The 263,511-nt window shown below is 45.3% G+C and overlaps 5 protein-coding genes across 5 annotated transcripts; 3 read left to right on the top strand and 2 right to left on the bottom strand.

The window, feature by feature from the left end:
• Positions 1-18,391: 18,391 nt before the first annotated feature.
• Positions 18,392-30,110, bottom strand: TAL1 (TAL bHLH transcription factor 1, erythroid differentiation factor; the record flags this gene model as incomplete). Its single annotated transcript, XM_080802725.1, has 4 exons — positions 29,949-30,110; positions 24,382-24,825; positions 22,950-23,044; positions 18,392-18,846 (listed from the first exon to the last, which is right to left on the bottom strand). Exons 2-4 carry the CDS (start codon positions 24,822-24,824, stop codon positions 18,392-18,394), a joined length of 993 nt encoding a protein of 330 aa, XP_080658851.1. The 5' UTR covers position 24,825; positions 29,949-30,110.
• Positions 30,111-46,003: 15,893 nt separating this feature from the next.
• STIL (STIL centriolar assembly protein) lies at positions 46,004-118,703 on the bottom strand. Its single transcript, XM_080802751.1, has 16 exons — positions 118,669-118,703; positions 114,937-115,044; positions 112,089-112,201; positions 111,579-111,766; positions 110,239-110,486; positions 106,233-106,316; positions 104,885-104,971; positions 99,267-99,417; positions 96,895-97,004; positions 91,701-91,815; positions 89,640-90,575; positions 82,086-82,251; positions 78,296-78,524; positions 64,732-64,942; positions 62,806-63,056; positions 46,004-47,586 (listed from the first exon to the last, which is right to left on the bottom strand). Exons 1-16 carry the CDS (start codon positions 118,677-118,679, stop codon positions 46,800-46,802), a joined length of 3,795 nt encoding a protein of 1,264 aa, XP_080658877.1. The 5' UTR covers positions 118,680-118,703; the 3' UTR covers positions 46,004-46,799.
• A 13,814-nt stretch (positions 118,704-132,517) lies between these two features.
• Positions 132,518-170,700, top strand: CMPK1 (cytidine/uridine monophosphate kinase 1). The gene is made up of 6 exons (XM_080800976.1): positions 132,518-132,830; positions 161,117-161,263; positions 165,616-165,768; positions 167,066-167,142; positions 167,378-167,474; positions 168,386-170,700. The coding sequence occupies exons 1-6, from the start codon at positions 132,660-132,662 to the stop codon at positions 168,425-168,427; spliced, it is 687 nt and encodes a 228-aa protein (XP_080657102.1). The 5' UTR covers positions 132,518-132,659; the 3' UTR covers positions 168,428-170,700.
• A 28,641-nt stretch (positions 170,701-199,341) lies between these two features.
• On the top strand, positions 199,342-200,295 carry FOXE3 (forkhead box E3; the record flags this gene model as incomplete). The annotated part of the gene is made up of 1 exon (XM_080801917.1): positions 199,342-200,295. One exon carries the CDS (start codon positions 199,342-199,344, stop codon positions 200,293-200,295), a length of 954 nt encoding a protein of 317 aa, XP_080658043.1.
• A 19,457-nt stretch (positions 200,296-219,752) lies between these two features.
• FOXD2 (forkhead box D2) lies at positions 219,753-221,249 on the top strand (the record flags this gene model as incomplete). The annotated part of the gene is made up of 1 exon (XM_080802880.1): positions 219,753-221,249. The coding sequence occupies one exon, from the start codon at positions 219,753-219,755 to the stop codon at positions 221,247-221,249; it is 1,497 nt and encodes a 498-aa protein (XP_080659006.1).
• Positions 221,250-263,511: the final 42,262 nt, after the last annotated feature.

The following is a 263,511-nucleotide window of genomic DNA, read 5'->3' as shown; positions in this document are numbered from 1 at the left end:
CAAAACAAGTTGTTCCGGAAAAGAGGGGTGTGGGTGGACACTTGGCTTTGAGGCTGGTCTCTGCTCACTGGGCGTCCTCATCCAGCTGGGGAGGGGGGGGTCACCTCCCCACCTGTATGGACATGACCCTGGGTCCCCATGGTAACAAATTGGGCCCCCTGCTGCTTTGGTGTGAGCCCAAGATCTAGACTCGGGCCTCAGGGCGCCACAGGGCTGGACTCTGTGTCCTCATCCCTGAGCTGCTGCTCCATCAACACTCAGTTCCTCCCTTCTGGTCCCAGCCCAGCTCTGCCACCCGGAATCATCAGGCCCCCTTGGACAGGTCCTCCATCTAGCTAAACCTTGTGTGATGGATTACCCTTCAGAAAAGCCAATGTAGGCCTAGACTTTCCAGGGGGGCCTTCTCCCAACCCCAGCCGCCTGCCATTACAGTTGTTGCCAGCAGGTGGCAGAGTCCAGCTCCGAGCCCAGCCAGGTTGGGGAGGAAGGGAGGGGGCCGGTTTGGCGCTGAAGATTCGGCAACTTCCCCTCCCTCCAGCCCCCCACTTCCGCCCCCTTCCGTGGGTGGTTTGGAGGAAGAGAGGGTGGACAGGGACATGTAAACAGTCAGCCATGCTGGGAACAGGGCCCATGGCATGCTCAGGGCTGTGCTGGAGAGCAGCACAGACAACTAAATTGTTGAGGAAGGCGTCCTGGAGGAGGCGACGCGGAAACAGAAAGCTCCAGAAAGAGATCTGGGCAGAGAGAGGACAAGCAGGGACGTGTTGGAGAAGGGTGTTTAGAGCACAGAAACAAAAGCTTTTTTTCACTCATTCTCATAGTATTTCAGTCTCTTTAATGTCTTTGCTGCAAGCCTGAGAGCTCCAGGATACCTTGTTTTATTCCTTCAAGCAGATCCTGCTTAAACCCTTTAAGGGCTTCCAACAGCTCTTAAGATAATATGCAAACTTCTTAGCATGGGCTTAAAGATCCCACAAGCTGCCCTGGTGCCCTCTCTTCAGCCCCATCTGGCCCCAGTGCCCCCCTCTCTTCCTAAGAGTAGCCATGCTCTTGCCCACATCAGGGCCACTACTCTTCCCCTCCTACTTGCCTGGTGGACTCCAAACCATCCTCCAGGTCTTTTCCTAAATGTCACTTTTCTTCAGGGGACTTTCCTTGACCTCCCCTTTCCCCCATCTGAAGTCACTCTCCTGAGTCCCCTGCTCATTTCTTGACAGCCATGATCATGAGTGCAATTACATATTGACTTGTGTGCTTATTCGTTTAATATCTGTCTCCCCAGGGAGAAGGCATCATAACCATGTCACCCCCAGTACACCGGAACTGAGCACAGTACATGAGCTCAATTGAGCTCACACTCAACAAATACTTTATGAAATAAGACTCAGTAGATCTAGTATCTACCTCTGGCCCAGCCAAAGCTGGAGCTCAGGGAATGATTACTGAATAAAGCAAGCATTTTAGCTCTAGTCGGGTCCTTGTTTTTCTCTACCCTCTAGCTGTGAGGGCGGAGCCTCACAGGTCTGACTCATCCCTGTGTCACATTGCTCAGAGAAGTTGGAGCTACCCAGCCCAGAATGAGAGTGAGCTCTCCATCCCTAGAGGTGTGCAAGCAGAGGCCCAGAGCTAGGTGACCAATGGGAGCATCTACAAAAGGGGTTCTGGCCCTTGCAGTTCCGAAGGCCTGTGATTCTGTGACTCTGTTAATACACTAAGAGGGACACTTACATTTTAATCAGGTTCTGAGGACGTGGGCTGGTTAGGACTGTGGTAAGCCTCTCTCCCCTCAGACTCAGTACTTCTCTTACCTGGCTCCCCTTCACTTAGCATTCCTATCACAAGGGCCCATGGGCAAAACTCAGGGGTTCATGACCTTGCACAGGGAAAACATTACATCTGCATTTCACTAACCTCTAGCTGAAATTGACCATTTTCTTTCTTTTTTTTTTTTTAAGATTTCATTTATTTATTTAATTGTCAGCAACAGAGAGCATAAGCAGGGTGAGCAGGAGAGGGAGAAGCAGACTCCCCCCTGAGCAGGGAGCCCAATGTAGGGCTTGATTCCAGGACCCAGAGATCATGACCTGAGCCAAAGGCAGACGCTTAACCCACTGAGCCCCCCAGGCACCCCGAAACTGACCATTTTCTTTCATTAAGAATGAAGGCAACAGGGTCACCTGGCTGGCTCAGTCAGTGCAACTCTTGATCTCGAGGTGGTGAGTTTGAGCCCCATGTTGGGTGTAGAGCTTACTTAAAAATGAAAAAAAAACTCAAAAAAAAAAAAAAAAGAATGAAGACAACAAACCACAGTCCCTCTGCATTATTTCCGTATCACCGTACACCGTTGGTGCAGACATCTGGATACATCCCTTGTGCTCATCACTATGGAAGTACAGGAGTCACTGGGACTCCATTCCCACTAGATCTTATTATTTAATACATTATAAAAATACACAAAAGTTACCATACTATAACCTTATATTTTTGATATTTTAATAACTACATTTCAATACAATTGGTTTCCTCTTCTTTTACACTTTTAAAAACATTCTCCGAGAAGGGTGTCCATGGGCTGCCCCAGACCACCCACGGGTCCCACAGCACAAAGCAGGACTCACCAGGAGCCCAGGGCAGGTCTGCTCAAAGCAATGCCACATGAACCCATGGTCAGATCTGAGAAAGATTGGCACTTCCTGGACAGGGGCTTCCTGGGGCTTAGAGCTGGGGGCCACAGTCAGGTTGAATTGGTGATCACCCCTATACAGGGCCCCATGCCTGGAAGCTGGAAGGGGCGAAAAGGACAAGCCCTGAAGCATCCAAGCCAAGGAATGTACTGGCTGTGACTCCTGGGTCCTAGGCGACCCCACTGGGCCGGTGAGATTTATGACCAGGACCCCCCAGTTGGGGAAAATCAATCACCTTCTCCTGCTGCTTACTCACTCAGCCAAGAAACTAAAGGGCTGACCCTCTGCCAAGAGCTCAGCTGCCGGCAGAGGTCCCAAGGCCTAATACTTGCCCGGTGGTTCCAGCACAGCCCTGTTCCCTGCCCTCCATTGTGGGCCCCAGCCTTGGGACTGCACTGGGGGTGCTGGTGTCTAGAATCCCAGTGTCCCCTGGCCTAAACACTCATCTTGAATGCTGTGATCTTGTTCCTCATTTTTCAGCTGGGGAAGCTGTGACTCGGAGAAAGACAGTCAGGGGCATCTGGGTGGCTCAGTGGGTTAAGCCTGGGCATTTGGCTCAGGTCATGATCTCAGCGTCCTGGGATCGAGCATTGCATCCGGCTCTCTGCTCAGCAGGGAGCCTGCTTCCCCCTCTCTCTCTGCCTGCTGCTCTGCCTACTTGTGATCTCTCTCTCTGTGTCAAATAAATAAATAAAATCTTTAAAAAAAAAAAAAAGAAAGAAAGAAAGGGACAGCCACTAACTGAAGGTCACACAGTAAGTTAGTAGGAGAGATAGGGCTCTCTGTGTTGGTCAGTTTCCCAAACAGGCTTCTGGCTTTGCTTTCATTCATTCACTCAACATATTTGGTGTCTACCATGGGCCTGGAAATACAGTAGTGACTAAGACAGGGCTTATGTTATACAATTATCTGATTAATTATCTAATTGCAGTTCACCCTTGAGCAACATGTGTTTGAATGCTTGGGTCCAGTTATACTTGGACTTTTTTCAGTAAATATAGTACAGCACTGTAAATGTATTTTCTTTGTGATTTGTGTTTTTCTTTTCTCTAATTTATTTATGTTATCATATGAATACAGTATATAATACATGTATAAGATCTGTGTATCAACAGCTCATGTTATCAGTAAGGCTTCTGGTCAACAGTAGGCTGTGAGTAGTTAAGTTTTGGGGGAGTCAAAAGTTATATGTGGATTTTTGGCCATGCCTGGAGTGGGGGTGGTCAGTGTCCCTAACCCCCATGTTGTTCAAGTGTCAACTGTGATCTAATTGTACCAGATTTGTTAAAGGAGATGGAAGAGGGCCAAGGGGACCCCCTCCACTGTAGGAAATCAAGAAAAGGTCATATTAATATAAACATTAAGTCTAAAGTTCATTCATTCATTTGTTGATTCGTTCAACCAATGTCTATTGAATGTCTTCCGTGGACCAGTCCCTCTCCGAGATGCAGGGATACAGCAGTGAACAAAAGAAAGTCAAGAGCTGACTTCTCCCAGAGCCTACTTACATTCTAGAGGGGTTACCCAGGAAACAAATAAATCGATAAAAAAAGGTCATAGGGCAGGATGGGAAAGACACAACGGGATCAGGAGAATGGGGTGCTGGCAGAGAGGGCTGGGCTAGTTCACAGAGACTCGTCAAGGAAGACTCCTCTAAGAGGCGACACTCGAGCAGAGAGATGAGGTGAGGAAGCCAGACGTCCAGCTGTCAGAGAGGAGCCCATTGAAGGCATGGAGAGCCGACAGCCAAGGCAGAGGTCCTGAGGAAGGGGCATGAGGACGGTGTGACCATGGCCAATCAAGAAGTGATGGCAGGAGAGGAGGTTTGAAAGCCCACTGGAAGGGCACCTGGGTGGCTCAGTTGGTTAAGCTTCTGCCTTTGGCTCATGTCATGATCCCAGGGTCCTGGAACTGAGCCCCGCATCAGGCTCCCTGCTCCGTGGCAAGCCTGCTTCTCCCTCTCCACTCTCCCTGCTAGTATTCCCTCTCTCTTTCTCCCTCTCTCTCTCTCGTGCGCTCTCTCTGTCAAATAAATAAATAAATAAATAAATAAGTAGATCTTTTTTAAAAAGAAAAAAGGGAAAAAAAGAAAGGCCGCTGGAGAGCCACGCATCTGGAGTCTGGACTTCAGACTGTAGGGACTCCAGCTCTGAATCAGACCCAAGAAGCTATAGGCTCTGAGCACAGAAGACAAGATGCGGCCACTGTGTCGAGAGAAGATTATGGAAATCAAGAAGAGAAGGAGCAGGGAGACGGGTCGGGAAGCCGCCACAAGACCACAGGCAAGGTGGCTTGGGTCAAGGTAGCAGCTGGGGATCTAGGGATGCAGGATTTGAATCTAGATACGTTCTGAGGGGACAGCCAACATGATATGGAATAGGAGGGGGAAAGAGAAGCCAAGGATGGTTTCAAGGTTTTGAGTCTGCTCAACTACAATAGACAGATGGGGAAGGTCCGGCAGGGGCAGGATTCATGCGTTTTGTCCAGAGAGGAGTAACCTGAGTCAGGAGTTCGGAGGCGTGGTCCAGGCTAGAGATGTGTATCTGGGAGCTGTCAGGCAGTGACGGGGGTGGTGCAGGGGGCTCCCCAGGACATGGGGAGAGAAGATCAGAAGTACCAGTCATCCAGGGAAGAGCCGATGGGAAAGCGTGCAGATAGGAGGAGCTACTGGGGAATCAGACCATCCAGAGAGCAGGGGGTGGTGGGGAAAATGGTCCTGATGGCCTTGTAGCAGCTATTAAGAGGTTTGGTCTTTCCCTTACATACCATTATAGTGTTTTAGGCAAGGACATGGCATGGACCATCTTGCGTTCCAGTGAGGTCTCTCCAACCACAGCTTGAGGAGGGCGGTGGGTAGACAAAGCAGGGAGCAGTGAGTGAGCTGGGGGCAGGGGTGGGAGGGGTCCAGAAGACAGGAGGCCAGGCTGGGTTAGAGCAACGTGTGGAGAAAAGGGGGAAAACAGAAGAGCAATTTAAGGGGTACAACTAGCAGACTGAGGTTCCTTGATGGATGTGAGGAGGGAGGGATCGGGAAGAGTGGTGTCCAAGGAGCACCTAGTCCTCCCTCTTAGACAACACAGGGTTGCTGTGCCAGAAAAGCAGCAGGTTGGGGGCGAGGGGAGACTATTCATTCATTTAACGAAACTCTGAAACAAGCAAAGAGCAATGAGCCGAATGCTGGGCCCTAGTGTGGGCAGGCTGAGTTCCCAGCACCCATGACATCTTAGGATGCGGCTTGGGGTGTGGGAGAGATCTGAGCTGGAAGTAGTGGCTTAGAGGGGCTAATGTGGCTGGGATAGGGAAGGATGAGCAGGAAGGCTAGGACCCAGCCCTAAGAAATGCCTAGGTAAATGCACAGAGAGTAGGTCTCCATCCCGAAAGGAAAATAAAGAAGGAATACATATCCCCTTCACACTTCTTATCATCAAAGTACCAGCATCAAGCATGTCCCATATTTCAGGGCCTTTGGAGTCATATAACTGATTTTATTTCACCCTGAATAAAACTGTTTTCTTCCCTTGATACTAATTTTGCCATTAGTCTATTACATATTTGGAGAAGCTGAGATTTTCAGCCTGAAAAGGAGTCTCTGTCTCTAAATATCTACAGGGCTGCCCTAGACCAGAGAAAAATTGCACTCTGTTTCCTCTAAACACAGAGCTGGGGGATGAGAAGAGTCACAGAGAGACTGCATTTAGTTCACTGAGAGAAAGCCTATCTTGAAGAGTATCTAGTGATAGCAAAGAAGAGCCTGAAAGGGGGTGAGCTCCCCATCACTAGAGGTATGCAAGTTGGAGCTGTGAGCTTGCAGAGAGAGGTAGCGCACAGGAATGGGACAGGGAGGGGTGAATGGTGAATGGACTCAATGCTGAAGTCTCTGGGGCCCAGGAGGAATGAGCTGGGGGTCAAGACCCTCACCCACCACTATTTGTGTGGGTGACTCCTTCCCTGAGTCTCTGTGTCCCAGCAATGCTGCACAGGATTGGCTGGAGGATAATGCATCTGGACTCCTGGTAGCAGTAGATGTTGGATAAATGTTGGGAGCACCCAGATCTAAAGACAGCACCCAGTGTTTGAGCTGTACTGCCCTGTCCCAAACCAGGCCTTTTTCAGAACGGAGACCTCAGCAGGGCAGTGAGAGGCATTATGGGCACATTCTGCGGGCCACATGGTCACTACCTCTAACTCAGTGTAGAGCAAGCCACACCCAAGCCATCTGAACATCTCCTGTTTGGAGCTTTTGTCGGAGTCAGACTTTGACCTTCAACATGAAATGACTTTAAAAAAGTCTAGAGCTGTGGGACGCCTGGGTGGTTCAGTTGGCTAAGCGTTTGCCTTTGGTTCAGGTCATGATCTCAGGGTCTTGGGATCAAGCAGGAAGCCTATTTCTCCCTCTGTGTGCTCTGCCTGCCACTCCTGCTGCTTGTGCTCTCTCTTTCTCTCTCTCTGATAAATAAATAAATAAAATCTTTAAAAAAAATTTGGAGCTGCATGCAAAAGTTAAATCAATCATAATTTCATAATTGGAAAAAAACAGATTTTTTAAAAAGATTTTATTTTTCAGCAATCTCTACACCCAACATGGGGCTCAAACTCACAACCCTGAGATCAAGAGTCGCACGCTTTTCTGATTGAGCCAGCCAGGCACCCCCCAAATTAGATTTTGTTTTTTAAAGGGAGGAAATACAACAAAATGTTCATTGGTGACCTGGGCTCAGTTTTTGGTTTTTGTTTTGTTTTATTTTGTTTGCTTCTCTTTCTGTTCTTTCCAGAGTTGCTGTAACAACAACAACAAAAAAATGTTTGTTGGAAGAGGAGAAAAAAACAACTTATAGTTTAAAAACAAACAAAATAAATCTGCTTTAAAAGGCAAAATCAAGTCACTTTTCTGATTTTTTACCAGGGTTCTTAAATAGCCTGAAGTTAACCCTGAGCCTCTCTCCGCCAAAGAATCTGTCTCTGGCCAGGCAGGGGCACTCGGACTCTATGGCAGAACCCAGTCTGCCTATTTTCTGGCGAATGGGAGCCTGTCCCCCTCGTGCTCTTCTAGAAAGGCCTCCCAGGTGCCGGGACACACATAGGAAGCATTGGGGCCTGCCCTCCAGCTCAGTCCAGAAAGACATGTAACATTGGCAGTGCTACCACTTCTTAAAGGAATGCTTACCATGTGCCAGGCACTGGGATAGGTGCTGTGGACACGACTTACTTAATCCTTACCATATGAGGTGAGTGCAATCCCCATTAGCAACAAGAATACAGAGTTTAAGAGAAATTAAACTCAGTAAGTGTATCCAGATTTTGAATTCACACTTATTTGATGCTCTCGAGTATTACATTAAACTTCCTCCTTACATTAAAAAAAATCAATTACTAAAAAGCAGTGAGTGCTGTGAAGGAAGTATACAATTGGAACCTCAGAGAAGCAGCCATTAAACTCCCCAGGGGGAAGAAAAGATCAGGGAAGACTTCCAGGAAGAGGTGTCATTTGAGTTGAGCTCTGAAGGATGGGTAGGAATTTACCCATATCCAATAATATCCAATCTGACAGGGTGGATATTCAGTGGATATTTTTAATTATAAGAACTAGTAAAGATTTTTATCTGAATTTACAGATGAAATAACACGATGTTTGGAATTTGCTTCATAATAATCCATTTTGTAGACAGGGTGTGTGGGGAGGGATGGAGCGTAGACAAAACAAGATTGCCCATGTGGGTGATTGTTGAAGTTGGCGATGGATTCATGCCATTTATTATATTATGCTCTTCATTTTCATATAGATTTGTAAATGCCCTTAATAGAATGAAGGTAATGATCCCTTTGTGCCCACTCACCATGAGGATCTGATGAAATAATTCAGTAAATATTTACTGAGCACCTATGTGAGCCCACACTCTCTGGGCGTGACAGAGCCCCCAGTGACCAGGGACACACTATCACAGCACTGACCAAGTCACAGATACGGAAATGAGGCCCTAACTCAAATATGGGCTGATGGCAAGCAGCACCCAGATATGGTTCAAGGAGCTCTGAGTTCAGAAGTAGGGGAGACCCCCATCCCTGGGGGGTAGGGCATCCAGCAGGGGCAGCATCTGAGCCTCTGGGGTAAAGTTGAACACACAAGAGTACACCTGTGGTGGGGCATTCGGGGAGGGCATCTCAGCCACGGAAAAGCTCAGAGGTGGGAAGTGAGAGACGACACACGATTACACGTGGGATACCTGGGGAGCCCAACAGGCCCTTAAGGGAGGATGGAAGGCAGAGAATGGCCCAGAATTTCTTCTCATTCCCATCTGGAACTAGCATGATTTTTTAGGACGTTCCCTGCTCCACGAGTGCTACCCACCCACCTTCCTCCCTCAAACTCTGGCCACACCCCCAGAGCACTGGGAGCCATCAGAGTGAGTGACGGCAGGCTAATCACAGCCACTTGGGTCTGAGGAGGCCCCCTGCCTCTCTCTGAGGACCCTCCAGCAAGGACAAGTGCAGGACAAAAGCCAAGCCTCCCCCGCCTCATCTGCCACTGCCCTCATTAGCATCATACAGAAAACCTGCCAGCCGGCTCCCGGCAACTGGACAGGCCAGCCCTGGCTTTGGCTGGGCCCCAACCAAGCAGATGTGGACCCTGAAGGGCCCTGTGGGCCACCCTGCCCTCCCCCTTAAAAATAAGCACGCCAGGCAACCACTTCCCTGTCCTGCCCGCCCCACTGCACCGCCCCCGGGAATCTGCGGAGGCTGCCAGAAAGCCAAATGCAGCGGACGAGCCCTGCACAATGACGCCTAGGGTCTTAGAGACCTCGACTTGTACCTGTCATTAGATGCAGGCTCAAATCCTAGCCTCGCAGACCATAGCGGTCAGAGCCTGCCAGTCCCTAGTTTAGACTGCTGCTTTAGAATGTGCCACCGCCAGACCACAGAGTCACTGCTTCCCAGGACTTAAGTCTCCAGACTGGCCAGGCAGGTAGCTGGCTCCAGAGCTCTGAGGTCCCAGGCGGGCCTGGGTGAGATTGCCTGGGGGCTTAGGGCTGGGAGTGCCTGTGTCTGTCTGGGTCCCACCTATTCAGGGGTAATGGAGAGGGGCGTGAGAGTGATGGGGAGGCCTGATAGCCCATTGAACACGCAGCTCCCAGGAGACCGCTGCAGAGAGGGGCGGAGCCCGAGAGAAGGAACCGTGGCTAGCCTGTGTGGGAACGGCCAGGGGGCAGAAGGCCCAGCCTCCCGGGATCCTTCAGAGCCTGGGACCCAGGAGCACCACAGGTCCCAGGCTGCAGGCAGTGAGCTGGGAAGGGCTAAGGACCCTGGGCTCCCAGGTCTCAGCTGGCTGAGCTGTCACTGGGCATGGGGTGGGAAAGAGTTTTCCACCCTGGTCCCGGAGGTCCACGGGGTCTCAGAAAGGCAGGGGTCTGTCGCGGGGCCTAGTTATGGGATGATGAGGGGGTGGGGGTTGCCTAGGGAGAAGGGATGTTATCTTCAAACCACCATCTGCATCAGTGAGGCTGAGTCAGGGGAAATTGTGTATCCCCCATATCAGGGAACTCACAGAATAGCATATGACCCAACCTCCCCTCCCACAAGGTATGGGGAGCCCCTGATTTCCACTCAGGGTAGTCCCATCCTGATGGCCCAGAACTGAGCGGTGCCTCTCTGCAGCGATCCCAGCAGCATTTAGGGGTTCGCCTGCAGTGGGGTGAGCAAACTGGCTCCCTGAACAGCCTGGGGCAGAATCGCAGCTGGGCTTCTCTCTCAGCAGCATGACCTCGAGCAAATCATTCAACCTGTCTGACGTCATCTGTAAAATAGGAGTGACTGTCCTCCTGCAGGGGGTTGTTGGGAGGAGTAGTGAGACAGCAGAGTCAAAAGCCCAGCTCTTTGGTGTAAACTGGGCGGTGAGCACAGTGACCCACATCCTCTTCCCAAGCTTCCCTCTTCCCAAGCTTCCCAGATCTGGGGGTGGGGTCCCTCGGTCTCTCTCTGTGAAAATCTGCTCTTCCCTGGGAGTTTAGCATCATAACAAGTCTAAATTTAAGTTAATTCAAATTAAACAAACTTAGAATTCAGGTACTCTGTTGCACTAGCCACATTTTAAGAGCTTGAGAGCCACGGGGGCTTAGTGGCTATTGCACTGGACAGGGCAGACCCAGAACACGTCCACCAATCCAGAAAGCTCGACTGGGCAGCACTGGCCTCAAGGCAGGAGACAGCTCCAGGTTGGGAGTTAGGAGATCTGGGTTCTAGTTCCAGCTTGGAATTGGTTCAGGCTGTTTAACCAAGTCCCTTTTCCTCTCGGAGCCTCAGTTTCTCCATCTGTGCAGCCTATCCCACACTCTGAGCAAGGCAGAGCACGGTCAGTGTTTGATGAGGCCTTGGATCAGGCTCCTGCGGAAACAGGTGAGTAGGCGGAGCCCTGATGATGTGGAGGCTGAGGGACCCACCTGCCCAGCCCCAGGCTCCAGCAGCTCCAGAAAATACTCCATGGAGTCTAAAGTTTGTCAGGGGAGCCTCCCTGAGTCTCAGCGTCTCAGACCATTGTCTCCAGGTCACCAAAGCCAGAGCCAGGGGGGCAGGCCTCACTGAGGGCCAATGTGTATCTTTCCATAGACTTGATGCGGGCCTGAGAAGCCCGCAGATCCCAAACTCGTCCCTCCTGAAGCAGGCAGGGCCTCTGGGAGGAGGCAGCCTCATGGAAGACAGCCCGAAGGGGAGGGGAGGCACAGAGTGGAGAGTCAGAAATGCGCTATCAGCACTGCCCGTCCTCCCCACTTCCTCTCTTGAACGGATCACATCCTGTTATTGTGTGGACAGAGAAGACCAGGGCCTGGGGAGGGAGGCCGGGTTCCAACTAAGTGAGTGCGGAGGGAAAGGAGGAGATGGAGGGAATGTCACAGTGGGCATCAGTTTACCCTGGCAGCCTGGTGTCAGTTCAGGGAGGGAGAGGCCAGGTTGTGGGTGGGATAAACCAGGAAAGGCAGCTGAGCCACAAAAAGAGCCTGACCTTTGGAGTCAGACTTACCTGGCTTGAAGTTCCAAGACTGACACAGACTGTACTGCTGTGAGACCTTGGGTAAATCACCTACCCTTTCTGAGCTTCAGTTTTGTCATCTGCAAAGCGAAGCTAGTAATTCTCACCTCCCAGGGCTGGCATGGATTTCAAAAGAATCTACATTGAGTGCTTGTGTTTTATAGAAAGAGCCATTATTATTGCTAGAAATGGGGTTGGGATAGGGTTATACCTGGGGATGGCAGAAGAGAGAAAAAGGGTAGAGGGGGGAGTGGAAACATTAACCATTCCTCTGGACCTGTGGCATGCTGGCCAGTGTGGGGGAGCTGGCAAGGGGCTTCCCCTGTCCCTGTCTGTCAGGAGCCCAGGGGCTCAGGGGCTCAGAGGCTGGGTGGAGAGTATATGGAGGGGAACAGGTATAGAGCCCTATAACCCCAAAAGAAAGGGTTAGGAGAGAGGAGTCCAGGGGCCAGGGGAGACCCTGGAGGCCCAGAGTACATGTTTGCTGAATTGGAAAGAACCTGAGCTGGAGGCTGGGGCAGATTTCGTGAAGAATGCCGTGTCCTGTAATCCAGGTGCCTTTGCAGGGAGGCTCAGCCTGTCTCAAGCCCCAGGCATCTCCTCTCAATGGCGGATACGGCTTGCTCCAGCGATGCTGGTCCTCCCTCCTGGGGGCCCTCCTCCTGCCCACGCCACCAGGAATCAGACAGGGCCCTCTTTCTATCTTCTGCCATCCCCACAATCTGTGGCAGTCTTGGAACTTCGAGCCAGGTAAGTCTGACCCCAAAGGCCAGGCTCTTTTTGCAGCCCAGCTGCCTTTCCTGGTTTATCCCACCCACGTCCGGGCCTCTCCCTCCCTGAACCAACACCACTTCGACTGCCCTTACTGCCTGTCCTCAAGCCGAGCCCATTGCTCTGGGCAAGCTCCCCAGTGCCCACACTCATTGCCCGTGGTCCTGGGCAGATTGCTGGACAAACTGAGCTGTTAGCTTCCCTGCAGCACAGCCCAGGCCTATCTGCTCACCAAACGCCAACTACTTATTGGCTATTTCTTCTTCTGCTCTTGAACGTCAGTGAGCACTGGCTCTGGACTCAGACCTCAATCCAAACCCTGAAAAATCTAGGTGAAACCCCAGCCTCTCTCTAGGCCTCATTTCCTACTCTGGACAACAGAGAGAACGTCCGGGGGATCCTGACTTACTCGGTTCCTTACTGTGACTCATGATGGCCGCTGCAGGACACTGTGTGCAGCCCCATGGCATGGCATGTCCTCAGTACGCTGGACAGAGGCACTTACCTGACTTGTGCGGGCCCATGGGGCCAGAGGGGGCACCTTCAGTTCTTCGCAAGTAGAGAAGGGGCAGTGGGCAGCACAAGGAGGCAAGGTTGCCATGAGGACTTGGATAAACAGCTTCCTGATCTTCACCAGCTGCTGGGGCCCAGCCCGAGAAAGCTCACACCCTACCTCCCCACCAACAGAAGCAACCGAAGGGGCAGAGTGGTCCATTTGTTCCTAACCAACCCAGGACTGTGGTATTAGGTGGGGGTTGAGGAACATTGCAGGAGGGGTGTTTGTAAGGATGTTTGTAGGGATGACCCATCCTCCCACCCAACCATCCCATTCCCCCTCTCTTCCATGCTGGCCTCAACACTGAGCTAGGACATTCCATACATCAGAACCTCCTCATACAATAAATATTGAGTGGGTCCCATGCTGGGTCTTCCAGGGGCCTCGGGAGGCCTAGAGACAAATGAGGCGTGGTCTGACCCTTGAGGGGCTCATGTTTGAGTGGGGAAGCAGACAAGGGGGCAAACATTAGCCACCACAGAGGGAAGGAAGGCCCCACAGTGTCAGGGCAGTCTTCTGGATGCTGGAGACAAGTTAGCCGGATGAATGGGAGATGGACACAGATGATAGCAACAAAAAGTGCAAAACTGGATGGTTAAAAAAAAAAAAGAAAAAAAAGGCAGTGGGACAGAAAGGAGAGACCAGCAGGAGCAGAGAAAACAAAGGGCAGAAGGGCAAGAACACAGTCCCTTCCCTGAGGTGGGCACAGGATGTCCTGGGAGGCAAGAAACCTAGTCCTGCCCTGCTTGCCACTGCTGTCACCATTCCAGGGATGTGTGGCCCTGGGAAGACTCCCTTCCTCTTTGGGCCTCAGTCTTCCCACCTGGAGATGGAGACATTAGCCCAAATGATCCCCAAGGGCCTGGTCCACCTGGGCAGGTGCCTGGACCACCTGCCTGGACCACCAGGCAGAGGTGGTCACAGAGTCAGCTCCTCCTGACCTCTCTGGAGGTGGGCTGCCTTGCCTTCTCCTGGGAAAGGTCCTTCCGGAAATGGGTGCTCCTTCCTTCTCATTCTCCTCCCCTGATGCTCTTCTGGCCAGAGCATCAGTGACCGCTGTGTTGGGCTTGGCTAACCACTTCCTCAACTCCAAACCCCCTTTTATCATAGCCTCTGAAATTACTGTCTTGTGCACACACTCTCTCTCTCCCTGCCACCCTGCCTGCCTTTCCCCCCAGGACTAAGTCTCATCATCCTGACCCCCTAAGGGCCTCCTTGCCCCGGGCCAGGGAGAAGCACACGTGGGAGTCTTCCAAAAGCCCAGAAGCTTCTCTCTGGGTCAGGGCATGATCCCAAGCTCTGCCAAGCCCTGGCCCTCCTAACTACAGGTGGAAGCTTCCTAGGACAGGGGCCACCAAGATCCAAGCCTGGCGAGATGAGCAAGGCTGACCCCAAAGGAGCCAGGGTTATCCATGGGCCCCTTGAGTTCCCTTCTGAGTGCATCTTTTTTCCCTAATACTAATCAGCTTCTAATGTGCTGTATCTTTACTACATCAACCCCATAATCAATGTATTTCATATGTTCACATGTATCTGATCTGTGTGTTTACGGTCTCCCTGCTAGAATTCAGGCAACACAAGAACAAGGATGTTGGTTTTCTTCACCGCTGGATCTCCAGTACCTAGAATAACACCTGGCCCATTGGAGGGGCTTAAAAAATGTTAAATGAAAGGATTGGCTCTCCATTGGAAATTCTGACCTACTGAGCTCCCTGAAGTTCCAACGGTCCATTTGCAGAACCCTCCCCTCCCCTCCCCTCCCTGCCCAGAACCTGGAGTCCCTGCCTGTATGGGCCTTCCCATTCCTGAGCCTCCAGTCACTGATCACTAACCCCAAAGCCTCAGCCTGTCCCCGAGCCCCATGTGAGTCTTGCACCCCCAGACCCTAAAAAGCCAGGCATAAGAGAGGCAGCCTCCCTTTGAGTCATCAGAGCCCCTGGGATCCTGCTCTGCTGAGAACTTAGTCTGTCCTGTGAACCAATGATAAAAGCAATGGGCCCAGCCGTGGGGGCTGAACCCAACGCATACAGGGGGACCATCTGTGGGGTGGCCCCAAGCCAAAAGTGTGGGTGCATGATGCTAAGAAGAGTCCCCCGCTCTGAGGTCTGGCAGAGGGAAAAGAATGGAACCTTCATTGGGGGAGCCTCCGGGTGGTGGGCGGGATCCCACCCTGAGAGGACAGCTGAGTCCTGGAGTTCCCTCCATTTCGGGAGAGACAGACTCTTACCAGGCCCCTTCCTTGTAATGTCCCAACTCCCAGGCGTGGGGGGTATAAGCTGCAAGGACAGAGTCCAAGCCCGTCTGTAAAACTTTTATTTAGAAATCTTCCCAATATATCCTTATATATATACACACATCATCACCACAAGAGTTGTGTCGCTAAAGAGTCACGCCCACAGTGTTGGCCTCCGGGCTGTACAAAGGTCAAGGTACCTGGAGCGGTTACTCCTCTTCTGCAGAAAAATGCAGAGACTGACGCAACCCATCACATACAGTACAACATAGACGGAAAGTGCTGGGCCCACCCACAGGAACAATGCTCTATGTACAGGGGCAGGGGCGAACCTTCGGCGGGGGGGGCCACGTACCATCAGAATCACAAGTACGACCAGACCATCCCCAAAGGCCGAGATAGTTGTCGGCTGACTACAGATGCTGGGCCCTTTGCTCTGTTTTTGGAAAAGAAGAAAGGTTGTACCATCTTGTCGTTTGTCACCACCAATAAAAGCATAAGAATTTTCCTGAAAAGATGCGAATCCCTCCAGTTCTTAACAATCATCTCTGTTCTCGCTTTTTCCCCCTTTACATCTTTTCCTTTGGCACAGGTATTATTCTTGGAACGTTGCCATTTCTTCATAGGTGATGAGGCAGAGGAAGGAGGAGGGTGTGGTGGGTGGGGTGAGGGAGGTGCAGATGAACATTAAAATTTTGGGTCTTCAGTCAGTCTTACAAAAACATGAGGCTTTGCCCATCCCTACCTAGGCCCGTTGCGGGAAGCTGTGTTATGTCTTACATATTCTCTGCCCATAGCTTTTTCCATTCTCACTCCTCTGCCTCTCCTTGGAAGGAGACACAAATGAGGTCAATCTGGAGAAATGAGGACAATCAGCATAACTCAGGCAAAAGTGGTTTGGAACCTAAATTACCCAGATCCTGCGCAGTCAGGCAGACCTGCCCACTGCCCAGGCCCTGGACTCAGGATGGGAAACCCCATTGCAGGAATGATGCTGAGGTCGAAAGAGTTCTTTCTGGTCTCAAAATAGTTCTACTTTCATGATTTCACCTGGAATGGAATCCACAGCCCTAGTGGACAGGCCAAGACAGGGTATTTTATGAGAAACGGACACTGAGAGAGGGATAACTTATCCACGTCATTCTGCAAGTCTGAGAGAAGAGGAAGCCAGAAGCCTGAGTTCCTGATAGAATGAGCGATCTGTCTCCTAAAACCTCTCCATCCACCCGTACTGTAGCCACTGTTCACTCCCAAGTCAAATTAACCCACTGGGAAGCAAACGCAGCTTTAGGACCAAGGATAGGAGCTCCCTCTTTACACAGATGGGATTCCTCACAGGAGCTTCCAAGCATTGGAAAGAAAACAAGCCTAATGTTCAGCAAAATAGGATGCTGGGGGTCTGAAATGGACAGAGAGTCTGAGAGCTAAAGGATTACCACATTGCTCCCCTACTCACAAACTGGACCTCACAACTTAAGAGGGAGGGGACGGAGCCAGGTTTGTGCCCTGTGAGCACAGGGCTGTGCTCAAGGCCCTTCACTGGGTGGGACTGTGTTCCCTCTAACCTCAAAGACGGAATCTGGTGGGAGGTGACTGCGGTGACTTGAGGGTACAATGACACATGTATAGGGCTTGTGCGGGGTTTGTTCCATGGGTGTGGAACGCATGTCACAGGCAGGCCTGGCCTTAAGAAAACCATGTCCCACCACCTGGATTGACACAAGAGATCAACAAGGGGCAGTGGTCCACTCTACAAAAAAATTCTTCACTTTACAAAAGGACTTGCGGTAATATTTCTTTAAAAGATGAAGGATAAGGGTTCGATTTACAAAAATTTCATGTACAGCTCTCGGAGGGGGGCGATCCTGTGGCAGTAAGCCAGCCTTCCATACACACCCTAGATGACTGAGAGTTCTAGAATCCAGGGGCGCTGGAGATTCTGCTGCGTGAATGTGCACTTGTCTGGGTCTCAGCCAGGGCCTGGTCTCTGATTGGTTCTCCCCCTGCCCTCCAAGTGGGGCTACAGCCTGGGTCTTATCAAGACCTAAAGATCCCACCGACAACTAAAGTCAAGCAAAAATCCCAAATGCCAGGAATTCGCAGGACAGGGTTGTGCTCAGCTGGGTACAGACCAGACCGTCAGCAGACAGACACCATGGAGAAGAGCATCGGGGGACCCACAGACAGGGCTGCACATCCACACTAAGCAGCGGTGTACGGCCATCGGCACACAGCCATTGGCTCGCCGCCAGAACAGCGGCGGGGAGTGGAGAGTACAGGCAGGCTGCTCCGAGACACGGCCAGGATTCGAACCCAAAGCCCCAAAGAGCTCTGGTTCAATTTCACGCTCATCATTCTCCCTCTCTCTGCCTTCGTGAGGCCTGCCAAGGCAGGCTCTCAGCTACAGACTCAGTCCCCGAAAGGATTAGGAAGGCAAGTCTCAGTGGGGAGAAAGCAGAGCTTTGATCCCCGGGGCAAGCAGTAAGGGCTACTGGGTTTTCTGACCCTCTGGCCCAGCTAGTTGAGAGCAGGCTGTCCACTGGCCATCTTCTTCAACCAGGCCCTGTAGAAGGCACCTCGAGGCTTGTGACTGTCTACAGCAGCTGGCAAGCTGGGTGGACCGACATGGGCCTGGATGAAGATGGGGCTCACCCAGAAATGGGCGGCGACTGGGTACCTATGTATTTGGACAGAGTGGCCACACAAGCCACGCCAGCCAGCTTGGGAGGGGCTAAAGGCAAGGCAGAGGCTGCTGGATGCTGCCGGGGAGAGCTGACAACCCCAGGTCTTGGCAAAGACAGGGCCCCCAAGCTCCAGGCCCAAAGCAGTGTCAGTCCAGCTTCTTACTGGAGAAGTCTTAGGGATTGGGGGAAGAGGGAAGACCGTGCCGTCTTCATAAAAAGTACCTACCACTTTGCTCCATTTTTCTGTTCTCCCACTGAGGCAGGAGTCAGGGTAGCTGCCCCGGGGGCAGTTAGGGCTCCGCCAAGTTCAGACACCAAGGAAAGCTCATCGAGTCCACTGCCCTGCTTCAGAGCTGCCCAATCCTCACCCAACCTGCCCTGAAGCCCACGGGCCCGGCGGCCTGAGGGTGCCCTCCCGGCTGGTCCTGAACGGCCCCGGCCCCATCACCGAGGACCTGCTCCATCAGTGGCTGGCAGCATGGTGGGATGGAGGCTGCGGGCTGTGTGCTTGGGGGCCGGCTCTTCCGTGTAGCTGTCCGGGCTGGCCGCCCCATCCAGCGAGCTGCCACAGCTGGAGTTCGGGGAGAGCACGTCCTGCAGGAGATCATCAGGAGGTGCACCGCCCCCTCCCCCACCGCCTCCACCACCAGCCCCCACCACCGGGTCCTTGCCAGGCTTGGCCCGCTGGGTACCCTCCTCCTCCTGGTCATTGAGCAGCTTGGCCAGGAAGTTGATGTACTTCATGGCCAAGCGGAGGATCTCGTTCTTGCTGAGCTTCTTGTCTGGGGGATGTGTGGGGATCAGCTTGCGGAGCTCAGCAAAGGCCCCATTCACATTCTGCTGCCGCCATCGTTCTCGGCTGTTGGTGAAGATGCGTCGCACTACTTTGGTGTGGGGACCTGGAGGTAGGAGGACAAGAGTTTAAAAAAATGAGATGGACGTCCCCCAAGGCACCTTCTCCTGTACGGAAGAAGAGAAACTATCCTTTGGAAAACTTGGGAAACCTAGAATGCCTTCTTGCTTTTTACTTGGAAAACTCCTGGGGCGCCTGGGTGGCTCAGTCGTTAAGCATCTGCCTTCAGCTCAGGTCATGATCCCAGGGTCCTGGGATCGACTCCCGCACTGGGCTCCCCGCTCAATGGGAAGCCTGCCCTCTCCCTATCCCACAAGCCCTGCTTGTGTTCCCTCTCTCACTGTCCCTCTCTGTCAAATAAATAAATAAAATCTTTACCAAAAGAAAAGAAAACTCCTACTCAGCCTTCAAACCCCCATTCATCTGTTTCCTCCACTCGGGGGATTTCCCTCAACCCCTCCGGCCAGACCTCACCAACAACCATGGCCCTACAACTCCCTGATCTCCATCATCTTTTTTTTTAATATTTATTTATCTATTTATTTATTTGAGAGAGAAAGACAGCATGTGCGCACACGTGTGCACACATCCGACCGGGTAGGAGGGGGTGGGGCAGAGGAAGAAAGAGAGAGAGTCTTTTAAACAGTCCTACGCTGAGCGTGGAGCCTGATGAGGGGCTCAATCTCACAACCCGGAGATCACGACCTGAGCAGAAACCAAGAATCAGACACTTTACTGACTGAGCCACCCAGGCACCCCTCTGTGACTTTTGACCATTAGTGTCTATGTTTGTCTCCCTCTTGGGGCTGTGAGGCATTTGAGGACAAGGACCTTATATCATTCATTCATTGTGCCAAGAGGCCATACAGCCCTAGTGAGAAAGACAAACTCTGGAGCCAGACTTTCTGGACTGAATCCCTGAGTAGGATTCACTAGACAGTGACTCGGCGCAGGTTACTTAAACTCTCTGTGCTTTAGCTTAGTCATCTGTAAAACGGAGATGACACAAGAGTAACTGAAATTATGAGACTGTTACATGGATCAAACAACTACCACAGGTAAAGTCCTTAATACAAACCTGCCTCAGATTAAACATTCAGTAAATGGCAGCTATCGTCACCATCCATCAGTTACATACTAATAACCGGGCACTGTGCCGGACACCATGTCAGGCACTAAGGGAAATAGGGTCCCTGTCCTCATGGAGCGTACATTTTAATGGTGATGACAGATGATGAACAAGTAGCAAACAAATAAAGAAACAGGAGGCCGAATGTAGTAACAGATGGAAAGGAGCCACTACGTTTAGCTGAGGTGGTTGGGGATGGCATATTGGAGGAGACATCTATAAGGTAAGAACTTGAGCTGAAGAAGAGCCAGCCAGGCCCAGGTAGGGAAGACAGAACACCATGTGCAAAGGCCCTGAGCTGGAAAATGGCCCAAGCCAACCTGGCTAATTAGTGTGGGTGCGACCAGAGTAGACTGGTTCCAGGCCCCACAGGTCTCTGCAGTAAGTGTGGGGACTCTATTCTAAGAGTGATGGAAAACAAGCTAGGCTGATCATGCTGGCAGGTGGGGGGAATGGAGTAGAGAGCAGAGACAAGAGGGGAAAACAACCTACCCTGTGGGCTCTCTCCCCAAGAAGAGAAGTGGAGAGATGGGCCATGCAAGGCTCGAAACAGGTGTCTGAGGGCTGCCTCAGTCTCTCCATATCTACTGATGACAGACTAGACCGAAAATCAGACTATATTCATGTCCTGAGTCTTGTGAAGCAGTGACAGACCCCAGTGTGCATGTATTGAGCACCTATGGCATTCAAAGCACTGCCCTCAATGTCCCAGCCCGACCTGGCGTTCCCAAAGCCAGAGAAAACAGAAGGGAGCCCTCCTGATGCTCCTGAGCTCCTGGGCTGAGGTGGCTGCGCCCCTCCCCAACACTGAGACCAGCCCAGCGCTGGGCTCCCAGCGGTCACCAGGAAGCTCCATGCACTGAAAGACCTCCCAGGCTGGGGATATTTGTTCGCCCTCTTCAACCTCAGAAAGGGGAAGCTAGGATAGGGGAAAACAGGAGAGGAGGGGTCAAGGCCTCCCCCCGGACCTACAGCTTGCTTCACCGCTAAGGAGAGCCCAGGACGGCTCACCCGGGCATGGACACTGGCGTGGACACACATACACACGGATGCACACATGCATGTATATACATATACATATACACACACACTACCTCTCAGGGAGGACCACGGACCCCCTGCCTGATAGCCTCTGCAAGCTGATTTTCCAAACCCCAACAGGCCCAGGGCCCAGCTGACTCTTTGCCAAAGACCAGCCCCAGACTGGGGAAAAAACAGCACACCTGCCGGCCGGCCTCCCCTGGGCTGCCTGCCGCAGAGGAAATAACTCTCTGTTCTCTGGCCTCCGGGCCACACAGAGGGCCGTCCCTCAACTGTGACATGAGGAGGTCCGTCCCTGCTCCATGGCTAATGCTGGCTGACCTGGAGGGAGCAACTAGGCGGGGAAGAGACATGACAATTGCTGTCACAGCTGCAGCGAGACAGAACTCCAAAAGGAGCACCTACCCCCAGCCTGGCCCTAAAAACACTTTACCCCATTGTACTCTGTCAGCAAGCTGTGAGGAAGCTACTACTCTCCCCACTTTCCAAATGAGGAAACAGAGAATCAGAAAAGTTCAGCAGCAGGAGTCCACACCAAGTCCCGACTTTAGCCCTTGCATTAGTTCCACCTCTATGGCCTCTTTTTGGTGAAATCTCTGATTCCAAAGTCTCACGGACCTACTCTGTACCCCCCCACACACACACTCTCCTCTTCACCTCCATTTCTGTCTATTCCTCTCTGGCACCTTCCCAGAGAACTCCCTACCTCTCTACACCTTCCCCTTCCCCAAATCTGTCCATCCCTCTGTGTCCTCCGCCTCTCTGGGGCCAGGCACTGAGTAGGTGCTCAGTAAATATTGGTGACATATATGAGTAATGGCTTCCCTGTAGTTCTGCACTCCCCTCCAAACCCTCAACTCCTGTCCCTTCTCCTCTTTCCTCTTCTCTGTGCCTGATTCTCCTACCTTCTGCCCTCTGTAAAAAATGTCTCTTCCTTGGGGAATTTTGTGGCTGGTCCTGCCTACTCTCCATTTGATATACCTCCTTCCCCTCTCTAACCCAGCAGCACTGACAACCCACCACCCTTCCCTCTTGGACCTATACGCCTCAAGTCCCTGGCTGGTTAGGTCCTATAAGGTCTGTTCCTTGTCCAGACTCTAGGCCCTCTCCCCTCCAGAACACCACAGAGGACTCCTCTCCAGAAGCTCCAGCTCCATACATATCCTTCCTGCTGGCTCCTTGAATAAATCCCAGTCGGGCTTCAAAGCCTCAGGTGTCCTTCCTACAGGGGTCCGGGGTCCCAGGCCCCAGTGGAGCTGACACACGGGCAGCTCCAGGGATTTGCTCCAAGTCCTGGGCTCTGAAGGGCCTGCTCTCCCGCCACCTGGTGTTGGGTCTCATCTACTACATGGGAAGAGGGCCAGGATACTCCAAATTTCCCACTCATCCAACCCCTTTCCCAAGTTCAGCGTGGAAGACTACTCAGGTAGTTCACAATAGTAGTGCTGGGGACCTTCTAGAGGATGCGGAGAGGGCAGGGTAGATTCTGTGATGTCGGGAAGGGAACTCCAGGTCTCAGCCCTGGGTATGGAACAGGGGACAAGAGGGCCCCACAATAATGGGACCTGGGACAAGGACCTTAGCTGTCCAATCCCAGGCAGAGAGCAGACTCCAGATTCCAAAAAGGACTTGGGAGGAGGTGCAAGAAATCCCTGAGGGTTTTCTGCCCTCCCCCTGGGATTCTTGCCAAGTTTGGAAATGGAGCTACAGTGGGGACTGCAACTGACCCTAGAGATTTGGGCTAAATGCTGCAATGTGTCCTCACTGCCATGTGCCCTCTTCCCAGGAGCGTGAGGATGGCCCCCAGCCCCACCCACGACTTCCCCTTGACCCAGGGCAGTTGCAGGGCAAGGACTCTCCTTTCAAGGCAGCCAAACCATCTACGTGAGACACCTGTGGTGTAGTCCCTGAAGATCCCACCTTCGAGGGCTCTAACCAGCACGAGGGGTGAGTACAAAGGGAGAGGCAGGTAGACTCACCATCAGTAATTTCCATCTCATAAGGGGAGGGTCTCCTCTTCACTCGGTTGTTGGTGGCGAACATAGGGAAGGCATCTGGCTCCCCAAAGAACCCACTGTGGGAGGGAGCAGGCAGATCACAAGATCACATGTAGGTGGAGGGGAGAAAGCCTCCTGAGGGATCCTCCCCACAGGTTCCTGAGCCCCCTCCCCCCAGAAAACAAGGGCAACCCTGCTCCCTTCGTACCTGGGTTTGGGATAGAAGGAGCATCACACACAGACACCCAAACACACCCACAGAATGCTGCCACTCTCTCTCCTCGGTGAGACAAACAAGGAAGAAGGGGCCGCACCCCCACACACCCCTCCCCCCACACACAGTCAGAAGTGAACACATGGAGCACACACAAAATTGAATACACACACCCCACCGGCAGACATACGCCTCTTCCCACACGCGAGCACACAATCCACAGACACCTACCCTCCCAAACAGGTACCCACACAGGCAGGGGGTCGCATTCACATCTGATGGTGGGCAACTCACACCTCACAGGGCACACAAACCACCTTTTTCCCACAAACCACCCCTATCTTTGCCCTGGCCCCAGGGGGCCTGTGGACAGACAAGAGAAAGGAAACCTCCCTCCACTGACCACTGCTTACATCCCCACCACCACCACTCTGGGCTCTCAACAGCTTCCTCTTCAAGGTCTTCCATAGACTCACTAACTGCCCCACATTGTGAACCCCTGCCTCATCTTCCTGTCTCCACCCCAAACCTACCTCCATCTTCCCACCATCTCAGTGGCCCCAGCAGGGGAACGGACACCTTAACAGGAGGGGGGTAGAGACCCCTGTCGGAGACGGAAGCTAGGGGCATAGGGGCTCAGGAGGGGAGGGAGGAATCCGCTCCGCACACTGGCCCTGTAGCAGTTTCAGGGGAGGGAGCCCTCCTGCAACCTCAGATCCCTATCTCTTACCTGTCCACTGAGGGCTGCAGCTTCCAGAAGAACTGCACGGCGAGCGCATTCAGACACATTCTTGCTCACACTCAAGCGACTCCCTTTGGTCCACACGACACCCCAGCGCACACACGCAAACACATACCCCATACAGCGCGGCCAGCGTGCTTCTGCTCACTGGCAGCCACAGCCCGCACTCCCGAAGGCGTGGACCCACTCTCGGGCTTCCGCACACCCATGCACTCTGCACCCCACAGTCGGCCCCGCGCACACGCACACGCACACGCCCGCAGAGGACCCCCAGTCGCTGGCGCCCGGGCTCGGGCGCGCGGGCTTTTCCGCCCTCGGGTTCATAGCACCCCCTCTCTTCCTGCGCTCCCACCGCTCCGCGCCGTCGGGAGGAAGGCGGTGGCTCCGAGGGGCAGGAGGGACGCCTGGGCCGAGGGCTTCCCCCCCATCTCGCCCGCCCGTCCCGCCGCGGCGCTGACCTGCCGAGCGAGGCCAGCGGCTGGCTGAGGCTGTAGAGCAGCGCGCGGCCGGGGGCGGCGGGGGCCGCCAGCGCGGGCGGGCTCAGCTGCACCATGCGGCCGTCGCCTGGCAGCTCCGCGGGGGCCGAGGCGGGCGCGGGCCCCGGAGGTCTGCACAGCTCCGTGGTGGGCACCCGATGGCGCGCTTCGGCCGCCGCCGCCGCGTCGCGGCCCTTTAAGTCCCGCGCGGCGCCGCCCCCACCGGCGGGGCCGCCCCCCGGGCCGCTGCGCGCGCCCAGCTCGATGACCGGGGGCTCCGCCGGGGCCGCGCGGCTCGTCTCCTTGGCGACGCCGTTCAGCAGGACCAGGTGCGGGGGGGCCATGCGGGCCTCGGCCGCGGCCGCGTCCCGTCCCTCGAGCGGGGGGTCACTGTGGGCCGCCTCGCTGGGCGGCCGCTCCGTCATCCTGCGGGCAGACAGACAGACAAGCGGACGCCCGCTCTTACAACCGCCCCCAGCCCACCGAGGGGTGGGTGAAGGATAGAGAGAAATTCGCGCACCGAGACGTGGGAAGAGGCGGACTTAGTGCCACGTGGACACACGCCCCCCCCCCCTCCGCCTCCGGGGCCTGATGGCCCAGCGGCTGGGCTGGGGCAGGAGGGAAAGAGGGACTGTGGTTTGGGAGAAGAGAGAGGGTGTCTGGGACACACAGAGACCGAGGAGATGGAAAAAGACGACAGGCACTGGAAGAAAAGGAATACAGCCAGCGAAAGAAAACAGAAGGGGGAAAAAAGGAGGAAGGAAATGTAGAAAGAGGCGAGAAAGAACTAACATCGTGTCCCCCTGCTCAGGCCGCAAGGGAAGAGGAGGGAACAAATCCCCTGACCGTGTTCCTCCCGCCCCCCTTTTGGTTTTGGCGGGGAAACTGGCGCGGAGGTGGGGTGCTTTTCGAACCTCCTTTGCCTCTCAACAAGTAGAGACCTCAGGGAATGGAGGCTGCAGGGCCCGGGGTCCCCTGTGCCACAGCTGGCAGAGACTCCTGCCCTCCTTTTCAACACATATTCACCGCCCCCCCCCCGCCCCAGGGAGTGTCCGTCTGCACTAAGCAAATACACCGGGTATTCTGTGCAGCTGCTGGAAACCCCAGTGGCCCTTTACTCCCCACCAGACCAGAGATGAGACTCGTGGGAGAGAAGATGATCCTAGCCCAAGTCCCCCTCCCCCTCCACATTCCACCTCCTTGAGCTCAGCTGAACTCAGAAATGAGGTGCAGTCTGGAAGGGAGACTTGGCTAAGTGGATGTGGAACCCAGGCATTCAGAGTGCCCTGAGGCCACAGGGGTCTCAGCTCCCACCCTTGAGTGGGAAGAGGTATCATGAAGGCCCTTGAATTCTTCCATCTCCCTCTCCTGCCTCTGTTGTAGTCTGGGAAATGGGAGCAATACCTCATTAATGCATTTAAAAGCACCGTTCAAATGCTCAAGTAAACATTATTATTGGCAAGGAGACCCAGCCAGCGAGGGGACTGCCTTGCCCAAGGTCACGTGAACCTATTTGCCACGGAGCGAGAGCCGCAGTGCAAGACCAGATCTACGATCTCACTCTGTCTACACTATCCTCCTGTATACACCCTCCTATGTATATCGCTGGGGCTGAGGACACTCCTTCTTTTCTCCACAACCATACTCCAGAGTGACCAAAGAGGCTCTACTCTCCACTAACACTTGCTGGTGGAGGGGTGGAGGCTTCCATCACCCTGCTTGGATGCCCATGGAGCCGGGCCCCAAAAGAATAAAAACCAAAAAACCAGGAGACTCTGGGTCTGGAGTTTGGGGGTGCTTTTGAGTTGTTTTAATAAAATAAACACACACATATACACAAACACAGATACACACATATATAATCAAATCGATAGGCTTTATAAGATGTTCAAAATAGGGTTTCTCGTCTCAAAATTAGATGATTGGGATATTTCATAGCAGAAAATACACAAAAATCAAATTTGGCCCCAAGCAGATTCCGTCTAATCACTCACGGCAGCTGTGCTGCCACTGAACCACTCTGGACCCGGGCTGGCCTGAGAAACGTCCTCCCACCCCGGAAGAGAGACCTGACCTTCTGAAACCTCCTTCAGAGCTCAGCAAAACTGCCACACACAAGCTGATGGAGAATTGTCATTTGGATTGCGCTTCTGCCCTGGGTCTGCCAGCTCCATGGGCTCACCGGGAAATAACAGAATTCCCCAAGACCTGGTAAAAAGAGCTGCAAAGGCAGTGGGTCCTCAAGGCTTCATTGGAAGTGAGTTTACGACTATGGCAGAAACAATAGATCCGTATCCACAGAACGGGACTGCCAAGACACTGCACCAGAGGTTTACTAGTCCAGTCTTCCTGGCTCCCCTGCAGCAGGGAAATGCACCAGTAATATACTACCCTGTGGTCAAAGCGACAAGCCCCAAGGTCCTGGCTCCCTACCTTACTGTCCTCACACACCGTTGTGTGCCCAGTGACACGTGCTTCAGCCATAGCTTCTAACTCAGTAACAAACTGTGCACAAGGCAAGCTCTCCTTATGACACATGTATACCCTCTGATTAATTCCAAGTCTTCATGTAGGCACGGATCCCGGAGGGGCAAGAGGATCACATATTCCAAATGAGTTGACCCTGGCCCCAAATGCCCTCCCCAGCCACCTATAAATATCTATATCTCGGAGGCTCCCTGTGATAAACCTATGATTGGTTCCCAGGGTCTGTGGCCGACCTCTCCCCACCCATCCCCGGACCTTAGGAAAACCCGGCGGGCTGTTCAGCAACCAGGATCACCCAGGAAAGGGGTCCATGCTCCAGAAAAAGCCAACAGAGCACTCATAAGTACCTTTGGTTGTAGGGGACTAAACGCCATCACTTGACTTCGGTTAAGATTACTGGAAGGAAAGCCTGAGTGATTTTTGTTTGTTCATTTGTTTTTATTTGGGGAAGATGAGAGAGTGGGGAGAAGCTTTTGAACAGAATGACACCAGACAATTTGACCATTACAAGTCCTCTGTCTTTGTGTCGCCCAGAACGAGCACGAAGCCCCCAACACAGGATCCTCATCTCCTGTTGCCAGATGGCCGCAACATTTCCGCTTGTGTCTGAGCAAGACGGGGATCCCAGGAGCTCCTGGGGGGCAGGCACTAGGTCTCGGGCAGCTCCCAATGCCCGGCAGGGAAAATTTCTCCTATGAAAACAGCCTCTCCTGGTATGTGAGTTAAGAGCTAGCTGGCTTCCTGTCCTTCATAATGCACCCACACCCGAATGACCCCCTGGGGGAGCCCCAAGCCTGCTCGAGAACCAAAAGCACCAGTGAAGAGAGCCACCTTCCCAGCCACTAGGAGACAGCGAGAGAGCGGAGGGGTGCTCCAGCACAGCCCCACCCTAGGCCTTAGGCCCCAGTCAAGGCCCACCCGAGCTGGGACTGCGCTAGCTAGCCGGGGTGGCTGGGCCTTCTTCCTGCCAGCGGCCCAGGCACACACAGCCTGCACCATCCGGATATAGCCACGCCAAAGTTAGGAGCCTTGTGAAACACCCACAGAACCAGGACTGATGGGAGCGGCCTGGGGAACTAGGTCCGGCTAGGTGTTTTTACCCAGGATCGAAATGGAAAGGGCTCTAGAAGTCACAGAGACACAGATACCAGATTCCCAGCTCTGGGTTCGTCCTCCCCTCCCCCAGTTATAGACTGGACTGTCCTCTGTCCTAAGCTTTCCCCACCCCAGGCCGGAACCCAAGGTCTTCCTGGACACTGTTTCCAATGATACTGTTCCCCCAAAACTCACCTGGGGCATATTTAGAGAAACCGGCCCCTCTGAATAGGATCTCCACTCCGCCGCCGGAGAGGGGCGGGAGCCAAGGTCCGAGCTGCGGACGGGGATCTTTGCTTTTCCCCTCTCTCGCTGAGAGACCAGCAGTTAGGCCACGGTGTGGTCCTGGGCAGTCTGCCGCGCCCAAAGCCAGTTTCCAGGAAAGATGGGGGTGGAGAGAAAGAGGGAGGGCGAGAGGGAGGGAGAGAGAGAAATGGGGGTCAATGGCTGGGAATTACCTCCTGTCCTCGCCAAGCAGCCCAGGGAATTGCAAATGCCTTTCTGCCCCCACCCTGCAGGTGTTTGAAGCTTCCCCCCAGTCCCCCTTAAAAAAGAACCCTACACTTGACCAATCAGGAATAACTATTTACTCCAACAACAACAACTGAGCTTAAGGTCTGCACCGACTGCGGGAACAATTTCGGGCCCTCCGACAGGGTTGTCTGGTTCGGTGTAGCCGAGTTTGTTTTCTAAGCACTGACGGGTCTATGCGGTTGGCTTGGGAACCGGGGTCAGGTCAGATCAGCGGCCGCAACGCCTAGCACCACTGGATGGGTAAATGTGTGTTGGAAAAGGGGAATCCGGTTTTCAGACCCTGATCTGTAGGGCAGACGTCCAAGGTCCCCATTCTCTCCATGCCCACCTTTAGTGCAAAACGAAACCAGAACCCAGTTCCAAAGGCTACTTTCCCATAGGAATGGAATCAGAACAGCACGGATCCAAGAGGATGGGGGTGGCAAATATCTGATCTATCTAGGTTCCCTCTTTTCTTCCTACCGATGAAAGAAAAAGAGAGAGAGAGAGAAAAGAAAGAAAAGAGAGAGAGAGAGAGAAAAGAAAGAAAAGAAAAGAGCCCCCCCCCCCGTCACCTTCCTTTCAACCATCTTCACACAATGATTTTCATTTTTTCAGTGTTCAGAGTACAGGAGAATTCTAATAATTCCTTGCAGCAATAAACAAGGCAAAGGCAGGGAGGGTAAAATCCAATACTGCTCCCCAGTGTGTAAGACAGGGGGATCTAAGTTGCATTTTTTTCTTCTCCAAAGGGTTTTATTTAATTTGTTTTGCCTAAATTGTCCAGTTTATGATTACACATCGAAATCCTGGATTAATTCCAAAGGACTCCTTTTTGCTCTGGCTTTGGTGGAAATATAGGAATAATTCTTCCCTGGGGTTTCAGTCCAATGCGGGAGATTTTCTTTCTCCTCTTCCAATCCAGATGGTGGGGGAGGGGGGAATCCACTCATTCCCGTGTCTTAGGTCTGGGTTAATTTTTGCTTTATGACAGCATCTCTGTGCCCCGTTCCTCTCTCCATTTTCTCTCCCTACCTCAAACCCAGCAACTTAAAAAAATAGAGCTGGTTGGGGGGGGACCGGGCTGCTTTGTTATCGCTCCTAAGAAGCTAAAAGGTTGGACAAGCCACTTCGCTACTCAACGATTACTTTAATTAAATAGAATGATGATGATGATGATGACATTAATAACCACAATAACTGGCAAAACAAAATCCATTTTTATACAGCGAGGGCAGCACTGACCCCATCCCTCCACAAAGCCTGGCTCTGGTCACCCATGCGACGGATACCTGACCCACACCGCAATGTCGCTCACCCGGGGAAGGGATGGAAAAGTGTTCTTTGTAGATTAACCCGAGGGTCCCCACCCCAGGAGCGAACCCCGGAGAATGCGCCCATTGTCTTCTCCAGGCCTCTCCCACAGACCCCGCGGAGGTACCCGCGAAACTGACCAGAAATGGATGAAGCCTGGGTGCGGCGGAAACCGAAGCCAGCGGCTACCGGCGTGAAGGCGCGGGCCCCCGGCGAGCGCTGCTCAGCTTCGAGCCTGGAAGAACCTCCCACTCGCTAACAAACCCTTCAAACACGGAGGCACAGACCGGCCTCTGGACAGAGCAGCCCCCGATCGGGCTCCGTCTGCCCATCCAAGCCAACACTGGCTTCCGAATACATCATAATTTGGAATAAAATGTGAAATCCCTCTCCCCGCCCCCTAGCCGCCTCCTCAACTTGCGGTTCCATCTCCTGCTCGCCCTCCCCTCCACCCCCCACCGATCTGCAAATACACTTCTAAAGGACACAAGCACACAGGCACACAACCCAGTACGGACAGGACCACACACGGTCCAGCCCCACAGAAGGGAAGCAAGGTAAACACAACCCAGCGCTGCCCTCCAAGGCGACATGGTCAGGCCCGCACACTGGCCAACACGATACAACGAAATCGGAACGCAATCGCTCATGGACACACATCTAACGTAGTCAGGATCACATATGCCCGACATAACAACGAAACCACCCAAATACAGTCGCAAAGGCCACACAACCCAACACGCAGAGCCAGACTCTTGTCGAGAAGGAAAAACGAGCATAATCGTATACAGCGATGAAAACGCAGGAGAGCTCCAAGAATCCAAATCAACAGCCCAAAGACCGCGGACACCATCACACTCGGACACACAACCCTTCGCCTGGAAGACCACACTCGGAAGAAGTCAGCATTGCCGACGGCTCGCACACGCACTCACAATCCCACCGCATGCACACAACCACCAAGAAGAAATGAAAACCAACCACCGCCTCGCGCATTTCTGTATATTGCGTAAGGAAAAAGGGGAAGGAAGGAAGAGAGTCTCCGAGGCGGGAGGGGCGGCGGCGGCGAGCGGAGGGCGTCCGTGGAAAATGCCCCCCATCGAAAGAAACACAGGGAAAAGGAGCGAAGCCCTCTTCTGCGAGCGGGGAAAAGAACAGAGGAACTGATGGGGAGTTCCGCGGGAGACCGCAGGTTGCTTTCCCCTAGAAAAAGGCCGGAATGCTCACGTTTTGCTGCTACGGGGGGATGCGTGTGGCCATTTTGAGGCCTGGTCCTTGGAGCGGAGGCCCGCCCCCGCCCCCGTCCCCGTCCCCGTCCCCCGCCCGCGCGCACGGGCTCCTCCGGCGACGCGCGCTAATCCCGCTCACGTTCTGGGCCTCGTTAGCATGGGCCGAGGCGCGCCGGGGCCGTGTGCGCCGCCGAGATAAGGCACTGCCGCGGGTCCGCTCGCCCCCGATAAGCGCCTCGGCCATTATGGGCCAAATGATTCATTTTAATTTGGCAATTTCAACGGAGGGAGTGGAGACTGGTTGTGCGGCGCTGGGACCGGCTCCGGAATGCGCCACGGAGAGAGTTAGGCGCGCAGTCTAGGACTCGGCGAGTCCAGCCCCATTTCTGATCCCGAAGCCTCTCGGGAACCCGGGCACCGCAACCTCAGTCCCTGGGTCTTCCAGACACCTTTCTGAGGCGGCTCATCCCCGAACCCCGTGCCTGCCTTTGACACCCAAACCATCACTCCTCAACCTTTCCCTGGCATTCATTCTCCAGTGTCCTAGACACCCGCATTTCAAAGGGCAGTTCCTCATCCCAGAAAGCTCTCCGCTCCCCCCTACCCGCCTCACCCTTTCAGCCCTGGCTCTACTCTGCTCTAAAATGGAGCGTGCTTGCCTCCAGGGCCATAGACTGAACTCACATCCACGGGCTCTGGGGAGGGACAACTGTTGTCAACGAAGCGATTTAAATGTCCCTTCTGCGGAGTTCCAGGCTCAGCCTGGAACCTGGGAACGTCCCAACCCCCATTATATTTTAAACATTTTAATCTTGCTATGGGAGCACCGTTCTAAGCACTCTACAAATACAGATTCCTTTCCTCATAACAATCCTAAGAGGCAGGTACTATTATTATCCTCCATTTAGAGACGAAGAAATTGTGGCAAAGACAGTCAAAGAAACTTAACCCAGGTGACAGATCTAGTAAGCGGTGGAGCCTGGGTTTGAAACAAATTTGGCCTCAGAGTCCTCTCTGGAGCCCAGGTGACGAAGAAGGGCAGCTAGAGTCTAGGCTGGGAGGACAGATCTGGGCTCAACTCATTAGAAGGACCAAGATCTTACTGTGGGGTAGAAATCCGGGTTCAGTGGGGAGTGGGCAACTGGGACTTAGCCCAGGGAGAGCACCCGCTTTCATTCTTTTATGGTGGAGTGGAAACAGCACAGGCTCAAATCTTGCGAGTCACTTGGCTCTTAACCTCCATTTACTTGTCTGTAAAATGGGGAGATAATACCTACCTGATACTATAATTAAAAAAAAAAAAGTCAGTGGTGAGGGGCTTGGGTGGTGAAGTCTGTTGAGTGAGGGACTCAATTTCAGCCCCATGGAGCCCCATGTCAGGCTGTACACTCAATGTGGAGTTAGCTTGAGATTCCCTCTCCCTCTCCCTCTGCTCCTCTCACTCTCTTTCTTTCTCTCTCTCAAGTAAATAAATAAATCTTACACAAAAAAGGGGGGGGGCAGAATAAGAATCTATGGAAGCTCACCCAGCCCAGAGCCCAGGACGACAACCATATGCACATGGCATGGGAATTCTGGTTCTTGTCATAGGGAAGGAAATTAAGGCACAGAGAGCTATGACTTGGCCAAAGTTCACAGTGACTCAAGAAAAAGCTGAGATCCAAACTCAAGTATCCAGTTCCCAGTCCACAAGTCTGCCCATCAGGACCAAGCCAGGATGCTTGGTACTTCCAGCAGCTCTGGTTTGATGCCTGAGAACTAGGGAAAAGCCCCTCGCCTGGTCCCAGACTGAGTCCCGGTCAAGGATGGAGCCCAGAGTGTGGTCACAGTCTGAGTCCTGGCCCCTTCTTGCCATCAGGATGACCCTCAGTGAAGATATGGTTGATTCAGTGCAGGCTGTCCCTTTAGTTCCTTTTGTGCTCTCTGGTGGACATCAGGGTGCCCTGTGGATCCAGGTAACATCTACAGAATCTCATTGGAGAAGGGCCATCCTTGGTCTGCAGAAAGAAGTTTAATTCCTGGACTTGCCACAAGGCGTCCCCTGGCCCAGCCACACCCACCTTTGGCAGGGACTGAGGAGGGGTCCCTGGGTCTATTAAGCCCCATCTCTCGCTCTCTCCCCATGGCCCCGGCCCTGCCTCACCCACTGGTATTAAATTGAGCCCTCCCTCGTGCCCTAACTACCGCTGCTCCTTCTCCCTTAACGGTCTTCTCATCTCACACCCATCTTTCACGACTCAGCCTTTTGGCCACTTTCTCCCTGAAGCCTCCCTGCAGTGGGGTTGGCTTCCCTCTCTCCCTCTTCTGGTCTCCTTTGCTTTTGCTGGCAGCATCACTTAACTGAAAGTGTGGGAGTCATGTAATTTGGAGTTCCAGGCCCAGTGCTGTCATCCTTGAGCAAGTCAGTTCACCTCTGAGCCCCTGCAAATACGTGCTGGCTATTCCCATCAGAAAGCCCAGCCAGGAAGCGCTTCCCTGAGAAAATGATGCCTGGACTGAGATCTAAGAGTGGGATCCAGGAGCACCTGGGTGGCTCAGCCAGAGAAGCAGCTGCCTTCAGCTCCGGTCATGATCCCAGGAAACTGGCTTTCTGGGATTGAGCCTCGAATGGAAGGGAGAAGCGGGGAGCCTGCTTCTCCCTCTCTCTGCCTGTGCACGTGTGTGCTCTCTCTCTCTGTGTCAAATAAAATCTTTATTTTTTTATTTTTTAAAAGATTTATGTATTTATTTGACAGAGAGAGACACAGCTAGAGAGGGAACACAAGCAGAGGGAATGGGAGAGGGAGAAGCAAGCTTCCTGCTGAGCAAGGAGCCTGATATGGGACTTGATCCCAGGACCCCGGGATCATGACCTGAGCCAAAGGCAGACGCTTAACAACTGAGCCACCCAGGTGCCCCAAATAAAATCTTAAAAAAAAAAAAAAACTAAAAAAAAACCCAACCTTATTATAAAAATTAAAAAAAAAATAAGCGTGCAATCTGAGGGTGGGTAGAAGAGTGAACATCTAGAGCCTTCCACGTGGGACAAGGGCTGAAGCAGAAGGGCCTTAATTTCATGCAAGGAACAGAAGAGTTTAGTCTGGTTGGAGCAAGCCTGCGGTCATTTTAAAGGATTGGGCGCGTTGCGGGGGGGGGGGGGATCGTTTTGTTTATTTTGTTTGATCTTACATAGTCCTATGTAAGATCAGATTTGCATTTCTGGAAAGCTCTTTGGCTGCAAGGTGGAGAAGGGGTGTGGGTGGGTGGAAAGTGGGAAGACTAGTTCTGACATACAGTGGTTCAACTGGAGGGTGGTGGGCTGAAGCTGATGAAGATGGCATGTATTTAGGATACAAAACTGAATTTGTAAGAATATGGTTTAGGGGAGGAGGGAGAAGGAGAAATCCAGGAACCCGCTGGCTTTCTGGCTTTCCTTTGCCTAGATGTTGGTGTCATTCCTGGAGATGGGGGCCTGGAGTAAAAGGGGCAGAGGGAGAGAATCTGCATTTGGTTTTGAATTCCTTGACTTTAGGTGTTGGAGGCATCTACAGGCTCTCAAATTCTCTTACGCGGCATTAAATGACCTTACCAGGTTGTAGGGAAGGAACAACGGACAGAAGCAAAGCTCTTGTGAGCCAGCCCTATGGCAGAGAATGTGCCCAGGCATCGGTCGGGTTGGGGAGGTGACGCTCACCACCCCTTTCTGTTCGCAAAACTCCAGATTGTGACAGTCTGGCAGCCATCCCGGACCTGTCCCCCACCCCCACCCCGGCCTGGAGCTGGGGGCTTGTGACGTGTACACCCTCCCCCCAAGCCCTGTTTCCGACGGTCGGTGGAAAAACGGAAACTGCGCACTGAGCGGGGCGCCGCCCGAAATAGCATCTGGTGCCTGTCGGTCAGCGCGCTGTCCGAGCGTCCAGGAGCGAGTGACGTGGCCCATAGCCCCGCCAGGAAATGCCACCCCTCCTCCGCCGGCCCCAAGCAGGGGCCTTGGGCGGGCAGGAAACCCAGAGCGCCTGGGCTGGGGGGCGGGGTGGAGGGAGGAGGGGAGGTTGGGACCCAGACGGGTCAGTCTGGAGTCTGGTCCTGGAGGGGAGCAGCCTGGAGAGAACAGCCTCGTGGGGCTTGGTGCCTGTGGCTCTGGTGGCCACTCCCCGTTCTGTCCCTCACCTCCCTCCATACCCCTACCAAAGGTTGGGTTCTTCCTAAACCCCAAATTTGAAGCTTTAGTTTTTTCAAGTGTTTCCTCCTACCCGGTTCTGGATTCTAGCGGATCTCTGAGCTTTCTCCCCCGAGCTTGTTTTCCGGAGGGGAGGCTGGAGGTGTGCGTGCTGGTGGGCAGCCTGGTTTCCTTCCAAGACATCCAGGTGGTGGTGCCATGCAGCAGATACTGGCCTACGCACTTCAAAAGTGTTAACTCAGCTGATCCTACAACAACCCAGCGAAATAGGGGCTGCCGTGACCTCCATTTTGTAGGTAGCCAGCTGAGGCACAGAGGCTGAGCAACTTTGCGGAGCCACATTTTCAAGATTAAGAACTCCGACTGGAGGAGGTGTCATGGTTTCCCCCTCCCAGTTCCCTGAGGTCTCCCTCTGTTCCTTGCTCTGAGAGACACCTCGCCCTGCCCGCAAGCAGGCCTGAGACGGAATTCTAAGCTGAAAGGTGGGGAGAGGCCTCTCTGTGCTACCAAACCCCAGCACAGCTGCCACAGCTCCCAGGGACATAAAGGGCATCCCTCTAATTCCACATTTCTCAAAGTAGACCGTCAGCATCACCTGGGAACTTGCCAGAAATGCAAATTCCCAGGCCCCGCCCCAGGTCTGATACATGGGAGACTCTGGGCCCGGAAGTCTGCATTTCAACAGGCCATCCAGGTAATTCGCAAGTTACCCCAACTTTGAGAACCGCTGCTCTGGTTTGCTGCTGTCGTCTGCAGGAAGGGCCACCAGAAGACCCTTGAAAACACTGTGCTTCCTAATGCTTTGAAGCCATATCCTTCTCCCTGACCCACAGCCCTTACAGGAGCATTCAGAAGAGAAGGGGTGCTCCCCAGAGGCAATGGTTAGTGTCTTAACTCTGTCCTCACAAGCAGAGTTGCCCAGACAGCTCTGCCATTCACGGGTTTGCTCCTAGAGCCATCGGATAAGGACAGAGCATGTGTGCCGTGCCCTGGCCCCCCCCCCCCCCCCCTCACTAGCAAATAGTGGCTGGTGGTCACTGACCCAGGCCCAGGACTTAGGGTATGCGTACATAACTGTGGGCGGGCCCCTTGGGCCGCTGGAAGGGGCTCTATGTCCTGAGCACCTGCTATGTTTGCCTGTACCACTCCCTGCTTCTGCCTCCCCTCTGCCATGTCCTCTCCCATAGCCCTGCCAGGCTGCTAGTGTGACCCCAGCTTTAGAGATGAGGAAGCAGGAGCAGCTCACCCAAGGTCACTCAGCTGGTTGGCACCCATGTTGGCTTGGACCCGATGTCCTCGTCATTCCTGCTAGCTATAATGATGTATTTGCTACACTGAGAGAACTACTTCATAATCGAGGACAGCGGATAGCACTGTGATTATGACCCACTTTAAATCCTTTGTGACCCTAAATATTAAAAACAAATAGCTAAAACAATTTAAAAGGCAATTTAAAATTTAAAAGACTGACAATAGCGCTGCCCGGGTGGCTCAGTCGTTTACGTGTCTGACTCTTGATCTCTGCTCAGGTCGTGATCTCAGGGTCGTGAGATCGAGCCCCATGATGGGCCCCACGCTCAACATGGAGTCTGCTTGGGATTCTCTCTGTCCCTCTGCCCCACCCCACTGCTCTCCCTCATGTGCTCTCTCTCAAAATAAATAAAATATTTTTTAAAAATAAAAGACTGATAATAGCAAGGAACGGCAAAGAGGCAGAGCAACCGGAGTTCTCATATGTTGAAGGGAAATGTGCAAAAATGACTCACCCATTTTGAAGAACTCTTTGGCAGTTCCTTATAAATATACAGTTTATAGACATATACTTACTTGGGACAATTGAAAAGTATATATCCCCAAGAACTCTAGGACCCAATTCTCACAGACGCCTTAGTGTTGTAACAGCTAAAAACCAGAAACATTCCAAATGCCCATCAATAGGTGAATGGATAAAGTGTGATGCATTCATGCAATAGAGCACAACTCAGCAGTTAAAGAAACCAAACTACTGATACACGCAAGAATATGAAATCGTCCCCAAAACATTATGCTCAGTGCAAGAGGACGGGCCCAAAGAGTATACTTGTGTCCGATTCCATTTATAGAGAACTCAAGGAAAGGCAAAGCTAATCTGTAAGGACAGAGTTCAGATCAGGGGTGACAGGAGAGATGACAGCAAAGAGGCAGAGGGGAGCTCTCTGAGGAATGAAAATATTCTATACCTTCTTTCATGGTGCTGCTTTTACGAGCCTATGTGTGTCAAAAGTAAAAAATCTGTACACTTCAAATGGGTGCATTTCATTGTATATAAATCATGCCTCCGTAAAGGTGATTACAAACATTTTTTGTGGTCTGGCTTAAGTCTTATCCTGTCCAGGATGCCATCCCTGATCCAACCTGTGCTGACACTCCCTCTTGCTGTCCTCGTTAGTGTGCCCCAGAGCCCTCCGGGACAGCCTGACTGCCTGACACTTGTTGCTTAGGGCCAGACCCCCGAGCAGGGTAGATATCTGAGGACAGGAGAGGAACTGAATTGATGGTGTTTGCAAAAGTGACAGACACATCTGCCAGGAAGTAAGGTCACTTCCTTTGACCCTCAGTTTCCCCATCTCTAATAGGGATGGGGCGAGGGGACCACGAGAACTCCCTCCCTTTTATCTCTTATCATCTCTTTCACTCTGCTGTCTCTATCTCAAACTCTCACTCTTTGGGTCTGCTCTTCTTTCTGTCTCTGCCTTTAATCTGGCTCTCATCTTCGCCTCCTTCCTCTTTCTGGGTCTCCACTCAGGCTCTCAGTGACAACTCCAGTGCCCCCATGAGGAACCTGCTTCCCCATCCCACCCTAGCAAATCAGACCCGTAGAGTCACAGCCGGTCTGCCAGCAAACTGGGGCAGCGGCACGGGAGTGACGAAAAGGATGTGAAGGGAAGGGGAGTGTTTTTTAAAAGATACCATTAAGGAGACACACAGGCCTACCAGGCTCTCTCACACAGCTCTGAGTTCCCAGGAAAAGCTGTGGCAGGAGGCCCTGTCACCTGCATGGCCCTGTGTGGCCTGCGTTGTGTGTGTCCAGCCTGGAACTTACTCACAGGACTGAGCCTAATGGCTTGGATAAGAATACGTGATTGAAGGTCAACCGCACGGGGCTCAAGTTCCTCCTCAACTACTTAGTCGCTGGTGGCCCTAAGAAAGTCACTGCACTTTTCCCTATCTCTGTTTCCTCATCTCTAAAATGGGGGTAAGGGGGCACCTAGGAGGCTCAGTCAGTTAAACGTCTCCCTTCAGCTCAGATCATGATCTCAGGGTTCCAGGATTGAGTCCCAAGTTGGGCTCCCTGCTCAGCTGGGGGGGCCTGCTTCTCTCTCTGCCTCTGCCTCTGCTCCTCTCCTGGCTTGTGCTCTCTCTAAAAAATAAATTAAATTAAATTAAATTAAAACAAAGTGGCGGTAAAAATAACACACTATTCACAAGGTTGTTGGAAACACTATGAGACATATATAAAGAGCTTAGCACAGAGCTGAGCACAATTTAATAAATAGAAGCTACAATTTTTGTTGTGAGCCTCTACTCCACAACAGGCCCTGGGTTCAGACCTATAGATACTAAGACGGGAGAGAAAGACACAGAAGCAATGATCACAGTGCAGCTTCACACATGCTCTTCCAGAGAGGGGTATGCAAGATGCTTTGGGAACCCAGGAGAGACTGTGTGTGTGTGTGTGTGTGTGTGTGTGTGTGTGTGTGTGTGTGTGTGTGTCTGTCTATCTTGTCTGTCTGCACATGCTTGTTGGGTGCTCTCACTGGGAATGGTCAGGCTAGACTCTGCAAAACTGGTGTCATCTATCTTGGACTGTGAGTAGCCCGGTCAGATGAGGGTAAGTGCATTAGTAGGTGCAAAGGCCCAGTGTGGGAAGGGAAAGGGTACTTATGGGGACAGTGAGAAGCTCAGTATGATTGTCCCTCAAGTTATACGAAGGGGTTTTTTGGTCTACAAGGCAAGAACAGCGGGCCAGGGCTATCCAAAATGCATGCCTGCCCAGCTTCATTCATTCCTTTATTCCACACTTGCAAAGTGTCTAGTTTGTGCCAGACAACATTGTAAGTGCCCGGACACCTATTCCCTTTCTTGGATAGCATGCTCTGCGCTAGGTTAAGAAATCTGGCTTTCTTCTCATTCGATTACTAAAAGCTGTGGTGGGAGAGCAGCTCTCCACCCTCTCTGGAACTCAGTTTCCTCATCTGTATAGTGGGCATGGCTCCTTCTTATTTGTTCATTTTAAACAAACACTTTTGAACAGTAATTTTGGGCCCTGTGGGGGCTGCCAGGGATATGAGAGGACCTAGAGTCCACCTGGGCTACCTGCGAGGAGTTGAGGCTTATGTCTATGAGGTTCGGGAGAATGGAAAAGAGCCAATTGGAATCATATCCATGATCTCAGGCCTTTGGCAGCACAAGGCTGGGTATTTTGGTTTTCTCGGGTCAGTCCCATCATGGTCTTGTTTCCCCAGGACTGTACACTGGGGTCCTGCGGCACTGGGTGGCAGGGGGAGAGGGACAAGGTGAACACCAAGGAGATCTCCTTAGGCAGACCGAGGGAGCCAAGGACTTTGGCTGCCCTGGGACTTCCTGGAGAGCAGAAGTTCCTGCCTCTAGCTTTTTCTCCCATGTCCCTTAAACATCCCTCCAACACAGTGCCAAACACCTATAGCAGGGGGATTCTGTACCCCAGTGAGCCACTTGGAGACAGGGACCAGGTCTGATTTGTCTATGCCCCCAATATATCATAGAGACAGAGTAACAGCCTGCAACTGTATGTTGAAGGATGAAGAGTAGCACAACTGGAGAAAGAAATCGAGGGAGAGGGATACCACCCAGCAGGAACCTGGGTCATGAACTTAGAGGAAGCCCAGCTGGCCAGCCCTCCTGGCCCTAGAAACCAGCCACAGAGAATGTGCAAATGTGTCCTGTATGGTCCTTACTAGGAGAGAGAAATGACTCTATAAGGACGCAAGCTGTGAGTCACAGCCCCTTCCTGGGGAAGCCCAGGAAATGCGGGCCTTCATGGGGATGGGGCTCCTGAACACCTGGTCTCTGGTCTCTGCGTGTACTCTCTGTGCTCAGTGGGGAGGGAGCGCAGGTGGGGAGGGGGCTTTGAGAGTCACAGCACAGGCCTCTTCAGGGTGATTCTGGGGGTTTGGAGCAAGCCCCTCATCAGGAGTGACTCAGCTGTGGTCCATGTACCTGCTTCCCTTCCAAGAAGCATCTATGACCTTGCATCATCTTATCAAGGTAGGAACGTGGGCTTTAGGGAACTGAAAGACGTGCTTCCTTCAAGTGCCTGCTGTCGCCAAGGGATGAGGAGGAGGAGAAAAAGAGGAAGGAAAGGATAACATGGGCTCTGAAGCTAGACAGGCCTGAGTTCAAATCCTGACTTCACCTGTGTGACCTTGCGCACATCACTTTACCACCGAGTCTCCACTTCCTCTCAGGGAGAATCCTGACACAATGAATGCTCGGGTTAAGAGCAATGGCTCTGGAGCCAGACTGCCCAGATTTGAATCCTTGTTCTTCCTGTTGACTGTGTGACCTTGGGGGAAAGTTACTTAACCTCTCTGTTCCTAATATCTAGCCCATAACATAAGGAATAGTAAAAGTATCTGCCTCTTAACATTTGTCCTGAGGACTCAGTTAACAAACGTAAAGGGCTTAGAACAGAGCAGGTACGTTCAGTAAACTGTTGTTACTTCACTGAGGACGATGTGTGTCTGCAGGTGAAACTGCATGTTTGTTCCTGTCACTTCGCAGGATTATTGTGAGGTCTAAATGAGGTTCTGAGTAGGACTTGGATAGATATGAATAGGATTTGCACGTGTGTGTCTAGGCACGCAAAAATGCATTTGTACAACAGCAGGGTCTAACAGGGTCTTTGCGTCCTTGGTTATGCTCCCCGGGGTCTACTACAAGGCCCCAGATATAGCAGGGATGGTCAGTAGACCCTGTCCCTGTGACTCTTCACTGGACAAGGGGATCATATGTGGTCCCTGACCTTGAGGAGCTCCCAGCCATGGGGACACATAGCCAACATACTAGTTGGTTGTAATAGATCTGTAAGAGGACAAAGAGAGGATCAGAGAGAGAATTGATTATGTAATGTCAAAGGAGTAAAATTTCAGTTCCACAACAGGATTTTGGTAAGGTTTCCTGTAGGATGGGGAGGGCATGTGGGGCAGGGCAGACTTTAGGCTGTGTTTTGAAGGATATACACGGGGCTTTGAACCCATGGAGGGTTTGGGTGAAGGAAGCCAATGTGAGCAAACCAAGCAGGCTGGGAAGTGCGTGTGTGTGTGTGTGCACAGACACTGCCTTTTTCCCCCCTTTTTGATATAAAGGAAAATAGGAAGGGCCTAGGTTGTTGCTTGATACCTAACTTACTGATTCAGATACCATGGCATATGGTAGTATGATCCAGAGTCCTAAATTTCTGTCCCAGCTCTGTGCTTACTAAGTGTGTGAACTTGAGCAAGTCCCTTCTCAGGACCCCAATGTCCTCTTTTGTACAATGAGCACCAAGTGATTTCTGAGGGCCCTGCAGCTCTGACACACTCGGATACCTGACATCATCTTTTCCATTGTTTTTTTAATTAGTCCCTCTCATCCTCCTAGCCTCAGACCGCCCATCAAGAGGCAGGACATAGAGCTCTCCCTAAATCCATCCTTTTCCTGGAGTTCAGCCTCTGACCAGGAAGTGGAAAACAGGATTTCCTCTGAGGATGTTCTTTGTGACCCAGACAGTTCCGGTTTGGCGGGTGGAGAGGAGGAGATAGGGAATTTCACCCATGCTTCCAAACCGTAAAGCCCCTTTTTGTGGGTTTGAGGTTTCCTTCCACGCTGGACTTTGAACTCCTTAAATACAGGGACTACATAATTCAGAGCTGGAGAAAGACATGTTGATACCCCTTACAACAGGTATCACTCAACATTTTGGTGGAGAAAACTGAATTTTCTTTTTCATTTTAAATTGTGAAATATATTAAGCATTATAAAAAGTAGGGAAATTTCCTTTTCCTTAACTGTGACTGTGGAAATCCTTCAAAATCCTTCAAGGCCTAACTCCAATGCTGTCTCTTGCAGAAGCCTCTCCCTCCTCTGGACTTGCAAACCACTCCTCACACCTTGTATTTCTGCATCATTGTTTCATAATCACAGAATGCCAGACAGATAGGCTAACCCTTCACCTCAAAAATTGGGAAACAGAAGCCTAGTGATAAGAGGTGACTTGCCCAAAGTCATAGAATTTAGGGCAGAGCAACAAGAGAAACCCAACTGTTGCTGACTCAGTGAAGTATTCTTCCTACTTGCATGTTTTCTCCCTTTGGTTTCCTGACCCCAATTCCTTCCTCCAATACTGTGCCTCATCATATCTCCATGCTTCCCAACAAGCTGTTCTTTCTATCAGAAATAATATTTCTTCCCCTTCTCCTCCCTATTCTTCCTACGAGATTCTAGAAAAATCTAGAACATTCTCAGAATTACCCCACTTCCCAGCTCCTCTTCATACACCCTCACACATTATAGAGTTTTTTTTTTTAATGAGCGCTGACCTCCCTGTATTGCTAATATTTGCAGGTCTCTCCCCAGTTAGACTGAGATCCTACACGGGCAAGTTCGTCCTGTTAATCATCTTGTGCTCAGCATCTAGTTGAGTGCCCAGCAGAATCAACGCTGGACACCTGTTGCATGATTAGGAGTAAAACAGGTGCTGGTGGGGAGAGGAAGAATGGAGGAAGAAGCTGTTGCTGGACTGGATGCTATGGAAGAACACAAGGCTGATGTTCTGGTTAACTATAAATGTATGACCTCGACCCAGTTGTACATCATCTGTGTCTTTCTCATTATATGTAAAAAGGGGCTAATGATGCCTTCCATCCATGATTCAGTCTGGTTTTGGATGTGAGGATTGTATGAGGAAGTATGTCAGAAAGCACTTTGAAAAATCCAAAGCAGTCTACAAACCTAAGACACTACCATTAAATTTATTTTACAGGCACAAAGCCCTCTCAGTTAATCTAGGGAAGTAGGAAAGGTCCTGGCCTCATAACATCTAGAAAATAAAAGCACAGAAAATTCTTTTGTTTCTCTAATTTTCTGGAGCTCATAGAGTAGACTCAGTCGACTACCATGATGTAAAATCATTGACGTGAACTCTTTAACATTGACAGAGCTGGGGTTGTCTACATCAGGACTGTTGAGTAGAGAATAGTAATTTTTGGTCTTGGCTTAAGGGCCAGAGGACTCCTTCTTGGGGCCAAATGAGGCAGGGCAGCTTGGAGGACAGCACATACTCAAAACAGCATTGACTGCAGTATTTGGAATCATTCATTCAGCTCAACATGTTTCTTGTAGGAAGCTCTTCCGGAATTCCTCAGGCCTCAGAGAAGTTGTATTTCTCAGTGGCTTAGTAAGAGCTTGGGCTCTGGGATTGTACTTGAGCTTGCATCTCTGCTAGCAACTTACTTAGGTCAGTTATCTTCCTCAGGCTATTCCCTTAACTGTGAGAATGACAGTCATTAGCTGGGGTCAGCAAGGATGCTTAAATGAATTGATTAATGCATGTGGAGTACTCTGCACAGCACCCAGTGAACACAGGAGGCCTAAAAAGATGGAAGCTGTCATGATTATGCTTCTGTGATCCTTCCAGTCTCCATCACTCCTTTCAATGTTTCATCTCATACTGTGGTATGACTCTTTCCGGGGTGTATCTCTTTTCCTTAGTCTTCACAGCTGGCAAAAGGCAAGGTTTATGTCTAATATGTCTGCATCTACTTCTGTGCAGGTTAGCACAGGAAGGGTAAGGCAGAGGACAAGTGAGTATAGAGTTATGAGGCAGCAAAGGGTTCAGAGGTTCAGAGAGGGGATGTTTGGTGAAAGCAGAGAGGCCAGCTGGCCAGGACCTAGATGAGTGGGTTTGTTTTCCAGAACCTGAGGAATGGAAGCTCCATCATTTCCTTATTCCATTTGAAATAGGACCCATGTATCTATAAATGGTATGCTACGGGACTGAATGAAAGAAAAATATTCAGACAGATATCACTTGAGAGGCAATCATATTCAGTCTTTTAATCCAATTTTTCCAGTACTCACGCTTTGCTCAAAGATGCCTGAAAGCTACCATAGCAACGAATTTACCAAATAACTTCACACAGTAAACCTTTTTTTTTTGAGCGAGAGAGAGAGAGAGAGAGAAAGTGTGAGCGTGAGGGCATGTGGGCAGTGGCGGGGAGGCAGAGGGAGGAGAGAGAACCTCAAGCAGACTCCACGCCCAGCACGAGGCCCCACACAGGGCTTGACTTCACGAGCCTAAGATCACGACCCGAGCTGAAATCAAGAGTCTGATGCTCAACCGACTGAACCACCCAGGTGCTCCCAGAGTAAAACATTCTTAGAAAACTTTCCAAAGGAGGCTTCAGTGATGGTCATCTCTTCTCTAGACATGCATGTAGTAGAAAGAGACACGTTTCGTTGAATTCGTCTGCAGTCTAAATTCAGTCTCCAAAACTGCTTAAGTGTCTTATCATAGACCTTAAATCAGATGTGGTTAACAGAAGGGATGGAATTAGATTTTGCCTAAAAAGCCTCAGGTTCAGTTTTTATTGTTCAGACAGAGAGCTTCTTATTTGCTGTGAAAATGACAGGGTTCCCAGTGATAATGGTAGAGATAATGAGGCTGTCAGTTAATTCACTAGAATTCTCTCAGGTTTTTAAATCATGTGCAATATAAATTGTGCCCACACTGGCATCTTGGGTGAGGTATTGGGGGCTAGCGTTAAGTACAGCACATGCGAAGTGGCATTGACAATTCCATTTCTTAAAAGTTGACTCTAGTGAAGCCTTTAAGTGGGTTTTTATGCTATTTAATAAAATAACTAAAGTGCCAAATGATGCCTACCTAAGGAAACACAGGGAAGACACAGACTTCTTGTCCTTGCTATTTCCATGTCTTACTTTTCACTGGAAAGAGCAACATTGCAGGGCAACAGGCAGCAACTGGTCAGGGCTCCAGCGGGGACCAGCAGAGAGCCGCCAGGTCACTACACTTTGGCTTACAAACTATGAGCTGTTCTATCAGATTATTAGCTCAGAAGGCCCAGATGAGTTGGAAAGTATTTAGAAATCCAAAGTCTCCTTCTTTCCAGCTTACATGTCAAAGTTGGATACAAGGCAACCACAGCTTAAGTTAACTTCAGCAGAAGAGCTTTAACTCTCAAGTGAATGAGGACTTTTTCCATTTATATTTAGAAATAAAAATTTAAAACTTAATTTTTAAGAAGGTGGGAGAAAAAAGGAAGCAACACTAACATCTTGGATGGATCTCAAGGACCTCATGCTTAGTAAAAACCAATTTCAAAAAGTTGTACACTGTGCTGCCATTTATATTGATGTCCTCAAAATGACAACATTCTAGTGATGGAGATAGACCATTGGTTGTCAGGGATTAGGGCTGGGGGGTGGATTGTATTTTAAAGGCGCAGCACTAGGGAGTTTCTTTGTGGTGATGGAACAGTTCTGTATGCTGATTGCGGTGGAGGGTAAAAAATCTGTAATAAGTGACAAAATTTCACAGACTTATACACCAAAAAGTAAATAAATGAGTGCATGTAGAAACCTGTGAAACCTGCAAGGCCTGTGCTTTAATTACTAATATCACACCCAATGTCAGTTTCTTGGTTTTGATCATTTGCTACAGTTATGTAAGATACCATAATTGGGGGTCATTGGGTAAAGGGTATACCTGAACTGTGTTATTATTTTTGTAAGTTTTGGGGAGTCAAATAAGTTTTTTAATAACAAGGGGAGAAGGATATGCTATAGAGGAAAAGAGTAAATCTACACATTTTTATTAAGTTCTATTAAAAAATATGAAAACACCTGAAATACTCAAAGTTTATAAAACAACTCATGCTCAATAATTTTCTTATTTTGTGATAGCTAGTGCTATAAGCTGAAAATGTTACATTAACATCAAACCACCAGACTGTAAAAGATTTACCTCCACAGAATTTAACAAATATGATCTTAGTTAAGAGAACATATATACTCATTGTATAAAAGATCTTAAAGTTATTTTTAAAAATAAAACCTTCCCCTTAAATTCAATAAGGGCTGATTTAGCTAATTTACCCAGGGTCATGATAAGTTTATTTTACGTTATTTCAGGTGAAACTGGGTAGATGCAGAGATGCAACACACTAGGAAAATGGAGTTACTTCTCACAATTTACAGTATAAAACAGCAGTTCAGATTCAGAGTTGGATAGTACCGGTTTACCTATATCTGTTGAAATAAGTGATCTCAGGATTTGTTTTAACAACGGCTGCAGGGATGCTGAACGGCTCTCCATGAACAGAGCACTTCTCTTCCTCGACATGCGCACCGTCTCACTGACCATCCGGTCACCTGTTCAGCTCTTTGCAGTCAGCTGCTACCAAGAAACAGATTGGCCCCTAGAATGCTTAGGGTATCCCCCAAACTATCAAAGGCTCCGGCTTCCCTAAGCCTCTTCAAGAGACACCCCCATCCTCGTAACAGAAGGGTGGCAAGTTTAAGGTTTAAAATAATTTTGGCAACTGTCTGAGCCGCTTTACATCTAAGAAGGTGCCTACTGAATTCATACTACTCATCTGCTTTAAAGTTTCAGGTTTCAAACCTTTGGGAAGAATTGGGGTGTCCCTTTCATTTTCTTTCTCAGGATGTTGGGTAAACTCTGCTTTTCCTGCTCGGAGGTTCATTGCAGAACTTGGTTTATGGTTTTTTAGTAAGAAAGCTGGGTTTTCATCCAATTGTTGCGTTGCTTTTGGCTGAATAACATCATTTGTAATATTTCTCAATACTGGCGTGTCTGTGTGGGTGCTCCCGGATTCATAGTCATAACGATTAATGACTTCACAGTCATTCCTAGAAGGCTCTTTCCGACAGTCAAGTTGTTCAGGTGTGGATGTAAGGTTCTGAGTCAATAAATGTTCACTCTTGTTCTCAGTACTGTTTGGAGGCTCTTCTTCATCTTCGCTGTTGTCACTGCTTTGTATGAGTCCATATCTCTTCATATATTTTTTGGTTGCAAATGACATGTTGTTTGGTGAAATTAAACTAAGCCCCACCGTGCTTCTGTCTGTATTAATATGTAGAAGGCTAAAAGATGAATCACAGTTATTTTGGTTTGATCGAGTGAGAGACAGTTGTGAGAGCTGATTTTCATTTAAGTACTTCAGAGCTATAGCATTTGCCTCCATGCTCAAATCCACACCGCTGGGGCTTAAGCCACTCATGCCAACATTTGCAAATGACATGTAGTTTAATCCAGAAATCACTGCTTCAGGGCTGATGCATGCTAACACACTGAAAGACACAAAGGAGTAGGCCATCATTTATCTTATTTTGAGTACCAAAATTGTGTTATTCTAAATATATTCCACTCTATGAAAGTAACAAAAGGTCTTCAGCTTTAGACTTTGTGGTGCTTTTTTAGCTGAGTGCTCGAACATTTAAGTCTTAATGATCTAGATACATTTAAGAGATAAACATGATAAACTAGAAGATAATCCCTGACTCAAAGACTGAAAGTGGAATACAAACTAGTTTTTCCAAATTTATACATACATCATGGTTTTAAGAAATACAACACCCCAAAATGAAAAGTCATTTAATTTTGGTAAAATAAAACAAAAATAAAATCAAACAGAAAAAACATCTGATGACGTACCATTTGCAAGCCTTGTGAGTAGCTCAGAATATTAAATTGTTCACGGTTGAAGAGATTCCATTTGTTTGTTTTTTTTCTTTTTAAAAGATTTTATTTTTTTATTTGACAGAGAGAGATAGTGAGAGCAGGAATACAAGCAGGGGGAGTGGGAAAGGGAGAAGCAGACTCCCCGCTGAGCAGGGAGCCTGATGTGGGGTTCGATCCCAGGACCTTGGGATCATGACCGGAGCCGAAGGCAGATGCTTAACAGCTAAGCCGCCCAGGCATCCCGAAGAGATTCCATTTGAATAAAAAATATCAACCAGCCTCTGGATATGGACTAGTGTGTGTATATCTCTATATACACTAATTTTCTTTCATTAGATATAATCTTCAACTCACTTTGGATTGGTGTTATCTCAGTAATATTAACCAATCTACTTGCCTTTTTCTTTAATACCATAAATACAATAAGAGCTGCTCATTTTTATTGATGCCTTATTATATGTCAAGCACTCTGCTAAACATTCAGTATCTCATTTAATCCTCACAGAAACCTTTCTCAGAGATGTCTTCCCTTTCAAATATTCTGACCTCATTCTCCACTCTCCAACACTTCACATTTGTATCATTTACTGGCAGTCCATATATTTAACTCAAATTTCTTTTTTTTTTTTGAAGATTTTATTTATTTATTTCACAGACAGAGAGATCACAAGTAGACAGAGAGGCAGGCAGAGAGAGAGGGAGAAGCAGGCTCCCCGCTGAGCAGAGAGCTCGATCCAAGGACCCTGAGATCATAACCTGAGCTGACGGCAGAGGCTTAACCCACTGAGCCACCCAGGCGCCCCTTAACTCACATTTCTTATTCATCATCTAACTCGTTCATGAAACCCCATGAGGGCAGAGATTTTTTTTTTTTTTAAAGATTTTATTTATTTATTTGACAGACGGAGATCACAAGTAGGCAGAGAGGCAGGCAGAGAGAGAGGAGGAAGCAGGCTCCTTGCAGAGCAGAGAGCCCGATGTGGGACTCGATCCCAGGACCCTGGGATCAGGACCTGAGCCGAAGGCAGCGGCTTTAACCCACTGAGCCACCCAGGCGCCCCGAGGGCAGGGATTTTTAACACCCTCACCCCTGCCCCAATCAATACCCTTGGTGGCTATAAACAGTATCTGGTACATAATAGGCACTCATTAAATATTTATTACATGAATACAAAAAATAGGTACCATTATCTTGATTTTACAGTTGAAAAAACTAAGGAATAGAGATTTTTAACTGCTTTTCCTAACTGAACAGCTAGGAACTGAAGAGCTAGGCCCAGGTCCGTCTTATTCTCTGGGGCTCTACAACCACTATTTCACTACACTATATTCAGCAACTTGTATTTTGCTATCAGTTTTTCGGTTCCCTAAAAGTTAGAATCTTTTGTGTACCATTTGTTGTGGTAAACATTATATTCCGGTCAAAAACTATGATATGACTTCCCTATCAGCCAATGAAGCTGTTTTATATATGCCAGCCCCTGTCTATATGACCAACTTTCTAAAACCCCAATAATGACCAGGTATTTTCATTCTGAGAAGCATCTGAAATTCTGAAGAAGCTATTTCCAACCATTAATATTCCTGAAACCAGTGATGCATCACCCGAAAATGGAACTATATGCTCAATAATGTTGGTTTTTAAAACCATCTTGTAATTTTTCCTTAAGCTTCTTGGTACTTTCTGCTTTGGAGACTGTCTTAATACGATGGAAGTGATACCAATTTATCTAGACATTCTTCTTCTTCTTTTTTTTTTTTTTTTAAGATTTTGTTTATTTCAAAGCAAGCGAGAGAGCATAAGCAGCGGGGGCAGCAGAGGGAGAGGGAGAAGCAGGGGAGCCCAACTTGGGGCTCGATCCCAGGACTCTGGGATCATGACCTGAGCCGAAGGCAGACACTTAACTGACTGAGTCACCCAGCTGCCCCTAGACATTATTCTTTTATGAAATATTCATAGTGGCATTATCTTCTGACTATAAAATCTTTTTCTACTTTTTTTGCCTATTTCTTCAAAATTATAAGCAACCGGCATACTGAATCAGGAGACCTGTACCCATTAAAAAATATATATAGGTATAATAGCTCTAGAGATAATATTAATGTAAATAATTTGAATAGACAAAAACTTCTAGTTCAAAATGTTATTTAGAAAAAGAAGGTCTAATTTGAATTAGATTTTCTTTGATAGAATAGCTAAAGAATCTATATAAATCTGTAAATCAGTCAATATCAGTTTAGAAGTTTCTTTAAGTTTCATTGTGCAACACAGCTCGCTAATTTCAATTTGGGGTTAGGGGAAACAACATTACTTTGAAAAGAAAACAAATCAATAATCCTCAGAACCAGTGCATATAAACACCAGGGTAATTAAAGATGAGAAGCAAAAGGAGGCCAATTCCACGAATCAAATCCTTACAGCCTTGAGCACAAATATACTATGGTAGAATCTCATTATATAGGCAGTCACAAAAGGATGATGAGAATCCATTTATGTTTGTATATAAGAGTCACAGGCTGACAGTTAAGGGAAGCTCAAAAATCATTCCAACTTTCTTCAAGATGAAAACTAACCTTGACTTTATTGTCCTGTTTGAATCCCAATTAGTCACCTCCTACTTATCCTACATGGAATTTTCAACTAATAAGTAGAAAGGAAGGAAGCAACTAAGAGACGGCTTAAGATCTGTTACAAATTTGAAAGAATTGGCAATCTGCCTATAAAGGCTGTTGCCAGACACCAAAACCACAATCTCCATCTTCCCCACAATTTCTAGGGTTGTCTAGGACCTTCTTTCATTGCTCTGCTGTCTAATCTTTGCAGTATTCTGGAACAGGAAAGCAGAAAGGAAATCTCTGGGGCACCTGGGTGGCTCAGTTGTGATCAGGTCGTGATCCCAGGGTCCTGGAATAAGCCCAGCACTGGGCTCCCCGCTCAGCGGGGAGTCTGCTTCTCCCTCCTCCTTGCCCCCCCCCACCCCGCTCATGTATGCTCACTCTCTCAAATAAATAAAATCTTAAAATAAAAAAAAAAAAAAAAGAAAAGAAAAGAAAGGAAATCCTCCTTCCCTTGTTTCAGCTACTCATCTGGTGGTAGGACCTGCTCCTGAAGTCCAGAACTGGAACATGAAATAAGTTTTCACATAGGTATAATGACAAAGAATAGGTGGTATAGAGAACTAGGGAGAATGGTGCAGATTGTAAGAATTACACAGTACTTTCTTAGAATACTAAACTAATTTAAAACACTATTTCTAAAACACAATGTACCTTAAATTCTAAATAACTGTCTTATGAACTTTAAGCATACCAGTTATATACTCATATGTGTTAAAAGATAATAAGACCATAAATACGGACAATAAATACTACAGAGGTGCTAAAAATAAAGCATTCACTGTAAGCTTCAGTGATGACCCAAATAGTGGGATTTCATTCACTAATGACTCATGGGAGGCCTACCAAATGTGGTAGAAGAAAAGAGGATTCAGGGGTGCCGGGGTGGCTCAGTGGGTAAAAGCCTCTGCCTTCAGCTCAGGTCATGATCCCAGGGTCCTGGGATTGAGCCCCACATCGGGTTTTCTGCTCAGCAGGGAGCCTGCTTTCCAACCTCCCCCGACCCCGCCTGCCTCTGTTTACTTGTGATCTCTGTCAAATAAATAAAATCTTTTTAAAAAAAAAAGAAAGAAAGAAAAGAGAAGAGGATTCAGAGATATATAAAATTCCCGATGTTGCTGGAAAGACTATCACAAGAACATGCTATAATCTATTGGGAACAAGGTATTCTGACTAAAAACATCAATATTCTGATGAGGGGTCCAGGAAACCTTGACAAAGGAGGTGTCATCTGAGTTCAGCTTTGAAGGATAGATAAGAGGATCTGGCAGGCAGAAAGGTGAAAAAGTATTCCACATAAAAGTAAAGCAAGGAACCTTGCATATACAATGCTGAGTAAGCTGGAAACTGGGTAGAGAATGACAGATTATACTAAAAAAATAAGTTTAAGACAAACTGTGAAACAATGTAAATTAAACAGGCAGACTTTAGATGGTCTTATGTTTGGAGTATTCTCTCAGTCTAAGACTAACGACAGACAAAATCTGACTTCTATGTGTTAGAAACAGTTTCAGTGTAAGTTTCATTTTAAAACCTTTGTTTTCTAAGGTTCTAAGGTTTGTTTGTTGATTGACTGATTGATTGATTGGGGGGCAGAGGGAGAGAGTCTCAAGAAGACTCCACACCGAAACGTGCCCAATGGAGAGCTCGATCTCATGCCCCTGAGATCACAACCTGAGCCAAAACCAAGAGTCAGACACTCACCCAACTGTGCCACCCAGGTGTCCCAGTTTCATTTTTAATCATAATAGTCTGTAGAACTCATTAATAATCAATAAAATATAAATTAAGAACAAACTAAGAAATAAATTAATTAATTAAGAATAGGTTAAGATATATTTGGTCTAAATTAGCACATATCTTTTAAAAGGGCAATTTTAGTTATCTCTCCTATGTGCTTCTACAACAAACTGTATCTGTCCTTTTCATAGGAGGCAACAGAATATATTATAGTTGAGTGTCTTCTCCACTACACTATGAGCTCTATGAGGGCAAAGATGTCTTCAACTTGTATGCCATGATGTCTCTCAGGGCTGGCTCAAAATAAAAGTTCAATATATATTTATTAAAGTAAAATGAGTGAAAGTACTGGTGAAAGATATATAGCTGGTAAGACTGTAAAACCTTACTCTTTCAGAAAGCAATGTAGCAACAGCTTTAACATTTTCTGACCTTTTTGACTTAGTCTTCCCATTTCTGAGTCTCTAAGGAAATAATCCTAAAACTAAACAAAAATGTAATCTTTGGAAAAAGATGTTCATCATAACAACATTTAAAACAGTAAGAAATTGGGGCACCTGACTGTATCAGTCAGTTAAGATTCTGACTCTTGATCTCAGCTCAGGTGTTAATTTCAGGGTTGTGAGTTCAAGCTAGGCATGGAGCCCACTTTAAAAAAAAAGGAAGAAACTGGGGTGCCTGGCTGGCTCAGACAGTACAGCATGTGACTCTTGATCTCGGGGTTGTAAGTTTGAGCTCCATGCTGGGTGTTGAGATTACCCAAAAATGAAAAATCTTTAAAAAATAAATAAATAAAAAAGTAATTAAAGGGCACCTGGGTGGGCTCAGTTGGTTGAGCAACTGCCTTCAGCTCAGGTCGTGATCCTGGAGTCCCAGAATCGAGTCCCACATCAGGCTTCCTGCTCAGTGGGGAGTCTGCTTCTCCCTCTGACCCTTTCCCCTCTCAAGCTCTCTCTCTCACTCTTTCTCTCTAAAGTAAATAAATAAAATCTTTTTAAAAAATCTTTAAAAAAAGTAATTTAAGTAAGAAATTGTAACTAACTTCACAAATTCTTTTCAGTTATGACAAGAGGGGAAGGGTAAGGTAAACAAATGCTATGTCTCACTTAATGGATTATTATACCTCTATTAAAGTTAATGCTTAGAAAGGGTTACAACGAGTTGGAAACATTATTTACCAGTGTGGAGCAAAAAAAAAAAAATTTTTTCTTTTTTTTTGGGTAGACACAGGATGGTCAAAACACAAAGCAGCAAACAGTGTATCACCATGAGACCCCACCAAAATTAAATAAGCAGTAAGCAATAGAGCAAAACAGTAACAAAACAAAACAAAAAACAAACTATGGACTTTGGAGTTAGAGAAGAGTAGGTCTAAAATCACAGGTATGGGGACTTGAGCAAATTGATACTTAATTTCCTTATCTATAAAACAGAAGTAGTAGTGTCTACCACACAGATTACTGTTAAGGATTAAATGAAAAATACTGCACAGGAGATAGTCCAAGATGGTGGAGGAGTAGGAGACCTTAGTCTCACCTGGTCCCAGGAATTCAGCTAGATCGCCACCAAATCATTCTGAACACCATTCAACCAGGGATCTAAGAGAATAGCTGCAACTCTACAAATAGAAAAGCAACCACTTTCTGTAAGGTAGGAGGTGCAGAGAAGTGAATCTGACACAGTATATGGGAGGATAAAATGCTGAGGAGAGGGGGCCTCTACCAGCTGGCTACCCGCAAGTGATAGAGCAGTGGAGCACAAAAATCAGAACTTTTATAACTCTGCTCCAGTGATAGACATTGGGGCCTGAAAGGTGCTCAGGTGGAATCCTAGGTGGAACAGCACGGTCTCAGGATGACACTAGATGGGCTTAAAATAAAGCACAGGAGACACTACAGAATCCCTTTCTGGAAAAATAAAAGAACTAGAATCTAATCAAGCCGAAATTTAAAAGGCTATTAATGAGATGCAATAAAAAATGGAGGCTCTAACTGCTTGAAGCAGAAGAGAAATTAGTGACATAGAAGACAAAATGATAGAAAATAAAGAAGCTGAGAAAAAAGAGAGATAAACAACTACTGGAGAATAAAGAAGCTGCAGAAAATAGAGATAAACAACTACTGGATCACAAGGGAAGAATTTGAGAGGTAAGTGATACCAAAGAGCAAAACAATATTAGAACAATTGGGATCCCAGAAGAAGAGGAAAGTGAGAGGAGAGGGGGAACAGAAGGTATACTGGAGCAAATTATAGCCAAGAATTTCCCTAATCTAGGGAAGAAAACAGGAACTGAGGTTCAGGAGGTACAGGGACCTCTCCCTCAAGATCAATAAAAATAGTCAATATCTTGACATATAATAGTGAAACTTGCAAATCTTGGAGACAGAGAAAAAATCTTGAAAGCTGCTCAGGATAAGCAGTCCATAACCTACAAGGATAGAAACATTAGACTGGCACTAGGCCTATTCACAGAGACCTAGAAGGCCAGAAAGGATAGGCATGATATATTCAGGGTGCTAAATGAGAAAACATGCAGTCAAGAATAGTTTATCCAGTAAGGATGTCATTCAAAATAGGAGAGATAAAAACCCTCCAGGACAAACGGAAACTAAAAGAATTTGTGATCACTAAACCAGCTTTGCAAGTTAAAGGGGATCCTTTAAGGGAAGAGAGAGCCCAAAAGTAACACAGACCAGAAAGGAACAGAGACAATAAACAGAAACAGTGACTTTATAGGTAATACAATAGCACTAAATCCAACTCTTTCAATAGCTACTCTGAATGCAAATTGGGGCTAATTGCCCCAATCAAAAGACATAGGGTATCGGATTGGATAACAAAGTAAGACCCATAGATACGCTGTCAGCAAGAGATTCATTTTAGACTCAAAAACACCTCCAGAGCGAGAGTGAGGGGCTGGAAAGCCATTTATCATGCTAATGGATATCAAAAGAAAGGTAGGGTAGCAATCCTTATAGCAGACAAATTAGATCTTAAACCAAAGACTGTAGTCAGAGATGAGGAAGGACACTATATCATAATTAAAGAGTCTATCCAACAGGAAGATCTAACAATTATAAATATTTATGCCTCTAACATGGGAGCAGTCAATTATATAAGCCTATTAATAACAAAATTAGAGAAACACATTGATAATAATACAATAATAAATAGTAGGGGACTTTAACACCCCACTCACAGCAATGGACAGATCACCTAAGCAGAAGATCAACAAGGAAACAAGGGGCTTGAATGACACACTGGGCCAGATGGATTTCACAGATATATTCAGAGCATTCTGTCCTAAAGCAAAAGAATACACATTCTTCTCAAATGCACATGAACCATTCTCCAGAACAGATGACATACTGGGTCACATCAGGTCTTAACTGGTACCAGAAGATTGGGATCATTCACTGCATATTTTCAGACCACAGTGCTTTCAAACTGGAACTCAATCACAAGATGAAATTTGTCAAATTTTTTTTTTTTGTAATTTATTTATTTGTTAGAGAAAGAGAGAGTGCGAGCGAGCACAGGCAGACAGAGTGGTAGGCAGAGGCAGAGGGAGAAGCAGGCTCCCCGCCGAGCAAGGAGCCCGATGTGGGACTCGATCCCAGGATGCTGAGATCATGACCTGAGCCGAAGGCAGCTGCTCAACCAACTGAGCCACCCAGGCGTCCCACAAGATGAAATTTGGAAAGACCTCAAATACATGGAGGCTAAAGAGCATCCTACTAAAGAATGGGTCAACCAGGAAATTAAGAAGAATTTTTTTAAAAAGTCATGGAAACACATGAAAATGAAAACACAACTATTCAAAACCTTTGGATGCAGCAAAGGTGGTTCTAGGAGGGAAGTATGTAACAATACAAGTATACAAGCTTTTCTCAAGAAACAAGAAAGGTCTCAAATACACACCCTAACCTTACACCTAAAGGAGCTAGAGAAAGAACAGTAAAAGAAGAAAACTGAGAAAGACTAGAGCAGAAATCAATGAAATAGAAACCAAAAGAACAGTAGAATAGATCAAGGAAACTAATAGCTGGTTCTTTCAAAGAATTAATAAGATTGATAAACCACTGGCCAGACTTAACAAAAAGAAAAGAGAATGGATCCAAATAAATAAAATCATGAACGAAAGAGGGGGGATCACAAGCTACACCAAAGAAATACAAACAATTATAAGAACATATTATGAGCAACTACACGCCAGCAAATTGGACAATCTGGAAGAAACAGATGCATTCCTAGAGACATATAAACTACCAAAACTGAATCAGGAAGAAACAGAAAACCTGAACAGACCCATAACCAGCAAGGAAACTTAAGCTGTAATCAAAAATCTCCCAACAAATAAGAGCCCAGGGCCAAGTGGCTTCCCAGGGCTATTCTAACAAACATTTAAAGAAGAATTAATACTTATTCTTCTGAAGCTGCTTCAAAAAATAGAAATGAAAGAAAAACTTCCAAACTCTTTCTATGAGGCCAACATTATCTTGATCCCCAAACCAGACAAAGACCTTACCAAAAAGGAGAATTACAGACCAATATCCCTGATGAACATGGATGCAAAAATTCTCACCAAAATTCTAACTAACAGGATACAACAGTACATTAAAAGGATTAGTCACTAAGAAGTGGGATCTATTCCTGGGCTGCAAGGGTGGTTCAACATTAGCAAATCAATGTGATACAATATATAAATAAAAGGACAAGAACCCTATGATCCTTTCAGTAGATGCAGAAAAAGCATTTGACTAAGTACAGCATCCTTTCTTGGTTAAAACTTTCACAGTGTAGGGATAGGGGAACATACCTCAATATCATAAAAGCCATCTATGAAAAGCCCACAGCGAATATCATTCTCAGTGGGGAAAAACAGAGCTTTCCTCCTAAGATCAGGAACACAGCAGGGATGCCCCTTATCACCACTGCTGTTCAAAACTGTACTAGGAGTCCTAGCGTCAGCAATCAGACAACAAAAAGAAACAAAAGGCATTTGAATCAGCAAAGAAGTCAAACTCTCACTCTTTACAGATGACATGATACCGTCTGTGGAAAACCCAAGACTTCACCCCAAAATTGCTAGAACTCATACAGGAATTCAGCAAAGTGGTAGGATATAAAATTAATACCCAGAGCTCAGTTGCATTTCTGTACACCAACAATGAAATAGAAGAAAGAGAAATAAAGGAGTTGATCCCATTTACAATTGCCTAAAACCATAAGATACCCAGGAATAAACCTAACCAAAGGGGCAAAGGATCTGTACTCAGAAAACTACAGAATACTCAGGAAAGAAACTGAGGAAGACAAAATGAAATAAAAAAACATTCCATGCTCATGGATTAGAAAAGCAAATATTGCTAAAATATCTATGCTACCTAGAGCAATCTATACATTTAAGGCAATCCCTATCAAAATACCATCAACTTTTTTCAGAGAGCTGGAACAAATAATCCTAAAATTTGTATGGAACCAGAAAGACCCCGAATAGCCACTGAAATGTTAATAAAGAAAACCAAAACTAGTGACATCATAATTCTGGACTTCAAGGTCTATACAACACTGTCATCATCAAGACAGTATGGTACTAGCACAAAAACAGACACATAGATCAGTGGAACAGAACAGAGAACCCAGAAATGGACCCACAACTATATGGTCAACTAATCTTTGAAAAAGCAGGAAAGAGGGAGTGGCTCAGTCGGTTGAGCGTCTGCCTTCGGCTCAGGTCGTGATCTCAGGATCCCGGGATCGAGCCCTGCATCAGGTTTCCTGCTCAGTGGAGAGCCTGCTTCTCCCCCTCTCTCTCTCAAATAAATAAAATCTTTTAAAAGTTTTTTAAAAATAAAGAAAAAAAAAAGAAAAAGAAAAAGCAGGAAAGACTCTCCATAGGTGGAAAAACAGTCTCTTCAACAAATGGTGTTGGGAAAACTGGATAGCAACACACAGAAAAATGACATTGTGGACCATTTTTTTATACCATACACAAAAAGAAATTAAAAATGGATGAAAGACCTAAATATGAATCAGGAAGCCATCAAAATCCTAGAGGAAAACAGGCAGAAACTTTTTCGACCTTGGCCGAAGCAGCTTCTTACAACACATGTTACCACAGGCAAGGGGAAGTAAAGGCAAAAACAAATTATTGGGACCTCATCAAGATAAAAAGCTTTTGTACAGCAAAGGAAACAGTTAAGGTCTGACTTTGGCTCAGGTCATGATCCTAGAGTCCTGGGATCAAGCCTCGCATCGGGCTCCCTGCTCAGTGGGGAATCTACTTCTCTCTCTGCCCCTCCCCTCACTCATGCTCTCTCTCTCTCTCTCTCTCTAGTAAATAAAAACAAAATAAAATTGTTTTAGAAAAAGAATAAAAAGAAAAAGTAAAGCTTTAATAATAAATGAGTTTGGTATGAATATGGTTTTTTTCCTACATTTCACAAAGTAAGTTTATATTACCTTGGCAATGAAAACAAAACAAATTGCAAACTCTATTTCCAAAGCTCTACAATATTTTATACAACTTATAATGTATAATAAAACTTAAATTTTTTTTTCATATGAAGATATAGCTATGTTACTGTTAGGTTTTTGCCAGCCTACTCCTCTATGGAAATACTTAATTTAACATATTGCTTTGAACTGAAAACAATTTTCTTCATATTGGCTTTCACCTCCTTGAGAAAATTATCTTATATGAAGTTAAAATTCCATCTATGAAAATATATCCATGAGTTTTTCAACTCACATATTCAAATTTTAAAAATGGGTATAGGCCACAATATTAAAATACTTAAAAATTTTTATGTATATATAGTAAACTGTAACTGTTTCTTAAAAAGCTAATTTTTTTCAGATGTTATTATAAGTTCAGATGACATTTTCTTCATTTTCTAAAACAGCAACTCCGAGCATGTATACTTTTCATAGTATATATTTATAATGTAGATTATCATTTAAATGGAGAACAGAATAAACCTGATTAAAACAATGACTACCCCCATTGATAAATCAAAAAGACTTCACTTCCCCTTTCATTCTAAAGCATCTAAAATACCAATCAGGTTCATTATATGCTGGAAATTTATGATTTCCAATGTGTCACTATAAAGACATTAAAACTAGGTAACCAATCTGAAGAAATAATTACTTAACCCCCCCACCCCCCGGCACCGCATCAAAATACAGTGTTCCATGCAGATAGCAGGGTGGTTTGTATATTCTAACATACATTATGTGGCCTCTATCTCACAGTATTGAGCTAAAACCTTTAAAAATGCTAGCCTTACTCTCTTACACTGTTGGTAGGAATGTAAATTGGTACGACTATTTTGGTGAGCAATGGCAGCAACTACTAAAACTTTAAATGCACATATCTTTTGATCCTGCCTACTTCTAAGAGTTTATCTAACAAATATACTTGTACAAGCTCCTATAGAATGATGCTTACTTAGCATTGTTTGAGATAAGAAATAAGAGATGCAGCCTAAAAGTCCATTAACAGAGGACAGGTTCATTATCTTATCGTACATGGATACAACAGAGTATCATGCAGCTGTTTAAATGCATGCGAAAGAACTGCATATACCTATAAAGAAAAGTATCTAAGACATAATTTTAAGTAAACAAAACAAAACAAAACAAAATTGCAATATTCTTCACATCCATATACACTTGAACATGCATGGAACATTTCTAAAGAATACAAAAAAAACAGTTAAGAAAAGTAACCTTGGCAGGGGGTTCAGACTGAGGAATTTGGGGAGTGGGAGGTTTTACATTTTATTCTTGTGTGCTATTTAATACTTTCTTAAATCATGAAACCATATTACTTGTGTGCTGTTTAATATTCTTGTGTGCTATTAAATACTTCCTTAAATCATGAAACCATATTACTTGTGTGCTATTTAATATTCTTGTGTGCTGTTTAATACTTCCTTAAATCATGAAACCATATTACTTTTGCAACTAGAAAACAATAAAAATAATTAACAGAAAACATGCTAATCTTAGTAATAGAACTTTCAGATTTTAAAAACAAATATGTGCTAAGTCATCTTTGATAAAGAGGAATCTGAACAGAAGAACATGGCCAACTGTAACTGGTAAGCAATGAGTAAGCTTTGTATGACTATACTATTCAAAACACATTCCTAAGGAAAGGAATGTTTTTGCCGTTTAGATGGCACAACTGCGTAACTGAATATCCAATAGCTGATACAGACCCTATCACCTCCAGGAAGACCTTCCAGACACGAGAAATGAGTAAGAGTCATTTCTTTTTTCAAGAGTCCCAGAGCATTTTATTGGCATCTTTACCTAGGAGACATCCGACAGTATCTCTTATGTATGTAAAACCCACTCTCCTACTATAGGGTAGAGATGGTTTCTTTGTTATCACACACCTACTAGGCCCTGAATAAATTATGAAGCAACTGAATCGAGTGGCAAGCTTATACCTTTTCTCATGAGATTGCTGTAATACATCTAAATATTTTTCATGTTTTTTAAAAAATGTATTTATTTGTCAGAGTGAGAGAGAGGGCATGCACAAGCATGGAGAGCAACAGGCAGAGGGAGAAGAGGGCTCCCTGAGCAAGAAGCCCAATGCAGGGCTCAATCCCAGGACCCTGAGATCATGACCTGAGCTGAAGACAGACGCTGAACAGATTGAGCTACTCAGGCGCCCCCTACAATTTTTTCATCTTTTTTTTTAAAAGATTTTATTTATTTATCATTTGAGAGAGAGAATGAGAGAGACAGAGCATGAGAGAGGGGGAGGGTCAGAGGGAGAAGCAGACTTCCTGCAGAGCAGGGAGCCTGATGCCGGACTCGATCCTGGGACTCCAGGATCATGACGTGAGCTGAAGGCAGTCGCTTAACCAACTGAGCCAACCACGTGCCCCAATTTTTTCATCTTTTAAAATGAGTTTTACACAACTGTATGATGCAACTAATCCTCAATAAAGCAGGAAAGACCATCCATAGATGGAAAAGACAGTCTCTTCAACAAATGGTATTGGGAAAACTGGATGGCAACATGCAGAAGAACGAAATCGGGCCACTTTCTTACACCAGACACAAAAAGAAATTCAAGATGGACGAAAGACCTAAAGGTGAGACAGGAAGCCATCAAAATCCTAGAGGAGAACACAGGCAGAAACCTCTTTGACCTCGGCCATAGCAACTTCTTTCTAGACACATCACCACAGGCAAGGAAACAAAAGCAAAAATGAACTATTGGGACTTCATCAAGATAAAAGCTTCTGCACAGTGAAGGAAACAATCAACAAAACTAAAAGGCAGCCTATGGAATGGGAGAAGATATTTGTAGATGATATCTGATAAAGGTTAGCAACCAAAATCTACAAAGAACTTATCAAACTCAACATCCAAAAAACACAATAATCAAGTTAAGAAATGAGCAGAAGACATACTAGACACTTTTCCAAAAAAGACACCCAGATGGCTAAAGACACATGAAAGGATGCTCAATAATAATACCCATCTGGGGAAATACAAATCAAAACCAGGATGAGATACCACCTCACAACCCGTCAGAATGGCTGAAATTAACAACACAAGAAACAAAAGATGTACTGTTGGTGGGAAAGCAAAATGGTGTAGCCACTGGTGCAGCCCCTCTGGAGAACATTATGGAGGTTCTTCCAAATGTTAAAAATAAAACTACTCAGGTCGCTTGGGTGGCTCAGTAGGTTAAAGCCTCTGCCTTCAGCAGGGCCCTGGAATCAAGCCCCACATCGGGCTCTCTGCTCAGCAGGGAGCCTGCTTCCTCCTCTCTCTCTGCCTATTTGTGATCTCTGTCTGTCAAATGGATAAATAAAATCTTAAAAAAAATAAATAAATAAAATAAAACTACTCTATGATCCAGTAATTGCATTACAAGGTATTTACCTAACAGATACAAAAATACAGATTTGAAGGGGTATGTGCACCCTGATGTTTATAGCAGCATTATCAGCAATAGCCAAACTACGGAGAGAACCAAAACGTCCACTGACCAATAAATGCATTAAGATGATGTGATATATATAAAATGGAACATTACTCAGCCATCAAAAAGGAGGAAATCCTGCCATTGCAATGATGTGGATGGAGCTCAAATGTATGCTAAGTGAAATAAGTGAGAGAAAGACAAATACCATATGATTTCACTCATACGTGGAATTTAAGAAATAAATAAATGAACATGGGGGAAAAAGAAAAAAAGAGGAAAATAAACCATAAGAGAATCTTAAAGATAGAGAGGAAACAGTGTTGATGGAGGGAGGTGGGTGAGGGTACTCAGGAGCACATTTGTTATGACAAGCACTAAGTATTATTTATAAGTGATAATCATTGAATTCTACTCCAGAAAGCAATATTGCAGCATTGTATGCTTACTAACTACAATTTAAATAAAATTTTGAAAATAAATAAAGAAGTAAAACAAATTTGAAAGTTACCTGGCGTGATCCACTTTATGTGCATTTTTATTCACTTTAGTGGGAGAATCAATTTTTACTCCAAGGCTTCTTAGTTGTTTAAGGGTTGCATTAAGAACACAATCTTTGTCTACCAGACCTGAATCACGTTTTTTTTTCTTTGTATGGTAAACATTTTGTGTTCTGGTGCATTCATGGCTGATAATTACTGCTTTGGTCGATGGCTGCTCAGTCTCTTTGGAGGAGTTATTCAGTAGGTGGTTCACTTGACTCTGATGAAAAGAAAAAAGATGTAGTTGAAAAACCACTATTAACAATCTTAGGAAACAAAACTGTAAGTAGCAGCATAAGTAAGGCCAGGGAAAAGCAAAATAATGACTAGCCAAATTCTACAAAAAATCAAGTACATTTGGAAATCTTTTATATTTTGGGGTTTTTATAAAGGAAGCCCATCTCAATGAATGATTTTATCAGACCCTAGAGGAAGTTTAGAATGCTCAGAACTTGTTCATTTTAAAGCTAACAGCTTTGGGGCACCAAAGCTCAGTGGGTTAAAGCCTCTGCCTTCGGCTCAGGTCATGATCTCAGGGTCCTGGGATCGAGCCCCACATCGGGCTCTCTGCTCAGCAGGGAGCCCGCTTCCCCCTCTCTCTCTGCCTCTCTGCCTACTTGTGATCTCTGTCTGTCAAATAAATAAATAAAAATAAAATCTTTAAAAAAATAAAAAAGCTAACAGCTTTAAAGGCATTTGAATAATATTTCAAGTGTTTTCAAGGGTTTATAGGAACTATAAACAAAAGTTTTAAATCACGCTTTCATTTGAAAAATGGTAATGTTTCAGAGTTATAAATTAGATCTTTAGGTTCCTTTCAGAATTTGGTTTCTCTCTTTTCTCCCTCAGAATAAGAATGACCTGTGATACTACCTCTGCCTTCCTGACATTAGAGCGCATTTCATTCCCTGAGCACACGGCTGCTAGCGCCAGTAAAAGACCCAGCAGGCAAACAGCAAGTATGTGTTCACTGATGAATACTTAGGGCCCTATGAAGTATGGAGAAATCAAATGTTCCTTAGTCTACACTTTGGATGGAAGTGACAGCCAGGGTCATTTAAGCATCAAGTCTTAGTTTACATTCTAATTTTTCCAAGACGACTAGAAGACCACTTCCTCCAACCAGAATTATCCTTTTTATTCCATGTTACCTTGTTTACAGCACTTCTCAGCCTATCCTATAATTGTTTGCTACTGGTATCCATGTGTTTTTTCCCCTAGCTTCTCAAGAGCAGAGACTATCATATTTATCTTTATATTATTCGCTTTTTTAAAAATAAGATTTATTTACTTGAGAAAGAGAAAGAAAGAATAGGGGGTGTTGGGAGGGAGGTAAAGGGAGAGAATCCTCAAGCAGACTCCCCACTGAGCGCAGAGCCCACTGCAGGGCTCAATCTCATGACCCATGAGATCATGACTGGAGCTGAAACCGAGTTGGACTTAACGGACTGAGCCCCCCAGGCACTCCTTTTTACTTAGTTCACTTACTTAGTTTACTTTTTACTTAGTTCACTTTCTTAGACTAAGTATTCAATAAAAATCTCTTTACCTGAATGCAATATTACCATAGATATTCTCCTACTTTCCAACTTTCAAACTTCCTGCAAATTGTTCCTTATTTTTTCTGGTACCAACTTTATTCTGTTTTTGTTGTTGTTGTTGTTTTATGATTTCCCCCGGCTATCTAAGTATCTGATGACTGGGATGCTTATACAAAATTACTGAATTTAGGTTATCACAATCACGAAGAGCTAAAAGAAATAAATTATGTGTCATTAATTTAGGGAAAATCTTTTTATATCAAGGTCCCAATCAGTTTAAAGAAAGGAGAGGCTTAACTAGTCTACCCGAAAGTAATCATCTCAGAAAAGATGAAATGTATTACTGTTTCTTACCAATAAATCCTGGTATATTTTCTGATTATCTGTAGCTTGATGAGGCAAGGGTTGCACTACTTGCTCAATTTTTGGTTCTCCTGATGTTACAGAGTGGTTACTGGCACCCTCTGTTGGTCCACTCTGTAAGCACATGCTTACATTTTCTGCCAGCATGGAATTCTGAAAGAACACTGGCACATCAGGTTCTTTTCTCACACCTGAAGAAGAGCTGCTTGGAAGGATATAAATAATGTGTTAGTTATCAAGATACTTTCAAGATACATTTATTTGAAGTGCAGTAACTTTGAAATAAAGGGATAAGATTCAACAGCATTCTGGTTTGTATTTTCAGCTCTCATCTTGATAGGCTGTACATAAACCAGATCCTAACACCTTTTCAAGTCATGTTATTTATAGTCAGACAACTTTTTTTTGAAAGCTGGCAAACAACCTGTTGATTTCTCTTGAACTTGATGCAAGTATCAAAATTTTTAAATATACTATTCGTTTACTTTAAGTTTTAAAATCCCAGCGTCCTGGGATCAAGCCCTGCATCAGGCTCCCTGCTAGGGAGCCTGCCTCTCCCTTTCCCTTCTGCTTGTTGCTCCCCTTGTTTGTATTTTCGTGCTTGCTCTCTGTCAAATGGATAAATAAAATCTTAAAAAAAAAAATTCTTGGCAAATAAGAGTTCATAAGCTGCCATTTATAATCACATTATATATTTGGTAGTATTTCTTTCCTTCTTTATGCTTTTACTTATTTTTCAAATTTAATACAATGAGCATTTATTACTTTTAAACTTAGCATATAAATACATATTTCTAAATTTACTATGGAAAGCAATATTAAAAGACATTTCTTATAAGAACAATAATGTGGCTATTGTAGAGAAAGGTAATAATAAATATTAGCTAGCAGAAAGCTTATTACAGGCTAGGCATTGTTTTAAGTGCATCCTGTTACAAAATCCTTACCAAAAAGACCTGTAAGATACTACATATTATGCCCATTTGACAGATGAGGTCATGAGGCACAGAGAGGTTAGCTAACCGCTCAAAGTTATACTAAATATGAAAAAAATACAGTTTGTTTTTTAAAAGATTTTATTTATTTATTTGAGAGAGAAAGAGATAGCAAGAACAGGGTTAGGAGAGAGTGAGAGAAAGAAGCAGACTTCCCACTGAGCAGGGAGCCCGACATGGGGCTCGATCCCAGGACCCTGAGATCATGACCTGAGCTGAAAGCAGACGCTTACCCGACTGAGCCACCCAGGAACCCCTCGTACATAGTTTAATACCTAGAGAAAACCACTATTAACATTTTAGAGTACTTTCATCTATATCCTTTTTTTTTAATAGGTAGTTATATTCTCTGAAAAACTATACCATACCAAAGGTAGTTTTGGAGGCTGCTTTTTCAAACCCAATATTATATCATAAGTATCTTTTCATTTCACTAAATATTCTTAAAACAAGTTTTAACTGTTACATACTATTTCATTTTACAAGTATAATTTTTCTTTCTTTTTTTTTTTTTAAGATTTTATTTATTTATTTGACACAGAGAGAGAGATCACAAGTAGGCAGAGAGGCAGGCAGAGAAAGAGGGGGAAGCAGGCTCCCCGCTAAGCAGAGAGCCCGATGCGGGGCTCGATTCCAGGACCCTGGGATCATGACCCGAGCCGAACGCAGAGGCTTAACCCACTGAGCCACCCAGGCGCCCCATACAAGTATAATTTTTCTAACCATACTTCTCTTTTTAAGAAACTCAGTTTATTTCCAATTTTTCCATATTGCTTAGTATTTTTTTTAGAGAGGAGGTCAGGGGCAGGGAGAGGATCTTATGCAGGCTCCACGCCCAGTGTGGAACCTGATGTAGCACTCTATCTCACAACCCTGAGATCAAGATCTGAGCTGAAATCAGGAGTTGGACACTTAGACAACTTGAACCACCCACGTGCCCCCCATACTGCTTAATTTTAACTTCATATGAAGTATCCAGTATTCATTGGCATATTATAAGATCAGTAATTATTAGCTGATATAAGTATTTGTAAAATACCAGTTAAGATATAATTATAAGGAAAAAAAATCAATAACTCTGACCACATAAAGTAAAAAATTTTTATGTGGCAAAAAACATCAAAGTCAAAAGACAACTGACAAACCAGAAAATATTCACAACATACACTACAAACACCTAACATCTCTAATGTATAAGAACACTTAAAAATTGGAGGGTAAAGGACCTAAAACTCTGGTAGAAAAATGGTGAGAGACATAAACTGACAATTCATAAAAATACGGAAATAACTCGCAACATGAAGAAATGATCCAACTTATGCATAATTTTTAAAATGAAAATTAAAACGCTACCAATACCATTTATCACCTATTAGACTGGTAAAAATTTTTTAAAATATGGCAACATATTTTGTTGGCACAGCTGTGGGAAAACAGATAATTTCATTCACTGCTGCTGAGACCAAAAACCGCAATCTTCTGCAGGGAAACTTGGTAATAATTAACAAAATTACATATGTACTTAACTTTGGATGTAAAATTCCCACTTCTAAAACAATTCAAAAATACACATGCCACCAGGTAATCACTGTAGCAATGCTTGTAGTTGAAAAATACTAAAAAGAAAGTCCATTTTTTAATTTTTAAGATTTTATTTATCAAGAGACACAGAGAGAGCATGCACAAGCAAACGGGAGAGGAAAAGGGGGAGGGAGAAACAGGACTCAATCCCAGGATCCTGGGATCATGACCGGAGCTGAAGGAAGATGCTTAACCGACTGAGCTACCCAGGCGCCGCCTGGGAACAGTCTAAATACTCCTAAGTAGGAGAGCATTTACTAAACTATGGCACATTCACATAGTGGAGTACTATATAGCTATATAAGGAAAGATCTCTAGGACTGATCTGGAGTATTTCCAGTACATACTGTTAAGGGAAAAGAGAAACGTTCAAAAAAATACCTATAGCATGCTACCTTTCTACACTTCATATAAGAAAGAAATGTCATAAGAAAATAGAGACATGTTTACTCATCTGTGTAAAAGAAATACAAGAAAGGCAATCCAGTAACTAAAGAGATTGGTTATCTAAAGGAGATGGGTGGGAAAAGGGATAGGAAAAGGGGGGATTTGGGAACAGGGTGGCAGGAATGAGAATGGAGTAACTCTTCTTTGAGTATATACCTTTTCTATCTAATTAGGTCTGTTAAAGCCACAGTCATGTTTCAGATATCTAAAGAACAAATAAAGTCAACCAGAATTTGAAGCAACCCTCAAGTGGAATACAAATAGTAACAAATCAACCTAATGGTATTACAAATAAATAATATAACCACACAAGGCAACATGAAAGAAAATAACCTACCTAAATAACCATGGAAAAAGGTATTTTCATTGGATGTTGTAAGGCTAAAGATAAAAAGAACTGTAAACAAATGCACATACTCTAGTAAATCCATTTTAGAATTCTAAGCGATTCTGAAATTACTTGATGTGTACAGTAGAACAAATAATTAACTATAGTGTACATGAAAGCCAGGTTTCTCACTGTTGGGGAAAGAAGGTATAAATAAGAAAAAGGGAGGTGTTGGATTGGAATTGGAGGACTGGTATGAAGTCAAGGATTTTGAAATATAGACAGATAAGTTTAGACATAAATAAGGGTGTGTGTGTGTGTATCCTAAGAGGACCTAGGAGCACAGATACGAAGTAGCAATGCTATACCTACTGCTCAGATCTTGGTTTCTAAATACATTCTCTGATACCATTGCTCCTGGTTTCTGCAGTTGATTCCAGGGTTGGGGCTGGGAAAATACAAGATGAGCCTGGAACATCTTGTGGTACCAAAAAACAAGAACATGCTTGAAAAAGGATGAGGGCTTTTCTAAAAGAAACAGAAGCCAATCTAAAAGAGCTCCCAAGACAAAAAATTGAAACAATTTAAGCAAATAAAATAAATAATAGTTTGAACTATAATTCATAGAATAAAAGAAATGTCTGGGAATCTACACAGACATAAATAAATGAATACATAAGCAGAGAAGGAAAACAGCTTTTCCTTACAGAAAAAATCTGATTTACAAATGTAGAAGGAATGAGGAAAATACAAAATCATCAGTAGTCAAATACTATGGTAATCACCGTGACAGATATATCTATAGATGGATGCTTAAGTTAAAGGGAGAAAGATCAAAAAAAGAATATTTACAGAGTCTCAAGTATCTGCCTCAAGGTATTTATTCAATTACAAAGAGAAAATTTTTAACTTTATAGTGATAAAAACTAGCAGATGTCACGTTAACTGTTCAAAGTTAATAACGTGACATCATGTAACCCACTGATAGGATACACTGAGAGGGCAGGGCAGTAACACCTCTTTGTGGTAATCTTGCCAAAAATGCAAAACTTCAATTTAATTATGAGAAAGTAGCAGACAAACCAAAATTAAGAGATATTCTACAAAATAACTGACTCATCAAAAGTGTCAAAGTCATGAAAGACAAGAAAATAATGAGGATCTGTCACGGATTTGGACTAATAAGACACAACTAATAAACCAATGTGAAATCCTATATTGGTTCCTGGAACAGAAAAGTACATTATTGGAGAAACTGGTACAACCAGAATTTGCAGTTTAGTATACTAATGTAACAATGTTAATTTCCTGGGTTAGATCATTTTACTATGGTTATATAAGGTGTTAACATTAGGGAAACCTGGGTGAGCTCTACTATTTTCCTAACTTCTCTGTAAATCTAAATTTTCAAAATAAAAATGCTTAAAGCAAGATATGATTCTACATTTAGTTTCTTTTTCTCAAATAAAATTTGATTAAGAAGTTTGAGATTGGGGACGCCTGGGTGGCTCAGTTGGTTAAGCGGCTGCCTTCGTCTCAGGTCATGATCCCAGCGTCCTGGGATTGAGTCCCACATCGGGCTCCTTGCTCGGCGGGGAGCCTGCTTCTCAGTCTGCCTCTGCCTACCACTCTCTGCCTGTGCTCGCTCGCTCTCTCTCTAACAAATAAATAAATTAAAAAAAAATTAAAAAAAAAAAAAGAGAGAGAAGTTTGAGATTGGAGTGCCTAGATAGCTCAGTCGGGAAAGCGCCTGCCTTCAGCTCAGGTTGTGATCCCAGGGTCCTGGGACTGAGCCCCACATCAGATTCCGGGCTCGGTGGGGAGCGTGCTTCTCCCTCTGCCCCATCTGTGCTCTCTCTAATAAATACATAAAATCTTAAAAAAAAAAAAAAGGTCTGAGATCCTGAAGAAGGAATAACAACAAAAATATAACGCACAAATATTTTAACAATAAAATTTACAAATAGAGATTATTATAATCACCATTTAATATCTCAGACATAAAGACACACTGTTCTTAAAATCAGGAAGGAGCTCTCCAAGACATCCAGTTCATCCCTTCCTTAAAATGAAACTGCACTTAAACCAGTAAGGACCCCAGTGAATTATCCTAAACTCAAAAGAACTTCATTGAAATTATATTATATAATTTCCTCTAGTATCCAAATTTGGTATATTTAATTAAATACCAAGAATTAAATCTTAAAAAATATACATATATTTTTAGTATAGTTGACCTACAATGTTACATCAGTTTCAGGTATAACCAAGATTAAAACTTTTTTTTAAAGATTTATTTTATTTATTTGACAGAGGGAGACAGAGCACAAGCAGGAGAAAGGTAGAGCGAGAGGGAGAAGCAGGCTCCCCACTGAAAGTGAGCCCGAAGCAAGACCTGATCCCAGGACCCTGAGATCATTACCTGAGCTGAAGCAGACCTGTAACCAACTGAGCCACCCAGGCATCCCAAGTATTAAATCTTATACACAGGGGGAAAGTAATTGCTTAAAAACCTTGAGTGTAAGAAATATTTGCAAATTATGCATTTGATAAGGGATTAATATCTAAAATATATAAAGAATTCCAACTCAACAACAAAATACCGAGTAACCTAATTAATTAAAATGGGCAAAGGACATTTCTTTCCAAAGACAATATAAAATGGCCAACAGGTATATGAACAAATGCTCAACATCAGTAATCATGAGAAAAATGCAAATCAAAAACAATGAGCTATCGCCTCACACCCATTAAAACTGCTACTATAAAAAACCCTAGAAAATAATAAGTGTTGGCAAACAAAACCCTGTGCACTATTGGTGGGACTATAAAATGATTGAACCTATTCTGAAAAACAGGATGGAGGTTCCTCAAAAAGTTAAAAGTACAACTACCTTGTGATCCAGCAATCCCACTTCTGGGTATATATCCAAGAGGACCAAATGCAGAGTCTCAAAGAGATACCTGCACACCCATACTCACAGTAGCATTATTCACAATAGCCCACAGGTAGACGTAACCCGCATGTTCATTGATGGATGAATGGTTAAACAAAATGTGATATATACATACAATGGAATATTGTTCAGTTTTAGAAAGTAAAGAAATTCTGTCACATGCTACAACATAGATGAACCTTGAGGACATTACACTAAGTAAAATAAGGCACTCATAAAAAGACAGATACTGTATGATTCCACTTACATGAAGTATCTAAAGTAGTCAGAGAAACAGCAGAATGATGATTACTAGGGGAGGAGATGGGGCATAGTTCTTTAAAGGGGACAGAGTTTCAGATTTACAAGATGAAAAATGACTGAAGATCTGTTTTACAACAATATACATGACACTACCAAACTGTACCTTTAAACAGCATTAAGATGATAAATTTTATGTTATGTATTGTTTACCAAAACAACAAAACAAACAAAAACCTTAAATGATTTATTAAAACAAACACAATTGCTTATTCTGCCAACCGAAGCTCTCCAAAATTTGGTAGCCAATTTGTTTTTTCAGCGAATTTCTTATAATGTCTCCTGTTTTACTTTATATTCTGAACAAACTAGATTACTAATAATTTCTGAATTCAGCCCATATATTTTCAGAACAGTATAGTAATTCTCAATCTTGGCAGCACAGCAATATCACTTGTAAAGTTTAAAAAAAAATACAAGTGTTTGGACCTCACCCTTCAGAAATGCTGAACTTGTGAAGGGCCTGGATATCTGTCTGTATTTTCAAATGCCATAGACTCGAGGATTACTGCTCTAATGCATCTAAACTGGCACACTCTTGTCAAACTATCCTATCTATCCTCAAAGGGTCACTTTATTTTATTTATTTTTATTATTCTTTTTTAAAGATTTTATTTATTTATTTGACAGACAGAGATCACAAGTAGTCAGAGAGGCAGGCAGAGAGAGAGGAGGAAGCAGGCTCCACGAGGAGCAGAGAGCCTAATGCCGGGTTTGATCCCAGGACCCTGAGATCATGACCTGAGCTGAAGGCAGAGGCTTAACCCACTGAGCCACCCAGGTGCCCCAAAGATCTTATTCTTTTTTGTCGTTGTTGTTAAATTTTTCTTAATTTTTTTATTATGTTCAATTAGCCAACATATAGTACAACATTAGTTTTTGACGTAGTGATCAATGATTCATCAGTTGCATACAACACCCAGTGCTCATCACAACACGTGCCCTCCTTTTTTTTTTTTTTAATATTTCTTTTCAGTGTAACAGTATTCAATGTTTTTGCACCACACCCAGTGCTCCATGCAATACGTGCCCTCCTTAATACCCACCACCTGGCTCCCCCAACCTCCCACCCCCCGCCCCTTCAAAACCCTCAGGTTGTTTTTCAGAGTCCATAGTCTCTCATGGTTCACCTCCCCTTCCAATTTCCCTCAACTCCCTTCTCCTCTCCATCTCCCCATGTCCTCCGTGTTATTTCTTATGCTCCACAAATAAGTGAAACCATATGATAATTGACTCTCTCTGCTTGACTTATTTCACTCAGCATAATCTCTTCCAGTCCCGTCCATGTTGATACAAAAGTTGGGTATTCATCCTTTCTGATGGAGGCATAATACTCCATAGTGTATATGGACCACATCTTCCTTATCCATTCATCCGTTGAAGGGCATCTTGGTTCTTTCCACAGTTTGGCGACCGTGGCCATTGCTGCTATAAACATTGGGGTACAGATGGCCCTTCTTTTCACTACATCTGTATCTTTGGGGTAAATACCCAGTAGTGCAATGGCAGGGTCATAGGGAAGCTCTATTTTTAATTTCTTGAGGAATCTCCACACTGTTCTCCAAAGTGGCTGCACCAACTTGCATTCCCACCAACAGTGTAAGAGGGTTCCCCTTTCTCCACATCCTCTCCAACACATGTTGTTTCCTGTCTTGCTAATTTTGGCCATTCTTACTGGTGTAAGGTAGTATCTCAAGTAATCTCTATACCCAATGTGGGGCTTGAACTTACAACTTACAAAAGATCAAGAGTCACATGCTATACTGAATGAGCTGGCTAGGCACCCTAAAACAAAATTTTAAAAGATGATTCTAATATGACAAGTATTAGTAGGTAGGGCCAAAGTATGACTTCCAAAGAAAAATTGGATTTTTTTCAAATGCAAGTCTCTATAAATACCACATACCACTGCTCTTCACTGGGAAAAAGCTTTCAGTTACCAATTACGCTTTGAGGCAAATAAATTTATCCCTCACAGACTGCTTTAACATCAGAAAGAAGATTCAGGAAGACTATCCAAGGGAGACAGGGAACCGAGGTGGCTAGGTGCCATGTATGAACACTCAGCAGTGGAAAGCACAGCATGAGTCAGATCACATATTTGGTATGGACACTGGGGAGTGTATGTGCTATGGTGAGTGCTGTGAAATGTGTAAGTCTAATGACTCACAGACCTGTACCCCTGGGCAAATAATACATTATATATTAATTTTTAAAAATCACATATTTGGGAAGAATCCTATAGAAGCACTAAAAACACTATGGACAACAATGAAGATGGTATTTAGTCCAAATCAGTACATTATGCTGAAGATCAGATTTACAACTAGTTATGTGTTGGGATCAATAGAGCTAGGTGCCCCGAAAAAGCAATCAACTACATTCTACCAATTAACTCAGGTTTCTCAATTAAAAACCACAATGGACTGGAGATGTTCAAGTTCTGATTAAGAAACTATTTCAGGGGGAAACCCCCATAATTCTAGAAAGAAGTCTACAGTTTACAGAAGTCAAGAAGGATAAATAAGAACAACCATAGTTAGTTCCTTTTTGTTCTCTGCTATTTCTTAAGTTTTTTAAAAATCTATTTAAGTAATCTCTACACTCAGTGTGGGGCTTAAATTCACGACCCCAAGATCAACAGTAACATGTTCTTCCGCCTGAGCCAGCCAGGCACTCTTTTTCTCAGTTTCTATAATTATTCCAAATAAAATGTGGACTTATCCTGGGGCTCACCTTAAATTGCTCTTCCTTGCATTGAACTCATATGAAATAGGTAACATGGGACCCATACACTGAGTCGAGTTCTAAAGATACAGAAACGAATATGATCCCTGTCCTATAGGAATCCAATTTAATGGGGGAGACATATTTACAAACCTTTTTTAATACATTGTGGTACATACTATGAGAATTGTATGATTAAAACATATACTATACTGAGCAAAGGGGATGTTTCTAGTTTTCTGGAGGAATATGTTTATTGTTTTAATCACTATGGTAATCAGAATAATTTAAAATGACAAATATTAGAGGCACAAAGAAATAGAAAAGCATTTCATGCTCATGGATTGGGAGAACAAACATTGTTAAAAATGTCCATACTACTACTCAGAGCAATCTACACATTTAATGCGATCCCCGTCAAAATATCACCAGTAATTCTCACAGAGCTAGACCAAATAATCCTAAAATCTGTATGGAACCACAACAGATCCTGAATTTCCAAAGAAATTCTGAAAAAGAAAAACAAAACTGGGGGCATCACGATTTTGGATTTCAAGCCAGCTGCAGTCATCAAGACAGCATACTGGCACAAAAACAGACACAATTATCAATGGAATAGAATAGACAACCCAGAAATGGACCCACAACTATACAGTCAACTAATCTTTGAGAAAGCAGGAAAGACTATCCATATATGGAAAAGACAGTCTCTTCAACAAATGGTGTTGGGAAAACTGGATGGCAACATGCAGAAGAATGAAATTGGACCACTTTCTTACACGAGACACAAAAAGAAATTCAAGATGGACGAAAGACCTAAATGTGAGACAGGAAGCCATCAAAATCCTAGAGGAGAACACAGGCAGAAACCTCTTTGACCTCGGCCATAGGAACTTCTTCCTAGACACATCACCACAGCCAAGGAAACGAAAGCAAAAATGAACCATTCAGACTTCATCAAGATAAAAAGCTTCTGCACAGCGAAGGAAACAATCAACGAAACTCAAAGGCGGCCTATGGAATAGGAGAAGATATTTGCAGATGACATATCAGATAAAGGTTAGCATCCAAAATCTACAAAGAATTTATCAAACTCAACATCCAAAAAACAAAATAACCAAGTTAAGAAATGGACAGAAGACATGAATAGACACTTTTCCAAAAAAGACACCCAGATGGCTAAAGACACATGAAAGGATGCTCAATAATAATACCCATCATCAGGGAAATACAAATCAAAACCAGGATGAGATACCACCCCACACCTGTCAGAATGGCTAAAATTAACAACACAAGAAACAATAGGTGTTGGCAAGGATGTGGAGAAAGGGGAACCCTCCTGAACTGTTGGTAGGAATGCAAACTGGTGCCATCCCTCTGGAGAACAGTATGAAGGTTCTTCAAAATGTTAAAAATAGGACTACCCTGGGGTGCCTGGGTGGCTCAGTGCGTTAAGCCTCTGCCTTCGGCTCAGGTCACAAGTCCTGCGATCGAGCCCTGCATCAGGCTCTTTGTTCGGCAGGGAACCTGCTTCCCCCTCTCACTCTGCCTGACTCTCTGCCTACTTGTGATTTCTGTCTGTCAAATAAACAAATAAAATCTTAAAAAAAAAAAATAGAACTACCCTATGATCAAGAAATAACATTACCAGGTATTCACCCAAAGGATAAAAAATACAGATTTGAAGGGGTAGATGCACCCCAATGTTTACGGCAGCATTATCAACAACAGCCAAACTATAAAGATTGACTGATGAATGGATAAAGATGTGGTACACACAAACACAAACACACACACACACACACACACACACACACACATTATTTAGCCATCAAAAAGAATGAAATCTTGTCATTTACAGTGACACAGATGGATCTAGAGTGTATTATGGTAAGTGAAATAAGTCAGCCAGAGAAAGACAAATACTATATGATCTTATTCATATGTGGGATTTAAGAAAGAAAACAGATGAGGGGCACCTGGGTGGCTCAGTCTTTAAGCGGCTGCCTTCAGCTTGGGTCATGATCCCAGGGTCCTAAGATCGAGCCCCGCATAGGACTCCCTGCTCATTGAGAAGCCTGCTTCTCCCTCTCCCACTTCCCCTTGTTTGTGTTCCCTCTCTCGCTGTGTCTCTCTCTGTCAAATAAATAAAATCTTAAAGAAAGAAAGAAAGAAAGATGAATATACGGGAAGGAGGAAAAGAAAAAAGGAGAGAGGGAAACGAGCCCTAAGAGACTCTTAACAGAGAACAAAGTGAGGGTTGATGGAGGTGTGTAGGTGGGGGATGGGCTAGATGGGTGATGGGTATTAAGGAGGACATTTGCTGTGATGAGCACTGGGTGTTGTATATAAGCGATGAATCACTGAATTCTTCTCCAGAAATCAATATTGCATTGAATGTTAACTACCTAAACTTTAAAATAAAAAAATAAAAATAAAATGCACCTTTAAAGTATCAGGCAAAAAAAAAAGGTCAAATATTATCACAAGTCTTATAATTAAAAAAAAAAAATCAGTTGTCTGCCCCATGCCACCCCACCACCAAATTCACCTCTTTTAACTGTTACCTATGGTGTTTTACACTACATCATTCCTCTACCTTCAAATTTATTCTGTTTATTCTGCACCTGATTCCTTTTAGCACTTCCGCAAGTCTAAGCTCCTTCATCTCACTTGGATTGGCTTTTACTATACTGACCAGTTTCCCTACTTCCACTCTAAACTCCTTCCGTTCATTTGCCACAGAACAGCTATTTAAAAAATGAAAATACAGATCATACCACTCTTTTGTCTAAAATCCTCCCTGGATTTAGTGAGCATAGAATAAATTCAGAGCTCCTTTCTACATCCTACAAAGCTCCCACATAATTTGGCTTCTGCCTATATCCCTGACCCCATTTCCTATAAGCATGCTCTCTTGAGCACTTTCTCTCTCTCCAACCTGCACTCCCCCCCCACCCCTGCCTCCCTGTCTGTCACTGTTTCTAGCCACAACGGCTTTCCTAATTGTTTCCTGAACTGTCACGCTCCTGCACAACTCAGGTCTATACATGCCATTTCTTCTACCAGGAACACTCTTCAGATTTTCTCAGAGCTGGCTCCTTCTCATCATTCTAGTCACTGCTCAAATGTTACCAGCTTAGGGAAGGCTTCCTTTATCATCCCCTACTTAATATATCCTTCGCTCCCATGCCACCAACCGGTTACACTCCATTTGATCACCCTGGTTTATTTTCTTCAGAGCAGCTGTCATTACATGAAATTAAATTATTTGTTATTTATATGGTTATTATTTGTCATGGGAACAAGTCATGGAAATTCCATGAAGTTAGCAGCTTTTCCTAACCTACTACTCAATCTCTAGGGCCTAGTTCTGTGGCAGCTTTTATTAGAAGCTCAAAGATATTTGAATTTCTTAAAGATCTAAATTACTTTGAAATCCTTGTTTAATAAAAAAAAATCTTCAGGAAAATTTTCAAACACAGGCAAAAACAGTATAACAAACCATTATACACAGTTTTAAAAATTACCTAATTTTTAAATTAGGTACCTGGGTGGCTCAGTCAGTTGAGCAGCCGACTCTTGATTTTGGCTCAGGTCATGATCTCAATGTCCTGGAATTGAGCCCCATATGTAGGACTCTGCACTCAGCACGGAATCAACTTGGGGTTCTCTCTCTCCCTCTCTCTCTGCCCCAAGCCTCCCCTGACCCCACCCTGCTCACATGCACTCTTGCTCTAAAATAAATGAGTAAATCTTTTAAAAAAATTACCTACTTATAATCAGTCTTACTCCAATTACACCCCTAGTCATTTCATCTCCCACCAGCTATTTTTTTTCTCCCCAGGTTACTTTAAATCTCAGAAATAAATTCTTATATATGTATAATTGCAATATGGAGAATCTTTAAAAATTTACAAAATTCAGGGCCCCATCTCCATCTAGGGCCTAGTTTCAGAATCTCTACAGTGAGGTCTAAGCATATGTATGTCTGAAATTTTCTTCAGATGTTCTGATTCAGCTAGACTGTAACAAACCAATGACTGACATCTTGGAACAGTTCTAGGAGGACCGCAGTTGTCAGTTACGTAAGAACTGTATCAGGAAAGACACTACTGAAAATACCATTTACAAAACAGTTTCTGAGTTAAAGCACCAAAAGAATATTAGAACTTAAAAAGAAAAAAAGGAGGATGAATGTTGAATCAAAAACACCTTACTTGGATACAGAAAGTGGTTGATTAAATTCTTCCACAGCAATGTTGCTTTCTTCAAAGCTGGGAATATCAACTGCTTTCAATGAAGACGCGCTACCTGGCGGACTTGTGACTCCATTATTAATATCAACAGAAAAATTCATGTCCTCACTGGAAATCTTGGTATCATCTTGCCTCAGCTGAGATTCAGGCTCTTGATCATCACCTGTGGCATTCCAAAACAAGCTGGCACCTAGAAGTTAAATGATTAACCACATACTGAAACAAACATCCTATTATAAAAATAATCCTCTGACAAACCTCTAAGTAAGACTAACTGTATTGTTTTAACATAATTACCTAGAAATGTTTTCAGATTATCTCTTCTCAGAAATGCCATAAAGAGGTAAGGTGAAAAGCCAGAGGACTGGTGTATAAGGTGGAGCCTCAGTGGCTCAGCTGGCTAACTGACTCTTGGTTTCAGCTCAGATCATGGTATTAAGGTCGGGAGTTCAAGGACATAGCGCTCTACACTGGGCACAGAGCCTACTTAAAAAAGAATAAACAACAAAAAACAAAAAACAACCTGGGTCGAATGGTACAGGGGACATTCTGGGCCCTGTCTCTTCAAGAGGTATGGCTCTCAAATGATGTGTTTCACATATAAAGATTCTGAATACAATTTAGGGTGTATGTGTGTGTACAGAAAATTGCTCTTCTGAAAAACAAGGGAAAACGTATAAAATAATGAGTCCCTAGGCTCTCTGATTTCTATCTTTAAACACAATATTTATGAGAATATTCAGGGACATATCAGACATATGTTGTATCAGCAATTATTTAAAAATCAAATGTTTGGGTGCTCCGGTTGGCACAGTCAGTTAAGCATCCAACTCTTGGTTTCGGCTCAGGTCATGAGATGGAGCCCCATGACTGGCGCCGTACTCAGTGAGAAGCCTGCTTGAGACTCTCTCTCCCTCTGCCCCACCCCCAAAGCTCACATGCACGTATGCTCTCTCTATCTCTTTCAAATAAATTTTAAAAATCTTTAAAAAAAAGGAAAAAGAAAGGACAATTATGACAAAGTTAGGTAAGTGCTGCTACTCTTCTGGAATATTTACCAATACATACCTTCAGGAAATTAAGTAACATTGCAGAATAAACATGTTTTAAAAGCCATTTAGTTCTAACAATTATTAATAATGCTTTTTTCTGCATTTAAGTAATAACTACCCCAGGTCATCCAAGTTGAATAACTGAATATGAGTCTATGAGGTTTCAAAATAATTTCAGAATATCAGCTTAAACATGTAAATGACTTCATTCAATTATCTTTGAGTCAGCACACATTATGATTTCGGCATCATGTTAGCTAATGACATACAATTGTGGAATAAGGCAATGTTCAAGATCCTAAAAGCTTGTAGTCTAGGAACAGATTCAGATGAGAAGCAACTGTAATATAATAAAAGCACAGTTTATAGGAGGAAACTGCACTTTTTTGATATGTTTGGTATGTATGTTTGGTTAGCTAACAATATCCACAGCTCCTTGTCCACCACCCCTCTACAACATACACAAACTTCCCCTGGAAACTGTCACCCCCGCAATTAACAGAGGTGAGACTCCAGCAGATATGTCCCTATTACATGCTTCTCAACCCCCTCACCATTGAACCAGGGATTAAACCCTAATCCAAACTAGACCCTTCAGGTTCTCCGCAATTTGAAACAAGACAGAAGGAGAGTAACTTGGTTTGTTTACATGGCTAAAACTGTGTAACACATACACTTTGGAACTTTGGGTGAGCTACAAAAACTGAGTAGAAAAACTGAGTAAAACGGCCATCTAGTTGGATAGCCCTAATGGTATTCTAGCCTCTAGTTCTAGTTTTTTCCTGAAGTCAGCCCCACTCTTGGCCTTGGTTCTCATGAAACAACTTCATATCCTTCCAGTCAATTCCCCTTCCTTACTTAAATTATTTCAAAGTGGTTTACATTACTTGCAGCCAAAGAATCTTGACTAATACTCAGTAATATCTGACTTATAAATGTACAAAGGGTTCTTCCTTCTCTCCTTCCTTGCTCCCCTCTCCAAGGGCAGTTAACAAATGGGTTCAGAGATAGAATATAGAAATCTGCCTTCCTTCCTTTTCTCCCTCTCAAATATTTATTCTCCAGGTTCAAATCTTCATCTGTTACTTCTACTAGTCTTAGGTCATCATCCCATCTCCACTCCTCAAATGTTTTGGTTTCACCATCTTCATTTCCCAAAGCAGCTCAAATGCAATAGATATTTAGACTGAACTCCTCCTCTCTCTTTTGCTTCTTCTCTAACTTGCCTTCCCTAGGTCCTCTAAGCTGAAAATCCTGGAGTAACTTTTATTTTCATTTTTAATAAACTTTTAATGTTAGAATAATTCTAGATTTATAGAGAAGATAAGAAAGAGTTCCTATATACTCCTCACGAGTTTCACCTGACATTAATATCTTACATTACCATGGCACATTTTTCAAAATCAAGAAACCAATATTGGTGCATTACAATTAATTAAATCTCCAGGCTTTATTTGGATTTCACTGATTTTTTCACTAATGTCCTTTTTTCTGTTCCAGGATCTAAACAAGTAACTTCAGAATCCTACCTATTCCAACTGCCACATCCAATTAGTTAACCAAATCTTATCAACACCTTACACAACTCTTTCTCTTCATTCTTACCACCATCACCCTATGTACTAGGCGTCTTGCTAGATCTTGGGGACATTCTTGAAGATCTCATGGTGTGGTGGTGATCAAACATGTGAACAAATATAGGCCATTACAGGGGCACCTGGGTGGCTCAGTGGGTTAAGCCTCTGTCTTTGGCTCAGGTCATGATCTCAGAGTCGTGGGATCGAGCCCCGCATCGGGCTCTCTGCTCAGCGGGGAGCCTGCTCCTCCCCCCTCTCTCTGCCTGCCTCTCTGCCTACCTCTCTGCCTACTTGTGATCTTAATCTCTCTGTCAAATAAATAAATAAAATCTAAAAAAAAAAAATATATATATATATATATAGGCCATTACATTATTAATTGATTTTTTAAAGGCCTTTAATGTTGCTTACCGAATAAAGGAGACATTCCTTTTTGAAAGATGTAATAAAGGCTCTCCTTTGTAGTCCTAAAATCGGACAGTACTAGACAATTCAGGGCTCTGTGTTTTGTCACTGTGACCCTACTGTTTTCCCTACCCATCCTGTTCTGCCATCTCTCCATTCCACCTCCTAAAACCCTACACATCCTTCAAGGCCCAAAATCAATAACACTGCATAGATAAAACAAACCTTCCCTGATCCCTCAAACCACAGATGACTATTCTTATAAGAACTGTGTCCAGGGATGCCTGGGTGGCTCAGTCATTAAGAGTCTGCCTCTGGCTCGGGTCATGATACCAGGGTTTTGGGAATGAGCCCTGAGTAGGGCTCCCTGCTCAGCAGGAACCTGCTTTTCCCTCTCCCACTCCCCCTACTTGTGTTCCCTCTGTCACTGCGTCTGTCAAATAAATAAATAAACTCTTAAAAAAAAAAAAAAAGAACTGGGTCCAGTCTAGGAAAGAAGCAAAAACAAAGTATCATGTCATGTGGTCTCCCATTTGTTTTCTGACACAGTTCTTTCATAAAGAGTAAAATTACACAAAGACTTAAACAAGTGATACTCTCTTCACCCTGGCTTTGGTTCTGTTTGTACCATGCACCACTTTCAAAGCAAAAAATTTAAAAGTGATATGAAAAGAATTTTTTTTTAATTCCTTACAAATTAAAAGAGAAGGAAATTACCTGTGCTCACAGCAATGCTTACACTTTTTCTCATGTGCAAGCCAGGGGAAGACTGTGCTTCCATGGAAACCAGCTCCATCTGTCTTGCAGCTTGCACCGTGTCTTCAGCAGAGGTTGTCTTAGGGGAACAGGGCTGTAGAGACTGTGCTTCCAACAAACGCTGAATCTGTATTAGTTAAAAACATATTTTAAACTGGCAGTGAAGTAATCAACCAAATTGGCGGTGGAGTTAAAAATGAATTACAAAGTGCCCCAATCATAAATAACTGACTTTTAACTCTATTTTCTCACAATTCAGTTAGATCATACCATAAAACTTATTCAATGCAGAAATCACTATCCTTCGTTATTAAGAAGCACTTAAGTAGACTAAGTGCAAATTTTATTTATTTTTTTAAAGTAAACTCTAGGGGCACCTGGGTGACTGAGTCATTAAGCATCTGCCTTCGCTCAGGTTATGATCCCAGGGTCCTGGGATCGAGCCCCATACAGGGCTCCCTTCTCAGCGGGAAGCTTGCTTCTCCCTTTCCCACTCCCCATGCTTGTGTTCCCTCTCTTGTTGTGTCTCTGTCTGTCAAGTAAATAATCTTTAAGGAAAAAAAAAGTAAATTCTATGCCCGATGTGGGGCTCTTAGAACCTGAGATCAAGAGTTGCATGTTCTACTGACTGAGCCAGCCAGGTGTCCCATAGCTAAGTGTAAATTTAAAAGTAAAAACATAAAGGCATTTAAACTGGCATTTATAAATTGACACTTGTGTAAAAAAGCCTGAATGTTAACACTTCAAATCAGTATTTCATTCCTCTTCCACTTACAAATAAAAATCAAGGTAAGAGCTATATTTTAACTCCTTACCAAATAGTGAACATTTTTGCACAAAGTTCTTCTTATAAAGGGTAATCAGAATAGTCCATGTTTGGCCATGCTAAAACTGGAATTATTAATAACAGTAGCAAACAATTACTGAGTGCTTCCTGTTTTATAAGACACTATAGTGAGAGCTTTTATGTATGATTACTACAATCCAGCCCATTAGGAATGTACTACTATTTTTTTTATAGTTTTTTTTTTTTTTTAGATTTTATTTATTTATTTGACAGACAGAGATCACAAATAAGCAGAGAGGCAGGCAGAGAGAGAGGGAAGCAGGCTCCCCACCGAGCAGAGAGCCCAATGCGGGGCTCGATCCCAGGACCCCAAGATCATGACCTGAGCCGAAGACAGAGGCTTAACCCACTGAGCCACTCAGGCGCCCCAGGAATGTACTACTATTAAACACACTTTACAGATAAGAAAACTTGAGAAATTAACATTGTTTGCCCAGGCTATGTAACTAACAAGTAGCAAAGCTGAGGTTCAAACACCAAGTTTCCCGTGCTTCTTTTAAAACGGAAATATAACTCACATACCATTAAATTCATCCCTTTAAAGTATACAAGTCAGTGGTTTTTAGCAAATTCACCATAAAGTTTGCAACCATCACAACCATCTAATTCTAAAACATTTTCATTAATCCCCTGAAAAAAACTATACCCACTAGTGGTCACTTTCCATTGCCCACACCCAGCCTCTGGCAACCACTAATCTGCTTTCTGTCTCTACAGATTTGCCTATTCTGGACACTTTACATAAATGAAACCACACAGTATGTGGCCTTGTATCTTGCTTCTTTCACTCAGCATAACATTTTCAAAGTTCATCCTTGTTGTACCTATCAGTATTTTATGGTTGTCCCACTGTACGGATATGTCACATTGTATCTATCCATTCATGAGCTGATGGACATTGGACTGTTTTCACTTTTGGCTATCATAGATAATGTTGCTATGAACATTTGTGTACAAGTTTTTATGTGAGCCTATTTTTTCATTTCTCTTGGGTATATACTTAGGAGTAGAAGAGCCTCCCTTTTTAAACACTGCGATTTTCTTTTTTTTTTTTTTTTAAAGATTTTATTTATTTGTCAGTGAGAGAGAGAGAGCAAGAGAGCGAGCACAGGCAGGCAGAGGCAGAGGGAGAAGCAGGCTCCCCACCGAGCAAGGAGCCCAATGTGGGACTCGATCCCCTACCCTGGGATCATGACCTGAGCCAAAGGCAGCCGCCCAACCAACTGAGCCACCCAGGTGTCCCAAACACTGCGATTTTCTATTTCCCTATGAATTATATGATTGTGGGGATGCTTGGGTGGCTCAGATGAATGGCTTAGCCTTTAGCTAAGATCATATCTCAGCGTCCTGGGATCAAGTCCCTCATCGGGCTCATTGCACAGCAGGGAGTCTGCTTCGCCCTCTGCCTGCCGTTCCTCCTGCTTGTAGGCGCGCACGCTCTTTCTCTCTCTCTCTGACAAATAAATAAAATCTTAAAAAAAATTATACCATTGTGTTCAATTTGTCTCACTAATTTCAGCAAATTTCCTTTACTAATATAGGAAAATATAAATTATCAATAAATTATTGAGATCAGTAGAAATATAACCTGCATTAATAATACAAAATGGCATATGTATTTATAGTGGTTTACAGTGTGGACTCTGGTGTCATGAGGATATAAATTTAAATCCCAGTCTGCTACCTTTTAGGATGAGCTATTTAACCACTATGAGCCTCAGTATCACTTAAAATTAAAGTCGTTGTGGGCACCTGGGTGGCTCAGTGGGTTAAAGCCTCTGCCTTCGGCTCGGGTCATGATCTCGGGGTCCTGGGATCGAGCCCCACATCGGGCTCTCTGCTCGGCAGGGAGCCTGCTTCCCCCTCTCTCTCTGCCTGCCTCTCTGCCTACTTGTGATCTCTCTCTCTGTCAAATAAATAAATAAAATCTTTAAAAAAAATTAAATTAAAGTCGTTGTAAGGATTAAGAGACAAAACTGGGGTGACTGGGTGGATCAGTGGGTTGGGCCTCGGCCTTTGGCTCGGGTCATGATCTCAGGGTCCTGGGATCAAGCCCCACATTGGGCTCTCTGCTCGGTGGGGAGCCTGCTTCACCGTGCCCCCCACTCTCGCCCCCGCTTCCCTCTCTGCCTGCTTGTGATCTCTGTCTGTCAAATAAATAAATAAAATCTTAAAAAAAAAGAAAAAGAAAAGGAGAGACAAAATAATTGCAACTTTTTGTATGTTTACTAAAGCTAGGACCTACACTAACCACTTTATATATACATATACATATAGACACACACACATACACGTAAACTCATTAAACCATCCAATCTACATATAATACCAATCACTGTTCCTAATTTACAGATGAGAAGAGTGAGGTTTAGAGATCACACAGGAAGCACTCAATAAAGCTATAGTGATTAATCGAAAGGTACTAGTGTTAGAACAGACAGGCAAATAGAGTATATATGGAAAATATAGTATAGAAGTAGATACAAATGTATGATACTTCCATTATACCATAAAAAAAGTATTTCCAAATCATTAAAAAGATATATTTCAATAAATGTATGAGGCCAGTTATCTGAGGATTAAAATGGAAAAACCTCTTATCTCATATATCAAAATAAAGCAACAAAATAATCCTGAAGGGGGAGGGAAGATAAAGAATAGATTTTTTTTTAAAAGACTTTATTTATTTATTTGACAGAGAGAGAGAGAGATCACAAGTAGGCAGGCGGGGGGAGGGGGGAGGAGCAGGCTCCCTGCTGAGCAGAGTCCAATGTGGGGCTTGATCAAAGGGACCCTGAGATCATGACCTGAGCTAAAGGCAGAGGCTTAACCCACTGAGCCACCTAGGTGAACCAAGAATAGATTTTTTATAATCTTGAAGAAGGTTTTTCTAAACATAATTAACATGCAGAAAGAAAATCACCAATAAACCTAATTATATTTAAATTGGAATATTCTGCACAAAACAAATGATTAAAACAAAAAACATTTAAGACAAACTATAAGAAACGCTTACCACAGATATATGATAAAAAAACAATTTCCTAATTTACAATGAGCTCTTACAAATTAATTAGAAAAGGACCTAAAATGGATAAATGACGGACTTTACACAAAGAAAATATAAATGGCCAATAAATAATAAAATGATCAATCTGGATTATGACAATACAATGCAAATTAAAACAGTGTCTTTTTGTAAGACTGATACTAATTTTACTAGTTTTATATGCACAATACTGGAGATGTGGAAAAACAACTTGGGAGTATTAAACTGGCATGACCTTTTTGGGTGGCCATTCTCATTCAAGTTACAAAGTATGTATTAAGTAACTATTATAAGTAAAGTACTATTCAAGGTGCTTTTTAAAAAAAATACAGTGATGAATCTTGTAAGCTCCCTCCCTACAGTTCCCTAGAGACGAAAACCAAAAACTCATAATTAAGGTCTGACCACTGAGAAGGAGTGAGCCATTAGAAGGTACAGGCAGAGGGGCAAGCTCAAGAACCTAAAGTGGAAACAAACAAGTTCATGTTTTTGAAGAACAAAAAGCACATCCTGCAACTGAAGTGTAGTGAATACAGAAGATGGCAGCAAGAGATGAGCTAGAAGAGGAGGCACACAGAGCCAAATGACAAGGTTTCAAGGGTCAGGGTAAGGAATCTGGATTTTCTAACTGCAAAGGAAAACCACTGAGAGCGAAGCCCTATGATCTGACTTGAGCTTTAAGATGATGGCTGTCGGGCGCCTGGATAGCTCAGAGGGTTAAAGCCTCTGCCTTCGGCTCAGGTCATGATTCCAGGGTCCTGGGATCGGGCCCCACATCGGGATCTCTGCTCAGCAAGCAGCCTGCTTCCTCCTCTCTCTCTCTGCCTGCCTCTCTGCCTACTTGTGATCTCAATCTGTCAGATAAATAAATAAAATCTTTAAACTAAAAAAAAAAAAAAAAAGAAGAAGAAGAAGAAGATGGCTGTCATGTTTCCATTGTTTCCAAGGAAAAATGGGGACAGTACTGGAAGTAGCATGGTTGGATAAGAAAAGAAGATGGTTTCAATTAGGGAGGTGGCAGGAAAGATGATTAAGAAACAGTTAAGTTCAAGATACACCTACAAAGTAACACCTGGGTTTCTGACACCCAGGATTTTTGCCTGAGCAACAGGATGAGAAGTGATGTCATGAACTGAACTAATAATGATAATGAAAATAGTAATAGTTAACATGTACTGAGCACTATCTATATGCCAGGTACTATTCTAAGCCACTTCTCCCTAATAACTCATTCAATCCTTAGAACTCCATACACTTATGTACATTCTTATTTTGTGAATGAGAAAACTGAAGTTTGAGAGGTGAAGTAATTTGTGCAGATTGCCTAGAACCCAAGGAGGCTGGTGCCATCCCTTCACCACTACACCAAAATGAGACTCAAAACAAGTCTCCATTAGGACTGGAACAAGTCTGGCTATCTTTGAACATTTAAAATGTGTGTTCTCTTCAACTTCACACTTTTACTTCTAGGGATCTATGCTACAGAGATATGTGCACACATGCAGGGCAGGATGCCAAGCACAGGGATGCTGACTACTGCACTGTTTGCAATAGCAGAAACTTCAAACTGTGGAACAGGAAACTAATTAGAAAATTTGTTGTACATCACTTTAACAAAATCCTATACAGAATAAGATAGTTCTATATATTCTTATACAGAAAATGTGTTAAGATAGTTTTTTACATGTAAATAAAGTGGTACCTAAAACAAAGTTTAAAAAAATTCACATGAGTTGTGGCGCCTGGGTGGCTCAGTTGGTTAGGCGCCTGCCTTCTGCTCGGGTCATGATCCCAAGGTCCTGGGGTCAAGCCCTGCATCTGGCTCTCTGTTCAGCAGGAAGCCTGCCTCTCCCTCTCCCTCTGCTGCTCCCCTTGCTTGTGCTATCTCTCTCTCTGCCAAATAAATTTAAAAAATCTTCAAAAAAAAATTCACATGAGCAAAATAAAAGTGTGTGTATTTATCATAAAAGCATTTTCTACATCATTTTTTTGTATTCTCCAAGTATAATGATTCAGATAATATGCTCACTAGTCTATATCTACATTTTAATCCCAAGTAACTAAGATTTCTGTTTAAAAGATCTTTTTAGCCTGCTTTTTTAAAAAAACAAATCAAGAAATATATGAGAACTATTTTTCTTTTTTTAAGAACTGTTTCTTTTCAATGTGAAACATTTAGCTACATAAAAATGAGTGCCTAATATTTGTAAGGATTTGTAAAAATCAAACTTATAGGGGTGCCTGGGTGGCTCAGTGGGTTGAAGCCTCTGCCTTCGGCTCAGGTCATGATCCCAGGGTCCTGGGATCGAGCCCCGCATCGGGCTCTCTGCTCAGCGGGGAGCCTGCTTCCTCCTCTCTCTGTCTGCCTCTCTGCCTACTTGTGATCTCTGTCTCTGTCGAATAAATAAATAAAATCTTTAAAAAAAAAATCAAACTTATATTTTACAATTTCAAAGAATTTACTAGGTCTAAAAAACAGTGAAACTACATTCTTCTCAGGTGTCCTATCTACAGCATTTTAAAGCAGAAGGGGTCTTTAAAGTTTTGGGGTTTTTAAAAAAAGATTATTTATTTATTTATTTGGGAGAGGGAGAGAGAGAGAGAACATGAGTGTGCAAGCAAGGGCAGAGGGAAAGGGAGAAGCAGATCCCCTGCTAAACAGGGAGCAGCCATAGGGCTTGAACTCAGGACCCTGGGATCATACCCGAGCTAAAGGCAAAACACAGCTTAACTGATGGAGCTACCCAGGTGCTCCTAACCAGAAGTTTTAAATTGTCTTTTTTTGTTTTTACAAAATGCAAACACTATGACTCCAGTTTTATAAAACAAAGATTTTTTTTTTTAAATTGTACATGTATAAAATGTCCATTTCACATATATTTGCATAGTTATAGGATCATGGGCAAAATATTGAAGAATACATTTCAGGTTGTTTTCATTCATGCTGGGGGGAGGAGGGAGGAAGGAGGTAGGGGATTTGTGGTAGGTATGTGGAAGAAGGGTACCAGTAAGAAAAGGAAAAAAAAAAAAAGGTACAAGACTGAATGGTGTAAGGATATAACAAACATACTAAAAACTGCCATAAAGGCCTGAAGAAAGGAAGCATTTCATAATAAAATGAGTGAAACACATCTAGTACAGATACACAGAAGAGGTTCTAGAACTATTCTCTAAAGGCACACTGGCTAAAAGTACTAAATATACTACATGGTTGGCAAATTAGAGCTGCATCAGAATCTATCGTGCAGGTTTTATATTTAGTTGTATACCAAGGTTTACTAAACTACACGGACTTTTTGTTAGAGGCAATAAATGGAAGAAAAATGTAGTTATGTTGTAGATTAGGATATGCACAAGGCAGAGAAGAGAAGGTTTAATTTCTAGTCCCAGTTCTACTCCTAACTAGCAATGTGTCATTGGGTAAATTATTTTCTCTCTCTAATCCTCTTTTTACTTATCAGCAAAACAAGAGAAACTAGAATTCATTTTCCAAGGTTTTTTCTAGTTTTGATATTCTACAATTTTATTCCATAAAATGTAGTTATTGAAAAACTGCCAGTTATTTTTAAGCAACCATATTAATACCGTGAATTTAAAAGAACTAAGAAAGCTCGCAAACCTGTGCCTGAAGCAGTCTCAGCTGTCTGTCTTGTTCTGTGAGGAACCTATATGCATCCGGAGACAGTCCCATCATTCCGTTATCTGAGCCAGTCCTGGGTGTGTGCATGCATACTGCACAAGGCGGTGGGTTACAGGAGTCCACATGTGAAGGCAGTCTTGCCACAGGCGATGGTTCTACATTGCTGTGGGGAGAGCAACCACCCATGTTTCCCTGAGGTCTCAAGCCTACAGGACTACTTGAAGAACAGAATGCATTAGGGTACAGAGCTGGACATCCACCTAGGTGAAATAATGAATGCTTGTGAATGGCTTCAGACTGGAGGTCTTGAACAGACCCTACTGTATTCACTCCTTGCCAAGAATTTATTGGACTATACTGCATGTGGGCATGATGCTGACAACAACTGCAAACATTCGTAGGACAGTAAGATGGTGGTGGAGTAGGTATCTGAAGTTCCATTGGTCTTCCTGAATTATGGGATGAAAAAACCAAATTGTGTGGGTGAGACCCTGAGGCAAGAGAAGACTGCTTGGAATTTAATGTGGAAGATCTTACAGGATATTCTTCTTTGTGTACATTTGAATCAGAAGATGGCCTATTAAGAGAAGATGCTTTAACACTGTTCTTGATATGGGTGTTCCCATTCTTACAGGTAGATGGCTGTCTTACTTTGCTGTGTCTCAAAGGAACAGTGCTCTGGGTTAATTGATTTGGTAACCCTTTCAAGGAAAGCTCTCCAGCTTCAGCTTCTAGGCTGCTTTTGTCATCGTAAAGCTGGGGTTGCAATGGCTCCAAGTGTTCAGGGTGGTTAATCAACAAAGAAGGATTTTCATTATTCACCATTTCCAATGGCTTAGGCAGAGGATTTGATTCTATGAAATTGCCATCCAAAACAAGGGAAAGTTCAGGAACTGATGGCTGGATCTTAGAAACCTATAAATGGGAAAGAAATGAAAGAGGAAAAGTATTTTTTTGAATGTTCCATTTTATTTAGACTAATAGTTTCCAAACTATATCCAATTACTTATTAAAAAGTGTTTATTCTTTAGACAGTTGACACATATTTTCTGGGCGTCTTCCATGTGCTAGCACTAGGAATACAACTGTGAGTAAAATAAACAAGGTCTTTGCCTTCACAAACTTATTACTTAACAATGGAACTCCCTTTATTGGAATACTGATTTATGTTGCTTAAATCACATAACACAATATGGGAAACTGTTTTATAATACTTTTTTAACCTCTCTCTGCAAAAAACGTATCACTGGCAAAATGTTTCAATAGATCTTATAGCAAATAATGTTTCTGCCTCTTTAGTAACAAAAGATATTCTGATAAGTATTTCAGAGTATTTTTCTACTAAGTGAAATTATTCACTGACAATACCAACTAAGAGTTGGAAGAGAGCAGGAAAAAATAAACTAAATATTTGCTGTCGTGAATTTGGTTATAATTTGATATTAATTTTTAAAAATCTTTCCTATTTCTTCTTCTTCTAATAAGTAATTGGTCCAATTAAGGCACAACAACTCCACAATAACCCACTGGTTGTCTGTATAATCAAAAAATTATAACAGATTGGAGATTTAGCAATCTCCAAAAGCAAGTACCGTGTTTTCTCAGATTTGGTGATAACAATGGCAAGTTCTGGAGAAGGTTAAGAATGTTGAGTCTATATGGGTTAAAGGCACCAAGTTCTGAAACCAAACCTTCTGAATTACTAGCTTTACTGAATTTCAAACCTCCTGAATTCTACTCTTCTCTTACTAGTATAATACTGGGCAGGCAACTTAGCCAATCTGTGCCTCAGTTTTCTCTGGAAGTGATATAATATAATATGTACGCACATATACATATGTATCATTATATATATAACATATAACAGTTACATGAAAAATATCTGTATCTGTATATATAGATATAGCCATATAGATATATACCTAGATATATCTTTGAATAAAACTTGAATAAGTTTCAGTAATATTATTGAATGCTCTAACATGAAGAGATTTTAGGTTTCTAAACACATAGGTGGGTTCTTTATAAGATCAGTGATACCTTCTGACTCACAGGATGAGGACTAGGAATTGGTCTTGGAGAAAAATCTTCATCTTCAACACCAGAATCACGATCATTTATTGGCATTTTTCCTGGAGATAACTTTTGGGAGGACCTAAAGAACACAGGGGAGTAAGGAAAAGTCTTCAGTAATCTGTTTATTTGTTCTTTCTTTCTGAAACTGAATAAAGTCCTTTAATAAGCCCCAGTAGTATCTGGATCATTTAATTTGGTATCTGACAATCACAGATTATTTTGTTTTTCAGGCCAGTGTTAGCTACCTAGAAAAGCTGGTCCAGTCAGATTCATGCTTAATAAACTACCTCCCTTTGCCTGATCATAGGAAGTTTAACCCAGTTATTCTTAAAGTCACAAAATATCAACAGTTACTGAGCATCTTCTGATTAACCACTTTGAAGAACATAGTTATAAATAAGGCACAGTGCTTGCCATAAAAAAATTATAAACTGGTGATAAAGCTGTACACTCACTGCATTCAACACTCATTAAACACTGTTAAAAAGAGAACTCGAGGTGTGCCTGGGTGGCTCAGTGCGTTAAAGCCTCTGCCTTCGGCTCAGGTCATGATCCCAGGGTCCTGGGATTGAGCCCCACATTGGGCTCTCTGCTGGGTGGGGAGCCTGCTTTCCCCCTCTCTCTCTCTGCCTGCCTCTCTGCCTACGTGGGATCTCTGTCAAATAAATAAAATCTTTTAAAAAAAAAAAAGAGAGAGAGAGAGAGAACTCGATAAGGAACTACTCCATTTTCCTGAACACTTATATCTGTGATGGGAAACTGAGACATTAACTGAGGTGCTTCCTCCTACTGAATCAATTGTCATCATTGTGTCACAGCGGCCTGCTCTAATAGAACAGAGACCAATTTTGAGTTCTGGTACAGAGTTTCAAAAGCTGAGATTAAAATTTGGAAAACTATATGCATTGGGTTTTTTTGCATCCTAGATAAAGTCTCAAGAGGATGAGTTCAGGGAGGAGAGAAGAAGAGCCAGAAGGAAGCTAAAGGAGTGTAGACATTAACAGAATCCCTAAGAAAGGGTCCCACATCCTGTCTCCCTGGCAGCGAGCACAAAAGAAACCCCCAGGTGGATTTGGAAGGTCTGAGAGACCTTTGTCCTAGACTCTGATGGGTTTGAGAAGCAAACACAGAGGTCCTTCTGAGTCAAGGGGCTGCAAAGAAATAATCAGGATGTCTGCATGGTGTGTTTAAGCAACAGGGTCTGCAATCAGCCCCGCAGAGTTCTCCCCCAGCACCCAAGAGTGACATGGAGAATATTATGATACCCGCTGTGCCTAAGTGTAGCGTGGACATGACAGAGAGCCAGTGACCTGACTAGAGTAAGGCGGTCATAGCAGAGGCCCACACAAATCTACTGCCAAAGACCAGATGCAAATGAAAACACCTGAGCAGATGGCAGCTTGGCTGGATCATAATCATGCCATCCAACATTACCACTACTGGCACAGCATTAAGTCCTCCAAATTGTATATAACCTCACAGAAAAGAAGATAAACAGATCTTGAATTGATTGAAATTTGGTTTCTATAACAATTGGGCAGTCAAATTAGAAATCAAGTTCAATTACTTTGAAAAAGAAAAAAAGTTACATTTTTTTGAACCCGTTTGTGGCAAGGAATTAATATATTTTTAAAAGATTTTATTTAGTTATTTGAGAGAGAGAGAGAGGGAGAGAACACAAGCAGAGGGAGAAGCAGACTCTCCACTGAGCAGAGAGCCTGATGCAGGGCTCGATCCCAGGACCCTGGGATCATGACCTGAGCTGAAGGCAAATGCTTAACCAACTGAGCCACCCAGAAGCCCCAGGAATTAAAATTTGCTATATGCTTACTTATGATAACACAAACATATATAAAAACATGCATAAAATTTCTGACATCAAGCAATAAAATGCATTTCTGAGCTTTTATAGCAGCCAAGGCAAAAAGAAAAAACCTTATGTTGTATAATTATAACATCAGTTCTTTAGGTGAGACAAACATTTTACTAAAAATCTAAAAGTGACAGATGGTTACTAAAGCTTTGATCAGAATTGAATATTGGCAAAATTTTCAAAAATAATGTTAAAGAAATTATGTTCCCTTAATGTAGTCTTTTCTTCCATAAATATTTAATAAAACCTTGAATAAAGACTTAAAAAGACAGTGAAGGTGTTCCTGAAAAGCTGTAAGAACATAGTTTTCTGGTGATCTAACCTATATCAAGGATAACTTAAAATGCCCAAAGATGGAGACAGTATACTTTAGATAATTTTCTAAACCTCAGAAACTGTGACTATGTTTACTGCACTTGGTAAAAACGAGTGTGCAGATGTGATTAAGTTAAGGAACTTGAGATGTAGAGATTATCCTCAATTACCCAGTTAGGCTCAATGTAATCATAAGGGCCTTTATAAAATGGAGGCAAAAAGGTCAGAGTCAGAGAAGGAGATGTGAGGATTAGCAGCAGAAGTCAGAAGCTAGCTTTGAAGACAGAGTGAGGGGCCACCAGAAAAGGAATGCACATGGCCTCCAGAAGCTGGAAAAGGGAATAAAATGGATTCTAAAGTTTCCGGAAGGAATGGACTCTTATTTATCATCACTTTGACTTTAGCCTCAAAGACCATTTTAGACTTCTGATGTCCAAAGCTAGAAGACAATAAATTTGTATTGTTTTTAAGTCAACAAGTTTGTGGTAATTTGTCAGAGCAACAACCAGAAACTAATACAGATTCAATCATAACTCCCATTTTACAGATGGAATAATGATGTTTAGAACCAGGACTTGAATGCCGATGTCTTTTTTTTTTTTTTTTTAACAAGTAGACAGAGAGGCAGGCAGAGAGAGAGGGGGAAGCAGACTCCCTGCCGAGCAGAGAACCCGATGCGGGACTCGATCCCAGGACCCTGAGATCACGACCTGAACCAAAGGCAGCGGCTTAACCCACTGAGCCACCCAGGCGCCCCGAATGCCGATGTCTTATACCAAACTAAGCTCACAACTATTATGTTGTGCCCACTATAAACAGTTCATATAGTTGGCATTTATTTTAAAATTGTACCATAGTTAATTTCTCCCTACAGAATCAAGTGTTAAGGACAGATGAATGAATGTTATAAAAAAAGTTAGGCCATTTTCTCAATAATTGCAATAAACTACAATGAACCTTATACCTCCTATTCCTCATGCGAGACACTAAACAGTATTAAAGCAGCCCCTAGACAAGTTAAGGTCATAGTCAAAAAGTTGAGAAAAGGACAAATTAACTGCTAAGGCAAGTTAAAATAACAATAGTTTTAGGGGCACCTGGCTGGCTCAGTCAGTCGAGTATACAACTTTTGATCTCAGAGGCCTGTGTTAGAGCCCTACATTAGGTGCAGAGTTTACTAAAAAAGCAATAGTTTCAGACCCACAGCATCAAGAATAAACCAGCACCCCAAAGTAACTTTTAAATGACGTTATTAAACATTTGGCAAATTACTAACTTACATTAGTGGACCTCTCCAATAATATGGAGAATACTGAACACACTTCATCACTGAACTATAAATTCCATGAGGGAAGAAATCATGTCTACAACTGTTTTTAATACCACCATATCCCCAGCCATTGGCATATCGGTAGAACAAATGAGAAAGCTGGAATAGGGATCTGAAGAGTTAATTTAATGTGTCAACTTGGCTAGGCCCTGGTAACAAGATATTTGGTCAATTATTATTCTAGATGTTTCTGTGGAGATATTTTGGGGGGGCTGGAGGAGAAAGAGGAGAATGGGGCAGAGTGAAAGAGAGAGTGAATCTTAAGCAGGCTCCATGCCCTGTGTGGAGCTTGATGCTGCGCTCAATCTCACAAGCCTGAGACCAGGACCAGAGCCAAAATCAAGAGTCATCCAGTCAGCTAAAGGCCTTAATAGAACAAAGCATTACCACCTGGGTGGCTTAGTGGTTAAGCACCTGCCTTCGGCTCAGGTCATGATCCCAGGGTCCTGGGATCAAGCCCCAAATCAGGCTCCCCGCTCAGCAGGAAGCCTGCTTCTTCCTCTCCCACTCCTCCTGCTTGTATTCCCTCTCTTGCTCTCTCTCTCTCTCTCTATGTGTCAAAAAAATAAATAAAATCTTAAAAAAAAAAAAAAAAAGAAAAGAAAAGAACAAAGCATTACCACCCCCAAGAAAAAGGACTTCTGGGGGTGCCTGGGTGGCTCAGTTATTAAGCATCTGCCTTTGGCTCAGGTCATGAACCCAGGGTCCTGGGATCTAGCCCCACATTGGGCTCCCTGCTCAGCGGGAAGCCTGCTTCTCCCTCTACCACTCCCCCGGCTTGTGTTCCCTCTCAAACAAATAAATAAAATCTTAAAAAAAAAAAAAAAAAAAGAAGCACTTCTGCTAACAGATCACCTTAGGACTCTAACTGCAACTCTTCTCAGCCTTCACAATTGCATGAGCCAATTCCATAAGACAATCTTTCTCTCCCTCTCTCCATCTTGCTGTTTCTGTTTCTCTGGAGAACCCTACTATGAAGGAATATCTTTTTTACCAGAAGAGGTATATACAGACCCGAAAAGCCACAGTCATTATTTAATTACTATTCCCCAAATGCATTTTCCTTTTTAGGTAAAGAAGTTATATTTTACAGTAGTCTCTTTGATAGGCTCAGGTTTAAAACTACAAAGAAGAGAAGAATAGAAGGCAAACTAAACAAAAACAAGATGCTTCTTCCTAAGCAAGATAATTTCTTGACACTTTTTCTTCCTATGTAATAAAGCAACTCAAATGACAACCATATTAAAGTTGTCACCTCATTAAAATTATCATCTAACGGGATGCCTGCGTGGCTCAGTCGGTTAAGCGGCTGCCTTTGGCTCAAGGCATTGATCCCAGGGTCCTGTGATGGAGTCCCACATCAGGATCCCTGCTCAGCAGGGAGCCTGCTTCTCCCTCTGCCTGCGGCTCCCCCGCTTGTGCTCTGTATCTCTCTCTCTCTGACGAAATTAAAAAAAAAAAAAGAATTATCATCTAACATCTGAGTATGCTGAGTATGAAGTAAGCATTTAAAGCAAGGACATCTTACGGTATCTATGATATATAATTAGCTTCATCAGATTGGGGAGTTACTTTATTACTCATCAAAAACTAGTAAATATAATTTAAAAAGTATACATGATAACAAAAACATCTTTTACCTTTCAATTGAAAGATGCTTGGAAATCTTGTTGAAAAACTCTGTTTCTGCATTTTGGCTTTCAGCAGTCAGCTCAAAATGGAGTGAATTCTTGTCAGAAGGTTCAACATTCTGAAATAAAGTAGGTTGTACTTTGAGAGCTGACTTAAATAAAATTCTATGTAGATAAAAAGTGGCTCTGAAACACTGAGAGGAGAGAGACATTTCTACTACTATAACCTTTTTTAAAAAATCATTTTTAAAATTGAGATATAACTGACATCTCATCTTACATTAGTTTCAGGTGTGCGACATAGTGATTCAATATTTGTGTATACTGCAAAATGCTCATCACAATAAGTCTAGTTAACATCCATTACCATACAGACTTATAATTCTTTCCCCTTGTGTTGAGAACTTTCAAGATATATTGTCTTAGTAACTCACAAAGATATTATTAATTATAGTCACCATGCTATACTATACATTACATCCTCAGGTCTTATAACTGACAGTTTGTACCTTTAGACTCCCTTCACCCATCCTGCCCTCCCCCAATGCTCCACCAGTCTGTGTTCTTTATCTATGAGTTCAGTTTGATTGGGTTTTCTTAAGATTTCACCCATAAGTAAGATCATATGGTATTTGGCCTTCTCTGACTTCTTTAGCCCTCAAGGTCCATCCATGTTGTCACAAATGACAGGATTTCTTCTTTTTTATGACTGAATAACATTCTACTACTATATATACATATACATATATATTTATACACACACACACACATATATATATACACACAAACACACACACACACACACACCACCTTTTATACATATACCACATTTTCTTTACCCATTCACCCATCAATGGATACTTAGATTGCTTCCATGTCTTGGCTATTGTAAACAGTGCTGCAATCAACATGGAGGTACAACTATCTTTTGAAGTCTGTGTTTTTGTTTCCTTTAGATAAATACCCAGAAGTGGGACTGCTTAAACATACGTTGGTTCTATTTTTATATAACCTTTTTTTTAAAGACTTTTATTTATTTATTTGAGAGAGAGAGAGAAAGAGAAAGGGAGAGCATGAGAAGGGGGAGGGTCAGAGGGAGAAGCAGACTCCCTGCCAAGCAGGGAACCCGATGTGGGACTCGATCGCAGGACTCCAGGATCATGACCTGAACTGAAGGCAGTTGCTTAACCAACTGAGCCACACAGGTGCCTATATAACCATTTTTAAACTGTCCATTTCCCTGCCACATAAACAAAAGTGAAAACTTTATCATCTGTATTACGTAACTCACTCAATAACCAGGGATTCAGTGAATAAGAACTATAAACTGAGGACATGATCTAAAAATAAGTGATTATGTGTCTCTAAAATGGAAATAAATTATAGACCTCAATTAAGGTAATTATATTTATAATTAAAATACAGAATTGTTTTTTAAAGTTTTATTTCTTTAAGTAAGCTCTGCACCCAGCATGAGGCTTGAGCTCATGACCTAGAGATAAGGAGTCACACACTCAAATGAGCCAGACAGGCACCTTGAGAATTTTTTAATTATTAGTCTGAGACACAAGACAATCAATCATTTTACTGAAAAGTAGTCTCTGAATGTTTTCACATAACTACACTTAGGGTTTCAAATATCTACTTTTTCTGTGACCATCACCTATGTATTTTTACATGTTTTATGAGATGCTGAACAATCTATTCTGATTCCTAGGATTAGACATAAAAACTGACTTTCAAATGTGAGAAACCATTTGTTGTATCTACATTTAAAAAACAACAGGGAGGGGTGCCTGGGTGGCTCAGTGGATTAAAGCCTCTGCCTTCTGCTCAGGTCATGATCCCAGGGTCTTGGGATCAGCCTTACATTGAGCTCTCTGCTCAGCGGGGAGCCTGCTTCCCCTGCCTCCCCACTCCCACCAGCGCCCCCCACCCCCAGCCTGGCTGTAGGCCTACTTGTGATCTCTGTCTGTCAAAATAAATAAAAACAAAATCTTTCAATAAATAAATAAATAATAAAAAAACAACAGGGAAAACAAATGCTAAGATCACAAATTAACTCTCAATATTATTAATATCTCAGTATCATAAAATGATACAAACATATAAATTCTTAATATTCTTCAAAGGCTTTAGAACATGAGTAAGTTATTTTATGGAAAAGCTCTGATCCTGTATTATAATTTGGTCCTAGAGATATGATCTAAAATTTATAAAATGACACTAACCACAAATGAATAAAGTTAATATTCAATAATAATTATAAACAAAACCTAATAGTTTGAGTTACTGTTTTAAAGGGAAAAGACCACTGGGTTTAAACTGCCAACATGCAACCTTAAATAGTCATTAATACGCTACTTAATCAAATCACTTACTTTGAAAAGACGTAATGTTTCCTTGCTGGTTAGTAGCTGGAACTGAAGGTCAGATGACCTGCCATCACACGGGAGGCATTCATAAAATTCAGGATCCTTATGTGTCACAGAATATAGAACTATAATGAAATTTCCAGATTCGGAAAAAACCCTGGACAAAAAAACCATTTAATTAAAATTTACTGAGGATACTAAGAGTATATTCTAACAAATCTACATAAATCTGTCAACCTAGTTAATAAACTACTTAGGCAGTCTAATTTTGGGAAGAAAACTGGGGAGCAGGATGACTGGGTGGCTCAGTCAGTTGAACAACTAACTTTGGCTCGGGGCCATGATCTCAGGGTCTGGAGATCAGGCCTGCAACCAGCTCCGTGCTTGGCGGGGGGTTACTTGTCCTTCTCCTTCTCCCTCTCCTCCCCACGTCCCAGGCACTCTGCTCCTCTCTCAAATAAATAAATAAAATCTTAAAAAAAAAAAAAGAAAAGAAAAGAAAAAACTAGGAGCAAATGTGCTTATTTTTTAGTGTTACTGATTTTTATTTTTTAAAATACATTTTATGTTGAAATACATATTCCTTATAAAAACTTCAAGCAAGACAGGGATATATAAAACAAAAGGAAAACCACCTCACTCTCTGGTTTAGTGTTTATAACTCCATAATTTTCTCCTTGGCATACAAAAACATTTTATACAATCTAACAAAAATAAGGCCATACCATACATACTACAGTTGACCCTTGAACAACATGGGTTTGAACTATGCAAGTCTACTTACACGTGAATTTTTTTTTTAAGACTTTATTTATTTATTTGACAAAGATACAGCAAGACAGGGAACACAACCAGGGTGAGTGAGAGAGGGAGAAGTAGGCTCCCCACTGAGTAAGGAGCCCGATGCAGGGCTCAATCCCAAGACCACAGGATCATGACCTGAGTCGAAGGCAGATGCTTAACAACTGAGCTACCGAGGTGCAGCATATGTGAATTTTTGTCAATAAATACAGCACAGTACTGTAAGTGTATTTACTCTTCCTTATGATTTTAATAACATTTTTTCTCCAGCTTGCTTTATTGAAAAATACTTGTAATATTGTGAGAATATTTAAAGTATATAATACATATAACATACAAAATATGTGTTAACCAGGTTATCTATAAGGCTTCTAGTCAACAGTAGGTTATTACTGTAAGTTTTTGGGGAATCGAGTTACATGCAGTTTTGTTTTGTTTTGTTTTTTTTAAGTAAATGTTACGCCCAATGAGGGCTTGAACTCATGACCCAGAGATCAAGAGTCACATGCTTGCCCAACTGAACCAGTCAGGTACCCCTATATTTCTGACTGAGTACCCCACCACCTGCATTGTTCAAAGGTCAACTGTATTAGTAATTGCTATTTTGTTGACTGTCTTGGATTTCTTCCCATGTCACTACTCTGTATTATACCTCAGACCTCTTTATTCTTTTTTAGTGACTACTAAGTATTACAATTTACAGATGTGCCATTATTCACCTAGACTTCTAAAAGTGGGTATTTTAATTATTTATAATATTTCACTATTATAAGCATGGATAAAAACATTTTTTTTATTATTCAATGAATGGCTCAACAAATATTTGTAAAGTCATCAAGAATCCTTAAAACACATACTAAAACCAACAAGAGATATCCTCTTTTCAAAAGTTCACATTAGGCCACTTCACTTTTATAGAAGACCTACATTAAAACTTGCTTTCACTAACCAAGAAATCCAAAGAGGATTTTTGGTTTTATAAAAAAAAAAAGGCAAAATTGAAAATAATGTTCAGCATTTGTGTTGCATGAGCCATTATAGGGGTAGCATGCATCAAAAGCGAGAGTAGCCCTGCCAGGCTCCTTCTTCAGGAACTACAACCAGCATCTCAGCATCAAGCAGCCATAGCTCTGAACTGTGTCTGTGAGTACTATGTTTTACACCTCAATTTATTTTGTGCATCCATTAGTAAGACATGTCCTAAGGTGTCAGAAAAGCCTGAGAGACTATTTTCTCAGTCTGGGAACAATGCAAAAATTTTCCATTAAATTAATGTTAGGTAGTTCTTTGCTTTCTCATTTCAGCTTACAAAAGATGTCATAGGAGCGCTCTGTTCTTTCAGATGGGGTGGGGGAAGGAAACTGTATTTAAAAATACTTTAAGAAAAACAATTTTTTTTAAATAAATAAAGGAGCACCTGGTGGCTCAGCCGGTTGAGCATCCGACTCTTGATTTTGGTTCAGGTCGTGATCTTGGGGTTGTGAGATGGAGCCCTGCTTTGGGCTCAGGGCTCAGCATGGAGCCTGCTTGAGATTCTCTTTCCCTCTCCCCCTCCTCCCAACACACGCACTTGCACGTACTCTCTAACGAACAAGTACAACCTTAAAATAAATAAAATCCTTTTAGGAGTTGTCTCTCCTTTGTAAAAGACTGAATGAAAGATAATTTAGGGATACGTTACAACATTAATAAAATAGCGCAATAAGGGCTGTAGAGGCAGAATGTCTGTTCTGCTCAGTTCCTCTTTTGGGTCAGACAAGCCCACTGTTCAGAATGTTGCAAAGCACCAACCTAAGCTATGCTGAGCAGTGCTGACTTCTCTTTGGTTCATAGAGTTGGGAGTAATTAAAGAGTTCAGGTATCAAAGAAATTGCCTAATGCTTCAGACTGAACACAGACTAACAGAGTTTCAAAACTAATTTTACCTAGCATTTACTGTCAATAAGTAGTTAAAAGTTAAGACCAGTCACTGATAATAAAACTTAGTTGTACTAATATACTAAAATGAATATTTGTTTTATTGCAAATAAAACTAATTATCTTGAAAAGGTGAAACAAAATATAAAAAGTAGAACTGCAAAAAGTACCTGAAGAAAACACAAGAGATTTTTTATTTCAATAAATATTCCTGAGTGGGCAATTCCTTTCTAAGACTGAAAAAGAAGACCGATGATCTGACTTAGAAGTTAAGTCTGGGAAAAATATCGTTAACCAAAATTAAATGAAATGGCAATCTGGGGGAAAAAAATCTTTGCCATATACACATACACACATTTTTGTATTTATATAACCTCTACCATACATACACACACCCATTTTTATAAATGTACATTTCTGTGTTTTATATACTATATATGTATATAGAGAATGAGAAAGAGAAATAGAGCTATTACAAAGCAATGTGAAAAAGATGCATAATCCAATAGAATGGCCAGAGACATGAATGTGAAGATCCCAGAAGAGGTTATAAAAATCAGAAAAGACCATTTCCCATTCACCAGGTTTGAAAAGATCAAAAGTTACCTCTCTGAGGTTTGCTACTTTCCCCTCCCCTTCTTCCTCTCAGGCATAACCTCCTTGCTGTCTCTTGAAGATGCAAAGTGATCTTTCACCCACAGTCTTTGCAACTTAATGTATCCTCTGACTGGGACGCTGCCGCAGATGGCCACATGGCTTACCTCCTTCCCTCAAACTGTTGCTTCCCTGACCACCTTATTTAAAATATCAGCTCTTGGGGTGCCTGGGTGGCTCAGTGGGTTAAGGCCTCTGCCTTCGGCTCAGGTCATGATCCCAGGGTCCTGGAATCGAGCCCCATATCGGGCTCTCTGCTCTGCAGGGAGCCTGCTTCCTCCTTTCTCTCTCTGCCTGCCTCTCTGCCTACTTGTGATCTCTGTCTGTCAAGTAGATAAATAAAGTCTTTAAAAAAATAAAATAAAATACCAACTCTTTTCAGTAGAGCATGTGACACTTCATCTCGGGGTTGTAAGTTCTAGCCCCAATTTGGGTGTAGAGATTACTTAAAAATTTTTTCTAAAAATCTTAAAAAAAATAAAATAAAATAAAATTTCAACTCTTTACCTATCACTACCATCCAGACACGCAGTATCTACCTCCACTGCTTATTTTTCTCCACAGCACTCATCACCTTATAAAATACTACTTATTTTATTTATTCTGTTTACTGCCTATCTCTGCAGGGTCTTTGTTTACTGCTTATCCCCAAAATCATGAACAGTACTTGGTACACAATTGGTACTCAATAAACATTTTGTTCAACAGTGTTAGTGAGGGGATGGAGAAAACAGGCACTCTCAAACAATGTTGGAATGATTATAAACTGGCAGTCTTTGAAAGGCAGTATCTATAAAAATTTAAATTACAAAAGAAAAAAATTTTAATTACATACTCTTTGACGTAGAAAAACCACTTTTAGGAATTTATTCTACAAATATGCTAATATATGTACATATGTGTATGTATACACAAAATTGCTGCAAAGGCAAAAGGACTAGTTTTTAAGACATAATACATATTCTTTTCTTTTTTTTAAAGATTTATTTATTTACTTATTTGTCAGAGAGACAGAAAAAGAAAGCACAAGCAGAGGGAGCGCCCAAAAGAGGGAAAGCAGGCTCCCTGCTGAGCAAGGAGTCCAATGTGGGACTTGATCCGAGGACCCTGGTATCATAGCCTGAGCCAAAGGCAGATGCTTAACAGACTGAGTCACCCAGGCGTCCCAATACATCTTACTTTCTATTCAACTGTCAAATAATATGACTAAATTTGTATGTGCCAAGATGTAATGACCTCTAAGGTATAATGATAGAGAGAAAAAAAAGCAACATACAGAAAAGAACACTATGCTCCTATTTGTGATAGTAGAGTGTGATATCTGTCTACACACTGATATTTTAGGAAAGAAGCACAAGATACTATTTAACATTTAATACTGACTGTCTCTGGGAATAGGATCTGCAGATGTGGGGAAGAAGAGAAACTTAAGTATCTTTACATATATTTGATTTATTGCCATGGACTTGTATGCCTTTTCAACAAAGTTTTTTTTTTTTAAAGTATATTATAGAGGCACCTGGGTGACTCAGTCAGGGAGCCCGCTTCTCCCTCTCTTTCTGCCTGCCTCTCCCCCTGCTTGTGAATGCATGCGCTCTCTCCCTTTGTGTCAAATAAATACATAAAATCTTAAAAAAAAAAAAAACGGGTATTATAGCTACCCAAGGTAGACACAAACAGGCCTGGAAATTTTAATAGATGAAAAGCTAAGAGGCAAATGGTGGTATCACATACAAAATAACAAGATTAAATGAGGAGTTGAAGTAAGAAAGTTTCTTTGCTAGTTCTAATACTTGTGCTTCAATTCCAGAAAGAAAATTAAATATCTCTTCTCAAATATTTCTTATGGTACTAGTATTAGCATTGTGTAACTTAATAAAACACATATAAGGCAACAAATTCAAACTCATTTTCAATCACTTCACTAAAAATTAATCTCTTGATTTATAAAATAGGATGCTACAGTAGATGATCTCTAGGTACCCCCCGCCCTGGCCACACCTGAAAAGTTTATCTTCTGTCTTATAGTACTGTGGTTAGACAAGTGAATTTCTTCACATTTCCATGTATACTGCAACCTCTTCTTTTCTGTCTGGTTTTATTCCCATTTAATGTAAGATTCGTTTTTCTAGTGTGCTTATTCTACCGTTCTGTGAGTATTATAAAAGGTTAAGGCACTGCATGAATTTTAAACAAGACCAATAAAACATGAACAGGGAGAAGATCAAAATAAAATACAAAATATCACTTGCCTTTCTTGAATAGAAGAACTAAACATGTATCGTAAGCAGCAAGCCCATACCTGAGGACTATAGATATGTATAATTCCAGATAGCCAACTAAAAGAAAAAATACAAATTAAAAGGTATAGTCACTTACAAATTAATACTTAATGTGCGTTAGGTTACATTCTCTTCAAGGTGATATAGCAGAGAGTCTTGGTATTCACAAGCAACACATTAAATAGCTCATAAATAAGAAATCTATGGACACTAGACCATGCTAATAATTAAAAGGAATATAGATATAGATATAGACAGACAGATATTTCTCTCTGCCCTCTTCCACTTGAGAGGACAAGAAAATGGTGGGAGACAAAATGGTTAACAACACAGATGAAAGCAGAAATCAATTAGAATAAACCAGTCTGGACTAGAAGAATGGGCTAAATTAGGGGAGAATGCTAACACGGCCTAAAACTATAGTGTTATTGAGAGGATTAAATGCTGTAACATACATATGTAGCCCCAAACACCCAAGGCTCCTCACTTGGCATAACACATAGCCAATACCAGGACCACGGGAAAAAGATTGTAAGATTTTGTGGTCTGCAGAAGATTTGTACATTCTCATTGTTTAACTGCACATACCACCAGTCCCCTCCCTCCTATGATCCAAACTCTTTAAGGTCCAGCTCAAGTTTCCTTCTTTTAAGGAAATGTCCCTTATAATCCCTCTAATGAATACAAATAATGCTCACTGTCTATATTGCTCATTTCATAATAAATCATATAAGTCCTTATTATTTTCCTATTTGTGAATATACATATATTTGATTGCTCCACCTTGATTATAAATTTCTTGGAGAGCTTTAAATCCTAACACAGTACCAAATATAGTGCTATGCATAGTGTAAGCACTCAATAAATACTCAAAGAACATAAATTTCTGACTGAATAATCTGTCTCAATGTCATTAACCATGAACTCTAAAGAGAAAGCCATTAACACCAAAGGGAATTACCGCAAAACTGCCTGGCAGTATATTTTGAAGTGTTATTCTGAGCCCTGTGTTCTTCAAGGTGCTTTAAGGACAGGGGATAGTGATGAAGGTTAAAGAAACAGGGTTCTAAATTTCAACTTCAATCAGAAAAATTCAACTTTATAAGATTTATTTACTGGAGTTCTTCCTAAGATTGAGCAAAATCTGGTTTTAACTGATTCTGCTATGAAAATAAGAAAGCTTAAAATCACTGGCCTTTGTAGCTTTATAAGCTGACCTAAATATTAAGTATATATTCATAGTACAACTAATTAACATGCTTATTATATACATTTGAATACATATGTGGCTGAAAAAGTTTTCATATATAATACTTACATTCCCACTAATGGTAGAGAACAAACCTTGGGATCTGATTCCAGCAAAAGTAACAATTTGCGTGTTTCATCCATGGTAAGATATCTAAACAGAAGATATTCATGTAAAAAACAATTAAGAGTATGTACTTTTTACCTAAAAGAGATAATCTGAGTGCTTGGAGAAGCATATTTTAGGCAGGGAAGATGATTCATATGAATGCTTTCTCTCATACACACACACACACACACACACACACACACAGAAAACAGTTCAAAATGTAAAAAAAGAATCCAGTAAGAGGAAGAGATTGAAGAGATTTAACATCTTAAAATTTCTACTAAAACGGTCACTGACGATCATACACCTTTTTAAAAAGTTTTGCTCTAGGGGCGCCTGGGTGGCTCAGTGGGTTGGGGCCTCTGCCTTTGGCTCGGGTTATGGTCCCAGGGTCCTGGGATCGAGCCCTGCATTGGGCTCTCTGCTCAGCAGGGAGCCTGCTTCCTCCTCTCTCTCTCTGCCTGCCTCTCTGCCTACTTGTGATCTCTGTCTGTTAAGTAAATAAATAAAATTTTCAAAAAAATAAAAAATAAAAAAATAAAAAGTTTTGCTCTAAAAGTATCCACTTATTGGGGCACCTGGGTGGCTCAGTGTGTTAAAGCCTCTGCCTTCAGCTCAGGTCATGATCCCAGGGTCCTAGGATCAAGCTCCACATCAGGCTCTCTGCTCTGCAGGGAGTCTGTTTCCTCCTCTCTCTCTCTCTCTCTCTCTCTCTCTGCCCGCCTCTCTGCCTACTTGTGATCTCTGTCAAATAAATAAATAAAATCTTAAAAAAAAAAGTATCCACTTATTTTAATCAGGAATATTAAAATCAAGGCTATTTCATATTCAAATAGGTTTCCCAGGGAGAAGTGAATTTCCTGTTACTAGAAGTGTTCAAGCATCCCGGTGACTTGACAAGACTGCAACAGATGTGACTTCTCACTAACAAAGCTAAATTATGTGAGATATATTCAATTTTCCATGCACTATACTCTTCCAACCACTATCAAAGAACGCTGGAACCATTATGATAGACCCCAAAATTCACTTTTACCTAAAAGAACATTATACCACATTTAAACTTTGTTATTACATTTATTATTGACAGTAGCTTGAAGTTTATTTTTTTAAGTAATCTCCACACTCAGTGTGAGGTTTGAACTCAAGACCCGAAGATCAAGAGTCACATGCTCCACCAACTGAGCCAGCCAGGTGCCCCTATTATTGACAGAAGTTTTAAGAATATGAACAACTATAGAATTATCAAGAGTTTGGGTGCCTAAATGGCTCAGTCAATTAAGTGTCAGGACTCTTGATACCAGCTCAGGTCATGATCTCAGGGCTGTGAGATTGAGCCCTGCATCAGGCTCCACGCTAGGCATGGAGCCTGCTTACGATTCTCTCCTCTATCCCTCCCTCTTCCTCTGCCCCTCACACTCCCACACACCCAACCCCCGCACTCTCACTCACTCTCTCAAAAAAAAAAAAAAAAAGGTTAATTTCATCATTATGGCTTTATTTATTTATTTATTTATTTAAAGATTTTATTTATTTATTTGACAGACAGAGATCACAAGTAGGCAGAGAGGCAGGCAGAGAGAGAGAGGGGGAAGCAGGCTCCCTGCTGAGCAGAGAGCCCGATGTGGGGCTGGATCCCAGGACCCTGAGATCACGACCCGAGCCGAAGGCAGAGGCTTTAACCCACTGAGCCACCCAGGTGCCCCTCATTATGGCTTTAAAACACAAAAATGAAAAGGTTAGAAAGTTTGCTAGTTCCAATACTTGTACTTCAATGATGCACAAATACTTGTGCTGCAAAATGATGCTATTAGTGATATAAAGTCTTAACAGTACCACTGAGGATATATTTTATTGCTATCATAACCCTAAAACACAAAGATAAAGAATGTATCAGGCCATGTGACAAGATGATTAAGCCTGAGTTGGCAGGGAGATTTATGGATCAATAATGATACTTAGGGCCACCTATCTGGTTCAGTTGATAGAGCATACAACTCTTAATTTCGGGGTTGTGGGTTCAAGCCCATGTCGTGTATAGAGATTACTTAAAAATAATATCTTAGAAAAAAAAATGACATCTGAGGCACCTGGCTGGCCCAGTCAGAAGAGCACCTGACTCTTGTTCTCAAGGTTGAGTTATTAGAGTCCCTCATTGGGTGTGGAGATTACTTAAGATAAAAAAAATAGTAAGTTAAAAAAAAAATACACCTGCTCTGAAAGCTCTTCTGCCTTGACCATCTGATAAATTCCTATTCTTTAAAAGAACTAGCTCGGGACGCCTGGGAGGCTCAGTGGGTTGAGCCTCTGCCTTCGGCTCAGGTCATGATCTCAGGGTCCTAGGATCAAGCCCCACATCGGGCTCTCTGCTCAGCAGGGAGCCTGCTTCCTCCTCTCTCCCTGCCTGCCTGCCTCTATGACTACTTGTGATCTCTGTCTTTCAAATAAATAAATAAAATCTTTTAAAAAAAATAAAAGAACTAGCTCAAGCTTCCCATGACTTTCCCAGGCAGTTTGGACACACCTTCCTGCTTTCCCTGCACTGTATAAAAACTCTCATTATATTTATCTGCATCATATTTATATATTAATATACTTTATGGACAACAAATATGGTTTTTATCTATTTAATTTGTGTCTAATACAATACCTCTTCTATAATGGATCCTAAAAAATATCAGGGTAAATGAATGAATGTGGTCAAGGAAAAGGACAAATGTCACAAATTAGATATTTCTAGGTAAGAAGGGGCAAGGAAGACAGGTAATTAGGTAGAATATTGAACATCTTGGGTTACTACTAACATGCCAAGGGGTCACAGAAGGAAAATTCAAAGAAAGATAAATTCATACTTCACTAGCAGATGGGCATGGGTACTAAGAAAAACTAATTTTTTGGTTAATTTTAACAACAATTCCCATGTCCCAACTGAATAGCACTTATTACTCCTAGAGAATTAAATGTTTCACTTAATTCAAACACTCGATCAATATCACCTTTGACCAGACCATGATATTGGAACATACACACTTTTCCCTTTGTACCACTCCAACCAGAACGTTGCTCTGGTCAGCATGTGGGACTCAAAAATAGGACTTTTCTTGCTATTCCAGGGACCCTCTGAAAAGAAAACCTTCTCTTTTTCTTTTCCCCTTTTGAAGAGGCATTTTTAGAGGACTGGACTTGCAGTTGAATGTATCTTGGCAAACATTTTCAGCTCTAGAGACCTAACAGGAACTAGGGTGGAGTCAGTGGGAAAGGAAACCAGAAGTGAGTTGCTTAGACTTTAAAGCAGAGGGTACTTCCATTGTCTAACCTAGCTCAGTAGACAATAGATAAAGAAAGTGGATGAGGATTCAGGGAAGCAGACCTGCTGAGGGTCAGAAAGCATGCAATTTGGCTTCCATTTCCTAAGAAATGAAGAGTGGTGACAGAAAGCTGGAGAGGATGCTGCTCTAGCTGCGCGGGGGAACGCCACCCTCAAGTGGTTGACAATTTGGTAAGCAAGAGTACTACAAATTTTATTTAGCTATCTCCTTTCTCTCTCTGCCATGCTCATTATTCACAATTAAAACAAGTAATAAAACAAGCAAGTAATAAAAAAATTTTCAGCCTCTGTAGGCTCATAGCCTTAAAAAAAAAAAAAAAAAAGACAGACAACAACCCAAACCTAGGCAAAATACAAAGGGCAAAATGACACAGAGGATAATGCCTCCTAATTTCAAATCACGAAATACAATCAATTTTAAATATAAATTTTACCATTAATTTTTTGGGGATGATAAGCCACAACTCTGAACTATATTCAAATAAATTGAACAACTTCTTTTTTCACTTTCCTTGGCTATTTATCTAGCCACCACAGATCTCTGGCATATAAACTGAATGCAGATATTTCATATGATGTGAATACCATGAAAACGTACTAATGTAACCAATATTTAAAATTAATTTATCTCTTACTTACCCAGATTTATAGGTACCTTGAACTTGAGAAATATTCAGATTACTACTCAAGTTTCTTGCCAGAGCTGTTGGAATAATCGGGATGGGCTTTACAGGTGTGCACTTAAAGGTGTTTGCCAGAGTTACTGCTGCCCAATGCAAATCCAAATCCATAATGTCTAAACTTTCCCTGGAAGTGATATGAGCTCTTAGGAAAAGCAGTTTACCACAATCCAAGGAATCTTTGCTACATACATGGTGCTGGAGAGCCTGAGGAATCAATATTATATAATTACTTTAAAAGTTTGAAATTTGTCCGTATCTCTAAACGTTCTGCTTCATACTGGTACAACATATATACATCTTGATCTAACAAAATTAAACAATTTCTGATTTGTAACATTTCAATTCTGATTTTTTTCCATGTGACCAAAAAGTTACATGAATAATTATGTCAAAGGAAGTAAGATTTACTGTATCAAGTTCCATTACATATTGCCAACTTAGATGTCCCAGCAGCATTTAAAATTATTAGAGAATGTCACTTCCAGTAAACATTTATCACACGAAAAAACCAGATGTAAACTAACTCCAACTCAACTAAGAAAATCTAAAGTCCATGTGTTATGATGAGTGCTGTGAAATGTGTAAACCTGGCGAGTCACAGACCTGTACCCCTGGGGATAAAAACACATTATATGTTTAATAAAAATTTAAAAAAAAGAAAATCTAAAGTCCATTCTTTTTTAATTATTTTCTTATTTCCACAAATTGTCAAGTCAGTTCTTCCTGCATAGTTGCTCAGGCCCACTGTGTCCTTCCTCGATATTCTGCTACCACTCTACTCCAGGCTAATACACCTTCTCGAACACACATCTGACTACAGACTTGGCCTACCTACTCTCTCCAACTTCAGTCAGGCTGCCCTATCAGATTAACTATCCTTGATTTAATAGTATTTCCTCTTTTCAGAAACTTTCAATGACTCTACATAGCCCATATAACAAAGTTCAAATTCCTTAGCCTGGCAGACAAGGCTCTCTACAATCTGGCCAAACTAATAGTCCAGTCTGATTGTCCACAAATGCAGCAAAAATCTATACTCTTAATATTACCCTGAGCACATCTTGCATTTTGTTATCTTGGTCATACTGCCTTCCCTTCTGAAATACTACCCATACATATTACCTCCCTAGAATTCTTGCCTTCAGAAACCACATTTAATCATATTTTAGCAACAATCATTCAATCAGAAATTATTACAAATACTTGTTAAATATGGGTTTATTGAAATACAACATAATACACATAATTTGATACCTGGGTTCAATTAAGAATAATCACGTTATCAATATATCTCACCTTAAAAGCTGAACTGAAGTCATCTGCATCATGAACTATTAATTCTTTTGAACAAAGTCCATGAGTATGAATTTTGCATGGAATCACAAAGTCCCCAGGAAGAGAAGCAGTAGGGGTTCTTTCTAAGCATTCAGGTACTTCCCTACCAGGATCAAAACGATCTACTGTCAGTGTCACACTTTCTTCATCTGAAGAACAAAACAGCAGTTATTATAAATAAAATTCATGACATGACAATAAAAATTTGATATCAACCAAGTAAGCCTACAATTATAACAAAGCATTTTGTTCATACTAATAGTACACTAAGTTCTTATTTTAAAAAATGGCTCCCATACATATTCTTCCACCTGACCTGTGAAGTCTGTGATAGGTAGTGTGAAGTTTTACTTCCCTTTATAAATTTGGTCTATTGCAAAGAAAATTAGTACAAAGAACACTACAACAATTGGCTGAATTTGAAACATAAATTCTATTACAGTTATAAAAATATTTTTTAAAGTATATTACCTTCATCTACTATGAGAGAACCAAGTAAAAAGCATGGCAGGTTTTTTTTATTCTGCTTAGCATGACGACAAGCAAGTCGGATGGTCTTTTCAGTTACTACAAGCTTTGGATTTCTGAAAAATAACAAAAGCCTTTTATGAATATGGTAGGTCTGATATCCTAAAAAACCCGCCTGCCATGAAATGCTCCCTAAAATGTTTTAACACACATTTTTTAACACATACAGGAAAAATCACTGTTGAGAAATCCTAGGGTCAAAGATGGGAGCCTCCTGTTTCTATAAATAAGATTTGGTTGAAATACCACATCTGTTTGTTTACATATGGTCTATGGACTTCAAATTCTAGTACTATTGAATGTAGAATATATAAAACTATGATTAAAATGTGTAGGGCACCTGGGTGGCTCAGTGGGTTAAAGCGTCTGCCTTCGGCCCAGGTCATGATCTCAGGGTCTTGGGATCGAGCCTCGCATTGGGCTCTCTGCTCAGCGGGGAACCTGCTTCCCTTCCTCTCTCTGCCTGACTCTCTGCCTACTTGTGATCTCTGTCAAATAAATAAATAAAATCTTTAAAAAAAGAAAAAAAAGTGTGTAAAGATATATAAAAGGGACTCCAATATATGAGCAAGGAACTAGATACTATCAAAAAAGATGAGGCAAATTTGAAAAAGAACCACAAAGAACTTGCAGAAATAAAAATATAATCAATTAAAAAATCAATATAATGAACAGGGGATAGGTACATGAATTTTTATTATCCTATAAACTCTGCATATATATTATAAATAATCTTTGATATATATGGAATACTTCCACATGTAAAACACCTAAACATACAGGTTAGACGGCTAAGTACACCTAAAGAGAAAATTAGTAGAGTTGAAGAAAAACTTACCCATGTTGTAGCTCAGAAAGATAACAACAGAAAATGTAAAAGGTCAAGAGACATCAAGAAAAGAATGAACAAGTCTAAGAAATATTTAATTAAACTTCCACAATACTGTTGGTTTTGTTTTTCTTTTAAGATTTTATTTACTGGGGGCACCTGGATGGCTCAGTTGGTTAAGCAACTGCCTTCAGCTCAGGTCATGATCCTGGAGTCCCAGGATCATTTCCCTCATCAGGATCCCTGCTCAGTGGGGAGTCTGCTTCTCCCTCTGACTCTCGCCCCTGTCATGCTCTCTCACTCTCTCTCTCTCTCAGGTAAGTAAATCTTAAAAAAAAAAAAAAAGGATTTATTTATTGGGGCCCTTGGGTGGCTCACTTGTTAAGCGTCTGCCTTAGGCTCAGGTCATGATTCCAGGGATCTGGGACTGAGACCCACATTGGGCTCCCTGCTCAGCGGGAAGCCTGCTTCTCCCTCTCCCACTCCCCCTGCTTGTGTTCCCTCAGTCACTGCGTCTCTGTCAAATAAATATGTAAAATCCTAAAAAAAAAAAAAAAAAAAAAAGATTTTATTTATTTATTTGAGAGAGACAGAGAGAGTGTGAGCAGAGAAAGGGAGGAGACTCCCTGCTGGGCAGAAAGCCTGATGTGTGTGGTTCCATCCCAAGACCCTGAAACCATGACCAGAGCCAAAGATGCTTAACCAATGAGCCACCCACGCACCCCCACAAGACTGGTTTTCTGTTTTTTATTTTTTTATCAGTGATACTATCCCTCTCTGCCAACTGGTTTAGAACTTCAATACATTTTGACTTGTATCTCTCCTTTAGTTCCACTGAATCCATCATCAAATACTATAAGCTATTTCTTCAAAAAGCCTTGTTTCATTCTTTCCTTTTGATCTTAATACTGCTACATTGCTCTAAACCCTGATAATAGCAACCATTTATTGAATGCTTCCTATGTTCCAGGCACCATGCCAACTGCTGCTTTACAGAGCCTGTCTCATTTAATCCCTACAAGAGTGCTACGAAACAGGTATCATTATTCCATTTTCTAAATAAAGAAACTGATTCCTGCCTACTTTACTGAGGTTGCAAAAATAATAAGTGGTAGAATCAGGATTTGACCCTCCAGGCATTCTGACTCCAGTTACAGCACCTTAAAACAAACCACTAGGGCATAAATCGATGTTGCTTAGATTACAGAAAACCATCTCACAGCTAAGCTAACTCCAGGTTTCCCCATTATGACCCATCCTTCTTAGAATTCTGCTTTCAACAAATAACTCCCTTATACACAAAATCATAGTGGATCTCTACTTTCTATTTCTTTAAGCTTAAGTTTTTATGTTTTTCTTTCAAGATCCTGCCCTAACCATGATTTATATTCCTTCTAACATGATCTATCCACTTAAAGTAAGTTCAGTCTTCTCAATGTTTTACAAAGACAGCATGCTAAAGCACGATCAAAAACCCTTCCAGTTTTGGTGGTGCCTGGGTGGCTCAGTGGGTTAAAGCCTCTGCCTTCAGCTCAGGTCATGATCCCAGGGTCCTGGGATCGAGCCCCACATCGGGCTCTCTGCTTGACAGGGAGCCTGCTTCCTCCTCTCTCTCTGCCTGCTTCTCTGCCTACTTGTGATCTCTGTCAAATAAATAAAATATTAAAAAAAAAAACTAAAAAAAACCAAAACCCCTTCCAGTTTTTATTATATTTTGTCTCTTGAATTCCTATAATACTTAGAAATTTAGACTTGCAGAACATTTTAACTGTGAAATTAAGATTACTTCTCAAAAGCACAAGAAATAGATTTAAGAAGCAGTAAAAGAGATAGTCTGAGGGGAGTTTCTGAATGGAAAAGTTTAAAAAAAAAAGGAATTAGTTATAGTAATCAACTTTGCCTTACACATCCTTTTGATTCCTGTTTCTACTGGTTTGATTTGAAAAGAGAAACATCTTATACCTGTAGTAATTGAGGTGTAAGTAGAGGAAATCTCCAATTGGGATTGGGTTCCAAAGTGCATATTTTGATGGAGGAAAGTAGAAAGGTACCATCCTGCTTGAAGGAAACCTTAAAAAAAGAATGTTTAAATCAAAACACAATGAAAAGCAAACTTAGCAGAAATTTTATAAGAAGCAGTTTAACATTAAATGATGGAGCTTTTCAAACTACTTATGTTAATTTTTTAAAAACTTAAAAATATTTTTAAGAAGTAAAAAGAAAGAAAAGAAAAGAGAAATCTTTGTAACTTTACTATCAAGAAAATAAGCACTCGGGGCGCCTAGGTGGATCAGTGTTAGGTTAAAGCCTCTGCCTTCGGCTCAGGTCATGATCCCAGGGTCCTGGGATCGAGCCCCCCCCCCAATCAGGCTCTCTACTCAGCAGGGAGCCTGCTTCCCTTCCTCTCTCTGCCTGCCTCTCGGCCTACTTGTGATCTCTGTCAAATAAATAAATAATCTAAAAAAAAAGAAAATAAGTCCTCAAAATTTAGGTATAGCTTTTTCCTGTCCTTTTTTTTTTTCTATGATTACATAAATTTACATACACGCATTTCTTAAAAAGAATGGGAAAGGGCACCTGGCTGGCTCAGTTGGTCAAGCATGTGACCCCTGATCTCAGAGTTGTGAATTCAAGCCCCACATTGGGCATGGAGCCTACTTAAAATAAAAAGACAATAAATAAATGAATGAATGAATACATAAATAAATAAATAAATAGATAAGAATCAATCCTATAATATCTTCATTAAGTAACAGAGAAAAAGTATAAACCATGAAATTACATTTAAATTTAAATTTAAAATTCTATCCTTCTGAACTAATTCCTAGATAATATCCAATAAAATTATGAAAAGCACAAAAACTTAATATAGTCTTAATTTTTCAGTGTTTCTAAACTTGGTATCTTGGGTCCTATCACTTCAGTTTAATTGTTACCAAAGCATCAAAAGGACAGCATAATAAGTAATTCCTTAAGCAAACATCCTAGATACAGTGTAAAGCAAGGTTTCAATGTTAAGTCATACAGAACACAATCATAAAGTTTTTATTTTACATAAGTGAGTAACATGAGAAAACCATAACAATGGAGATAAAGGACTGAGGAAAAGATATCAGCCAAAGTCCCATGTAATTAAAGCAAGAAAGCTCTGACAGAGAGTTAACTACACCAATACATTTGCATGGTAGAAGACTATTCAAAAGCTGAACTGAAAGATTATTTATCATATCATGTTTTAAGAATATCTCACTCTAAATCTTCCTTTCTTGTATCATCTAACGAAGCTTCTCAACTATAAAACTAGACTGTTTACTGGTCACCTACTATGTACCAGGCATCCCAGCAGGCACTTTACATACACAATATTTCTCACTAAAACTGCTCCAGAACCACTTTATTATCCATTTTATAGATAGCAAACAGTAACTTTCCTAACTTTATACAATAATTAAAGTAGCAAAGGTGGGCTCTGAATCTAAGTGTGGCTGATTTCAAAACTTATACTTCCAGAAGCTGAATGGTATAGAGATTTAAAACTTGGGTTCTATTTCTGGCTCCACCACTATTCCTAGCTGTGTGCTTTCAAATCCATGTCTAATTTGAGCTCATAATATCTATAAGAAGGATCTTTAATCTCCCTTTTTTGAAATGAGGACATAGTCTGAGATTGAGAAATCTGTTCAAGGTCACAAAGCTAGTAGGAACAAACTGTCAGTTTATCTGTTTCTTTATTTAATATGTTTATCACTTATCAGTTGGTGAGAGGCAGCATAATGTGGTGGGTAAAGCAAAATGTCTGGAAATCAGTTGCTTAGGTCTGAAAACTCGCTTCAAAATCTGCTAGCTCTGTGACCTTTCTCACATTATTTAACATCTCTGTGCCTCAGTTTCCTCATCTGTTAAACAGGTAATACTTGTATCTGTATCTCCAGGCAGTTACACTGAATATTAAATGAGTCCATATATGTAAAGGGTTTAAAGTAGAAGTCACATCAGGTTTAAATCCTGCCCCATATCACTTACCAACCATATAACTTTGGATTGGTTAATCTCTCTATGCCAGTTTCCTCATTTAAAAAAAAAGGCAGGGGGATGAAGATAATAATAGTACCTAAACCTCATAGGTTTGTTATAAGGATTAAATAAGAATAATGCACATAATGTGCTTAGCACAGCACCTGGCATATAAACAATAAATGTTGCTATTAGTCATTTTCTTAATCTAAGATACACAGTAGACTTTAGAGGCAGGGGAAACAGAAACATCTTGAAATGTGGCACAAAATTTTACATGTATGTATATAAGTGTTTTATCATATAAAAGGGGATTCATGCTATCAGATATTCAAAGAGGTCTGCAACCCCTAAGTAATTCAGAACTGTTGCTCTCAGCCCAGAGATTACTGAAAACCAGAGGTCGGGGCACTTGGGTGGCTTAACGGTCAGTTAACGGTCTGCCTCATGCTTAGGTCATGATCCTGGGGTCCTGGGATCGAGCCCCAGGTCAGGCTCCCTGCTCAGTGGGGAGTCTGTTTCTCCCTCTCCCTCTCTCCTGCTTGTGCTTTCTCTCTCTCTCACTCTCACTTTAAAAAAAAAAAAGGAAAGAAAGAAAACCAAAAATCATTAAATAAGTAAAAAAACTAAGTTGAATATATCAGGAATAATCAATTTAAATTACATGAGTATATTATCTTACCTAGAATGTAAGGAATGAATTTGACCCAAAAATAAAATAGAAAAGATAATGTATTGACTTGTTGCAAGTGCAACAAGTTCCTTCAAAGAACAGAAGTTGACAAATTTTCAAAGAATAAGAAGTAGTAATAGGATAAAACATAAGGGCCAAAATTAAGCAAAAGGAATATGATAGCCTCTTTGGGTCATGTTTCCCATTGTCTTCATCAAAAACATCTGGTACAAAAGAAAAGTACAGAGAATGAAGGTAACTCATGGATATAATTATAGTTTAGAAGAAAAAAATTCACATGTCACCAATAATTGTCCCTTTCTCAAGGGAAAAAAAAAACGAAAAATGATTAAAAAAAAAAAAAAAAAAGAACGATAAATGATCCAAACAGCTAAATAACACAAGCCAATCTGCCTTATCCCTACAGTATTGACAGACTGAGAAAATTAGGGGACAGGTGGCAAGCTCCTCCTTCCCATTCTACATGAGTGGGAAAAGGCTTAGGGACATTTAAAGAAACTTGGTATATCCAGTGTGAAATCTTCCATCAAGGATTAGGGTTTAGACAAGGGAAGGAACCCAACTACTTTCTCATTTGTCTAGGATGTAAATAAATATGTATATGATTTTTAGCCTCAAGAGCTCGGGTTCTATTTCCCATCAATAAAGATGCTCTGTGAAATCAGAAAAGGGAAGGTGGGAATAAAACTAATATTTACCAAGTGCTTACTGTGTGCCAGACCCTTTACCTTAGTACTCTTATTTAATCCTTCACAATAATTTCTGTTACATAGAGATTACTATCCCCCATTTACAAATGAGGAAACTGAGGCTTATAGAAGTTAATTAACCTGATCAAGTTTACCCACCTACCAAGTGGTACAGATGGGATGTGGATCCAGATTTTCCTGATTTGAAAGTTTTGTTTTGTTTTGTTTCTATTCCAACCTATCTTTCCAAGTTATGAGAAGCAGTGAAAAAAACATTTTGTAAAAATGCTTCTATACCTGGTATTCATCTGGGGCCCTGCAAGAGAAGATGTAGGCTCCAGGACAGTTGGTGAATTATGTATTCGATTTCAAATGCTCAGAATCCTAAAAAATAAAGAGAATGTTACTAATGAATGATTAAAAAAAAAAAAACAAAAAAACATGATTTAACCACATATCAACAGTACAGAAAAAATTAGGTTACTTGTATGAAGTACCTTCATCTATAGATTAGTAAAAGAAAATGGTTGTGGATTCTGATCATTTTCATACTTTATAGTCATTCTGCCTATAAACTAATGTTAATATTAATCTGGGCAGCAGGAAGTTTTTAATATATGAAATTTTGGCCAAAAGCCTCATAATATTCAGAAAACTGCAGAACAGTACATAGGAACAATGAACTAGATATTTATTGAATCTGTAATGAAGTTAACAAACCTTAAATCTTCTGGAGATGGAAAACAAATACTGCATCCCTAAAACAGACTTGTTTCCCTACAGAATCAGTGGTCCTTTTTTGGTCTCACATGCCCTCTCTGGGTACTTCTCATCTGTTCCCATTGCTTCCACACTCATCTGTACATAGCAAACTCAGTTTCCACCTTTCTTCTCAGTTTCAAACCTGTATTTTAAACTGCCCACTGGATAGCTCCATCTAAATATTATCAAAGGAAAATACAGAGCTCATAGTCTTTTCTTTACAGTTCAGTATTTCCTTTACTCTTTTATTAGATCTTAGCGTTCTTTAGGCCCTGTACATTCTATTTCAATTATAGCAAGAAGGAATTGTCTGAAGCAAGATAAGGGAGGAAAGAGTTATTAATGCAGGTGCAGAAGAGATTTTTCAGATAAAGCCAGAGGCTGAAATTATTGACTAGAAGAAAATCTTATTTAAAGTGCTCTTGTAAGGTTGACTAAAAAGTCTCTCTTGGAGATATCTGGACTTCATGCATCATCTATGGAATGAAGGCTTTAATCTTGAAAGCCTTCTATGTCATTTGGTTGTCACGCATAATAGTATTCAGATCAATAACTGTAACTCTAGGAAGTATATAAAATGCCATTTTACTTCAATAAATGAAAGAGTCTTAAAGCTCCATATTTGTCTCTTCTTCCTTTATGTATTAGGGTAAAAAGATGATGTTGATCTATTTCTCATTTTAAAACAATACATGAGTTTATTCTGACAGCATCACGCAAGCAATTAAACCCAGTGAAACTAAAACCACATAACACCTATACCTAGCAAAACATACCCTCCTCAGATAATGGCATCGCCCTTTATCAAAATGGAAACCCTCAAGTTATCCTTACCTCCCCTTTCTCCCTGTTTCCCGATATATATTCTGTCTTAACATCTCTAGGACCTTACTCCCTGACTTCATCAATTCTCACCAGATTTACTGAAAAGTCCCCAGAGTGCTCCTAGAAGGGTATTTGTGCATATCTGACTACATTATTTTCCCTGCTGAAAAAGCTGATGGCTCGGGGTGCCTGGGTGGCTCAGTCGTTAGGCGTCTGCCTTCAGCTCAGGTCGTGGTCTCAGGGTCCTGGGATGGAGCCCCAAAATCGGGCTGCCTGCTCAGCAGGGCGCCCACTTCCCCCTCTCTCACTCCCCTGCGTGTTTTCCCTGTCTCTCTGTGTCTCTATCCAATAAATAAAATCCTAAAATTTAAAAAAAAAAAGGCGCTGATGGCTCTTCTTTATATACAGAAGAAAGCACCTTCACAGTCTAGTCCACCTTATCACTCCCCTTTATTCCACAGTCCAACCAAATTGAACTACTTACAGTTCCCCGAGTTTGAGCATCTTTGCACAGCCTGTTCCCCTGACTTGGAATGCCCTGGTAAATCATCATCCTTCACAACCCCAATCGAATGTCCCTTGCTCTGTAAAACCATCTCCTGGACACTATAGTGATGTGACCACTGCCTGAGTTCACACATAGCATTTTCACACTGTATTGTTGACACACTATTCCCAGGAGACCACGGACTTCAAACATTAACTGACCCCTTCACTATGTAGCCACACGAGTTGAAAGTGAGGAATGCAGGAACAAGCACACTTCAGACGTCAAACTTTCACCTTTAAATGGCACGTTATCGACGGCAAACCTCTTTCACATTTCTAACGACAAACCATTCCTAGGGAATTCGTGGTCCGCTTGACTGATTTCTCCTACTAGTTTCCCTTCACGTCATCGGCCCCAAGCTCCAGGAGGGCTGAATCCACCAAAGCGCCCTGAAAGTTCCCACCGTCCTCCTCCTACTTCGCTGCCGCTCTTCGAGAGAATTCAGGACACAAAGCCCCACTCACCTCTACCTCCGCCCAGCCGGGTCTGTTTGTTGGGCCGGAACAGCGGTCGGCTCCAAGGAGCGCCTCCGCCGCCTCCGCCCCGCCTCCGGGACGTTGGGGTCGCGGGAACCGAGGCGGCAAACACAGGCTCGCGAAACCGAAGCCCGCGCCGCGCCTACTGACTGGTCAGAAATCCGACCCGTCAGGGGCAGGGGCGGTGCCAGAAGCAACACGCACGGTCGCCGCGACGTGCTGCTACACCAGCCAATCAGCTCTCCGCACCAATCCGGCGCTTGGCCAATCCCAAGCCTCATTGGAGAAAAGAGTGCGCCACCCGTTCTCCGGGATCAGATACCGGAGGATTTAAACACTACATTTTGGTCAACGGTTAAGTTCCGGGGTGGGGTGGACCTTGCGCACGCGCAATGACAAGCCCAATCTGGTGGATGCGGGAGTGGCATAGGAAGTCGGAAGTGCTTGCTGCCCACGTTGTCGCCGGGAGATTAGAAGCGGACAAAACTTTTTACTTAAATGGACAAAAGGGAGGGAAGTTCGATTCCTTCTAGTTTCTTAACGAAGAAGACTCCTCTCCTCTCAATAACAAAAAAAAGTTTTAGTTCTTTACCGTTGAGTAAAAAAGAACGTGATTTAAATTTATAAATCATTTATTCTTAGTTTCTACAACTAATGTTGGTAATTAAGCCTTCTCCATTATTTTATATGATTGTCCTCCAACAGCCAAAGTGGGTATTATTATCCCTGTTCAACAAGGGAGGAAATGTTAGAAATCACACTAGTGCAGAGTGATGATTTGAAATGCCACTTACCTTTCCACTATATTTCACTTATGTTAGTTTCCTGAGCAATACGCGAGTGTCAAAGTGTGAGATGCATCTACAGGTTGTATTGTTCTGAATAAGCGTCCACTCTTTTGAGGGAGTTAAAACACTTTTTTAAAAAGATTTATTTAAAAAGACTCAATCTCAAAAAACAGACTGAGGGATGCTGGGGGGAGGGGGGACGGGAAAAAATGAAAAGATGGGATTGGGAGGGAGACAAACCATAAAAGACTCAATCTCAAAAAACAGACTGAGGGTTGCTGGGGGGAGGGAGGACGGGAGAGGGTGGTGGGGAAATGGACATTGGGGAGGGTATGTGCTATGATGAGTGCTGTGAAATGTGTAAACCTGGCGATTCACAGACCTGTACCCCTGGGGATAAAAATACATTATATGTTTATTAAAATAAAAAAATTTTTAAAAAAATTATTTATTTGTCAGAACGCGCGAGCGCAGCAGCAGGCAAAGAAGAAGCAGGCTCCGCACTGAACAAGAAGCCCCACTGGGAGACTGGATCCCAGGGCGCTTGGGATCAAGACCTTGGCCAAAGGCAGACGTTTAATGGACCAAGCCACCCAGGCGTCCCTAAAACACTATCCTGAAAAATGTATCAAACTAGCCATGAGAAGGGCGCCTGGGTGGTTCAGTTGGTTGAGCAATTGACTCCAGATTTCAGCTCAGGTAATTATCTGGGGTCCTAAAATCATCCCGGGGGGGGGGGGGGGGTCCGCACTCAGCAGGGAGTCTACTTGAGATTCTCTTCTCCCTCTGCCTCTTCCCCTGCTCCAGTGGTGCACAAGTGCTTTCTCTCTATTTCTCTTGCAAATAAATAAATCTTTAAAAAAACAAAAAACTAGCCAAGAGATATATGTCCTATAGAATGTTATTCTCTGCTTTCCTGAAAAAATTATTAGAATGTAAAGCACACATTTTTGAGAGAAATGATGGTGAGTTCCTCAGCTCTGGTGTGAGAGTACAAAGAGCCTCAGACAGTGATGCGTGCCTGACAAAGTGTTGGCCAACCCAATAGGGGGCTCTGGAACAACGATTGCCCATTAGAAGAGTCCCACATCAGGTAGAAATGGGTAGAATCTCTGCTGTGCTTAGTCATTGCCTGGGGCTTCTCAGAAAAAGCAAGCACCAAGCTAAGGTAGATCCTGAAGGCAACAGCAAGAGACTGTTAGCCAAGTGTATGCTTTGCAGCTGACTGGCATGATCTTTCTGGAGAAAGATCCAAGTGGCACACGTCAATGGATGTCATGAGTTGCATTAGGTGCAAAGGCTCTGGGGAGGGAGCTCCCTGGCATCTTCAAGGAAGACCAAGGAAGCCAGTATGTCCTTAGCAGAGTGAGTGAGGAGAAGAATATTAAGGGTTGAAGAGGGAAATGTTGTTGGTAGACCACACAGGGCCTTAGAGGCCATGATAAGGATTTGGCTGCACTTTTGAGTTAGATAGGAAGCCATCAGAATATTTTATTTTATTTTTTAATTTATTATTTTTTTTTAAGTAGGCTCCCTGCCCAATGTGGGGCTTGCACTAAAACCCCTGAGATTAAGAGTCACGCGCTCTATCAACTAATCCAGCCAGGTGCCCCAACCACAGGAATATTTTAAACAGGGGGCTGACATGATCTGACTTTAGGTTTTAGAAGGATTATTGTGGTTGCTACTTTGAGAATAAACTGTAGGGGAAAGGAGAAGAAAGGAGACCAGTTAGAAAGCTACTGTAAGCTATTGTAATGACCTAGACACTGATGGTGGCTTAAACCAGAGTGGTAGCAATGGAGGTGGTGAGAGGTGGTTGGATTCTAGATAGACTTGGAAGGTAAAGTAAACATGATTTGATTAGAGATTGAATTTAGGATATAAAAGAAAGGGACTTTGGGTGGGACCCTCATGATTTACAGTTTTCTTTAGAACTACTTTAAGAAATCTGAAAGAAAAATGTAAGATGATATTAGACAAAAAGGAAAGGATGAACATAACATATAACTCCCTATTCCTGTTGGGTTAGCAATAGTGTACAGCATGGAAAGGAAGGGAGGAAAGAGTAACTATACACTGGAGAAACTTGACCAAAGCTACTTCAGCCAGGTGATCAAGGCCACCATTAAACAGTCATAAGTGATGTTGATAGTATGTACATTGGACATGCTGTGTTAAAAATGGCACTTTACCTTTGTGATCTTCCTTTCAGTAAACTAAAGACCCAGTCTTATCCTGAGAAAAACACTGGACAAATTCTTATAGTGGGATTCCTATAAAATACCTGACCTATACTCAAAAAATAGCCAAGGTTATCAGAAACAAGGCAAGTCTGAGAAACTAGCCAGGAGGAGCCTAAAGAGAGATGACAACTAAATGTAATGTAGCATTATGGACGAAATAATGGAACAGAAAAATGACACTAGGTTAAAAACTAAGAAAATCTAGGGCCGCCTTGGTGGCTCAGTCAGTTAAAGGTCCAACTATTGATTTCAGCTCAGGTCATGATCTCAGGGTCATGAGATCAAGCCTTGTGACAGTGGAGCTTGCTTAAGATTCTCTCTCACCTTCTCCCACTTCCCCTCCTCCCCAACCTCATGCGCATGTGCTCTCTCTCTCTCTCTCAAAATAAAAAAACAAAAACAAAAACAACAAACTAAGAAAACCTAAATAAACTATGGACTTTAATTAATAATAATGTACCAATATTGGTTAACTAATTGTAACAAATGTACCATACTAAATATAAGATGTTAATAATAAGGGGAAACTCTGTGGGGGGTATATGAGAACTCTGTACTAAGTTCTTAATTTTTCTATAAATCTAGAACTGTTCTAAAAAATAAAGTCTACTTAAAAAAAAAGGAAGGGGCAGGAGGAGAGTCGAAACATACCCTAACTTTTTAAGCAACAACAATAAAATAAGATGCCTTCTTTTTGCTTAATAAGAACTCAAATATGGATAAGACTTCAATTTTTTTTTGTTAAAGTTTTTTTTTTATTTGATAGAGAGAGATACAGCGAGACATGGAACACAAGCAGGAGTGGGAGAGGGAGAGACAGGCTCCCCAACAAGCAGGAAGCCCAGGAGGAGCTCGTTCCTAGGACCCCAGGATCATGTCATGAGCTGAAGACAGATGCCTAACAAGACAGACGCCAATAAGTCTCCAATTAAACATCTTATTACCACTGGATTCCTAAGCAGAATAGACACTTAATGATATGCATAAATCAGATATATTTGAATTAAATGAACAGAAAGGTAATTACTGACTTCATTTTAGGATTGGAATGACTCAGCCTCATATTTAGAACAGCTGAGAGGTGTCTAAAGGGCCTAGTTCCCTAGATATTGAAAACACTTTTTGAATTATGTTATAATGTAACAAGCACTGGCTTTGGGGAGCTGGCCTCAACTCTGCCATTTATTTCTCTAAGATTGATTTTCCTCATTTGCCTATTGCATATTATTACAGGAAAGAGTTAACGAATGTGAAAGTTAATTAAACTTAATTAAAAGAGTACCCATATATTATTATTTGTTCAGGTGTATTGACAATTGACAGTGTTAATAAATGACCAACACATTCATAGAGATTAAGGGAATTGATTTGTTAAATCAGTGAATAAGCTTAGTGAAATAAAATCTACAAATGCTATACTAAGGACCTACTGCACACTAAGCCTTGTGCTTGATGGCACAGGGAACTGGAAGGATCTGACAAACAGAACAAGGAAGGCACGGTTTTAAATGTGGGATATCAAGAGGTAATTATCCAAAGCAAATATCAATTATTTTTAGATTGCAGGCAATTTAAATAGACTGAACATATACTATTCTTTTTATCTTTTCTTTGATTCCCATTTTCTAAAATTTATGTCATTTCAGGACACTATGGAATTGCTCTGGTTATGGGTCCCTACAGAGAAAAGCTACCAGCCGTACTTTTCAATTTTGCAAGTGCTTTAATTTGCTTCACAGAAGATCGTTTCTAGTATGACATACTTTTAAAAAATGCACAAGTTCGGGGCGCCTGGGTGGCTCAGTCATTAAGCATCTGCCTTCGGCTCAGGTCATGATCCCAGGGTCCTGGGATTGAGCCTGCATAGGGCTCCCTGCTCAGAGGGAAGCCTGCTTCTCCCTCTCCCACTCCCCCTGCTTGTGTTCGCTCTCTCCCTGTGTCTCTCTCTGTAAAATAAATAAATAAATCTCTGAAAAAAAAAAATGCACGAGTTTGTTGCCGAATGCTATAACAAGAAAAAAATTGTAAAGAGAAACATTCACCCCCAAATTCTACATCTTAACACATCAGTTGTTCTCATTTTTCCTTATTCCCTTTCAGTTCCTGTCCACATGACATAGTCTTTATGATTACCCTAGGTAAATGTTTGGTGTCATAAATCCTAGCATGCCTGCTAGTAGCCTGGCTGAAGGAATTAAAGAGGTATTGTTATCACCAGGAACAGGGAAGTTGGAATTAGTTATGAGCTTTGTTACTCAATTTCTCCAAATACCAATTTTCCCTTTCTCTGTTTACACTTCTGAGCTCAGCTAGCCTGCTGCTCTTTAAAAACAACTGTAGGTTTGCTTTTAAGAAATATCATATCGTTTAGGGGGATTGTTAAGCTGTCAATCTGGGTAAAATTCCTTTGAGACTCTTAATCTACTCGGGAGAGGTAAATATAACAATTGATGTGTCAAGTCAACTTATTTTACCTTTTTTTTTTTTTTTTGTAATCTCTACACCCAATGCAGGGTTTTAACTAATGACCTCAAGATCAAGAGTCATCTCACATGCTCTGCCCACTGAACCAGTCAGATGCCCCTTATTTTACTTATTTTTTAAAAAGCTTGGGTTATTAGGAATGAAGACAGGAATGATTAAATAAGACACATAGGTAAATTCTCTACAAGTATTTGCTTACCTGAGTTGATGTAACATAATCTTGATTTGGCAGGCAAGGAAACTATAGGTCTAACCAATCTACCCATGTTTGCAGAGTTAATAAGCAAACACACTGTAAGACCTGTCAAAGACAATCTCCCTTCACTGTTCAGCCTGCTGTTCTGCAGTATAGACCCGACTAAACTCAGCTGACACACTCCCAAAAGGTTAGGCATATTGCCTGTTGTCAGATTTACCATATCAGCTCTTTTATTTTTTTTTATCTTTTTTAGATTTTATTTATTTATTTGACAGAGAGAGATACAACGAGAGAGAGAACACAGACAGGGGGAAGTGGGAGAGGGAGAGTAGGCTTTCTGCAGAGCAGGGAGCCCGAAGTGGGGCTCGACCCCAGGACCCCAGGGTCATGACCGGAGCCAAAGGCAGATGCCCAACTGACTGAGCCACCCAGGTGCCCCACATCAGTTCTTTTAAAGACCATGTTTCCTTTAACAAATGTTCTCAGAATCTTTGATAAGAGGTTCTTTGATAAAAGAGGAGATCTAATATGCAAATATGCAAATCTAAGTAACAGGAATCTTCATTTTAGAAACTCTGTTAAGCATCAGGTGATGTAATACACCAAGCATCCTTCCAGGAAATAGATCACAATATAATAGATGGCTACAAAGGCCCGAATGCAAAGGGTATGACCTACCGCTCCCGTCCCCTTCCAATGCAACCACATGCCATGTCTTTGCTTCATCACCCAGACTAAGCCTAGAAACTGGTTCCTAAGTATACTCAAGAAAGGTGTTTTTGTAATTACAGGGAAGTAGCCACCAAAAACCAACATAAGAAAAACTTGAGTGGCAGCAACCAAAGTAGTCTAAATCTTCCAAGGACCTTGGAGTACCTTTAAGAGAGTGAATCATGCTGTAACAATAACAGGTTATCATGCTGTACAAAAAGTAATCAGACATAATGTCTTCCTTCCAGAAGTTTTAAATCCAGTGTGGAGATAAACAACACACCACAGTGAGACAACAGAAGTAAAGGAGGGAAGGAGTAAGTGTGTGTGGGTGGTGGTGATATGTGTAGAAGAACAAAAAAGGGGCACCTAACCCAGTCTTGGGAATTTAGAGAGAGCTTACTGAAGGAGGCAAAATCTGAGCTGAAGCCTGAAATATGAATGGCACATACCAGCAGAGGTATGTATGGTCGGTCAAGAATGGGAAAATGAAAGAATGGGAACAGCTGATCTATCTCTAAAGGGTAATTATGATAAATAGGACAGATAAGTGGTGACAAGGCTCTATTTTTTTAAGCTCCCTATAGAGTTCACTAGGAACATAGCTATACCCTGGAGATAATATGCATACACTGAATATATGCCCCAAAGACCTAAGATACTTAAATGATAAATAAACACATATGGGTAGGAGTGAGTTTCGAGGATAGTGCTTGTTATATGTCTTTCTGAGATCAGTCTTTTCATCTATAATAGAACTAACTTTGAAGGGCTTTTGTGAATATGGAACTTTTTATCTTATAAGGGGTCTGTATCGTATAGAAAGAACACAGATTTAAAGCCATATACATCAAGTTTGAATTTGACTTTGTTATCTACGGCCTATGCGGTCTTGAACAAAGTACTTTCATTTCCTGGCTGTTTCTTCACCTGCAAAATGACAGTACTAAGTCACAGCATTATGAAGATTCTATAAGGCAAGGCTGATGTGTAATCAACACTCAATTAGCAAGACCAGTATTGGTGGTTAAAGTAGTGAATTATTTTCATATGAGTTGGTTACTCACTGGTTACTCACTGACCTACTCCAATGAGCACTTTAAGTGCCCTCCTCCCCTCTCCTGAGACCCCAAGGACCTCTCCATGGTCCAGCAATTAAAGGGTTGATGCCTGGCATAGCAAATCTTGGCAAAGAAATCTATAGATATTCTAACTGCAGTGATTATTAAACAGTTTGAATATCATCTAAAAATTAGGTAAGCGAAATGCCTGGCACCTAGTGGATATTCAATAGATACTCATCAAATTTATTTAATCTATGACTTCCAGTCTATGGGTTTTTTTGGGAAATGGCCCTCTACTTGGTGACATCCATTTATCCAATATATATTTATTAAGGCATATTATTATTGAAGGTTTGGTTGTTTGCATCTAGGTGGAACTCATTCTTTTCTCTGCTACCTCCAAGGAATAGGAGCACTGATCTAAGGCTTAAAAAAAGTGAACTATTTGGGGACAAATTAGGAGCAAGATGCTAAGAGTTAGATCTTTCACTGTGGACAAATAGAGGGGTTAAATGTTAAAGCATCAGAGTAGCATGGTGTCTTTTATGAATCCTTGACTTGGCCCCAGGAGACTGCCTGGTGTGGTGACATAGGTGTTTTGGAAAAACTCCTCCATGTTAATCCTCTTTCTACTCACAGCACACTCACACTGAACATTCCAGGTCACCAATGTGGGGAAAAGTGGGGCAGGGGAGAAAAGAGGGCAGGGTTCCCACACAAAAAATTTCATGTTGTAAGCTATTAAGTTTTGGGGTTGGTTTGTTATGTAGCAATAGATAACCAGTACAGGCCCAAAGAGCCAACAAATAATAAACTGTTCTTTAGCCTAGCCTTGTTCTTCCTGGAAATAACTCCCTGGAAAACTCTTGGCAGGGATGGGTATATGAGTTTCACTTTTTTTTTTTTATAATTTTATTTATTTATTTGACAGAGGAAAGATCACAAGTAGGCAGAGAAGCAGGCGGAGAGAGAGAGAGGAGGAAGCAGGCTCCCTGCTGAGCAGAGAACCCGATGTGGGGCTCGATCCCAGGACCCTGAGATCATGACCCGAGCCGAAGGCAGAGGCTTTAACCCACTGAGCCACCCAGGCGCCCCGAGTTTCACTTTTTGATATATTTCCACAGCAGTATTTTCCTTAGTTGTCTAGCACAGTTGGCACAAAGAGCTGGGCAAGATATAAGACAATAAGTGTCATAGTATTCCAGGAAGACTTAGAATAAGTCCCTTCATCTTGCCATATATGGATATACAATGAGATTTTAGATCCAAACTCCTGTGTGGATTCCTTATTCTGGTGGACTCTACCATGGAGCAAGAAAGACGACTGTTTTCTCTATGGTCTAAGGCCTTCACTAAAAGCATGTGAATAGCTTCCTAATCCCCTTTTCCATAGACTCCATATCCTGAATATCTTTTAACTCTAATTGCCAGAAGAGATACAGAAGACACTTAAGAGAACATGCACGAAGGAAAAGAAGGCACATTTGCTCCAATATGGCCTTTTTAAAACTCCTACTAGTTCTTAGTATTATGACCAATTGTTCTTGTGTTCAGCTGACTTATGTCCTAGCTCCTCCTTCCCAGTGGTGCAGGGGCTCAATAAACAAGTAAAAAGAGAGATATTGTGAAGGAATATGAGTAAGCTATTAATCATAAGATGTCTCTAGCTGTGATGATCTGAGATATTCCATTCCCTCTTCCATGGTGGGAAGGAAAAGGTAGAAATTATGGAAAGGAAGGAAGTAGGAACCGAAGGTAGAAGGGATAAGAGAGGCAAAGAAAGACAACAGGGTGGGGAGAAGGACAGAAAAAGAGAAGTAGATGGGAAGAATGGGAGGAAGTTAGAAATGGGAAAAGAACTGGAGGAGAGACGGGAATAAGTAAAAAAAAAGAGAAAGAGAGAGGAGGGAGGAAGAGAAGGTAGGATGAGATTGGGAAGGGGCTGGAAATACTGGGTGAGAGGAGAGGAAAGTAGTAGAGGGGAAAGAGACTGAGGGTAGCCAGACAGAGTCTATGTCACCCCAATTAGATAGCAAACTCCTATTTGCTATCATTTACCAACTTTCTTGTCACTCTATTTCAACAACTTCGTTCTCCTTTCATAGTTTCTCTCTTCACTCTAATGCTATCTGATGTAAATTTCTCCTTGGATGACAAATCTAACACCCTGGCCCCTCAGTTCCAACCACAGGGCATGCTCTTGTCTCAGCCTTCTACTCCCTCAGTCTCACCCAGCTTGGGCTCACCCTGAATCTCAACAGCATCAGCAACATACAATCTCTGAAATCTCAATTCCAAATATCCCACTCAGAGCACTGGCATCTGTACTACCAGTTCACTTGCTCAAAGACCCGACTGCAGTCGTTCTTCAGCATTGATGCTTCTAATACTTGGCCCCCTTCCTGGCTCTCCTCCATGTCCCCCTCATATGCCCTCATAATGTCATAATTTGCTTTCTTTATGGTTTTGATTTCATATACATCATTGCAAACATGCTCGTGCAAACACCATGCTGGTCTTCTCTCCTGTCATGCTCGCTTGGCAAAAACCCAACCCTGGATGACTTCTAGAATCTGTCTTCTCTTTGCCTGCACCTGAACAAAAACCTTCAAATTTAAAATCCATGATCTCAAATACCAAGTGCACTCTTAATATTGCTCAGAAGTCCTGTGATTACTTTTCTTTAGAAACTTTTCCTGTCTTAAAAAATGTCTATTTCATACCTTCTCTCTCCTCAAACATCCTACCTCAAAATCTTTATCTTTAGCTGATGTCGTCTTTTCTTTATTGAGAAAATACAGTTTTCAGACAGGAACTCTTCCTGCTTTCTAACTTTCCTGCAACTGTGCCCTTCCTGCAACTCCTGTTGCAAATTAATGTCTTTGTCTCTGAAGACCTTTTAAAAAAAAAATATTTTTAAAGATTTATCTATCCACAAGAGAGAGAAAAAGAGAGAGAGAGAGAAAGTGTATGGGGGGGGGGCGGTGGGCAAAGAGAGAGGAGAGAGAATCTCAAGCATACTCCCCACCAACTTGAGCCAAAACCAAGAGCTTAACCAACTGGGCCACCCAGGCACCCCGTCTCTTAAAAACTTTTAAGTCATCTAAGGCCTCCATTTGCCCCTTGGAGCCCGTCTGATTTTTCTTCACAAGGGGTTGCCTGTCTCCCTTTCTATCAAATAATTCCCAGGAGCTTAGACACAAGCTCTAGTACAGCACTGCCCCATGGAACTTAACTGTAGTGGATATGTTCTGTATGAGCGCTGTCCAACACATCGGCCAGCACCGCCTGTGACCATTGAGCACTTTAAGTGTGGTTAGTGTGACTGAAGAACTTAATTTTTATTTGTATTTAATGAGATTTTTCTCACATGCAGGCAGCAGAGAAACTGAGTTGTATGTAGTTAAGGGCTTCCCACTGCAATTAGAATACAATCCCAACCAAAGGCCTGAAAGACCTGCCTGGGCCTACCTTTCCCACATTGCATTCTCTGCCTCATTCCCACAGCTCTGGTCTCTCCGTCCTTTCCCAGTAACAAGCCGTTCTAGGGTTTTTTGCACGGGCTTTTCTTTTTATGGAACACTATCCTCGTCTTTACCTGCTTTTACTCTTTCCTATCCATAACGTCTTGGGTTAATTGTCACCTCTTCAGAGGCTTTCTCCGACTACCGTCTACAAATCACAACTACCCCTTGTTTTTCTTCCTCTTTTTCCCTTCAAATCCTATAGCTCTTTCTTCCTTCCTTCTTGTCTATCGTCTATCTCTTCTGATGTTGGCTTGTCCAGCTCGGCTGCTTCCCCACTGGAATTTAAACTCCTGGCGAGCAGACAATAGGTTTTCTCTCGCGTGTATCGCGTTGCAGACGCCAGCACAGGCCTGCCACACAAGGCTATAGATGAAAGATCTGCGCCCTGGACGCCCCACCAGCGTAGGGATGAATGAGCGGGCAAAGGCGCGGGCAAGAGAACCGACGCGGACCCACACGGAAGGCGCCAAGCGCAGTCACTTAGGGAGCAGCGGAAGCCCCGCCTCTTCCGGCCGCGGCACGGACACCTCGGCAGCCACGGCGGCGGGGCCGCGGCGGGCGCCGACTCGGCCCGCCCCCTTCCCCCCGCCCCGCCCCGCGCCGCCGCCGGCCGGGCCGCTGTCAGCTCTCCTCAGCGTCGGGCCGAGGCGCTGTGTATGTTGAGCTGCTGCGGCCGCAGGCTGCTGCACGTCCTGGGCCTTAGCTTCCCGTTGCTGACCCGCCGGCCGCTTTTTCTCTGCCCTCACCGCCTCATGAAACCGCTGGTCGTGTTCGTCCTCGGCGGTCCTGGCGCCGGCAAGGGGACCCAGTGCGCCCGCATCGTCGAGGTGAGGCCCGGGCAGCTGGCGCACTCCCTGGGCTTGACCGGACGCCGGGTCGGCCTGTCCCGCCCCGCCGGGCGGTCCGCGCCCCCCGGAGCCGCGGACTAAGCGGACTACGAGTCCCGGCGACCATTGCGCCGTCCGCGTGGCGGTGGTCGAAGGGTCCTGAGGCGCGCGGCCTTTCGGGACTCGTAGTCCACGTCCGCCCGCCTCGGGGGCGTCCTGAATAGAGGGGGACCGCTTGGGGTCGCTTTGTTCCCGCGCCCCTCTTTCCTTACAATTTGGGGATCAAATTCGTCTCGAGAGTGGGCTGGGAGGGGGATCCGGGAGGATCAGCCTCTGGGGACTCCCGGCGCGCCGAGGTCAGTGTGTCGCTGGTTGTGAGGTGGCTGAAGGCAGCGGGAGCGTGGGTTCAGGTTAGAGGCAGTGTGCACTCGCAGCTGTCTGGAGGGGAGACCGGTTTATCCACTCCGCCCCTTCCCACAAGCCCTTTGTAAACACCTCCGCTAACCTCACCCTGGTCTTAATCCTGGAAAGGAACCCCGGGGGACAGGGTGTTGCTAAAGGTATTTTGTGATCTGCCCGGAGCACTTTTCTGGCCTCGTCAGTGGCAATACCAGCTCTGAGGCTCAGCTGGGATTCGTGTGGTCGAAAAGCCGCGGAGCAGAGTATGAGTTCAAGCTTCAACCTCTGGTCCCGCTGCCAACTCACGCTTTTGTCCGTGGCCAAGTCACTTCCTCTCTGTCTCAGTTGCACTCTGGACCGTACGAGGATCTCCACCCAGATTTAAACTCCATGTAAAATACCTCCCAGGTCTAAAATTGTGTTTCTTTTTTTGTTGTTGCTTCACGACGTGTTCAGGTTACCGGTTCAATTCTGTAAATTTTCGAACAGATAAACGTGGTTAGTTGCAGTTACACTGTGAGGAGAAAGGCTTATTGGAGAATCTGGGGAATGAAATTGGGAGTGAAGGAAAACAGGGTATCTAGAAAAGAGAGGCGCCCAGTGGTGCTGTGAAACACCCAGACAATCCTTGTGAAACTCGGTGACCACAAAAATTTTGGCCCAGAACTCTAAAATAATGCCCTCCTCTGTTCCAGGACGTGGCTTATATTAGCTTTGGGCTTTCATTCCTCTCCTATGTTCCTACAGTCCACGCCTGTCCTATATTTTATTCTCTAAAGAGCATCCAAAGCGAAGTGGTAACATCTACTTCATTACTGTTTTACAGCTGTCTTGGTAATTCCTGATCATTTTTAGGAATGAAAGTGGGACTAATTAAACAAAAAAAACTCCACATAAATATTTGTCTTCTTATTTTTGTTGGTTCTTTTAACTTTTTAAGACAAGTGGCAGTTGAATGATTTCAGGTTTTTTTTTTATTTTTTAGTTTATTTTTTAAAAGATTTTATTTATTTATTTGATAGAGACACAGCAAGAGAGGGAACACAAGCGGGGGTGGGGGGTGGGGGGTGGGGGGGAGAGGGAGAAGCAGGCTTCCCACTGAGCAGGGAGCCCCATGACCTGAACAGAAGGTAGAGGCTTAATGACTGAGCCACCCAGGTGCCTCTGTTTTGTTTTCTTTTGTTTTTTGTTTTTAATGTCTGAGATGACTCTTATATGTATATAGCATAATAGGGGAAGGAGAAGAGATTTCAGAGCCAAACAGATATGGGTTCAAACCCTAACTCTGTTTACTGTTTCTTTTCTTCTTTTTAAGATTTTATTTATTTTTAAGTATCTCTGCGCTCAACATGGGGCTTGAACTCACAACCTGGAGATCAAGAGTTGCATGCTGTACTGACTGAGCCAGCTAGGTGCCCCCCATTTACTGTTTCTTTAGACCCAGGGAAGTTGTTACTTTTAGCTGGCCTTCCTCTGTGAAAAGAGAGAAATAATACCTGTCTAGCATGGTAGTTGTGAATATTAAATGAGGTAAAATAGGGGTGCCTGGGTGGCTCAGTGGGTTGAAGCCTCTGCCTTTGGCTTGGGTCATGATCCCAGGGTCCTGGGATCAAGCCCCGCATCGGGCTCAGCGGGGAGCCTGCTTCCACCTCTCTCTCTCTCTCTCTGCCTGCCTCTCTGCCTACTTGTCTGCCTGTCAAATAAATAAATAAAATCTTTTTAAAAAATGAGATAAAATATCTGGCACACATAGATGCAGATAATTTTTTTCCTCTCTTTTAGACTTCCTGTTCTGAATTTATAAAGTTGGTTATTTCTACTTTGAAGTAGTATTACTTTAAAAATTGGTTTATGACAGCTATATTTGAATGCATTTAAATATTTTGTTTCTGAATCATAATGTGGCTTTAAATATCCACATCCAAACTAATAATACTCAAATTACTCCACTGCTTTAAAAATAATCTACACATTCTGTGACTAGTATTTATTCCTTACTCAGTTCAGTAATGGCTGATAATGTTTTAAACCTGTTAATTATCAACTCTAAGATTTCCATGATTAAATGTTTCCTAATGTATTATTCTTTAATATTTTGGCAATTATATAAGCTTAAGTTGTTTTAAACTGTCATCTTCTTTCATGAAAATAGTTGCTCTTGATTCCAGTTGCCATAAACAATTAAGTTAATTTCTACAAATTCCAAATAGTTTATAATTTAGCAATTGCTATCTCCTAACTGACTAAATTGAACAATGGAATGTCTATGAAAAGTTAAGTCGGAGGTGCCCCCCCCCAGGAGTCTTTTGTGTTTTGACTCAATTTTTTATTTCATAGGCAAATATAAACTGAATTCTAAACAACTGTAATTCTGGGGACTAAGTTTTTTTCTGTAAGGAAAAAGTTCTGTAACTCAAGGTTAAATTCCCTATCATGCCAATGCTAATTTAGCTCACAGGGTACCTGAAATGTGGCTGAAATAAATTTGGGGAGGTGGGGAATTACACTGATTTCCAACTCAGGCTGCCAGAAGTACCTGTTTGGGCCTGGCTGTAGAATCTGAGAATATTTGGCCCTCCAGTATCCTAGGGCATTGCCGTTAGTGATGAGGGTGTAATGGGAGGGAAGCTGGATTGTAGGTATATATGTATTTATTTATTATCTATTTCTTTCTTTTCTCCCTTTCCTCCCTCCTTTTCCTTCCTTCTTTCCTTCCTGGTGGTGAGTTTTACCTCTGCTACTTACTCTCCCAGACCTTGAGGAAGAAAAGGCAAATCTGATGCAGTATTTTCTGAAACTGTTCTGAACTGGGATGGGAGGATTTGAGGGAGATTTGGGTTTTGACTTTGCCCATTTATTTGTACTGGTCTTCCTCAGTTTTATTTTCTAACTAATTGTTTCTAAATCTGTGTCCTCTTGTACTCAATTTGTTTTTGAAAATTAGTGGTTTTCTAAATCAGTGCAATCCTTTCAGAGTTAAGTGCTTAGAGTTATTGTGGAATAACTTGTTACTAAAAAACGATGGGGATACTGTGTCATTTTTTTAATTTCTAAAATTAAGCTTTATATTGTTTTGTCCAGAGAAAAATTTTGGTGCCATAACCTAAATTTGTCTTTCAAAATAACCACAATTTTGCATGTGTTAGCTGGAAGGATATTTAAACCTCCTCTTTCTCTGTCTCTCTTTTTTAAAAGGTTTTTTATTTATTCATTTGAGACAGAGAAATACAGAGATTGTGTGAGCAGGGGGAGAGGGAGAGAGACGCAGGCTCCTTGCTGAGCTGGGAGTCCCATGCGGAGCTGATACCAGGATGCTGAGATCATGACCTGCACTCAACCATCTGAGCCACCCAGGCGCCCCTTAAACCTCCTCTCTTTTAAAGATTTGCTTACATAAACAAATTATGCTAAAGCTTATCTCAATGCCAGATTGCTTTCTTTAGTACCCCAAAAGCATTCTTGTCATCTTCTGTGTCATAACTTTCTCCACGGATGAGGGTAACTCATACTTTGTATGGTCTTCCTACCTACTGTGCTTAGAAATTTTGGGATGCTATGTAGAAATCAGAAAGTTGATTTTATTTGCCATTGTGTTTCTAGTGCTGAACATTGTGCCTGGCACGTAGTAAGGGCTTAGTAAGTATTTTTTGAATTAGTAGTTTTAGAGGATGCTGGTTTGTCCTAAGATGTAAAAAGTTTTAAAATTTGGTCCCCAGGGGGCGCCCAAGTAGCAGTTAGCTCTCCCAATTCCAGGACAGAAATGCTTGAATGAGACCTAGCTCTCTCATACTGAGATTTCTTTTTAAAGATTATTTATTTATTTATGACAGACAGTGAGACAGGGAATACAAGCAGGGGGAGCGGGAGAGGGAGAAGCAGGCTTTCCGCTGAGCAGAGAGCCGGATGCTGAGCTTGATCCAGGGACCCTGGTATCATGACCTAGGTCTAAGGCAAACACTTAAGGACTGAGCCACCCAGGCACCGCTAAGTTTTGTTATGTAACACTTCTGCTTACTCTCTGTGAATAAATGGTATGGTTGTGAAAATCTGCTGACTATTCTAAAATATCCAAGCTCCTGATTACAAATCGCCAAAGCAGATTATGGCTCATAGAAGAAACTTGATAGGAAGATTAACTAAACATTCCCTTGTTTAAGAATAAGCCTTTCTCTCCTTTTTGGGGGACAGGATAGAGTAAGAGATAAGTTTTTTTTTTTTTTTAAATAATAGAAAGTTTAAATTATCTGTAAAAGAGTCCACAGAGTTCTTGACTCTTCTGAAGTACCTACCACCTTTTTATTAAAGGTGGTTGTAACTTAGAATTTTTTTTTTTCGGTTAAGAACTTTTAGGAGGGGAGAATGTATTGAGATATAACCATCACTACTTTTGAAAACTTCCCTTTTTTTCTTTCTATTTTAAATTACAAAAGTAATACATAGTTTTTTGGGAAAAGTAAAATCCTCTCTAATTCTGATGCCACTCATGTTAGCTCTTTGGTTTTAACTGCTTCTCTATCTCTTTCTCAATATGCTTAGAAATAAAAATGCCAGTGTATATATATGTATTTTTTTTTTACCTCCAGATGGAATTCTTCTGTTTTCTACTGAATGTATCATGGATATCCTTTTGAGTCTTTACATATAGATTTAATTCATTTTTTTTCTTTAAAGATTTTATTATTAGAGCATGAGAGAGAGAGAGAGAGCGCGTGCGCGTGCGTGTGCGTGCAAGCGCGAGGTTGGGGAGGTGAGCAGCATGCAGAGGGAGAAGCAGACTCCGTGCTGAGCAGGGAGCCCTGTGCAGGACTCTATCCCAAGGACCCTGAGATCACGATCAGAGCCAAAGGCAGACACTTAACGGACTGAGCCACCCAGGCACCCGATTTAATTCATTCTTATTAGTAGCTGTAGAATATTCCATAATATGCATGTTCTATAGCATGGTTTTACCATTCCCCTATTGATGGACATTCAGGATAGTCTCCAGGAATTATTTTTGCTATTGCAAACGGTACTTCAGAAAACTTCCTTGTAAATATAACATTGCATATGGATGCTGTTTTTGTAAGTAAAGTACCTTAAAGTAGGATTGTTAAGTCAGAGGATACGTGCATTTTTAATTTTAATTGATAATTGTCAGAATACTTCTCAAAGACATTATACTTACTACATTTCTGTCAGCAGTGTTTGGTTCTTTATTAGCACAGGATGGTTATCAAGCACTTTAATTTTTGCAAACTGGTAAATCTCCTTTCTAAAGTTTTTCTGAGTAAATTCCTCATTTTTTCAAAAGTGAAGAGGCATAATTTAAAAAATATCCTTTTACTTGTCATTTATTCAGAAAACAGTTTTTTGAGAGCTGGGCACTGTGATTGTTGCTGAGATGAATAAAGCACAGATCCTTCTCTGGAAAGCTTTTAGTTAGTGTGGAGGCAAGGAAGTTAATCGGTGACTTCTACAGAATAGAGTAGTAAATCCTGTGATACAAATGTACTAAATCTACCATTTAGATAAGGGACCTTTAAATTTCAGTCCAGTGGGTCAGGGAGGTCTTCCCAGGGGAGGTGATATTTCTGAATTCAGTTTTGAAGGACAGTAGGAAAGAAGCAGCTGGGAGATGTGGGGGAGTAGAGAACACTTAAAGCAGAATTACCCTTGAATAGGGTAATTGGAGGTTTCATTTCTGAGAAAAGCCTAAGGAGAGAAAACCTATATGAGATTGACCCAGAAAACACTTCCTGAATGCAGACTGTGTGCTGTATCTGTGTATGGGGACACAGGCTTCTTGGGGCTTTCACTTTAGTAAAAATAGATGCACACTTAACAGAATTTTATGAGAAAAGATACGAAAAACTTTTGCAAATATTCAAGTTTACCTTACATTTTTAAAAAACTGTTTATCCTGTAGTTCTTCCTTCTGAGTTATTGTAATGTCTTCAAGGGTGGGGACCCTGGCTTTTACTCCTTCTCCTACCTGGTGTTTGAAATGCTTGCTCATCTTTAAGATTTAGCTTGTTACGGAGATTACCAGACAATCTCAGTTCATGGTGCCCTTATAGTGTCTCAGTAATTTTTTTCACAACTACCCTAGCCCAAAATAAATATCTAAGTTATATTTGTTAAGTAATTAGATCTGAACAATACTTAGGTATTTTCAAACAACTTGTGATCTTTGATCACAGTTCCAGACTTACACCTTCCTAAACCCTTGGAATTTCCCAAGTGTTGAGAGTTACAAAAGTGTTTCTTGTTATGTTGATGAGGTGGGGTTTGGACCCCACCTAAGGTGGGGGTGGGGTGCTGGTTGACCGGAAAACCAACTGTGTGATCAGAGGGTTGGAACTTTTAGTCTCACCCCTCCCCCTCACCTCCAGGGAGAGGAGTGAGCCTGGATGTTTAATTAGTCGCCAATGGCCAGTGGTTTAATCAATCATGACTATGTAATGGAGCTTCCAAAAATGAGGGCGGGGTTCAGAGAGCTCCTGGTTTGATGAACACCTGGAGAATCAAGGGGAGTCGCTTGTCTGGAGAGGCACTGAAGTTCTGTGCCTTTGTGCTGTGCTTATATCTGGCTGTTCCTGAATTATAACCTCTTCATAGTAAACCAGTGATCTAGAAAGTAAAATATTTCTCTGAGTTTTGTGAGCTATTCTAGCAAATTAATCAAACCCAAAGAGGGATCTTGGGGCCCTCTAATTTATAGCCAGTTGGTTAGAAGTACAGGCAGTACCTTGGACTTGAGACTGGGCTCTGAAGTGATGGTGGTGGGAGGCAGTCTTGTAGAGCTGAACAACCTGTGGAAGCCGATGAATCTCTGGGTAGATAGTGTCAGAATTGAGTTGAATTTTCACACACTCTGCTGGTGTTTGAGAATTGTGTAAGGGAACCTACCCCTCAAATTAGAATTGGGTCCAGGAACCCCAAAGACTAGCCCATGAGACCATAAACTCCATATGGGAGGAGAACCCTGAATTTCTGATTTACTTTCATATTTTTAGTGCCCAGCACAATGTCTAGCATAAATTGATGCTCAGTGAACATTTAAGTAGATTTTGAAGCCATTCAAATCTGGGTTCCTGCCCCTTGATGAGTTAAATTTTTGCTTTTTAGTTTCTTCCACTGAAAATTTGGGGTATTAATTTACTTTTCATGGTGATTATGAGGATTAATAAAAAATGTCTGGCAGAGTGCCTAATATATGTTACTATTACTTCATATATGTTAGCATACCACCCCCCCCCCCCGCCTTTGCCTACTCTGTGCTTATCCATAGTCAATGAAGGAAATGCTTTGAGCAGTGTAAGTAGCTATACTTTGGGTACATTTTGGTACAGATAGATACATTCTTAGTCATTAGACTGAAGAAAAATTGAACTGAAGGGATATGAATTAATATCAAAGTGTCATACCTGCGTGTTGTCTATTGGGCAATATGTAGAGTTCAGATTCTAGAGTCAGACTGCCTGGGTTTGGTTTTCATCCTAACATCTACTGTGTGTGTGCCACCTCAGCCAAGTCATTTAATCTCTCTGTGCTTAAATTTCCTCATCTGTAAAATGGGAATAATTATATAGTATCTACCTCATGGGGTGGTGTGCAGATTAAATGAGCTAATATATGTAAAGTTCTTAGAGCAGTGCCAGGCACGTAGTAAATCATACATAAATGTTAGCTGTTTTTATTATCATCATCTTTTTATGTGTTAATTTTTTATATCCCCTCCCGCATCTGCTTTCTTTGACTTGATTGAGATACCTACCCCCATTTACTCCCTTCTACTTTGGTAGCTATACAGTCTGTTTATAATGATTGCCCTAGAAATTTTAAGCATTCATGTTATTTAACTTAAGTCTAATATTGATTAATATTTTTACTCTCCCTGCTCCTAAACAATAGAAATGCTTTAGGATGCTTAACTCTATGTTCTATCCTGTTCTGTTTTCCAGGATTTAAATACTACAGTGATTTTTTTAAATCCCTACAAGTGATGTGTTAGTGTTTTATAACAGTGATGTAATGTTTGTAGAATAACTCACGTATATACCAACTTGTCTATTCACCATCTATTTTTGCATCTCAGAACTTCCTTCTTTTTTCCTTAACAAGTTTCTTTAATCAGTATGAGCTTGTGGTTAGGAATTGTTGCTGTTTTCTCTGCATGGTAGTTTCTCTTTTCTGGTAGCCATTAAAAATATCATCCTTTTGGGGTTCTGACTTTACATGGAGCTCTTTGATCTGATCTCCAGTCCTATTTAGGCCTAAGTCTTTGTCCCCTTTCTCCAGTTTGTGGGCCATTAAATCCCAGGTTCTAGCCATCAGATTGGGGGTGGGAAAAGACCTCAGGGCAGCCACAGTTCTAGCAGGCACTCACTCTAGATTTGTGCATTCTCGATTTAGCTAAATCTGAGTTATTCTGGTTTTCTCCCAGCTCCATCATGCATTGAAAAATACACACACACACACACACACACACACACACAGAGTATATATATATATATATATATGTATATATGTGTATGTATGTATATATACAGGGTGCCTGGCTGGCTTCGTCGGTAGAGCATGAGATTCTTTTTTTTTTTTTTTTTTTTTAAACTTATTTTTTAATTTTATTTAAAGATAGTACTTATTTGAGAGAGAGAGAGAGAGGATGAAAGGGGAGAGGGTCAGAGGGAGAAGCAGACTCCCTGCTGAGCAGGGAGCCCAACGTGGGACTTGATCCCAGAACCCTGGGATCATGACCCGAGCCGAAGGCAGTGGCTTAAACCAGCTGAGCCACCCAGGCACCCAAGCATGAGATTCTTGATATCGGAGTCATGAGTTAGAGCCCCATATTGGGTGTAGAGATTACTTAAGAAAATAAAGAAAAAATGTTATAAAAAATATTCCATTTGGGGTGCCTGGCTGGCTCAGTCAGTGGAGCATGTGGCTCTTGATCTTGGGGTTGTGGGTTCAAGCCCCATGTTGGATGTAGAGCTTATTTTAGAATGAAATCTTAAAAAATACACACACATACATGTATATCCAACTACATGGGTTTGCTATGCAGGGAGGAGTTTCTCTGAATGTACATATATATTCTACCCACATGAAAATTAGATGCCTCTATCTCAGTCTTAGTGCCTCTTCAGTGTCTGTTCTTTCCCTTATCTGTACTCTCTTTGAAATCTACTTGATGTATACCCTTTGGGTTAAAGTTGCAATGACAATAATGGGTTACTCTAAATGCCACATTGTAGTTAAGATGCTAATGGGGAGAGGACTTCAGTGATTGTGGACGTCCAAGTCATATAGGAGTACAGTATTTTTTTCTAACGATTGTCCTGAATTGAAGTTCAGAGCACTTCAGAGAAGTTCTTTAGTAAGAGAGAAGGGGTGGGCTTGGGTGATAACCGTCTTATTCATGTCATGTTGGCTTAATTATGCTGACTCACGTTAACCTTAAAGCTAATACTTTTAGCCCAATTGCCTATGTAAATATATTTGCTCTAACATATCTATTGCTTTAACCTGGCAAATCAAGAAAATTTTTATAGACTGAACATGTGATAAGAGCATCTAGAATTTAATAAAGAACAGGTGTGAGTGGACATATTGTTTGCCAACAGTTTTATGATGCCTGGTATATAAAGCTAACAAAACATTACTTTGGCAAAGGAAAAAGCACCAGTTGTTACCTACAATTGTCAGAAACTTTCATTTTGAAGGACTGGGTCCCATGAGTTGCTTTCTATGCCTGGTTTCCATAATCTTCTCTAGAAGACTCAAAAGTTGGTTTTGTTCATCATTAGGCTGTATCTTATATCAACAAACAATTAAATATGCTTTACGTGGGACTACATAAAAGACTGCTTCCCTGCTCCCTATATGTTTGGAACTTCCATGATGTATTTATCACTGGTGTGTGCCATTGGAAAGTATTACGTGTTTAATTTAACCGGTAATATTTACCTTTATAATTATGTATGATTTAGGTAGATAACATGAGTTAATATTTTCTTGGTGTCTATAGGGAGTAGAGAGACAGCCCAGAGGCTTTGATTATATGATTGGGAATTGACTTAATGGCTAATACAGGTTTTTATATAGTGGACAGTTTTATTTGCTACTTACTTAGTGATTATTGGGTGAGGCAGGTGGCAAGTGGAAATGATAATGGTGTCAGAAACGGTAGTGGTGTCATAAAGGCAAGAGTAAAGCGAGGATTGTCAGAATCTGGCTGAATGGTGTAGATAGGCCCAATATGCCTGGCTCTTTGTGTTTGGATTAACTTCTCTCAACCCCATGCTAGGATACAACCGAATGATAAAGTACATCAACTTTGAGTTTCCTTTTTAATTTCTACCAGGAGATTCTGTTATTTAAAGGCAGTAAGCAGCTTAAAGGCAAAAGACTGTCTCCAGGTCTGTCATCTAGGCATTGCCCTGGATGCCCACTGTGGATTAATAGTCAGACTTGGGTTCAAGTGCTAGTTTCCTCTCCACTAACTGGCAAGTTGGTTTATTTCAATGTTCCCTTTTGTAAAAGGAGGGGTGTAGAAGTAGGTGGTCTTGCCAACACTGAAACATCTGTATCCCAAGACTTAAGTGTTAGATAGTGTGTAATCCAGTGCAGTCATATTCAGAGGCAAATTATCCAGTCATTGTCAATATGTATACTTTCTGTGCCATTCTGTGCTGTATGAATTGTGAGTGCCAAGGAATTGTATTTAAATCAATTCCTGAGTATTTCATGGTTACATAGAACTTCAGGCTGGTAACAAAGAATGTGTAAGGTAGGAAAAGGAATAGCTTTCTGAAATAGAATTATGTGTATGTGTTTTTAAATTATAAATATGTAAGAATTGGGGTATTAGGGCCAACTTTCTTACAATACAGCATAGAACTAGAAAGCATGTGGACTTTGAAGTCAAGACGTTGGTTTGAATCTCAGTCTACCACCTGCAGCTGTATCCGCCAACTTTTCTTTTTCTTTTCTTTTAAAGATTTTATTTATTTATTTGAGAGAGAGACCGTGAGAGAGAGCATGAGCGAGGAGAAGGTCAGAGGGAGAAGCAGACTCCCCGTGGAGCTGGGAGCCCAATGCGGGACTCGATCCCGAGACTCCGGGATCATGACCTGAGCCGAAGGCAGTCGTCCAACCAACTGAGCCACCCAGGCGTCCCTCGCCAACTTTTCTGATTCTGTATCTTCATTTGTAAAGCGATGATAATGCCAACCTCACTGAGTTGTTAAGAAGTTGAAATGAGGTGATGCTTCTACAATGTTCAGCACAATATGTGACGCTGAGTGTATAGATGGTAACATTCATTATTTTAGAAAAGATCTGTAGGAGAGAGATCAAAAACTAATTTAGGTAAAAGTAGTTGTGGGAAGCATTATTGTCATTGTTTGCTATAATACAGAGAGTGATTGCTTACACTGATCAGTTTATAAATTTTAGAAAATCTGGTAGAGTATTTTAGAGTCTATGGAATATAAAAGATCTTTGTACTTAGAGAAAATATTTGGAGTTAGCTTACATTTAAAAATCCTAGAAAGTTGGGACACCTGGGTGTATCAGTCAGTTAAGCGTCTGCCTTTTGCTCAGGTCATGATCCCAGAGTCTTGGGATCAAATCCCACGTCGGGCTCCCTGCTCAGCAGGGAACCTGCTTCTCTCTTTACCTGCCCCCCCCAACTTGTGCTCTCTCTCTCTGACAAATAAATAAAACCTTTAAAAAAAAACCTAGAAAGGGTGAGTGGATTTAAGGAAGTTTATGGGATAAATGCTATTTATATTCAAAATAGATTATTAGGTGCCAAATGGAGCTAATGACCTAATGATGGGTTAAGTGTCATAAGCTATATTGTATATATATCTTAACTGTCCTATTATTAAAGATGTGCATACTTCTTATTTTGAATACTTTTTTACTATGCAAGTAGTATAGACACATTATACAAAATTTAGAAAATACAGATACATAGAAATAAGAATATAGGGGTTCCTGGGAGGCTCAGTCAGTTCTGCCTTTGGCTTCAGTCATGATCAAAGGTCTTGGGATCAAGCCCCACATCAGACTCCCCACTCAGCGGGCAGTCTGCTTTTCCCTCTCCCTCTACTCCTCTTCCCGCTCATGCTTTCTACTCTCTTTCTGAAATAAATAAATAAAATGGTTAAAAAAAAAAGGTATGAAAATTACCAGTAATCTTACCATCCAGAGAAAGCTACCATCAATCACTATTTTTGGGCATATTCTTCCAGACATTTTTTTAGTAGGTTCAGGCTATCTGGAAACCTGCTTTTTCACTTATAATATTGTAAACATATTACCATGTTAATAAATATACTTTTATCATATAATCTATATAACAATATACCATATAGATGAGATAAATCATATATTTAACTTACTCCGTTTTGGAAATTTTGTTGTTTGTAATTTTTCAGAAATTATATATATTTTTAAACATTTTATTTATTTATTTCAGAAAGAGAGAGGAGGGAGAGCATGAAAGCATGAGCAGGGGGAGGGGCAGAGGGAGAAGCAGACGCTCTTTTGAGCAGTGAACTCGATGCCCGGCTTGATTCCAGGATCCCAGGATCATGATCCGAGCCGAAGGCAGATGCTTAACTGGTTGAACCACCCAGGTTCCCCTGTATTCTTTTTTTTTTTTTTTTTAATAACTTCATTGAGGGGCGCCTGGGTGGCTCAGTGGGTTAAAAAGCCTCTGCCTCCAGCTCAGGTCATGATCTCGGGGTCCTGGGAGCATTGGGCTCTCTGCTCGGCGGGGTGCCTGCTTCCCCCTCACTCTCTCTGCCTGCCTCTCTGACTACTTGTGATCTCTGTCAAATGAATAAATAAAATCTTTTAAAAAAATTAAAAAATAACTTCATTGAGATAGAATTTATGACCAAATAATTCACCCATTTGAAGTGCATATAATTCAGTGGTTTTGGTATATTACATTGTTAATTTTTTAAAAATGTGGTAAAATACAAACAAGATTTCCTATTTTAACCATTTTAAATGTACAGTTGAGCAACATTAATCCCATTCACCACTTTGTACAGCTGTCACCACTTTTCTAAAACTTCTTTGATACACAAACAGAAACTGATAGACACATAAGTCCCCATTCCTCTCTTTTCCCAGTCCCTGTTAACTTCTGATCTCCTTTCTCTCTTTATTAATTTGCCTATCTTGGGTCCTTCATAGAAGTGGAATCACCGTATTTGTCTTGCTGTTGTGTCTAGCTTATTTCACTTAGCGTACTGTTTTCAAGGTACACATTAGCATGTGTCAGAACTTTCTTTTTATGACTGACTAATGTTTCATAGTATGTACATAGTATATTTTGTTTATCCATTTATCTTTTGTGGGACAGGGCTGCTTCCATCCTTTGGCTATTGTGAATAATGCTGCAATGAACTTGGCATGCAAGCATCTGTTTGAGTCTGTTTTGAATTCTTTTGGGTAAATAGCTAGGAATATTATTGCTGGATCATAGATGAGTTCTTTAACTTGTTGAGGAGCTGCCAAACTGTTTTCCACAGTGGCTATTACAATTTTACATTCCCATCAGCAGTGTAGGAGGGTTCTAGTTTCTTTATATCCTTATCAACACTTAATAAATTTTGGCTTATTTAATTATAACCATCCTAGTAGTGTGAAGTGGTATCTCATTGTGGTTTTGATCTATAGTTCCCTAATGACTAGCATAAGCATCTTTCTTGGACTTGTCAGTCATTTGTATATCTTTGGAGAAATATCTATTCAAGTCCCTGACCCATTTATTAATTTAGTTGTCTTTTTGTTGTTGAGTTATAGGAGTTCTTTATTCTAGATATTAAGCCTTTGTCAGATAGATGATGCGCAAACATTTTATATTTAACCTTTTGAGCAACTGCTTGACTTTCAAAGTGGCTCCACCATTTTACATTCCTACCTACAGGGTATAAGGGTTCCAATTTCTTGATGTACTGGCCCACACTTCTTATCTGTTTTTGTTTTTTGTTTTTTGTTTTTTTTTTAAATAGTATTCCAGTGGGTGTGAAGTGGTATCATGTTATGGTTTTGATTTGCATTTCCCTAGTGATTAATGATGTTGAGCAACTATCTCATACTTACCAGGCTTTTGTATATCTGCTTTGGAGAAATGTCTATTTGGATCTCTTGTCCCTTTTTTCATCTTTTTCCAGAATACTGCATTTTAAAAATTGTTCATTTTTTGAATTGGGTTATCTTTTTATTATTAAGTTATAAAGTTGTTTACATATCTTAGATATAAGTCCCTTACCCAGATAGATATATGATTTGCAAATAATTTCTCCCATCCTGTGGATTGTCTTTTCATTTTCTTGGTAGTATCCTTGGAAGCACAGTAATTCTTAATTTTGATGGGGCATTATATCTTGCCCATTAGAACATATGGTATGCTTTCTATTGCCTATGATTTATAAATTACAAGACTGATAAGTGGGGTGCCTGGGTGGCTCAGTCATTAAGTGTCTGCCTTCGGCTCAGGTTATAATCCCAGGATCCTGGAATTGAGCCCCTCATCAGGCTCCCTGCTTGGCGGGAAGCCTGCTTCTCCCTCTCCCTCTGTGTGTGTTCCCTCTCTCGCTGTGTCTCTCTCTGTCAAATAAATAAGTAAAATCTTTAAAAAAAGAAAGACTGATAAGTAAGTTTAAAACTAAAAAAGAGGACAGTTGGTAAGTATGTTTTATGCTTGGGACTAAGAGCAGGGGGTAGTGGTGGATGGAAAGGAAGAGTGGGAGTAACAGATTCTTACTACTTTCTTGACTGATTCTAGGGCGTAATTGAGTCCAAGTTAAGTCAGATTAGTGGGGTGGGCGAGAGAAGTTGCCCATTTTGCAGAATGGTCTCCAGCATTCTTTCTGTTGTGTAGTCATGGCAGGAAAAAAAAAATTGCCGTAAAACTTCCCATACGTTTACCACTTTTTCCATTATAGGAAGAAATTAGACCCTAATCAAGAACTGGGAGTCCCTTATATTCTGTTCTACATTATAAAAATGGGTACAGTTATCTGTGGCCAATATTGAATTCCAGGCCAGGCTAGGATTTGATAGCTATGCCATTAAAAATGTGTATTCTTAGGGGTGCCTGGGTGGCTCAGTTGGTTAAGCAACTGCCTTTGCCTCAGGTCATGATCCTGGAGTCTCAGGATCAAGTCCCACATGGGGCTCACAGCTCAGAGGGATGTCTGCTTCTCCCTGACTTCTCCCCTCTCATGCTCTCTCTCTTTCTTTCAAATAAATAAATAAAATCTTAAAAAAAAAAAGTGTATTCTTAGACTGACTTTAATTGATTGATGTTGATGCACAATGTTACATTAGTTTCAGGTGTACATAGTGTATCAACATCTCTATAGGTTATGATGTAGTTATCACAAGTGTAGCTACCATCTGTCACTATACAATGTTATTACAATATTATTGACTATATTCCCTATACTGTATCTTCTATTCCCATAACTTATTCGTTCCATAACTGGAAGCCTGTGTCTCCCACTTCCCTTCACCTGTTTTGCCCATCCCCCTTACGTTTGGCAACCATCAGTTTATTCTCTGTATTTGTAGATTTGATTTTGCTTTTCGTTTATTCATCTGTTTTGCTGACTTTTAGGTTGAGCAAAATGTAATGAAACTAAACTTTATACCCCCAAATTGTAAAAACAGGTACTATCTTTCAAAGCCAAATAAATATTAGTTTTGGGATTCCTGGGTGGTTCAGTCGGTTAAGTGTCTGCGTTCAGCTCAGGTCATGATGGAGTCCCACATTGGCCTCCTTGCTCAGCAGGGAGCCTGCTTCTCCCTCTGCCTGCCCCTCCCCCTGCTTGTGCGGTCTCTCTCTCTCTCTCTCTGGCACATAAATAAATAAAATCTTTGAAAAAAAAAAACGATTTTGCTCACACTTTCTTCTATTAGCACAGATTGGTGGACTAAAATGAAGATGATTCTTTGTTAAAGTTAAGCAAGATTAATTATGTCTAAAAAATCAGTTGAGAGAGGTTGCTTAGCACAATAAAGTTCTGGAAGTGCTGCAAGGGGTTATTCTGGAGACTAGAAGTAGTATGAGTATATTGCCTTTGCCATGAAGGTGTCATTTCCAGAAAAACTTGCTTATAATTTTGGACTCTAGTGTCTAGAGTAGGACTTCATTGAAATATGTTTCCTTTTAAACCTTTGCTGCTGTGCCTTTTGGATTCTCTCAACTGAGTGTTGTCTCTAAATTTCCATCTGTTTCTAGGCTGTAAAACTGAACTGTTTTCTGTCTCCTTCTATAACTCTTGACTTCATGCCCATGTAGTATGTTTTTGTGTTGCTATATTATACTTTTGTTTCTCTTTTGTTTCAGGAATGGATCACTTTACAGAGAAATTTTTGTTCAAACACTTGAATTGATTTTTGCTGTACTCTATAATGATTTAAATTTTAAATAAGTTTTTGATCAGGTAGTGTTTCCCTTTTTTCTTGAAATTACATGTTTTTTTTACATAGGGATTCTGTCCTTCATGTGAGACTATTTTGAGTTTCATTTTGCTGTTTTCTTAGGAATATATATATATGTGTATACTTTTTAAAAGATTTTTATTTCTAAGTAATCTGTACACCCATATATATAAATATACATGTATTTATATACATATACACACACACACACACACACACACACACACACACATATATATATATACACACACACTCTTTTTTTTTTTTTTTAAAGATTTTTATTTCTGAGTAATCTGTACACCCATTGTGGGGCTTGAACTTACAGCCCTGAGATCAGGAGTTGCATGCTGCACCAACTGAATCAGCCAGACACCCCAAGGATTTTATATTAATAAAACACTTAAATCATTAATTTTTCTTTGTGGTATTTGCCATTTAGAGATGTGTGGATAGTATATACCCTTTTTGTAAAAGCATATATGTTTAATTAAATTTAAAAAGCATATATGTATACATTTATATTATAAAAGATTTAAACATTTTGAAAATACATAAAGTAAAAATGAAAGTTCTTCTTAATCAATCTCAGAGTACTCCTTATGTAATCACTTAAAATTTTTTTTGTGTGTGTTTCTGGTCCTTTTTTTTTTTTTTTTTTAATGTAGGCTCCACGCCCAACCTGAGGCTCTGACTCATGGCCCTGAGATCAAGAGTAGCCTGTTCTATGGACTGAGCCAGCCACACACCCCTCTGGTCCATTTTTTGATGTACCTTATATACAGATATAATGCGTGCACACCTATGTGCACACATGTTGCCTATTGTTTTGTGACTTGCATTTTTTTGCTTAGCAGTTTATCTTGGATAACTTTCCATATAGATAGCTCTACTTCATTCATAATACATAGAGTGATCTGTTTAACCTCTTGTATATTGGTAAATGTTTTGATTTTGTTTACTTTGAACATTCATGTATAGAATGTCTTTTTTTTTTTTTTTTTTTTAAGATTTTATTTGTTTGACAGCACAAATGGGAAGCGGCAGGCAGAGGGAAGGGAGAACCAGGCTCCCTGCTAAGCAAGGAGCCTGACGTGGACTCTATCCCAGGCCCTGGGACCATGACCTAAGCAGAAGGCAGATGCTTAACTGGTTGAGCCACCCAGGCGCCCCTGTACAGAATGTCTTTGTGTGCATGTGCAACTATTTCAGTAGCACAGCTCCTAGAGACGGAAGTACTGAGCCAGAGGGCATGTAAACTTAAATTCTGATAGATTCTGCTACATTGCCCTCTAAAAAGGCTGAAACAGTTCACACTCCCACAAAGTATGAGGATGCTAGTTTTTCCCCATCCCTACCTCCATTCTTGCCAGATAGAGCAGTCTTTTTATTTTAGCTAATCTGATGGGTGGAAAATGGAATCACATTGTTTTAATTTGCATTTTCATGGTTACCAGTGAATTGAGCATCTGTTTTTTTCTTTTCTGTGAATTGTTTATTCTTTTCCTTTGCCCATTTCTCTATTGAGGTTTTTTATTTATTTGTTAGTATGATCTCCTTATGTACAGTATGTATTACCCCTTTCACCTTTGTATGGTGAAAACATTTTCTTCCAGGCTCTTGCTTGTTTTTTGATTATATTTATGCTATCTTTCTCTGTTCCAAAGCTTTTATTATTTGTGTGGTCAAACATAAATCTTAGCTGACTTGGTTCTTGTTTTAGAATGTCTTTTTTGTATCTCAAGATTATTTTTCTTTAGTACTGTCTTAGGGTTTTTTTGCTTGTGTTTTAGTTTTGCAAGAAGATGATTTAAGATTCAGGAATCTGATTTAATTTTTTCCCAGATGGGTAGCTAGTTGCACAAGTATCATTTATTAAATAGTTAATCTTTTCCTCATTGATTTCTATTTCATTTAAGTTGTTTTTTTTTTTTTTTTAAGATTTTATTTATTTGAGAGAGAGTGAGAGAGAGCTCAAGTGGGGGTTAGGCAGAAGGAGAAGGAGAAGCAGACTTACTGTTGAGCAGGGAGCCCAACATGGGACTCCATCCCAGGGCTTTGAGGTCATGACCTGAGCAGAAGGCAGATGCTTAACTGACTGAACTACCCAGGTGCCCCTTCATTCAAGTTTTTTTAACATTTTTTTTTTTTTTTAAGTACTCTCTGTGCTCAATGTAGGGCTCAAACTCAGGACCCTGAGATCAAGAGTTGTATGCTTTACTGACTGAGCCAGCCGGACACTCCCCTTATTGGTTTTTAGATACTAAATCTATCTTTTTTTTTAAGATTTTTTTATTTATTTGAGAGACAAAACAGGAGAGCAGGGTGAGGGGTAGAGGAAGAAGCAGACTCTCTGCTGAGTGGGGAGTCTGGGGCTGGATCCCCAGGACTCTGGGATCACTACTCGAGCTGAAGACAGCTGCTTAACTAACTGAACCACCCAGGCGCCCCAAGTCTATCATTTATTGAATTCCTACTGACACTTGGGTCTGTTTTGGGACTGTTGAGTTTCATTGTTCTCTTTGCCTATTTTTATACTCGTGTCATACTGTTTTAATTACTATAGTTTTATAATATTTTATGCTACCTGGTAGGACAAGTTCCCACTTGTAGTTGTTAAGATTATTTTCAGGTTTGGCTAGTCTCCTCACATTTATGGTCTGGTGAACCTGAGAATCAGTTCATTCTGTTGCATTAAAAAAATTAATTCCAGTTGACTTTCGATTGAGGTTGCAATAAATTCATAGATTAATTTGTGGAATTCTATTTTTTGTTTTTTTTTTTAAGATTTTATTTATGTATTTGTTAGAGAGAGGGAGAGAGGGAGCGCACAAGCTGGGGAAGTGGCAGACAGTGGGAGAAGCAGGCTGTGCAAGGAGCCCGATCTAGTGATCTATCGCAGGAGCCATGACCTGAGCCAAAGGTAGCCACTTAACCAACTGAGCTACCCAGGCATCCCTGTTTGTGGAATTTTAAAATATTTACTGTATTGCATCTTTCTGTTCAGGAACACAGAAGCACAGAACGCCTTCTTTTTACTTTTTTTTTTTTTTAATATTTTGTTTTATTTATTTATTTTAAAAAAGATTTTATTTATTTATTTGGCAGAGAGAGAGAGATTACAAGTGGGCAGAGAGGCAGGCAGAGAGAGAGGAAGGGAAGCAGGCTCCCTGCTGAGCAGAGAGACGGATGCAGGGCTCCATCCCAGGACCCTGAGTTCATGACCTGAGCCAAAGGCAGAGGCTTTATTTAACCCACTGAGCCACCCAGGCACCCCTCTTCTGTATATTTGTATGCTGTTGAGCCTGTTTGGTAGTTATTTTCCTTAATTGGTAGTAATTTGTAGTTTAGCCACTGATTATTTTGGACTTTGCTCCAGGAATAACCTGAATGTGTTTGTGTAACTTTTTCCTAATGTGAATGCTCTCATAGTAGATCTTAAATCTAGCAATGTGGACCATGCATTTAGCAGTATGTTCTTAAGGAGATGCCTCGGGGGAAAAAAAAAAAAAAAAGGAGATGCCTCGAGTTGTAATAGCTAATAAAAATACTTGGCTGTAGCTGATGGTGTAGTGTAGATATTATTTCTGATAGTATCGATATTAATTGTGTTTTAGAAATGAAGAAGCTGAGATCTAAGAAAGGTTACATAATTTTCCAGTGTCACACAGGACTTTGACAGAGTTTAGTCTTAAAACTAATCCCTTAACTTTCAGTTCAGTGTTCCGAGGATATGACTTCATGCAAAGTTCTTACGTGCTTGTGGTTCTTGCTTAATTCTTTGTTTCTCTAAGAGGATTTCTCCATTAGTTTGATAGTTCTGCAGATGCTGAAATGCTATGTTTGTATGTATTATTGAATTCAGAATTTGGTATCCTTTGCACGTTTTACTCAAGAGTGGATTTATAAATCCAAATAAATTGTACCCGTTAAGGAGAACCTAAGCTGTTAAAATGTTATTTTGTGATGAGGCTTTTTACAGATTGCATTCTTAAGTAGTTACATCTCTTAGGGTGGCTTTATTGCTTTTGATATTACATAGGTAATGATATTCTGATTTTAATGTTACTTACTTTAAAAAAAATAATAGATATAATTAGGCCTACTTAGTATTTTAAAAACCTCTCCTTTCTAATGTGAAATAGAAACAAGGGCTTCATCTGAGTGGTTTGATATATGTCCTCCAAGTGTTCTCACAGGAAATGACTTAACTGAACTTGAAGGTCTTAGGCCACCTGCAACAATATTTGGGTGGTAGTGATATGAGTGTTTAGCTTGTAGACCCTACGGTAACTGTATGAATTGATCATTCAATTAACAAGATCAGAGAGTGTTTTCTAAGACTAGCAAGACCTCTGTGCCTGTCCATTAGTGTTGGAAGTTTTCAACTTATTGCTTCTGAGCTCCTGGAATCCCAGGAGGTTTCTGGGCCTGGTCTTGTCTTTTAACCATTTTCCATCTCCTTCTAATGTAGGGAATACAGATTGATTAAGAAATGGGTGAGATGAATTAAAAGAAAAACAATGGAAATGACCAACTGGAATGAAATTGGAGTGTGAAAATTCCAATTCATGGTTGCTAAAGGGGCCATTTGGTATGTAAATCAGGTAACCATATCGTCAGTTATCTGAGAGCCTTTTACAGGCTGTTAGAGGGATACGCAGGCTTGCACAGGTGGGGAAACAGTGTTGGGTGACTTCTAACGGACCCTGGCTTTAAGATTTATTTATTGTTCTGTCTTCTTGCCACCACCTCTGCTTCCCCAAGCAGACAGTGCTCGTAAAGACTGAATTCCTTAGGAAAAGTTGTGCAAGTATGAAGAATTACCTTATTAGTTAGTATTAGGGCTCCGGTCACTACTCCGGTCACTATATATGCAGGTCACTACTACATCCTATATTAGCTTCCTTGAATCAGCACATGACCTGGCACTTCATAGACATTCAATAAATATTTATGGATTTAAAGTAAGTTCCAAGTATTGCCTGAATTAAGGTTTTCTTATATGGAGAGGAAAACATTGAGGAAAATGAATAGTGCTATAATTGTATGCAGTTGAATGGATTATATCCCTCCTCTTTTCAGAATATAAGCTTTTAAAATATCACTCTTTAATTAGAAAAAGAAGTATGCTTCATGTTAATTTAAAACCTGTCTGCTACAGCTTTTTGCTTGAGAAATGATTTAGCTCAGTTTATAACTTCCATAGTTTATAGTTAATATGTAGATTTGCAATTAAGTAGGCATGTGAAATGCAATGCATACATTTGGAAATACAGTGAGGGCACACTAAAAATGAGATTGGAAATCTGCTAGCAACTTAATTCAACTATTACACTCAGCTTTTTTCACACTGGATAGACATTTTTTTTAATCCCCTTTTAATGCTAACCTTTCTTTAATGGTGGTTATAGGAAAGACCCTTTTTCAAACTCTCTGTGGGTGAAACTGGAAGGAACTTTAAACGAATGACCAGTTGTAAGCATCTTGGCACTGTGTTGGTTTTTATATTCAGAGTAATGTAAGTTCCCCAAGACTGGCAGATTCTGTTCTTGGAATGTCCTTATCAGACATCTCATTTAGAGTAACTGGAAAAAGTTCTATTGAAAATACCTTTTTTTTTTTAAGTTTTTTTTTAATTTTTTAATTTTTTTATAAACATAATGTATTTTTATCCCCAGGGGTACAGGTCTGTGAATCGCCAGGTTTACTACACACTTCACAGCACTCACCATAGCACATACCCTCCCCAGTGTCCATAACCTCACCCGCCTCTCCCTCCCCCCCACCCCCCAGCAACCCTCAGTTTGTTTTGTGAGATTCAGAGTCACTTATGGTTTGTCTCCCTCCCGATCCCATCTTGTTTCATTTATTCTTTTACTACCTCCCTAACCCCCCATGTTGCATCTCCACTTCCTCATATCAGGGAGATCATATGATAGTTGTCTTTCTCTGATTGACTTATTTCACTAAGCATGATACCCTCTAATTCCATCCACGTCGTCGCAAATGGCAAGATTTCATTTCTTTTGATGGCTGCATAGTATTCCATTGTGTATATATACCACCTCTTCTTTATCCATTCATCTGTTGATGGACATCTAGGTTCTTTCCATAGTTTGGCTATTGTGGACATTGCTGCTATAAACATTCGGGTGCATGTGCCCCTTCGGATCACTACGTTTGTATCTTTAGGGTAAATACCCAGTAGTGCAATTGCTGGGTCATAGGGTAGTTCTATTTTCAACTTTTTGAGGAACCTTCATGCTGTTTTCCAGAGTGGTTGCACCAGCTTGCATTCCCACCAACAGTGTAGGAGGATTCCCCTTTCTCCACATCCTCACCAGCATCTGTCATGAAAATACCTTTTAAATGAATGATAGGCTTACATAAAATGTTACTGGGAGGCCGTAGGCTCTAAAGCTGTTGTTTGCAACAAGCAGCAGACTGTTGAGTCTGGATGGCTCTGGATAGTCCTTACAGCATTTTTGGGGGTTCTGCTGAAGGTACATTGTTGATAGTATATAACCAAAACTTAGATTTTAAGGTTCACTAATCTTCTAGGGAATGCAAAATAAACTTAAATAAACTTAAACAAAATAATCTTAAATGCTTCATAGATGTGTCCACTATTTAAAGGACAGCCAATAATTTTAACATGCATAGTTGTATTAAAAATATATTTATGCCTAATATATCTGCTATATGCCCTTTCTTGTGAGGCTCAGAAGCAGTCCCATGGTGCTTTCTAATTGCCACACCAACTGGAGGAGGGGTCTGGCATCTGGATCTCTTCTTGCCTCCAAGGACTTGCCATTTTTGCATCATTTTTATCTTTTTTTTAAAGAATTTATTTATTTATTTGAGAGACAGAGACCATGAGTAGGAGAGGGGTGTGAGGTGGGGGAGGCAGAGCTATAGGGAAAAAGCAGGCTCCCTGTGGGGCTCCATCCCAGAGCCCTGTGATCATGACTTCAACTGAAGGCAGATGCTAATCGACTAAGCCAACCCAGGCACTCCACATCAGTTATACCTTGAGCTCTTTTTTATTGTTGTGGTTTTGTTTTTGATTGTTTTTATTGTTTTTGCCCACATAAAACCATGTTACCTAAATTAAGAACGAAGGAAAGATGATTGCTAAGAGGTGAAAGAAGTCCATCAAGATGATTAAAGATTTGATACTGTAAAATTTCAACATTCACCTAAGAAAATAAAGTGCCATTCTGTCCTTATTGAGAACATGGTGCTTTTTTTTTCTCCCTCCAAATCTTAGTATGTGGTTTATAAGAATTTATTGAGTTGTTTTTTCAATTTCTTAAAGGAGAAAATGAAAGTAAAAAGTTTAGACCGTTACTCTAAATGAATTGAGTTTATACATTTGTCACTAGAAAACTATTTTTAGTTGAATAGTAGCTTGTAATTGTATTTATTCTAGTTTATAGTGTTTATAACCTACTGTGGTTTTGAATGATGTTCTTAAGACTGTAGTCAATGACCCACTAGATTTTAATTGCTAGGAAATTTCAGAGAATGTGAAAAAGTTTCGGTTAAGCCAGGGAAATAGCCATTTTTGCTTTCCTCAAAATTGGCATCAGTAACTACTTAATGACAACAGAATGCTTTAAAAACGTGCTCCTTGAAGTCTAGCTGTTACTAAAATACCATAATAGCTAGTATGTAAGTGATAGTTGCTTTTTTGTTATAGAAACTCTGTGGTAAGAGGAAAGCTTCAGCAAAATCCTTGAAAAAAATATAGTATAAAAAAGCAGTAAATAGAGGATTTTAAAAAATGGAATGCGGATGAGAAATAGGAAGACATATGTATGGATTTCTGTTATATTTACTTAAATTCCTTGTTTCCTTAGACACTGCATATAAGGTTGTTTTCTCTCTCTTTGACAAACTGTGTGTAATTATTTTTAAAAATACCATTTGTATACCTCTACAGTTTACAACTAGTTTCTCTTTTAAAAAAGTGATAGGCCAAAACCCACTTTAATGCAACATAAAGCTTGCAAATTTGAGCACTCCAGTGTCAGGAAACCAACACGTATGTACTAATTTCCAAATTACTATCTGGGCTTCTAAATGTATGTTGTTCATGCAGCAGAGTCAGTCCGTACAGAGCAGTCTGTGTGGTTGGTGTTTCACTAAGCATTTGTCATTGTTTAGTACTGTTTGTCTCTGCATTTATTCAATATTACCATATGCTATAATCTCCAGACCAGATGAGAACATCCAGCAAGCATAGACTTCCAAGCAGGAAACAAAGTAAGCTGTAGGAAATGGAGCTGCTATAAAATTTTATGGACACTAGTTGCAAAATGCTTTTTGAAAATTGTAATAGTGGGAAAGTGGGTCACGCCTCATTTTTTATAGTCTTTTCTACACCCATCTTTCAGAAGTTTCCTTATGCTTGGTGATCAAAGTAGCATTTTAAAATGGTGTCGTGTGGAAACAATTTAAGAATAACAGTTTAAATAATTAAGCATTTTGTATTTTCATTTTCTGCAAATGATGGGAGGGTTTTTTTTTTAAAGCCTATTAAAAAACTAAATACACTTTTGGTTATTTTAATGGAAGGGGGTGTATAACTAAGAGACATGAGTGACACTGCAGTTTTGTTTATTCTCATCCAACTTTATGCCCAATTTTAGTCAGCAAATAAACTGTTTAGAGTTTGTTTTCCTTTGCTGACTACCTTACCTAGCTTACTTTAGTCAGTGAGAACAAGTTTAGCCAACAATGTTTAGAAATAGAAAAAGGGATAAAGAAGGTATGGCTTCTGCAGTCCAAAAAAAGAAGACTCACCATAATCTGGATAGTTGGAGTTTTTATGAACTGTGCAATTGAAACTTTCTTCTTTAAAAGGGGGGGTGCGAGGGGGCACCTGGGTGGCTCAGTGGGTTAAAGCCTCTGCCTTCGGCTTAGGTCATGATCCCAGGGTTCTGGGATTGAGCCCCACATCGGGCTCTCTGCTCAGCAGGGAGCCTACTTCCTCCTCTCTCTCTGCCTGCCTCACTGCCTACTTGCGATCTCTATCTGTCAAATAAATGGATAAAATCTTTAAAAAAAAAAGGGGGGGGGTGGGAGTGTGGGCTTCCTCAGATCTTAATGTTGAAATTAAAGATAAATTTAAGATACTAAATTTTTATTGTACACTTAACTATGGATGAGATAAAAGCCCATTTAGGGAGTCTTAAGAATTTGGGGTAAGATGATTATAGTAACTGAAAATTGAGTATGTTCTGAGTGCCCTGATATTTGAGAGTAAAAACTTTTTTCTAAAACATTAAGTGTTCTTTTTATTTACTTATTTAAAAAACACTTTTTTTTTTAAGATTTTATTTATTCATTTGACAGACAGATATCACAAGTAGGCAGAGAGGCAGGCAGAGAGAGAGGAGAAAGCAGGCTCTCCACGGAGCAGAGAGCCCGATGCGGGGCTCAATCCCAGGACCCTGGGATCATGACCTGAGCCGAAGGCAGCGGCTTTAACCCACTGAGCCACCCAGGCGCCCCTAAGAAACACTTTTTTAAAGATTTTATTTGAGAGAGAGAGTAAGATCAAGCAAGTGGGGGGAGAGACAAAGGGAAAGGGACAAGCAGACTCTGCGCTGAGCATGGAACCCAGTTTGGGGCTCGGTCTCATGACCCTGAGATCATAACCAGAGCCAAAATCAAGAATTGTCAGCTGAAATGACTGAGCCATCCAGGCACCCCAAAAATGTTTTTAAAGTAGATTTTATAGTTCTTTTGATTTAAAACAGGGAATGTGTATGTTCATGTGGTGGAAGAAGCTCTTCATTATTCAGAATTGTTTCCTAGATCTGCATTGTTTTTTCATTCTAGGCATGGGGAAGTGGCAGAACAACACTGTACATCTTATATGACTTAGTTCAACTATTACTCTATACCCTGACCTAATGCATCACTTACAAGTCCTACATAATAATGATCATCACAATCATAATAATACTATTCTACTGACCTTTCATAGATTATTCATATCTGTTATTTCACTTTCATCTCTTGATTGGTCTTCCCATAAAAACCATTAAAGTGAGTACATATGCAGATCTGTGTGTGTATATGTATATGGGTGTGTGTGTGTGTGTGTGTGTGTATAATTGGCATATAATACATAGAATATAAAAATGCTTCTAGATTATTTAAGATAAGTATCTTCATAATGGCAAGGAGGTAATTGATGACTTTTATCTCATACTATGCGTCAGGCTCTTTGGTAGGCAATTTATATACGTTATTTCATTTAGTCATCACCATTAACTTATAAAATAGGTATCTGTATTCCCATTTCACAGATGACACCTCTAATTGCAACTAGAGAAGGAAGAGATGGACTTTTAAGAATGGTGAGGAATGTACTGGTCTAGGTAGAGAGACAGTGATATTTGAAGTCACTGCTTGATTATGTGACCACCCTCCACAGTGGTCAGGAAAGTTAATTTTGTGGAGGAGGTAGGACTTGTGCTATTTACCAAGAAAGGGAATAGACCAGAAGAACAGGGGTGGTATAAATGCTGATGAGTTCAGTTTAGATGTGTTGAATTTAAGGAAGGGAAGCATTTTATAGTTATAGAAGGTAGTTACAGCCAACAGTGGTGAAATTTTTTTTTTTGCCTTGAATTATTTGGTTTTTTTAGGCATTTCTTGGGCATTATTAATGGATTTAAACTTTGATTGTGTTTCTGAAGGATTACAGTGAAATGTTAATGGCTTGAATAGTTACATAAATTCCAGGATGATTGGGACGCCTGAGTGGCTCAGTTGGTTAAGCAGCTGCCTTCGGCTCAGGTCATGATCCCAGGGTCCTGGGATCGAGTCCCATATCGGGCTCCTTGCTCAGCAGGGAGCCTGCTTCTCCCTCTGCCTCTGCCTGCCTCTCTGTCTGCCTGTGCTCACTCTCTCCGACAAATAAATAAATAAAATCTTTAAAAAAAAAATTACAGGATGATTTCTTGGTGTGTGAACATTATAGCTACCATGCTCTACGAGGTTAAGAATGTTTTTAAAGCAAACTTGAGTGTATGAAATGTCTTAAAATTTGTTTATTATTTGTTTAATATACAATCAAATCTTATTGTAGAAAAGTTAGACTATGGAAATTAACATGAAGGAAAAAAATTGGTAGTCCTACCACTGGGTTGAATTTATTTATTTATTTTTGAGAGAGAGAGAGAGAATGAACGTGCAAGCGTGAGCCCTTGTGCACGAATACGAGCTAGGGGAGGAGCAGAGGGAGAGGGACAAGCAGACTCCACACTGAGAGCAGAGCCAGACATGAGGCTCAATCTGAAATCATGACCTGAGCTGAAATCAAGAGTGGGATGCTCAACCTACTGAGCCATCCAGGTGCCCCTGGGTTGAAAGTATTCTGATTTTTTTTTCCTATGTGTTGTTTCTTTCAGAAATATGGTTATACACACCTTTCTGCAGGAGAACTTCTTCGTGATGAAAGGAAGAACCCAGATTCACAGTATGGTGAACTCATTGAAAAGTACATTAAAGATGGAAAGATTGTGCCAGTTGAGATAACCATCAGTTTGTTAAAGAGGGTAAGGAGTGTGAATGCCAGCCTGTTTAAACCAGCAATGAAATAAAAAACTAAATCTGCCTTTCCTTTGAGTAATTAAAAAAAAAATGAGAATACTAAGTATCTTGCTTGTGGTAGGTGGTCATGCTGTTTGAGAATGGTAGTATTGGACATTCTGCTGTCCCCTGGAAAGAAATTGGACAGTAGCAAACGTTCTCTACATTGATCTAGGATCAGCTAGCTTAGCTTCACACCCATATGTGTGTCCTTGATCCTTCCCCAACATGCAGACAGTGTCTCACTTCCATTTCTATTTTCTCTTCCTTTTTTCCTTCCCCTCCTCTTCTTCCTTTCCCCCTCCTTGCCCTTTTCTGTTTTCTTTTCTTTTCTTTTAAAGATTTTATTTATTTATTTGGCAGACAGATCACAAGTAGACAGAGAGGCAGGCAGAGAGAGAGAGGAGGAAGCAGGCTCCCTGCTGAGCAGAGAGCCCGATGAGGGGCTCAATCCCAGGACCCTGAGATCATGACCTGAGCCAATCCCAGGACCCTGAGATCATGACCTGAGCCGAAGGCAGGGGCTTAGCCTACTGAGCCACCCAGTGGCGCTGCCTTTTCTGTTTTCTTGTAAGCCTTCTTTCTTCCCTCCCTCCTTTCCGTCCTTCCTTCCCTTTATTCCTTTTTCCCATGGACATCCCATTGTTGCCGTTTTTCTGCATTTTAACGTTTTCTTTTGTGGTGAATGTGTCACCATCTTCAGTATGAAATACGGAGATTAACAGCTATCAAAATATGACCCATCTTAAAAACAGGTGTCTTGCATTTATGTGATATCTCTCCACTATAGATTCCCAAGACGAGTTGTTAACAGGTATTTTCACATATAAGAAATGGTGAAAGAGAAGTGCAAGAGTGAGAACAGCAAGAAATAGTTGAAACCCAGTGGAAGAGAGATATATGAGCACCTGGATGGAACCACAGAAACTCGAGGAGGAGGAGGAGTGGCTCATTTACACACTTTCTTACCTTTTGTTTCAGAGATTGGAGTAACCTACTTCTATTCCATAATATATCTTCTCTCCCTGTTCTCTAGATTTGATGCCCTTTCTCCACTTTATCACTAAACATTGTGAATAAGTGGTCTACATTTTTCACTATTTCACTTTCTACTCTTCAACCCTATGTTATCAGGTTCTACTTCCATCTTCACTGAAACTGTTCTTGCTGTTGTTACCATTGATCTTCCTTATAAAATCTAGAGGATATTTTTAGTCATTTTTCTTATAGCATGTAACACCATTCACTGGCTTTTCGAAACTTCTTTGTTCTCTATGACACCATTTTTCTTGATTCTTTCCTGCTTCAACAGCTGTTGTTTTTTACGTCTCCTTGCAAGTTTCCTAAACGATGATGTTCTCCGGGTTTTATCCATGGTTCTCCTCTCCTTTTATGTATTTACTGCTGGATGCTTTTAGCCCAAGGCTTTCATTATACTAACAAATGCTAAAATCTATAGCTCTAGCACACACCTTTTTTCTGAACTCCAGACCTAACTTCTAATTACTAGATATCCATCTAAATATTTGACAAGTATCTCAGGGAATCAGTGTATCATCTAAAATGTGGTCGCCCTTTACCTCCTGTTCTGGTTAATGGTTCTACCATCTGTGCCCAAGCCAGAGATCTGGGGCCATCCTGTGTTTTCCACCTCTTTCGTCACTTTCCCAAATCAATTCAGTGAGTGGATCTTCTAGTTATCTTCCTCTTAACCCTCTTTGACTTAGTCTTTTTTCTCTATTACCACTGTCACCTTAGTTCAGGTCCTCTTTTCCTTTCCTGGACCATCACTAGAGCCTCCTCATGAGTCTTTTTGCCTTTAATCCATGCTTGTCCCCTTCTAATCCACCCTTCACAGTGCAGTCAGAGTGATTTTTTTTTTTTTTTTTTTTTTTTGAGAAGGGGAGAGGGATTAGAGAATCTCAAGCAGGCTCCACACTCAGTGCGGAGACATGCGGAGCCAATCGCAGAGCCCATCACGGGGCTTGATCTCACAAACCTAAGATCATGACGAGCTGAAATCAAGAGTCGACCCTCAACAGACTGAGCCACCCAGGCACCCCAGTCAGGGTGATTTTTTTTTCCAGAAGGTGACATAAGCATATTCTGCTTAAAATTCCTTAGTGGTCCTCTGTTGCTTCCAGAATAAAAACCAGTTCCTTAGTGTGGCATAATAAGCTCTTCATTAATCTTGCCCCTACTGCCTTTCTATTCCTATCTCCCACCACTCTGTACACGTGTCCTAATATTCAGCTGCCTCAGCTTACTTCAGATTCATCAAAGCTATTATGCTTTTCCATTTCTGAGCCTTTATATATTCAGTCTGGAGTACCTTGATCCCTGTCTGCTTGCCACTTCATTATTTAGGACTCATTTCCACTGCCACCTCTTGTAAAGCTCTCTCTCAGGCTGTTTTCCTAGTAGTTGGTGCTTTGTTTTTTCATACGTCCCCATAGAACTTAGCACATTTCTTTACACATATTTGTTACCTGCTGAACCGTGAGCCCCCCAAGAGCCATGTGGCTATCCATGTTCCTTGGTAACAGGCCTTGAGTAACTGTATGTTGCATGAGTAGAATATTGATGCACCTTAATCTTCCTCTACCATAATTGGGGTAGAAATGCTATAGCAGAGCCCAAAAACATTCTATGAAAGTTTTGTATTATTGGAAAACATTGGAGAAACAAATGCTGGGACAAAGCCAACCCTCAGATGAAAGAATTAGAGGGCCAGACAACCCGTGTTCTTCTTGAGGAACAAGGATATTGAGCACTGAGGGGACTGGATGTTGGTTAGCTTTGGAATGGGGGCTTCTCCAGAGCTGGTCAGAGTCGTGCATCAGTGCATACCCTGTGGTGACTGGCAGTGGTGAGGATTTGGAGACTACATTTCTGCATCTCCCGTTCACATATTTCAACATTCTGGCCTCAAACTTTGGGGAAGATGGTGAAGTGTGCTGTTCTTCCTGTCTTCCTTGACTGAATTCTTAACTCTGCTACCTGTGTTATGGGATAGCTAGTGGCATTTAAAGTTTAATTAGTTTCAGTCAAAAATGTATTAACTTTTTGCTAGCAGTGTCTTTATATTTGTCCAAAGCTTTGTGCAGTTGGATTTGAATTATTGCAGGGAATCTAATGCCTGCAGAAGCAGCATACTTCTTCCTACAGCAAAATGACTTGGGAGTGGGGAGGGGAAGGCAAGATAGGGCCTCTAGTGGCTGGAGCAAAGGTACTGGTTATTGCTTATTTTGTTTTCTTTTTGCTATTCATAACTTTGTGAATGTATATGTGAAAGTAATAAATCCTTACTGTAGAAAATTTAGAAACTTCAGAGAAAAAAATGTGTGTGTGTATGCGTGTAAATTGGGAAGGCATACTTGCCTGTAACTCCATCAAGTTACTACACTGAATCGTTTCCTTTAAGTCTTTTTTTTTTTTTTTCCTACGCACCCTCCACTCTTTACTAATGATTTAAGGAATAACAGTAACAGAAGAAACACTTGTATCTCCACCACCCTGCTTAAATAATTGCATTTTGTTGGAGGGGAAAAGGGTGGGGAATGGGGTAACTTGGTGATAGACATTAAGGAGGGCCTGTGATATGATGAGCCTGGGTGTTACATAATACAGATGAGTCACTGAATTCTACTTCTGAAACTAATAATACACTGTATGTTAGTTAATTGAAATTTAAGTAAAAAAACAAAATCTGAAAAAAAGGACTTCTCTACCCTTTCACCACATTTTTCAACTAATCTTTTGGCTGCCAATTTAAAATTAATAGAATTCTGTACCTCTTCATATTTTAATTTCTTCTGTGTTGTCAGCATTTTGTAGTCATTTATTAATATCTACCTTAGGAGCTTTTTTTTTTTTTACATTTCTGTTTTTGCTTCATTGTTTCAAATATCCCCTCAAATGGACACCACTTCTGAGTCAAACCTTTTCTTTTCTTTTTTTTTTTAAGATTTTATTTATTTATTTGACAGAGAGAGGAAACACAAGCAGGGGGAGTCTAAGAGGGAGAAGCAGGCTTCCCTCTGAGCAGAGAGCCCCATGTGGGACTCAATACCAGGACCCTAGGATCATGACCTGAGCTGAAGGCAGACACTTAATGAAAGACTGAGCCACCCAGGCTCCCCCAAACCTTTTCTTACACCTTCACCCCAAAAAACCTCGTAAAACTAGTCACTCCTTAACTTAGGCTACTTTTGTACCTAGTATATACTTTTTATTAAACATGTTAACACTGAAAAAAAAAGAAAGAAATTACATTTTGTTGATGTCCTCTTGAACCTGAATCTTCCTTTTCTTTTAGGAAATGGATCACACAATGGCTGCCAATGCTCAGAAGAATAAATTCTTGATTGATGGGTTTCCAAGAAATCAGGACAACCTTCAAGGTTGGAACAAGACCATGGATGGGAAGGCAGATGTGTCTTTTGTTCTGTTTTTTGACTGTAATAATGAGGTAATTAAGACCTTCATCTGCTCACACGGGCTTTCACTAACTGATGGTCAACTATTAGGGAAAAACAAAGTGACTTTTTATGTATCTTTGCATTTTATATGGGCAGCAGTTTTACTTCGAACTGGTAAATTGGATGAATGGAACAGTACTGTCTTGCTGTTGGAGTACTAAAAACTCTTTGGTATCAGCAACCTTGTGGATCTAAAATTTGCTTGATTTTCAAGATAACAAGTATTTGCTTTGTTTTGAAGTAAGAATTGACTTGTACAATAATGTTAGGTAATGAGTCTGTGCTGTTTCCTTTTAGGTATGTGCTCTTTTCAGAGTATTGCCTTAGGAAGTTAGGAAAAGACTTTTGGGGAAGTTGGGAAAACTTTCTATTTTAAAGAAACATATAGGATAGCTTGATTTGAAAAGAAAAAAAGATTGCTTGATTTTTATCTTCTAAGAGTGAAATGATCTTGAAAAAAGCAAGAAAGCGTTCTTTTTCTTCCTGGTACTTCTAGTAACATATCCAGACATACCTTTGAATAGCTAAATGAATTTCTCAGGATCATTTAATTAAGAGGCCTGACTGTTTGACAGCTGTAATATAACTTCATTAAGTTAATGCCAACAGCCTGAAAGAATACGAACCTAAATTACTGCCTTGAAGGAAGTTGGCTATTCTTGGGCTGAATTGCAAATGTGCCTCTGGTGGAGAGACTTGCTGCAGCCTTTGAGTTGTTTTAAAAATCTAACTTTCTTTTTCCAACCCCCAAAAATATGTTTTCACTTATTCTTCAAAGTTAACTTTAGAATGTTCACCACAGCTTTATAATGAAGGAATGTTTATTCACGATTAACAAGGGATACTTTATTCAAATGCAAATTTGTTGATTCTTAAATATTTGGATATTTATGGAATTATCAAAAAGTAAGCAAAATGGAACAAAGTTTGAGGCATGTAATTCATACCTAATAAGTTAATAGTATATCCTCGATGGAAGCACACACATACAGATCTTCTTTTTATTGCGGTTTAAAAAAAAGTGCACAGGAAAAACTGAGTCATGAATGAATTCTTATTATGCTCTGTACTTATTTAACCTAGTTTATATAAATTGAACCACATGTTTAAATTTAAAAGGACTTTGCATGTTGATTAATGAATTAGACAAATTAGTTTTAATGTAGGGGTTTTTTTTTGTAATCTCTTCAAACTTTGTTCTCTTTTCAGGTTAAAAGAATGGCAGATGTGAAAGGCAAATTTGGATCTTTTTTTTTTGTAATGACTTTTTATTATTTTTCTTTTTAGATCTGTATTGAACGATGCCTTGAGAGGGGAAAGAGTAGTGGTAGAAGTGATGACAACAGAGAGAGCTTGGAGAAGAGGTACTTTGCAGATTTTATACATTGCTGCCTTAGGCTAAGTTTGGAACTTGAGGCACAGATTAAATACCTGCCTCAGTTTGCCCAGGAAAAGAAAATGGCATGCTTAAATATGTAAAATGTCTGGTATAAAAAGAGAGTTGGTTGGGTCAGATCTGGGTTGTGCTCTGAGCAATCCTATAACATGGGGAAGAATGGGAGGATATGTAGAACCTTGTATTATTTGCTGCTTTTTCAGAATTCAGACCTATCTTCAGTCAACAAAGCCAATTATTGACTTATACGAAGAAATGGGGAAAGTCAAGAAAATAGACGCCTCTAAGTCTGTTGATGAAGTGAGTATCCCTAGCTTGCCTTAAAAGAAAAGTCAACTAAAAATGTGATTTAGCAGGCAAAGGGGTATGTAGGCAGGAGAAAAAGAGATATGACAGATTAGTTTGCTTTTCAAGACCCTGGAGACTAAATGAAAAATGAGATTTTTTTTCTCTCCTTTTTGAATAGCATCTAAAATAGATTTTACGACTTCAGACTTGTTCTTCACAAGAAGTAGATGGTTTATTAATTCCAAACCTCTTTTCTCAAGCACTGGAAAATTGGCATTTTGAGAACTGTGATTTGGACCACGTTCATTTTTAAAAATCTCTAATGTGAATGGCGAGTCCTCTTAGTTCAAGGGCCCCAGGCTGCTTCCATCTCTTCATCACAGAGCACAGAGCTCCAGGGGCACAGGGCTTCCAGACCCAGCCCTTCTCCTCTAAAAATCCGTGATCTCTCAGTGCCCAGCAGCTCTTTTTAGTGTCTCTTAATCCAGCTCCTCTTGCCCTGATTCCCACCCTGAGTCTTCCTTTCTGGACCTTCCTTGTTTATCACATGGTTCTGTTGGGTTTTTTTAATCCATTACTCCTTCCCAAGAAGTGAGGTAATACATCAGGGAACTTAGTGCTTTAGAACCAGAACTAGAAAAATAAGCCACAACAGTTTACATTTTATCAAATAATTGCTATTGATCAAGAAATTTGTCCTGAAAACACTAATAAAATTGAATGCACTTGTTCACAATTTTGTACATATTTGTGATATTACTTACTACTGTCTAAAGTAAAATAGATGAAACCAAGGATTACAATATTTTTTAAATGATACATCTTGAAAATTAGTAAAAAATTGACTTTTTAACAGGAACTTAGCCATATAGTGTTTTAATAATACCTTTTTTAAAAATTACTATTATTTTTGTCCTTTGCAGGTTTTTGATGAAGTTGTGAAGATTTTTGACAAAGAAGGCTAACTCTAAACCTGAAGGCATCCTCGAAATCATGCTTGAATATTGCTTTGATAGCTGCTATTACAACCCCTTTTTAAGGCAATTTTAATCTTTCATAATTACATCTCAATTAATGGCTGGAAAATATGTAGTAAGACAAATTAAATTTTTTATCTTAAATTTTTTTGGTTATAGGAGTAGACAGTGAATTCGGGTCTAACTTCATCTTAGCTATGGTGCTCACAAAACAAAGAAGGATATCAGCTTAGTTCTTTGTTTTTACTCAAAAAGCATATCCCTTTTATAGTTTGTGCCTTCTGTGAGCAAAACTTTTTAGTATGTCTGTATATCCCTTTAATAATTACAACATGTTAGGATTAGGGATTCCCCACTTCCTTGTTTTCTTGCAAGTTTTAAATTTCCAACCTGTTAAGCGAATTTGTGGACCAAATTCCAAAGGAACTTCTTGTGTAGTCGGTTCTTGCAAAATGTGTTTGGTAAACTCATGAAATGAATTCCTAGAAGTGTTTTAGTATATATCAAATAACTGACCATTTCCTATAGAAAGGTGAGAAAATAGGCTTTGTTTTATTACAAGTTATACAAAGTTGTGTGACAGGGCATCTTCTTTGCTTCCAGGGATTGGGATGGGGTCACTGGGGGTTCAGAGCCTGGCAGATTTGTCAGCTTTATTCTGACATAAATCTGAGGGTAGGGGGCAAGGATCACATCTAATGACCTGTGTTCCTGTGCTCTATTATATAGTGTTATTAAAGATTTAAATTGATCTTAACAAAATTCCTAGCAGTGGAACCTTGAAATGCATGTACGAGGTTTATGGTAAATGATTTGGTTAGTGTTTTGGTAACACTTCATTCAAAGTGTTTTTGTTTGTTTTTTAGACTAAATGTAGGGATGGTATGTAGTAAAAACATCTAATGGTTAATTTCCCATTTGTGTTTTATTTTCTTGAATACTTTTTTTTCAGTTATTTGTTTAAGGAGATTTAAAAATCATTGCACTTTGGTCAGAAAAATAATAAATATATCTTATAAATGTTTGATTTCTTTCCTGGCTACTTTTATTTAGTATATTCTTTTTTGGCATCATGTTGAAGCATTGAAAGGTACAGAATAAAAAAAAAAAAAAGCTATAGAGTCCAAAGGAATTTTCCCTTAAATCCATTCTTCCTTTAAAAAAAATCTCTGAGAAATTTGTTTTCTCCTTATCTTTTTCTGCCATTACTAATGCAGAGTAAATTCCAAGGTTCTTAATGTGAGATTTATTAAAATGTTTCTCACTTTTAGCATTTATGCTATTTGGTGTACAGGGTTAAATCAGGTAGGGAATTTTGTCTTTGTGTAATTAGGTTTTACGTTTAAAGTCATGGGGAATAGGAGCACCTGGCTGGCTAAGTGGTACAACATGCAGTTTTTGACTTCATGGTTGTGAGTTTAAGCCACACATTGAACTGGAGTTTACTTAAAAAAAAAGAAGAAGAAGAAGAAGTATAAAGTCATCAGGAATAGTGAGTGCAATTTATGGATGTTCTTACATTATAATAGGTTCATTTATTTCTATGTGTATTATGAGATTCACTTATTAATGATACATTTTTCAACAGACTTAACCATTAGGAAACAAAGTATCTGTAAGTACTGTAACATATTAGCCATGAAAATTTGTATTGAGATTATCTTGGTTTCTTAGAAGAGATTGTAATGAATTCTTATCTAGTGATTTAGTCCAGCCAGTACAGGCGAACGTTACTGGTGGTTTAATCAAACAACTGCAGTATGAAGCAAGAGTAAAGACTAAGGTTTTGAGAGCATTCCTACTCAAATAAGTGAAAAAAATCATCTGATGGGGAAATCTAAATATTTATATCAATACTGGGAAAGCAAATTCAAGGTTTTTAAGAAGACTGCTGAGACTAGGTGCTTTGCTTCCTTTTATCACACATTTGAGAACATTCTGTAGCATTTGAGAACAGAAACCAAGAAACAATAATTACAAAGTTATGAACCTTTGCTTATTGTTTGCTTTTGAGTAGAAAAACATGTTGGCAATGTTGAGTTTAGGATTTGACTGTGATACATCTGACTTCATTAGTTTGGTCATTCCGTTTGTTAAAGATACAGTAACCAAGAAGTTTTTGACTTTCTTGAAGGACCCCAGTGGAAGCCTTGCTTTTTTTTTTTTTTTTTTTTTAATTAATTAGTCTTATTTCCATTCATTGATGTTGGATGTGTATGACTTATTTGGTAAATAATCCCAATAAATTTTGTGCTATGGCCTTTGCTGTTTCAGATTTCTGTTCTCTCAAGCATATTGAAAGACCAAGAAGTATCATGTATTTAACATGTGGGTTTAAGGCAAAAGCAGAGTTCAGGATCCAGGAGAATTTTCTGCTCTGTGTATTGTGTTTGAACATCTTGAATTAAGTAGAAAGCTTGACTTTATCCCATTCCTTTAAGAAGTAATTTGGATTGAGGCACAAGTATGGCGTATTTTATTACCTACCTACAGCATCGAGAGGGGGAGAATGGCAGCCAGCAATATCTCAGGATGCAGGGTTTTGGGGGCTTGTGGCTTTGTCATGTAATTTGAGTGGTTGCCTGACACTCCATTGGTCTCTGGAGATAATAGTGGCTGAAGGTATTGGCCAGAGCAGGCCAGCATTTTTGCCCTGGAGGTTTGGTACTTCTCTTCAAACACATACTAATTCCACTAGCCTTGGTGCTACAGATATATTCTGTGCCTTCCAAGAGTTTTCCACCTAAAACTAACATCCTGATATGGGCAGACCTTCAGATGTCTTCTGTTGGCTAAAAATCACTATTATATAGCTTATTTCCCTTCTCCCAAGCCTACCTGCATGCTTCAGCTAAATTAAGTGCGCCTTAATTCTAAGCATTTTTTTTCTAATGAAAGCAAGGAAGCTCATTTATTGTGTACCAAGGAAAAAAGGTAAAAATGGTCCTAATCACCTGTCCCTTTATTTCCTCACCCCTGACTCCAGTATTCTCGGATCCAGGTATGCTTTCCTTTGAATGGGTGGGATTATTGTTACTGTGGTGTGTATGTTCGGTCTCAGTTATGTTCTGCAGGTCACCAGCTTTCCTGTCCTGGGGAGGGCTAAGGACAAAGTTGAATTTCTGGCTATCACCCTTTACCTTTGGTCAGCTAAGCCAGCTCCAGGCTATTCCCAGGGCTTGGATTTGTATGGGGTCCCTGCTGTCCCTGCTCATGAGAGCAGAACCTGTTTTTCTTGAGTCCCTCTTTTTTAAAGAGGCTTTTCTTTCATGATTTTGTCCTCCTAAGACTGAGGCATAAGAGAAGAGGGTTTGGGGCGCCTGGGTGGCTCAGTGGGTTAAAGCCTCTGCCTTTGGCTCCGGTCATGATCCCGGGGTCCTGGGATCGAGCCCCGCATCGGGCTCTCTGCTCAGCAGGGAGCCTGCTTCCCTTCCTCTCTCTCTGCCTGCCTCTCTGCCTACTTGTGATTTCTGTCAAATAAATAAATAAAATCTTAAAAAAAAAAAAGAGAGAAGAGGGTTTAATTATTTTCTCCTATTTAGGGGGAGACAAGGGTCATAAATCAACATTTCTCTAAGGGAGGTTCTTTCAGCCACAGGAAATTGTTTTTTATTTACGATACATTTTGAAGTAACTTCATACAGCTTCCTAACATTGGCCTTTGATGCCCTAACCGACCAGAGGGAAAGCATCTGCACATCTGCAGAGGTAGGTTACCACATCTCAACCCTAACGGTAGATAATCCAAACCTTTAAAAAGTGTCTTCCACACAGTGGAATCGAGCAGTTAAGCAGCATTCTGCATAGATAGCAGATGCGTTCTCTTGAATAACCACATTTTAAAAAAGAAAGTAAAATTCAAAAAACATGTCTGTGAGCTTTGGGAACATTCGAATCCTACCCCTCAAGAGGCTTCCTGGAAGAAACATACTCTCAGTAGCTGCTTCTATGAAATTCAGGGGGGAATTGATAACAGGACTCAAGATGGCCTTCAAGAAAACCCCTGAATTGGCTGAGATTCCTTGCCAGTTTGCAAATGCTTGCAGCCATCTGAGGACTCTAGGTGGAGCTGGCCATCTCACAACCACCTGGCTCCCAAGGGCTTCTAGAACCAGAGCGAAAAGACCCTGAATTGGTTCAGCAGTTAGTACTTAAAAGCACAAAGCTGTTGTGCATGGCTCACCATAGGTTGTTCATTAGTTTTACAGATGTTATGCCCCAATAATGGGTCCGTGATTAAAGGAGCGAGACTGATATAAAGCGAAGGTCAAGCAAAGCTTTATTTCGCGCCAAGCATCAAGAATCAAACCCGAGCGTTCGGGGACGCACCTCTTACAAGAGAGGGCGACCCTTCTCTGTTTCACAGACTAGCTTTTAAGGGCAAAGGCCATGCGATCGGGCCTGGCCATGCACAAGTGGCCAATGAGATTGTAACACAGGAAACTCCACAGTGATGCTAGGTGACCCATTGAATTACAATTTACCCTAGTAGACATTTGCACCAGCCTATCACACCTTGATTAGGATTGGCGCCAAAAAGGCTCCCAAAGGGCGGGGACCCATACTCCTTGGTAGCTAGGGAGACAGTATGCAACCCCTCACTGATCGGATGTCTCCACCTGGCCTGACCCACTCTTGTATCTGGGCTTTGTTACCTGGAGCTGGTTTCCGGGACTTGTTTTTAAGTAAATCCCCTGGGGGAAGGGGAGCAAGGACAGTTTAACTTTAATGAAAGCCTCTTGCTAAATAAGTCCTTACAATAGAGAAGCTTTTTCACGAGTGGCTCCAAAGCAGCTGCCAGAATCTGGCCAGAGTATCTGTGATTGAGACAAGACTGCATCAAAAGGACCCTGAGATCATGACCTGAGCCGAAGGCAGTGGCTTAACCCACTGAGCCACCCAAGTGCCCCAGGATTTTTTTTTTTTTTTTTTTTTTAAGAGAGGAAGAGTGGGGTTGAGGGGAAGAGAGAGAGAGAAAATCTTAAGCAGGCTCATGGAACCTGATGCGGGGCTCAATCTCACAGCCTTGGGACCCTGACCTAAGCTGAAATGAAGAGTCGGAGGCTTAACCATTTGAGCCACCCAGGTGCCCCTCCTTAGGATTCCATTTTCATTCCTCCTGGGAACCAGATGCTGAGAACCATAAAGTAGTGGGAATGGGAGGGGAGATGAATCTTTCACTTCATCAGCCTCCCTCTACTTGTAGCACACAGCTCTGAGAAGACTTAAAGTGTGACTGTCTTGGAAGGAAAACCAGGAGAGAGAGAGACTGGGATCAGAAAACAATGTTTTGGTGAAAATCTCATCATCCATGCATAGTTCAGTCTAGTTGATTGATTTTTGACCTATTGTACCTCTGTTTTACTGTTCCTCTGCTATGACTTAAAAAATTTTTGCTTTATGAAGACCTTTTTTTTTTTTTTTAAGATTTTATGTATTTATTTGACAGAGTGAGAGATCACAAGTAGGCAGAGAGGAAGTCAGAGAAAGAGGGGGAAGCAGGCTCCCTGCTGAGCAGAGAGCCCGATGTGGGGCTCTATCCCAGGACCCTGAGACTGTGACCTGAACCAAAGGCAGAGGCTAAACCCACTGAGCCACCCAGGTGCCCCTGAAAAAGACTTTTCACAGTTTCTGGTTCATGTTCCAGATCTGAAACTGCTTAGTAGAAATTTCTACTTGAAGCCTTGGTAAGACTATGCTGTATCCTCAGCACTTTGACTGTGTTAACTGGACTGGAAAAGAGAAATGAGAGGCTTTCTGCCTAATTTCTCCTCTGTGGGTGTGCATCGTAGTTCTTGATGCATGGAGTCTTTGGGAAAGAAATTTGAGAGATCTTAGCTGTATTTCTGTATTTTCTTACTGCCCTGGCACAGAACAGATTCTTAGTATGTTTTGTTCTTTTTTTTTTTTTAAGATTTTATTTATTTATTTGACAGACAGAGATCACAAGTAGGCAGAGAGGCAGGCAGAGAGAGGAGGAAGCAGGCTCCCTGAGGAGCAGAGAGCCCGATACGGGGCTCAATCCCAGGACCCTGGGATCATGACCCGAGCCGAAGGCTTTAACCCACTGAGCCACCCAGGCGCCCCAGTATGTTTTGTTCTTAATACATTCTCTTGAATATTGAAGGACGTGTCTTCCTCGAAGCTCTCCAGGTACTAGAGGAATTAGGCCTAGAACCCAGCTTTCCTTTCTTCTAGCCTGCATTTCTTAATTAACACCCAACATGCTTTTATCCACTGTCTTTCCTAACAAAAACTTGGAAAGGGGAAAGGCAAGGTCATAGCTTGTGATGCTCCAGAGTCATTCATTTAATAGGATTTTAATTGATGTGGAGAACAGTTGTTGAATGTCCTTTAAACCATTTCTTTTTTAAACCAGCGCCTCAGGCATCACTCCCAGAAATTCTAATTTCATTTTAAAGGCTCCCCAGGTGAATCTAAATCAGTGGTTCTCAAACTTTCACATGCATCAGAATCATTTGGAGGCTTATTCAACTCAGTTTGTGGGGCCCACCCCAGAGCTTCTGGTTCTGTAGATCTGGGTATGGTCCAAGAATCTGCGTTTCTTGTCAAGTTCCAGGTGATACCGATACTTTGGGAACCACCGTACTAAATAGTGACAGGAGCCGATATTGGAAACTCCGGGTCTTGCATCTTTGTGGGCGAGGGACCAAGCAAGTCTCCTTGGTCTTTATATCCACAGTGCCTAACACAGAGTAGGTACTTAGTGCTGGATAAATGACAAATTGCTAACAACCCTAATGAGAGCTCACAAGTCAAAGAATTGCCTAGTCTGCCATCCCTGAAGCTCCTGGGTTGGTGAGGGGTGGGAGGGGAAGGAGAAGGACTAGGAGAAGATCACAAGTGTTCTCCCTCTAAAGAAGTTATCAGATGGGTACTAACTTGGCAGTGTAGCATGGCTCAGCTCACCAGCTGCCACTGTCTTAAAAGGTGAGGATAGTCCTGGGGGCTGCTGTCACTGTCTAGACTTCTGAAGGGAGATGTAGATGTGTTCATTGTGGGCTGGAGGGCACAGCTAAGCCCCTGGAAGCAGCTCAAGAGGTCCTTTTAAAGTTAGAGCTGCCCAGGAGCACCTGGGTGGCTTAGTCGGTTAAGTGTCTGCCTTCAACTCAGGCCATGATACCAGGGTCCTGGGACTGAACCCCATATCGGGCTCTCTGCTCAGTGGGGAGCGCTTCTCCTCTCCCTCTGCCTGCTGCTCCCCCTACTTGTGCTCTCTCTCTCTGCCAAATAAATAAAATCTTAAAAACAACAACAACAAAAAATCTGCCCAGCAGTGAATTGGAATAACTGAGGATGTGAGTTCCCCATCACTGGAGGTGTGCAGCCAGCCTGGATGCCTACTCAGCAGGATGTTTTAGAATCTTCCAGCCCTAGATAGATAGGTTCTATCGCCTGTGGACCATCCTATTTAAGCTGTAGCTATTGAAGTCTAAACTCCACCTGGAACCCCAGCCACATTCTCTGGCCCTCTTGAAACCCAGGCCGCAAAATAGCTCCCTGTCCATAGAACCAGGGAGGCAAGCCTGAGGAACGTCATGGGAGCCTGTGTCTTCTCATAGGAACCCAAATGCTGAGAAGTTTCCTTAAGCTTCTCTTTCTGCCTCCTGGGTCCCTTCCCCAGTGTCTGGAATAGGTACTCCAGAGAGTTCTTTGGTGGTAATGCCGCTGGCAGTGAGGAGGTCCCTGCTTTGCCTCAGAGGAGGGGAACAGCACTAGCAAAAGCATGACAGGATGAGGGAGAGGTGGGGGGAATGCACCCAGCTGAACAGGGTGGGGTTCTGTGTACCAAACAATGGGAAACAGGAACATGCAGAGACAAGGTGGGGAAATGTAATGGACAAACCATAGAGGCAGGTAGAAGAATGTGGACTCATCCTATGTCTGTTTAGTCAAGTCCAGACTTGAATGCTGGGGAGCTACTAGGCTGGATAAGGCAGTTTGATAAAGGCTTCTCCGATTTTGGAGGCTGCTCTCCTCTTCACCCCCTCCTCTTTTTCCTCCTTGCTGTAAGCTGTCCCTTGAGTTCTATTCTGAACCCTTAATGGTTTTTCCATCTCACTAGGGACAGTTTGCAAACCCTCCCTGGCTTGGCCTGGGTTAGGGCTGGGCCCTGGGCCGGCTTGCCTGAGCCGGGGAGAAGAGGCGCCTCCTAGCAATAAGCAACCCACAGAATTGTGTCTGTTATTTAAGAAAAGTTTCTGGGTTTTCGGCTAATTGCAAAAATACATAATGGATGCTTTTCGCATCTGCTAGTTATTCTGGAACAGGCCTGCATCCAAGAGCAAACTTTAAACAAACAATAAGATTATGGAGCTTAACTATTTCAATGTGTAACAGAAAAGAAAGCCAAGGCCCAAAAAGTTATATTAACACACTCGCAGACACAAGCAGTTGTACCAACAGATACACATACAAACATACAGATGCACCTTCTGGTTCCAGTGCTCACCATGCCTGCACACAACCTGCTCATGTGCCCAGTCCCCAACACCAGTATACACTCTGTGACACATACACAAATACACATGCCTAAACTCATAGACATGTACGCCCACCCAACTGGGCAACACAAGCACACAGACATACAACCCCAGACACAGCTGCATTCCACAAAGCATTTTCACTGCAACAAGTGGTCCTCTTGTGTGGGCAAGTGGGCCCTTCTGGTCCTGAAGTAAGTGAAACAATCAGCTGGGTGCTGGCTGTGTCTGGTTGGTATCAGGTGTAGTTATTCAGTGTGGCCACCAAGGGGCGCCCGTCATCCGTTCTACATCCACCTTCCGCAGGTTCTGCCAGCCTGTCAACTGTTTCTGTGCCCACAAGCCTGCACCTTCCTGTTCCGGCTCCCTGCACAGAGCTGGGAGGCATCTTACTTCCAGCCCCAACCTTCTAGGATCCACTGTACTCCCTGACACCTTTTCCCTCTCCCAAACCACCGAAACAGCCACAACTCCTCTTCCCTCCTAGCTGAACAAACATACTTCAGAGCCCCCTGCTCAGTCCTGAGACTTCTTGAGAACTTGATCTGTCAGGTCTTAATCATAATGTGACTTCTACCAAAAGCTTCTTCCCCAGGAGCAGCTGTTAAAATCTCATTTCTCTTTCAGAGCCTGAGATAGCATCTCCCAGAGCAGGATTGTCAAAGTTAACAATGCATGTTAAAATAATTGAATAAGTTAATGCCCAACTCAACAACTTCCCCACCAGCCCTAGCTGGAGAGATCTTCCACCCCCAGCACCTGCCTCCCGGCCTTTTCTTTTCCCCCCTGTCAGACTATGAAACAAATCCTGGCTTCAAAACATAAGCTAGGGTAGAAAGACGTAGTGTATCATGAAGTCAGTCTTTTTCAGCACCCCTGATGGGTAGCTACCCTAGTAACAGATTGCTCACCCCTCCCTAAGCAGTTGTCTTCATTGGGTGGCTCAGACTTCTGGGAAGTTTCTCTGTGTTCTCCAGAAACATTCCCAGAGCTGCTTCGTCATGACAGGGGCTGTGGCAGGCCTGGATTTCTGCCCTTCCCCGAGCTGATAGTCTGGAGAGGGCATTTAATTAGCACCACGTGAGACCTGCCTTCATGCAGCAAGTACAAAGTACAGGGGAGGGTGTGGTGAACTTTGCAGAGGAGCAAGCCAGGGAGTCACAGGGAGTAAGGGCTGAACAGAGAAAGAATAAAACAATAGTTACAATTTTGTTTATTGAACACTTAACTGTGTTTAGTGACTGCTAATCCTCATAGAGGAATAATTCTAATCCAGGTCAGCCTGCCTGCCATCTGACAGTTTAACCACTAGGCCAGAACATCTCCTATCACAAATAAAATAGGAGTTTGGGGGCAGACATGTCAGGTGTATTAGTTTTCTATTTCTGTGTAACGAATCATCAAACTTGGCAACTTTAAACAACACCCACGTGTTACCTCACAGTTGTACAGAAGTCTGGGTTCTCTGCTCACCATATACAAAGCTGAAATCAAGAAACCAGCTGGGCTGGGCTCTCATCTGGAAGCTCTGGAGAGAGTCTATGTCCAAGCTTATCCACACTGTTGGCGGAATCGAATTCCTTGCGGTTGTAAGAATGAGGGGGCTGTTTCCTTGCTGACTGTTGGTCACAAGGCACTCTTGGCACTAGGGGCCGGGCTCGGGTCCCTTCCACTTGGTCCTTCCAAGATAGAATGCATATAGATGCATCCCAAAATTTAGAAACTAAGAAAATCTTTGTGTCATTGTGTTAGTATCATTCACTGCAGAGCTGGTGGTTACTAGATGGCATTTATTTTTAAGATTTACTTATTAGAGAGAGAGCAGGAGCAGGGGGAGAGGGAGAGGCAGACTCCTCGCCGATGTGGAGCTCAATCCCAGGCCCCTTGGGACCATGACCCAAGCCAAAGGCAGACACTCAACCGACTGAGCCCCCCAAGGCACCCCTAGATGGCATTTTATTTCTTATATTAGATTTTCCTTTCCTCTTTCCTTACTGCCTTTATCTCTCCCTCATGTTTATCCAGTCTCTCCTTCAGCCCCCCTCTGTCCCCAGAGACCTCCTTTCAAGGGCCCCTTCTCTCCCACTCCAGTTTCTCTGCAAGTGTCTTCACCTGCTGGACACCTGTCAGCCTGACTTCCCCTTACAACTTCTGCACGGGGAGGGGGGGTGGCTAGTCTTTTCGGGAACTTAAGTCTTTTTTCTTCCATGGCTTATTTCCACGTTTGTCTGGAGAAAACCCTCCAAGTAATCACATAAGGAAGGGTGCATAGGACATGAATATTCTGACTCCTGATAAGGCTCCGTATATCTTTACTCTAGCCCAGTAATTGATAGCTCAGTCTTTATAGAACTCTAGATCAGACACTCTGCTCTGCCAGCGTTTGGAAGCATTTCTCAGCATTTCTGCTGAGAATTCTGAAGGCAGTCTCATTCTTATTCCTTTGTGACCTTTTTTCTTTTCACTTTTCTTCCCTCTGAAAGCTTTTAGATCTTCTCTTTAAATCCCTGTGTTAAAAAATGTCAGGATATTGTTCCTGAGTGTGGGTCACTTTGTCATTCATTTTGGGGACACGTAGTGAAGTCTTTTAATATGGAGACTTTTTGAACTTTGTTTAGGGGAAATTTTCTTATGACACTTTTAAATAATTCCTCTTCTCCATTGCTATCTGTGCTAGTATTCCCATTTGTTGGATTTTTAACGTCTTGGATTGATCCTTTATGTTGCTTATATTTTCTTTTTCTATTTTTAAAAAATTTATTTTTCTTAGTAATCTCTACACCCAGTGTGGTGCTCAAACTCGCAACGCTGAGATCAGGAGTCACGTGCTCTTCAGACTGAGCCAGCCAGGATCCCCATTCTCTCATATTTTCTACCTCCTCTTCTTTTTATTTCATTCTCTGAAAAATTTCCTTAGCTTGAAAACATTCTAGTCCTATTATATATATTTATATTATGTATGTTATACACAACTTATTTACATAATATTATATAAATTATTTAATTAATTACATATAAATATTTATATAACTAATATGTACACATAATATAAATATATGTATTTTTCCAGGGGCTCTTTGGTTCTTTTTTCTTTATACCATCCAGTTTTTATTTTAGGGACACAATACCTCCTCAAATCTCTGTGAGGATATTAATAGAGTGTAGACCTTTTTTTAGTTCTTCTCTGTTCCTTGCATCATTTCCATTTCCTCCGAGGTCATTTTATTTGTCTGTCTTACATTCACTTTGGAGGCTTTCCCAAATGTGTGCTAATCTTTAGCTGTCCTTTCATATTTAGGAATGAAGAACAGCTTGCTGCCCAGCTGGCATGCCTTAGTTGATGAGGCAGGCAGTCAGCCACCACAGCAGAGGACTTCTTCCCCCCAGTCTCCCCCTCCCCCCCAGTGCCAGGACATTGGGGTTCTCCTTCTGGGGACATTAGATTTCTCCAGAAACTGGCTGCTGTAGACTTTGACCTCTTGGTGCTCAGTGCCCAGGTGTGGGGTCACACTGTCCTTTGTCCAGATTTTCACTGAATCTGCTGATTTGAGCTCTGCATCTTGCTGGTTCTGCCGAAAACGACTGCCTCTGCCTTGACTGTGTCTTCTCTGCATGCTCCGTGCCAAGGCTTTCCCTGCCCTGCTGCATCAGTTACCGCCTTTCCACCTGCTTTCTGTTGTCCTGAAATGTGTTGTAGCATCTCCCCTACTGATTGTACCTCACCCATTAGTTTTATTATTGTGGGTTTACATCCTCTTTCTTTCTTTTTAAGATTTCATTTATTTATTTGATAGAGAGAGATCACAAGAAAGCAGAGAGGCAGGCAGAGAGAAGGGGGAAGCAGGCTCCCCACTGAGCAGAGAGCCTGATGTGGGGCTCGATCCCAGGACCTTGAGATCATGACCTGAGCCGAAGGCAGTGGCTTAACCCACTGAGCCACCCAGGCGCCCCTCCTCTTTATTTCTTAACAGTCATTTTAGAGGGCTCTCAGGAGAAAGGGGACGAAAGCCAGCAATGTATCATCCCCAGTGATGTGTCAGCCCCTGTTCTCTCTTCTATCCCTCTTATTACCACACTGGCCCAATGGCGAGGTCCTCAAAAGTGTGCCCCAGGACTCCCATGCTTGTTCCCTCATCCCCGAGCCTCAGGCACCTCTTCTCCACCTTTCAAGGCTCTCACTGCCACAGGAAAAGACTGTAGACTTCTTCACTCCGAGTGGGCATGTCAGGTGAGAGCTTCCAGGAACATAGTCCCTGTTGCTTCGAACCTCACGAATGAAGAGTGAATGGTGGAATTTCAGTCCTGGGGCTTGATTTGGGAAAGCTGTATCTCAGGCTTGAGCACCGTTCTTATATGTCTTGAGCCCCTAAAATGGTCTCATGTTACTCACTGGTGATAATGGCACAAGTGTGACTCTCTCAAAGGGCCAAGACAGGCTGACTGTGCAGGAGAGAGGCTGTTGCTACTCTGTACTATACCCTCAGTCTCCAGACCTGGACATGTGGCTTGTGATTACGGAGGGGCCTGTGCTGTCCCCGACCTGTAAAGGCTATGAAGCCTGGTTGCCTGGAGGTGGCTCTGCATCCCCCGCCTTCATCAGACAGACTACTTGGTCAGGATGTTATCCCTTCCACTGGGACACAGGCCTCCCTGAATCCTCAAGGGCTCCCCCTAGAGGATCCCCTGCAGACAGATCTGACCAACCATCCTGGTTTGCCCTGGAGTGAAGGGCTTCTCTGGATGTGAGATTTCCTTCCTTCCTTTCCTTCTTTCTTTCCTTCCTTCCTTCTCTCTTTCCTTCTCTCTCTCTTTCTTTTTTTCTTTTTTCAAGACTTCATTTATTTATTTATTTGATAGGGTGAGAGAACACAAGCAGGGAGAATAGTAGAGGGAGAGGGAAAAGCAGGCTCCCCACTGAGCAGGGAGCCCGATGTGTGACTTTATCCCAGGACCACCTGAGCCAAAGGCACATGTTTAACTGACTGAGTCACCCAGGTGCCCTAGGATGTGACATGTTCAATGCTAAAAAGTGGAAAGTCCTGGGCAAACTAAGGCAAACTGGCCACACTGCCCCAGAGGACTGTGCCCCGTCCCAACCTCAAGTTTCCAGAGAGGAAGATTTGAAAGCCTCACAGACTGCTAATTGCAGAAATAGAACTCAAACCTAGGAGTATCTGATACCAAAGTTTAAGAGCTTGAGATGGTCTTGAAATGTCCAGTTTAAGTCCCACCTTCTACAGGAAGTATTCCCTGATCATGTTTGCCTCCTGCAGGAAAATCCAACTGACAGTGGCTTAACCGTTTAAGACATTATTTGTTTTTTTTTTAATTTTTTTAAAGATTTTATTTATTTATTTGACAGACAGAGATCACAAGTAGGCAGAGAGGCAGGCAGAGAGAGGGGGGGAAGCAGGCTCCCTGCTGAGCAGAGAGCCCGATGCGGGGCTCGATCCCAGGACCATAGGATCATGACCTGAGCCGAAGGCAGGAGGCTTAAAGCACTGAGCCACCCAGGCGCCCCTAGGACATTATTTGTTTACTTGAAAAGTCCAGAAAGGGTAGTCCTAGGACCACTGCAATGACTTATAGGTAACAAGGATGATGACTCTTTCCAGCTTAATACATCATGGTCTTTAGGGTGTGGGTGTGGTAAATTTCATTTTCCAAAGGTGGACAAAACAATATCTCCCATGCCATTTGCTCTTCTGCAATGTCAGCTCGCCATTCCCTCTCCTAGAGAGAGGGTCTAATTCTCTTCCTCTTCAATCTGAGCTGGCCTTAGTAATTAGCTTAACCAATAGAATGTGGTGGAAATGATGTTTTGAATTTTCAACGTTACATCATAAGCCTTGTAGCATCTGTCTGGACCTCTTAAAATGATTAGAGCTTGAATACTTGCCCTTGGAAAACAGCAGCCATGCTATGGGATACCCAAGCCACATGGAGAACCCCTCTGCAGGTGTCCTGGTCAAGGGCCCTAGCAGAGCTCCCACTGGACATCCAGCATCAACTGCCGGCTGTGTGAGTGAGCCAACCAGTACATCCAGACGCTTGAGACTTTAGATAATTTCTGCCACCACCTCTATCAGATTGCAACCACATAAGAGACCTCAAGTAAGAACCATCCAGTCGAGTCCGGTCAACATACAGAATGGTGACAGATAATAAATTATTTCTTTAAGATACTGAATTTTGTAGGGTGATTAATCACTTAGCAATAGATGACTGCAACAGTTGGCTTTCTTCTAGTTTGTTGCCTCAAGTTACAAGATGGTTGCCTCAGCCCCAGATATCACTACAGACCACCAATGGTAAAAGCAAAATTGAGGGAGAAAGTATGGAGTAAAAGCTTTCTTCTTGAGTAACTTGAAGGAGGAAGAAAATCTACACGGAAGTCCCCCAGAAAAAGCCCCCACATATCTCATTGGCTAGAACTGGGTCACATGGTCTCTCCTAACCACAAGAGAAGTTTTGTCTACCCACTTTAGCAGGAGGTAGGCAAAGGAAAAGGAGGATAGGAATGACCATTGGGTAGACACCAACAGCATATGGCATACTATTGACACTAGTGGTTGTTCAAGGAGAAAGAAGAATCAGATGGAGAGAATGACCCCATGCTAAGGAAGAAGTCCTTACTGTCCCTTCCAGAAGCAAAGCTGCCAGTGGGAACAGGTTTACTGAAAACTCCTTCTTTAGATGGCAAGTATGGTGTAATGGTTTGTCTTTCTCTGAAAGGCAGAACCTGCCTCTATTGCTTGCTCGTGGAGCAGTAGTGGTGGATTCGTGCCCCATTCTGTGCCTCAGTTTCCTCTTCTCTGCAATGAAAGGACCCCCTCCAATTCCTTCAGGCTGGGAGAAGCCAGGGCAGAAGGCAAGTGCTGGATGCTTCCTGTGTGTGGAGGCTATGCACTGCCCCAGTCAAGCTCCGCAGAGCCGGCCTCTAGCCACAGATGTTGGGATTTGCCAAACAAACCCTAATCACTTAATGAGAAACGAAAATGGTGCCTGGTTCCTCCACTTAATTGCCCCTTTGAAAACAACACACGGGAGATTTATAGTAATCACCATAATCGCCTCATAAAAACCCGAGAATTTAAAGACTGACATGCCTCATTTCTGGGAGGAATTAGAGGCAAAAATTAAGGCAAGAAATTCCTAGCCTGCCTTGGCCTTGGCTCCCTGGAATCCAGGACTCAGCTCACAGAGAGCCTGCCACTCTGGACAGCCTCGTGGCCCCGGCCAAATATCACTCCCAACGCTCTGCTGCCAGTGTCTCCTGCAGGCTGGCTCCCAAGCATCTGCTGTCATTGTGCCACCGGTGGCAGGTACCAAACGTACCAGGAAGGTTCGACTGCCCTGAAGGTCAGATGAGGTCCGGCAGGAGGAGACAGGAACCTTGCTGCACCCACTTGCGCCATCTGAACTAGAGGACAGGAGTTGGGGGACACATAGGCTAGCCCATGGAGGGCCACAGCCCATAGTTCTGAGGCCACCAGCGCTTTGGTCACACACCTCCCACGACAAGATCTTACAATGTCCCAGGACATTTTCTAAGATACCCTGTCAGATCTGCTCAGCGACATTCATTCCCTTTCAGGTCTTCTAACTGGACTCAGAAGCACGGAGTGTCAAGGTCAGAAGTGTCCTTCAGGTTCGCCTCTCCAGCTTCTCCCCTTGATAGTGGTTCTTTCTTTCTTCCTTCTCACTCCCCTCTGCTCATGCACTTGAAAATCCCTATTAAATCCCTAATGTGCATTGGAACTATCAATTCTTACCACAATAGCCAGAGTGGTCCTTTTAAAACCTAAGTCAGATCAACTTCTCTGTCACTCTCCAGTGGCTTCCCAACTCAGAGGGAAGGGGAAGCCCTTGTGGTCACCTTCGAGGTTCTCATGCCCTGACCCTTGGCTCACTCTGCTCCAGTCTTGCTGGCTTTCTTGCTGTTTTTCCTGGAAAACGCCAGGGACCCTCCCACCTTACACTTTTGTACTTGCTGTTCCCACTGTCTGGAATGCCCTTCCCTTATATATCCCAATGGCTCCCTCCCTTATCTCCTTCTAGGCCCTTCCTGCCCTCCCTACCTATAATCACACCCTTACTCTTTCTATTACCGCCCCACATTTTATTTCTGTCCATCATGCTTAATACCTTCGAAGACCTAACACACTGTAAGATTTGCTGATTGTCTTGCCTATGCTTGAAGGTAAGCTCCAAAAGGCAGGGATTTTTATTTTTTTTTTCACTATTAAATACCAAACAGCTAGCAGTGGCTGTCACAGAGTGGGTGCTCAGTAGATATTTGTTGAGTGAGTCAACAGATGGTGATAGAACAGTGGCAAAGATAAAGCCCCTACTGTTGGAGGGCTTATAGTCCAATGGCAGAGGCAGACATTAACACACAATCACCTGCAGGACTAACTGCTGGAGAGAAAGGGGTAGCCGTGACAAGGGTGATCTGACTGTGGTCTGGGGGACCAGCCTGTGGAGAGTTGTTTGTGAGCGGGGGGCTGACAAGTAGGGGGCTGAAGGTTTGGGGCCATGAAGCTCTGGGAAGAAAGGGTGCTAATTCTACACCCTCTAAAGGCAGTGGGACTCCATGATGAGAGGGCAATCATCTGCCAGCTGTGTTCAAGTCCCCACAGGGCCACTTCCCAGCCATCTGCCGCAGGACAAGCCACTTCCATGATGAGGTACTTATTTCCTTGCATATAAGACAGAGAAGGGATTACTAGCTCCCAGGCTTATTGGGAGAAACAGGTGGAATGTCTATCAGAGCTGGAACCTGTAGGTACACAGGAAGTGCTCACTCATTTCCTGTTCATTTCTTCTTTGCCAAACCTTGTACCAGCTGGTATCTTCATCTGGCTGTGCCTGTCTCTCTCCTGGCCCCTTGTGAGCCTTAGGGTGCATCTGATCAGCCTGAGTAAAACTACAGTTTCACAGAGATTAACCAGAACTTTCGGGAGCATCATCTGACGGAAGATTAGACTGATCTCTACTGTGCCCCAGGCCCTCCTGGGCTCCAGGCCCAGCTAGGTTGGCTTTGGAGCTATTGACTATGTAGTCCACCAGCCTCTGGGCCTGATGCCTGTGGCCCATAGAACGATCAGACTAGAATCAAGAGTGGGGGCCAGGGGGTGGCCGACACAGCTGGGCCTGTGATGCTGCCAACCACTTTGCACTTGGGGGGCCCCCCCTTGCCTCACAACCTAGAGAGCTCCCTGCACAGACCTGTGCACGCCCATACCTGTGCAGTACACGGAAGATCGGTATGCAGCCCCCAACTCCCCGCCCCTTCAAACCTTGCTCTCTCTCCTGATTGGTAAGTCGGGGAGGGAGGCTGCTAAGGAGGCAGCAAACACATCACTTCTTCCTGGGCTCAGTATGGACATTGGGTATGGGCAGGTGTTTAGCAAATTTCCCCCACTGCGGGCCAGCACCAGCACTGGGCACTAGAGAAGCCATGAATCCAATCTGAATTCCCGGGCTCGGGTCTCACATTTTAGTGGGGACAACAGATGCACAGGTCAGTATAATATAAACTATGCAGTAGAGGATCTCAGTGAGAATCTATAGAAAGAGAGTCTGGATTTCACTTTGGGGTTTGGGAGAGGGTGATAGGGCGATAGGAAAGGCCGTCAGGATAAGGTGGTCTTTGAGCCATGCTGAGACTGGATGAAGGGCTCCTAGCACCAGCAAAGGCATAGTGAGGGGCAGGGCAGGAAATGATGAACTGTCCCATGTCAAGCTAGATAGAGCCCCAGGCGGGATATAATTGTTTTCACTGCAATGATTTGGTTTGTAACCAGGCCTGAGAGACCCTCCCAGTGTTTAATGCTTCCCAATCCCTCCCTACATCCACCCAACACCTTGGATGACTTTGGATGGCTCCTGGGGACCAGAAGACTACCACCTTTCTTGTTTGCTACTTTACCTTGAAAATGCTTGGTCGCATTTTCAACTCCTTCAGACCAGTCTCCCTCACGTCACCTCAAGCATCCCCTCAGAAGCATTCCACCTCATCTCTCCCTGCTTACACGATTATCATCCTTCAAGGACAGAGGAGTCCTGCTTGTTCCAGGGACACTCTCCTGACCACTCCAGCCCCAGTGGCCTCCTCATCAGACCACCTTTAAGGACTGAAGTTACCCCATGCTTTCATGCAACGATCCCCTTTCCAGGAACTGCTTTGCTAAATGCTATATTAGGATACTATTTTTACAACAAGAAGTCCAACTCGAGTCAGTTTAAACAAAGAAAGGGGGAACCGATTACAAGGGACTGTTCATAGCACCTGACAGGTCCAGCTATCTCCAAATTCCCAAGAGAAGGTGATTGGTCCAACTGAAACAGGTGTCCCAGTCTGGCCCAGTCAGCTTTGGGAAGGGGAATAGGGTCACATGGTACTAACAAGGCTGCCAGCCTACACCTCTGAGAGTCATTCCCCATAGTCATGGGGGTTGGGGGCCAGGCTGTTTTGCCAGAAGGGACCTTGTCACGAGCAGAGCAGATACCCCAAAGATGTCTATGACATATCTATAACAGAATGTGACTAAATGCTCATGATGATCCTACTCACCTACTCTGACTTCACGCAAGTCCTTCCCCTCTTGGGCTGCAGTTTTCACTGGACACAGAGGAGGGAGTTCTGTTGGACTCCTTAACTTTGGGATTTTGGGCCATTTACCCTCTCTGAACCTCTGCTTTCTCACCTGGGGGTAAAATGGGAGAAAGGCTACCCATCTCACAGAGTTCTCGTAAGATAGAATGTATGAGAATGCCTAACATGGGCTGGGCACTGAGATGCTCCAGAAATGCTAGGGGCCCTAGTGGATTTACACTGGGGCAGCCTCCCAGCTCACAGGGATTTCCCTGTGGTCGTGGCTGTGCTACCCCGGATGTTTGAGGGAACTGTTTCTCCTCTAGCTGGGATCTGCCACCCTCCCACAGTGATTTGTCAAGGGGAAGGCGTGTCCCAAATCGGATCCCTCGGAGTGCTTTTCTGGGGCTTTTTCCCCCCCTCTCCCAACTGCAGCTCTGTCTCAGTTTGCAGAACTGTAAGGACGGGGTCATAAAGCTGCCAACAGCCAGGTCCCCAACCTTACAGAGGAAGTGGTCTGTGAAATTGAAGCCAGCGTGAAGAGGATGTTCAAGTACTTGGTTCCAGACATCCCTAAATCCTGCTTCATCCTTACCATAATTTACGAGCCAGTGCACCCTCCTCCTTTTTCTTAAGTTGGTTTGAGTTGGGGTTCTGTTGCTTGCAAGCAATGACTCCCGATAATACTGTGCCTTCCCTGCATCTATCTCAGAATCCCGACCTATAAGATGCCAAGTCTGTGCCCCCCACCTTCATCTCCAATGCTCTATCACTGCATCCATCAATTTCTTCATTTCATCCGTCAGTCGGTTAGTCAGCATCCACGCGGCGTCTGTTCTGTCCCTGGCCCTCTGTTGGATGCTGGCAGTCTCACTAGAAGAATAACACAAGGCCAGTTCCTGAAACTTCCAAAGTCGGGAGGGAGCCCCCTGAGCAAGCATTCCCTACTGAGTATGGTCATGGCTGTGCTGGAGGGAAGCATAGGAGCTGTAGGCAAGACAGAGAAGGAGCTCAGGGCCATATGGAATGCTTCCTGGAGGAGGTGGCCTGAGCTGAGTTTTTCAGATGGGGTGGGAGCAGAGAGAGAGGAGGAATGGTATTGTAGGCAGAAGAAGCTAACTCTGTAAGAGCCCGAAGGAGAATGAGAGAAAGTGGCAGCCTGGGGCTGGAGGGAAGGGACACAAGGGATGGATTTATTTGTATTTTCCACCCATGTAACTTCTGCGGGGAAGAAAAAAACAAAACCGAAAACAATAACAAGACCTCCATTTTTGAAGCTAGGAAAATCTTCAGGGTGAAGTCTTTGAACAGGGAAGAAAAGAAGTGCCTCTTGACCACAGTAAAACCCTGGAACAAATGGTCCTTTCCCTTACAGGCTGCCCCACTGGCCCTTGGTCCCTCCGGGAGGCCAGGCATGCAGTTGCTTCCCAAGGCTGGTCCTGGGGCTGTTGGACCTGTCTAAAAATAGGAAGGCAGGGAGCCTAACGCCAAGCAGACAGCAGAAGAGCAGGCCTACAAGGAGCACAAACACCCCCCTCCTAGGAAACGTACTCATTACATTCGGAGCAAAGGCGGTTCACAATGCATCCTGGGGGGAAAAATGCAGTTATTGCCCCCAAACATATGCCAAAACTCGACTAATGACTGCACACCAGCTCCAAAGGCATAAACCATTCCAGATGCTACTTCTTGCCTCTGTGAGAGCCCTTCTTTCTCCCAGCCTGAGGTTCTGGGCTCTTCCTTGGGTTCTAGTCCTTTGGGAAACACGGTTAGCTGAGGGGTTTGGGGTAAGTGATCACCCTCTCTGGACCTCATTGGGTCATTCTACAGGATCTCCGCCTTAACAGATCATTGTGGAGACTAGGTTGACCTGGCCAATGGGGTGGTGTCGGGGGGACGGTGCCAGAAGGGAGCCCAGGGGGAAGCCGGGAGCCAGTGCTCTAGGAGATCTGGGTGAGGCAGGGGGTTCTGAGCCTGAGTATCTGCAGTTTCTGCATCTACCAAGTGGTAATGAATCTGCAGGGAAGCAATACTTTGAAAATGCCAAGTGTCGAATGCACTCGGGGATGGAGACAGCTGGAGAGCCCTGCGGCTGGGGCCTGTCTTCTGGCTGGGTGCCTCCAGGCAGCTCCCTTCACCTGTGCAGCCCTCCGTTCCCTCATCTGTGAATTGGAGTTGGTTTCTGGTTAAAGAAACCCTCTGGTTAAAGAACTCATACAAGCTTCATGCCTATTTTTTTTAAAAAAACTTTCATCAACTCGTCTTTGAACAGATGATACATTCACAGGATTCCAAGTTCAAAAAGGGCAAATAGTACAGAGATAGTCTCCTTCTCACTCCTGTCCCATAACCGCACCATTGTCTTCCACTGAGACAATCATTGCTATTGGTTTCTGGTGTATTCAATTTGTATAAGTTAAAAGAACTTCTATTGCAGTTTTACCACACACACACACACACACACAGCCAAGTGAATATGTCTCAAAACACAGCTTGGTGAATAATATTATAGTTCTAATTCCTAAAGGGAAAAAAAGGAAAAATCACCCGAAACTCATCACCTACAGAAAAAAACTATTGATATTTTGGTGTATTTTCTGCCTCTTCCATTTTTATGCATGTATGTATATGTAAATGTCAGAATCATGCTGCATACTTGTGTACCTTGTTTTTTATGTTGAACTTATGTCACAGACATTTCCTCATGTCATTAAAAACTCCCCCCAAATTTTCTTTCAGTGTTTGCCTGATGTTTTGAGGAATGGACCCCCACCTTCCTGTAGGGCTTCAGGTTCAACTTTCCCCTATCCTAAATAACCCAGTGATGACCATCCTTGAACGTGCATCACAGAGCCCATCCCTCTGGATGAAGTCCCAGCTGGGGCCTCACTGAATCAACCAGTGGGAAGACAGCATTACAACGCAGGAGAAAGTATGGAGGGTCAGGCCCAAGGCTGTGTTAGAGCTTTTATGTAGGGCTCTGTCCTCCTGCTGAGCACAGACACAGGGCTCCATGAGTGTGAGCTAGGCCCTCCGGCCCTGGAGTTTCCTAACAGCCACAAAGGAGCATATCAGTCTTGTCTGAGCTTCATTGCTTTAATCCCTAGAGACTTGCCGAAGGGTGGGCTGGCGAATGTTTAACAGCTGGCTGGGGCCAGGGGATAGGTTCTGGTTTGTAGCATTTGCCCATTTCTGTGGTGTAAAACCTCCCACTGTGGCCAATTTCAAATTGCCAGCCTGTCATGGAAAGCAGAGCTGGGATGAGATGCGCCTAATTTCACAGGCTGGTCAGACCTGATTTGTCTTTTTACCTGCCTGTGGCTCCCTCTTGTCCCCCTTCTTCCTCGTCCACATTCATCACCCTCCCTGAGGCTCATCCATTGAGATAGGGATTGAATATTCCTCAGGGAGGTGGATGTTACTGAAGAATGAGAACATCCTCTCCCAGTTCTCTGAAGGGGAAACTGAGGCTCCAGGGGGTCCAGATGATTGCCCTGGGTCGCCCAGCCCGATGACCTTCCATGGGGGTGTTCCTCCCTGCTTGCTGCTGGGGACACGTCGCAGATGGGAGTCCGTGCTTCCTACTGTGGAAACACACTGCCTTTTCCAACACTCCTCTTCCTCTTCTTCCTCTTTGGGGACTCCTGTGCCCAGATCCACCGAGCATGAGTCCCAGGCCTTGTCCTCCAGGAGCTGAGAGCCAAGTGGGGAGGCAGACACACGACTCCCGTCAAGCGACTCCGTTCCAGGCTTCCATGCTTCTCTCTTCTCTCGTGGTAGCAGACATTGTTGAGGACTTCTCTTCCTCCTTCTCAGAGAACCCGTTTTTCTCTCAGTATCTACTGCCTTTCACACAGCAACCCGTCTCATGGGCCAGTCAGCCGTCCCCAGCTGTGGGAGAAGGTAGGTTTCTGATCGGCCTTGGTCACACCTCTCATTTATTCCTCTTTGTCAGAAGTTGTTTAGGAACAGGACGTGATCCAATTCTGGCCAATGAGCGCTGAGGGGACACGGGGTGGGGGCGCGAGGGGGCAAGGGGCCCTGCGTAGAAAGAGACAACCTCTCCTCTTCCAGACACTTGGAACTCAGTGTTGTAGTTCTGGATGTTGTCATGATCTTGCCGCCAGCCTGAAGATGGAGTCGACCCATGAGGGATAGCAGAGCCAAGAGAATCACAGAAAAGAAGGGGAGCCAGAGCCCTAACCGCATCCTCCCTCTGACCTTCTTGTCAGGGAGAAAATAGATTTCCTTCCAGCCTAAATCACTTTGAGTTGATGTTTTCTGTTACTTGCCGCCAAAAACATCCTAAATGAGGAACTACTCCCCATCCAGCTTCCACACTGCAAACAACGGGGATCTTATGACATGGCTTCCTCATGTCCTAAGGACTCATTCCAGTCCTTCAATGCCTTCTCTAGGAAGTTAGGACAAAATCTTTGTTCACCGTGTTCTCTCCCTGCCTCATGCCTACCCACATCCCAGACAACATCAGCCCCCGCAGGTAGGACAGCGGGTGGTCCTCACTGGCTCTCTCGTGTCTGGCATAGAGTCTGCCACAAGGCAGGCCTTTAATAAACACTGTTGAGTCTGTATGCAGCAGACGGAGATGGGGCAGGGGTGGGGATGGGAGTGGTCAGGGTCCGAGGCACTGCAGTGACTTGTTCTGGGATTTGAGGTGCGTCTCTTCTCTGTCTGGAGCTCCATATCCAAAACCGTAAAGAAGGCGTACTGTGGACTAAAGTAGTGGTTTAAGAACTGGGAGGCAAAATACCTCTCAGTGACTCCATTTTAGAGCAGTTGTACTTTCAGTATCCACAGACTCAAAACTTTACAATGTGGGTATTTGCCCATGACGGCAGCACCGATCTCCATTTGGAAAGCCTTCATCCTTATGTGTGAGACACAGTGTCTGTCCCCTTGACAGACAACCCTGGGGGCTATGTGGTTTCCAGATGCCTTCCTTGGGCTCAGGAGCCCGCAGGCTGGGAAGCCAGGCCTGGGGCATCACAGAGCTCCTTGGGCACTACGGGCTTATGTGTCCGGCAGGGACCAGGGCAGCTGGACCTCTAGCTCAGGGTCACGGAGCAATTAGCGGTGGATTCAGCGGTGGATTCAGACTCACTCTTCTCCCACGCAGGCTTCTTCGGCTCAGCCAGCCTGGCCGATGGCACCAGTCCCCCTCAGCGTCCCTAGAAATGAGAAGCAGGGAGGCCTGTGAGCCTTGAGGTTGCCCTGGGTGGGGGATGAGGTAGATGGCGGAACACAGATGCTGACAGCCCGAAATGACAGGGAACATACTTCAGATGCCGGGGGCGTGGTTTAGGAGCGGCTGGAATTACACCCTCAGGGCTGAGCCAATGTTGTCTGAGTCTGAACCCAGCCTGGACCCTGCAGGGGCAGGGACCGCATGGGGGGTCCCAGCCCAGGGCTGCAGAGCTGAGCAGAGAGGCAGGGGAGGCACGAGGCACAGTCCTCGCTGGAACCAGGCACCAGGATCCTGTGCCTTTCCAGACATGTGTGGTCATTTGTTAGATGTTCATGCATCATTCACTCATTCATTCATTCACTCAGCCAGGTCCACGGAGCCAAGGCTCACGGAGCCTTGTTGCTGCAGCCTGGCATCGGGCCCAAGGAGGAACAGGGCACAGAGGGAGGGAGACGCTGGGCGTGTGCTCAGGTCTCTCAGTTCTTACCTCACTGTCTGCTCAGCCTTCAGGTCTCTCTGGGTAGGGTTGGGCCAGAGGTGCCGGCAGGCCCTCTGCCTGGGGACGGGCGAGGAAGGGGACACTGGGCAGTGTGTTCCAGCAGATAAAGTGGTTATCTTCTGAGAGCGGCCCTTAAAGGGCAAGGAGGGGTACACCAGGCCAGTCGGGGGAGTCTGTCAGAGGGAGGGATGGGACGTCTTGTTCATAAAGGGCTTAGGAGATGGAGGGGCTGGTCGGAAAAATGAGTGAGACTGTATTTGTATCTAAAGCTGGCAAAGCAGGCTGTGCTCATTTCAGTTAGCGAAGGCTCAGAGTGGGAGAGGCTCTGGCCCTTGGCTGAAAGCGGCCCTGAAGAGCATGCCTCAGCGTGGAGGGGAAGCGGGCACGGGCGACTGGTGAGCAGCAGGGCCACGGGTCCGGCCACGCCAGTCAGGGGAGCCCCCAAAGGTGCTCAAGCAGGGCTGCGGAGTGGGGCATCGCTCGAGCTGCAGAGGAGAGGTAGAATCCGAGGGGGAGGCTGGGAGAGCAGCCAGGAGGCTACTGCCCTGGGCACTGTGAGAACTGGTACAGGCCAGGCAGAGGCACAAGAGCGGAGGACGGATCTGAGAGAAACTGCTGGGAACTGACGGGGCTGGGTGACTGGAGGTCCTGGAGAAGGAGAGAGAGGGGCCCACGGTGATGGGCGGGGTGATGGCCCATTCCTGGACTATGTGGCAGTGGAGGTTTAAGCCACTGTCTGAGGTGGGCAGCTGGAGGGCTCCTCTCTGTCCTTCTGGAGTGAATGGGAACGAGGGGTCCGATGCTCCCCCAGAGGCGGAGCCTTGGTTCTTACCTCACTGTCTGCTCAGCCTTCCATCTGGTCTCAGCCTTCCACCCCTTCCCTCTGTAGTCTCTCTATGGCCACACTGGTCACAACAAGCCATCTGACCATGTCACTCCCCTGAAAAACTTCCGAAGGCTACCTGTTGTCTCAAAAGATCGGAGCTCCTTAGCCTGGCAAATAAAATCACCTACAGTCTGACCCCATCTCCCTTTGCTGTCTCCGTCCCTTGGCACTCTCTACTAACCACAGGGAGCAATAACGGTAACAGCAGCAACAACGAACAACAGCTAACACATGGCATTGAGGTGGGCCGGGCAGTGCCCCAACAACTTTGTATATATTCACTCACGTAATTCTCTGCTGAAAAACACAGTAAGTGTTGCACTTCCCGGAATGGGTCATATCCTCTTGCTCTCAGATCTTTGTCCCTTCGGTGATCTTGTTCTGATATCCAGCCATCCTTCCAGCCAGATGATACATGTTTATATACTATCAGCTTGTGCCAGGCCCTGCATTAAGTGCCCGGGGTCCCCATATGAGTGACATGTGTACCTGCCCACAATGCATACAATCTAGTGTGGGAGACAGATCCATGGAGAGTCGATAAGGTATGTGCAGTGACAGAGAGGATGGGGGGCACAGAATGAGCCCTATTTCAGCCTGGGCCTGCCAATCTGGCCCACTGGGGGTTTACCTCCTTCAGGAAGCTTCCCTCACTTTGCCAGTCTGGCTGAGGTCCCACGTCTGGGCCCCTACAGTCCCTTCTCTGCCCACATCACACACTGACCACCATGTATGGAGAGTGGCTGTCCCCTCCTGGGCACAGTGAAGACAAGAACAGTCTGGCTCCCCACCAGCCCAGCACCTGAGGCAGCCTGGACACAAATCCTTGGGATCTGCCCAGTAGAAGTGCTTGTAGAGTCACACACAGCAGCATCCTCCTCGTGGGTTTTTCTCTGATGCTCTCCCCAGAGTCAGGCCTGATCTTATTCCCTTTCCCGAGCCTTGCTCAGGCCCCTTAGCCCAGAGGACACTCCACAGGGGTCAGGCCCTGTGAGTAAGTTTGGGGCAGCTGCCTTCATTACTTGTTTCAGGAGCAGTCTGGCTAGAAAAGGCCATACCAGAATGGGGGCCCAACCACCTCCAGCCAGGTTGGAAGCATCTGCCCCAGGCTCCTGAGGAAGGAGCAGTATCTTGGGCAGTTCTAGTCTTGGGGGGAAGAGGGAGGAGGCCCTGCAGCAGCCCTCAGAATCCCTGGATGGTTGGGGTGGTGTGGGGTGTCTCTGAAAGTTTCTTTGGTTCCTGAACCCCTTCTTCAGCCTCTGGGCTATTTGATCCATGATGCTGTGATGAGGGGCTTAAGGAGTAAATGACTCTAGAGTGGTCTCTAGAGTGGTCTCTAGTGGTATTTGAGGAATGTTCCAGAAAGCCTTAAGAAGCTTGGTGACAGTTCAGGCTGGCCCCTTGGACTCACTGGGTTAACACAGCTCTTTCTCTCCAGAGCTCAGGAGTGGCAATCATGGGCCCTCCTAGAGAGGCCATGCATCTCAGGGCAAGGACCTAAAAGGACTTTCCCAGGGAGAATGATTGGGAAGGTCTGGCCCCCACCCTTTGCTCCTTGCCTCGAAGCCCATCTTGGCTCATGGTGCCTCTGTAGGGGTGGGGCTGGAGGCAGGGAGCCTTGGGGGCTGATGCTAACAGCTTTGGACAGGGTGGGAATTTCCATTCCTATCTAGGGAGCCATCAACGCTGTGTGCCCTGACCTGGGCCTTTGGCCTCCAAAGGGCAGTGGGAAGGCCGGCCCCAGGGCCAATCCCTGGCCATTAATCCCTCCTGCCAGCCTGAATATCCACCCAGCGTGGTCAGACAAAGGACTGCCCAGCCCAGCCACTGTGTTCCTCCCGCCCCAGGGGCTCCACTCAGACGCTAGGCCGCCTGGAATCCAGGCCCATGAGAAAGGGGCCGCCTTCACTGGCCATCTTATGCCCGGATGCTCAGCCGCATCCCGTCCGGCCCAGGGCCTGTGAAAAGAGGGCCCAGCCACGCTGAAAACACGGATTAGCCCTTGGGCCACCCCCTGACACCGGCTTGCTCGGCTCCGGGAAGCAGGCCCAGCGGGGGTGGGGGGTGGGGGGACAGGCAGGCAGAGAGAACTGGAAAAGTCTGGGTTCTCACCCCTTTGGCTCCATTCCCTGCCCCCACCCTCCCCAGGATGAGCATAGCTAAGTGCACATTCAGTATCATTTATTGAACATATACTATGTCCCAGGCTCTACACATGGATTGGCAAACTGAAAGTGTAAGAAAATTGCAGCTAGCCATGGGAGTTAATAAGAGCCACTCTCCATAACCCTCCTGTTCCCATCCCTAGCAAATCTGTAGGTGTGAGACAGGCTGTGGTAAGAGGCCTCCAGAGGGGCGTTTGGCCCCAAGGGAAGGTGGGAAAGAGCATGGCTCTGGTTCTGTGCCTCAGTCCAGCTACAGGGTTACGCTGTGCCTGGCTGAAAATATGCAGGCTCTGAAGTCACTTCTTGGACTGCCTCTCTCCTTCCTTTCCTGGTTTAATGCTGGAAATGCCAATTGGGTAGCAGGAAAAAAGAAATCTCCTGTTAGCAAGTGCCATTGTGGGCCAAGCACCTTTCATACATGATCTCATTTGAATCTCTTAACAATGTGGGCAGGGCTTGTTATTGCCCCCCTTTGGCAGATGAGGAAACTGAGGCTCCAATGAGCAAATGGGCCCAGGTCACGTGGCTGTTGCAACTGGATTCCCTGCTGCTGCCGTTACTCGTCTTTGGTCAGCTGCTCATGGTGCCCACACTGTCTTGTGTTCTGTAAGGCCTGTGCTCAGCAGTAGAACATAATGTGGAGAGGGCACAAGGGCAGGAACTGTGTGCCTACAATCCAGGCTGATCCTCACGGTTGTAGGGTTGGGGGGTCATCTCTCAGTCACTGAGTGTCATCTCCTGCTTCCCCTCTGCTTCTACAGCCCTCTCTGCCCCCCTTTCCCACAGCGGTAATTGTCTCTGTCCATCTCCCCACCAGATCAAGAGTCTCTCCATTTCAGTCTTCCCTGAGCGCTGGTGAAGGGCCTGGCACAGCAGTGCTCAGTGAGTGATGTGGGCTAAACTGAGGCCAGGACACCTGAAGGAGGGGTGGATTTGAGGTCCACGTGGCAGTGACAGGACTTGCAGATGGCTGGGATGGAGGGAGCGACAGGGGAAGAGGAACCCCAAATGATGTTCATTATTCTTGCTCTGTGTGGTGAGGGGCAAGGGCCCATTTACTGCGATGGGGTCAGGGGTACACGGAGTTGAGGCTGATGTCCTGCAGACACTGGATATGCTGACCTGGAGGTCAGGAGAGAGGCCAGGCTTCAGCTCTGCAGCCAAAGTTGCTGAGAGCTGAAACAACTCTAGACGAAGTCATTTCTGCAGTCTCAACTGTAAAGTATGGTGTTCTCAGGAGAGTCATGGAGCTGGTGCTCTGAACTCGGGGGTTAATTCCGGCCCTGCTGCCTACTAGCTGTGTGAAGTTAGGAAGATCCCTTAACCTCTCCGAGCCTTAGTTTCCTTCCCTGCAAAACAGAGATTGTAACGGTGCTGACCTCACAAGGTGTTTGCCCTGAAGCGGGGCATTGCGGCGAATGAAATACTCAGTAATGGTGCTGCTACTTTATGGAGCTGGAGAATGGGGGCCTTGAGTTTCCCATTTGGCTTTGGAAGCCCTTGGCCACAGGCCTGCAGTAGCTAGCTTTGGTCATTTGCACCCCAGGGTTGCCACACCAGGGCCAGAAGCTGATGAGTGAGGCATCTAGGGCCCCCCACTTAAGGAGGCTCTCAAGTGCCAGTCCCACACTCACACCACCTTGAGAGTTTGTGCACCCTTAAATTTCCGCCTTGGCCCTTCCTTCACTTGCCTCACCTACCTTCAGCCCTGCTCCCTTGATCTTGCTGTCCCCCAAGACAAGCCTCTTTAAGGCAAGCCGTCTTAGTCCTTTGATTCCCTTCAAGCTAGGGCTGGTTCTCCTGTCACTTTGGAGAGATTTCCTGAAATATACTCAGAGAGACATCACCTCTGGATGGTGGTAGTAGGTGGTGTTTCCCAGAGTGAGTTTTTAATAAAAACCACTAAGGCAACCCTCACTCTCTCCAGTGAAGTGGGAGTGTGGCTTTTTGGGGTCAGTAAGCAGTTTTCTCAGACCTCCAGGCTGTGGAAGCACTTGGGGGTCTCTCTCTGACCCAGCAACTGGTCCTTGGAACTTTGGGTTGTGTAGGCCTGTGTTTCGTGCATCTCCACAGTGTGTATGCTGTGTGTGTGTGTGTGTGTGTGTGTGTGTGTGTGTGTGTGTGTGTGTGTGTGTGTGTGTGATGGAAAGAGAGACAGAGAGAGAGAAAGGGAGCACTTTCTCTAGAACCGAAGGCACACAGACAAGAGGCAGCCAGAAAGGCAACTTCAAGTTATGGACTTACTGGGGGCCCTTGATTTTTAAAGCAGTCAGTCCCATGGTCCCCAAATATGCTAGTTGGATTACTTTTCAGGATTTTGTGTTTTCAAAGGATGCTTACAAATGGCTTGGACAGGACAAGGTTGTGTGGGAGGTAGCAGAAAGAGGAGGTGGTGACCGTGGAGCCACCAAATGTCCTCTCCCAGGACAAAGTAGGCCTTCCTGCTCTGCCATTGCCCCTACTCTACCCTTTTAATGTTCAAGACCAGCACGGTGTCAGGACGCTGAAGGCTGGCAAGGTGGTCCTGGGGAACTTTCATCTCTACCCCATCTGGGATAGGAAGAACATGGAGAAGGCTAGGAGAGAATGACAGAGGGGACAGGGCAGGGAGGAGCATAGTGGGGAGGGGGCCCTAAAGAGTGCTCTGAGTGGGTGGATTTGTGATTAGCATTGACCCAAAGAGGAGGGAGGTGAGGGAGGTGAGGGAGGTGAGGGAGAGGCCCGCAGAGGGGGGGGAGGGGGATGGGGCCAGGACCGGACCGACCCAGTGGAGATGGGGAAGGGATTGAGGCTGGGTCTGGAAGGACTGACCCAAAGGGAAGAGACCAAGGAAGGGGCGACATGTAGGTGGCAGGGGACTGTGAGCATGGTAAGGGGATTGGGGAAGCGATTCAGGGAGGAGGCGCTGGCCGGCGGGGGAAGATCCAAGCCCTCTCCCCAGGCTTGGGGGGGGGGGCAGGGGAGGGGGGGCCGCCTCCATATAAGGCGGGTCGGCGGCCCCTGCTCTCTCCGAGCTGCACGGGCAGGGGCGGCCGCATCCCGATGACCGGGCGCAGCGACATGGAGCCGCCCGCCGCTTTCTCGGGCTTCCCCGCCCTGCCCTCGGTCGCGCCGTCGGGGCCGCCGCCGTCGCCGCTCGCCGGGGCCGAGCCCGGGCCGGAGCCCGAGGAAGCGGCCGCGGGCCGCGGGGAGCCGGAGCCCGCCCCCGCGCCGGGTCCGGGACGGCGGCGGCGGCGGCCCCTGCAGCGCGGGAAGCCGCCCTACTCGTACATCGCGCTCATCGCCATGGCGCTGGCGCACGCCCCGGGCCGCCGCCTCACGCTGGCCGCCATCTACCGCTTTATCACCGAGCGCTTCGCCTTCTACCGCGACAGCCCGCGCAAGTGGCAGAACAGCATCCGCCACAACCTGACGCTCAACGACTGCTTCGTCAAAGTGCCGCGCGAGCCGGGCAACCCGGGCAAGGGCAACTACTGGACGCTCGACCCCGCGGCCGCCGACATGTTCGACAACGGCAGCTTCCTGCGGCGCCGCAAGCGCTTCAAGCGCGCCGAGCTGCCCGCGCTGCCTGCCGCCGGCCCGCCGCCCTTCCCCTACGCGCCCTACGCGCCCGCGCCCGGCCCCGCGCTGCTCGCCCCGCCGCCCCCCGCCGCCGCGCCCGGGCCTTCGCCGCCCGCGCGCCTCTTCAGCGTCGACAGCCTGGTGAGCCTGCCGCCCGAGCTGGCGGGGCTGGGCGCCCCCGAGCCGCCCTGCTGCCCCGCGCCGGACGCCGCCGCCGCCGCCTTCCCGCCCTGCCCGGCCGCCGCCTCCCCGCCGCTCTACTCGCCCGGCCCCGAGCGCCTGGGGCTGCCCGCGCCGCGCCCCGGCCCCGGCCCGCTCCCCGCCGAGCCCCTGCTGGCGCTGGCCGGGCCCGCCGCCGCGCTCGGCCCGCTCGGCCCCGGGGAGGCCTACCTGCGGCCGCCGGGCTACGCGCCCGGGCTCGAGCGCTACCTGTGAGCGCTACCGCGCGCCCCGTCTCTGCCCGTCTCTGAGCGCGCCTCGCGGAGCCAGCGCACCTGTGACACCTGGCTGCCGCCATGCCTGGCACCCTTCCGCCGTCTCTTCCCCCGGACCCACCCACCTGCCCCCCCAACTGTGAGCCCTCCTCGGGGCGCTCCCCCCAGGGGCGCCGTATCGGGTCCCAAGTCCCGGAGCCGGACCGCCGCGGGCGAGCTTCCTCCCCAGCTTCTGGTGAGCCCCGAGCCTTCGGAAGCCAGACCTTCGCTCTCGCGCGGCCTCCTCGACTGGCTCCAAACTTCTTCCGCCTTCCCTCGTGTTTTCACAGCACAGACTTCTGGGTTCCTGACTCCCTTGCTGTCTTGCTCCGTTTCCTCGCAGACTTGCCCCCACCCCTCCCTTCCCCGTCTGCACCTGTCTTATTGGGAGAGAACGCCCCTTCCAAACAGACACACCTGGCTGCGTTATTCCAGTCCCGGAGGACAGTTCTTCCAGATCTCCGAGATGAGCAGGAGCAGGGGCTCCGGACTGAAAGGGGGGCTGGTGGGCTGACCCAACATCTGAAAAACGTAGGACTTATTGGGTTATTATTTTTTTAATTAAAGCTGGTTTGATTAAAAAAAAAAAAAAGAAGAAGAACTCTTCTCTGGGCTCGGTGTGCTGGCTGGTGACCTGGGGGAGTTATCTGAGGAGATAGAGGGTGATCTTTGTATGGAATCTTGGGTTGCCACGGGGTGAGCCCATTGTCAGTTATCAGGCAAAGGTTCATGAAGTGGGATTAGGATGTGATTAAGCCATAGCTGGGCACACAGTGGGCCTAGCAAAATGCTACCACCTGCTGCATCCCAGAAGCTGGTAGGGGTGTGCACATGATTGAATTCAGTTAGGGGGTTTGTCTGCTGTGTGAGATTATTCCCACCTCCCATGGATAAGGGAGCACTGGCCACTCCTCTAACAAGTACTTATTCAACGTGCAAAGCACTGTGTAGGCACTGGAAATACATCACTAAGCAAATGGGCAAGATCCCTGCCTTATGGGGCTTATGGATCAGTCCTCAGTTCTCAGAGAAATGAGTGCTCTAGGGCCTTGTACTCAAACTGTGGTCCATAGACCTTCAGCATCACCCGGGAGCTCATTAGAAGTGCAGAATCTCAGCCTCCGCCTCAGACCCACCGAATCATCAGATTCTGCATTTTAACAAAATTCCCAGCTGATTAGTATACACAGTATTCCAAAGGAAATGCACCAGATCAAGGCTGGGGGCTCAATTTAAAAGTCCAAAGCTCCCCACTTTAAGAAAGGGGACCATGAACCACATGTTCCCCCGCTGCACTTCTGGAGCTGGACTGTGCCTCATCATCTATGCCTCCTGTTCTACCTCTCTTGCTAGGTTTGAGCTGAGGCAGCCAGAACCGGAACTGGTTACTACTGACCGTTCCCAGCACCACGGACAGGGCAGCACCAAGGAGAGACTCCTAGGTTGCAGTTTGAGGGAGTTGGACTTTCACCCTGTCCTGCTCCCTGGTGCTGACCCAAATGCTAATCCTCAGGCTTTCCCAGGTGCCCCAGCACTAACAGTCTAGCAGGGCCTGGATTGGGCATTGGGGGCGGGGGATGGGATGATGTGTCTTGAGTCCATGGTGAACGTGATTTTCGTGTTGGATGTTGGACATGCCTGGTGCACTTCTCTTAGTTACAAGAATTTAAAGTTCTCTTGTGGTGGTGGAGAGTGAGGGTAGAGACCCAGCAGCTTCTAGGGGAGAAAGGGCAAGAAATTTGAGAAGGCAGGGAAGGCCCTCTTTGGTGGTAGGACACTGGGTGCAGACTGGGTGGAATGAAATTACCTGAATGGACACCCTCCTTCAGCTATTAAACTCTTTGAGCACGAGTCAGAACTAATTTGCCTGAAACATAGCAGCCCTTCCCTTAATATGTTGACTGACTCCCTGGGGTCTAATGTGTCTGACTTCCTGAATAATGACTGGGTTGACAGTACTTCGGCACCTTCCTATCTATTCCCACTCGCAGTCCTTGCAATGACCTGCAAAAGAGGTGGAGGTGGAGACCATCTCCCCATTTGTTGGATAAGAATTGCTTCTCTGGAGCCCAATGGGCAGCAAATATCCAGCCTGCCTGGTATCTAAGGAATAGAGCTCCACAAACATCAAAATGTAAACTTCCTTCAGTTCCAAATGGTGTTACAGCCCCTCCTCCTGCCTCAGAGAATCTCTTGATAAAATCCTTCCAGGGGCGCCTGGGTGGCTCAGTGGGTTAAGCCTCTGCCTTCAGCTCAGGTCATGGTCTCAGGGGCCTGGGATCGAGCCCTGCATCCGGCTCTCTGCTCAGCAGAGAGCCTGCTTCCCCCTCTCTCTCTACCTGCCTCTCCGCCTACTTGTGATCTCTGTCTGTCAAATAAATAAAAAATATTTTTAAAAAATTAAAAAAAATCCTTTCAAATCCAAGAACTGTGTAGGGAAGGGGAGAACCCTTCACAGTCTGTTGAAGCCAGGAAGTGCCTGCCACTGCCCTGCAGATCTCTGTCCCCGGGGTCTTGGAACTGTGAGGACTAGGTGGGAAATGTCTGTATAGAAATACTACAAAAGTCACCGCTGAAGTGGAAAATCAGAGATTTTATTTTTATTTATTTATTTTTTTGCCTCTTTAATCTTCCTTTATTCAACGCATCAAGTCTTGCTATGGGTACCCAGGCCCTGTGCTAGGCTCCTAGGCCAATACAGAATCAGATTTGAGACCATTTATGCCCTCACAGAATATGTCGTAGCGTACCCTAAGAATTTTGACATTTTGGTAGATGTTGAGCAAACAAAAACAAAAGCTCTAATCCCGCTCTGTCTTTAAAAAGCACCAATCAGGGACACCTGTGTGGCTCACTCCGTTAAGCATTTGCCTTGGGCTCAGGTCGTGATCTCAGGGTCCTGGGATCCGAGCCCCATGTTGGGTTCCCTGCCCAGTGGGAGTCTGCTTCTCCCTCTGCCCTTCCCCTTACTCATGCTCTCTCTTCCTCTTTTTTTTTTTTATATTTTTATTTATTTATTTGACAGACGGAGATCACAAGTAGGCAGAGAAGCAGGCGGAGAGAGAGGAGGAAGCAGGATCCCTGCTGAGCAGAAAGCCCGATGTGGGGCTGGATCCCAGGACCCTGGGAACATGACCTGAGCTGAAGGCAGAGGCTTTAACCCACTGAGCCACCCACCCAGGCACCCCATCTCTTTCTCTCTTTCAAATAAATAAATAAAATCTTTTTAAAAAATCAAAAGCACCAATCACTTATCTAGAAGTAAGATTTCAAAATTATTCTCCCTGTCCCCTTTTTGGAGAAAATAATCTGAATAGAGCCTCCAGACACCTTTTTTTTTTTTTTTTAAGATTTTATTTATTTGAGAGAGCATGAGCAATCATGAGCAGGGGGGAAATGTAGAGGGAGAAGTAGACTCCCCATTGAGCAGGGAGTCCAATGCCAGACTCCATCCTAGAACTGGGATCATGACCTGAGCTTAACCAACTAAGCCACCCAGGCGTCCAAGCCTTCAGACACCTTAAGTAAATATTTCCCCCTTCATTCTTGTAGAAAACTAGAAGTCATCTTTAATCTGAAGACAATTTTTCACACTTAATTTTTGTTTTTATTAAATTGAAACAAGCATATAATCAAATAGCAAAGTCCTATGATAGTGCCTTGCCCACTCTTAGGATCCTTGTTTTGTTCCCTAGAAGCATCTACTTTCAATTCCTATTTGTCTCCTTTGGAATATAGTTCCACATTTCCATGCTTTTTTGTTGTTATTGTTGAAGATTTTATTTATTTATTAGACAGAGAGAGAGAGAGGCAGACAGAGGGAGAGGGAGAAGCAGGCTCCCCGCTGAGCAGAAAGCCTGACTTGGGGCTAGATTCCAGAACCCTGGGATCATGGAGCCAAAGGCAGGAGCTGAACCATCTGAGCTCCACAGGCAACCCCACATTTACATGCTTATACTCTTCTCTCTTGAAACAGTGATGATTAGCTTCCTATTATAATAATCATTTACCTCTAAAATGGTTATTTCTTTCCATCCCAGTCAAACTACCCACTTTTGGCATTTACATCTTATTACCACGTAAATACTGTTCTCTGATAGGGTGCTAATGTATCAAGCCAACAATTCTTCTCCTCCTCCTCCTCCTATTCCTCCTCTTCCTCCTCCTCCTTTTCTGGAAACTTCTAATTTCTCCTGGAGTCAATGCCTGATTTTTTCATTTGCTTAGGTTTCTTTGTACCTATGGTTAAATCTTCCTGTGTCTTCCAAAAGCATTGTGGTAACTTTTTCACAAAGTCAAATTTATCAGGAAATCTGTCATGGCTTTCGGTGGTTGTATTTTTCCTTTCCTGGGGGCGTCTCTCCCAGAGTTCTCTGTCCTCCAGATCCAGTCTGAGCTGATCGCTCTCCACGTCTGCTGCTCAGATGTGGACCTGAAATTTCCCTTCACTGTTATCCTAGGGATTCCTTGGAATCCCCTCCATCTTTTTTTTTTTTAAGGTTTTATTTATTTATTTGACAGACAGAGATCACAAGTAGGCAGAGAGGCAGGTGGGGGGTGAGGAGGGGGAAGCAGGCTCCCTGAGAGTGTGTTTTGGGGCTTGATTCTTTAACCCACTGAGCCACCAGGTGCCCCAATTCCCTCCATCTTTATCCGGTGTTGGATTCTCTGCTTCCTGGATCCCACATCGTCCTTTTTCTTGATTTATTTATTTCAGTTGAGGTAAATTTGGGGGGAAATTTCACACATCTGAAATTAAGATGATTACTGTAGTATGAGAAGCTAAGTGTGCACTATGACTATGAAATGTTTGATTCAAAGCTATATCTTTGTAGACATATTTTGGGGGGTTTAGGAAGAGGGAAATGGAAGGTTGTTATATGGGTTCAGTATACCTTGTGTATGGGGAAGCTGGGAAGGTGGGTCAGTGTTATGGAAATGAGGGTACATGTTTTGGCAGGAGGATTAAGGCAGGGGACAGTTCTGAGTTCCTTACAGGAATATATAGGTGAGCTGAGGGGGCAGCCTCCTGACTTAGGAGGACTTGGGACAGGATGGGAAGGATGGCTTTGGTCCCAGGATGGTGCTGAGCTGGTTAGAAGGTCTGTTGGACTCAGTTCAAGAAAGTGGTCAACATCACGCTGGCACAGGGAAAATTGAGTACATAGGAAAGTGACATCCTTGGAAGGGACATAGGTAAACAGATCAACAGAGAGCCTCCTTTGGACAATTTTTCATGCCCGTGGGCTTTCACTGGGGAAGGCAGAGGAAAAAATGCACATGGGAAAACCTTCTACTCTTAGTGACTGGTTTGGTTTTAAGCCCATGTGAAGGACCTCTCTGGGAGATGAGGTTGGAGAGGATTTTGCAAGATACAGGAGGCTACGGTGGTCTTCTTTTAAACAAAAAAATTCTGTGGGCCCCCAGTATTGACCTTACTTTTTATTATAATGTCATTTAACACGGGCAGGTATCAAATCCTTAGACTTGTGTCTCTTATGCAAGTGGAAAACAAACATTTATTCACAAATTCAAACAGAGCTACAAAATGAAAATTCATATAACATTAATCATGTGTAAAAGAAGATACCATTTTGCTGAAACTAAATAAATCATTTGCACCATAAATGTGGCCTTGACTGCTCCATTACAGGTCTTTTGGGTTTAGTGTGCCTTAAGCCACGATGACTAAATTCATCCTCCATTGTTTTCTTTTCTTTCCCCTCCCTCCCTCCCTCCCTCCCTTCCTTTCTTTTCCAATGTGGGGCTCGAACTCATGACCCTGAGATCAAGCCCTTAGCTGAGATCAAGAGTCAGAAGCTTAACCAACTGAGTCACCTAGGTGCCCCTCCCATTACTTTCTTTTGAATGAAGTGCAAGCCTTCCCTCGTATGGCAGGTCATGCCACCAACTGGCCCAAATGCAGCATTTACTTATAAAGTCAACGTTGCTTTTTGCCTTGTCTCAAGATTAAAGAAGTAGTACTTGACAATAAATGTAAATGAGGACTCTAAATATCAGGTCTCTGATATTTATATCAGGAGGTCATGTAAATGGTTCATTATATGCTTATATGAATGTGTTTAAGGTCACTATTGAAATGAAAACAATAACCAAAAATGTTCATAAATTCCTATAAGAATGTGTTCTTGGACCACATTTTGAATGAAGCCTTTGAAAATTTAAAAAAATGCTTACCTAAATAACTCTCAGGTTAGAGGAAAATTGAAACTACAGACCATCCATAAATTAATAAAGGTGAGAATAGTACATATTAAAATTTGTAGGATAGGGACATGTGGGTGGCTAAGTCAGTTAAGTGGCTGCCTTTGGCTCGGGTCACGATCCCAGGGTCCTGGGATTGAGCCCCACATCAGGCCGCCCTGCTCGGTGGGGAGCCTGCTTCTCCTCCTGCCCCTTCCCCTGGTCAGGCTCTCTCTCTCAAATAAATAAATAAAATCCTTTAAAAAAAAAACAAAACTGCAGAATGTAGTCAAACCTGTGGTTAGAGGAAATTTCATAGCCCTAAATAAACTATTAGAGGGGATCTGGGATAGGGTGGGGTGGGGAGACCAATGACAAGGCTATTGTAGTATCCAGGCAGAGAAGGATGGTAGCTTGGAGGAGGTAGCCATGGTGATGGAGGAAAATAGGTATACAAAGCTATAGAAAAGAGGTGCCTGGGTGGCTTAGTTGGTTAAGCAGCTGCTTTCGGCTTGGGTCATGATCCCCAGATCCTAGGATTGGGCTCTCTGCTCAGCGGGAAGCCTACTTCTCCCTCTCTTTCTGCTTGTCGCTCCCCTTACTTGTGTTCTCTCTCTCTGTGTCAAATAAATAAATAAAATCTTTAAAAAACAAAAACAGAAAAACAAAGGTATGGAAAAAATCAACCATTGACTAAAATCTTCCTATCACACAGAGGTTACAAATTTGCCATATAATCGTAGCCTCATGCTGACTCTGAAAGTTTGGGGTGGTCATTTGACTGGTAGACCACCTTGTCTGGCTTGACTGATCCGAGGAGTGATTAATCTCAATAGACCCATTAGTACAGAAGAAAGAGAAAACACTGTCAGAAATTGTCCCTCCTTTGCACCCACCAGAGAGCACCTCGGCTAGTTGGTTTTGCCCATGAATTCTGTGAAACCATCATGGAATGTATTTTTCTTTAATAATATAGTTATATATTATACATTATATGTATATAATGTATAGTTATATAAATTGTTCTAGAACATAGAAGAAATGGAAGTCATTCCAATTCTATTTAATGACCTTTTCAAAGCCTGATAAAGAAGGGGAGAGGATGGAAAACATAGCCATTCCCACCCATGAAAGCAGATTCAAAGCTCCTTGATGAAATATCAGCAAATTGAATCTAGTAGTGTATTACCAAAAAAAAAAAAAAAGAAAAGAAAAAAAGCAAGATCAAATACAGTTTATTCCTGGAATGCAGAGTGGCACTATTAGAATTAACAGCTCCAATTTACAGGATATGATATTGGGGCTCATAAAAGTTAAGTGACTCACCCAGGTCAAGCTACAAAGTTACTGACCCAGAACTTAATTCCAGGTACACTTAACTCCAAAGTCATTCTCTGCCTGTGAGAAAGAAGCAAATGGAAGTAGAAACTTGGCTCCAAAGCTCACCCAAATTCCTCCATTCACCCTAATATACATCCCCTGCACGGCCCCCTCCCCAGCCCTGATCTTGAAAGGTACATTCCAAGCCAAGTGACAAGTTTTAGGTTCCCTTTTCTTTCAGTTTTCTACTCCCTGCCCCTTCTGGGCTCCCTGACTCAGACCTCTTTCCCGGTACACCCCTCCTCCCTCCCTCTCCCCTCACCATTTTTGTGGAGACAAAAGCGCCACCTATTGGCCATCTTGTATGCACCTGATCGGGATCCATTTGGATGCTGTTTGGGGTTGGGAGTGGCTTCTGCTGCTGAAAGTCACTTGCTCCAGTGAGGAACACAGTTGCTTGGTGTGGAAGAGGAAAGCTGGCTTCAGTTACCACCTTGCCTGGGAAGCGCTCCCAGATCTCCCGTCCTCCTCCATTCTTCTTGGCAGCCCTTGGTAGCTGCCCCATTGTAGAGGGGCTTGGAATGGGGTAGGCAGTCCCAGTTGCCAAGAATTGATCTACTCTGTGAAAGGGAAATAGAGGAAAGCATGCTGGGCTGAGGTCAGGAAATCTGGGGTCTGGTCAAGCACTTAGGCAACCCCTTTCCTTCCTCTGTCTTTCACAGCCATTCCCAACACTCTCCAAGCTCCGTGACTGTGTGTTCCTCCCCAACCAAGGACTCAGACAAACCAGACACTGCCCTGCTCAGAGGAGTCAAATATAGGTGGGTGACAATATTGTATGCAGAGTGCTGACAAGATGAGGGAGCATGTAGGTCACCTCGGTCACTCACCAGTTGGAGCCTCTGCCTTGAGCTCAGCCTCGGTCTCTTCTGAAAGAGCCTTGCCCTATCTGCCAGAGTGATAATGCTTTTGTAACTGCTAAAGCCATTGTGATGGTGGGTGAGGATATTCGACCCTGTTTCCCTCACTGGGCAGCCTCGCTAGGGCTGGACACACTGGACTTTGGCCTAAGATACCCCTTGTCTGGAGGCTGGGCTTGAGGTTTTGGGGCTGGAGATTAATTAAAGACAAGAGGTCTGGACCCTGCTTGAGGGTTACACAGGCCCCAGCTTAGGCATCGGACTGGTTCCTGAATTGTGTAGGGACCGGGGCTTGGTAGGCTTCACAAGGAAGGCTTCCTGAAGGAGGTAAGCTCTGGTTTGGGGTTTTGAAGGAAGGGAGAAGACCTGCCATTCCAGTTTCTATGAAACCCCCTTTCCTTCATCCTAATCCCTGTCCAGCCTGGCTGGCTAAAAATGTCTGACTACTCTACAGAGCAATTTAGGCGGTACCAAGACAAGAGGCAGAAATAGGGAAAGGATGGAAAGAGAAGAGGAAAGGGGTAAGGTAGAAAGTTTGGGGTCTTAGCTAGTAGATTTGCCTACTTCCCTGTCTGATGGTTGACAGGCTAGCACCCACAGGCACCCACTAGATCTGGCTTAAATGTCCCTGCCTTTCACATTAGCCACCAGCCATATTTTTGGATTGGAGCCCATAGAAAGTGTTTACCACACAGTTACAGTTTTTATTACTCATATGTTCTACATACTCTGCCTTACTCATTTGGATGATTCCATTGTTTGCCTTAAAGTATTTATTCAATTGTTGAATTGGCTACACATTCTCTTGGCTTTAAAATTATAAAAAAGTATTCAGTGAAAAGTCTCTCTTCCATTTTTGTTCCCCATTTATTTGCCCCAACAGATAATGTTTATTAGTTTTTTATTCATCCTCCTAGATATTTTTGTTGCATGTGCAAACCAAAACAAATAGACATTATTTTCTCCTTTAAAAAGACAGAATTGGAAGCATAATGTTTTTATGCTGTTAAGTATCTTGAATGTTTTCACTCAATAAAATATCTTGGACTCTTTCCAGATCAATAGATAAAGAACTTTTTTATTTTATTTTACACAACATACTATTTCCTTATGAGATGTGCCATTATTTGCTTGATCAACCCCCTGTCAATGGACACTTACACTATTTCCCACGTTTTGGTGTTCTGGAACCAGCTGCAATGAGAGCCAGCATGTGTCCCATGTATGCAGGTCTATCTGCAGGAAAAGTTCCTGGAAGTGCATTTCCACGCAGTCTTTGTCAGCACACCAAGCCCCCTATGACCACACCGGCTCTCTGGGCAGTGTCCACTTTATTTCTCAAAGGAACCCTTGGTGACTGTGGTCAGAATTCCACTTTCTCAAACCTCACTGCCTTCTTCCCCGGGACCTTCCCATCAGAACCTCTCACTAGGGTCCCTCACCAGATGGTTTGGCCTCTGGATCTGAGAAGCTTGGGCACTTGCCACCTCCACCATGGGTGGGGTCTATGCCTGGGCTGCCAATCTGTCCAGAGTGATGGCTCCTTCTCTCTTCCATTTTCCAAGCCTTGGGCATCAGTGGCAGGTGTAGGAAGCTCGCTCTTCAGACCTCCACTGTTCAGGCCTCCAGGCCTCCTGCCAAATGCTGCTGTCTACTCTTCTCCGCCATCCCTCGTCCCCAGTTGTGACCTCCTTCTGATCATTGGGTCATGTTCTAAGATCTGCTCCTCTCTGGCCTTGGATTTCCCATTTCACTGGGAGAGGCCTGCTTTGTGAGGGGAAGAGGGTGAAGGAAGACCCAGGAAGAGGTGCCCTGTGAGAGGTGTACATGTGAATAAGGGGGAGCCAAACTGACTTCATAAAACAAGGCCCTCAGGAGCCCAGGAGTGTCTGGATTGGCCCAGGCCTGTGGTGTCAGCTCATGTAGCAGATGGTACCATTCTGGCTGACGGGGACCAGGATGAGCACGAGCCTTGAGCAGGTCAAGACCACGCAGAAACATGGTTATCAGTATTGCTGTGAATGGCAATCACTCACCTTTGGAATTGTGGGTAGGGCACAGTAGTTAAGAGTCCTGACTTCTGAGCCAGACTGTTCAAAACAGGGGATACCCTTCTTACATGTCAGATGAGGAAGTGGAGGACCTGGGAAGGGTGCGGCAGGGATGGGAGGTGATCTCGGGCCCCTCAACTCAGGCTCCACTGCTCCTCTCCAGTCTCAGGAACAAACCAGGCGGAGGTCCATCCTGCTGGTAGATTGGAGCAGACATACTCAAAAAATGTCACACCTGGAGAGGTCAGCAAGGATCTTTGCCGAGGCTTCCTGACCTATAGTTGGCTCCTGCTAGAATACTAGGCATCAGGAGTCTCTGTGAAATGATAGGCTAGGAAATTTCCTTGGTTTCTGTCTCTGACCCAGCTCTCTAGATCCTTCATAAACAAGGACACTGGGGCTTAGAAAGCTTATTTGTTGGAGACTAATACATGATGGAAGCATGATCTGAACCCATCTCTAAGACTTATAGTCTGTCTGCTGTACCTAGATTCCTAACCAGTGACTACCTAGCTGCAGCTCACACGTTTCCAGTGATGGGGTGCTCACTCCCATCAGTATAGCCTATCACCTCTCTGAGCGACAGCCCCATTAGAAGGCTCTCCTTCCATGGAGTCCCAGACACTGAGTCTCCTGACAACCTTCAGGCTCCCTTCCACCTTGGTCTCTATGCTCCAGGTCAGCCCTATAGAGATTTGAAGATGGCAGCTGTGTCAACCCTGAGCCCTTTACCCTTCAAGCTAATGATCCTAGACTGGTCTTTTGTGTCTATAGGGCATCTTTCCCACCCCCCTCCTGGTATTAATTAGGGTTAAGTTCAGTTATGAGTAATGGACTCCACCACCACTGCCACAACCCCCTCCCTGCCAAGAAAATTCCACAACAGTGGCTTAACCCATATTGAAATGTGTTTCCTTTTCCCATAAGTTTGTGAGGCAGTTCAGGGTGGCATGCACCTCAAAGGTTTCAGGGACCTGGGATCCTTCTCTCTTGTGGCTCTGCTGTTTGTGAAATTCAACTCAAACTGGGGTGCCTGAGTGGCTTAGTGGGTTAAAGCCTCTGCCTTCACCTCAGGTCATGATCCCGGGGTCCTGGGATCGAGCCCCACATCAGGCTCTCTGCTCAGCAGGGAGCCTGCTTCCTCCTCTCTGCCTGCCTCTCTGCCTACTTGTGATCTCTGTCTGTCAAATAAATAAATAAAAATCTTAAAAAAAATTCAACTCAAACTAGCAGAACATCATTACACGTAGCTTAAGAGAAGGGAGAGTATCTTTAGAGGGTTTGGAAAGTCTAAGGGTTCTAGTTTTGGGGCAGAGCCAGTGGATGCAGCACTGCTGTTAAGCGGTCTCTCTCTTTAAGCTGTTTCCCCCCTGTGTATGGGCTTCCATGTCAAACAGCATTGTCCATGTGATCTTCTAGTCCAAAAGGAGAAGCACCCCTCCTGGAGTCCCAGAGTCCATATATCAAATCTTATAGAAGGAGTGACTGGCTTGGTTTAGGTCACTTACTCCTGCCAATACCAATTGCTGGGCCTTGGGTTTGCAATATTATGGTTGATCCTGCTAGGTTGGCTGTCTACTCTTGGAAGTCAGTGTGAAGGACACAGACTGGACAGTCCCATCAGGACCATGTGGACTGTGGGAAGGGAAGTCTTATCCAACAGAGAGATGGGATACCCCCAAACATGTTCAGTTCCTCATGCTAAGGAGAGTGAGTTTTGTCTTATAAGCAACAGGGAGCCCCTGGAAGATTTTGTCAGGTTTTGGCTGGTTTGACTAGTCACAACCTTTTTAAAAGAAGGAAACCAAGGCAGAGAACACAAGAGAGAAATCCAACGAATGCTGGGGTCAGGGACCATGGAAAGACTTCCTCTCCCAGGGGAACATGTTCTCTTCATTCCCATCCCCAGATGGGAACTGCTGGGGGAGAAACAATATCTGTTTTCAAAGAACACGTATTTCCACTGGTGATGGAAGCTGTCTGTCTGGGGAGTCCCAGACAAGAGGGAGAAATTTGGCACTGTTCATTCATTACTCATTCGATCCTGTGTCCACATGTCTAACATTCACTGAATACCTACTATGTGCTGGGTTTTTTGTCTGGCAGGAGGCAGAGTGATAAGGATGAGAAACGTTTCATGAGCCCTTTCACAGTTTCAGGCACTGGACTGAGGGCTTTATAAGCATTAGCTCATTAATCTTCACAAGAACTCAGTGAGGTAGGTACAATTATTACCCCACTTTATAGAGGAGGAAACATGAGGATGAAGGCAACAAAATGAGTGTTCTCAAGGAACAGTCTATAGAGGGCGACAGACTTCCAGATAAATGATGACAGTGAAGGGAGTCAAGGGTTTGGGGGCACACAGGCAGGAGCCCCTCATAGCCTGGCCAATGGGCGGTGTTGTTGGGGGGAAGCATCTCCTCAAGTCTGACATTTGAAATGGGCAGAGGATCAGGAGGGCGGAGCCTGGCAGGAGTGAGCAGCGGGCAATGGTAACGGGGCAAGAGAAAGCGGAGTGGAGTGCAGGGGTTGGCGTGTGTGTGTGTGTGTGTATGGGGTGGTGGTGGTGACAGGACACACAGGCAGGGGCCACCTGTGCAGACAAGCACAGGATTCCCTGAAAGCAAAGCAGCTGGGAGCAGCTATCACTGGGGCCTCCCAGCTTCTCCTTTAAGGTTCTAATTGCAAGCACCAGGGGGCCTCCTCCTGCTGCGCGGAGGTCTCAGCAGCAACCCCTGAGTGTGTATTAGCAGAGATTTCTTAGCCCATCTCCCCCTTCCCAGGGTAGAGGGGAGAACGATATTGGCCTGAATTGAGGCTGTGTCCAGCCTCCAGCCTACCCACCTCCTGATGGAAGACCATCAGGAGGCTGGATTTGGGCAAAGATCTTAAGCATGAGTACAGGTTGGGAAAGGAAGCAAGCATGAGCAAAGAGGAGTTCAGAGTTTATGAGTCTCTGGATGACTTTGCCAAAGGGGTGGGTGGAGAAAGGGCCCTCTGGTCCTAGACCCGGTCCTCCTATTCCTGACTCTCTGCGTGGACGCGCCGCTCCTCCAGAGGTCGCTGTTCCCCAGGAATCCTTCACGGGCGTCTACCCGGCAAGGCCTGGACTCCTTCTGGTCCCCTCGCTCTGCTTCTGTGGGGCTCACGCGGCTCCGCACGGGCTTGGAGCTCCGAAAGACTAACCGCGAAGGCGTGTGTGTGTGCGTGTGTGTATGTTGCGTTGGTTACCGGGTTCGGACGGCTGGGCCCCCTCCTCCCGCGCGCGCGCGCGCGCGTGTGTGTGTGTGTATATTTATGTATGTATGTATGTATGTATGTACCTGGGGCCCTGGCTTCGCAGCGACCGCGGTGCGACAAGCTCCCCTAGCTGGGGAGACGCACAGCTGCGGGCAGGGGAGAAGGGGACGCTTCCAAGTGTGTCGGAACGGCAGCCCCACTCCAGGGCTGCGGAAGGGCATCCGGGTCCGGGGTCCCGCTGCTCCAGCGGGCGGCGCAGTTGGTGGGCGCGCGGCCGCCGCTACACTCTTGCCCGCTCTCCGCCGCGCCTTGCCTGTGCGCTGTCCTCTCTCCCCGCTCTCGTCTCAAACGCACACCGAGGCTTGCACCCTCACGCATCCTCCTTCCTCGCCAGGGTCACGCTGCGGGCCTGGAATAGGTTGCAGGCCCAGCCACGTCGCGCCGCTTCCGGCTCGGGGGCAGAGCGGTGTGTCTGGAAGGCGAGGCTTCCAGGGCAGTCCCCGCGCAGGTCGTGCGGTTGGCAGGGGAGCACTCGGGACAGGAGCGGGTCGGACGGGCACACAGAGCCACCGCCGTCGGGAGGGACACACGCACGCAGAGGGAGGAGAAACAGCTCCGTACTCGGAGGGATGGAGAAACAGACCCTCGTTCGCAGAAACCCAGGGCGCACTCAGACAGTAGGAGCGCTCAGACCTGGGGCTGCCGTTCCGACACACTTGGAAGCGTCCCCTTCTCCCCTGCCCGCAGCTGTGCGTCTCCCCAGCTAGGGGAGCTTGTCGCACCGCGGTCGCTGCGAAGCCAGGGCCCCAGGTTGGGCGGCTGCGGAGCCGAGCTGTTTTCACCCTCGCCTGGGCCCACAACCCTCTTCCCGCGAACCAGAGTCGACAGGCTCCGCAGCTCGTCCCGGTCTCAACCGCGGCGCAGGGCTGGGGCCGGACCGGGCTCAAGCGAGCCCCCTACGACGTCGTCCCGGGATAGGGGTGCCGGGAGGCGACCGGGGCCGGGCCTGGTGAAAGGAGAGAAAGACATTTCCTCGGAGAAGTGGAGGGTCCGTGGAGGTGTGGGGAGCAGTTCAGAGGCGCTTGGGTCGGGCGGGTGGTCGGCTGGGGCGAAGGCGCACACGCGGGAAGCCCTGTCATTTCTGTGCTTGCTGTGGGTCCGGCCTCTCTCTGAACTCTGACCCGGGGTCCCGCTCCTGTGTGAGGGGAGCCCCGCCGCCTGTGGTTCGTCCCCGCAGGTCTCCCGATCTGGAGTCTCCCGCCTCCCGCCCGGGGCCAAGGGAGCCGATCGCTCAGGAACAGGCGGGGATCTGGGTGAAGAAAAGGGTCAGGGATGTTCGGGCTTCGGCCAAACAATTGTCTCTCCACCGCAGAGCTGCAGCCCGATGGCGGAACGGGAAGAGGGGCGATTGCGCGCGTCTCGCAGCTTTCCCTGAGGCTGGCAGAGTTTGTGAATAAAATCAGAGAAGTGTGCGCGCGTGGGGTCCTCCTGCCCGGCGGAGGCCTTGCTGTGCTCGCGGAATTCACACGGCGGTAAGGCCGCGCCTGAGGTCGCTCCGCTCGGCGCCCCCACCTCCCTCTTAGCTCAGGGCCACTCTTCGCCACGTTGGCGACTGACTTCTTTAGATTCTCAATAGCTGTCGTTTCCCCCTAGTCCAGAACCATACGTCCAGGGCGACCATAAGGAGGCAATAGATTAGCCATAAAGGGAGGGACACCACCGACAGCTAGAAACACATCACAGCAAACAGGAAACAACTCCCGGTTGGCGGAGCATTTTGGGGTGGACCTCCCTCCCAAAAGGCGCACCCCCCCCAAAGCCTCCAGTTGTTTCTTGGCTGCGCGAAGGAGGTGGCAAAATAGGCAGAGGGAGGAAGAGGCCAGACTCTACTAGTGACACTGTAGCCAAGACCCACAGAGCCTGTGGCCTCCTGCTTCTTGGAGGCTTCAGGCCCCGCGGGGCTGAAGCATAGGTTTTCCCTGGAGGGAAGTGACAGAGTCACCCAGATAGCAAATGTGACTGGAAGCTGAGCCCATAGGTGGGAAAGCCTGGTGCCTGGGGGAAGTGCAGAAAACTGAATGCATTCCAAAGGTCCTGGTGGACCTTCTCCCAGCCCCCCACTCACCTAGTCCTGACATTGTTCAAGACAAATCTAGATTTACACTAAAACCTTGGGAGGGATGAGAGGTTGCCAGAAACATCTCTCCCAAGCTTGGTCAGGGGCTAAGCAGCGTTATTTGGATAAGTAAAGGAGTTCTGGCCTGTGAGTCTGGACACCTGTGTCCAACCCAACCCTGGGAATTGGGAGCAGCACTTCAAAAGCCTGGCTGAGTCACATGATCTCTGAGCCTGTTTGCACTCCTGGAAAAGTATACGTGTGTTTGAAGGGTCTGGATGATTCCTTAAGATCATGTCCCACCCCCACATTGCAGAACAAGTGCTAGGGGCCTGTATCCCTTTTCCCCAACCTGAGTCTGAGCAGCAGGGAGCCTGCAGGAGAGCCAGGCAGAGGCAAAGGCTAGCAGCTGCTCCTCAGAGTCTTGCCTGCACTTTGGAACCTGGGCTACGTGGGCACAAAATGCCTCAGCCAGTCTGACCCTGAAGCTGGGCGGTAGGTTGGAGCCTAGGAAACCCGAGAGTGCTGGCGAGGAGGGAAGTGACTGGTTCCTGCCTGCCATTTTAGAAACAAAGACATTCAGAAGGTGAGGTGTAATAAGATGAGACCAATGTTGATTTTCCTCCCCATTTTCTCAGCTACTAGCAGAGCAGAGCCAGGCTGGAGCTGATGTGTGGTAGATAGTGTGGGGTATCTGCGAGTTCGAGCAAGATCTCCATGAAGTAATACACGAGCTTGGGGTATGAGTAAGGTGACCAGATAAAATAAATCTGCTAAACCTAGCAACCCTAGGTATGTGAGTTTATTTGGACTCATGCAAAACACTTCTTTCCAAAGCTCCCCCCCCCCAATCCTTTTTCTCTGGAGGGCCTTATCACCTAGAAAATTCCAATCCCCCAAAGCCACTACCCCTGACTAACTGCTCATCCATGGTTTGAGGACTAGACCACTTTTCTCTTTCCTGAGGACAGCCTGTTTAGGCAGACCCTGCACACCAGGTGGCCCCTTGGTCTGAGGAGTGTGTGTAGGGGCCACAGAGGACTTTCTCTCCCTGGATAGGAGCAGCCAGACCTGCTTCCACTCTCCTCTGCTCTCAGCCAGATGGCTTGAGAGGATAGAGACCTCCATCACGAAGATTAAGTGATAAGCAACTGGCCCTGCTCTATCTTGCAGGAGCCTAGGTGAGTCCCTTCCCTCCTCTGGGCCTCTGGTTGTCCCAACCGTGGAATGGGAAAGTCAGATTTACACTAGATTATTCCATAGACTGGAAACTGTTAGAGGAAAGCATGTATCTGCCCCCACATCAACCCTGTTGAGTTACAGCTTGTAGGGGCCAGGAGATCCCTCCCACCCTGCTCCCAGCACCTCTCTACAGGGGATCTGATTCAGCGCAGTGACCACAGAGGGTTAGATAACCGTTATCCCAGTAGGGATAACCCAGTGGGGGGCTAGACCAGAGCTTGAGATCCAGGTGGGAGACTACACCCAGCCTATCTTCTCTCTCCCCAAGAGTCTGCAAAGTGCTCCCAATACCCTCTTCGTAAATAGCCTAGAGTGACTGAACTACTTTTAGGTATTAGTCATTAAGTAGGTGCTTTTTTTTTTCTTTTTTGCAGGCTCCCTGCTGAGCAGAGAGCCCGATGCGGGACTCGATCCGAGGACCCTGAGATCATGACCTGAGCCGAAGGCAGAGGCTTAACCCACTGAGCCACCCAGGCGCCCCGAAGTAGGTGCTTTTAAATCTCATTTTTACAGAGGAAGAAACAGAAGCACAAAGAGTTAAAGAAATGTATCCAACATGACAGAGCCGGTAAATAAGAGAGTGAGGACCAGAATCCCAGCAGCTTAACGTCAGGGTTTCTGCTCTTAACTCCTGGGCAAAGCAGGAAACTGAGGCTGGGTAGGGGAAGTAGCTTGGTGGCTGTCAGATAGCCTTATGACAGCGGACAGCAGCTGGGTCTCGGGCCTCGCATGCCGGAGCTTTGACCACTGCGCGGCGCTGGCGGAGCAGCGGCCTGTCCATCAGCTCAGTTCTTGCCCACGACCATGCCCATTTCCCCTGTCACCCCTCAGGGTTGAGATGGGCCCAGTCTACTGGATGTTGGGTTCCTGGCCAGGGGAGAAAGGAGCCTCATGGGCTTGGCAGAAACCCGGCTGGTAAGAAGAAGGGCAAGGACCAACCTTGTGGGCAGGGGCTCCTGAGAGACGAGGCAACGCTGGCCTGGGGCTGAGGTCAGGGCTCATTGAGGAAGGTGTCTTTAGGGGTCCTGTTGCCGGTCCGTAGAGCCTACAAGTCCGGCCAGAAAGGTGGGGGGGGGGGAGGGCAGCCCTGCAGTTCGGCTGGGGGTAGGGAAATGGAGCGAGGGATTCTCGGACCCACGAAGAAACACCCAAACAAATGCAGGGTTTCCACAGGAAACGAGGCAGGGATTCACCGAAGGCGAAAGACACAGTCACAGAGCCCAAGACAAACGGATACCCGGACCGAAAGGGGCGGAGTGCAGACAAACTCAGAGCGATGGACCGGTGCGCGCCCACGGAATACCGCCCAAGCGCCGCACAGAAGCTTCGGGGAGAGGGCGACGCTCAGGCGACGCGTTCCCCGGGTCTCCCCGCACACACTCCTGTGTCTGGGGTCCTGCGACGCGGCAAGAGGATGTATGGCGGGGTCTCGGCTTTGGAAGGGAGAGGAGGGGCGCAGCCGGAATCTCTCACCTCTCCGAGGCCCGAGGCTGAGAGCGCCAAGTTTGCTCCTCGCGATCACTCAAGTGCGTCTCCCCTTGGGCCGGAAGCCGCTCTGGATCCGGCGGGCCCCGCTCGGGCGGCTTGGGTCCGGCGGTCTCAGGCTCCCGCTCGCGCTCCAACTGCGCTTCGGCCTTGGTGGTCCCGGGCGCTGCCGTGGATAGATGAAGGGTCGGGGGCTGTCCCTACTTCTCCCCGCGCCGGATGGCGCCCGCGTGAACCTCAACATCCAGAGGCTGAGCGCACTGGTTCCAGGCGGCGGCTCCGGGGAGCGGAGCGTGTGCGGGATCTGCGGGCAGAGGAGGACCCGCCTCCGGCCACCCGAGCCAGCTCCCGCCTGTGGCCGCTGTTTGTTCCCGCCGGGCCCCTCCGCCGAGGCAGTCCTCCCGCCCCCTCCGGCCCCGCCCCACCCCGCTCGAGGAGCTCCGCCCCGGGTTCGCGCTCTTCCGCCTTAGGCAGCCGCGAGGCGGGAGGGACAAATTCTCCTACCCGCCCCCCCCAATCCCGGGGGCACTGGGGGCCGAGACCGGCCAGGGTCAGGGGAAGCCTCAGCTCCTTCCGCCCACGCCCCGGGTGCGGGCTTCGGGCTTCGGCTCCCGGGGCGGCGGGGAGAGCCGCCAGTCGGGTGCTCACCGGGAGGTGAGAGCGGCGAGTTGGGCCACGAGGGGGCGCTGCGGAGCTGGGGGACACCCCTCCCTACCCTCCTCAGTCCCCCGCCCCCTCCCCGCCCGCGCGCAAAACACACTCGCCCCAGAGGCAGCGCGGCGGAGCCCGAGCCGCGGCCGGAGCGGAGCCGGAGAACGGCGGTGGCGGCGGCGGCACCATGACCCTGGGCAGCTGCTGCTGCGAGATCATGTCCTCCGAGAGCTCCCCGGCCGCGCTGTCCGAGGCCGACGCAGACATAGACGTGGTGGGCGGCGGCGGCGGCAGCGGTGGGGGGGAGCTCCCTGCCCGCTCCGGGCCCCGCGCCCCCCGGGACGTGCTCCCCCACGGCCCCGAGCCTCCTCCCGAGGAAGCCGAGGCGGACGCAGCCGAGGACGAGGAGGAGTCCGGCGGCTGCTCGGACGGCGAGCCCCGCGCTCTAGCGCCCCGGGGGGCGGCGGCCGCAGCGGGAAGCCCCGGACCAGGCGCGGAGGCGGCGGCGGCGGCCCGGGGCGCCGCGGGGCCCGGGCCGGGACCGCCGTCGGGGGGCGCGGCGACGCGGAGCCCGCTGGTGAAGCCGCCTTACTCGTACATCGCGCTCATCACCATGGCCATCCTGCAGAGCCCCAAGAAGCGGTTGACGCTGAGCGAGATCTGCGAGTTCATCAGCGGCCGCTTCCCCTACTATCGGGAGAAGTTCCCCGCCTGGCAGAACAGCATCCGCCACAACCTCTCGCTCAACGACTGCTTCGTCAAGATTCCCCGCGAGCCGGGCAACCCGGGCAAGGGCAACTACTGGACGCTCGACCCGGAGTCGGCCGACATGTTCGACAACGGCAGCTTCCTGCGGCGCCGCAAGCGCTTCAAGCGGCAGCCGCTACCGCCGCCGCATCCACACGCGCACCCTCATCCCGAGCTGCTGTTGCGTGGCGGGGCTGCGGCGGCTGGGGACCCCGGCGCCTTCCTGCCGGGCTTCGCCGCTTACGGCGCCTACGGCTACGGCTACGGCTTGGCGCTCCCGGCCTACGGCGCACCCCCACCGGGCCCGGCCCCGCACCCGCATCCGCACCCGCACGCCTTCGCTTTCGCCGCCGCTACCGCGCCTTGCCAGCTGTCGGTACCCCCAGGCCGCGCCGCTGCTCCTCCACCCGGACCTCCGACGGCCTCGGTGTTCGCGGGCGCTGCCTCGGCTCCGGCCCCCGCGCCTGCCCCGGGCGCAGGGTCGGGCCCCGGCCCCGCAGGCCTGCCAGCCTTCCTGGGCGCCGAGCTGGGGTGCGCCAAGGCCTTCTATCCCGCGTCGCTGAGCCCTCCCGCAGCCGGCACCGCGGCCGGTCTGTCTACCGCACTCCTGCGCCAGGGCCTCAAGACAGACGCGGGCGGTGGTGCGGGCGGCGGGGGCGCCGGGGCCGGGCAGAGGCCTTCCTTCTCTATAGACCACATCATGGGCCACGGTGGCGGCGGGGCAGCACCCCCGGGCGGAGGCGAGGGCTCCCCGGGATCGCCTTTCGCGGCGGCGGCGGGTCCTGGGGGTCAAGCCCAGGTCTTGGCTATGCTGACTGCCCCAGCCCTGGCTCCAGTGGCCGGCCACATCCGCCTCTCTCACCCCGGGGACGCGCTCCTGTCCTCAGGGCCCCCGTTTGCCAGCAAAGTCGCCGGCCTCAGTGGCTGCCACTTCTGACCGCATCGAGCTCAGGGCCGGTAAGGTCCGCACTCCTCAGCCTCTCCCGGGAGCTCCTGCGGTCCCAGCGGAACTCAGGGAGTCTATTTATGAAGAGTCTCCAGACCTTGGGCCGGCGCTCGTGACTTGGCACTTCAGGCTCCATGCTCAGAATTTCGGCGAGAGTTGGGACGAAGCGGGCTCCATCGATCAGGGAGAGGCCCAGGTCTACGCGATGAAGTCGCAAGCCATGATCCATCCCACTCCAATATGAGCAGTAAAAGGGGCGGAGGAGCCTTCACTTTTTCCCAGCCTCTGCGCCTCTCAGAGGCCCGGGAGGAATGCTTTCCTGGAGAGATGTCTGCCCAGGCCCTACCGATTCCACCAGAAACACCAACTGCACAGAGAGGTCTCCCTTTCTGCCTCTCCCTCACTCCTTCCCCCACTTTGAGGCCCTGCTTGTCCGATATTATAATTTAAAGATACCTATTATCTGCTTTGTGCTTAAAAGAAAATTTCAATTTTTTTTCTTGCTGTTCTCCAAGAAAGCTCGTTTCCTCTGAAGCCTAAAGCAGTGTCTACACCGGTGAAGTTGAACGGAGAGGTTAAGCGAGGGGTTTACAGTCCCCGCAGAAACCCGGGATCCCACTACACTGAGGAACATCCTCCCTCTTTTGTGTTGGGGTGCTTTTAAAGGAACTTTCCCCTTTTCCCATGGCAGGCTGGGTCCAGCCATCCAGGGCCAGCGGCCCTCTCAGCTCTCTGCTCTGTCCCAGGCCCTGGGATATTTATTGTAGCTAAAGGCAATGAGGTTGGGGTGGGACAGGAGGGTCTGGGTCAAGGACTGGAGAGGTGGGGGTGGGGTGGGCAAGGGCACATCCTGTGGCAGGGGGTCCTGTAATTACGTGTAAATATCTGTACAGCGGGCTGCTATCTGCGTTCTCTGTCCACTGGGTGTGAATTGATTTAGATTTCCCCACTGAGGGGAGACTCTGTGAAATCGTCTGATGGTTTGTGTGGAAGAAAAGAAAAATCTGTCTTCCCCCCCATTCCCATTGGTGTCAGTTGAATAAATGTATGTGAACTCCGGCAGTCACCAGCTCTGTCTGCTTGCCTGCACTCCCCTTTTCCAGTCAGGGCTTTCCCAGACACCCAGCTACCAGGTAGAGAGGGAGTGGGGAAGAGCCCTGCACAGCCCAGACAGGTAAAGGAGGTCTTGGGCTTATTGGATACTGGGAATGTTGTGGCCTTAGCCTTTGGCTGTTGATGGGGCCAGGACTTTGGGAAGCCTGGGACCCCTGTAGCACTTTCATTTTCACTCTGGTCCTAAATGTCTGCCTGGGGTTCTACAGCAGAGGTTTTGTTTCAGATGCACCGGGGGATTCTCATCTGGTTTAGACTTCAGCGAGGCCTGGTCTTATCTGGGAGCCCAGTGCTCATGGACACTCTACCCACTAAGTACAGTTGGAGTGAATGTGTTTCTTGATGCGTATTCTGTATGCCTCTGTGTGCGGAGGCTTTCCTGGAGTTTGTTCCTGTTTGTGTTTCTGAGGGTCCTCTGTATCCTTGCTTTTTGTCCTTCTTTGTGGGGGGGGAGGAGGGAGTGAGTTGTATTTTAGGATATCTGTATTTTTATTTCTTTATGTGTTCATGTATGTGTGTCTCTATGTTTGTGATTCTCTGTCACTGTCTTTTTCTGGCTCTGTAAGAGGAGAGAGACCTCTCTTTAGCCACTGTAGAGCCCCCCCCCCTTTTTTTTGGATCTCCCTCCCTCCTGCTGCTGTGGACAGGTCAGTACGAAAAGCTTGAGTGGGGGACTGTGAAACCCTTCTCTCCTCTGGCCTGAGAGGGTTAGAAGTGCACTATGAGCCAAAAGAGAGAGGCAGTGCGGTCCTACTCTGTTAAGGCAAACCTTCCCAACCCTTGAGCCATGCTCACAGCCAGAACAGACTGCTGAAGTGCAAAACCATTGGGAATCATGGCTGGAGCCTTCCATAAGCTTACTGAGTTTCCCAGCTTGCTGCCTGTGCCTGGGACTCCAGCTGGCCAGACTCAAAAGCATGTTGGGTGGGAGGGGATGCTTTGGTTGAACAAAGATGGTTACTCAGCTCTTTGTACATTCAACTGAGAATAGAAGAAGAGAAGGAGAGGAGAGAAGGAGAGATGTGAAGGTGCAGAACGAGGCATTTCAGCCATCACGGGAAAATAGACACATGCTGAGGGTGAGTGTTGGGCTAGAGTGACAGCTAGAAGGAGGAAGACAGGGTCAGGGAACCAACTCTGGAAAACTTGAGAGGGGCAGGCAGGGAGAAGCCCCACAGCCCTCTTTAGCCAGAGTGCCAGGCATTAGCAACAGCAGGAAAGGAGAAGGTGGTAGAGGACAGAGTGCCCTAAGGGAGGAGGGTCAGAATCAGGATCAGGTTAGGGAACGCACCAGGGCTGAGGAACAGTGGTTGGAACTCCTAAGTGTCTCAGCTGGTTCCCTAACAGAGGGGAGACAAGGTTGGAGGTGCAGGTAGTAAATGAGGCTCCTCTGCCAGAGAGGAGTCCTTGTCCTTGAGAGACTGTGGGAAGGTGGGGAGGTCGAAAGCAGTGGGCCATCTTCCCATGATTTTATCAAACAGTCCATGAGAAGTAAGGTTAGAGTTAGTGGTAGAAAGGGAAATGGACTGCTGATATGGGGATAATGGCTCTGGCGGGCTGCTTGGTTGACTTCCGTTGCTGACTTTGATTTCTTTTCATTTGAGGGAGGTTGAACATGACCGTGTGTGTTTGCCCTGAATAAAGCATTTTGTAGCTTATGTGATCTCATTTACCATGAATACGTCACTCCCAGATCTTAGGTTGGAGCTTCAAGTAAAATATTTGTCAGTTAGTTTTTCCTCTGTGGAAGAGAGAAAATTCAGTCAGAATTCATATCTGATGGTGGATAGGCAGACGAGAAGATAGGGCCTCAGTCGCTTTTTCCAGGAGAAGCAGCAGATCCTTCTGGACTCCTCAGTGTGTGTTTGTGAAAGTAAATGTGCATGTAAATTCATTTGAGCATATTGCCTTTATGTATATGTGTGTCAGAGGGTCCATATCAGGAAGTGGTAGAAATAAGAGGAGAGGGAAGGAGTGAGATGCACCCTTCCAGGGGTTTCTAAGAAGCTTGAGGCTCCAGACCCATGACTCAGATCCCAGTTTCCCCATGGGTCAAGAAGGCCAGATCTGGCTCAGATTATGGCTGAGGACTGGGAGGCAGAAAGAAACCACAGATGCCCAACTGCCCTTGAAAAATACAGGAAAAGAATTGCTGAGAGATCGGTACTACTAAAGGCAGGCAAGAAGGGAGGGTGTTTAGAATTTGAGACTCTTTTAGGTTGTGTGGACCCAGAACCTGTAAATTAGGAACTGGCAAGGACCCACCTGGGACCTGGACTATAGGGAAGAGCAAGAAAAAGGATGAAGGGATTGCAGATAGAGCCCTCTCTTTGTGTTCACCAACCCCCCAGACCAGAGGGACGCAGTAAGTGGCTCCTTCCCTCCCTGTGGGTGCAAAGGGTGGGTGTTCAGTGTAAAGCGGCTTACTTAGCAGACCAGGTCCCTGGGAGGAGAAACAGGCCATCCCACCTGGAGCACCTTCTGTGGGTTCCCTTCCTGTCTGGATGGAGACAGCTGAGCCTCTACCCCCGCAGGCCCCAACAATCGGTGACAATAAGAAAATATCCAGGGCACACCTTCATCTCTCGAGGTGAGAAAAAAAAATGCTAAGAAATCGGCCTGGGGTTCAGAGAGTGCTGTTGAGAGCGGGCAGTTTAAAGGGGAAGAAAATTGGCGAATTTCACTGGTCAATTTCACTTCATTTCGTTCAATTTCGTTCAATTTCATTCCTTTTCATCCGGCGCCGGGAGGCCCGAGGCCACAAGGAGGGGGAGGGGTCTTTCCGGACAGAATTTACCCCATCTTGCAGATTTACTTTCTACGGGCCCGAGAACAGCCTTGATTCTCAAACTTTGACATACGTCTTTTAGCCACGGTTGGGGAAGGGATTTTATTTTATTTTATTGAAGGGCATTTGGTTTGGGTGATCGAGGCACATCGGTGAGCCTCTCCCTACTTCTCTCTTGCAGCCCAATTAAAGTGGTTAATTCTTTTCACCGCCGATTCCTCCCCATCTTTCTTTTCTCCTGGGGCTCCCCGGACCACCCAGGAGCCAGAGTTGAGGTGGGGGCGGACACTTCCCCTCCATTTCCAATTTGTTCTCGCCGCAGCGGGCGCGTCTTCGTGGTTACAAAGCGCTTTTCCCCTGATGACTTTTTTCCCCTTTTCAAAAACACTTCTCTCTCTCCCCTTCAACTAGCAACCCTCCCCAGGCCCACCCCTCCTCCCTCTCCGCTCGGGTTGATTTAAACTTCGCCTCCTCCAGAGCCGCCGTAGCGCGCACTTAATGAAGTTGAAGGCTCGGTGAGCCCGGGTGAAGAGGGTTTGGAATCCGTTGAAAGGGGCGTTTTTGTGACACTGATTGGGGCGGGGGCGGGGGCGGTCGCGGACCAGACAATGACCGATCGGGCGGGTTTTCCTTCGCCTAGGGTCAGGCGAATAAAGGCGCCGACGCTGTTTAAACGAGGGACCCTGCAAGAGAAAGGGAGAAAAGATTTTGAGTGTGGAGCGTGCCTCCTAGGATTTCGAGCGGTTGGAGCAGGCAGCTCGCATAGGGTCTTTACGGACCGGATTCGGGATTTAATTCATACCCCGCGCATCCCGCCAAAGAGAAGAGAGGCGAGTCTGGGTTTGTGCCTAAATTATTACGTTACGTGGTTCCAGAGGTTGTCTAGGATAAGGACTGGAGGTGTGTCCAAGGAGGACCAACCGGGATGATGAGACCCAGCTCACATTTGTCCTCGGGGATGGAGCTCTGAGATTTATGGAGAAACGGTGAAAGAGAACTTGAGGTGGGAAGAGGTCGTACAAGATAATTCAGCCTCCTAAGCTTTTCGTCAATCAGGGTATTTGAGAGCAAAACAAATGTTAATTGGAGTTTCGGAGCGTGATGATTCCGTTCTTTAAGGTCGGATAGACACGTACCAACACAGAAAGCTGAAGGGAGGATAGAGGTTCCTAGCTCTAGTTTCCGCAACGAATTTTTCCGCGAGCTGGTGGGCGCGGCGCCGCGCGGGGCGGAGCGGGCACCGCCTCCTTTCCCAGACGAGGGAGCAGGGCGGCCGGACCCTGCAGCGGCGCCAGAGGCCAGGCCGAGACGCATCGGACGGCTGCGAAGCCAGGCGCTTTCCTCCGGTGCCTGCGTCCCCGGGTTGCCCTGGGCGCCGACATCCTTGGGGTTGTTTCTCACCCGCGCTGGGTTCCTAGCTCCGAGTACCGGGTGTCCGCCGAGCGCTCTCTTTTCGCTCCACACGGACTCTGAGCGGAACTCGCTAGCAGTCTGCGTCTTCGGTTTGCTCCTTGGTGGCGGGGGTCTACGCCGGGTGCCCTTCTGCTGGCCGGGGACAGCCTCCTCGCCGCAATTTCGTACTCCTGGAGGGCGTCGACTGGGTCCCGGTCTTCACCCCCGCCCTCCCGCTATTCGGAGATGCGCGGTGGCGAAGGGTGCGCAGCGGACCCCGCAGGAGCGGCTGGGGAGATGCGCATAGTTGCGGCTACCACGGTCTCACGCGTTTCCCCTTCGGAAATCCGGGCTCTGTAGGTCTGGGTTGTTTCCCTAATGCTGGGAAATCTCCTTAGACTGGTCTCACTTCCGGGGCATTTCTGTCTACGCAGGCAGAAGTATCGTTGGAATTGCGGTTGGACGGATTTTAGGACTGGAAAAGACAAATTATTGGGGGAACAATATATTTAAATACATCCCTTTGATTCTGTCCCTTCCTAAAAATCACACTGCCTTGAAAAGCATATTTCAAGTGATCTGGGCAGACACTGCCAAATTGTGTGTGGAGGGGTGGGGGCGCTGAGGGTACAGGAGTGGGTCTTATTGTCCACGTTAATTCCTGCCGCTTCCAGGGTGCCCTCGCTTCGCGCCCCTTTCCCCCCGGCAGGTGTCGGTGCCTGCTAGGACTCCTCGATTTAGATGCCCCATCCCATTCGGGTGCCGACTTGTCGGGTACCCTGCTGGGTGTGGGGAGATCCTCCACCCCGGGCCGCCCACCTCGGTCCTTCTCTGCCGGCAGGGTCACCTTTTCTCCTGGGCCCTGTGGGTTCACGTCTCAAGTGCAGAGTTCTACGAAAATGTTTCCATCTTTATGAGCCGGTTCTTGCTTCCCCACGAGTTACCCCAGTCAAAGAGGGCTGCTGGTGAGGTTATCGCTTAAATTAGCCTCAGAGCCAGACGGCAGGAGCCACTTTCTGCGCTGGAGCGGAAGCGACCAGGCCGAGATCGCACCCCGGATCAGTTGCGGAGTCCGGGAGTGGTTCCAAAGACCTGGACTCCCTGTACAAGGAGTCGGATCCCAGGGCTCGGAGGGCTGGCTTTTCGCCCAGTTCCCAACGTCCTGGCGGGTCTGGCCAGTCACGCTTTGTGGAGCCCCAGGCAAGCGGGAGGATCGATGACCATGCTGAGTGTCCTCTTGCAAACCCATGGGTTTCCGATCTAGCAATGCAAGGGCGCATAGGCTGCTAGGCCGCCTCCGGGTTCTGATCCGCTCCGGGCAGCAGCTCTGATCTGCATACCCCGCACCTCCATCCGTCCGTTCCTCTGTTGCTCACCTGGAGATTCTGAGGCCAGAATCTGATTCTGAGGCCATTCTAAGCGTCAGGGCTTAGTCTGTGTCCAAGAACAGTTTTTCTGCTTGAGGAGGAGTTGCCTGGTAAGGAGCAAACTTAGGCAAGTGATTTCACCTCCGGTGCTGGAGATCTCTTTCCTCTCTTTTCTCTCTTTCCTCTGGTATTTATTTCCTCAATAAATACCTCTCCACAGGTATTTATTAAGCACCTACTGTGTGCCGGGCATTGTGCCAGAGATACAAACAAGGAACATCTGCCTATCATCATTACACTCAATCTAACTTTAGTTGAGAACCAAAAGACAGGCAATACAAGCGATTACCACCATATTTGAGGTAAAAAAAAAAAAAGTCTGGTGTTTTAAGAGTTTCTACTTCATGATGATGGTACCAGGTATCACAGCCCAGAGGTGTGTATGTGCTTTTTGGATATTTGGGGTCTGTGACTGTGTATATGTTTGTGCATGAGAGCGGACCTGAGCCTGTCATCGTGCGTGGGTGACTGTGCTTGGGGAGGGATATTTGTTATTGATTCTGTGTGTGCTAACACGTATATTTGTGACTGTATCAGTGTGAGTCCCAGCTTGTGGTCCCCACTCCTTGGGTGTCTGAAGCAGAGGCTGGAGGGGTGTGGGTGTGAAGGACTGGGGTGGAAGGGTTAGGAATGGGTCTCTGCAGGGGTGTAGATGAGGAGGACTCAGTGTTAAGCCTCTTTCCCTATTCTTTGAGTCAAGATTGGGGCCGTCAGTCTTCCCCCTACTTCCTTCCCCACTGACCACAAGGCTGGGAACGAGAAGCAGCCAGTGAGGGTGCTGAGAGGCACAGATCTCCTGATGCTCCTGCTTTCTCCCTTTCCTGCTGACGTCTAGTCCTCTTAGCCTACCTTCGGTTCAGGATGGCTCCAGGTTGTTCTAGAGTAGCCCATTTTCTGGCCTCCTTCCGACCTGCTCTCGAGCCAGGGGCCTTGAGCCTCCTTCCCTCCAGCCTGCACCTAGGGACTAGGTCTGCGTTCCTGGGGAACTTTCCCCTTCCATTTCCAGGAAACTACCCTCCTGCAGCCAGAGGGTGGGTGCAGTTTGTAGAGCCAGTAACTCCGGAGTGTGCAAGGTTTTCAAGTCTGACATTCAGCTGATGGGCAAACAGGTCTGGAGGAGGGGTAGGGGTAGAATTTGCCCAAGCTCACTCAGCAGGAAGCTGCTGTAAAGTTGGAGCCCGATGCCTCTCCACACAGGCATTGAAAATTGAAGCGTTAGGCTAGATATTCTGAGGAAACTAAAAATCTAGCATCTCCCCTTGTACTCTAGGGAAACCTCAAGTATTGTCTGGGTTATGGATTGCTTGCTTCTGAACCTTTCTTCCTTCCCAGAGGCAGGATGTGAACATAGTTGAGATCAAGATGTGGGAGAGCAGTCAATTATCCAGATAAATCAGGGCATGAAATCCGCTGCCCTAAAGTGAACGAGGTGCTGGCAGCAGTCAGGAGGAGAGTGGGGAGTGTGGGCGAGCAGCAGCATCATGGGCTCCGCCGTAGTCTGACTTGCTGGGCCGGGGAAGGCAGCTGAGTTGCTCCTCCAGCCCCAGGCTGTGCAGAAGGTTGGGCACCAACTTGATTATGGGGAAGGAGTTGGGGGGTGGTGGTTATAGTTTTCCAGTCAGTCACCTTTTTCCTTTCAGTTTTCCGAGGCAGTAGCGTCTCTCCTTCCCAACTTCCTCGAGTCTGTTGTTGGTGAATCTGTCAGCCAGTCGGCCCACCTGGCTTGTCCAAGCCTTGCTTCCTGTGCCCCTTTGGACTCTAAACCTTTTAGGCAGTGGGGAATAAATGAAGAAAATCAAGAAAATCGGGGCCATCTGGAGCCATTCCTTCCTGGTTGGGAAGTGTTGGCTGAGCTTCTGGGCTTTGGGAGGTAGAGATCTGGGGGAGGGTTGGCCTGTGTGTGGAGGAGGGTAGGGGAGGAGAGTGTTAGAGGGTGTGTGCGTGAGAGGCGTGCAGCAATAAGGATTCTGAGTTATACTAGCCTGGAAGTTACCAGAGATCTGATGCCTCTTTCCCCCTCCTTCTTAGTCTTCGTTTAATACCTACCCTGAAGACAATTAATTATCTAATACTGGCAGCTGAGAAGGGGAGAAGGAGAGACGCGTCGTGATTCTAGCCAGGGTGCTGACTGTCTTGTGATGTCAGGCCAGTAGTTCCACCCTCAACGAGCCTCAGTTTCTCTGTCTGAGAAATGGAGCTGGAATACAGTAGTCTGGACTCACCTTCCGGAGTCCCGGGTCAGTAAGCGCCTCCCAGCTCCTCCCTCTAGCTTACTGCAGTTCTCACTCCTCTTTGGGCTCTCTCTGCAGTGAGGGTACAGGATGGGACAGTGCTAGCCTACCACAGGTTATGCGGGGACTCCCAGAGATGCAGACCAAGTGGCTGACTCCTTCGGGTTTCCACTACAAGGGCAAGGGGAAAGACACAGTTCCCTCCTTTCTGGACCCAAGGGGCTTCCACCCAAGACCCTGGGATTTCTCCTCCTCAGGCAGGACCAGAGACAGGTCAGATAGATGGTCAAGGGGGTGTGGATGCCTGGGTTCCCCTGTCCTGCATGAGCTTGTCTCCTTTGTGAAGACAGGAGTGTGGGTGAATGGGAAGTTGACTTCCTAGCTGGTAGCATCTCAGCCCTGTCCCATGTGTGTCTGGCACTGGGCTAGGGAGGCATGGAGTAGAAGATGGGCCCAGAATATGAAAAGGAGCCTCTACCCCACCTCCTTTTACTCTTGTCCCTGTTCACCTTGCCCTGCCCCCCTTTTCCTGGAAACCTCTAGGGGGGTGTTTGAGTGTTTCCCGGGAGGCAGGAGAGGCAGGGCCCTGCACAGGAACTGGGAACTGGACCATGGACAGCTGGTGGTATAGGGAGAACAGTCCTAAAGCCAGAGTGGGGAGCAGAGCCACTGTGGCTCTGCTCCCTCCCCAGGGTCCCTGTCCCAGACCCAAGCTGGAGAACTGCAGATTTTGTGGGGTTGTAATAGAAGCACCCAAAGCCTGGGAGGTGTCTGGGGGTCGGATGGCTTCTCTCAGAGACACATCCAAAGAGTGGGTGTCGGCCCGGACAGAGACCTAGAAGAAGGGGAAAGCCGGGAGGGTCAGGGCCAGGCTCTGTGGTTCCTTACCCTGGAAATGGGGCGGACTTGGAGGGGCGTCTTGTCTCCTCTGCGCTAGCGTCTAGGGTTCTTGCTTGCTGTCAGATGCGCTCGCGCACCCACTTGCATTCTGTGAACAGAAAGAGCCCCAGAGAATATTCGGAAGCGGAAGAAACTTCTGAAAGGCGAAGCCCAGGACTAAGTCCGCGAGGCTCCCTGACCAAGGGCGAGAGGAGCGAGGTTCCAGAAGCCCTCCCTACCCGGATCCCGAGCGCAGGCGGGGCCCTGCCACCTGGGGGCGCCGCTGGCCCCAAAGTGCCGGGAGCGTCTCCGGCGCTCACCGCGGTGACCCCGCCCCCGCCCGGGTCTGACCCTCCCTTAGAGGCCGGTTCTGCAAACCAGGACGTTCTCGCTCCCGAGCAGGCCGGCCTCGGGTGAGAGGGATGACCCCACGTTCACCGGGGCAGCTCAGCTTTGAGCGAGCCTGACTGCGCTCGGGAGTGATCCTAAACCGCCCGAGGGGCGGGGTCGATCTCGTGCTCTCAGGTGTGCTTGGGCTAACCCGGCGGGCTCTGTGCTCTCGCCCTTAAGGCTCACCTGCAGAGGTTGGCTGCCAGGACTGTCCAGTCCTTGTTGGAGGTCCCCTAGATCTGGCGCCAAAGCTGGGCTCCCCGCCTCCACTCTCCACTGGTCGCTGCTCCATCCCTCCTACTCCCTGGCCCTTTAGGCCACTTCTGGGACTTCGGTTGGAAGTGTTTTCCGTTGGGAGTGTTTTGCAGGAGTTTACAAGGCCGAGAAGGTGACTGAGGGTGGGAAAGGAGGGTTGGTAAAGGGAACTGATTCTGAGGAGACTGGGACATTTGGGGGACCAGGGCCAGGCCTTTCTGTGTCTGTGTTCCCAGCTCTGTGACAAGCCTGGCTGCAACCCCCTCCCCACTCCCACCTCAGTATCCATTGGTAGCTCTGTCATCGGGCAACTCTACACTCTCTTGGGCTCAGTGTCCCGGCTGGGGAAATGAAATGAGCTCATCACCAGGCTGCCCTCATCTGCGGGACTGTCCTTCCACATTCGCCGGTCAGTCTCAGGTCATTTCAGGAGGCGTTTATGACTGCTTTGTGCCTGGTCTCTGCCCAGCACCGAGGATACCGTGCAGAATAAAACAGATGTTGTTCCTGGCCTCAGGGTGCTGGTGATCTAGTGGAGGAGAGGAGGAAATCCACAGACACATATCTAATTAAAAGAGTAATAGGGGCTCTGAGGGAGGAACAGCGAGGGCTTTGAGAAGAGTTGAAGAGTGTAATTTGGAGGTGAATCGCTCAATTCTGCTAGGCTGGAACCTGTTGGGACAGTAGCTATCACCCCAAACTACTTCCTGTTCAACTCAGAGCTCTGACCATTGGGAATTCCAGTCACGGCTGCTCAGGGAGCCAGGGTTCAAGACCATTGCCCCCTGAGAGCTCCTGGAACACTGCATCCTGACACCCTGGGCGTCTTTACACTTCTTTTCTTCTCCCCAAGCCCTTGGAGTTGGAAATTGCCTTGGAAGAGGTGGTCTGCCCCTTAAGAGTAGGGTATGGAAGCCAAGCTGGCTTTTGGCATATGAGAGCCCTTCAATTCTGAGATCTCTTTACCTTGCTTGGCTTCTGGTATAATAAATAGCTGTTCATTTAAATCTTTTTTTTTTTTGAAAATTTTATTCATTTGTCAGAGAGAGAGAGAGAGAGCACAGGCAGACAGAGTGGCAGGAAGAGGCAGAGAGAGAAGCAGGCTCCCCCCCCCCCCCCCAGCAAGGAGCCCGATGTGGGACTCGATCCCAGGTTGCTAGGATCATGACCTGAGCCGAAGGCAGCCGCTTAACCAACTGAGCCACCCAGGCATCCCAATAGCTGTTCATTAAAAAAAAAAAAAAAAAGATTCTAACAGTCTATGAGTCTATCCTTTGATAAGCCCAAAGCCAATGATGCTCTGTTTCATGCATCTGCTTGTCCCCTCTCCCCTTTGCTACTTGGTTCACTTCCAACTCAGGTGTCACCTCCTTCAGGAAGCCTTCCCTCTTTTCTGCCCCTTATTCCCCAAGCATGGGCTTAGATCCTATCCTCTGGGCTCCTACCACCCCTGGAGCTTTTAAAGAACTTACCGTGGTGTATTATTTTCTGCTTACTGCCCTATCTCCCTCGCCAGACTGAGAGCTCCTTGAGGTCAGGACTTAAATCTTAGGCATCACACTGTTCCTGGCACATAGAGCAAGGCCTGGCACATAGTAAATGAATCAATCATGGGTCTGGAAGTTCTCCTAAAGTGTCACTTCCCAGAGACAACCAGAGTTAATATTATTCAGAAGTTCGATCCTTAATAGAGTGGTAAGGGTCTCTGGAGCCCAGGGTGGCAGGGGAGGGAGTGGGCACAGTAGTACCCAAGGCAGGATCTGGAGGCCCCCGTGAGCAACAATGTAGTAAGATATCCGGAAGGGAGGGAGGGACCTTTACTCAAGGTCAGTTCATTCCCATTCCCTAAGGAGCTTGGGCTGTTCAACACCCTCTCCCACCATCCCCACTCTCCCACCAAGCAGCATCTGTCCAGGAAGCAGGGCTGGGCTTCCAGAGCTGCACAGAGATGATGAATGCTCAGAGCCCAAGGGCAGAAGCTGCAAATGCTTATTGGGGGTGGGACAGGCTGGAAGAAGAAGGGGGATGGGTGGAGGGAGTGGCTTTCAAGGGTGTGGACAAAGAGCTGACTCAGCTGGGACCCACCAGAGATGTGGGGTAGGAGAGGACACATCTTGTTTTTAACTCCTTCTTGACTTCTCGTCTCACCTGGCTACCCAAACGACAGAGACCCAGATGATAAGATATTTTGGTGTAAAATGCAGATTGGGCAGAAATAACCTCTGAGAAGGAAACTTGCAGCCTCAAGGTGGGAAAGCACTAGCTCACTACCTCTCCCTGCCACCCTATCCCATATTTTTCTTGAACATGCTGACTCTGTGCACACCTGGACCAGGCTGAGGGAACAGAGGCAAATCAGACACACTGTTCTCTGACCACCCACCTGCCACATGGAGCAAATATTTCCTGGGCCTACTGTGGCTGGGCAACCCTGGACTGCACTCGCTGTAGGGCTGGGGTGTAGGTTGGGGAACAGAGTGGGGAGGGAAACTGCCTACCTTTGGGGAAGCTCATTGGCTGATGTTGCTGACTCTTGGTGCTTTGGGTCAGGTCCAATAGGTTCTGTGAGGGGAGAGGAGGCCCATGAGACTTCCCGGAGGAAGTGGCATTTGAGCTTGGCCTGAAAGGTTTGCGAGAACTGCCATGGTAGAAGGTTGGGTGTGAGGGAAGGGCATCCTGGGAATTCCATCCTTTATGAACGAGGGCATTTAGGAGAGCTAAGAATGAGTCCACAGTGAACGTAGGCTGAGAGGTCTGTCCTGTATTCCTACTGTGGTCACAAGGACTCCCCTCTGTATTGTAAGTGTTCTCAAAGTCTTAGTAGTCTTAGGAGTTTAACAAATAAAGATTTTTAAAATCCATCTCATAATCCAAATGCTGGTGGTGGGAGCCAATGGGGGATACTTTGTTCCAGACAGTCATTCAGGGACCCAGGGCCTTCTCTCTTGGGACTGCATCATTTTCTAGGGGGAGGATTTCCCATCTCTTTTGTGCCATGGATCCCCTTGGGCAGACTATTGAAGCCTATGAACCCCTAAGATTAAGGATTTGTCCATGCATAAAATCCAGTTCACAGGACTACAATAGAAACCAATTATATTGACGTTCAAGTATCAAAATATTTCTAAGTTTTGTGATATAATAGAATGTGTAATAAAACAATAGAATACATTTTTGACATAATAATAACATGACAAGTTAAATAAAAAAATAGCAATGGGATTAACAGGACAATTTCAGAATGTTCTTTTTTTTTTTTTTTAAAGATTTTTATTTATTTATTTGACAGACAGAGATCACGAGTAGGCAGAGAGACAGGCGGAGAGAGAGGAAGGGAAGCAGGCTCCCTTCCGAGCAGAGAGCCCGATGTGGGGCTCGATCCCAGGACCCTGGGACCACAACCTGAGCTGAAGGCAGAGGCTTTAACCCACTGAGCCACCCAGGCGCCCCTCAGAATGTTCTTAATATAAGTGACCTTTTGCTATTACTGCAACAACTTAACACAATGTAGAAAAATACCTGCAATTTCTGTGGGCGGCAAAATTACAGGTATGGGGAAAACTGCTGTGGTTTTTGGCTTCCTTTCATAATTGAATAAAATGCTGAATTTCAGTTCAGAGCTATGTCAAAATAAAGAAAAAATTTCTCCCAGCCAAATTTATGGAACTTCCATGTACCAGATTCTCCCATTGACCCCTTGTAGGTTGTAGACCCTGGTTCTAGGTCCTTGACATCCTCCATGGGTCTTCTAAATGCAGAGGAGGAGAGTGGTCAGAAAATTCTGGGGGAGTGTTTTTTATAAAGGGCCAGGTCGAAGGTGACTGATATCACTCTGACCACTTTTTTGGCCAGAACCCAGCCATATGGCTCCACCCAACTTCAAGGGACACTGGGAAACAGTCTCTAGTTGTGTGTGCAAGACCAAAGGAATTGGGGAAGGGATACTCACATTTGCCACACTTCTGCCCCTGGGTAAGGTCACCTAAAACTAAACACAGCAGATGCTTAGTAAGCAAATGTTGAGTTGAGCAGCTGAATGGAAGACTTCTTTCTCTAGAGGTCTCTTGCCCTCTTCCTGCTTTTGTCTTCATTCCTCTGTCCACCTGTCTGTCCCATAGTCGGTCTATCAGAGATTTTTCCCTCTCAGCCACCTCAAATGCTTTGTGGGATGAAGCAGGACACAGAGGCATATGTGAATATGAATAGTAAAATCTCCTTGTTGGCAGATAACCACTCACTGTCATCTCCATCCTGTCCCGTGACTTCTCCCCTTCTGGCAGTCTTGAAAAGTGAGGGTGCTCAGAGACCTCCCTAGAAAACCTTTTCACCCCCACAGTCTTATTTAGTCCTCACAGGGCATTTGCAGCCTCTGTTTCCCAGAAGAGACGCAGAGAAGTCTCATGATTGTTGCGGGTCTGCCCGGTGCATAGCAGGAGGACTTGAACTCCCATCTTCTGATACCATGGGGCCGTCTGCTCCCTTGCCCCCACTCAGGTTTGCTCTTCCTTCTCTCCCACTGGCTTCCCGCTTCTCGATGGGCCTGCAGCCAGGTCCTGCTGCATGGTCTGCTGAGGGCGGTATGCTCACCCATGCCCTTGCCCTGCACAGCCCAGGCCCCCCAGGGAAGGGGTCCTCGAGGACTGGCAGCAGCTTATAAGCATGTCGGGCAGGACTCGATTTTCCTCAGTGGCTCGTGAAAGCTGTGGGAGTGACCCTGGGCCCCTGAGTCCTTACCTGGTTCCTGCTGCAAGGGTTCCAGTCTCTGAAGCTCTCAGAACTGCTTGGGTCTCTTGGGAGCCCAGTTTTCTCATCCTGGGGACTCAGACAGCCCTTCTACCGTCCCTTGTTTTTCCCCGTCTTTCCTTCTTCGTTGAGCTTTTTGGCCTGTCTCTGTGCCCAGTCTGAAATCTGTAAGAGGGCAGCTGTGGTACGCTCCCTCGGCGCAGGCTCACTCTGTCGTCTACACACATGGGATCTCCGACCTCAGAACCCTACCTCAGAACCTCCCTGGAGGGGGCTGAGGCTGATCCCTGTCCTCCTAGACATGAGGACCCAGAGGGCCTCACAGGGGCTGGAGACCTGCGTCCTCCTCAGACCCTCAGTCGGTCCGCTTCCGCAGCTCTGGGCCATCTCCTTGGAGATTAAGGATGAGCACGTGTTCCCGACTATATTCTCCCCTGGGCTGATGGACCTGAGTTTCTTCCTCTGCCCTCAGAGCCCCCATCCCCTCTCATTTCCCTGCCGTATCCCCTGCTCCCTTGCCGTGTTCAGAACTGCCCCCTCCTCGTGGCTACACTCACAGAGGGTGGCATGGGGGTCTGGTTTCCATGATGTGTTGGCTCTTGGCTAGCTAAGCGGAGAGCAGCCCCATGCTGCAAAGGCTCCCCAAGGAGAGGGCCAGCAACGGAGCCGAAGTGCCGGGTCTGCTTTGTACAAACAGACACATAGAGGTAGACGTGCTAGCGTGCTCCTACCCCGCTCCACGGCTCCCACAGGCCCTGGCCCACTGACAGAGGCAAGGAGTCAGGTACATGCACCAGGATGAACATCACCAAACATACGCAGAAGGAGAGAGAACAGTGGGTTTCCCTATATATCCAACACCTAGTTACAACAGTGATCAGAAACGTGTACATCCTGGTGACATGGGCATCTAGCACAAGTAAGTGAGGATATCTATTCAGTATTTTTCTGGTTACAGTCATGCGGAGTTGAGCATGTGGATAGTTTCCCCATAAACAATTATATGGGGAGAATGTATTTTGTGGGAATATATATGGGATAGGCATGACTAGTAGCCGGTCCCATGTGCATTCTGCTTTACACGGAATATCTTCAAGCGGTTACCTTGCCGTGTCTTGGGTGTGGATGGCAGGAGGTGGGTGGATGGGGTGGGCTGGGAGTCTGCTGCCCATCATGTGTGCTGGGGGTCTGATCAGTGAACTCGGATCATCTTGTGGTGAAAATTGCACATGAGGAATTGTCTGTGTGTGATGGCGTATTTGGCATGTGTGCACATGTGTGCACGCCTGGGGCCAGCAGGAGAGGTGTGCAAGCGTCAGGAGCAGCCGAGAGGCAGCCCAGCCTGGCTCTCGGGAGAGACACTCATGTATGAAGAGCTCAGTGCTCAAAAGCGGCTGGTTAACAGCTTGAGCATCAAATTATAGCCCACGTGGCCAGAGGTGGCAGCGGTCGCTGGTTGCTGTAAATACTTCACTGCAATTGACAACAGCTTGTGGAGGGCTAAGTGAGATGGGGAGGGGGCAGAAGGAGGGGCAGTGCCTCCCGAGGGTCCCCTCTGCCCCGCAGTCCTGTCGCTGCTGGATGAAGGGCTGGTGGGGAGGGGAGGTGGGGCATGCAGCCGGGGATCTGTGATGGGGTGGGTTCCAGAGCAGCGGGTTCTCATAATCCATCATTTACAGCAGGGTAACCTTGTGCATAATGACTTACCTACTCTGTGCCTCAGTTTCTCTGAAACAGACAAACAAACAAACCAAACCAAACCAAACCAACCAGTAGAGATCAGAATACCCTGTAAGATCTTTGTGAGCATTATAGGAACTTCCTTCACCTGGAAGCCCTTGTTGTGGTTACACAGGCATTAGCTTTTATTGCCTTGTCGGGATACTGCATGGGAATTAACACGGTGCCTTTCATGTAGGAAGCCCTCAGTAAATGTTAGCGAACGTTGTTAGCCTATTTCTATTGTTTGCGTCAGCCTGGACCCATAGCTGGAGCTGCCACGGCCCTTCCAAATATGCATGGAATAAAGGCTTCCCGGAGGGCAAGCCAGTGGGTCTTTGTGGGCTTTCAGAGAAGATGTTTTTAGGCTCCAGGCTTTCAGAGAATCCTGCTGGACAGGATCTGAGACAGTCTGCCCAGGGAGCTCTCTCCGTAGATCCTCTGCCTTCATTAATGCCTTGGCGGCTGCCGTTCTTGAAAAGTTATGTGTAAATGGGTTTCTGCTAACTCAATCCCGTTTAAAATGCACTAGCGGGGCTGGGGGCTTAAAGGGACCCTGTGGTGAATTCTTTTGTAAAGCATAGAATTTCCTGAATGTGTCTCTTTTGTAAAGTGCTTATCTTTATAAAGTAGTCATAGTCAGGATTTCTTAAGTGCCTACTATGTGCCAAGTACTCAACATCTATTATTCAGTTTTAGCTTTGCAACAAGCCTGTGGGGGGAACAATATCCCAGTTTTCCAGAAGAAATCTATGCACAGAGAGTACCACACACTTATCCAGAGTCACACAGTTAGAGCGTGGAAGAGCTGGGATGGGAGCTCTGTCCAACTCCTGTGAAAGTTCACGCGCCTTCTGCCGGTGCCCTCCCCTTCCCCTTCTCCTCCGTCCCTCCCTCCCCTCCCTCCTTTCCCTTTTTTTCCTGAAGCCACCACTGGCAGTATATTTTGCATATACTACAAAGAGGGTAGTTCTAAGCCTGATGTAATGAGTAGACCTAAACCACAAAGACTTCAACAGTATTTAAAGAGTAGGAGCAGGGTGCCTGGGTGGCTCAGTGGGTTAAGCCTCTGCCTTTGGCTCAGGTCATGATCCCAGGACCCTGCTCGGTAGGGAGCCTGCTTCCTTCTCTCTCTCTGCCTGCCTCTCTGTCTACTTGTGATCTCTCTCTATCAAATTAAAAAAAATGTTAAAAAAAAAAAAGAGTAGAAGCAGTAGCTGTAACAAACCTCTGAATTTGGGGGGAACACTTGCTAAGTGCTTTTTCTTATGGACATTTCAAATGTATACAGAAGTAGAGAGAGGATAGCATGCCAACCCCATCTACACTCACTTTCATATTTAGCAGCTCTCAAGACTTGACTTCATCTAGCCTCTAATTTTTTGGAGATCCTGTTTTAATTTTGGACAAGAGGGATTGTGGCTTTATCTGCACTGGTGTTCTGATCACCCACTGAATTATATAGCCTTGCGGGTGTTTGTTTGTTTTTATTCAGGAGACCTAGATATATTATCATATACCATAGGCAATTTCCCTGCCTGTCTATGGAAAGTTATCACAAGCTCCTTCTAGGTGTGGTGATTGCATTGCTTTAATTGTGGGGACTCTCCTGAGACCATGTTCAGTGTTTCCTGGTTAACCCACTGGAGGAAGGAGGTTCCTAGCGAGATGGAAGGAATCAAGTTCTCCAACAGCCCATTTTCCACGCTCGAGACATTGGCTGGGCACCAGACTGTTTGCTTTCTTTTGTGAGGATGCGGTGAGTCTCTCTGTTCCTCCTCCTCAAGTCAATAATTGTGATAATAATTACTAATAATGACTGTGACCTTCTAGAGCTTCCCATTCTCCAGAAGGACCTCTTTTTCAATGCTCTGTGAGTCCTACTTCTCTTTCAATGATTGGCTTTTGTATTTTGATTCACCCACGAGAAGTCCTGCAGGTAGCGACAGTTCCCTGGAGAGGTGTCCGGCTGGTAGCAGCAGGAGGGGGTCCTTCCACCCTAGAGGAAGCCTGGGCTTCCAGCTGCGTCCTCCTCCTCCATGACATCTGGACCTTCGGTGGCAGGTCTGTTGGATGATTCTTGAGCGCGCTCTGCCTGTAGCTATGGGTGTGGAGGGTTCCCAACACAAGGCCACTGAGGGAGGTGACTCCTCGGACCACGAGGACCTGCCCTTCTGATGTGAGAACCCAGTGTCCTGCCACCTGGGACAGTGGCTGCCTAAGCAATGAGCTGAGTAGAGCAGCTGATCCTCAGTGAGGCCGATGGCTGCCTGGGCACACCTGCCCGCAGGTGCTGGGGTGGTCATCTCGTGGGATCATCATCGAGAGAAGGCTGGGCTGACAGCAACACCACACCGCCCCTTCCCTCAGCAGCAAAAGGTTCTCTACGTCCCACCAGCTCACATGCCCATCTGTTCTGGTTCAGACGGGGCTGTAGCCTCCCCTGAGGACCTAACACCCCAGGACAATCGAACGGTTTCTTCAGGAGTTTTGAGACACAAGGATTGCATGAGAATGTGACTCAGTTTTCATTATCTTTGTGAGGTCCCGTGCCCTCCCCAGGGTTTGTCATAATTACAGAATTTGATTGAGCTTTCTCCTCTTTTTACTCTAGAACGAACACTACCTTACCCTGATATGGCCTTTCCCACACTGAGTTTACCTTGTCCTACCAAACTATCTTTGAACAAGAGTCATTAATGGAAACATTTTTCTTTGTTCCAATTCCGGAACCCTTTAGGCGGCGGGAGACAGCAGAATGAGTTCTGCTGGCCGAAGCTGTGACTGGTCACCACAGGGTGTTTTGTCTGTTAAGCGACCCACAGACGCATTATTAAAAAGATATCAGAGAAAAAAAAAAGATAGCAGAAAACGGGGTGCCTGGGTGGCTCAGTTAGTTAAGTAGCTGCTTTCGGCTCAGGTTATGATCCCGGAGTCCTGGGATGGAGTCCCGAAACAGGCTCCCAGCTCCACGGGGAGTCTCTTTCTTCCTCTGACCTTCTCATGCTCTCTCTCACTTTCTCTCTCTCAAATAAATAAATAAAATCTTTAAATAAAAAAAGATATCAGAAAACTAAGGTGAAATTTTTGAGCAAAATTTAAAAATTCAAAACGATCCAGCTTTAACCATAGGAATGACACTGCTCAGCGCAGACTTCTGATCTGTGCAGTTAACACTGAGACATGTAATTCTTGACCAGCAGCACATTGCAACATCAGACGGGCCCTAGAAACATCATGGCTTCACTGGTGTGCTTCCAAACTGGGCTACGACATAGTGCGTGCAGAATACCATGGTCTCTGTGTGGCCCACTGGGCTGAGTGGAAAGGGATTGTGGTCAGAGGCCCTAGGGCTGTGGGGATCAGGAATTACATCCACTGTGCAAGTGCCGTGATGAGATCAGAACAGGGCTGCCCATGGAGAGGGTTCACCTCAAACAGCGCAGGGCGGCGGGGAGGGGGTAAGTTCAGAGGGAGTTATTGTGTCTGACGGGGGATTCTGGAAGGTTCCGCAGAGGAGGCAGGCATTGGCTGAAGACCTTAAAGGTCTGAGAGAATCTCATAAATGGAGATGGTGCTGGAAAGGGGAGGCTGGTATTATTACTGAGAGCGGCTAGGCCGTGGTAGTGGCCCCCGGGGCGGAGGGGGTGTGAGCAGAGGTGGAGCAGGGAAGCTTCTCACCATTCGTAATTGTGCAATTGCTTTTTTTAAAAAAAATATTTTGTTTATTTATTAGAGAGAGAGAGGGAGAGAGAGAGAGAAAGCAAGTGTGGGGGGGAGGGGCAGAGGGCAAAGGAAAGAATATCTTAAGCTGACTCCACACTGAGCACGGAGACCCATATGGGGCTTAACCAGATGCTTAACCAACTGAGCCACCCAGGCATCCTTGTGCCATTGCTTTTGGCTGACTCTTTTGAGGGTAGCAGACCCACCTGCCTTCTTCGTCACAGTGCTCCCAGCCCTGCAGCACATAGCCAGTGGTAGTCAGGCCTGACAAGGACTTGTCTCCAGCAGGGCCTTGAAGGATGGTAGATTTGGATGCAGGGAGAGGAGAAGGGAGGGCAGTCCTGGAGGGGAAGCAGTGTGGGCAAAGGCACGGAGGTAGGAAAGCATGAAGCATGTGTTGAGATCAATGAGGAGCCTGGTTTGTCTGGAAAAAAGGGCTGGTGCCAGGGAGTTGTGGGCGATGAGGTTGGAAGGTGGGCAGGAATGCTGCATTTTCCAGGTTGGGTTTGAGGCCGCGACAGTAATTCCCTGCAGAAGGGCAGGGGAAAGGACTGGGCAGCCGAGGGCTTTGCTGTGTGGTGCACGGCAGGATGGGGTGGGTGTTCAGGAGGCTGGGGCCACCTCCATGAGTTTCTGTCCAGCCCCTCATCTCTTCCAGTGTTATGCAACCAGAGTTGAGGAAAGGGCCAAAAATGTCATTTTTTTTTCTAGGGACACACACACACACACACACACACATACACACGTGCATGCACACACACACACATCAATCCTAAGAATGATTTTGTTTTCCATTTGTCGAGAGCCAGAAAAGGGCTAAAGGCATAAAGTTCAGAACTGGCAGGGCTGGAGGGCCGACAGGAGAAGCAATGAGGATCTTGAAGTTTCCTAAGCCGTGGCAAGAGCTGGGAGCTGGGAAGAAAGGAGAGTTTCCATGAAACATCCGGTGGCCTGGGGAAGGCTGTGTGGAGTTTCTGGAGGAAGCTGTGCTCTCTCTGAGGCCGAGGCCGTGGCTATGCTGGGTGGAGTTGGGGGTGGGGGTAGGCGTCTCTGCTCATCAAGCTCCTCTTGGGGGCTTGGGAAAATGCGTGCTGGGGCTGGAAGACACACAGTCAAATTCTGACCCCATTGCTGGCCAGCCCTACGACCTTGAGCAAGTCATTGAGATGCTGGCGCCTCCCTTTCTTTGTCTATAGGGCAGGAGTAACAACATCTGAGGGGGGGAGAGGAGGAGACAATGACATGAGTTCATACCTAGAAAATGCATGTGGTGAGTGCTCGATAAATGTTAGTTATTGTGATTGTTCTTTTTTTGATGTTTATTATTATTTTTTAATGATTGTTCTTATTGAGATAAGTGGAAGTCAGAGAAGAAAGGGATGTGATGAGCTTCCTTGCATACACGCGGGGACAGCTGGGATCAGTGTGGCTGCCGTTAGACATTAAGAAGGGCTAACTCACTTTCCATATATTCTGATGGAGCAGTCAGGAGGAGTGGCCTCTTTCTAGAGGACAATTTCTTTCTTTCCTTTTTTTTTTTTTTTTAAGAGTTTATTTATTTATTTGATGGAGATCACAAGTAGGCAGAGAGGCAGGCAGAGAGAGGGGGGAAGCAGGCGGGGCTCGATCCCAGGATGCCGGGATCATGACCTGAGCCGAAGGCAGAGGCTTTAACCCACTGAGCCATCCAGGCACCCCTTCTAGAGGATAATTTCTAAGTATTACCTAAAAATGTTTAAAACGTTGATCCTTAAATTTGTTAGCTATTTGGAAGCTCGGGCATCTGGATGAATGTGTTCATCAAAGGTCCAAGATGGCTGAGGTTTCGCTGTATTTTTATTTAGATACGTGGCACTTGGACACACATGCTGATTAAAAACTGAATGTCAGCACTGTCCGCACCAGGAAGACGTCACACAGAAGTGTGTTTGTTCTGTACCGTGGAGACCACTGGGTGCTGGCTCACTGGGGAGCTGGCTAGTGGGGTCAGGTCCAGTTACCTAGTGTTCGTGGGTCTCCCTTTCCTCCCTTGTGAGGTGAGGATGATGATCCCCACTCAGGGATGACGACGGTGACAGGAATGATGGTTCACATGAACCAGCACAACAGGAAATGCCCCTGTTGAACTCTGAAATATTAAACTTCTCTCAGTTCCTGAGAATGATTTTTTTTTCAAACTTTAGTGTTCTGACCTTACTAAAGAAGTAATTTTTATTTGCTGTAAAAACAATTAAAAACTACCACGAGCAAAAAGAAGAAATTGAAAAATCAGCTTCACGTAATTGTGTCGTATACATTTACCTTTAACAGATGCATAGTGAGGGGACAGTTTGCATTTCATCTCATTCTTCTTAGAGCACCGTGGGGTAGGCAGAGCTGGGGTTATTAAATTTGTTTTATATGCAAACAAATCAAGGCCCAGAGAGGTTCCCGACTTGACTGAGATCACACAGCCAACCTTGTTTCTTCTGGATGGAGGAGACCTGTCTCCCTTCCAATGAGGCCAGGGAATGTGGAGCGGAGGAATGTGGGCAGTGGGGCACACTGACCGGGAAGCCTAGGGAAGAGGCGGAAGGGAAGGTGGCCAAGCTGGCCCGAGACGTGCAGGAAGACACATGAGCTCCAGTGGGAGCCGTCCTATGGGTAAAGTCTTCTCTCTCCAGCTGTGGGTGTGCCTTTCCAGAGCATGGTTCCTGGTCATCCCTTACTGCCTCGTCCTCACCCCGGGAAACTCCCAGGATGGGATGATTTTTCAGGTAGATTGAGTAGATGGAAGGAAGGGGACAGGGTCATGTCCCTCAGGTGGCAAGAATGGTACAAACGGAAGTACAGACAGGGTGACCTCAGAATCAGTGGGCCCCTGACTGAATTTATAATGTTCCAGCTCCATGTGCCCTCAGCCTCCTCTACTTCGCTCACCAAATTGCTCCTGCTTTGATGTGCTTGTCCCAGCAAAAGGCACCATTCTTCACCCAAGTGTAGGTGTAACCTCCTCCAGGAAGCCCCCCCAGTGCACTCTGCCGAGCTCTGGTTGGATCAGACTCACCTGGATGGGCACATCTGTGTGGCTTCCGTCTAAGAGGTGTGTGCATGGCCTCACTTGTCCTTTCACGTACCCTTGTCACTCACTAACTCTGTTCTCCTCCTCCCCTCAGTCTGACCTGGAAGGTACCTGTGTGTCAGGCCTGTGCAGTCACCGGCTGGCTGTGGACTTGAGCCACGCCGATGACCATGCTGATGGCCTCTCCCGGATTCTCCGGGACAATACCTCGGACGTGTTTCCATTCTGTTATCACGCTGTTCCTAGAGCTGGAGTTCGCCGCCTGTGCTGGGTTTCATTTCAGAATCTCCTGTCCCTATGTCTCTACAGCTACCCCTGAGGCAGTTACAGGTGTCCAACCTGAGTTTCACATCTCTGAGAAATTCCAGTGAAACAAAGCAAAGAGGTAGGCATTCTTCACAAAAGTATGAGTTCTCGTCAAAGATGAACTTTCGGGGCGCCTGGGTGCCTCAGTGGGTTAAAGCCTCTGCCTTCGGCTCAGATCATGATCCCAGCGTCCTGGGATTGAGCCCCGCATCGGACTCTGTTCAGCAGGGAGCCTGCTTCCTCCTCTCTCTCTGCCTGCCTCTCTGCCTGCTTGTGATCTCTCTCTGTCAAATAAATAAAATCTTAAAAAAAAAAAATGAACTTTCATAGGGCGCCTGGGTGGCTCAGTGGGTTAAGCATCTGCCTTTGGCTCAGGTCATGTTCCCAGCAGCCTGGGATCGAGTCCCACATCGGGCTTCTTGCTTGGTGGGGATCCTGCTTCTCTCTCTCCCTCTGCCTGCTGTTTCCCCTGCTTGTGCTCGCTCACTCTCTCTGTGTCATGTAAATAACTGATATCTTTATAAAAAAAGATGAACTTTTGTCATCACCCCTGTCATTCATAGGATTTCTACATCTCCCTCAAGGTGAGAAATTGTCTTCCCTACCAATTTTCATATTTCCTAGATCTCCTCATAGATGAGTAGGCTCCTCTCCCGCACCCAGGCCATCCATTCACCCACGTCAGTAACTCAGGTAGCCTGCTTTTTCCTCCCTGCCTTCCTTCCCTCCTTTCTTCCACCATCGATGCTCATCCCTCCTCCAGCAACCGGCCATTCACCAATTTAATTCAGCCGATATTTATAAAGATGATATGTAGATAATCGATCGAACTTTCCATCCGTCTGTCCATCCATCCATCCATCCATCCACGCACTCATCCTTTACCAGTTCCTTTCCACATCATTTCTTCACCTCAGCCACCCCAGCCTCCCCAGCCTTCCAATTTAGCAGTGTCCCTTTGAAACTACAGGTAGCTTCTACAAAGCATCTGTCACCTTTTCCAGCTCAGAGGGTTTTTTTCTGATCTCTGCAAGTTGTCCTTCTTCTGGGCACCTCCTTGGCCCGGTTTGCTTTCCCGAGGTTCAGTCTTCTTGTCTGTTCTTGAATTCTCTCTGCGTGGCCTTTTTGTATTTCATCCACACTGTTGTGCCGTGTCTGAGGTCCTTTCCTCTGGCTGGAGCGTTCTTCCCTGCACCCTCTGCTGCTGGTGCCCTTCTGTGTGTCCTTCAGGATGCTCAGTTCAAATGTCACCCTTTCATAACACCATCCCTTCCACGGCTCTCCACATCACCTTTCCCGCTGAATTAATAGTCCCTTCCACTGTGCTCCTGCAACAATTTGTATGTCTCCCTAACACAGAGCTCACCACTCTGAATTTTAATTAATTGCTTGCTTGTCAGTCTCACGGGGTGGAGGGGGGCATGCTTAGCCCATTGCTGCATTCCTGGCACCTGGCACAAAGCATCTGTCAGTCTGCCTGTCATCGTCATCACCTAGCCAGGCTTGGTCATCTGTGTATCTTTTATCTATCATTTTCTACTTAGCAATCATTTAGCATCTCTTTCTCCTGTCTATCTCCGTGTCTGTCTTCACCACCATCATCATCGGGCTGCCCATCCATCTCATTTGTGGAGTAAGAAACTAAATCCTGCTGTGGGTGGGCAGCCTCTGTCCCACACCACGTCTCCCTCTACTGTTCACACTCTACTCTTCCTTGAAAGCTCTGCTCAAGTACTTGCTTCATGGAATCTTCCATGAGTTGTCTGTCCCAGCCAGAATCCCCACTCCCTTGTCTCATTGTTGGTGATTTGCTGAAGGGGCCATGGAGGGGGCTGTGGAAAGAGGAGACATGTGGAGACTGTCAGGCACCTTCCTGTCCCTCCCTCCTCTCCTTGGGTGCTGTCATAGCTCTGTGTCTTCATACAGGACCCTGGCCAGCCTGGCATGCTTGACCCTTGGGAAGCCAGCCCCCCAACTCCTTCCCCAGGGGACCTGGGCAGGCTAAGAGAGGAGCCTTCAGAGGGACTGGGACAAGGCTGGTATCTTCCAGGACAGGACGGACCTAAAGCACTGTCCCAGAGAAGGCCCAGGCTAACGGACTTATGTAAATCAGAAGCAAATTGAATGCAAATATTATGCAAATTCACATGTGGTTCTCCTGATTGCTTCTTTCAGTGGGAGGAGGCCCTTGGCAAGCCTTTTGCCTGGGTCACTGGGAACAGGGTGCGCAGGGACCCTCCCCCGCGCCTCCAAGGCCATCTCTCTCTGTGACTCCAGCTACAGCTGCTCCTTCTGTGGTGAGTGTGTGAGGCTAGGGTTTCCTATCCCCCTCTCTTTAGAGGTGGGCTGGGCTGGAGTCTTTCCTGTCAGACTGGGGGCTCCCTGAGGGAAAGCATGGGCAGTAATGCTGAGGCTTACAGCTAAGGCCTGTGAGGATGAGTATAGGAAGGGAGCCTTCTCCATGGCTGTCTCGGGAAGCAGGGAAGGATCTCGACCTTTTCGGTGAGGTCAAATAGGGCTAGCTGTGGGAAGCAGGAAGGTGAGGGGCAGGGAGCTGGACAGGGTGGGATGTCCCTGTTCTTAGAAAGAACAAGATAGATCGAGGATCTAAGAGAGCAGATGTGATTCTGGTCACACAGAAAGTCTGTTTTTAAGGTTTGGAGAATATATTATAGTAAAGAAGAATGGAGAGGAAGTGGAGTTTCCAGTCATGACATCTTATTTTATTTTAGACTTCATTTATTTATTTGGCCGAGAGGGAACACAAGCAGGAGGAGTGGGAGAGGGAGAAGCAGACTCTCTGCTGAGCAGGGAGCCCAATGTGGGGCTTGATCCTGGGACCCTGGGATCATGACCTGAGCCAAAGGCAGACGCTTAATGGACTGAGTCTCCCAGGCGCCCCTCCAATCATGACTTTTTAATAAAGAGATTAAAAATTGGTCACTCCTGGATGGTCAGTGTTTCACTGGGGTAAGGGCAGCTGGAATTTACCTCTAGTACTCCGCTCATCATTCATTCATTCGTTCATTCATTCAAGGTATTACTGAATACTGGGTGTGGCATTTGCTAGGCACAAGATTCATCAATCTTGACTCTACTCGGTAATTCTATTAAAGCAACCACTTCCTATACACGTGGCTCAAAGCCTGGCACATGGAGCTCATTTCTTGTCTCAACATATGAACTCACTGAACTCACTTCATATTTTCCTTATATTGCTCTGAAAATGTGTAGCTCAGTTTGACCCAACTTTTCCTACTGAGCACTGGGGAGACTCTGACCAGACCCAGGGTAAGATGCACCGTGAGAAACGGGACAGACAATGTGTTCAATAGAGGCCACCCTGGGCTCTGCTGGGGCAGGTAATGGGGGAGGACTCTGTTCCAACCCGGGCATTGGGATGGTCTCCTGAAGGGGGTGATGGCCCTGAGCTGCATCTCTAGAAGTATATAGGGGTTGTCCATGTGAGGAGAAGGAAGAAAGACATTCCTGGCTGAGGGGACAGCATATGCAAAGGCCGAAAGGTAGCAGCGAGGAGTGGGGGAGCCACAAAACAGGTGAGAGTTATAAGGGCAAGAAGCATGATGGCGTTCTCAGGAGAGATGGCTACAGCTCCTGTCAGGCCACAAAAGTGGCCTTATCTCATTCTTCAAGGCTGTGGGGGAGGCACTGGCCCATTAGGCAGGGGAAAATCTGGTCAGACTTGGGTTTTAGCCCAGCCCCTGGGGCCATGTGAGGGAGTACATTTAGAAGCCCCTCAGTGCCCCCAGCAAGTTGCCTGGGCTGGGTGACACCGTGTGTGTGTGTGTGTGTGTGTGTGTGTGTGTGTGTGTAGGGAATGGACGGATCTGTGAGTTTGCTGGAGTTTGACCTGATAGGACTCAGGGACCCACCGGGTGTGTGGTGTAAGGGAGAGAGAGAAGCTGGGAGAAAGCTGCTTTCTCACTGGGGTGACTGGCAGGACAGCAGGGGACCCTGAGGAGGCACATGCTATGTTCAGTGCTGGTGTGCTGAGCCTGAGGTGTTGTGGGCTATCTGGAGGCGAGGTTTTCTCATCTGGGCCTCATCTGAGCCTCCCTAGACTGGACTGAATCTCCATTCAGAAGGGGGCAGGACAGCATGGGATGGAAGCACTGGGGGTGTCTGAGGCAGTGGGCCTTGGGATGGGGTGATTCCTACTCATCTTGACCCACTGTCTTCTAGAATATCTCAGGGGCTTCTGGTTATGGGAGCTGCAGCCCCACCTGCGGAATCCTGTCCATTTATGCCCCACTGTCCCCACAGCTCATACTCTCAGGAAGGAAATCTGGGGAAGGAGGCAGAATGAATGTTGAACTTCTTGGTTTGGAGTTTACAGCAGAATCCTGTTTTGTTTATTCCACATGTGCACATGCACACACACACACACACACACACACACGAAAAGGAAAAGAAAAGGAAAAAAAAAAGGATTGTTTTTCACGAGGGGAGAAAAGCTCAAGTCATTTCCATAGAAAGGTCTTCCTCCTCCCCTGAGCTGGAGAGCAGGCTCCTTGGCACAGCCTGGCTCATGGTCCAAGTGTAAATGAGTCAGTCCTCACTGACCTCCATGATCCGGGGCATGTCTTTAATTAAGGGGACAATTGCTTTGGCTCAGGGTCTTGGGGTTTCCAGCCAACAGGTCCACCCCCTGGCAGATCCACGATGTCCTGTGAGTCTTTTCTCAGCGTGGCTCAGAGTGAGGCCTCTTTCCTTTTCTTACCAGGAGGGACAAGATGTGGGCAAACTGGAAGGAGAGGTGAGGAAGGAACCACCTTGTAGAATCATGTCTAGCCACAAGGGAGTGTTTCTCTACGAATCTGGGGCTGGCAAGAACTGAGCCATGCTGCACCAGAGCCCTTTACATCTCTATCTTTCAGTTCTAGAAAGGTGCAGAGGCCAAGCCCTCAGTTTACAGGGGCTCAGGGAGGGAACGCTCTTAAGGTGACCTAGAGCGCTAGGGACGGAACTCAGAGGCTAGAATTCTGAACTTGTGTTCAGTTCACCAGCTTCTGCGTCCAGTGGGCATCCAACTGAGGAACAATTGGGTGATGAGAAGAGGCAGGCCTGGGCCTCCGGGCTCAGCGTGTAGCAGGCAACCTCCCCACAGTGGTGGTCGCCCCTGAAGGAGTTTCTTTTCCTCCTTTTTCTAAATTGGGCTGCTTGTGTGGATGGAGCCTCCGTCTATGGTTCAGTACTGCGAGTTTTTCTGCTCCCTGGAGGCAGAGTCCTAGAAAGCCTTCGTCATCCACAAAGGCTGCTGGTGCTGGAGCTGCTGTGTTGGGGTTCCCAGGAGCCCCCAAGTCTGGGAGGGATGCTGAGGCTGAGTGGATGACTGTGAGGTCTGGGCACTGGATGGAAGGAGGGCTGGGCATTTCCTGGGCCTGCTGGCGCCCAGATTGTCCCTGGAGAAGAGGCACAGGGCCCCGACACCCAGGATCTGTGCAAGGGAAAGGTTGAGGGGCCTGGAGTACTTCTCAAAGTGCTGAGTCTCCTCATTCTTACTCCTCAAAGACAGCTGAACGCTGGGGACACAGGCCTGCTGGGTACAGGGAGGGTTGTGGCCCCATGTATCTGCTTTCCTACAGCTTAGCCAAGACCTGAGTCCCTTCTAAAGGGTAACATGTTGATGGACTATGGGGAGGGCTCCAGAAAGCAGCCACACGGCCCTGTATCATGAGCACAATCTGAGGCCCATGGGATTTGAGTAGCAGCGGGGCCTGAAAGGAAGTGGGGCCCCAAGGCTGCATGACCTTCCGTGCCTCGGCGATGGCTCCTTCCACAGCTCCGGTAACCTGGCACCTTGGAACCTGGGCTCGTACCTCCTCCTAGGTCTTCTTGTCCAGGGACATTCCAGAGACTGTGCTGTAGAAGGTGGGTCTGGGTGGGAGCCTGCCTAGTGGCCTGGATTGTTGGGATTGCCGTGCGTGTGTGTGTGTGTGTGTGTGAGAGAGAGAGAGAGAGAGAGAGAGAGAGATTGAGAGAGAGAGAGAGAGAGATAGGTAGTGGGAGTGGGATGTGTCTCACCTCTCAGCCTATCCAGGATGATATGCAGAATTAAGGTTAAGGGCACAAGGTGTGGGGCTAGACTACCTAGCTTCAAATCCTGGTTCTGCCGCTGACTAGTTGTATAATCCTGGGCAAATCTCTCCTCTTCTCTGTGGCTCAGTCTCCTCATCAGTGAAATGGGGATGACCTACCTTATAGAGTTGTTGTGAGGATTGAATTCACGCGAGCGCTGGCATCTAGTAAGAGCCTAATAAGTGCTTGTTTGATTTGCATTGTTTTATACGATACTTTCTGGTGGTCCATCTCATGTGTCTTAGGCCCAGCGAGCAGCAGCGCCACAGAAGTTCACCTCTTTCCGTGCACTTCAGAGGCGGCCTGGCTCTGGGGGCAGTGTGGTCAGCAGAGCAAGGCCATGCCTATGCAGCCGGGCAGATCTGGGTTCAAAGTCACTTACAAGACCATTGGTTAAATGACCTCACATCTCTGTACCTCAGTTTTCCCGTCTGTAAAATGGGGACAAATCTTATCTCATGGAGAAATTGTGGGAATTAAATGAGAGAACATGTGGGAGTTCTTGGCTTAGCAGCCGCCAAGCCTTAGCCTCCTGGTGGTTAATGTGGTTTTGTTCTTTTTTGCTGCTCAGAATGGCTATGACAAAATAGAATTTTCACTCAACCTATTTTTCTTCGAATTCTCTGACTTTGGATGGCAGTGATAATCCCAGCGATAGTAGTCATAGTCCCATGTCTGGCAGTGTATTGATGGCACACGGTCCATACATGTTGCCACCTGTCTGTCATCACGTGTGAGGGCAGGTTGACAAGTGTGGGACCTCAGTACTCTCACTTTATTATTTTATTTATTTATTTTAAAAGATTTTATTTATTTATTTGACAGAGAGAGACATGGCAAGAGAGGGAGCACTTACGAGAGAGGGAGAAGCAGGCTTCCCGTTGAGCAGGGAGCCCAAAGTGTGGATTGATCCCAGGACTCTGGGGTCATGACCTGAGCCCAAGGCAGATCCTCAGTGACTGAACCCCCCAGGTGCCCCAGTACCCTCACTTTAATGGTGAGGAAGCCGAACCACCTGGAGATAAGGCACAAGGCAGTTCTGCAAAGGGAGACCCTTTCCCACCCAGCAGAGGCTAGGCTCTCATCGCTCTGGGGGGCCTCTGTGCTTATGCAAATGGATGAGTGCTAATCGCTTTGCTAATAGGAAACACGCAGGAAGATAGGATCTGCAGCAGAGCGGAAAGGCCTTTCTGAAAAGCGGAGCTGGGAGAAGCCTTAGACAAATCCGGGGAGATGATAAGGCCCTGCCCTGAGAACTTGCAGCATTGTGTGTGGGGGCACGGGGCAGAGGGAGTCCAAGGGAGCTGGCTGGCTGCTTTGGGCCTGGAGCCGCTTGGGGAGCAGGCCCGCTGGCCAGGCAGCTAGCACAGAATTCCTGAACACCTACTCTTTGCTTTGTCCTGATGGGGTCCTGGAGCTGCCTTCTCCTAGGAACAGAGCTCAGTATAGGATCCCCAGGGGTCTAGAGCCAGGTTGCCCGGGTTCAAATCCAATTTCTGCCACTTACTTGCTGTGTGATCTTGGGTAAGGGACTCAATCTCTCTGTGCTACAATTTCCTCCTCTGTAAACTGGGGACATTATATGTTAGTAATGATGTTGCCGTAGGGAGTAAGTAAATTAATTCACGTCAGGTGCTTTGAAGAGTGGCTGAGATGTAACAAAGTACTAGATAAGTGAGAGATGTTGCTGTTGTTTATTTATTACATTATTTTTATTTCTTAAAGGTAACACAATTTCGCCAAGTCCTTACCTTGCTTAAACTCCTTCCATAGGGTCCCATTGCCCTCAGGGCCCAGAGCATCCTCCGTGCTGAGCTCTATATCTGGTCCCTGCTCGAGCTTTGTCACTCCCTCCACGATTCCCCTTTGGTCACCCAGATGATCTGTGTTTTCCTGAATGTACTGTACTCTTACCTCTGGGCCTTTGTATATTTGGTTTCCTTGACTTGGCGTGGCCCCTTCCAAAGTGGGCCGAACCCACCATGTGTTTGGCTGTCACCATGGAAACTTTATGTCTGATGCTCCTCAGTTTTTGATGCCCACAACTAGGTCCTCGTGGCCTCCTGTGCCCTACTGTCCCTGCCCTTACCACCCTGTGGTGATTGTTCAGGATCTGTGGTCCCCACTGGGCTGGCTCACCTCTCCGTACCTGGTGTATGGCGAACAGAGCAAATCCTGACCCAGAGCAGGTCTGACACGTAATATTGTTAAGTGGCTCTGGATGGGGACACGGACAAGTACTCCAGGCTGTCCGTCCTGAGGTCCTGTGCACTTCTAGAGAAGACACGCAGTCTGAGCACACACGGGGGTTGGACCGGTGGTGATGGCTGGCAGTTGTAAGAATGGGCTCTCAAGGCCAGCAGATGGGGGTTAGAAACCTGGCCCAACTGCTTGCGTGCTGTGTGACCAAGGGCAATTGTGTGTAGCCTGCCAAAACTTCAACTTCTTCCTTGGTAAATAGGAATAATAATAGGCACTTGAGCATGAAACGAAATACTGACGTAGGTGCTTGATACCACGTCTGGCGCATAGTTGAGGCCACTGCATGATGACCGTCTGCTTCACCGTCACCAGCAGCTGCCCACCGCACGTGCTGCCAGGACACCCCCCTCCCCCGCCCCTAGCCTGGAGGCAGCAGCCAGCTGTGCGGACTGCTTCTGCAGATAGAAAATGATCACTGGGCACCGCCTCTCACACTGTTCTCCAGGAGAAACCTCCTGGAAATTCAGAGCGGAGACTAGACCCGCTGGGTGTCTGCTCGCTGTCCGCTCTGCAGGAATGATCCAGTCATTTCCAGAGATCTCTTCCGGCATTTGGATTCTGAGGCTTGGTCCCATGACTTCGAGAATTTTGTCTTCCTCTGTCTAGGATTCTGCTGTGTGATTAAAGCCACCTTGCCTACAGACAAGGGTGGCGTTCATTTATTCATTCATTCATTTGCTTGGTGCGCACAGAGCATCTGCTCTGTGCCAGAGTTGGGGATCCCAAGCCTGACTGTTGCTGGGCCCTCAAACTACTCACGGTCTGCAGGACAGACAGAGATGTACGCGGGAAAGTAAAGAAGAGGGAGGTGACAGGGATCGTGGAGGGGTCAGACACCTGAATCCCCCGAGCCCTTTCTCGGGGTCAGAAGCCACACTAAGGGGTCCGTGTGTGGAATGCTGTTCCCTTCTTACAATAGCCCTATGGGGAGGCCTGAGTGTTAGACCCATTTGAATTCATTTCCTGTTGCTGCTGTAACAACAAACGGGTTCCTTTGGTAATCTATAAACTTAGTGGCTTAAAACAACACCAAATTATTATCTTGGAGTTCTGGAGTCAGAAGTCCGAAACCAGTTTTGCGGGACTGAGGTCAAGACTTTGGCCTGGCCGGGGCTTGCTAGCGGCCATGAGGGCAGAGTCCGTCTCCCTGCCTTCTGAGGTTGGAGAGAGAGGCTGCCTGCATTTCGCTGCTCCTGGCGCCCGTCCCACTCCCATCTCTGCTTCTGCCACCACATCTTCCCCTCAGAGACTCAGGCCTCTCTCTCCTAGGGATCCCCGGAACCGTGTTGGGCCCACTCTGGTGATCCAGGATCGTCTCCCCACCTCAAAATCATTCAGTTAATCACACCCGCAAAGTCCCTTTTACCACGTAAGGTGACGGTTTCATAGATGTCCAGGAGGTGGACACTGATGGTCTTCGTGGGGGGCGTTCTTCAGCCCACTGGGCTGGTGTCACAGATGAGAAAACTTGGGTTTATGAAGGTTAAGGGATTTGCCTGCAAAGCCGGAGCTCCCTGGTGTCAGGCTTCAAGCTCTTAATTCCAAAACAAGAAGTTGCCCAGTGGTGGTGAACCTTGAACCAGGTTTTGAAGAACACGTCGTGGTTAAAAGGTGCGGCAGGTAGAGGAATGGTGTGGACAGGACCATCGGGAAAATAAATGAGGCACGGGTGCGTTGGGGGCCGTACACTGCTCTGATTGGCTGGAGTGAGAAGGGGTGAGAGGGGACAGGTCAGCAGGGTCTGGAGCACAGAATGTCCAGCCTAAGACGTCTGCAATTCGGTCTGAAAGACAGGAAGAACTGCCAGGGTGGGGGTTACCTGGATGTCTGGGCTCAAATCCCCTCCCCTCCCTGAACCTGGATTTCCAGGCAGGAAAAGCGGTGGGCCAGCTCTCCTGCGGTGACTGTGAGTCCACTTTCGCCCTCCCACCCTCCCCTAGCCCCCAGGCCCCCTGCCCCCTCACTGCTCAGTCTGGTCCCATCGGTCCCCTCGAAGAATTGAGGGCTGGATGAACTGCCCCTCCCCCCATATCTAGGACAACGACGGTTTCCAAATATCTGTCTGTTGAAATAATGTTCTCCGGGTGCTGGGCCTCCCTCCCTCACATTCCTGGGCGAGTCTGCCTGTTTGGCTTGCTCGGACAAATATTGACTTTCTCTGTCCTTCTCACTCTGGGTCTGTTTAAAAGGCATCAATCTTTGCCAGGGTGTGAGCTCCCTCTCCATAACCTGTGGCCTCTGAGGTCCTGTCCGGGCAGGGAGTGGTAGGGAGGGGCTCACTGGCCCCAGGGACACCTCTTTCTTGCTTGGCCGCAGAGAGGGGCTTTTAGTGGAGAGCTGGCACCTGTCAGGTGCTTTCCATCCGTCCTAACAGTCCCAGTTATCCAACACCTACTACATCTGCTACAACAGGGCTGGCCTGGGACGACGTGGCAGAAACAGGACCCCCTGCCTCTACCTTTCTCCAGACTTCACCACAACCAGGAGGGAGGGCTGTGTGATCCTCTGTCAGGAACCCTCTAGACTTTGCCTTTAGAAATGTAGTCCTGCTCCCATTCGGGTCTAACACACCGTCATCTTGCTCCTGATTCTTAAATGACCCTCCTAACGGGTCTCTCTGCTCCTGCTCCTGTTCCCTCGCTCTGGCCTCAACCCTGGAGCCAGAATCATCTGTTAAAACGGCTGTGGGATCATGCCCTTCCTGAGCCCCCAGCCCTCCAGCGGCCTCCCAGCCACTCAAAGTAAGATTCTTATGGACGCTCTGGCTTTCTGGTTGGGTCTCAGCCCAAGAAACCTAGCACCTGCTATTCCTTCTGCCTGGAACAGTGTCCGCAGGGTCTGGCAGACCTTCTCCCACACCACTTTGTTGTTTCTGCCCAAAGGTTACCTTTTCAGTGAGCCCTTTCCTGCATGGCCCCAGGTCCCCCATTTCCCTGCTTCTACTTTACCACCTCCATAGCGCCCCCTCTCTGCCATCTAGCCCATCTAGCGCATCCTGGGTCCGTTTTCATCGCCTACTTGGTGTGTTGTTGGTCTGGCCCAAGGGCAGGGCCTTCTGTCTGTTTTACCTGCAGCGGCATCACTGGGACCAAGAACAGCGCTGGGGCACAGCAAAGGGCCCGAGGGACCCCGTGCAACCCCGCTTTGCAGGCACGCGTCGGTGGGGTTGTTAGGGTGAGAGCTAATGTTGACTCTGCGCTCTCTGAGCGTGCTGCGTCCGTCCACTCACTGGCTAATGCTTGCAGCAACCATCCAGGCCCAACTCTTGCCCCTCTTTCACAGATGAAGCAACTGAGGCACCGAGTGGTGTAGGGTCAGTCCTGGGTACATTGCGGCCCCAAGTCGGTCTCCCAGCCTTGCCACACTGCGTCCAACCAGAGTGGTTTGGTGGGCCACAGCAAGGTCGAGGGGGGAGGGGGAGCTGGTGTCCAAGCCCATGAGCCCTCACCACTCGCTCCCCATCTGGTCTGTCCACCTGTCACCAGGAATCACCTGTGCACAGACTGGTGGACCCTGCTCTCATCCTGTGGCATTTGGCCAGGCTTCTTTTCCTCTTCAGCTCCTCCCTGCTTCCAGCCCCAATCTCTCTGTCTCTTGGTCTCCGTTTCTATGTCTTTCTCTGTCTGTGTCTGTGTCTCTGTCTCACTGTCTCTTCCAGAAGCACTGCTCCCCATCCTGCTGCCCTGGGAGTTGCTCTTAGACCTCATCTCCCTCCTCTCCTTTGCTCAGAGTTCCCGGATCATGGCTAACCTCCTTCCTGGCCTTGTGTGTCTGACTCAGGAAATCCACCACCACTCACTTGGCTCCCCCCTCAAAGAAGGCCTGCCCCCCTGATTTACCCTGCCAATCCTCGTGGAACCCACCTCTGCTTTTGGAATACCCTCTCCTATTTTCTCACTCTAGCCCACCTCCTACTCCTATTTTATTTTGAAAAATTTTAGAAAACAGAAATTTTAAGAATCATCAACCAACCTCTTTCTACCCTTCCTGTGGATTCACCCACCGTCATCAAGGTGTTCTCTCTCCTCCCCTCTCTCCTTCCGCTATCCTCCTCCCCTCTCCCCCCACCATCTGTGAGTAAATACCAGCCCTCTTCCCTCCGACTTCAGTATGTAAAAAAAAGACATTCTCTTACGTGACCGCAATATAATTGTTGCCCTGGAATTTTAACCTTGATACTATACTGTTATCTAATACTTAGCCCACATTCACATTTCCCAATTTGCTAAATGATGTCCTCTAGAACATTTTATTGTAGTTGTCATGTCTCTTCAGCCTCCTTTAATCTAGAATATTTCCCAGCCTTCCTTTTTTGGCATGTTTCACGACATTGACATTTTTTTGAGGAGTCTAGATCAATTATTTAGTGATATGTCTCCTGCTTTGGATTTGTCTGTTTCCTCATGATTTGAATCAGGTTAACCATTTTTGGCAGGGCTACTCCTTCCCTGACCCCAGCCTCTGCCTCTCTCTCTCTCTGGCTCATCCCACCCACATCGCTCTCCAGCCTTTGCCCTTGACCTCACCAAATCCTGCCAGTGCTTCCCCACCCATCTCCAGCCCCAGCCCCGAAGTTCTGCTCTGGCACCAAGGAATGGTGTGGGAGGAGTTGAGAGGCCACCCTGCCCGTTCCACTAGGAAGGGGAGGGAACCAAGGACACTTTCCTTGGAGAGGCTCAGGCTCAGGAAGTGATGGTTTGTTCCTCAGACAGGTTTCAGCCGCAGAACCTTCTGTTCAGACACACAGAAAAGCAATGAAGACTGGTCCTGCTGTTATCGAAGAGGCGTGTGTATGTGCACATGTGTGTGCCTGTGTGTGTGCACATGTGTGCGCGTGTGTGCGCGTGTGTGCACGTCTGTGCACGTCTGGTCTTGAGCTTGAGTTTTGAAGCTCCAGCCACTCAGGTTCCCTCTTTGCTCCAGAATGCCCCTTGGAGATTTTCATCGAGCCTTTGGGGTGGGGTCCCAAGATCCCAGGAAACTGAATCCCACAAGTATCTGCGAGATTTACTGTGTGTTAAGTCCGGTGCTAGGCCCCAGGGAAGAGGGATTGAAAGTGGTATAAGCACTGGTTTTGGAGTCCTGTAGATCCAGGCTCCAATCCTTTCCCTCTTTCCTTCTGGCTGTGTGGTTCTGGGCAAGTTACTCAACCTCTTTAAGCCTTGTCTTCTTAATCTGTAAAATGGACATCATAATAAGTATCTATCTCTGGGCATTCCTTGTCAAGATGAAATGCAGAAATGCCCTTGCAGGCTCGGCACATAGTAGGTGGACATCTCCAAGGGGAGTGAGGAGAGCAGGAAGCGGTTCCTTGGGCTGGATGTGGGCCTCCCACCCCCGCCAATGCCCCCGGGTAGGTTGAGGAACTTATTGTCAGAACAGTTGTTTCTGATACACAGAAGGCTCATTGCTTTTGCTTCCAAGCCTGTCATTCTGTGGTGGGTAATCAAGTGAGGCTTTGATGGTTGATGCAGTGGATTAGGGCTGGGGGGGTTTCCAGGCCCAGCTCTTGGCAGTGACTTTGGCAGGAGAGACTTTTAGTGCTGAGGGAGGGAGCAGGGAGACAGGGAGCCCTAATTCACATCAGCCTCTGCCTTGGACCTTACCCACCCTCTGCTTGGAGACCACACCAGCTTGTCCAGATGTGGGAGAGGAACTAGTTCCGTGGCTCTGCAGTTGTAGGAGTCTGAGTTCTGGTCACGGCTCAGCCACCAGCCCTGTATGAACCAGGGTGTCACTGCCTGGCTCCCAGAATATTGCTCTCATCTGTGTGTGTGTGTGTGTTTGTGTGTGTGTACTGAATTCATTTATTCATTCATCAATATTAGTTGAGTAGCTACTACGTACTAGGTGCTGGCAATAGTAATGAACAATAGAGAAAAGGTCCCCAGCCCTTCCAGAGCTTACATTTTTTTTTTTTTTAAGATTTATTTATTTATTTGAGAGCGAGCGAGAGCAGAGCTCATAGCAAGGGCAGGACAGAGGTGCAGAGGGAGAGAGAGAATCTCAAGTAAACTCCCCACTGAGTGCGGAGCCTGGTGTAGGTCTTGATCTCACGACCCAGAGATCATGACCTGAGCCAAAATCAAGAGTCAGACATTTAACCAACTGAGGCCCCCAGCGCCCCCAGAACTTACATTCTAATGGGAGAGGTAGACACATACGTACAGGTAAATAACACAGGTGTGAACCACATGTGTCCATTTCTATGTGGATTTTTTCCCCATTAACACAGTACAGTAATGTAAATGTATTTTATCTTTCTTACAATTTTCTTTCTTTCTTTCTTTCTTTCTTATTTATTTATTTATTTTTTAAAAAGATTTTATTTATTTATTTGACAGACAGAGATCACAAGTAGGCAGAGAGGCAGGCAGAGAGAGAGGAGGAAACAGACTCCCTGCTGAGCAGAGAGCCCGATGCGGGGCTCGAACCCAGGACCCTGGGATCATGACCTGAGCTGAAAGCAGAGGCTTTAACCCACTGAGCCACCCAGGCGCCCCTCTTTCTTTTTTTTTTTTTTAATATTTTTATTTATTTATTTGACAGATCACAAGTAGGCAGAGAGGTAGGCAGAGAGAGAGAGAGGAGGAAGCAGGCTCCCTACTGAGCAGAGAGCCCGAGGCGGGGCTCGATCCCAGGACCCCAGAACCATGACCTGAGCCGAAGGCAGAGGCTTTAACCCACTGAGCCATCCAGGCGCCCCTCTTATAATTTTCTTAATAACATCTTTTTCTCTAGCTTACTTTATTGTAAGAATACTGTGCACAATACATGTAATGTACAAAATATATGTTAATCAACCATTTGTGTTATTGGTAAGATTTCCAGTCAACAGTAGGCTATTAGCTAAATGCTGGGGGAGTCAAAACTTATATTGGGATTTTTTACTACAAACTGGGGGAAGGAGTGTCAGCACCCCTAACCTCTGTGTTGTTCAAGGATCAACTGTAACTAGAAATGTGACAAATGCCACACAAGAAAGGTACAGAGTGCTCTTAGAGTGACCAGTGGTGGGGGGGGAGAGTCAGGGAAGCCATTCCTGAGGAAGTAACATCTATGTGGGGCCTGGAGGATCTGTGGGAATTGATTATTCAATGGGAAAGAAGGGGTGTGTTGGTAAAAGCAGGTAAGAATTCCAGATAGAGAGAACAGTATGTACAAAGGTCCTGGGGCAGAAAGAGCACAAACAGTCTACAAGTTTTGCCACACAAGAGTGCTTGATACATACCCTCTCCATCTTAATTGATTCACAGGAAATGGCTCTCATAATAGATAGGATGCTCAGCCTTCCTTTCCGCTGTTTTCTGTGTCTCCAAAGAGTGGAGTGGCTAAGAAGGAGGTAGGAGAAGGGAAGTTGCATCTTCAACAAGAAAAAACATTTCCTGTATCTTGGGCTCTCTTTTGCATTTCTTCACTCTCATAATGACAGATGGTAGTTGGAAGTTTCTTCTTTCTTTTCTTTTTTCTTTTTTTCCCCTCCTCTTCCTTTGGCTCTTTCTCCTTGCTTCCTATCAATGTCTGTTGGGAGGAGAAAAGCCTACAGTTTTTTGTTTGTCTGCCTGTATTGTTATCTGTGTAAATGGACTCATTTTCAGTGTGGGTGACCCCGATGAGGGGTCTGTGTGTGTGTGTGTGTGTGTTTCATGAAGTCATGGCCTCCACAAAGTCCCAGGGAAATCTTACCCAGTTCTAGGAGTTGACACAGGGACCGCAGCAAAGGCTGCGAGGTAGTGACAAGTCTGGGTGGTGGCAGTCACAGGTGGGAGGCTGGGACTGGGAATGCCCGGCTGTGGAGTTAGTATGTGGATGGCAGGAGAAGGGGGTGACAAGAGTCTCTCCATCCTTGAAAGCCCCATTGCCCAGACATGGCTGTGATTTTGCTAGGGGCTCAGCTGGGAGGGGCACAGGGTGTTGTCTTGGGTGCTGCTGCTGGGGTCCTAGAGCCAGCTGCCGAGGGCATATTGCTCTAGCAGCTTCTGACAGTGCTTGAGAGCCTGGGGGCTGCTGCCTGAAGCCCCACTGTGTGGTGTACTGGCTCAAGAAGGCTGAGTGTGCTCTGCAGCTGAGTCTCCCTAAGCCTCGGGCTACAAGCACACAACAGCCAGGGAGCTCGTGGGGAGGCAGGTGGGCAGAGAGGAGGCTGTGCACATGCAGCCCGTTACCATCTGTCAAGGTCTGTGGAAGGACGATTGGGGTAGGGGGTGGTGTACAGATCTGGGTTTGGGGACCTCCGAGGGACCTGTCTGAAATGAATGTCTGAAAAAGTTGTGTGAATGGTTTGAGGTGGAGGAGCTGGAGGACTTGGCCATGACCAGCCTGGTGGGAGGTAGGCCTCCAAGGGCTGTGGCCTGTTCCGGAGCCCACTGTGGAGTGGATGAGTGACTCATTCCCCTGAGGCTGTGGTCTGATGGTGGAGGCATTATTTCAGGACCTGGCAGGTCTGGGCAGGCCCACCTCAGCCCTGATCCATTCAACTCAGCAGCTCAGCCTAGCTCAGCCCAGCTGTCACACCTCTTCTAACCTGAACTCCATTCAGCTCTGCTTAAGGCAACTTGACTCAAGATGACCCAACTTGACACAGCCCAGACACTCAGCCCAAACTGCCTTCTACCCAACTTGGTGGAGCCCTGTTTAAACCAATGTTACTCCGGACAATCCATCCCAACCTCCAAACTCAACTCTCGGCTCCACCTACCCTACATCTATCCAGCTAGCATCTTGACTCGGTTCAGCACAAGACAGTTTTTTTTCAGCACACATTACGCTTTCAGCTTGATTCAACTCACCCCATCCTCTCTCCGCTCAACCTGAATTTAAATCAACACAACTCAACCTAACTCAGCCCAATGTAACTCAGTTTACCTTAGCTCAACTTGGTTCGGTTTTAAGCCCAGTCCAGGTTACCTGGGCCAAGAGCTGCCGAGGTTACCCCGACCCGGTCCAAAATGAGTCAGTCCATCTTGAGTCAACCCAATTTGACTCAGTTAGCCTTCACTAACGTTTTCTAGATTTGATTTAATTTATCTCAGTCCTTTAGTAACTTTCCTTAGAATATGAACCCTATGCGGGCAGAGATTTTGTATGTTTTAGTCATCCATGTATTCCAAAATACATAAAAGTAGTGATGACAAATCCAGCAGGGTGCTGGTGGCCATTAAGAAATATGGTGGTCAAAGAAAACCTCTCTAGGAGATGATATGTGAACCAACATCTGAACAAAGGGATGAGACCTTTGGTTATCTGGGGCAAGTGTTTTTCAGGAATAGGATACAGCAAGTGCAAAGGCCCAGAGGCAGGAATGAACTAGGTGTATTCATGGGACAGGAAGGCTAGTGTGGCTAGAACAGTGTGAGATCCAAGAGACTTGTTTAAAGTTAGTCTCTCCTGCTAATCTGTTGGTTTTGAGAGGGTCGGGACTGTCTTGCACATGGCAGCATTCCCTGCTTCTGGCTCATACTGAGACATAGCAAGCACTTAAAAACAATTTTTTGAATGAATAGATTCAACTGAGCATAATGCAAATGGATTTAACCCTAATGAGCATACTTAACTCAATGTACTTTAATTCCACTCAACTTGAAAAGACTTTCTTTGGATCCCGTAACCTCAGGAAAGGAGGGCTGGAGTTCTACAAACTGAGGAAAGAAGATTCTCTGAACTCCCGTGAACTCCCTCTGTGAACTCCCGTGTATGGGGGGAGTGTTAGCATCTGCCTCTCCTCTTGGGAGTGTGGTGGGGGTTGGTGGGTTACAAGTGTGGAAGGGCTTTGTGCACAAGAAAGCCCTGAGGGCCTCCTTGTCCTTGGAGATGAGGGAGTGAGGGGGAGGGAGGGCACATAGGTGATCTCTGCAGTCCCTTC

The sequence above is a fragment of the Martes martes genome (assembly GCF_963455335.1).
Source record: "Martes martes genome assembly, chromosome: 4".
NCBI classification, from domain to species: Eukaryota; Metazoa; Chordata; class Mammalia; order Carnivora; family Mustelidae; genus Martes; species Martes martes.
The sequence above is the reverse complement of the archived record's forward strand: the minus strand, read 5'-3'. Positions and strand labels throughout refer to the sequence as shown.

What these genes read in the sequence shown, in the direction of transcription:
- STIL (XM_080802751.1), bottom strand. An exon ending in AAGCATTGCTGTGAGCACAG is followed by an intron (nt 78,525 to 82,085) that starts GTAATTTCCTTC and finishes TTTAACTTCTAG; the next exon opens with GTGCCAGCTTGTTTTGGAAT. An exon ending in CAACCACTTTCTGTATCCAA is followed by an intron (nt 64,943 to 78,295) that starts GTAAGGTGTTTT and finishes CCTTCCAAGCAG; the next exon opens with CTCTTCTTCAGGTGTGAGAA.
- CMPK1 (XM_080800976.1), top strand. Translation starts at nt 132,660, where the DNA reads ATGTTGAGCTGCTGCGGCCGCAGGCTGCTGCACGTCCTGGGCCTTAGC. An exon ending in CCATCAGTTTGTTAAAGAGG is followed by an intron (nt 161,264 to 165,615) that starts GTAAGGAGTGTG and finishes CTTTTCTTTTAG; the next exon opens with GAAATGGATCACACAATGGC. An exon ending in CCTCTAAGTCTGTTGATGAA is followed by an intron (nt 167,475 to 168,385) that starts GTGAGTATCCCT and finishes TGTCCTTTGCAG; the next exon opens with GTTTTTGATGAAGTTGTGAA.